The 288,358-nt window shown below is 44.1% G+C and overlaps 4 protein-coding genes, 1 long non-coding RNA gene and 1 pseudogene across 11 annotated transcripts; 3 read left to right on the top strand and 3 right to left on the bottom strand.

Moving 5' to 3' along the window:
* The first annotated feature begins 137,535 nt into the window (after nt 1–137,535).
* On the top strand, nt 137,536–144,326 carry LOC123449218. Of its 4 annotated transcripts, XR_006631974.1 has the most exons (7): nt 137,536–137,959; nt 138,961–139,073; nt 140,074–140,189; nt 140,286–140,365; nt 141,042–141,156; nt 141,227–141,408; nt 141,779–141,879. It is a non-coding gene; the product is annotated as an uncharacterized LOC123449218 (long non-coding RNA). The 4 variants fall into 4 exon arrangements; XR_006631973.1 differs by lacking the exons at nt 141,227–141,408; nt 141,779–141,879 and adding an exon at nt 144,014–144,326 and having other exon boundaries at nt 137,538–137,959; XR_006631971.1 differs by lacking the exon at nt 141,779–141,879 and having other exon boundaries at nt 137,538–137,959; nt 141,227–141,533.
* A 1,172-nt stretch (nt 144,327–145,498) lies between these two features.
* Nucleotides 145,499–149,003, top strand: LOC123449216 (protein GID8 homolog). The gene is made up of 5 exons (XM_045126355.1): nt 145,499–145,922; nt 146,027–146,133; nt 147,046–147,177; nt 147,329–147,485; nt 148,601–149,003. Exons 1-5 carry the CDS (start codon nt 145,703–145,705, stop codon nt 148,720–148,722), a joined length of 738 nt encoding a protein of 245 aa, XP_044982290.1. The 5' UTR covers nt 145,499–145,702; the 3' UTR covers nt 148,723–149,003.
* An 80-nt stretch (nt 149,004–149,083) lies between these two features.
* On the top strand, nt 149,084–151,585 carry LOC123449213 (pentatricopeptide repeat-containing protein At4g37170). The gene has a single exon (XM_045126351.1). The coding sequence runs from the start codon at nt 149,324–149,326 to the stop codon at nt 151,208–151,210; it is 1,887 nt and encodes a 628-aa protein (XP_044982286.1). The 5' UTR covers nt 149,084–149,323; the 3' UTR covers nt 151,211–151,585.
* Nucleotides 151,586–151,791: 206 nt separating this feature from the next.
* On the bottom strand, nt 151,792–155,175 carry LOC123449215 (protein NRT1/ PTR FAMILY 8.3-like). Of its 3 annotated transcripts, XM_045126354.1 has the most exons (6): nt 155,022–155,175; nt 154,622–154,721; nt 153,955–154,172; nt 153,173–153,719; nt 152,939–153,018; nt 151,792–152,736 (listed from the first exon to the last, which is right to left on the bottom strand). In XM_045126354.1, exons 1-6 carry the CDS (start codon nt 155,094–155,096, stop codon nt 151,933–151,935), a joined length of 1,824 nt encoding a protein of 607 aa, XP_044982289.1. In that variant the 5' UTR covers nt 155,097–155,175; the 3' UTR covers nt 151,792–151,932. The 3 variants fall into 3 exon arrangements, with proteins under 3 accessions (XP_044982289.1, XP_044982287.1, XP_044982288.1); XM_045126352.1 differs by lacking the exon at nt 152,939–153,018 and having other exon boundaries at nt 151,792–152,749; nt 153,163–153,719; nt 155,022–155,174; XM_045126353.1 differs by lacking the exons at nt 152,939–153,018; nt 155,022–155,175 and adding an exon at nt 154,773–154,988 and having other exon boundaries at nt 151,792–152,749; nt 153,163–153,719; nt 154,622–154,702.
* Nucleotides 155,176–156,304: 1,129 nt separating this feature from the next.
* On the bottom strand, nt 156,305–160,441 carry LOC123449212 (protein NRT1/ PTR FAMILY 8.3-like). Of its 2 annotated transcripts, none has more exons than XM_045126349.1 (5): nt 160,130–160,441; nt 159,531–159,633; nt 158,770–158,987; nt 157,946–158,502; nt 156,305–157,396 (listed from the first exon to the last, which is right to left on the bottom strand). In XM_045126349.1, exons 1-5 carry the CDS (start codon nt 160,178–160,180, stop codon nt 156,577–156,579), a joined length of 1,749 nt encoding a protein of 582 aa, XP_044982284.1. In that variant the 5' UTR covers nt 160,181–160,441; the 3' UTR covers nt 156,305–156,576. The 2 variants fall into 2 exon arrangements, with proteins under 2 accessions (XP_044982284.1, XP_044982285.1); XM_045126350.1 differs by having other exon boundaries at nt 159,531–159,630; nt 160,130–160,435.
* A 4,330-nt stretch (nt 160,442–164,771) lies between these two features.
* Nucleotides 164,772–251,306, bottom strand: LOC123450679 (annotated as a pseudogene).
* Nucleotides 251,307–288,358: the final 37,052 nt, after the last annotated feature.

The following is a 288,358-nucleotide window of genomic DNA, read 5'->3' as shown; positions in this document are numbered from 1 at the left end:
TGAAAATCCCATCTTTTTATCCTTGATGGCAACAATGCAATACCTGCCTCGCTACCCCTACTTTATCACTGGGTGAGGACACTACAAGATTGAACCCAAAACTAAGCACTTCTCCCATTGCAAGAATTACCAATCTAGTTGGCCAAACCAAACCAATAACTCGAAGAGACTTGCTAAGATATGAAATCATGCATATAAGAATTCAGAGAAGATTCAAATAATATTCATAGATAATCTAAACATAACCCACAATTCATCGGTTCTCGACAAACACACCGCAAAAGAGTATTACATCGGATAGATCTCCATGAAGATCATGAAGAACATGGTATTGAAGAACAAAGAGAGATAAGAAGACATCTAGCTATTTGGTAATTTATAGGATGAGGATTAGGGTTAGGAGACCTGCAGGGGGCCCATAAGCCAGGCTTGTCGCCTCCCGACAGGCTTGTCGCCTCCCGGCAGGTGTCCTGCCCCCTACTCCAAGTCTGGTAGGTTTCTTCTAGTCCAAGAAAAATCATTTCGAAGATTTTATTCCATTTGGACTCCATTTAATATTCCTTATCTGCAATACTCAAAAACATGGAATAATCAAAAATTATAGATACGTTGGGACGTATCAGGGTGCTACCCCTAGGTCCAACCGGAACACCCATGCCCCCGGACCAAGTGGCATGCCTACTAGGTGCCTTTCGTATCTTCCACTATCACCTCTGTGTATGGTGTGTGCCAAGAAAAGGGTTGACGACTTACTAAACTGCACCCTACGTGTGGCAGGGAAAAGTGGGAGTACGAAACAAGCATGGGGGTTACTAGAACACGACTCGATCTATGGTCAACTCAGGAAGTTTATGTGTTCCCTGCAAGATTAGCACAACATAGTTGATTCACAATCACTGATAGAGTCACTCCTATCATGCCCTATCATACCTCCACTGATCATCCTCGTCACGACGAGATACCTATCCAATGGTCGTGTCTACCCGAGACATACCATTTTTCGGAAGTCATCCGGCCAGCACACGCATGGGTGGCATGTAGATGTGACTATTGTCACATACACTTCATGTTTAACAGAAATGAATTTTTCACCATTTGCAATTATGCATGAAAGATCTCCATATCTAAATGTTTATTTCAAAACTATAGCCATGAAAATATTGCACCACCGTGAACAACAACTCAACTAAATCATATCAGTGTTCAAGACGCTTTCCTTGAGTCCGTGGAAAGGTTTGGGGCACTCCAAAAAAATTGAAAGTTTGATCTTCCCTCCATTTCCTATTTTTGAAAATATTCAAATCAACACACAATTCTAAATAGTACTGAAAAGTTCTTTGACTTTTTTAAATAGATCATAAAATGAACTAGATGAAATTTGAGGAATAACAGAAAAAATTAACTCATTCGGAGATGTGGTTTAAAAACTAGAGCTAGTCAAAGATGGGTCAAACTTCTGTTTTTAAATAAAAACTATAAAGAAAAACATTTTGGCAGGGCATATGCGTTTTGACGGAGAAAAGATACTCTGTGAAGTATGCTTCAAATTAAGATGAGCGGGCGCGGTATCTGGGTCAATAACAGTGGGCCCACCATGACCCACTAGTGAGGTTTAATCGGTCAACCCGCGCCTTCTACTTCCTTTGGCCGAACACGACGGAGCTCCGACGGCCCTGCCGACGCATGATGGCTCCTCATGGGTTCCTGGGCGTGGAAATGGAAGTAGAGGACCTGACTAATCCTTTCGGTGGTCTCCATGATCGAGTGGTGGATGGAGTCACCGGCGGCAAGACCTTCGGTAGACGTCTACATCGGGCGAAGGAGGAACTTCTCCTACGACGACTCCCGAGCTAGATTGGAAAGGGGAGTGGCTTCGTGGGGTCAAGGGGAAACTACTGGCGAAGAGAGTGGAGTTGGAGGATCTCTGGTTGCAGGGAATTTAACACAGAACAGCGGCGAACGGACTTGACTGGAGGCGAGGAAGGCGGCAAGCTCCGGTCAAATTGTTGTTAGGGGAAGCTTACTACAGATACACGGAGGGTTATGGAGCGCATTGCAGGATCGAGGTGCTCTATTTATAGCACAGGGAGGTCGGTTCAGCGACGAGTGTGGATAAGCACGGCGGCTCCCCCTACTGTTGCTGGAGGGGAGACGTGGTGATGCTAGTGTGGCCAGGGGCTAGCGGACGAGCTTGACGCTATTCTAGGGGGCGAGCTCGCGAGCGGAGGGGGCTTGGGTGGTGTCGACTAGGGCAAAGGTGGACACAGCCGGTGGCTAGCCGCCAAGGGCTATAGTCGTGGTGCTACATGGTGCAAGGAGGCGGTCAGGGCGACATGGCGTGGCTCGAAGGGGACGCCGTGCGTCTCTATGAGCGGGGCTCAGCACGAGTGCGTGTAATATGCGTGCTCTGCTTGCGCTCTAGGCACGCACACAAAGTGCTCGATGAATTGCCAGAGCATGCCAGGTCAGTCTAGTGGAGCTAAGCTTTGGCAGGATGGTTACCAATGGCATGAGGGGAACCTAGGACATGTTGGTTTGGTTAGATGGATAAGCTCCTAAGGCAATATTTAGGGCCACTGGTGCAGCGACATGCTATACAAAATGTTTTTAACCCCTTTGTGTGACGACATTTCAAACCTTCGTCTAGTGAGTGTGGGCGTTAGGGGGTCTTTCCCACATTACCCAAAGACAGTCGGGGATAGGTTGTGGGAATGCATACTTTATGGAACGACGGGGGACTACAAGCCGAGGGATGAAACTAACCTTGGCAGAAAATGCTGGCTACTCCCGTTGTTGTCCTATATAAGTAGTGGAAAGGCATGAAAAGTACAACAACCTTACCATCAAACACATATAGCCAAGGTAAACAACATCATCTCCAAATAATAAAGCATATATAAAATGGAAGGGAATATTAACTAAAACAGACTTAACATCCACCAAATATTGTAATTCAAACTAGTATTGTTGAAAATGAATAGAACGTAGCTCATGCTTAAACATCACACTGTATAAATGTGTAAAACTGAGATAAACAACATATGTAGTACATGCTTGAAAACTGGACAAATGCTCACTACAAATATGGGAGGAACCAAATATAGCCGTTCAAACTCGTATTGATGAAATCAAACTGCACAGTTCCGAATTGCACATAATGAATACCACATGTGAATAACTATAATAAATAAGGCATATATGATCAGTATAACGACCAAATATAGTAATTGAAAACTTGACAGAGCCTCACTTCAACCAACCTAACAAGCAAATATAGATAAACATGGCATATGCTTGAAAAATGGAAAAATGCTCACTTCAACCAGCCTAACAAGCAACTACAGGTAAAAAGGCATCTACTTGAAAACTAGACAAATGGTCACTGCAACCAACCTAACAACGAAATACAGATAAACAAGGCATCTACTCACTACAAAGAACCAAATATAGCCATTCATGAAACCGAAGTGGACAATTCATACTTAAACATCACATAGCCCTAATGAACACTACATTTTTGCATAACTGAAATAATTAAACACCACATAGTTAACACAAATCATGGCAGAATCTACTACAACAAAGGGTATGGTTTGGCTAGTTAGAAAAGGTAAGATTTGTTGATAGGATGTTGCCTCACTTGTCATGGACGGGGTCCTTCTAGTTGGAAGAGCACACACCTATGGTGTGCTCTCTGATGTCGCAGATGCGTTGTTTCACCTTGGAAGACCCTTTGTGGATGCTCTCCTTGTGGTCATGGTTGATGAGATCCGACTTGGCAATTGAGGATCCCAAGCCACCACCGCACAACGTGTACTTCAAAAATGACAAAATGGGCTCACAAGGATCGCGAATCCATGACTGCATGGCAGAGGAGATCAACGACATGGCCTTTGAAGAGATCAACGACAGTTGAACGAGAGGGTTGGGGATGGACCACTTAACCTGTGACATGGCCCGCGTTAAGCCGTCACTGTCAACGAGCTTGATTTCGTAGCCATCTTTTAGGAGATATAGTAATACACCAGCCCGCTGACGTGAAGCCTTCGGCATGGCAACATAATCAACATCCTCGCCGAGTTCCGCGGTGAGGTGTTGCTCTGGGAACGACAGGTCGGGACGAACGGTGGTCAGCTTGCCAACGTCAGCCGGAGTGGCCATGATAAACCTCTTTTTGGCCGAACACTCGTCGGGATCCCCGGGATACATGGTTGGGCTTAGGCTACGACTCTTTGGAGTAGGGGATGTGGATATGGCAGGGAGGGACACCGCATGCCTCATCTAAAAACTCACGGGGCGACGGTATGGGAATTGCTGGGTAACCTGAAGTTTATTATCTAAGCTAGGAGGCACGAGAAGACCAGCACAGGTTGGAGGCGCCGACGGTGGCGGTGCTGATGATCTAGGTTCGAGCGAGGGAGGACTGTGGGGGTGGGACGCGGGATCTTGTTTGAAGTTATATTAAGCTGCGACTACTGAAAATTTTAGTAATGGTGGGTGGAGATGGTGGTGGACGAGGGAGGGCGATGGTTCAAATGCCTCGGCTACTGGAATTTTACTCTAAGGTCAGCGGTGGAGAGGAGTGAGGGCGACAGTTGAAATATTGCGGCAACTAAAATTTGGGTAAAGGAATTGAAGCGGGGCGGGAGCAACCAATATCGCACACACTCGAAAAAGAATATGTGTGTTTGATAATAAGGAAAAGCGGCAGAACCACCGATTTTTGGATCGCTCAAGGCGGGTAGTATGTTTTGCGATTTCTAGCTAGATGGTCTATCGCACACGGTTTTTCGTGTGATAATAAAGAAACTGAGTGTAGTCTTTACATGGCCGGTGTATCGGCGCCTAGCCTATTTGAGAATTAACACTAGGAGCAGGAAACCGACGGGAGAAGAGGCGAGAAACTAATGGGAGGAGTGGTGGGTGATGACCCACAAGTATAGGGGGTCAATCATAGTCCTTTCGATAAGTAAGAGTGTCGAACCCAACAAGGAGAAGAAGAAAATGACAAGCAGTTTTCGACAAGGTAATTTATGCAAGCACTGAAATAGCGGCAACAAGTTGTTTGAGAGCAAGATAATTGTAAGAGGGGACAAGTAGGTATAGTGACAATAGGTGCACCAAGGTATTCCAATCCTTTTGTGGCAAAGGACTGGCCGAAATAGTTTATTATAATAGGCAAAACGTTCTTGAGGGCACACGGGAATTTCATCTAGTCACTTTTGTCATGTTCGGTTAATTCGCATTCGGTACTTTGATATTTTGATATGTGGGTGGACCGGTGCTTGGATGTTGTTCTTACTTGAACAAACCTCTCACTTATGATTAAACCTCCCGCAAGCATCCGCGAATATGAGAAAAGTATTAAGAATAAAGTCTAACCATAGCATTAAATATAGGCATCCAAATCAGCCCCTTATGGAGTAGTGCTTAAACTAGGGTTTAATTTTTTGTCACTTTGGCAACCCACCCTCTAATTACTACTCCACAATGCATTCCCTTAGGCCCAAATATGGTGAAGTGTTATGTAGTCGACATTCACATAACACCACTAAGAGAATCACAACATTCATATCATCAAAATATCGAACGAATATCAACTTCACATGACTACTTGCAACATGACTTCTCTCATGGCCTCAAGAACAAAAGTGACTACTCATAAGTGATAAACATGTTCATGATCAGAGAGGTATTAAATATCATATTGGATCTGAACATATGAGCTTCCACCAAATAAACCATAAAACATCAACTACAAGATGTAATCAATACTACTAGTCACACCCCAGGTACCAATCCGAGGTTCCGGTACAAGATTGAGTACAAGAGATGAACTAGGGTTTTGAGAGGAGATGGTACTGATGAATATGTTGATGAAGATTGGCCTCCCAAAGAAGAGAGGGTCGTTGGTGATGATGATGGCCTCGATTCCCCCAGGAGGGCAGTTCCTCCGGCGGAATCGCTATGCCGGACGGGAAAAGTGCTCCTGCCTAGGTTCCGCCTTGAGACTGCGGCACTTCATCCCGAAAGTCTTCCTCTGATTCTTTTCAGGGTAAAAGGGAATTTATACTAGAATATGATCGTCAGAGCTGGGCCAGGGGGCACTAGACATCAGACCGCACCATGGGAGGTTGGCGCTCCTTGGTGTCTAGTGGGCGCCTGGTAACCCTCTCCGGTACTTCTTTGCTCCAAAATTATTTATTTATTCCGAAATAAATATCCATAAAGTTTCAGCCAATTTGGAGATGTGCAGAATACATATCCGTGATGTAGCTTTTTTAGGTCCAGAATTCCATCTGTCGGCATTCTCCCACTTGATGTAAACCTTGCATATTATGAGAGAAAAGACATTAGAATTACTCCACTAAGTGGCAAAATGCATACAAACACAATAAATAACAGTAACTAAACATGATGCAAAATGGACGTATTAGTGGGAAACTGTAGCGCGTTTGGATATATAACACTAATAATGTGGAAAACTTAGTAAAGAAGGAAGCGTGACCTAGCACGATGCGTGCACAATGTTCTTACCCACGGGTGCCAGACAGTTGACGAGAACCGTTGTAAATATTCACGGTTCGTTTAGCCCTTTTTATACATTATAATTAAGTTTTCTAAGCATTAAATTAATGTGTGTAACTCAAATTTCAACTACAAATACATGCTCCAGTGCACCAAAATGGCTACAAAAATCATACATGTGTCCTTCGATGCTTGTTTAGGTCTCATGCAAAGAATGGGAATGAAATACAACTATCTCGGTGTCTCGCTCGGCCTCGAACATTGAGAATATCATTTTTTAAATCCAAATAAATCCAAAACTCATCCAAAAATCGTGAAACTTGGATGGTGTGACGACATGGCATATATCTATTGTGGAAAAAATATGTTCATTTTGGCGCAAGCTTTATTACAAGCCTCTTACAAACCGAAGCTTCTCTCTCAGGAAGCCTCATGGTTCCGATAGGGAAACGTGTCCACCTTGTGGGTGAAATGGTAATTGCTGCCTCTTCTTGCCTTGTATTTTTTCTAGAGGCAACATGGGACAATAGGAGATATGTGCTGGAATTTGAAATTGTTCAGGGTTTGTTTGGCCTTTTATACATTAATTGAGTTTTCTAGGTACTTAATGTGCATAATTCAAATTTGGACTACAAATATATGCTCGAGTGCATTAAAATGCCTAGGGAAATCGTGCACGTGTCCTTGGGTGCATGTTTAAGTCCCATGCAAGGAATGGGAATGGATTACAACCGTATCAGTGTCCTGGTTGGGTCTCAAACAGTGGGAATGTCGGTTTTCAAATCCCCATAAATCAAAAAATCACTAGAAAATTATGAAACTTGGTATGGTGTCACAACATGGAACATATATGTCGTGGTAAAAGAATTGTCCAATTATGGCTAATCTTTATTGCAAACGGGAGCTTATCGCAAGAACCATCGTGGTTCCGATAGGGAAACGTGCCTCCTTGTGGGCGAAACTATAATTGTTGCCTCTTCTCACCATGTATTTTTTCTACACGCAACATGGAACAACATGAGATTCGTGCTAAAATTTGAATTTATTCAAGGTTCATTTGGCCTTTTTATACATTAATTGAGTTTTCTAGGCATTTAACGTCCATAATTAAAATCGGAACTACAAATACATGCTCCACTACATTAATATGTCTAGAAAAATCGTACATGTGTCCTTGGGTGCATGTTGAAGTCCCATGCAAGGAATGTGAATGGATTACAACCGTATCGGTGTCCTTGTTCGGCCTTAAACACTCGGAATCTCGGTTTTTATGTCCCGGTAAATCCAAAACTCGCCAAAAAATCATGAAACTTGGTATGGTGTCATAACATGGCACATATATGTCGTGGTAAAAGAATTGCCCATTTTGGGCCAATCTTTATTACAAACCTCTTAAAACCGGAGCTTATGACAACCTGTATTCTTTTTCTACACACAACATGGAACAACATGAGGTTCGTGCTAAAATTTGAAATTATTCAGGGTTCGTTTGGCCTTTTTTATTCAAGGTTGAAGTACAAATACATGCTCTAGTGCATTGAAATGTCTAGAAAAATCGTACATGTGTCCTTAGGTGCATTTTTAAGTCCCATGCAAGGAATGGGAATGGATTACAACCGTATCAATGTCCTAGCTCACTCTCTAACACTAGGAATATGGGTTTTTATGTCCCGGTAAATCCAAAACTCACCAGAAAATCATGAAACTTGGTATGGTGTCACAACATGGCACATATATGTCGTGGTAAAAGAATTTTCCAATTTGGGAAAATCTTTATTACAAACCTCTTTCAACCCGAGTTTATCACAAGAACCCTCGTGGTTTGGATAGGGAAACGTGTCACCATTGTGGGAGAAACGATAATTGATGCCTCTTATCGCCTTGTATTTTTTTCTACACGCAACATGGCACAACATGAGATTCGTGCTGAAATTTGAAATTATTCAGGGTTCGTTTGACCTTTTTATACATTAATTTGGAATTTAATGTCCATAATTAAAATATGAAATACAAATACATCCTCGAGCGCATAAAAATGGCTAGAAAAATCATACATGTGTCCTTGGGTACATGTTTAAGTCCCATGCAAGGAATAGGAATGGGTTGCAACTGTATCAGTGTCCTGGCTCGGCCTCAAGCACAGGTAATGTCGGTTTTTATGTCCCCGTAAATCCAAAACTCACGAGAAAATCATGAAAGCTTGTATGGTGTCACAACATGGCACATATATTTCGTGGTAAAAGAATTGTCCAATCTGGGCCAATCTTTATTACAAACCGGAGCTTATCGCAAGAACCCTCGTGGTCCCGATAGGGAAACATGCATCCCTTGTAGGTGAAACAATAATTGTTGCGTTTTCTACCCTTGTATTTTTTCAAATTCAAATCTGAACTACGATTCCATCCCCGAGTCCACCAAAATGGCTAGACAAATAGTACATGTGCCCTTGGATGCATGTTTAGGTCTCACTGAAGGAATGATAATGAATTACATAGGTCTCATCGTCTTGAAACATTGAGAATCTTGGTTTATAAATCCTAGTAAATCGGGAAATCAACCAAAAATCATGAAACCTAGCATGGTTTCATGACATGGTACATATATGCCATGGTAAAAAAATCCTCCTATTTGAGACAAGGCGCACACATTAATACCCAACATAGTCCTTTGGAACAAATAACACACACGATTACTATCGCAAATGGTTTTATTATGTGAACCATGTATGTTCCTGTACCGATTTAAGTGCAGCCACACGTCCCTCTTTTTATTGGAGAGTACTACCTCTGTCCTGGTTCATTGGTTCTCTTAGTATTTTGTGCAAAAATTTAACAATGGTCGATGGCGTGCGTGAAGCTGTTTTATTTGACGGGACGAGCGTGAGCAGTCCGCGCACACGCTCGACGGGACGTGTGCGAGAAGCTCGAACCGATGTTTAACATGCGGTTAATTAAAGCACTTGGACGAAGGGTGTTTGCTTGTGATCCCAAGGCTCCGTTCAATGTTAAGCATTTGCTATGTTCGTTCCTCGCTGAGAATGTGATTTTAGCTTGTTTCCAACTCGCATTTTGGATAATTTAAAATGCCACATGCGGCAACGGATAATACGATGACAAAATAAAATGGCAACGTATAATACGAGGACAAATTTACCATGGCGCAGATAATATTTGTCTTACATATTCCCAATAATTTTAAATGCCATACTCGACAAGGCACGAAAGACACTGGGGCAAAAGAAGAAGGAAATCACACAAAATGATCTGGGTCGCTACTATCTATACTCCTAGATGGATCCCCGAGCGGCGAGTTCCTCCAGCTCCTTCTTCAAATCATCACGACTTTTCTTGACAGCAGCCATGGATTCCTCCACCTCCTGCCCACGCTTGATGCGGAGCTTCCTCAAGTCACCCATAAGTTCATCGATGACCGCTTTCAGCGTTATCCCTGAGGCACTGCTCTACTCATGCAGCTTCTTCCAGTCGGCGACCTCCTCCTCCTTCTTGGTGAGATCCTTAAGGAGATTTGCGTTGTCACCCATGAGTCGCACGGTGAGACCGGTCGCCTTCTCAGTCGAGGCATTGCTAATCTTGAGCAGCTTCACCAATCTATCGAGCAACTCCTCCTACCTAATTAGGCCAGCGAGACTAACGTCATCGATGGCCAAGGACTTCAGCACCGCCATTTCTTTGTGTTTGCTGATGCAGCGAGTGCACTTGTGAGAGCCCTCGCCTGTTCGTAAGAGCTCGTTTGAGGGATCCATGACGTTCTAGGACATCTTTATTGCATCCTCCACGCATCATCGAGACCTCTCTAGTGCTTTCCCGGCTTATGTCTTTGCTCCCTGGTTATATGTCGACCTGAAACTCCTCCTACCGGTCATGGTGGAATGACCTGACAGGAAAGACCTGTTTAGTGGGTGATAAGGAGAGGAAACGAAAAGAAATTTTCGAGTTGGTAGTTTTTTTAGCTCGGTGCCAAGTGTAAGCCCGATCAGTGTGAACAGATTTGTAATTACTTATTGCGTGGTAATCTGGAATGTGACGAGGAACAAGCTCAAAATTTATTGATGGTTCTCGGCTCGAAGCCCGAAACACACCTTCTTATGGCTATGTTCAACTTCTATATGCAATAATTATGCATGTGCTTGCTCGCCATTTAGGCGGCCGTGGCACACTCTGCTCAAGTCCCTCTGCGTGCTCTTCTCGCATCCCTCCGCGCGCTCTTCTCGCTGTTTAGGCACCAAGGCGTGCTCGTGTCGCGTCCTTTCATGCGCGCTCTGCTAGCGTTTGGGGCCGGCGCACGACCCATCTTGTTGAACCGTTTCTGTTGAGTTCCCTAATCAAAAATAATTCGTGTGAGTGAACCATATGATGCTCTTCCAATGGTTGGGGCCTACCCATGGTCACGTTCGGGGCTCCATATGCATGCGGTTGCGCCACGAGCATTGCCCCATGTCGGTTTCCATGATGTTCGGCCCCCATTTATACCCACATCCATTAACCACAGCCTCTTCATGCTTTTAATCGTGCCCCACAACACAATAAAAACACCCTCGACGATGCATACAGAGAGGATATCCAACGGTGCTGCAATGGAGTTCGACGTGCATCTTGTGGAAACCCACATGAGGAAGATGGACCTCACGGTGGTGTACACCAATGACCCGGTCATGGTGGAGGACTCTACTAGCTCAATGGAGTGGTTGCTTGCTGAGGATGACAAGTACATAGTGGTCGGCTTCGACCTCGCTTACACTTGCGGTCGTGTCGGGCATGATCAGAAGGTTGTTGTTGTTGTCCAGTTGTGCATGCACCATCATGTTCTCCTCTACCACTACTGCATGGCCACAGTGCCTTGCGAGTGTTTCATCAGGTTTGTCAACAGCCCTGACTACAGGTTCGTTATGGTGGACAACACTAATGATCGAAAGGTGCTCAAGACTTTGGGCTTGGACTGCCAGAAGCTAGTCGACATCTGCGTCCACTACAAAATCTGGGGCAGCAAGAAGGACATGGACCTGACCAAGGCCACCGTCGACCCCTACTATGAGGTCATCAAGGCTCAGTGCAAGAAGAACAAGCTTGTCTGGCACATGGCTTGGGTGAAGAGACTGGATGAACATCACTTCTAGACCGCGGCCAAGGAAGCATACACATGCTACGAGATGTTTAGGAGGATCGTTGACATGAGGAATTACCTCCTACCTGAATACGTCGAGGGATTGAGCCACAAGCAGAGAGGTGGCGGCAAGTGTGAAAGGAAGTAGATGATGTGTTGATCGTTTCCCGTACTCACCCTGTGCCAAAATATTTATACTTTTAGTAGACTACGTTTATTATGCATGTAATAGTGTATTCAGGTGTGCGCCAATGTTATCTATGTAGTCACTTATGTATTTGGATGCTTACTTAGATCATGCAACCGTGTTCTTATTTGGATGCTTAACTATTTTGCATTTTACAAAGTTTTTTCTACACACAGAATCGCACATGAATTAACGGTAGTAACTCTTTGTGTTATATTTTCTCATTCCAAATTTTTTGTGTTCTTTTGGCTAATCGTAGACAGTTCATCTATGTGAACAATATGCCGCATATCACACACGTCTTGTTAAACTAAACCATTTTTACTGTGTTTCCTAATCAAAAATAGTTTGTCCGAGTGAACCGTATGACGTATATCGCACACACCTTGATCTCGCTGACCATTCTGTTGTGTTTCCTAATCACAAACAGTTCATATGAGTGAAGCGTATACCATATATCGTACATACCTTCATCTGGCTGCCCGTTTCTGTTGGTCTGCCTCATCGGAAATAGTTCATTGGAGTGAACGGCATGCCACGCATCGCACACACAACTCTAATATGAATCATGTTTGATGTATCCGCCATCACAATTGTTTTGCATCTTTTTTGACAATTTTTATAGCATTACTTGCAATTAATGCATCACACACTGTTTCATTGAAGGGTCTTCGATTGTAGTGTCGCGTTTGGGCCATCCTGCAGTAGTGGGCATGCCAATTCCTTCCATGCACATAAGGTGCTTGACTAAATGCTCTGGGCATTTAGGGAGCTTCATTTGTGGCCAAAATTCAAGGATGGGGTCTCTTTAGATGATAAAGATGATTGTAAAGTTAGTCTGGGAAAAACAGAAACTACAAATTTCGTATGACTCCGCACTAGTGGCGGGAGCAATCGGAGTACTAATAAAATCATTATTATTAGTATTCGAGAAGTCACAAAGTTTGGTGTTTTCAGTCATGGTGACTTTAGCAAGCAAGCAAGCACACAAGTGAACAAAGAGCAAGTAGACCGATACTTTCTGCATCTACTACTATTACTCCACACATCGACCGCTATCCAGCATGCATCTAGTGTATTGAGTTCATGACGAACAGAGTAATGCCTTAAGCAAGATGACATGATGTAGAGGGATAATCTCAAACCAATGATGAAAACCCCATCTTTTACCCTTAATGGCAACAACACGATGCGTGCCTCGCTACGCCTTCTGTCACTGGGTGAGGTCATTGCACGGTATGAACCCAAAACCAAGCACTTCTCCCATTGCAAGAATCATAGATCTAGTTGGCCAAACAAAACCCACAACTCGAAGAGAATTACAAGGATATGAAATCATGCATAAGAGAGATCAGAAGAAACTCAAATAAGATTCATAGATAATCTGATCATAAATCCACAATTCATCGGATCTCGACAAACACACCGCAAAAGAAGATTACATCAGATAGATCTCCATGAAGATCATGGAGAAATTTGTATTGAAGATCCAAGAAAGAGAAGAAACCATCTAGCTACTAGCTATGGACCCGTAGGTCTATGGTGAACTACTCACGCATCATCGGAGAGGTCATGGTGTTGATTAAGAAGCCCTTCGTATCCGAATCCCCCCTCCGGCAGGGCACCAGAACGTGCCCCAGATGGGATCTTGCGGAGACAGAAGCTTGCGGCGGCGGAAAAGTACTTTCGATGATCCCTTGATTTTTTCTGGGATTTTAGGGAATTTATAGGCGCAAGTCCTAGGGCAGACGTGGCCCAATGAGCCCACAAGCTTGGGAGGCGCCCCCCTGGCCACGGCTAGGGGGCTTGTGGGGTCCGTGCAGGCCCCCTGCCGTGGTCCTTATGCTTCCCGATCTTTTTCTGTTTCGGAAAAAACTGAGTTAATAAGTTAGTCCCAAAAAATATATAAAAGGCATACAAAACATCCAAAGTTTGACAAGATAATAGCATGAAACCATCAAAAATTATAGATACGTTGGATACGTATCAAGCATCCCCAAGCTTAACTCCTGCTCGTCCTCGAGTAGGGAAGTGATAAAGACTGAATTTTTGATGTGGAATGCTACCTAGCATAGTTTTCATTTGAAACTTCTTTCACGTGACATGAATGTTCAGATCCGTAAGATTCAAAACAACAGTTTTCTATTGACATGAAAACAATAATACTTTAAGCAAACTAGCAAGGTAATCAAGAACTTTCAAAATAACAAGGCCAAGGAAAGTTATCCCTACAAAATCATATAGTCTGGCTATGCTCCATCATCCTCACACAACTAATGTAAATCATGCACAACCCCGGTATTGGCCAAGTAATTGTTTTCGCACTCTTACTTTCTCAAACTTTCCATAACTATCACACAATACATGAGCGTGAGCCATGGATATAGCACTATAGGTGGAATAGAGTGTGGTGGTGGTTGTGAGACAAAAAGGAGGAGATGGTCACATTGACTCGGCATATCAAAGGGCTATGGAGATGCCCATTAATAGATATCAATGTGAATGAGTAGGGATTGCCATACAAGGGATGCACTAGAGCAATAAGTATGTGAAAGCTCAAAAGGAGAACTGGTGGGTGTGCATCCAACTTGCTTGCTCACGAAGACCTAGGGCAATTTTGAGGAAGCCCATCATTGGAATATACAAGAAAAGTTATATAATGAAGATTCCCACTAGCATATGGTAGTGACAAAGCAATAAGCTCTCAATCATGAAGAACATGGTACTATTATGAAGCACAAGTGTGGAAAAAGATAGTAGCATTGTCCCTTCTCTCTTTTTCTCTCTTTTTATTTGGGCACTTAGGCCTCTTTTTTCTCTTTTTTTATTTGTATGGGCTCTTTGGCCTCTTTTTTTATTTCCTCACATGGGACAATGCTCTAATAATGATGATCATCACACTTTTATTTACGCACAGCTCAAAGCTTAGAACGATGATGACTCTATAGGAAATGCATCCGACAGTGTACCGGGATGTGCAACGATCTAACTTGGCGTATGACGTTGAAACATCTCACTAGCTATCTTACGATCATGCAATGGCAATATGAGAGTGATGACACAAGTCATGAGACGGAACGGTGGGAGTTGCATGGCAATATATCTCGGAATGGCTATGAAAATGCCATAGTAGGTAGGTATGACAGCTGTTTTGAGGAAGGCATATGGTGGGTTTGTGCACCGGCGAGAATTGCGCGGCACTAGATAGGCTAGCAATGGTGGAAGGTGAAAGTGCATCTATACCATGGAATCACATTAGTCATGAAGAACTCACATACTTGTTGCGGAAGTTTTTATTGGTAATCGAAACAATGTGCTAAACGCATACTCCTAGGGGAAGGGTTGGTAGGTGTTAACCATCGCGCGATCCCGACCTCAACGCAAAGGATGACAATCAATAGATCAATTATGCTCCGACTTCCTAACATAGCGGTTCACCATACGTGCATGCTACGGGAATCACTAACTTCAACACAAGTATTTCTAGATTCACAACACCCTACTAACATAACTCTTAATATTACCAAATCCACGTCTCAAAACTAATTGAGAGGAATGAAAACTTCTCTTTCTACTAAATGCACATGAAGATGGAGGTTTTTGTATCCTCTTTGGGTACCTATCACCTTTGGTACTACTTTCATAGCACAAGCCAACTACCAAGTTACGCACCGCCGTGCTCTAAAAGATCTAAGTGAAGCACATAGAGAAAAATTATCTAGCTCAAAAGATATAAGTGAAGCACTATGAGCATTCTAGCAAAATCATGATGAGTGCATGTCTCTCTCTAAAGGTGTGCAGCAAGGATGATTGTGACACAACAAAAACAAAAGGCTACTACAATACAAGACGCTCCAAGCAAAACACATATCATGTGGTGAATAAAAATATAGCTCCAAGTAATGTTACCGATGGATTGAAGACAAAAGAGGGGATGCCTTCCCGGAGCATCCCCAAGCTTAGGCTTTTTGGTGTCCTTGAATTTGTCTTGGGATGCCTTGGGCATCCCCAAGCTTGAGCTCTTTCCACTCCTTATCTCTTTGTCCATGAGAACATCACCCAAAACTTGAAAACTTCACAACACAAAACTTAGACAGAAACTCGTGATAACATTAGCACAAGAAAAGAAACTACCACCACTTTAGGTACTGTAGAAATCTTGATTTCTATTTATATTGGTGTTGGGCTACTGTATTCTCACTTTTTCATGGCTATTACCCCCCGATACTATCCATAGTTTCATCAAAACAAGCAACCAACTCAACAAAAACATAATCTGTCAAAAACAGACCAGTCCGTAGCAATCTGTATACTTCGTATACTTCTGGTACCTCAACAATTCTGAACAATTACAAATGCGTGGGAAAAAGGCATATAAACCAGAAGCAAAAAGAATCAACTCAAAATCTCTTTCTGAATAAAAATGAAAAATCATCTCGTGAGCGAAAAGTTTCTGTCTTTTTCTAGCAGGATCAAACCACCATCACCAAGACTAGTCATAAAGGTTTTGCTTGGCTCAAACACGAAACACAAAAAACACAATCACAACCGAATTATGATGGTGTGGACGCAACAAAATATAAAGAAAAATAAATAAATTCATTGGGTTGCCTCCCAACAAGCGCTATTGTTTAACGCCCTTAGCTAGGCAAAAAGCGATAGAATCACATATCGTCGTCTTTGGTGCTCAAACCATAAGTGGCCCCATCATGGATTCATAAGGCAATCTTATTTTCTTTCTAGGAAAGTGCTGCATGCCCTTCTTTAAAGGAAATTGAAATCTAATATTCCCTTCCTTCATATTGATGATAGCACCGATAGTCCTTAGGAAAGGTCTACCAAGAATAATAGGGCATGTAGGATTGCAATCAATGTCAAGCACAATGAAATCCACGGGTACATAGTTCCTATTTGCAATAATAAGAACATCATTAATCCTTCCCATGGGTTTCTTGACAGTAGAATCCGCAAGATGCAAATTAAGAGAACACTCTTCAATCTCATTAAAACCCAGAACATCACATAAAGACTTTGGAATCGCGGAAACACTAGCACCCAAATCACACAAAGCATTGCATTCATAGTTTTTGATTTTAATTTTGATAGTAGGTTCCTACTCATCATGAAGATTTCTAGGGATAGAGACTTCCAATTGAAGTTTCTCTTCAAGAGATTTTATCATAGCTTCGACGATATGATCGGTAAAGGCCTTGTTTTGGCTATAAGCGTGGGGAGAGTTTAGCATGGATTGCATCAAGGAAATGCATTCAATCAAGGAGCAACTATCATAATTGAATTCCTTGAAATCCAAAGTAGTAATTTCATTACTACTCAAAGTTTTAATATCCTCTACTCCACTTTCAATGCTTTTAGCATCAAGATAGGTGGACTCCGAATCATTGGGGCGCTTTTCAACCAAAGTGATTTTATATCCAGCCCCATCATCATTAGGTTTGACACAAGAAAACAAAGATTCAATGGGAGTCACACCAAGCACTTTAAGATCTTCGTGATTCTTATCACGAGAACACGCCTTTTTAAGCCATTCATGTCTAGGACGAATTTGGGCGGTTCTTTCTTTGCTCTCAATCATGGAAACACGCATAGCTTTCAAAGTTTCATCCATATTGATCTTGGGAGGAGCACATCTAACTTTCAAAGCATCAATATCACTAGACATTCTATCAACGCTCTTAGCCAAATTGTCAATTTTGAGTAGTTTTTCCTCTATGGACGCATTGAAAATCTTTTGCGAGTTGATAAACTCTTTGATATTACTCTCTAGATCAGAGGGTAATCTGTTGTAATTTCCATGAGTATTGTTGTAGGAGTTGCCAAAGTTATTAGAGGAGTTACTAGGAAAAGGCCTAGGAACATAGTTTCCTCTAAAAGCATTGTTGTTGCCAAAATTATTCCTACCAACAAAATTAACGTCCAAGCTAGCGTTGCTACTCTTAATCAAAGAAGACAATGGCATATCATTAGGATCTAAAGGAGCACTTCCACTAGCAACCAAATTCATTAACTCATCCATCTTACCACTCAACGAGTTAATTTCTTCTATAGTGTTAAGATGGGATGCGACATCTTCACTAGGAAGGCCGGAGAATTGCACTTTCATAACAAGATTCAGCAAAGCGGCATTGATTTCGTATGACTCCGCACTAGTGGCGGGAGCAATCGGAGTACTAATAAAATCATTATTATTAGTATTCGAAAAGTCACAAATTTTGGTGTTTTCAGTCATGGTGACTTTAGCAAGCAAGCAAGCACACAAGCGAACAAAGAGCAAGCGAGAGAAAAGGGTGAACGAAAAGGCAAACGAAAACGGCAAATCTTTTTGTAAATTTTTGTTTTTCAGAAGTGGGGGAGAGGAAAACGAGAGGCAAAAATAAATAAATGCAAGAGATGAGTTTGCGACACTTACTTGGATGAGTTCTTGACTTGATCCTCCCCGGCAACGGCGCCAGAAATTCTTCTGCTATGGCAACAGGACTCCTTCCCCGGCAACGGCGCCGGAAATCCTTCTGCTAAGTCGACAGAAACCTTCTGTCTTCTCTTGAGCTTGCGTTGGTTTTCCCTTGAAGGGGAAAGGGTGATGCAGCACAGGAGCAGTAAGTATTTCCCTCAGTTTGAGAACCAAGGTATCAATCCAGTAGGAGAATCTCGTCAAGTCCAGAGTACCTGCACAAACACAAAGAGCTTGCACCCAACGCTATAAAGGGGTTGTCAATCCCTTCAAGATTGATTGCAAAGTGAGATCTGAAGGCGGAAAGTGCAACGAAGTAAAAGTGTAAGGCTGAAAATATGGTGTGGAGTAGACCCGGGCGCCATAGTGTTCACTAGAGGCTTCTCTCAAAATAGCAAATATTACGGTGGGTGAACAAATTACTGTCGAGCAATTGATAGAACCGCGCAAAGTCATGACGATATCTAAGGCAATGATCATACATATAGGCATCACGTCCGAGACAAGTAGACCGATACTTTCTGCATCTACTACTATTACTCCACACATCGACCGCTATCCCGTATGCATCTAGTGTATTGTGTTCATGACGAACAGAGTAACGCCTTAAGCAAGATGACATGATGTAGAGGGATAATCTCAAACCAATGATGAAAACCCCATGTTTTTACCCTTGATGGCAACAACATGATGCGTGCCTCGCTACCCCTTTTGTCACTGGGTGAGGTCACCGCACGGTATGAACTCAAAACCAAGCACTTCTCCCATGGCAGGAATCATAGATCTAGTTGGCCAAACAAAACCCACAACTCGAAGGGAATTACAAGGATATGAAATCATGCATAAGAGAGATCAGAAGAAACTCAAATAAGATTCATAGATAATCTGATCATAAATCCACAATTCATCGGATCTTGACAAACACACCGCAAAAGAAGATTACATCGGATAGATCTCCATGAAGATCATGGATAAATTTGTATTGAAGATCCAAGAGAGAGAAAAAGCCATCTAGCTACTAGCTATGGACCCGTAGGTCTATGGTGAACTACTCACGCATCATCGGAGAGGTCATGGTGTTGATGAAGAAGCCCTTCGTATTCGAATCCCCCCTCCGGCAGGGCACCAGAACGTGCCCCAGACGGGATCTTGCGGAGACAGAAGCTTGCAGCGGCGGAAAAGTACTTTCGATGATCCCCTGATTTTTTCTGGGATTTTAGGGAATTTGTAGGCGAAAGTCCTAGGGCAGAGGTGGCCTAGGGAGCCCACAAGCCTGGGAGGCGCGGGCCCCCCTGGCCGCGGCTAGGGGGCTTGTGGGGTCCCTGCAGGCCCCTTGCCCTGATTCTGAGGCTTCCCGATCTTTTTTAGTTTCAGAAAAAATCTTTTTGGCAGTTTCGTTTCGTTTGGACTCCGTTCAAAGTCCTCCTCTGAAAGGGGTCAAAAACATGGTAAAAACAGGAACTGGCACTTGGCACTAAGTTAATAAGTTAGTCCCAAAAAATATATAAAAGGCATACAAAAATCCAAAGTTTGACAAGATAATAGCATGAAACCATCAAAAATTATAGATACGTTGGAGACGTATCATACTACAAGGAGGAAAAATCTCATGGTCAATAGAGCAAAATGAAATAGGGTTGCAGTTCAAACCACTAAAGTGGACCAGAATTGAAATGAGGATGGTTTGCTCAAAATTTTCAAAAGGACAAGATGGGTTTTTGCATAGAAGTGATCTATAGGCATCACATGACATCTCCAATTTTTTGTGGAAGTTTTAAATGTTTTTAAAATGGCACTAGTGCAATAGAGGCCCTTAAAAGAATGAAAATGCCATTTTAAAGAAATAAAGCTAGGCAAAAATATTTCTAACTGAATTCATTAAATGAAATGAGGCTCTCTTAAATCAAACATTCAAGTCCCACAATATTTTTCAAAAGTTTCTATTTGGAGGAAAAAATTATGATTTAGAGAAAACGAATGGTTCTCAAATCAACAAAGGATTTAGAAATTAAAACTAATATTGCTCGCAAAAATTTAATTAATAAAAACATGGTAAAAAAATTTGGGGTGTGACAAACTCTAATCTCCTTAAGAAAAATCTCGTCCTCGAGATTTGCTAAGGTGGTTGCAAAAATTCTACTCCTACTACACTGCGCTTATAACACGAAAAATAAATATTCTACTCACGCTTTCTGACGTGATTACAGTGAAAACATTGATAATTCGTGCAATAGTGTGGTGGTACTAGTGTTGCGAGTAAAACCTATGGTTGGGCAATCGAGAATTTCTACTTAGGGCTACGACAATTTTCAGAAAAAGAAAAAAAATTCTAATTCCAAATTAGTCTTGCGGTACCCAAGTGTACACTACTCTCTCTCGATAACATGTGGACCCACGGCCCACTTCCAGTCTCTTGTCCTACCTCCAACTCTCCTCTTCCTTCTCTCTCTCATGTGCTTTCCCGCGATTTCTCCACCTATGACGTCTAGCGCATAGGGAACCTAGGGCGGTACTGCGGTAGTGCGTGGCGTGCTTGCTGCCAGCACATTGTGCACTCACCTCGCGGGCTAGTGCCCTGTCGGCACTGCTTAGGGATTCGCCTTCAAACATCGGCAATCGAGCAACGAGCGACGCTGGTGGACTTCGCTCACCATAGACCGAAATCAAGCTATAAAACAACCGTGGAGTTCCTCTCTTCTTACCCACACCTAGCCTCAATTCTTCTTTTCTGTTTGTAGGAGATCGAGGTGAGGTACTAATGGAGGATGCACTTTCGCGGTACCTTACGATTCTCCTGGCCAGAGGAGTGGCGGCACTGATTGGGTTCGTGATGCTCCTATGCGTGATCATTCACAACGATGGCCGTGATGTTGCGGCTCAAGTGTTGGATCTCTGCAATGGCAGTGGAGACGATGACTATGCATTAGTGTTGTGTACGACTAGGTGCTAGCGTTGGGAGCAAATTCACCAAAATAGTCACCCACAATTTTTTCTTGAAAAACTGTGGTGTGCTAGCGAGGCGATTGATTTGGTGTTAATTTTGTGTGTGGTTCTGCACTTAGTGTATGTGGCAGAGTGGGTGTGGGTGTGAGCCAGATGATGCTATGGAATGGAATTTAGATTTAATGCTGGAAAAGTTTTGTCGAAGTGGTCTCTTAAGAAAATCTCACCCTAAGATTTGCTACAACGAAAAACAATCGATTTTTAAATCATAGCAACAAAACAACTAAAATCAACATAATATATCCATATAGTAAATTATAAATACAGAACAAATATCACATCATGCAATTAAATAGTAAGACAACAAATACCATCGTGGTGTCTACGATACAAGTGAAAAGGAACCTACACGTCATGAGGAAATATTCCCAGCAGTGGGATATATCTCTCATCCTCGAGGGAGAGCGGATGAAGGACACATAGAACGTGTCCTTCCTGATCTGGTCTTAGAGATCTGCCAGTTGCGATCCGAGGATTCATAATAACAAGGGTCTCGAGAAAATCCATCACTTGCTGGGTCAAACATTCTTGAGCGATGACATACTGAATAAGCTTGATTAGAACCGGATCTCTTTTGGCTCGAGTGCTAGGAAACAACGCTGCTTCTTCGGGTGCTGCACGACTTGGGAAGTAATAATATCCCCGTTCACTGGCTAGGGTACTACGAATCAAAGGCGGGTAATTGCTTCATAGGTAGCAACCACTATGGCCATTTCTTGGGTGGGCATAGATTTCCCGATGAAGGAGACTTCCGTAGGGTCTTGGTTTGGGTCTACTGGTGGGATGGGCACAACTTCCCAATATTTCAATGCGGTGAAAGTACTCCTCGATTTGAACAGCTCGTACTCAGGTGGGTGGGGAGATCCCATAGTACTGCGAGTGAAGTCCATATCTTAACAAAACTTCCTGAGGTTGCATCTGGGGTTCTCAGATGAATCCCTAGGTGCGACATGGGGAAAATGGATGTGAATGCGGTGCACAAGGTGAGGGATGATAGGGAGGGTTATTGGGTGACTCCTTATATAGGGTTGAGCTAGGGCACACACTTCAGGGTGGGTCGATCTCGGTTGCCGGTGCTGCTCTAATGTGGTCGCACCAAACCACAGATGTAATTCACAAAATGTGATATATTACTGTGGTTGTCAGCTCGGTTGGTTCTTGGTAGTTTTGCTCAAAATTTACTCTACAGTCAAAATATATACGCATAGCCACATGTGGTACTATTATAAATAATGGCGCATAAACAATCTCCCAATTTATTCATGACAATACGAGCTCTCAATATTACAGGTTGTAGGAATACTAAGGTTTGGTTACTACTCTAGTGGTTTAGTCTATTTCGTTGATGTCCAGTCGAGCGGGTCTCATGGATGTCGAGGCTTCTGGGTCTTCGACGTCATGGCCGTGTGGGGTAGAATGTGAAGCTACATTGTTGGAGTCGCGATGATGTCCATCATGGGGTGTCGTGGCTACCGTCTCGTTGGAGAAAATCACCAAGATGCGATGGAGCTCTTCCGAGGAGATGGGTGCAAGATTAGGGTCAGCAGGAGGGCTAATGAGAATTGGTGTCCCGAACAACACTACTAGGTTGGTGGCGTCGGGCGTAACTTCTCTTCTCCATGGGGTCACTACAAGGAATATGCTAATACACGACGCTATATTTTCGTCGCTACATCGTCACGGTTTTTAGTTTACGACGATCTCACGACGAAAAACCAAGCGTCGAAAACGGAGCGTCAGAAATGAACAACACCGACGTTTTGATCGAAATGAGGGATGATAGGGAGGGTTATTGGGTGACTCCTTATATAGGGTTGAGCTAGGGCACACACTTCAGGGTGGGTCGATCTCGGTTGCCGGTGCTGCTCTAATGTGGTCGCACCAAACCACAGATGTAATTCACAAAATGTGATATATTACTGTGGTTGTCAGCTCGGTTGGTTCTTGGTAGTTTTGCTCAAAATTTACTCTACAGTCAAAATATATACGCATAGCCACATGTGGTACTATTATAAATAATGGCGCATAAACAATCTCCCAATTTATTCATGACAATACGAGCTCTCAATATTACAGGTTGTAGGAATACTAAGGTTTGGTTACTACTCTAGTGGTTTAGTCTATTTCGTTGATGTCCAGTCGAGCGGGTCTCATGGATGTCGAGGCTTCTGGGTCTTCGACGTCATGGCCGTGTGGGGTAGAATGTGAAGCTACATTGTTGGAGTCGCGATGATGTCCATCATGGGGTGTCGTGGCTACCGTCTCGTTGGAGAAAATCACCAAGATGCGATGGAGCTCTTCCGAGGAGATGGGTGCAAGATTAGGGTCAGCAGGAGGGCTAATGAGAATTGGTGTCCCGAACAACACTACTAGGTTGGTGGCGTCGGGCGTAACTTCTCTTCTCCATGGGGTCACTACAAGGAATATGCTAATACACGACGCTATATTTTCGTCGCTACATCGTCACGGTTTTTAGTTTACGACGATCTCACGACGAAAAACCAAGCGTCGAAAACGGAGCGTCAGAAATGAACAACACCGACGTTTTGATCGAAATCGTCGTAACTTCTATGACGATTCCTGGATCGTCGTAACCTTTACGACGATCCTAAATCATCGTTGACAATATAACCCAGTCCTACGTGGCAAAGTTACGACGAAATCAAAACATCATAGTTGAAATCAGCCCAACCCATTTCAATTGATCACATGGGTTGGTTTTATTTTTTTGGGCTTTTTCTTATTGGACTTCTTTTGGGCCTTAGCCTATTTACAGCCACTTTAGTATGTTTTTTTCGAATTTTTTTATCATTATAATTTGGGCTCTGGCCTTTTAGTGCCCAAATACATTTGGTCCAGTTTCAGTTTTGGCCTTTTTCATTTTTGACTTCAGCAACTTTTTGTTCCTGAACTTGGTTTCATTTCTATTTGCTGGGCCTTTGCAACCCAATTATTTGTCTAATATTAAATCCAACACTATTTCATATTCAAATCAAGAATACTCCAACTCAAATTAAAATCATCCATCATATAACATCACATAATACATCTCCCAGGTTTACATAACACAATAAATCATCTCATAAATACATTTCCTTACATAGGAATATAGCAAGAATGGACAGAATTGCAAAATAAAACAACGACACATCTGCTAACAATGGAGTTCATTCCACTCTCCTATGAGACATAGGTTCAGAAATTTTTATGTTGTGTTGATTTGGATGTCCCGAGTAGGCATCATCGACATCTTATCATCACTTTCCTAGCAATAGAAAAAGAGACAAAACAAAAAACATTAGACCGGATAGGAGCTTCAGTAGCAGAGCAAACCAAATTGAATCAAACATAGACCGACATTTGCATATGGATATTTTTGTTTGACTCGTTTACTGCTCCTACCAATAATTCTATGAACTAAATTTTTGAATCTACTAGTACTTAACAGAGTTAACGTGAATACATTCAGTTACTTGAGTATACTGACATACATGGTCACTCTAAGATAAGTTGCACACAAAAATAATAATATTCAGGAAAACTTTGAAGGAAAACAAGTATGATGCACCAGTTGATCGTAGAATCCGTCAAAGTTCAGCAGACCAACTTGATACACAGTTGCGAGAAAGACATATACCAGGAATAAATACAAGTAGTAACAGAAAAACGCAATGCATGAGTCGACATTGTTGATAACTGAATGATCAACTCCCACCCACATAAATAGCATAGCAACATGCATGTATAGCGCATCATCTTGATCCACTCCCTGATGGCAGTTAGTAAAGCGCGACGAATCGACGAAATTCTAATACAAACTGCCATCTACTTGTATTCGTGTTTGAGAAGAAAAATCTAAAAATTACTGTGCCAGATAGTAACAATATGTAGTAATATTATTTATAATTAATCGGAGGATAGGCAATGTCAGATGTTGTTCCCTTTGTAGATCTATACAGGTACCAATCATGCATATATGGATCTGGGCACATGTCCAGGTGACCACATAATAATAACTATTAATATTATTTGGAACAATGAGTGACCACATTGGGGTTGGTTGTGCTACTAGTTAAAGCTTAAGATGCCGTTGTGTATTTTCCTTTTTCATCAGATTGTCCTTTCTATGGATACGCAAAAATAAATCAAACAGAGTCGCTCTTGAGAGTTCACCAGGACAGGAGACTAGAGCTAATTTAACAGTAAACTAGACCTTATAATTTACTTGTTACTAAAACTAGTAATATGGAAAGGAAAGGAAAGGCGTGTAAAAGGTGAAGATACCGGTGTTGATAGGGCCGACGGTGGCCTGCTTGTACGGGCTGTAGAGGCAGAGCTTGCTCTCGTTGGTGGTGGTGTCAGGCAGCGTCTTGGCCTTCTCGGCGTACTCCTCAAATTCTTCCTGAAGAACATTAACAGGGCATGCACAATAGCATAAGTACTAACCGACAGTGACAGCCGCTACTAACTCGGTTCGTCAGCCAGTTCGCCGGTGGTTCCGAGGCAGAAGACACAGTAAGAAATCCTAAAATAGTGTGAAAACTAAACTGTTTCGCAAAATAATACGTGTGGAGATCAAATTTCAGCTGTGAACTGCTGGTGTGTATCTGAGCCCTGAAGTTGAACAGATTCAGACATCAACAAGCCCAGAATTTGCACGTAAACTAAGTATCCTCAACATTAGTCATGGAATTAATCTCCAATTGGTACGACGACAGAGATAATTACATGAACAAGCACAGCAAGCGAAGCTAGTCAACTACCACCTAAAATGGGGACTGAAGAAACACACGGCGAATGTGCAGCACCACACCGCACAACATCGATACGACAAGCAAAACGAGAGGCTGCACATATATTCACGTAAGTTCCTCTTAACGAGAACATGAAAGAACACCGCACAATAAATGCTCTGCTTCGTACTGGATTGTTTATTACCTATACTACAAGTTTTGCGTAAAAATATGGTACACACATGAAAGTAGACCTGGTCGGTTAAATTCAACAGATGAAGTCTGCTCTGCTGAGGAAATGCAGTCTACACAGAAGTCACCTTCTTTCTTCTTTTCTAATTTGTCAATATGAATCTACTGCTCCCTTGTACAGGTGGTTGTTACATGAAAAGAGGGATGTCGCAAAATCCCAGGAAAGCTGAAGATGCGTAGTGTAGAGAAGAGACTGTCAAACTTCTTGTGGAACAGAAGAAGATTTGCAGCATTTGTACACTGCACAGTAGGAGGCCAACAATCCACAAGATCCAGTCTGAAGTTCTAAGCCTATTCAAGAAGAAGACTGCATCAAGGTCTGCTTATAGATTTAATTTCTAGTTGCACATATTAACAAGGAAACTGGTTATTTGCACAGCCAATCTGCTCTTTGGATATCAAAATTTCAGACCATTTACTCCCAAACTTGCTAGTCCACAAGCTGAACTAGACATCTTATAGTACAAAATGCCCCTCCAGCCTGCTACTAGTCAACCTCTGATAAAAAAGAAAAAGGAAAAAAAGAAGAAGAAGCCTTTTAACAGAGAAAGAGAATAGAAGGAAAAGAAGAGGAGGCTGAAGGAAAAGCACTACTCTCTACTAAGACATATCATATCACAGAAGCTCCTACTAATCATCAATTATCACCTGTGGCAGACACACTACCCTAATGGTTGAAAATATTGTTGTGAAAATGATCTCCTAAGTTGCCATGAAAAGTTTTTGCTTAGAATTTAGATGCGGTTTTGACTGCTTTCGCGTGTGACGGCTACTAAACTGGCTTATGATAAGTTTTTCGAGTGTAACAGCTAAGCAAAAGAAATGAGAAGGTTTACTTATCAAGGGACAATCTATCAAATTCAGGCCCCAACTTAGCACTGTTAGCACCATTGGATCAAAGAAGGTTTATAGTCAAGCTGTATCAAACAAGTTACTGAGGTGGAAGTAACTCACAGTAACTGAAGCATAAGTCTGACTTATGTTTGGTTCGGCTAGAGACTAGGTACATACTAAGCACTCGATTGACCAGCTGTCAAACAATTGCTCGAGTCTGCTTATGAAAAGGGACTCGAAGTTTGAGTCGATGCTATGTTGTCTCTTGCATTAATATGTCTGTTTGATTCTGTTTCAGTATATCTGTGATAACCAGCAGAATTTTAAGCTATAATTTTATAGAGCAGAGATATCTACAACAAAAAAACATACACAAAAGTTCTATAATCAGACATGTATCTTTGTAAGAAGCTAGACGTTCAGACCTGCTACTACTATACTCTCGGTTTGTGGAGTTGTAACACATGCGAAAGCTTTTAAGAAATCGAAAACCTCGTTTATTCTAAAAATCTTAAAGCACCCTGTAACTTTTCAAACTGTCTTGATAGGAAAAACAAGAAACACTATTAATGTTTAACTAAATATTTGCTGTTTTGGCAAACTTTAGAGAACATGGCACTCCCATGATAGTGACTATCCTGTGCAGTATAGACGAAAGGCCTAGATTACATTTGAACGGACCAAACTTGATAACTGTCCTTATTTTGTACATATGAATCTTTTGACTGGATGGTGTTTATGTGGCACATTACCTCCTGCAAGACACACAAGGCAGCAGGCAACCAGCTCCAGGGTATATGAAGAAAGGATCTGGGCGGAACCTTGGCCCTGGTGCTTCCTGCGTACTCCTGTTCAAAGAGAAGCTTGTCTCTCACGTCCAGCAACAGAGCCTGACAGAAAACCAACAAACAGCACGACGTGTTAAACACCGAGGTGCTGGCTGCATATGATTCCGAGCAAAACTGCATCCACGGAATTGCTGAATGAAATGAGCAAAAAACATGGCTACAGGTGGACACCTCCTCCGTGTACCCATCTTCGATCTCTGACTTCCTCAGCTCGATGGACAACTTGACGATCTTGTCCTTCTCGGCCTTCTTCGTGACGGAGACGCATCTTCTCGTCCTTCTCGGCCTTCTCAACCATAATAATAAAGAAACATTTAGTGGATTGCATATAGGCGGGATGAGAACTGGTCCATTGTGTTAGGTTCCAACTGTGAGGCTGTAACCCACAAAATTGAAAATTGTTTATCAAGTTCAGGATAGCTCAAGCAACACATATGCCACGTCGTTAGAAAACTGAAAATGTGCACATCAGTTTGTGTCAGAGAAGCTTACTACAAGTTCCCGCAGCAGCCTCTGAAGAGCATCCTCCAAGGTCTGGTTCTCCTATAGAACCAGCACGGTTTGCTTCTGCCAAATCAGATGAGAAACCGGCTTAAAACTACATGCCTATGCATTTATAATACACCACAGCTCATGGATTACCAAATACATACAGTAAAGCGGAACAGGACTGATATCATCTAAGAAAAGATCTAGTTGTGCGGTACATACATACCTGAGGCTTAATCGCCTCCTGAACTGCCTGGAGGGCGAAATCTTCGGGGGCTTCGTTCCTAGACAACGCGGTCCGGAACACTCCCTGCGACCGAGCAAATGATTCGAGTTTAGGGAAATTCCCGTCCGAATTGGCGGCCTATCATCCTCCCGGTCTGGAGCACATCGCGCCGAAGCGCCTAGGGTACGAGATGGGGGAGGGAGGGGGCTCACGATTATGCGGTCGCGGTCGGCGTGGCTGGAGACGATCGCGGGCGCGGAGGGAGAGGAAGTGGCCGTGCGGTCCTTGGCGAGGAGGATGCGGAGGCCGGAGTTGGGCGGCGGCGGCGGCGAGGGCTTCGCCATGGCGAGGGAGGCGACTCGCTGGTAGGGTTCAGGGACAGGTCGAGATCCCGTCGGTGCGGCGGGGGCCTCCTGCCTGCCGCATCCCTCGGCCGCCGTCGCCTCGGTCACCGGTGCGGCTGCCCCCGCCACCCTCGCGCGCACCGCGTCCCCGCGACCGGCGGAGGCATTGCCGCCGCGCCACGCCGAGGAGGAGGAGGAAGGGTCACTGCGGCGCACCGAGGAGGTGGAGGGGTACTGGGCGGCGACGGCGGAGGGGTGGAGCAGCGGAGGACGGGCGCGACGAGCGGAGGTGCAGAGGATGGGTGGGACGGTGGGTAGGAGGTGGCGGCTGCGATCTGGAAGGGAGGAGGAGGGGTGCTCGATCTGGATGGGCTAGGGTTCATTGTGCGGGGGAGAGAGAGGAGTTGGGTGGGTGAGAGGGTGAGGGGGTGTGGGCCGTTGGATCTGTACGACTTGGACGGGTTAGATCATTTTCAATACGGTGATCCGTGGACTCTATTCTGATTGATGAAGACATGTGTCATTTAAAATAATCTCTAAGGGCATGTACAATGATGTACAGTCAGCTGTCTATAAGGGATGACAGTTAGGATTTTAGATGACATGGAGGAGAGAGAAGGAGGAGGCCGTCGCTAAATCTGTAGACGGGCGATTCGCGTGGAATTCGCTGGCTATCGACGCCTCTTTCGCCATTGTATGGTTGGGCATCGGTAAATCTCTAACTGCCTTCTTCCTGAAGCCATGGAGTGCTAGTCTTCTTGTGCACATGAATCTCGGCGACCGGTGGCGCCGTATATATCCGTGTCCTCGTGAATCCACCGTGATGTTCTTATGTTCTTCCCATCAATCGTTGCTTCTGTTCTCTTGTTTAGACGATGTTCTCGCTTTGCACTCTACCTATCTAGCGTTTGAAATCAATCACTGAACGTATATCATTGCTTCCATCGATAGTAGCTACATGCACTGATTTCTAAATTTTATAGCCCTGCAGTTTGGTTGATCAATGATGAGTTTCAATTCCAGGAGAGAAAATAGATAGACTAAAGATTTTTTGTTGTTTTTTGTTGCATTTTTCTAAGAATTGGCAAAGGAAAATTGAAGAATCAGAAGGTTTAACAGCGAAGGGAGAATATAGTACAGGGTAAAGAAGAATAAGATTTACTATATTGTACAATGAACAAAAAGCAAACCTGATGAGAGATTACATGTAATTAGCGTTAATGAAAGTGATGTAAATAGTATTATGTATTCCATGCAACGGCGCCTTTGCTAGCAGACAGAGGAAAATACACCCCGTTGTAGGACGCGTCCGTAGTGCTCTCGTTATATGACGTGGATACATATTATAGATACATGCTGTCTAATCCAATGTACATGCCCTAAGTGCTAAAAACAATGTAGATTTATGAAGAAAGTACCAATAATATTTTGCAAAATCCCACCACTAAACTTTTCACTCAAGTTATACCACATTTTATGGATAATAACCAACTTCTATGCATTTTCATTGGACGAAAAATTGATTTTCCATTTTTCGAGGGCCCAAAATGAGTTGTTTTGTGAAGGACCTACCATATATTTGTTGCAAAATTAGCTAGTACTTCCTTCACAAAGCTGTCAGCTGAACACAAACTTTGGAAATTTGCTGAGAAAGATTTACTAGGCAAATGATTACGAAAGTTTTCATGAGGGAATGATTTGGATAGGAAAGAGTGACCAAAAATTTTGAGGGCGATCAAAAAAATAGAAATAGCACTTCCTTCACAAAGTGCTATTCTGAACAGAATAGGAAAATGAATATTGCTGAATTATCTGTAAACTGTGGAAGGAAGGGTTTTAACATATTTGAGAGATATATGATCCAAAGTATTTATGAGAATTTTTTGAGAATTTTTGGAATGATAGAATAGTAGGTTGCTTCACAAACTAGGATGAGGTGGGATATAATGGACCCACGAGTGACATGTCAACATAGTTAGAACATGTTACGACATTTTTACAATCGTCGTAAAAGTTATGACGATCTCATCTTATGCGGTTACGACGTTTTTGACTTACATCGTCGTAATTTATATGTAGATTTGATCCCCTCAAACGGTTTACGACGACCTCGGATGAAATCGTCATAGATTTATGATGAATTCATCAACGACATTTTAAAAAACATCACATATGAGCATATTTCTTGTAGTGGGTCAAGCGAGCTGCAATCAGGTCGATGGTGACCTGCTCGAACAGTGCCTCTTGCGCTCTTATGTAGCACACACGATGCAACAGGGCGGGCTCCACTGACGATCTAGGTCGGTCCTCCGTAAACTTTACGGCTAGGTGATACGTCCCAAACGTATCTACAATTTCTGCTTGTTCCATGATCTTTTGGGTGATACTGTTATATGTTTTAATACACTTTTATATCATTTTACACATATTTGGACTAACCTACTAACTCAGTGCACCCAATGCCACTTTCTATCTGCTGATGTCTATTTTGCACGGGCTTTTACCCAATTTTCCGAAGCCCGAAAAAATCCAGAATTTATATATATAAAAAAATCAGCGAAACAGAAGCTTCCGGATCACCGAAGGGGGCCCAGAGGGGGCCAGGGGCCTCCCAGGCGGCCTGCTGGCGCGGAAAGGCCCTAGGCCGCGCCAGGAGGTCGCCTGGGTGGGCCCCACCGCCTCCGGTGCCCTCCTTTGGCCTATATTTAGAGTCCCGAGAGGAACCCCTCACAGACTTTATCGAATCGCGAATTTCTCCATCGTTCTGCCGCCGCAACGCTTACGAGATCGGGAGCGTCAGGAGACCTCTTCTCGGCACCCTGCCGGAGGGAGGATTGACCTCCGGGAGCTTCTCCACCACCTTGGACGCTTCCGGGACGTGTCGCGAGTAGTTCCCTTTGGACCATGAGTCCATGACCAGTAGGTATGTCATGTCTTCTCTCCAATCTTGTGCTTCAATGGTTAGTCCTTCTGAGCTGCTGTAACATCCCAAAATTATAAATTTTGGAATGTTAAATAATTATTAGATTGATTGTTTGTTTGTTTGAGTGATTGAAACTTGGGTGAAATTTATAACTTTTTAAAACTTTTGAATGAGAGGGAATAAAATGACTTTTCCATTTTTCTTTTGAATTCAAATTCATCCATTTAAAATCAGTGAGAGAAGATAACATGACTTCTTCAACTATAAGGAATTTACATGAATGTGGCACTCGAATTTTCCTTTGGTTTTTTTATTTGAATTTTTATTTTATTTTTGGCACAAGATTTCAACCACAAAATATTTCCTGACAATATACTTGCCAAGCAAGAAAGAGAGGAGGTAACATGACACCCCAAAAAAATAAAAGTCAAAAGAAAAATAGTGCCAAAAATTTTAAAGGCAAAATTTGGATTTTATTGGATTAAAAAAAATTAAATTTTTATAAAGTTTTTATTTTTGTGAAAAATAAAATGTTCATGTTGTAGGAAATTTTATTCTGAAAATTTTGATATATAATATGCCTATATAAAATATTTTTATTGTTCTCAGTTTTTTTTGTTAAAAAAATAAATAAAGAAAAAACGAAAAAAAAACTGAACCATCCAGCGAGCATGCACGTCGTGTGCGCTACCGGCCGTTCCTAGTTGGCCCATGTGACATTTGGATCCCTTTTTCTCCTCTTTACGTATATGTTTAGTCCCATATTGCTTACCTATGGACCATTAGACCTCCATTCCACCTATAAATATATATCCATAAGAGCATCCAAAAATCATCTATTTCGGGTTAAATCAATCTTTTGGTTTAACTAGATTTATTAAATAAAAATATTTTTTCTTCTCTTCGGCGGGATTTCTAAAAGTCGTCTCCTCAGTGGAATTAATTCTTAATCTGCATTCTAAAGGTATTTCTCTTCGTATTTTTTTTATACTCCCATATTTTATTATTTCTAGACTAGTATTCCTACACTAGTATACGGTAGAGTAATTAGATATATTAATTAGTCTTCGTATTTCCACATTAGTACTAGAATTCTTTTAGACGTAGCACTTTTATTCCTTAAACCAGCTTGGCCCTAATTTTTCTACTCGTTAATCCGAATTAGATGAAACCAACGCCTAGAGTTTCGTCTTGATCCCACCTATCCTGTGAACCTATCATATCAACTTTTTAAAATTTTCAAATTTCGAAATTTGTTCATGTTCATATTCAAACTTCTTTTGATCATATCTTTTTATCTGTAGCTCCGTTTTAGATGAATTCAATTGCGTCGGATTCATATCAAAGTAATCTTTCCGTTTGTATCATTAGTTTTAACTTTTTAACTTATAATTTTGATCAAATCAGATTTATCTATTAGTGCACAAAAGTGTTCACATCGTTCTAAGCCGATTCAATGTTATATTGAAGTATTTGTATCTTTTGATCCGCTAGTTAAAATCTAGTAATTCTTTTTTCTACACGCTCATATTCATCTCCTATATCCAATAGAATCATTAGTTTCGACCTTTGAACCTTACAAATTTGAACAATTCAAATTTGTATTCGAACATTCATTTGATCTTATCTTGCAAATCGTACCACCTTTTCAATTGATTCCTTTTACCCCTAAACACTCATGTCATATATTTTTGTACGTAACCATCGTACTTCAGTTCAACTTCTCTTGACCTTTTGAGTGCAAGTTCAATTCATACTTCAATTCGCTATAACTTGCGTTGTAGTGCTCCATTTCAAGAAATTCTTTCTACAAACAAATTCGTATGTCTTATACTATTTGTCAAACAACATTCATGTTGTTCTCCAAATATTTTTGGATCATCTCCCATAGTGTATGCAAGTCGAGCTTATATAGCGATAGTTGATCATCGTTTGACACTTTTGAGTTGACCCCTTTCGCCGTTCCTTTTACAACACCTTAAGGCTCTATCTTTTTTATTAAACCTTAGTACGTTGTTATTTTGCACCAAGACATGCTTTGTTTTTATGTTCTCTTGGTTCTTCCTCTTTGGCATGAATGTTTATTGAATGCTATTTGTTTATGATAGATTGCTCGGAGTGTGGCGAGTAGAATTATGAGGATTATGAGAGCGACTATCTTCATCAAGTAATACCAGGCAAGTCATTTGATCATGTATCACCTATGTTTTATGCATCGTAGTTCTACCATCCTATGCCCAATTGCATGCTGATTAGGTACTTCGAAATTATGGTTACATATTGTAGTATCATGTGGTAGGCACCCAACAACCCCGTTAATTGGCCCGGGACGACAAATTTCATATTGCTATGCTTGAGTAGACGGGATTCTGGTTGAGAGTTTACCACGAGTGATGCGAGAATAATTTAATAACCAAGACCGGTTAAGTCAAGACTTTTCAAGACCTCGTGATGCAATGCAACTCTGGGTGAAGGACGGTTGATCGGCTCCCTGCAGAAACCAGTGGATGACCCGGGATGCTGGAGACGGCCATGACATCTTGCGGAAAGCTTCACCCAGGCTCAAAGAGACGGACGGATATTTTCAAGACCCAAGGCTTACCTTCACAGCCACAAGTCATTATGGGCTCTGGCTTGGTTGGACAACGCGGCGACTTTGGACAGGCGGTGCTAGCAGATGTAGAAGAACGGTAGGATTGGATGGGCACCGACAGGGATTCAGAGGGACCCGTTGAAAGACCATGTTTTGATCATCCGGTCTTCAAACACCCTGAAGTGCGAGGACATACTCGGAGGCGATCAAATCTTGTGGGGAACGGGTGCAAAACTCTGCAGAGTACTCAAACCTAATCGATTAGCCGTGTCCACGGACATGGACAACTTGAGTCAAAGAAACTGAAGTTATCTGAAATTCTCAACATGGGTACGAGAATTGGTTGGTGGAACCATCTCGTTAACAACCAACAATGTAATTACATTTTTGCTTTTAGCCCTCTCTTGTTGTAGTAGAAAATTTTCTTTACGCTAAAACTTACAATCCCACCTGCCATATATGCATATAGTATAGATGACATTTTACCCCCTCTCATATGTGACTTGCTCGCATATTCAATATGCTGACCTACACGGCTGCAACGTCTTATGTTGCAGATATTTTCTTCGACGAGTAAGATTACGATTCAGAGTTACGGTCTGCACTCAACTTGCCGTTGGTGTTTATTGGGACTCCACTCCCTTGACTGCTTCCGCTGAGATATTTAAGGTATATATCAGTTTTACGCTATTTACATGTGATTGCACTTTGATATATACATTGATGTACTGTGTGTGCCAGCATACTGATCCAGGGATGGCGCAGATACACAGAGGCTTGACTCGTTTTGAGTCGGGTCGCTATAGAAATGGTATCAGAGCACATGTTGACTGTAGGACGTGACCCTAGAAATTGGAAATCTCTTAGGAAAGGATCTCTCAAAAAACTTTATTTTCAAGAACACCTTTTACTTCTCATCTCTTCTGACTTCATCAAATGTTCTCCCTCACCTCCAATAGTAAGACAATACCCTTACCCCTTTGACCTCATGAAGAATCAACGGAGTTCTACTTCAAAGTAAAGAGGATTTCATCATGCATTTGAAGAATTGAAGCTGCGCCAATTGAAGACTCTCAAGACCCGAAGAATTCGACGACCCTGAAGCGTTCGAATATTTATATGACCATTAGAAGTCCAAACCCCTGTTATATACCCACGTTAGATACAATGATTTGTGAGCCGTCATTGGTGTGTGTTTTTCGACAGCCACAAATAAAACCTATTCTCAAAAATATTGTTTGTATTGTGTGTATCTCCCTCTTTCCCTCTCTCTCTCTTACTCATCTCATCCCAAAAACGTTGGACCCAATAGATGGCGTATGAAGCTGGACTTGTAATCTCTGGACCAATGACCCAGCTGGAAGTTGAAATATGGATTCAGAACATGGAGAACTACTTCGAGAGCAATTTGATTTCCAGGAAGTATGAAGTTGCACACGCTCTTCAGTACTTTACCCAAAGTGCTGCTATCTGGTGGAAAATGCATCATGCCATACAAGGATTTAGTGGAGCAGAAACTTGGGACGAATTCAAGAAGACTCTGTTAAGATCCCGTCTTATTCAAAAGTGCTATGATAATCCGAAGGAGAAGACTTGTGCATGCAAGATCTGTGGAGAAATAGGACACACCCAGGAAGAACACAAGGATGGATGCCCTCATTGTGAAGAAAATCTCCAAGCGGAGGAAAGCCCAAATAGTTAGGTGACTTGTTTCCTTTGTGAAGGAACCACCCACTACCCAGCTCAGTGTCACATTTACCCCAAGGTGCAACAAGTTGTCAAGCAGCAGAAAGATGCAATGAGGGAAACCCTCAAGAAGAAGATTCTAGAAGAACCTATGATGAACGAAAATATAGAAGACCCTGATGAACAAGGTATGTCCAGATTTTTCTCCAATGCATGCTACTCATGTCGAGAAGAAGGACATTATTCACATGATTGCACGAAGGGAAGCCAAGAGTATCTAGGAAACTTCCCGACGGAAAAAGTGGAGTTTGATCCACTTGAAATAGAAGAACTCGCCAAAATAAAGGAGTTCGGAAAGAAAAAAAAGGTACCCTCGGAAGAGCCAAATCTCTGCAGATATAGACCTGAGTCATGTCAGATGTTACAAGTGTATGGAATTTGGCCACCACAAATACATGTGCTCAGGAAGGAAGCCGGAAACCCAAGGAGCAAAAGCAAACACTAAGACGCCTCGAGACTTGTCAGAACTCATTTGCTTTCGTTGCAAGGAAGCAGGACATTTTCTAACGATTGTCCACAAAGGAAGAAAGCTAAAAAGGAGTAGTTAAGTTTTGACCGCGGCAATTAGTGTAATTTGAAGAACTCTTGTTTTTCATGAGATCATGGAGTGAATTTTTTTGTAACAGAAGTCCCTGAGATTGTAATAACATCATGAATAAATGGAATTTATTGTCTCATGATTGCCTATGTTGAACATGTATGCGTTGTTTCTCTTCGAACAAAGATCTCTGAACAATTATGAGGATATGAGAAAATATGGTCTATGCAGGCATGCGTATAATTCATTTTAAGTGTGGTAGTAATCGGTAAACCCACAGGACCCAAGGAGTAGAAATATACCATGCATACCAAGAAGCCAAACCCACTGAATACAGTCGAAGGAAATGTTGGATCATATCAAACTATGGGTATGACAAAAGTTGGATAGTGTACCTTGGAATTGGAATTTTGAGGAGGGATTTAATATGAGGAACAAACACTTTTATTGGTAAACAAACCAATGGCAAGGAAAAAATGAGTTCAAGGAATTCAATCGGTACCAAGGATGCATCTCAAGATTTTCATGAAGGTTTCCCCAAGCGCATGAGGTAATAAGCTATGATGGATTAGCAAACGTTTTTCTTAGGAGCATACGAAAAACCCGAGAGTTGTGAAGATATGTTAGATGTTTTGTTCAGCTTGCAGAACCGATGGATTACACGAACTTCATTCGTGGACAAGAGAAATTCTGCAACGCTTGTGAGGATGCCCAAGTGTTAGAATGTGAGATTCTCTAAACCTTATACAGAGAAATGATTTGGGTGCGGAATGGATTGATCACCATGACGACTTACTCTTATCATTTATCTTGCTATTCGGAATGGTAAATCTGAGAGACTCACCCATAGAGAGAGAAGACGTTCTTTGAAGCTTTTGTTTAAGCCTTAGAATGGTATGATGAAAGCCCCATGTACATGGCACTTGTTGTCACGCGTAAGAAATTTTATGGTGAGGATGAAGCCAAGACCCATTTCACTGCAGGATAACCACAAATGATAGACCACCATGAGAACCATCGATAAGTTATTTAGAATGATCACGAGACCTGTCAGTTAAGAAGACCCAGTGACGGAAGAAACTTATATCAACAGAAGAACCCTTGATTTTGATGGAAACATTATGAATACAATGGAAGAGCTTCACCAAAGTAGTTACCATGAAGAATGTGAGGAGTCAGATGCCAAGATCCCACATGATTGTTAATAATTTGAGGGACCGGTAACTCTCATTTTAAGTGTGGTAGCACCCCACTTTGCAGGAGATTGGATTTGTTAGAAGACCTCCAAAACCTAAACCTTTTCTTTCTAGCCTCTTCGAATCTCGAGGACGAGATTCATTTTAAGTGCGGTAGTTTGTAACATCCCCAAATTATAAATTTTGGAATGTTAATATAATTATTAGATTGATTATTTGTTTGTTTGAGTGATTGAAACTTGAGTGAAATTTATAAATTTTTAAAACTTTTCAATGAGAGGGAATAAAATGACTTTCCCATTTTTCTTTTGAATTCAAATTCATCCATTTAAAATCAGTGAGAGAAGATAACATGACTTCTTCAACTATAAGGAATTTAGATGAATGTGGCACTTGAATTTTCCTTTGGTTTTTTATTTTATTTTTGGCACAAGATTTCAACCACAAAATATTTCCTGACAATATAGTTGCCAAGCAAGAAAGAGAGGAGGTAACATGACACCCCAAAAAAAATAAAAGTCAGAAGAAAAATAGTGCCAAAAATTTTAAAGACAAAATTTGGATTTTATTGGATTAAAAAAAATTAAATTTTTATAAAGTTTTTATTTTGTGAAAAATAAAATGTTCATGTTGTAGGAAATTTTATTCTGAAAATTTTGATATATAATATGCCTATATAAAATATTTTTATTGTTCTCAGTTTTTTTTGTTAAAAAAATAAATAAAGAAAAAAACGAAAAAAAGCTGAACCATCCAGCGAGCATGCACGTCGTGTGCGCTGCCGGCCGTTCCTAGTTGGCCCATGTGACATTTGGATCCCTTTTTCTCCTCTTTACGTATATGTTTAGTCCCATATTGCTTACCTATGGACCATTAGACCTCCATTCCACCTATAAATATAGATCCATAAGAGCATCCAAAAATCATCTATTTCGGGTTAAATCAATCTTTTGGTTTAACTAGATTTATTAAATAAAAATATTTTTTCTTCTCTTCGGCGGGATTTCTAAAAGTCGTCTCCTCAGTGGAATTAATTCTTACTCTCCATTCTAAAGGTATTTCTCTTCGTATTTTTTTAATACTCCTATAGTTTATTATTTCTAGACTAGTATTCCTACACTAGTATACGATAGAGTAATTAGATATATTAATTAGTCTTCGTATTTCCACATTAGTACTAGAATTCTTTTAGACGTAGCACTTTTATTTCGTAAAACAGCTTGGCCCTTATTTTTCAAATAGTCATAACTTTTTACTCGTTAATCCGAATTAGATGAAACCAACGCCTAGAGTTTCGTCTTGATCCCACCTATCCTGTGAACTTATCATATCAACTTTTTAAAATTTTGAAATTTCGAAATTTGTTCATATTCATATTCAAACTTCTTTTGATCATATCTTTTTATCCGTAGCTCCGTTTTAGATGAATTCAATTGCGTCGGATTCATATCAAAGTAATCTTTCCGTTTGTATCATTAGTTTTAACTTTTCAACTTATAATTTTGATCAAATCAGATTTATCTATTAGTGCCCAAAAGTGTTCACATCGTTCTAAGCCGATTCAATGTTATATTGAAGTATTTGTATCTTTTGATCCGCTAGTTCAAATCTAGTAATTCTTTTTTCTACACGCTCATATTGCTCTCCTATATCCAATAGCATCATTAGTTTCGACCTTTGAACCTTACAAATTTGAGCGATTCAAATTTGTATTCGAACATTCATTTGATCTTATCTTGCAAATCGTACCACCTTTTCAATTGATTCCTTTTACCCCTAAACACTCATGTCATATATTTTTGTACGTAACCATCATACTTCAGTTCAACTTCTCTTGACCTTTTGAATGCAAATTCAATTCATACTTCAATTCGCTATAACTTGCGTTGTAGTGCTCCATTTCAAGATATTCTTTCTACAAATAAATTCGTATGTCCTATACTATTTGTCAAACAACATTCATGTTGTTCTCCCAATATTTTTGGATCATCTCTCATAGTGTATGCAAGTCGAGCTTATATAGCGATAGTTGATCATCCTTTGACTCTTTTGAGTTGACCCCTTTCATCGTTCCTTTTACAACACCTTAAGGCCCTATCTTTTTTATTAAACCTTAGTACGTTGTTATTTTGCACCAAGACATGCTTTGTTTTTATGTTCTCTTGGTTCTTCCTCTTTGGCATGAATGTTTATTGAATGCTATTTGTTTATGATAGATTGCTCGGAGCATGGCGAGTAGAATTATCAGGATTATGAGAGCGACTATCTTCATCAAGTAACACCAGGCAAGTCATTTGATCATGTATCACCTATGTTTTATGCATCGTAGTTCTACCATCCTATGCCCAATTGCATGCTGATTAGGTACTTGGAAATTATGGTTACATATTGTAGTATCAGGTGGTAGGCACCCAACAACCCCGTTACTTGGCCCGGGACGACAAATTTCATATTGCCATGCTTGAGTAGACGGGATTCTGGTTGAGAGTTTACCACGAGTGTTGCCAGAATAATTTAATAACCAAGACCGGTTAAGTCAAGAGTTTTCAAGACCTCGTGATGCAATGCAACTCTGGGTGAAGGACGGTTGATCGGCTCCCTGGAGAAACCAGTGAATGACCCGGGATGCTGGAGACGGCCATGACATCTTGCGGAAAGCTTCACCCAGGCTCAAAGAGACGGACGGATATTTTCAAGACCCAAGGCTTACCTGCACAGCCACAAGTCATTACGGGCTCTGGCTTGGTTGGACAACGCGGCGACTCTGGACAGGCGGTGCTAGCAGATGTAGAAGAACGGTAGGATTGGATGGGCACCGACAGGGATTCAGAGGGACCCGTTGAGAGACCATGTTTTGATCATCCGGTCTTCAAACACCCTGAAGTGCGAGGACATACTCGGAGGCGATCAAATCTTGTGGGGAACGTGTGCAAAACTCTGCAGAGTACTCAAACCTAATCGATTAGCCGTGTCCACGGTCATGGACAACTTGAGCCAAAGGAACTGAAGTTATCTGAAATTCTCAACACAAATAATAATATTGACGTTGGCATTATTGACAACATGGGTACGAGAATTGGTTGGTGGAACCATCTCGTTAACAACCAACAATATAGTAACATTTTTCTTTTAGCCCTCTCTTGTTGTAGGAGAAAATTTGCTTTACGCTAAAACTTATAGCCCCACCTGCCATATATGCATATAGTATAGATGACATTTTACCCCCTCTCATATGTGACTTGCCGGCATATTCAATATGCTGACCTACACGGCTGCAACGTCTTATGTTGCAGATATTTTCTTCGACGAGTAAGAGTACGATTCAGGGTTACGGTCCGCACTCAACTTGCCGTTGGTGTTTATTGGGACTCCACTCCCTTGACTGCTTCCGCTGAGATATTTAAGGTATATATCAGTTTTATGCTATTTACATGTGATTGCACTTTGATATATACATTGATGTACTGTGTGTGCCAGCATACTGATCCAGGGATGGCATAGATATACAAAGGCTTGACTCGTTTTGAGTCGGGTCGCTACAGCTGCCCTACATGATCAAGGCATCTATGTAATTCTCTTGCTATTGATATGCTCGGTTTGTTGGGATCCGATGGATTATGAGATTATGTTCAGATTGTTATGAGTTATATATTTGATTATCCTTTTATATTATGTTCCTTAGTGTTTCATGCATGTTCTTTGTTGCTTTTTATTTCTTTGGCCAAGTAGTAGATCGTAACTCCAAGAGGGAGCGTTATGCATGATTGTGGGTTCGGGCCCCTCGATGTCTAGCTTGAGTGACAGAAACATGAGACTAGGGGATGTGCTTGTTTCCACTAGGGAGAAAACAATGGTGCTTGTGACCATGGTTGCAAGGATTGTTTACCTTACGCATAGTTCGTTAATGCAGTTGTCCGTTGCTTTGAGTTTGCACTTTGGATGGGGCTCGCAACTTAATACCACGGAGATGTTCTGGATAGATATCTCAAGGTGGATGATTAGTAAGTAGATGCTGATGAATAAACAGTCTACTTGTCTTGGCGTACTGCCCATTACTATTGAACCTCTAACTATCAAGGAGCATAATTAGCATTGCGGTGCGATCATAATTCTGTCAATTGCCCAACTGTGATTTGTTTACCCTAGCATAGTTGTTTATCGTCTTTTAGGAGAGAGACATCACTAGTGAACGTCATGTGACTCCGGTCCATATCACCATCATTGCTTACACCTCCATCATAACGCTTTCATTTACTTTTTCGTTGCAATCACTATTACCTTCCCGCTTGTGTTTTGATCCTTTGCAAACTACAAGGCCGGAGAAATTGACAACCTCTGTGTACTCGTTGGGAGCAAAGTTATTTGCTGTGTGTGCAAGTCCACGTCTTCTGCTAGCGCCAGGGTGGAAGACACCTACTTGTCTCCATGTAAGGTAAATTTGCTGTTGACTACATCTCCACCTTCCACTTGGGGGGTAACCAAGAAGGGGTTAGAAGTATATACATCAACTCGTCATCAAGCGAATTTCTGGCGCCGTTGCCGGGGACTCCAGTCTTCAAGATAGGGGAGTTGCACACTACCTTTTACCTTTGTTTTTTAGTCTTGTTAGTTTGCTTTTTAGTTTTTGCTTTAGAGTCCTATACCAAAAACCACAAAAAAATTAGTTGCTTTGCTCTTGCTTGTTGCCTCTGATATGGGTTCCACTAAGAACACGAGGTTGTGTTACTTCAATAGTCACAACAACAATGACTTTACTTGCACTCCTATTTCTGCTCCCGCCACTAGAGACACGTCCTATGAGATTAAACCTTCTTTGCTGAACCTAGTTATGAAAGATCAATTCTCCGGTGCTGGAGATGCTGCTGATTTGCACTTGAACAATTTTGTTGAGCTCTCTGATATGCAGAAATATGAAAAAAGTAGATGGTGATATTGTTAAACTTAAGCTTTTTCCTTTCTCCTTGAGAGGAGGAGCTAAAAGTGTGGCTTCAATGTTTGGATAGGAGTAGCATAGTGTCGGCGATGCTAGGTCGACACCTATGGGGATCAACATGATACCCTTGAGATCGTAGGGTGGGGAAAGGCAACATCAAGAGCTGACCTAACGATCAACACCCGACAAGCCTTTTTACCCAGGTCCGGGCCGCTTACGCGTAAAACCCTACGTCCTGCTCGTCTGATCGTATTAAGCGTTCTTTTGTTGTTCATTACAGTGATGATAGCCGTCTTCTTGGCCAATCTCCAAAAAGTCTAACCCATTGTGAATGAGCTAAGGGCCTCCTTTTATAGGCAAAGGGGTCACCTACAGTGCTCGATGGTAGGTTCACGAGATGTTACAGTAAACCTAGAGCGGTGCTTATCCATCTACCGCTGTCAGGTGCATTAAATGCACGTCTTGTCCTTGTCAGCTAAGTGCTGGTGAAGACATGCGTCCAGGTGTTTCGACACCTGGACGCCCCGCTCGCGCATGCAGAATGCGCTAGAACTCGGAGGGTGGTGGCACTGTGGTAAGGGTGGTCGCCCTCTACTGCCTTGCCACGTCATACCGGCAAGGGTGCTTGCCGGGGCCTTAGGTCTTCGTCCCGGCAAGGAAGCTTCCGGGGGCTTCGGGTGTCTTACCGGCGAGGGAGGCTTGTGCTGCGGCAACAAAAGTCCTTCCTTGGCGCTAGGAATTCTTCTTGTTACTTCTCTAGTTTGCGTCGGTTTTTCCCTTAAAGAGGAAAGGGTGATGCAGCACTGGAGTAGTAAGTATTTCCTCAGTTTGAGAACCAAGGTATCGATCCAGAAGGAGGGCCTCGTCAAGTCCAGAGTACCAGCACAAACACAAACAAGCTTGCACCCAACGCTTCAAAGGGGTTGTCAATCCCTTCAAAATTGTTTGCAAAGTGAGATCTGAAGGCGGAAAGTGCAACGAAGTAAAAAGTGTAAGGCTGAAAATATGGTGTGGAGTAGACCCTGGGGGCCATAGTGTTCACTAGAGGCTTCTCTCATAATAGAAAATATCACTGTGGGTGAACAAATTACTGTCGAGCAATTGATAGAACCGCGCAAAGTCATGACGATATCTAAGGCAATGATCATACATATAGGCATCACGTCCGAGACAACTAGACCGATACTTTTTGCATCTACTACTATTACTCCACACATCGACCGCTATCTAGCATGCATATAGTGTATTGAGTTCATGACGAACAGAGTAACGCCTTAAGCAAGATGACATGATGTAGAGGGATAATCTCAAACCAATGATGAAAACCCCATCTTTTTACCCTTGATGGCAACAACATGATGCGTGCCTCGCTACCCGTTCTGTCACTGGGTGAGGTCACCGCACGGTATGAACCCAAAACCAAGCACTTCTCCCATTGCAAGAATCATAGATCTAGTTGGCCAAACAAAACCCACAACTCGAAGAGAATTACATGGATATGAAATCATGCATAAGAGAGATCAGAAGAAACTCAAATAAGATTCATAGATAATCTGATCATAAATCCACAATTCATCGGATCTCGACAAACGCACCGCAAAAGAAGATTACATCGGATAGATCTTCATGAAGATCATGGAGAACTTTGTATTGAAGATCCAAGAGAGAGAAGAAGCCATCTAGTTACTATCTATGGACCCGTAGGTCTATGGTGAACTACTCACGCATCATTGGAGAGGTCATGGTGTTGATGGAGAAGCCCTCCGTGTCCGAATCCCCCTCCGGCAGGGCACCAAAACATGCCCCAGACGGACCTTACAGAGACAGAAGCTTGCGGCGGCAGAAAAGTGATTTCGATGATCTCCTGATTTTTTTGGGATTGTTAGGGAATTTATAGGCGCAACCCCTAGGTCAGGGGCGCTCAGGGGGGCCACAAGCCTGGGTGGCGCGGCCTACCCCCCTGGCCGCGGGGTGGTGGCTTGTGGGGCCCCTGAGGCTCCCCTGCCTTGGCTCCCAAGCTTCCCGATCTTCTTCCGTTCCGGAAAAATCTTTTCGGGGATTTTCTTCCGTTTGGACTCCGTTTCAAAATCTCCTCTGAAAGGGGTCAAAAACATGGAAAAACAGGAACTGGCACTTGACACTGAGTTAATAAGTTAGTCCCAAAAAATATATAAAAGGCATGCAAAACATCCAAAGTTTGACAAGATAATAGCATGAAACCATCAAAAACTATAGATACGTTGGAGACGTATCAGCTTGCCGTGGCCTTGTGCTTGGTGCGTTCATCACGTCTATTAAAAAGACGCGCCTTGGGTGTCTTCCTGGCAAGGCAAGCTTGTTGGGGCCTTGGATATCTTGGGGTGCGTCTTGTCTGGACTCTGCTACGCCCTGCCATCAGGGGCTCTTTGTGCCCGTGCACAAGTCTAAGGCACTAGAGACCCCCAGTCTTTAGTGCACCGACAGGAGCCCCCGGGCCTGGGCCACACATGGGCGCGGCGCGTTGTTGGGCCAGGCCCAAAGAGGTGCACAAGCCTTCGTGGCTGGATCTTCTCGCGGTTGCCTTTCCCCATGTCGCGCATCGGATGCGCGAAGTGGGAGGTTGATACGTCTCCATCGTATCTACTTTTCCAAACTTTTTGCCCTTGTTTTGGTCTCTAATTTGCATGATTTGAATGGAACTAACCGGAACTGACGTTGTTTTCAGCAGAATTGCCATGGTGTTCTTTTTGCGCAGAAATAAAAGTTCTCGGAATGACCGGGAAATCTACGAGGATTTTTTGTGGAATATATAAAAAATACTGGCGCAAGAATCAACTGGAGGGACGGATCCCGGAGCTCACAAGCCCACTAGGCCCGCCCCCCCTGGCCGGGCGTGGCAGGCTTGTGAGCCCCTCGGGGCTCCGCCGCCCCCAATTCCAGCTCTATATATCCTCTTTCGACCGGAAAAAAAATCAAGGAGAACAGTTCATCGCGTTTTACGATACGGAGGTGCCGCCACCTCCTGCTCTTCCTCTGGAGGGCAGATCTGGAGTCCGTTCTGGGCTCCGGAGAGGGGAGATCGTCGCCATCGTCATCATCAACCTTCCTTCATCGCCAATTCCATGATGCTCTTCACCGTACGTGAGTAATCTCATCGTAGGCTTGCTAGACGGTGATGGGTTGGATGAGATCTATCATGTAATCGAGTTAGTTTTGACGGGGATTGATCCCTAGTATCCACTATGTTCTGAGATTGATGTTGCTACTACTTTGCCATGCTTAATGCTTGTCACTAGGTCCCGAGTGCAATGATTTCAGATCTGAACCTATTATGTTGTCGCCAATATATGTGTGTTTTAGATCCTATCTTGCAAGTTGTAGTCACCTACTATGTGTTATGACCCGGCAACCCTGGAGTGGCAATAGCCGGAACCACTCCCGGAGATGACCATAGTATGAGGAGTTCATGTATTCACCAAGTGTTAATGCGTTGGTCCGGTTCTTTATTGAAAGGGGAACCTTAATATCCCGTAGTTACCATTAGGACACCGCTGCCACGGGAGGGATGGACAATAGATGTCATGCAAGTTCTTTTCCCTAAGCACGTATGACTACATACGGAATACATGCCTACATTAGATTCACGAGCTGGAGCTAGTTACTTATCTCTCCGTGTTATAACTGTTGCATGATGAATAGCATCCGGCATAATCATCCATCACCGATCCAATGCCTACGAGTTTTTCCTACTGGTCCTTGCTACGTTACTTTGCCGCTACTGCTCTCACTGCTGCTACTGTTACTCTGTTGCTACTATTGTTACTTTGCTACTACTGCTGTCACTTTGCTGCTACTAGTTACTGTTGCTACTGCTGCTATCATACTACCTTGCTACTGATACTTTGCTGCAGACACTAAATCTTACAGGTGTGGTTGAATTGACAACTCAACTGCTAATACTTGAGAATATTCTTTGGCTTCCCCTTGAGTCGAATCAATAAATTTGGGTTGAATACTCTACCCTCGAAAACTGTTGCGATCCCCTATACTTGTGGGTTATCAAGACATTTTATGTTGCCGTTGCCGAGGAGGCACAACTATATTCTCCGAGTCACTTGGGATTTATGTCTGCTGCTCACTATGAGGAATCCGATAGATCCAAGAACTAAAGTCTTTCCCTCAATTACGAGGATAGGTAAGGAATTGCCATCTAGCTCTGCACTTGATTCACCTTCAGTTATGAGTAAGTTTGCGACACCACCTCCTGCTAGAAATCTTGATATGTCGCCTGTGCTTGATGATGCTACTTCTGCTGCCCAAGATGCTTATGATGATGTTATGCTTGATACTGCTTTGCATGATGATGCTATGCTTGATACTGCTTTGCCACTACGTGCATTCCTTGATGCACAAATTGCTAGAGTTGCTACTAGATGTGATGATACTTCTGAAACTGTTGATACTATTGAAGTAGAACCTGCTATTTTGCCTCCTAGAACTAGCTCTCCTAGACATGAATTGCCTGATATGCCTCAGTGTTATGTTATGAAGCGAGAGATAGCTGAGGACTTTCTTGCTTGTAAGGATAGCTATGATGTTGAGAAACTACTGCTCAAGTGGAAAGAAAAATCTCTGAACGCTAGGATGAAATATGACCCAAATTTTGCTACTTTGCCTATCTTTGTGACCGATAAGGATTACGAATTCTCTGCCGACCCTGAGTTAATCACTCTGGTCGAATCTGATCCTTTTCACGGTTATGAGTCTTAAACGGTTGTAGCCCATTTTACCAAACTGCATGATATAGCCACCCTATTCACGAGTGAAGAAAAGATCCGCCACGTACTATATCCTCAAGATGTTTCCTTTCTCGCTAAAGGATGATGCTAAGACTTGGTTCACTTCTCTTGCTCCTGGTTGTGTTCGTAGCCCCCAGGATATGGTCTACTACTTCTCTGAAAAATATTTCCCTGCCCATAAGAAGCAAGCTGCCTTGTAGGAAATATACAACTTTGCTCAAGCTGGAGAAGAGAGTCTCCCACAAGCTTGGGGGAGCCTCATCTAGCTACTGAATGCTTTGCCTGATCACCCTCTTGAGAAGAGTGAAATACTTGATATCTTCTATAATGGACTTACCGATGCTTCTAGAGACCACCTAGATAGTTGTGTCGGTTGTGTTTTTAGGGAACGAACTGTAGAACAAGCTAAGATCCTATTGAATAATATCTTGTGCAATGAGAATGCTTGGACTATTCCCGAACCACCTCCTAAGCCAACTCCGAAGAAAAGAGGTATTCTATTCCTCAGTCCTGAAGATATGCAAGAAGCTAAGAAATCTATGCGAGAGAAAGGCATTAAATGTGAAGATGTCAAAAATCTACCACCTATCGAAGAGATCCATGGTCTTGATAACCCGATACAGGTAGTAGAAGTAAATTCTCTGCGTAGGTTTGATGAGAGTGATATTCCTTTTGATAAACCTGCTAGCCTATGCCTGGATGAATTTGATAACTTTGTTGCCAAACAACAGAGTTTCAATGGTTATGTTAGCACACAATTGGAACACAATGCTCGTATGCTTAGTCATTTAAGTGCTTGTGTGGACAGAAACGTCAATGATGTTAAGCTTCTGAGTAAACATGCCTCTATGGTTACTACTCAAGTAGAACAAGTACTTAAAGCTCAGAATGACTTGCTCAATGAGTTGAATGACAATTCTGTCAGAGTTGTTACTAGAGGCGGTAGAATTGAACAAGATTCTCAAGGAGTTAGCACTGATGCACCTAGTCATCCAAGAAAGAAGAAAGATGATAGGAACCTGCACACTAGCAACCCAGATGCTGATACACCTGAGAATCCAAACGATGTCTCTGTATCTGATGCTGAGACACAATCTGGTGATGAACATGAGCCTAATGATAAAATCAATAGTGATATTCATGTTGATGCTCAACCTAGCAATGATAATGATGTGGAGATTGAACCTGTTGATCTTGATAACCCACAGCCTAAGGCAAGGAGATACGATAAGAATGACTTTACTGCTAGGAAGCATGGTAAAGAAAGGGAACCATGGGTTTAGAAACCCATGCCCTTTCCTCCCAAACCATCCAAGAAAAAGGATGACGAGGATTTTGAGCGATTTGTTGAAATGATTAGACCTGTCTTTCTGCAAATGTGTTTGACTGATATGCTCAAAATGTCTCTGTTTGCATGCAGATTCCAGCTTAGTCCAATGCACGAGCATGCTTATTATTGTTCACATGATTCGGTCGTGCAAGTGAAAGGCAATAATGACGATACATGATGAAGTGACTGAGTCTGGATAAGCTGGTATGGACTCGATCTATTTTGTTTTTGTAAATATGACTAGCTCATCGTTCCTGATTCAGCTTTGTTGTGACAGAAACATGTTTGCAATGACAACTTAGAGATCATAGTTGTTGATGCCATGCTTACTTAGCTAGGAGCTTATAATGGTTTGTCTTGGATGCCCACATGAATGTTGAGATGACTATGATGTAGTATGATATGATGGTATCCTCCTTTGAATGATTCAAGTGGCTTGACTTTGCACATGTTCATGCATGTAGTTGAAACAAAATCAACATAGCCTCTATGATATTCATGTTCATGGTGATTTATGTCCTAATCATGCTTGCACTCAATGTTAGTTAATCTCAATGCATTTTGATGACTGTTGTCGCTCTCTAGTTGGTCGCTTCCCAGTCTTTCACTAGCCTTCACTTGTACTAAGAGGGAATACTGCTTGTGCATCCACTTCTCTAAACCCAAAGATGTTCCATATGAGTCCACCATACCTACCTTTATGCGGTATCTACCTGCCGTTCCAAGTAAATTTGCATGTGCCACTCTCTAAAATCTTCAAGAAATAATCTGTTTTGCATGCCCGAACCGCTCATGTGGTGACAGGGGGCTATCAGTATCTTCCATGCTAGGTGTGTTATCCTCGATATGTGTTTATTCACTATCATTCACGAGAAAGGGGCCGGTAATTGGAATGCCCAGTTCCATGCTCAAATCGAAAAGATAACTGCAAACAAAACTCCCCCTGGATTGATGTTGATATGGACGGCTGATGTCCCACAAGCATATGGGATCGCGGCAGTTTTCGAGGGTAGAGTATTCAACCCAAATTTGTTGGTTCGCACGATGGGAAGCGAAATAATATTCTCAAGTATTAGCAGTTGAATGTGTCAGATTCAACCACACCTGAAAGATTATTGTCTGCAAGCAAAGTATCAGTAGCAAAATAGTATGATAGCAACGATGCCAGAAACGATCTGGTGACAAGGCAGACTATTCCTAACTGTTGTATCAACGGCGCGAGAAAAAGGAATATCACTCTCATCAAACTTACACAGAGAATTTACTTCTACTACCTGTATCGGGTTATCGAGACCACGGATCTCTTCGATAGGTGGTAAATTTTTGACATCTTGAGATTTAATGCCTTCCTCTCGCATAGATTTCTTGGCTTCTTGCATATCTTCAAGACTGAGGAATAGAATACCTCTTTTCTTCGGAGTTGGATTAGGAGGTGGTTCGGGAATAGTCCAAGCATTCTCATTGCACAAGATGTTATTCAATAGAATCTCAGCTTGTTCTACAGTTCGTTCCCTAAAAACACAACCGACACAACTATCTAGGTGGTCTTTGGAATCATCGGTAAGTCCATTATAGAAGATATCAAGTATTTCATTCTTCTCAAGAGGGTGATCAGGCAAAGCATTCAGTAGCTGGATGAGCCTCCCCCAAGCTTGTGGGAGACCCTCTTCTTCAGCTTGAGCAAAGTTGTATATTTCCTGCAAGGCAGCTTGCTTCTTATGGGTAGGGAAATATTTTTCAGAGAAGTAGTAGACCATATCCTGGGGGCTACGCACACAATCAGGAGCAAGAGAATTGAACCAGGTCTTAGCATCATCCTTTAACGAGAAAGGAAACAACTTCAGCATGTAGTAGTGGCGGCTATATCGTGCAGTTTGGTAAGATGGGCTACAACCGTCTCAGACTCATAACCGTGAAAAGGATCAGATTCGACCAGAGTGATTAACTCAGGGTCGACAGAGAATTCATAATCCTTATTGGTCACAAAGATAGGCGAAGTGGCAAACTTTGGGTCGTATTTCATCCTAGCGTTTAGAGATTTTTTTTCCACTTGCGCAGAAGTTTCTCAACATCATAGCTATCCTTACACGCAAGAAAGTCCTCAGCTATTTCTCCCTCCATAACATAGCGCGTATCAGGCATAGCAGGCATAGTATCAAGCATAGCATCATCAGGCATAGTATCAACCATAGCATCATCAGGCATAGTATCAAGCATAGCATCATCAGGCATAGTATCAAGCATAGCATCATCAGGCATAGTATCAAGCATAGCATCATGGGAAGCAGAAGTAGCATCATCAAGCACAGGCGACATATCAAGATTTCTAGCAGGAGGGGATGTCGCAAACTTACTCAAAACTGAAGGTGAATCAAGTGCAGAGCTAGATGGCAGTTCCTTACCTCTCCTCGTAGTGGAAGGTAGGATTTTAGTTCTTGGATCTTTCGGATTCCCCATAGTGATCAGCAGACGTCAATACCAAGTGACTCAGAGAATATAGATGTTCTTCCCCGGCAACGGCGCCAGAAAAGAGCCTTGATGTCCAACAAGCATATGGGATCGCAACAGTTTTCGAGGGTAGAGTATTCAACCCAAATTTGTTGGTTCGCACGACGGGAAGCAAAAGAATATTCTCAAGTATTAGCAGCTGAATGTGTTAGATTCAACCACACCTGAAATATTAGTGTCTGCAAGCAAAGTATCAGTAGCAAAGTAGTATGATAACAATGGTGCCAGAAACGATCTGGTGACAAGGCAGACTATTCCTAACTGTTGTATCAACGGCGCCAGAAAAAGCCTTGTTGACAGGATGTTAGTACCGCATACCTAGCCTCGGCAACGGCGCCAACAAAGTCTTGCAACAAGTAATAGAGGAGTAGCAAGGAACAGTAGTAGCAGCAACAACAAAGTAACAAGTAACAGCAGTAGTGACAGCAGCAGCAAAGTAACAGCAGTAGTGACAGCAGCAAAGTGGCCCAATCCCTCTTGTAGCAAGGGACAAGCCTAGGCAAAGTAACGTAGCGAGGACCATTAGTAAAAGACTCGTAGGCAGTGGATCGGTGATGGATGAGTATGACGGATGTGATTCATCATGTAATAGCTATAACACGGAGAGATATGTGGCCAGCTCCCGTTCATCAATCTAATGTAGGCATGTATTCCGTATGTAGTCATACGTGCTTAGGAAAAAGAACTTGCATGACATCTATTGTCCATCCCTCCCGTGGCAGCGGGGTCCTAATGGAAACTGCGGGATAGTAAGGTTCTCCTTTTAATAAAGAAGTGGACCAACGCATTAACACGCGGTGAATACATGAACTCCTCATACTATGGTCATCTCCGGGAATGGTTCCGGCTATTTTCACTGCGGGGTTGCCGGGTCATAACACATAGTAGGTGACTACAACTTGCAAGATAGGATCTAACACACACATAATAGGTTCAGATCTGAAATCATGGCACTCGGGCCCTAGTGACAAGCATTAAGCACAACCAAGTAGTAGCAACATCAATCTAGAACATAGTGGATACTAGGGATCAATCGCCGTCAAGAACTAACTCGATTACATGATAGATCTCATCCAACTCATCACCGTCCAGCAAGCCTACGATGAGATTACTCATGAACGATGAAGAGCATCATGGAATTGTCGATGGAGAAAGGTTGATGATGACGATGTCGACGATTTCCCCTCTCCGGAGCTCGGAACGGACTCCAGATCTGCCCTCCAGATGAAGAATAGGAGGTGGCGGCGCCTCCGTATCGTAAAATGTGATGAATCCTTCTCTCTGATTTTTTCCAGGCGAAACGGAAGATATAGAGCTGAGATTGGGGGCGGTGGTGCCACGGGGGCCCCACAAGCCTGCGTGGCGCGGCCTAGGGGGGTGGCCGCGCCCTGTGGGCTTGTGGCCCACTAGCACACCCCCTCCGGTGGATCTTTGCGCAAGTATTTTTCTTTTATTCGAGAAAAATCTTCGTAAATTTTCAAGACGTTCCGAGAACTTTCATTTCTGCACAAAAACAACACCATGGCAATTTTGCTGAAAACAGCGTCAGTCCGGGTTAGTTCCATTCAAATCATGCAAATTAGAGTCCAAAACAAGGGCAAAATAGTTCGGAAAAGTAGATACGACGAAGACGTATCAACGGCACCCGAGTATTCGGCTAGTCGTGGAGTGTGATTAATTGGTGGTGGGGGAGTCAAAACTTTACTTTTCTGTTTGGGAACCGCCTATAGCATGTGTAGCGTGGAAGATGGTGAGAACTCTTAGTCATTGCATTGACAATGAAAGCATGCCACCCAAAATTATTATCTCGGTTTTCAAAGCTTGAGCTCTCGCACCTCTGCAAATCAATGCTTCCCTCTGCAAAGGGCCTGTCTATTTATGTTCCTGTTGAGTAGTCCTCTTCTTATAAAAGCGCCAATTAGAGAGCTCCTCTGTCATTTTTATGGTTTGCTTTTAACTGTGTTGAGTATGACTGTGACTGGATCTTCTTTGCCATGAATTACAATGTTTAGTCAGACCTTGGTCTTTGAAGGTGCTCTGCATTTATGTTTTGCAGTCTCAGAAAGAGCTACCGAGATACCATTTGTTCACACTGCTTCATGATTGTTTTGATTGAAGTGTTGACGTTTGAAACTTATTATTATTTGCTTGCTAGTTGATTATGCCATTGATATGAGTTTACCGTGAAACCTAGATGTCATTTGCTTTTGTGGTTTGCTTATGATCTTGCTGAAATTCTGGATATGAGTTAGGCATAATTGCAACAACAAGATCAAACAGAGTTCGTAAAAGTTTTTCTTTTGTCTCTTTCAGTTTGTCAACTGAATTGCTTGAGGACAAGCAAGCCTTTAAGCTTGGGGGAGTTGATACGTCTCCGTCGTATCTACTTTTCCAAACTCTTTTGCCCTTGTTTTGGTCTCTAATTTGCATGATTTGAACGGAACTAACCCGGACTAACGCTGTTTTCAGCAGAATTGCCATGGTCTTGTTTTTGCGCAGAAATAAAAGTTCTAGAATGACCTAGAAATCTATGAGGATTTTTTGTGGAATATATAAAAAATACTAGCGCAATAATCAACTGGAGGAATGGAGCTAGGAGCTCACAAGCCCACCAGGCCCCCCCTGGCCGGGCCTGGCAGGCTTGTGAGCCCCTTGGGGCTCGCCGCCCCCAATTCCAGCTCTATATATCCTCTTTTGACCGGAAAAAAATCAAGGAGAAGAGTTCATCGCGTTTTACGATACGGAGGCGCCGCCACCTCCAGTTCTTCCTCTGGAGGGCAGATCTGGAGTCCGTTCTGGGCTCGGGAGAGGGGAGATAGTCGCCATCGTCATCATCAACCTTCCTTCATCACCAATTCCATGATGCTCTCCACCGTTCATGAGTAATCTCATCGTAGGCTTGCTGGATGATGATGGGTTGGATGAGATCTATCATGTAATCGAGTTAGTTTTGACGGGGATTGATCCCTAGTATCCACTATGTTTTGAGATTGATGTTGCTACTACTTTGCCATGCTTAATGCTTGTCACTAGGGCCCGAGTGCCATGATTTCAGATCTGAACCTATTATGTTGTCGCCATTGTATGTGTGTTTTAGATCCTATCTTGCAAGTTGTAGTCACCTACTATGTGTTATGACCCGGCAACCCCGGAGTGACAATAGCCGGAACCACTCCCGGAGATGACCATAGTATGAGGAGTTCATGTATTCACCAAGTGTTAATGCGTTGGTCCGGTTCTTTATTAAAAGGAGAACCTTAATATCCCGTAGTTTCCATTAGGACCCCGCTGCCACGGGAGGGATGGACAATAGATATCATGCAAGTTCTTTTCCCTAAGCATGTATGACTACATACGGAATACATGCCTACATTTGATTGACGAATTGGAGCTAGTTACTTATCTCTCCGTGTTATAACTGTTGCATGATGAATAGCAGCCGGCATAATCATCCATCACCGATCCAATGTCTACGAGTTTTTCCTGCTGGTCCTTGCTACGTTATTTTGCCGCTACTGCTGTCACTGCTGCTGCTGTTACTCTGTTGCTACTGCTGTTACTTTGCTGCTACTGTTGTCACTTTGCTGCTACTGGTTACTGTTGCTACTGCTGCTATCATACTACCTTGCTACTGATACTTTGCTGCAGACACTAAATATTTCAGGTGTGGTTGAATTGACAACTCAACTGCTAATACTTGAGAATATTCTTTGGCTTCCCCTAGAGTTGAATCAATAAATTTGGGTTGAATGCTCTACACTCGAAAACTGTTGCGATCCCCTATACTTGTGGGTTATCAGAGGTCGTGCGTGGAGTGGCCTCTCCGCCTCCTGAAACGCCTCTGCCACACACGTGGCATGTGTAGTCATTGATGGACAGGTGGCAGACGAGGCCTTGAAAGGTGCAGTAGTGGCTGGACCCGCCCGTGCATGTATTGGCGCATCCGGGCGGTTCTTTGTTCGCCCGTGAGCTTGAGCGATTGGTCGTAGAGGGTGGTGGCTTCTGGAGCAAGGGAGGCTACCCTTGCGCCCCGTCCTATAAATTGGTAGGGTTTGCGAGGGGTTTTGCTCACTCAACTCCCTTTGAATCCACCAACTCCTCGATCTTGGCCTTGTGAATCTTCTGTTGTCTGCTGCTGGCGCTTGCCCCTAACCATGGTAAGGGGACGGGGTCGGCCACCGTCGGCCGTGAGGGCTGCGAGGGGATCCCGTTCGAATCATGCCATGGCTTCTGAGGGTGCCGTGGCGGAAGGCGGCCCGAGTGCCCGTGGTGGAGGAAGGGCGAGGGGCCGAGGTCCCCGCGGAGGTCGAGGCCGGGGGAGGCGGAGCGCTACTCCAATGCCTCCGCCTTCCCCGGGGCTTGCTCCTACGGCGGCCCTCCATGTTGCTTTAGGTGGCCCCACATGTGCTTCTCGATTGCTGCGAAGGTCGCTCGAGCGGCATTGGGAGCTCCGCTTCGAGCGACAGTGACGAGGGGGACGGCGGCGGCGGTGGCGCTCTTAGCAGGTTGGGAGCCCGGGGGGTCAAGTCGGAGTACAATCCGCCGAGCTCCGACTGACCGCTGGCCTGGCTGCCGATGCCTGCTCACGCCTCTCCCCCTCCTGGCCAGGGCCTGCATCGACGCCTTTTTCTCTGGGGCGGCGCGAGCATTGGACCCGGCCCCTTCACCTCCTCGTGCTGCCCTGTCCCCCGGCGCAGTTCTCGACTACACAATGCTAGTCTAGGAGGGACCAGCCTGGGTTGCATCGGGGGATGGCCCGCCTTTTTATATTCTTGAACTTCACTCCTTCGCGCGGGTCGGTCCTCGTCAAAAGACAGGGTATTTAGGTTAGGACAACCACGCTTCGTAAGTGAAGCCAAATGTATCTATTCATATGAATGAAAAAGACTATTTTTCCCTTTTTCGATTCCGTTCTTTGTATGATTTGTCCTTGCATAATCTGGGAGCTTGCCGGCGACTACCGGCAAGGCTCCTTGTCGCGTTAGGTGCAACCATGGAAATCGCCAAGCGCAGCTTGAGACGAAATCAGGTGCTACGTAGCCGCTTGCTCTGTTGATCAGGTTCGCAACTGTTTGAAGGCGCTCTGTGGCCATTCAGGTCGTTTGAACGAGTTTGAAACAAAGACAAGGTACACCAAACTTTGCGAAGGTCCCAGTACGGGCAAACACCTCACGCAAAGATTGGAAACTTTCGAAGGGAAAAAGAAAAGGATCTATCTACTTCAGATCTGAATCTCAAACTCAAAAACTTATCTGTCCGCGTCGTGGTTGCGAGGCACTTGAATCTTTTGCCAGGGTGTCGGAGCCCTCGGCAAGCAGGAAATAACCGCTCCTGACGGTCTTTTCTCCGGCAAGGACTTTTTGCCGACGGTCCATGACCGTCGCTTGGAGAAAGAGCCAGCCAGCGTGTAACCCCTTTGCTTTTCTCTTGCTAGGCCATGCTTGCGGAGCCCCCGAGTGTGTCTTTGGGCGACGATGCAACGCTCTCAGGGGTTCAACACTCACACCGGAGTGCACACCGGGGCTTCGGGACCGTGTGGCGCATCCTCAACGACTATGCATCGCTCCGCGGAGGTGCGTCCGCTGGAGTATGCAACGGGGCCTCTGTGAAGCGCCCACGCACGCCCTCGACAGCTACGCGTTGGCCCCTGAGCGACGCATCGGCCTGACGATGCTGCTCTTGGAGCCTCCGCCTCCCTGCCCACCCCCCCCCCCCGCGTGCGCGTGTAGCGACGTGCTCGCGCGGGCCTTGGGAAGCCGTAGCAGAACAGGGCGCCCGCCGCGGTACCCCGTTTCCAGGGGAACGCGGCATGGCGCTCAAATTTCGATGGAGCCGATGTTGAGCTCGCTCTGATTCACGTATCTCTCCCCCGCCCCCTACCTGGCGTGCCGAAGATGTCGGCGATTCTAGGTCGACACCTATGGGGATCAACGTGATACCCTTGAGATCGTAGGGCGGGGAAAGACAACGTCAAGAGCAGACCTAAGGATCAACACCCGGTAAGCCTTTTTACCCAGGTTCGGGCCGCTTACGCGTAAAACCCTACGTCCTGCTCGTCTGACCGTATTAAGCGTTCTTTTGTTGTTCGTTACAGTGATGATAACCGTCTTCTTGGCCAATCTCCAAAAAGTCTAACCCATTGTGAATGAGTTAAGGGCCTCCTTTTATAGGCAAAGGGGTCACCTACAGTGCTCGACGGTAGGTTCACGAGATGTTACAGTGAACCTAGAGCAGTGCTTATCCATCTTGGGGGTGCGTCTTTTCTGGACTCTGGCACTCCCTGCCGTCAGGGGCTCTTTGCACCCGTGCACAAGTCTGGGGCACTAGAGATCCCCAGTCTTTAGTGCACCGACACATAGATTCTTGGGATAAGTGCAAAGATGCTTTTATTGGGAAATATTACCTGCCTGCTAAGATTATCCAGTTGAGGAGTAACATTATGAATGTTAGGAAATTGGATAATGAACATGTTTCTCAAGCTTGGGAACGTATGAAATCTCTTGTTAAGAATTGCCCTACACATGGTTTGACTACTTGGATGGTTATCCAAACTTTCTATGCAGGATTAAACTTTACCTCGCGGAATCTGTTAGACTCGGCCGCGGGAGGAACCTTTATATCAACTACACTTGGTGCTGCCACAAAGCTATTGGATGAGATGATGACAAATTATTCTCAATGGCACACTGAGAGAGCTCCAACAGGTAGGAAGGTAAACTCTATTGAGGAGAATTCCTCCCTTAATGATAAGGTTGACATGATCATGACTCTACTTACTAAGCAAGCTCCTATTGATCCTCATGATGTTCCTTTAAATTCTTTGGTTGCTCAAGAAAGAGAGCAAGTGGATGTTTATTTTATTTCTAGGAACAACTTCAATAACAATGCCTATAGGAGTAATTTTGGTAGCAATCCTAGACCGTTCCCATCCAACAACTATGGTAACAACCAATTATCCTAGCACCAAAAACTCCACTTCTGAATTAGAGAGCATGCTTAAAGATTTTATCACCTCTCAAAAAGCCTTCAACAAGAGTGTAGAAGAGAAATTAGAAAAATTAGATAGTCTCTCTTTGAAGGTGGACAACATAGCTCATGATGTAGAGATGCTTAAAATTAGAACTTCCCCACTTGAGGAAAGGAACACCACACCCATGAATGTTATCCAAGTCCAAATTAATGAGAACATAAGAATGCTAGACAAACTTAAAGAGAGATGGCCCAGAGAAAAGGAAGAGGAAGAGAGAATTAAGAGCCTTCCTACACACACTACCATTGCTACTATATAAGTTGTTGAGGACCTCAAAACTTTTAGCACCCATCACACTCCTAGTCCCAATGGACCTATTAATGGTGATGCTAATACCTCAACTAAGGACAAGAAGTTCCTATGAATTTAGAGACTAATAAAATAATGAGCTTAGATGACATTACTACCACTTTAATTAATGGTACTAACCTTGATTTTTACAATTGTAGTCTCTCTGAAGTTATCACTTTTTGCAAAGAATGGATAAAGACCCCCACACTAGTACAATCAATATTGCCTTCACCGAGCATATTATCAATGTTCTTATCAAAGCTAGGGAGGAGAAGCTCAAGCTAGAGACTTATATTCCTAGGAAGATAGAAGATGGTTGGGATCCTATGGTCAAAATAAAATTTAATAATATCTCTTGCTTTTCTTTGTGTGATGTTGGAGCTAGTGCCTCCTCTATGCCCAAAAGAATGTATGATATGCTTGATTGGAAACCTTATGATCCATGTTCTTTTAGTGTTCGTCTTTTTGTTTCTTCCATAAAGAAACCTTTAGGGAGAATTGGTGATGTGCTTATTATTGTCAATGATAATTATGTGCCCGTTGATTTTCTTATTATGGACATTGAATGTGATCCTTCATGTCCAATTATTTTGGGACATCCTTTTCTCCGCACCGTTGGTGATATCATTGACATGAAAGAGGGAATTATTAAATTCCAATTTCCTCTTAAAAGGGAATGGAACACTTCCCTAGAAAGAATATTCAGTTACCTTATGAGTCTATTGCTCGGGCAATTTATTCTTTTGGAGTTGATAACACTTGATCTTCTAACATTATGCCTAGCTCAAAGGCATAAAAGTAAGCGCTTATTGGGAGGCAACCTAATATGTTTTTACTTTATGTTTTAGTGGTCTTGATGTGTGTTACTACTGTAGCAACATCACTGTATCTTTATTTTTAAGCTTTGTGCCAAGTTATAGCCTCCGATTGCAAAAAAGTTCAAAAATTGTGACATGCTGGCCAGAAACAGATTATGTATGCTTGACGAAAAAATTCTCAAAAAATCACCAGAGAATATTTTTGATCTAAATGTTTTTGGCAGCATGATCTATATAATTTCCTTTCTGGCATCTATTCTGAGTTTTTGGATTTGAGTTGCAGAAGTGCCCCAAATAAATTATTTACTATCTGTTGTTCTGTTTTTCACAGATTCTGCCATGTTTTGTGTTTCCATTGTTTTGCGAATCCTAAGCTTGTTTTTTATTTGCAAAAATCTTTTGGCATTCATGAGAAGCAGTATATTTTCATGAAAATCTTTATTTCCAGCAGGTATTGAATTATTTTATTAAGGGTACTAACCACTCTAATCAGCTTATGATGAGTTTCGTATGAAGGGAGTTTTCAAGTATGCGATGGGAGAGATGATGAAAGAAGATAAAGGAGTGTCAAACGCTCAAGCTTGGGGATGCCCCCATGGATCCCAAGAAATATTCAAGGATACTCAAGCGTCTAAGCTTGGGGATGCCCCCGTGCATCCCCTTCTCTATCAACAATCATCAGTTCCTCCATCTCCATGCTATATTTTTATCACTTCATATGTTATGTGCTATGCTCGGAGCGTCCCGCTATTTGCTTTTTAGTTTGTTTTAGTTTTGCTTGTTGTTCATAACAAGTCGGAACCTAGCCTAACTTGTTTGGGAGAGACACGTGCTCCATTCCACTTTAGAACACAATATAGGTTTTCATGCTTATTATTTTTGTGTGTTCTTCATCTTTTCGTAGCTACTGTCATGCTTAGCTATTAGTTTTCATGCTTATCTTTTTAAGAGCTATTATTTAGGTTGACTTTGGAACTCTCTTGAGTTATCATGCTTATCTTGTTTAGAGAGTTGGCTCGTTGCACTGAGTTGTGTGTCTTGCATGAGTGGGTAACTGAGGTTGCTATTTAATTATAGTAGTAACTTGCAATGGTTTTGAGGTATTGATTTGAGAAATGTTTGGACTATTGGTGCCAAGATCTTGAGCCTATTAGTGATAGGTGTCGTATTTTTGGAAATCCGTGTGTTTTTGAAAAACTAAAATTTAGTCGAGAACTCTAGCTACTAAATTGATCGCTAACCTCTAGAGGGGTTGGAATATATAGAGTACCCTCACGTTACCATGAGTCGAGGATGCGCAAGGATAACCAAACCCCCAAACACTCCTCCTTAGGATACTTGTCTCTTTGTGAATTTACTAACTAGATAGAGAGTTACCGATAATAAGTTTATGAGTTCTTTGGACTAATGTGAGTATTCGATTGTTGCCACTTCCGCCATCCATATTTTGCTAGCCTCTTCGGTACTGTGCATTGCCCTTTCTCACATTCAGAGTTGGTGCAAACTCTGCCGGTGCATCCAAACCCATGACACGATACGCTATGTCATACATAAGCCTCATTATATCTTTCCTCAAAACAACCACCATACCAACCTATTAAGGCATTTCCATAGCCTTTCCGAGATACATTGCCATCCAACATCCACCATCTCATGACTTGATCTTAATTCCATACATGCTTTTTCTTGATCATAGAGCCGCGTGCTAGTTGGGCCTTGCCCTTATTACCGCTACATGACGTTCTAGTATCATTGCATATCCTGCTACACTAGCAGAGGCATACATTTGCATACATCATGATAGTTTTCACTTGTCTTTATGTTGAGTACTTCTTATAAAGTGTGATGGTTTTTCTTTCTATTCATATAAAACATAGTGTGTTGCCCTTAAGAGAGGATAAGATCCCAAAGTGGACAAAACAAAAGATCCCAAAGAGGACAAATGGGAGATAAAAATAAAGAACCAAAGAGGCCACACAAAAATAAAAAAGAGAAAAAGAAATAAAAAGAGAGAAGTGATACGTCTCCATCGTATCTACTTTTCCAAACTCTTTTGCCCTTGTTTTGGACTCTAATTTGCATGATTTGAATGGAACTAACCCGGACTAACGTTGTTTTCAGCAGAATTGCCATGGTGTTGTTTTTGCGCACAAATAAAAGTTCTTGGAATGACCTGGAAATTTACGAGGATTTTTTGTGGAATATATAAAAAATATGGCGCAAGAATCAACTGGAGGGGTGGAGCGAGGAGCCCACAAGCCCACCAGGCGCGGGCCCCCCTGGCCGCGCCTAGCAGGCTTGTGGGGCCCTCAGAGCTCCACCGCCTCCAACTCCAGCTCCATTCCGGAAAAAAAAAATCAAGGAGGAGAGTTCATCGCGTTTTACGATACGGAGGCACCGCCACCACTTGTTCTTCCTCTGAAGGGCAGATCTGGAGTCCGTTCTGGGCTCTGGAGAGGGGAGATCGTCGCCATTGTCATCACCAACCTTCCTTCATCACCAATTCCATGATGCTCTTCACCGTTCGTGAGTAATCTCATCGTAGGCTTGCTGGACGGTGATGGGTTGGATGAGATCTATCATGTAATCGAGTTAGTTTTGATGGGGATTGATCCCTAGTATCCACTATGTTCTGAGATTGATGTTGCTACTACTTTGCCATGCTTAATGCTTGTCACTAGGGCCCGAGTGCCATGATTTCAGATCTGAACCTATTATGTTCTCGTCAATATATGTTTGTTCTTGATCCTATCTTGCAAGTTGTAGTCACCTACTATGTGCTATGACCCAGCAACCCCGGAGTGACAATAGCCGGAACCACTCCCGGAGATGACCATAGTATGAGGAGTTCATGTATTCACTAAGTGCTAATGCTTTGTTCCAGTTCTCTATTAAAAGGAGAACCTTAATATCCCGTAGTTTCCATTAGGACCCCGCTGCCACGGGAGGGATGAACAATAGATGCCATGCAAGTTCTTTTCCCAAAGCACGTATGACTACATACGGAATACATGCCTACATTACATTGACGAACTGGAGCTAGTTACATATCTCTCTCTATTATAACTATTGCATGATGAATAGAATCCGGCATAATTATCCATCATCGATCCAATGCCTACGAGTTTTTCCTACTGGTCCTTGCTACGTTACTTTGTCGCTAGTGCTGTCACTGCTGCTACTGTTACTCTGTCGCTACTGCTGTCACTATTGCTACTGTTACTCTGCTGCTACTGTTGTCACTGCTACTGTTACTGTTGCTATCACACTACTCTGCTACTGATACTTTGTTGCAGATACTAAGTCTTTCAGGTGTGGTTGAATTGACAACTCAACTGCTAATAATCGAGAATATTCTATGGCTTCCCCTTGTGTCGAATCAACAAATTTGGGTTGAACACTCTACCCTCGAAAACTGTTGCGATCCCCTATACTTGTGGGTTATCAAGACTATTTTCTGGCGCCGTTGCCGGGGAGGCATAGCTCTATTCTCTGAGTCACTTGGGATTTACGTCTGCTGATCACTATGAGGAATCTGAGAGATCCAAAAACTAAAGTCTTGCCCTCAACTACGAGGACAGGTAAGGAACTGCCATCTAGCTCTGCACTTGATTCACCTTCAGTTATGAGTAAGTTTGCGACACCACCTCCTGCTAGAAATTTTGATATGTCGCATGTGCTTGATGATGCTACTTCTGATGTACATGATGCTTGTGATGATGCTATACTTGATACTGCTTCGCCACTAGGTGCATTCCTTGATGCACAAATTGCTAGAGTTGCTACTAGATGTGATGATACTTCTGAAACTGCTGAGATTATTGAAGTAGAACCTGCTATTTCACCTGTTAGAACTAGCTCTCCTAGAGATGAATTGCCTGATATGCCTGAGGGTTATGTTATGGAGGGAGAGATAGCTGGGGACTTTCTTGCTTGTAAGGATAGCTATGATGTTGAGAATTTACTTCGCAAGTGGAAAGAAAAATCTCTGAACGCTAGGATGAACTACGACCCGAAGTTTGCTGCTTCGCCTATCTTTGTGACCGATAAGTATTATGAATTCTGTGTCGATCCTGAGTTAATCACTCTGGTCGAATCTGATCCTTTTCATGGTTATGAGTCTGAAACGGTTGTAGCACATCTTACCAAACTACATGATATAGCCACCCTATTCACGAGTGAGGAAAAGATCCGCCACTACTATATCCTTATGTTGTTTCCTTTCTCGCTAAAGGATGATGCTAAGACTTGGTTCACTTCTCTTGCTCCTGGTTGTGTGCGTAGTCCCCAGGATATGATCTACTACCTCCCTGAAAAATATTTCCCTGCCCATAATAAGCAAGGTGCCTTGCAGGAAATATACAACTTTGCGCAAGTTGAAGAAGAGAGTCTCCCACAAGCTTGGGGGAGGCTTGTCTAGCTACTGAATGCTTTTCCTGATCACCCTCTTGAGAAGAATGAAATACTTGATATCTTCTATAATGGACTAACCGATGCTTCTAAGTACCACCTTGATAGTTGTGCCGGTTGTGTTTTTCGGGAACGAACTATGGAACAAGTTGAGATCCTATTGAATAATATCTTGTGCAATGAGAATGCGGACTATTCCCGAACCACCTCCGAAGCCAACTCCGAAGAAAAGAGGTATTCTATTCCTCAGTCCTGAAGATATACAAGAAGCTAAGAAATCTATGAAAGAGAAAGGCATTAAATTTGAAGATGTCAAAAATCTACCACATATCGAAGAGATCCATGGTCTTGATAACCCGATACAGGTAGTAGAGGTAAACTCTCTTCGTGGATTCAATGAGAGTGATATTCCTTTTGATAAACCTGCTAGCTTATGCTTGGATGAATTTGACAACTTTGTTGCCAAACAACAAAGTTTCAATGATTATGTTAGCAGACAATTGGAACAGAATGCTCGTATGCTTAGTCATTTAAGTGCTTGTGTGGATAGAAATGTCAATGATCTTAAGCTTTTGAGTAAACATGCCTCTATGGTTACTACTCAAGTAGAACAATTACTTAAGGCTCGGAATGACTTGCTCAATGGGTTGAATGAAAATTCTGTTAGAGTCATCACTAGAGGCGGTAGAATGACCCAGGAACCTTTGTATCCTAAGGGTCATCCTAAGAGAATTGAACAAGATTCTCAAGGAGTTAGCACTGATGCACCTAGTCATCCTAGGAAGAGGAAGAAAGATGATAGGAACTTGCACGCTAGCAACCCTGTTGCTGTTACACCTGAGAGTCCAAACGATGTCTCTGTTTCTGATGCCGAAACACAATTTGGTGATGAACATGAGCCTAATGACAACATCAATAGTGGTGTTCATAATGATGCTCAACCTAGCAATGATAAGGATGTGGAGATTGAACCAGTTGATCTTGATAACCCACAGCCTAAGAATAGGAGATACGATAAGAATGACTTTGCTGCTAAGAAGCATGGTAAAGAAAGGGAACCATGGGTTCAGAAGCCCATGCCCTTTCCTCCCAAACCATCCAAGAAAAAGGATGATGAGGATTTTGCGCGATTTGTTGACATGATTAGACCTGTCTTTCTGCAAATGTGTTTGACAGATATGCTCAAAATGTCTCTGTATGCTAAGTACATGAAGGATATTGTTACTAATAAGAGGAGGATACCTCATGACACACAAGTGACAATAAATTTCAGCACAGTATATAAATGTTTCCTTACCAATTTCCACTTAGGAAAGGCGCTTCACTCCCCGGCAACGGCGCCAGAAAAGAATCTTGATGACCCACAAGTATAGGGGATCAATCGTAGTCCTTTCGATAAGTAAGAGTGTCGAACCCAACAAGGAGCAGAAGGCTCTGATAAACGGTTTTCAGCAAGGTAATAACTGCAAGCAGTGAAAGTAGCGGTAACAAGTGATGGTGTAGCGAGGTGAAACGTAACAAGTGAAAAATAACAAGTAACAAGTAGTAGCAACAATGCAGAAAGTCGACCAATCCCTTTTGTAGCAAGGGACAAGCCTGAACAAAGTCTTATAGGAGGAAAAACGCTCCCGAGGACACACGGGAATTTCTGTCATGCTAGTTTCATCATGTTCATATGATTCGCGTTCGTTACTTTGATAGTTTGATATGTGGGTGGACCGGCGCTTGGGTACTGCCCTTACTTGGACAAGCATCCCACTTATGATTAACCTCTCTCGCAAGCATCCTCAACTACAAAAGAAGAATTAAGACAAAGTCTAACCATAGCATTAAACTAGTGGATCGAAATCAGGCCCTTACGAAGCAACGCATAGACTGGGGTTTAAGCTTCTGTCACTCCAGCAACCCATCATCTACTTACTACTCCCCAATGCCTTCCTCTAGGCCCAAATATGGTGAAGTGTTATGTAGTCGACGTTCACATAACACCACTAAAGGAAAAGACAACATACAACATATCAAAATACCGAACGAATATCAAATTCACATGACTGTTATCAGCATGACTTATCCCATGTCCTCAGGAACAAAAGTAACTACTCACAAAGCATAATCATAATCATGATCAGAGGTGTAATGAATATTATCAAGGATCTGAACATAAACTCTTCCACCAAGTAATCCAACTAGCATCAACTACAAAGAGTAATCAACACTACTAGCAACCTTACAAGTACCAATCGGAGTCGCGAGACGAAGATTGGTTACAAGAGATGAACTAGGGATTGAAGAGGAGATGGTGCTGATGAAGATGTTGATGAAGATGCCTCCCCTCCGACGAGAGGAGTGTTGGTGATGATGATGGCGACGATTTCCCCCTCCGGGAGGGAAGTTTCCACGGCAGGATCGTCCTGCTGGAGCTCTAGATTGGATCTGCTCAAGTTCCGCTTGGTGGCGGCAGCGAAACCACGAAAAAGCTCCCGTCTGATTTTTTTCTGGACCAAGACCCTTCATATAGCAAAAGAGGGGGGCTAGTGGGCCGTCAGGGAGCCCACAAGCCCCCACTCCGCCACCAGGGGGTGGTGGCCGTGGCAGGGCTTGTGGCGCCTTGGCAGCCCCCCTCCGGTAGTTCTTTCGCCCAGTATTGTTTATATAATCCCAAAAAAATTCACGTAAATTTTCAGGGCATTTGGAGATGTGCAGAATTGTGGACTAAGATTTGCTCCTTTTCCAGTCCAGAATTCCAGCTGCCTGAATTCTCCCTCTTCAAATAAACCTTGCAAAATAAGAGAGAAAAGGCATAAATATGGTACCACAAGTAATATAACAGCCCATAAAGCAATAAATATCAACATGAAAGCAGGATGCAAAATGGACATATCAACTCCCCCAAGCTTAGACCTCGCTTGTCCTCAAGCGAAAACCAAGTTCCATAAACATGTCCACATGTTTAGGGACGAAGGTGTCAATAAAACATAATACGGACATGAGGGCATCATGATCACACATAGAACAGCAATACATCATGAAGATTCTTATGGGAAAGTAACAATTCCTTCGCAAAGCAAAGCATGAAGCAAAAAAACCTTACCGAGAAGTAACCAACAATAATCCATAGTCATTGAAGCAATTGCAATTTATCACAACATCAGAAAAAGACAAATAAGAGCTTGTAAGGCAAATCCACATACTCAATCATCTCTTTTGTTTTCCACAATTGCTACAACTCACGTGGTACTCATGGTGTCAAAGTTTCAGCAGGACACAGAGGAAGATAGGGGCTTATAGTGTTTGCCTCCCAACGGTTTACCTCAAGGGTAAAGTCAACAACAATAAAGCATAAGTACTCAACTCCAAGTTGATATATGAATATAGATCTTTCTCAAACAAGTGACGGTAGCCAAGACAAAGGCAAAAATAGGGAATTGGTGAAGATCACCATGACTCTTACAAGGACAAAAAGTAAAGGTACAAGATAGGCCCTTCGCAGAGGGAAGCAGAGGTTGTCATGCGCTTTTGAGGTTTGAATGCGTGTCCCCTTAGTGCGGAGGAACGTCACTTTATATTGCCTCCTATGATAAAGAACTTTATTATGCAGTCTGTCGCTTCTATGTCTTCCTCATCACAGGTTCGTACAAAGCTTATTTTCCACACACTAATAGATCATACATATTAGAGAGCATTTTTATTTCTTGCACCGATGACAACTTAGTTGAAGGATCTTATTCAATCCATAGGTAGGTATGGTGGACTCTCATGGCAAAACTGGGTTAGAGGTATATGGATGCACAAGTAGTATCTCTACTTGGTGCGGGAGTTTTGGCTAATATGAGGTGGAAGCAATCGTCACATGCTATAACATTGTTTGGAACCAAGCAAACACAATTCATTATGTTGTCTTCCTTGTCCAACATCTACTCCTAAGCATGTAATAGTTTGGTGAGTGTTCACAATTGTAAAAAGTGTCTAAGATGATATATTTATATGTGAACCTCTCTTTCCTTATTACTTCTTATTAATTGCAACAATGATTGAGGTCTATGTTGATTTATTCTCAACAAGTTTCAATCATCATACGTGTCATAAGTGAAGTTATCACTTTCCATAAGATCGTCTTATGATCTTTCATGCTATCGTTATTTTTTCATACTTTTGATCATGGCACAAAGCAAAGCCCTTGACTAAGACACTCTTTATTATATAGCTCGCGAGCTCGAATACATCGAGGGAGAGACAAAAGCAAAAGACTCAAAGCTAAATACTAAAGACTTATTCCTCTAAGAGAAGAAATAAAAACTGAAAAGGAAAGAACTAAAACAAAGATAAAAGCAAAAGATATAAAGGTGATATGATACCAGGGCAACTCCCCCAAGCTTGGCAGAAGCCAAGGGGATTGCCCATACCAGTGCTTAGTTGTCTTCCTTTGGTGGTGAAGGTGGTGGAGTTGTCGCCTTTGATTCCAAGAGAGCTATCAATCTTTGATTTATACCTTTGAGATATGTGACATGGTTTTCCAGCAAAACAACTTCACGAGAAAGGGAAATATTGCGAGCACGAGTTGTTTATCAAAACCTCAAGAGTTCAATCAAGGATGGAGATAGCACGTGGAGGAAGGGTTGGAGAAAATCTACTCCTTCAACGTCTTCAATGTTGAACATAGGTTGAACTTCCTCCCTAGCATGGGTTTTCTCCGTAGCTTGGTCCCTGGCTCCCGTGACTTCTACTCTTTTCAGATCAGCATCTACTTCCTCATGAACTTGGTGAAGATCATTCTCCCCAACAGATTCCTTAGACATCTTTGCCCTAAATCTGCGGCAGAAAACAAGCTCGAAATGAAAACAGAGGAAAACTACGCGATACGGAGATCAAAACCTTCGGGCGAGTATATATTGATTTTTTTTCTAGACCAGAAGGAGTCCTCCGCAAGAAAACGGAGTCCGGGAGGCACTCGAGGTGCCCACAAGCTTGCCCTCCGCCACCAGGGGGTAGGGGCGGTGGCAGGGCTTGTGGCCGCCTCGTTCGCTCTTCGGACTGCTTTTTATTTTTCTAATTTTCCAAAAATTCCAAAACGGAGAAATTTCCTATTGGAAAAGCATCGGAGTCCAATTTCTTACCGAAACAGATACATCTTCGTTTTCAAGGTCTAAAACAGGCTGATAAACATCCCTTATGTACTCCTCTGGAGTTATGACATTGATGATATTGGTCTCAACATTTATGGGAGTACCACAGATGAATGCTTGATTCTTTGCCCATTTACCACTCTAGGAAAATTTCCTTCCGTGTTATTGATTTTGATGGCACCGGAACGATATACTTCCTCGATAATATAGGGACCTTCCCATTTAGAGAGAAGCTTGCCTGCAAAGAAACTCAAACGAGAATTGTATAGCAAGACATAATCACCTACATTGAACTCTCGTTTCTGTATTCGTTTGTCGTGCCATCTCTTAACCTTTTCCTTGAATAACCTGGCATTCTCATATGCCTGGGCTCTCCATTCATCTAACGAGTTGATATCAAACAACCGCTTCTCACCGGCAAGTTTAAAATCAAAGTTGAGCTCTTTGATTGCCCAATAAGCTTTGTGTTCTAGCTCAAGAGGTAAATGACAGGCCTTACCGTAAACCATTTTATACGGTGACATGCCCATGGGATTCTTATAAGAAGTCCTATAAGCCCATAGTGCATCGTCAAGTTTGCTAGACCAATTCTTTCGAGATCTATTGACGGTCTTTTGTAGGATCAACTTGATCTCCCTATTACTCAACTCCACTTAACCACTAGACTCAGGATGATAAGGAGATGCAACTCTATGGTTGACATCATACTTAGCTAGCATCTTGCGGAAAATACCATGAATGAAGTGTGAACCGCCATCAGTCATCAAATATCTAGGGACTCCAAATCTTGGGAATATGACTTCTTTAAGCATTTTAATAGAGGTGTGGTGATCAGCATTTTTAGTGGGGATAGCTTCTACCCACTTAGTAACGTAATCCACAGCAACTAAGATGTGAGTGTACCCATTGGAACTCGGGAAGGGTCCCATATAATCAAAGCCCCAGACATCAAATGGTTCAATGACAAGTGAATAGTTCATAGGCATCTCTTGACGCTTACTGATGTTCCCTATTCTTTGGCATTCGTCACAAGACAAGACAAACTTACGGGCATCCTTGAAGAGAGTGGGCCAATAGAAACCTAATTGCAATACCTTATGAGCAGTTCTATCTCCAGTGTGGTGTCCTCCGTAGGCTTTGGAATGACACTTCTGCAAGATCTGTCCCTGTTCATGTTCAGGCACACAACGTATAATAACACCATCTACTCCTTCCTTATAAAGGTGAGGATCATCCCAAAAGTAGTGTCTCAAATCAAAGAAGAATTTCTTATTTTGCTGATAGATGAAACTGGGTGGTATGTATTTGGCTACGATATAGTTTGCATAATCAGCATACCACGGTGCACTATGTGAAGTGCGGATGACACTTAGTTGCTCATCAGGAAAGCTGTCATCAATTGGTAGTGGATCATCAAGGACATTCTCTAGCCTAGACAAGTTATCTGCTACGGGGTTATCAGCACCCTTTCGGTCAACGACGTGCAAATCAAATTCCTGTAGCAGGAGAACCCATCTGATCAACCTAGGCTTAGCGTCCTTCTTCTCCATGAGGTACTTAATAGCAGCATGATCAGAGTGAATAGTGACTTTGGAGTCAACTATGTAAGATTAGAACTTTTCACATGCAAACACGACTGCTAAAAATTCCTTCTCCGTAGTGGCATAGTTTCTTTGGGCACTCTCTAGAGTTTTACTAGCATAGTGAATGACATTCAACTTCTTGTCAACTCTTTGTCCTAGAACAGCACCAACAGCATAATCACTAGCATCACACATGATTTCAAAGGGCAAGTTCCAGTCAGGTGGTTGAACAATAGGTGCGGTTATCAAAGCCTTCTTAAGTATTTCAAAGGCTTCCTCACAATCCTCATCAAAAACAAAAGGAACATCCTTCTGCAAGAGGTTGGTAAGAGGCCTAGAAATCTTAGAGAAGTCTTTAATGAACCTTCTATAGAAACCAGCATGACCTAGGAAACTTCGTACCTCTGATATCTATGGGGCAAGGAATTTTCTCAATTGCATCAACCTTAGCCTTATCAACTTCAATGCCTCTTTCAGAAATTTTGTGTCCTAAGACGATACCTTCATTAACCATAAAGTGGCACTTCTCCCAATTCAAGACGAGGTTGGTTTCTTCGCATCTCTGTAAGACTCGATCAAGGTTGCTGAGGCAATAATCAAAGGAAGACCCGTAAACGGAGAAGACATCCATGAAAACCTCGATAATATTTTCACAAAAGTCAGAGAATATAGCCATCATACATCTTTGGAAGGTGGCAGGTGCATTGCATAAGCCAAAAGGCATACGTCTATAGGCAAAGGTACCGAAAGGGCAGGTGAAAGTGGTTTTCTCTTGATCATTGTGCAACAGGTATTTGCGAGAAACCTGAATAACCGTCTATAAAGTAGAAGTGTGTGTGTTTTGATAGCCTTTCTAGCATTTGGTCGATAAACGGCAAAGGATAATGATCTTTCCTGGTTGCCTTGTTCAGTTTCCGGAAGTCTATCACCACCCTATAGCCGGTAATAATCCTTTGTGGGATTAGTTCATCCTTATCATTAGGAACGACGGTGATACCTCCCTTCTTAGGTACGCAATGTACTGGACTTACCCAATCACTATGAGCAACAGGATAAATGATTCCTGCTTCCAAAAGCTTTAATATTTCTTTTCGGCCTCTTTCATCTTAGGATTTAATCTCCTTTGATGACCATCAACTAGTTTAAAGTCAGGATCGGTTTTAATCTTGTGCTGACATAGAGTAGGACTAATACCCTTAAGATCATCAAGAGTATATCCAATAGTAGCACAGTTCTTCCTTAGAGTCCTTAGTAACTTATTCTCTTCGTGCTCTGAGAGGAGATCACTAATAATGACAGGATATATCTCCTTCTCATCAAGATAGGCATACTTAAGAGTATCACGCAACTGTTTAAGCTCGAACACAGGATCACCCTTTGGTGGGGGAGGATCCCCAAGCAGTTCAACAGGCAGATTATTCTTGAGAATAGGATATTGTTCTAAGACAATTTTATCTATGTCATCTCTCTCCTCCATATGCATATCATTTTCATGCTCAAGAAGATATTTCTCTAAAGGATCCGTCGGAGGTACGGCAATAGAACCAAGAGCAATAATTTCATCTCTACGAGACGACTCTCTTTCATGGGGTTGTCTTCCAAACTTGGAGAAGTTAAATTCATGAGACACACCCTCGAAACTAACTGTGACAGTCTGCTTAATGCAAACAATGTGAGCATTGACAGTGTTGAGAAAGGGTCTACCAAATATGATGGGACAAAAGCTATCTTGTGTAGTACCAAGGACGAGGAAATCAGTAGGATACTTCGTCTTACCACACAGGATTTCTACGTCTCTCACAATTCCCACAGGGCAGATAGTGTCTCTATTAGCTAGCGTAATAGTGACATCAATGGGTTCTAACTCAGCAGGTGCAATCTCATCTTTGATTTCATCATATAGAGAACGGGGTATTGCACTAACACTAGCTCCCATATCACATAAACCATGGTAACAGTGATCTCCTATCTTGACAGAAACAACGTGCAGGCCAACTACAGGTCCGTGTTTGTCTCTCGCGTGAGGTTTAGCAATTCTAGCAGAGTCCTCACAGAATTTGATAACATGCCCGTCTATGTCTTCGGCTAAGAGATCTTTGATAATAGCAACACTAGGTTCAACTCTAATCTCCTCAGGGGGTGCAAGTGGTCTAATGTAACCCCTACGTATCACAGTTGGAGCTTTAGAATAATCCTTTATCCTAACAGGGTATGGTGGTTTCTCAGTGTAAGCACAAGGAACAATAGGATCACTAAAAGCAATGACTTTCTCCTCAACTAGATTGGTTTTGGCTATGTTGCTTTCTACAGGAGGATGATATTTAAACCACTTCTCTTTGGGAAGATCAACATGAGCAGCAAAAGATTCACATAGAGAAGCTACTATCTCAGAGTCAAGTCCATACTTAGCGCTAAAATTTCTAGAAGTGTTTGTCTCAACAAAAGATTTAACGCAATCAAACTGGAAATTCATACCTGACTCCTTACCTTCCTCCAGCTCCTAATCTTCAGAGTTGCATTTGATTCTCTCCAATAAATTCCACTTGTGATCAATATCCTTCTTCATAAAAGAACCGGTACAAGAAGTGTCAAGCATGGTACGATCTTCATGAGAAAGTCGAGCATAAAAGTTTTGAGTGATGATTTCTCTCGAGAGCTCATGATTGGGGCATGAATATAGCATTGATTTAAGCCTCCCCCAAGCTTGAGCTATGCTTTCCCTGTCACGAGGCCAAAAGTTATAAATAAAGTTCCGATCACGATGTACTAAATGCATAGGATAGAACTTTTGATGAAATTCCAACTTCAACCGATTGTAGCCCCATGATTCAGTATCATCACATAGCCTATACCATGTCAACGCCTTATCCTTCAAAGATAAAGGAAAGACTTTATTCTTTACCTCATCCTCGGGCAAACCTGCAAGCTTAAATAAACCACAAACTTCATCTACATAGATCAGATGCAAGTCTGGATGTGAAGATCCATCTCATGTGAAAGGATTAGCCAACAGTTTCTCAAGCATACCCGAAGGAATTTCATAAAAGATATTTTCAGTAGGAAACTCAGGTTGAGGAACAACTCCTCGTGCTTCCGTTCGTGGTGAAGATACCCCGAACAAACTCCTCAAAGGAACAGTTTCCCTAGTGACAAGTGACAATAAATTTCAACACAGTATATAAATGTTTCCTTAGCAATTTCCACTTACCGAAGGCACTTCACTCCCCGGCAATGGCGCCAGAAAGAGTCTTGATGACCCACAAGTATAGGGGATCAATCGTAGTCCTTTCGATAAGTAAGAGTGTCGAACCCAACAAGGAGCAGAAGGCTCTGATAAACGGTTTTCAGCAAGGTAATAACTGCAAGCAGTGAAAGTAGCGGTAACAAGTGATGGTGTAGCGAGGTGAAACGTAACAAGTGAAAAATAACAAGTAACAAGTAGTAGCTACAATGCAGAAAGTCGACCAATCCCTTTTGTAGCAAGGGACAAGCCTGAACAAAGTCTTATAGGAGGAAAAACGCTCCCGAGGACACACGGGAATTTCTGTCATGCTAGTTTCATCATGTTCATATGATTCGCGTTCGTTACTTTGATAGTTTGATATGTGGGTGGACCGGCGCATGGGTACTGCCCTTACTTGGAAAAGCATCCCACTTATGATTAACCTCTGTCGCAAGCATCCGCAACTAGAAAAGAAGAATTAAGACAAAGTCTAACCATAGCATTAAACTAGTGGATCCAAATCAGCCCCTTACGAAGCAACGCATAGACTGGGGTTTAAGCTTCTGTCACTCCAGCAACCCATCATCTACTTACTAATCCCCAATGCCTTCCTCTAGGACCAAATATGGTGAAGTGTTATGTAGTCGACATTCACATAACACCACTAAAGGAAAAGACAACATACATCATATCAAAATACCGAACGAATATCAAATTCACATGACTATTATCAGCATGACTTATCTCATGTCCTCAGGAACAAAAGTAACTACTCACAAAGCATAATCATAATCACGATCAGAGGTGTAAAGAATAGCATCAAGGATCTGAACATAAACTCTTCCACCAAGTAATCCAACTAGCATCAACTACAAAAAGTAATCAACACTACTAGCAACCTTACAAGTACCAATCGGAGTCGCGAGACGAAGATTGGTTACAAGAGATGAACTAGGGATTGAATAGGAGATGGTGATGATGAAGATGTTGATGAAGATGCCTCCCCTCCGACGAGAGGAGTGTTGCTGATGACGATGGCAACGATTTCCCCCTCCGGGAGGGAAGTTTCCCCGACAAGATCGTCCTGCCGGAGCTCTAGATTGGATCTGCTCAAGTTCCGCCTCGCGGCGGCGGCGAAACCACGAAAAAGCTCCCGTCTGATTTTTTTCTGGACCAAGACCCTTCATATAGAAAAAGAGGGGGGCTAGTGGGCCGTCAGGGAGCCCACAAGCCCCCACTTCGCCACCGGGGGGGTGGTGGCGGTGGCAGGGCTTGTGGCGCCCTGGCAGCCCCCCTCCGGTAGTTCTTTCGCCCAGTATTTTTTATATAATCCCAAAAAAATCCACGTAAATTTTCAGGGCATTTGGAGATGTGTAGAATAGTGGACTAAGATTTGCTCCTTTTCAAGTCCATAATTCCAACTGCCTGAATTCTCCCTCTTCAAATAAACCTTGCAAAATAAGAGAGAAAAGGCATAAATATGGTACCACAAGTAATATAACTGCCCATAAAGCAATAAATATCAACATGAAAGCATGATGCAAAATGGACGTATCACTCGCTAATTATACCTCAAAGGGTGGAACTCCTAAGAAACTAGGTGATCCCGGAGTGCCCACTATACCTTGCTCCATTAAAGGAAACTACGTTAGAACTGCTTTATGCGACCTTGGAGCCGGTGTTATTATTATGCTTTTCTCTCTTTATCGTAGGCTTGAACTGGATAAGTTGACACCGACTAAAATCTCTCTGCAAATGGCCGACAAATCAACTGCTTTCCCTATCGGCATTTGCAAGGATGTACCTGTGGTGGTTGCGAACGTTACTATCTTAACAGACTTTGTTATTCTGGATATTCTCGAGGGTGATGCCATGGCGGTCATCCTTGGAAGACCCTTTTTAAACACTGCAGGGGCTGCTATTGATTGCAACAAAGGCAATGTCACTTTCCATGTCAACGGTAATGAGCATACGGTGCACTTTCCAAAGAAACAATATCAAGTACATTGCATCAATGCTATTGAAAAAACTTCATCGATTCTTATTGGGAGCTTCGAATGCCCTATACCTACTGTAGAGATGAAGCATGATTTGCTTGTTGGGGATATGCACATCCCCATTGAGGTAACCTAGTGACTATTCGAAAATTCTCCATTCTTTTTTATGCGATTCGAAAAAGTTTGTCAATGAGACTTGATCAACCTCATTGACGGATTTCTTTCGATGACCATGGGATGGATGAATCGAGGAGTCACAACCCTCTGTTCCAAGCTTTCACCTTCGGTTGCTTAGAAGAAAAATGATAGATTTAGCTTTAGTTTTTCGTGTTTTCTGCTTTTTGCGTCCCGTAGAAAAGTGTCCCGAAAATAAAAGTTCTCCGAATGCCGTGAAAATCAAGTATGATTTTTTCTGGAATTTTTGAAAAATTCTGAGACGGAGAGCTAGTCAGGGGGATGCACCAGTGGGCCACAAGCCCTGGAGGCGCGGGCACCCCCCGTGGTCGTGCCTACCAGGCTTGTGGGGCCCATGTGTCCCCCTCCACTTATTCCAGCTCCCATCTCCTTCTCCTACCTCCAAAAAAAATCGTAGCTCAAACCCGTGTTCTTGCTCTTCTTGCTGCGATTTTCGATCTCCTTGTGCAAAGCCACATTCACCAAACTGTTTTGGGGAAATTGCTCCTTAGTATGTGACTCCTCCATTGGTTCAATTAGTTTTTGCTCTAGTGCCTTATACTTCATGTATTTTTGCTGCCTTGGTGACCCTGTTCTTGAGCTTTGCATGCTAATTTTAGCTGGTCCCAAGTAGTTTCGATGCGTGATATGGCCTCTAGGCACTTGTCGGAGTAGTTGCTATGAGTTTCGTTGAGCCTTGTTCACTTTTCCTTAGAGTCACTAAAAATTTCAGAAATTTTCAGAGATAGAAAAAGGAAAAGATGAGGAGGTTCTTAAGAGGCTCTTCAAGTCGTGACCCCAATGATGATGAAAATGAGAAGAAGAAACCCAAGTATCCGGTCCCCCGAGTTCCAGAAGTTCGAGCATGCGAGTGGCCAAGCGATGTGTTCCTATGCGCCGCCGAACTTTATGAGGACTTTTACTACTTGGTGGAGAACGCATGCCTTACCGCCTTCGTTGAAGATATGTGTCCGCAATACCTCCTCCTCACTAATATTTTCATGCAAAGCTTTAATTTCATCCAAGGACGAGTCCTCCTATGGTTGAGTTCAAATTATATGATATCCCCCAGCGCATGTCACTCCAGGATTTTTGCAATGTTTGCAAATTACCTTATGTTGGGGATATTCATGAACCTCGTCCACGGGACTTGGAGGCTTTCATAGATACTATTGTTGTAGGAGAGGAGAGAGGAGTGTCTTGCGCTAGAGCTGCTAGCATACATTTTCCCGTGCTTCGGTACTTCTCATTATTCGTGGGAAAATGTTTGATTGGCCGTGCGAAAGCTGGGGCCCTTAGCTCCCCAGATTTTGCGGTTTTGCGCTAAGCCCTTTATAATGATAAAACTTACAGCTTGGGCTCTATAGTAGCTCAACGGTTGAACACGAACCGTTCTAAAGGCGTTGTTTATGGAGGTATCTATGCTACCCGTCTTGCTAGACATTTTGAGATACCCATTAGACTGGACGGGGAAGAAGAGATTCTTCTTCCTGAGAGATATCTAGATTATGATAGCATGGTTCGCCATGACTTTCTTGATAAAGATATAAATAAGACGATGATTTATAACCTGGTATTTAGTCAGGGTACTCGTGAGACTATTACTTTCCCTGCTCCTTCTTTGTTCAATCTTCATCTAGGCACGTACATTATTATGCCCTCAGACATCTACGCATATTGGGGCATAGCACCACCACAGGCGCCCGTGCCCGAGCTACCAGTCGAGTACCAGACGCCAGTTTATTAGTGGGAGCCAGAGGAGCTCACATAGCAGTGGCACCGTCAGTACACTCCGGAGTACCCCGGAGACGGTTATTTCCCTCCTTGGGAGTAGACCAACTTAGGCCAAAAGCCTAAGCTTGGGGGAGTACGTGTTTCTCATCGACTTTATATTCATGCTCACACTTTCACTTTGATAGTCGGTGTTCACACTTTCCCATTGTATCATCCATGCTAGTTTATTTATTTTTCTCGCTTTCTTATCGTGTGTTTGTCTAGTTTGAGAAAACCCAAAAAGATTTCTCGTTCTTATTTTGCTTGTTGGGATCTTTCCCGTGTAAATAGTTTTCTTTTTCTTTGGGTCAAGGTAGAAGACCATGGTTACAATGTTTAGTGGCTCTCGCATGCATATATGTTTATCTGTCAAAGAGCCATATTACTTTGTCTTATCCTTTGTGTTTGCTTGTAGATTCCAGCTTAGTCCAATGCACGAGCACTCTTATTATTGTTCACATCATTCGGCCGTGCAAGTGAAAGGAAATAATGAAGATATATGATGAAGTGACTGAGCCTGGAAAAGCTGGTATGAACTCGATCTATTTTGTTTTTGTAAATATGACTAGCTCATCGTTCCTGATTCAGCTTTGTTGTGAGAGAAACATGTTTGCAATGACAACTTAGAGATCATAGTTTCCGATGCCATGCTTAATTAGCTAGGAGCTTATAATGGTTTGTCTTGGATGCCAACATGAATTGTGAGATGATTATGATGTAGTGTGATAGGATGGTATCCTCCTTTGAATGATTCAAGTGGCTTGACTTGGCGCATGTTTACGCATGTAGATGAAACAAAATCAGCATAGCCTCTATGATATTCATGTTCATGGTGATTTATGTCCTACTCATGCTTGCACTCAATGTTGGTTAATCTCAATGCATATTGATGACTGTTGTCGCTCTCTAGTTGGTCGCTTCCCAGTCTTTTGCTAGCCTTCACTTGTACTAAGCGCGAATACTGCTTGTGCATCCACTTCCATAAATCCAAAGTTGTTCCATATGAGTCCACCATACCTACCTATATGCGTTATCTACCTACCGTTCCAAGTAAATTTGCATGTGCCACTCTCTAAACCTTCAAGAAATAATCTGTTTTGCATGCCCGAACGGCTCATGTGGTGACAAGGGGCGATTAGTATTTTCCATGCTAGGCGTGTTATCCTCGATATGTGTTTATTCGCTATCACTCACGAGAAAGGGCCCGGTAATTGGAATGCCCGGTTTCATGCTCAAATCGAAAAGATAATTGCAAACAAAACTCCCCCGGATTGTTGTTGGTATGGACGGCACCCGAGTATTCGGCTAGTCGTGGAGTGTGATTGATCGGTGGTGGGGGAGTCAAAACTGTACTTTTCTGTTTGGGAACCGCCTATAGTATGTGTAGCATGCAAGATGGTGAAAACTCTTGGTCATTGCATTGACAATGAAAGCATGCCACCCAAAATTATTTATCCATGTCTTCAAAGCTTGAGCTCTGGCACCTCTGCAAATCAATGCTTCCCTCTGCGAAGGGCCTATCTATTTATGTTTCTGTTGAGTCATCCTCTTCTTATAAAAGCACCAATTAGAGAGCACCTCTGTCATTTTTATGCTTTGCTTTTAACTGATATTGAGTATGACTGTGACTGGATCTTCTTTGCCATGAATTACAATGTCCAGTCAGCCCTTGGTCTTTGAAGGTGCTCTGCATTTATGTTTTGCGGTCTCAGAAAGAGCTAGCGAGATACCATCTTTTCATATTGCTTCATGATTCTTTAGATTGAAGTGTTGACATTTGAAACTTATTACTATTGCTTGCTAGTTGATTATGCCATTGATATGAGTTCCTCTGGAGACCTAAATGTCATTGCTTATGTGGTTAGCTTATGATCTTGCTGAAAATCTGAATATGAGTTAGACATAGTTGCAACAACAAGATCAAACAGAGTTCGTAAAAGTTTTTCTTTTGTCTCTTTCAGTTTGTCAACTGAATTGCTTGAGGACAAGCAAGGCTTTAAGCTTGGGGGAGTTGATAAGTCTCCGTCGTATCTACTTTTCCAAACTCTTTTGCCCTTGTTTTGGACTCTAATTTGCATGATTTGAATGGAACTAACCCGGACTAACGTTGTTTTCAGCAGAATTGACATGGTGTTGTTTTTGCGTAGAAATAAAAGTTCTCGGAATGACCTGGAAATTTACGAGGATTTTTTGTGGAATATATAAAAAATACTGGCGCAAGAATCAACCGGAGGGGTGGAGCGAGGAGCCCACAAGCCCACCAGGCGCGGGGCCCCCTGGCCGCGCCTAGCAGGCTTGTGGGGCCCTCACAGCTCCACCTCCTCCAACTCCAGCTCTATTTAGTCCCTTTTGTCCGGAAAAAATCAAGGAGGAGAGTTCATCACGTTTTACGATACGGATGCGCCGCCACCACCTGTTCTTCCTTTGGAGGGCAGATCTGGAGTCCGTTCTGGGCCCCGGAGAGAGGAGATCATCGCCATCGTCATCACCAACCTTCCTTCATCGCCAATTCCATTATGCTCTTCACCGTTCGTTAGTAATCTCATCGTAGGCTTGCTGCACGGTGATGGATTGGATGAGATCTATCATGTAATCGAGTTAGTTTTGATGGGGATTGATCCCTAGTATCCACTATGTTCTGAGATTGAAGTTGCTACTACTTTGCCATGCTTAATGCTTGTCACTAGGGCCCGAGTGCCATGATTTCAGATGTGAACCTATTATGTTCTCGTCAATATATGTGTGTTCTTGATCATATCTTGCAAGTTGTAGTCACCTACTCTGTGTTATGACCCGGCAACCTCGGAGTGACAATAGCCGGAACCACTCCCGGAGATGACCATAGTATGAGGAGTTCATGTATTCACTAAGTGCTAATGCTTTGTTCCGGTTCTCTATTAAAAGGAGAACCTTAATATCTCGTAGTTTCCATTAGGACCCCGCTGCCATGGGAGGGATGGACAATAGATGTCATGCAAGTTCTTTTCCCTAATCACGTATGACTACATACGGAATACATGCCTACATTACATTGACGAATGGAGCTTGTTAGATATCTCTCTGTGTTATAACTGTTGCATGATGAATATCATCTGGCATAATTATCCATAATCGATCGAATGCCTACGAGTTTTTCCTACTAGTCCTTGCTATGTTACTTTGTCGCTACTGCTGTCAGTGTTTCTATTGTTACTCTATCGCTACTGCTGTCACTACTGCTACCGTTACTCTGCTGCTACTGTTGTCACTGCTACTGTTATTGTTGCTATCACACTACTCTGCTACTAATACTTTGCTGCAGATACTAAGTCTTTCAGGTGTGGTTGAATTGACAACTCAACTGCTAATACTCAAGAATATTCTTTGGCTTCCCCTTGTGTCGAATCAACAAATTTGGGTTGAATACTCTACCCTCGAAAACTGTTGTGATCCCCATACTTGTGGGTTATCAAGAAGGGGGCAACACTACTATTCCTTTTGAAAGATCCACACTCGTACTCCATTACTATATTGGTACTACACAGAGATTATCGTTCATGCATAACTATGTGGGGATCCTTACACTATAGAACTTGGTTTGCATATTCCAATGATGAGCCTCCGCAAATTAGCTCTAGGTCTTCATGAGCAAACAAGTTGGATGCACCCCCACTAGTTCCATTGGAGAGCTTACCTTAGCTCATATGTGCATTCGTTACATGGCAATCCCTACTCCTCACATCATATAGATCATTTGGCTTTCTCTCGCCTATAGTTGTCCTCATTGATGTGAGCCCTTCACACCTTTTTGTCTTCCTTCCCCATCATTATTCTATTTGCCATCCTAAGTGCCAACATATCTTGCTTACGCCCATCCATTGCATGAGTGCCCAAAGTCGAAAGGGAGAGGATCATTTTGACTTGTGCCTGACTAGTGTTCTGGGGATGAGTCAAAATAAGATTCCGAAGGAGACTAAGTGTGAGGTTTAGTAGATTGAGTTCTCAATTAAAAATATATTTTATAATCTCAACCCATGTCCCACTTCTTGCAAGCAAACACCATTTGGAGACATTCGAGTCACGAACAGCGAGAGCTCTTGCACCTTTATGTTCTTACTTTGCTAAATTCAATACTAGATATAGACTCTTGCTTGTTATTGTCTTTACTTGAATTGCATATCTCACTTGCTTTACTTTCAAGTTCTTATATGTGTGTTAGCATGTCACCACATAAATTATTTTGTTATCATTTATCTACTCGAGGACGAGCATAAATTAAGCTTGGGGATGTTGATACGTCCCAAACGTATCTATAATTTCTGATTGTCCCATGATCTTTTGGGTGACATTGTTATATGTTTTGCTACACTTTTATATCATTTTACACATATTTGGACTAACCTACTAACTCAGTGCACCTAGTGCCAGCTTCTGTCTGCTGATGTCTATTTTGCAGGGGCTTTTACCCAATTTTCCGAAGCCCGAAAAAATCCAGAAAAAATATATAAAAAATCAGCGAAATAGAAGTTTCCGGATCATCGAAGGGGGCAGAGGGGAGCCAGGATTCGATGGATTATGAGATTATGTTCAGATTGTTATGAGTTATATATTTGATTATCCTTTTATATTATGTTCCTTAGTGATTCATGCATGTTATCCATTGCTTTTTATTGCTTTGGCCAAGTAGTAGATCGTAACTCCAAGAGGGAGCGTTATGCATGATTGTGGGTTCGGGCCCCTCAATGTCTAGCTTGGGTGACAGAAACATGAGACTAAGGGATGTGCTTGTTGCCACCAGGGAGAAAACAATGGTGCTTGTGACCACGGTTGCAAGGATTGTTTACCTTACGCATAGTTCGTTAATGCAGTTGTCCATTGCTTTGAGTTTCCTCTTTGGGTGGGGCTCGCAACTTAATACCGGAGAGATGTTCTGTATATATATTTCAAGGTGGATGATTAGTAAGTAGATGATGATGAATAAACGGTCTACTTGTCTTGGCGTACTGCCCATTACTATTAAACCTCTAACTATCAAGGAGCATAATTAGCATTGCAGTGTGATGACCCACAAGTATAGGGGATCAATCGTAGTCCTTTCGATAAGTAAGAGTGTCGAACCCAACGAGGAGCAGAAGGCTCTGATAAACGGATTTCAGCAAGGTAATAACTGCAAGCACTGAAAATAGCAGTAACAAGTGATTGTGTAGCGAGGTGAAACGTAGCAAGCAAAGAGTAACAAGTAACAAGTCGTAGCAACGGTGCAGCAAGTGGCCCAATCCCTTTTGTAGCAAGGGACAAGCCTGAACAAAGTCTTATAGGAGGAAAAACGCTCCCGAGGACACACGGGAATTTGTGTCATGCTAGTTTCATCATGTTCATATGATTCGCGTTTGTTACTTTGATAGTTTGATATGTGGGTGGACCGGCGCTTGGGTGCTGCCCTTACTTGGACAAGCATCCCACTTATGATTAACCTCTCTCGCAAGCATCCGCAACTACAAAAGAAGAATTAAGACAAAGTCTAACCATAGCATTAAACTAGTGGATCCAAATCAGCCCCTCAAGAAGCAACGCATAGACTGGGGTTTAAGCTTTTGTCACTCCAGCAACCCATCATGTAACATCCCAATTTTCCTAATTGGGAATGTTTTACAATGTAGCTAAGCATCTATGCATATTGTTTGAAATAAATTTAGCACGTGAATTTCTTTCGTCTTTTGTTTTGCATTTCTATTTTTCCTCGCGCGAGAAATGCCCGGAGAAATACTCTCTTGCACGCAAGAGAGAGAGCGGAGGAAAATGACCCTCCAAAGTGCGGGCAAATTTCTGAAATATTTGAGCCAAGAAAACCCAAAGTTCTTTTGCAAAAATAATTGCAAAAAGAAATAAAGCAAATTTGGGAATTTCTGAAAAAACATTTTTTTAAGTTTTTATTTTTGCTTTGGAAAAATGTTATTCGGGTAGAGGATATTTTTCTGATTTTTTTGGTATATAATACCCTATATTAATATTTTGATTTATTTCCCTTTTATTAGCCTTTGTTTTCTGTTTCGGAAAAAGTTAGAGATTAGGAAGTATTTTTTTTTTAGAAGCAGCCGCCCGAGCGTTTTTTTAGACATGGGCCGAATCCCCCTTCCCCAGGGATCAGATCCCTTATATGTCGGCCAACCGACCCCCTCTCCCCGCCCCTTCTCTCTCTGGCCGAAGGGCCCCACCTGCCCGAGCCTAGCACCACGTCGGCCTTCTTCCTCCTCCTACCAAAAAAAAAGCTACTGCCCGAGCCGAGCCCTCCCAGGAATCGGGATCCTCCCCGATTTTCCTTCTCCCTTCCTTAGCTCTCCCTCCCCATGGCCTATAAATACTGCCCTCCACGCCGCAGCCCCGTTCCCAACCCTACTTCGCCGAGCCGCCGCCCCTAGCCGCCGCACCACCGCTCGCCGGCAGCCGAGCTACTGCCCACCTTCGGCCCACCCTCCAGGAGCAGCCCCAGCGCCCTCTCCACCCCCGCCGCCGCCTCCCCTCGGAGGAGGAGCACCACCGCCGCCGCCCCGACACTCCACCGCCCCCCGGAGCTCCCTCAACCTCGCCGGCAACCACCCCTCGCCGGAGCTACCCTAGCCAGCCACGGTAGCCTCCTCATCCTCTGCTATTTCTTTTGTTTTCTTGTGTAACCGTTGGATCTTAGCTATAGGGTGTAGATTAGATCATATATAACCCTTCGGTTTAGTTCAGAAAACCCACGGTTTTATTTTCACTTATGTTTTAGCCAATAGCTTTTGTTAGAGCTAGGCCGTTTGCTCAAAACGCTGCAACAAACGCCCTCCGCAGCCAATAGTAGCCTACCACGTGTACCCTCTTTTAGTACTAGCTAGCTTTTCATTTTTCTGTCTAAATTCAAAAATAGAAAGTTTCTGTTTTGTTTTGGCCACAACTTCTTATCCCGAAGTCCAATGACATTGATTCTTTTTCCAGTAGCTCACGAATTTCCTGTAGTTTTTAAAAACATATAATTTGTCTATGTTTGAATTTTCAAAATATAAGTTAGAGAAGATTTAGTTTAAACCTTGTTTTGCTTATTCCAGGAGTTTAAAAAATGATTTTGAGTTGATTCTTTTTGCTACTGCTTCCTAGTAATTAAATCTTACTATGGTCGAAGTTTCAAAAGTTTTAAAGTATTGTTACTGGTGTTTTCAACAGAAACAAGTTTCTGCCATACCGGCGCGTGTTGAATTCTTTTACTTAGGCTTTTGCAAATCATTACTTGTGATGTTATTTTACTTGTGGCATGATTGAAGTGCTTATGGTGTGCTTTGTGTTTGTATCGGTAGATCATCCGGAGTGCGAAGCGTGTTACTTAGAAGCGCTCGAGCAAGACAACTATCATCAAGGCAAGTCATCTTGATCATGTTATTTTACCTATGTTTTCGATGCATGCTAGATCACCTTTCTTTGCCCAATTGCATGCTGCCTAGGTACTTGGAAACTTTACTATAAGTTGTAGTATCATGTGGTAGGAACACAACAACCCCGATACTTGGCCCCGGGACGACAATTTCTTAATGCTATGCTTGAGTAGACGGGTTATCGGTTGAGTGAATATCACGAGTGATGCGAGGTTGATATAATAATCAAGACCGGCAAAGACAAGATTTTCAAGACCACGGACGCAATGCAACTCTGGGTGAAGGACGGTTGATCGGCTCCCTGGAGAACCCAGTGGATGCCCGGGATGCTGGAGAGGCCATGTCATCCTGCGGAAAGCTTCACCCAGGCTCGAAGAGACGGACGGAGACTTCAAGACTCAAGGCTTACCTGCACAGCCACAAGTCATTATGGGCTCTGGCTTGGTTGGACAACGCGGCGACTCTGGACAGGCGGTGCTAGCAGATGTAGACGAACGGTAGGAATGGATGGGCACCGACAGGGATTCAGAGGGACCCGTTGAAAGACCATGTTTTGATCATCCGGTCTTCAAACACCGTGAAGTGCGAGGACAAACCCGGAGGCGATCAAATCTTGTGGGGAACGTGTGCAAAACTCTGCATAGTGCCCAACCTAATCGATTAGCCGTGTCCACGGTCATGGACAACTTGAGCCGAAGGCCTTGAATTTCCCCTGAACTCTCGACACAACTTAATAATGATGTGGGTATTAACAACTATTCGGGTACGAGAATTGGTTGGCGGAACCATCTCGTTAACAACAAACATTGTAGTAACATTTTGCTTTCAACCCCTCTTGTTGTAGGATAAAACTGGCTTTATGCAAAACTTAGCCCCACCGGCCAAATATGCATGTAGAGATAGTTGATTATTATTTTACTCCTCTCTTTGATGACTTGCCGGCATATTCAATATGTTGACCTACATGGCTGCAACGTATCATGTTGCAGAGTACTTTTCCGACCAGGAGTGAGGTTACGTTCTACGCTCAGCGACATGCCCTTGGAGTCGGATGGACTCGTCTACCCGATGCTTCCGCTAGTCTTCGTTAGATAATCTCATGAGTTGGCCTTCAGCCACTTTATTGTAATCCTTTATTGTAATAAAGTACTCTTCATGAGATTCAATTAATAAAGCTGTGTGATTGAACTCTTGAATATATACATTATGTACTGTGTGTGTACCAGCATGATCTTGGGATGGTACGGAAACACCAGAGGCTTGACTCGTCTTGAGTCGGGTCGCTACAGAAATGGTATTCAGAGCACATGCTGACATTAGGACGTAACCTCTAGGAACGGAAAAGCCTTAGGAAGAAAACTATTTTCTCTTATGTCTATAAATCTTCTATTTCCTCTTCTGATCATTTCTGACTTCTCTCCGATTTTCCAATGTTTAGATGGCCACCTTCATCCCTGTTAAGTTCACGGAGTTTTGCCAGCCCGACACCACTATGCCATTCGGAAAGGAGCTGGTGCAGATCACCAAGGATTTGAGGATTGCTCTGCCGACTATCACAGGGAAGCCAACTTCGTCTTACCCGGAGGATTCACGCTACAGGATCGAGGTGCATATTCCCGGAAGGACATTCCAGCCACGCAGTGAGCCGATGGATTTCAAGTTCATCGCACCCAACTGGATTCTCGGAAGGGACATGGCTATCCATTGTGCACTCGGACGTATCAAGGAAGAATACAAAGGCTGCCCTATTTCTCAAGACCTATTCACCGTATCATGGAGAAACGAAGACGGAGAAATCATCTCAAGCAAGACCAAGGACGCTCTCTTGTCTTATGCCCAGACCTTGGAGAAGTACAGCGGGACTCAGGAGCATCACGTGATCAAGGACGCCAGGAAGATCAAGCAACTGTCACTCCGCGAGCTTGAACTCGAAGAAGCAGCCCGGGAAGCCCACTATGAACATGAACTGGAGGCGAAGGACATTCTGGAGCGGATCGAGAAGCTGAAGACTCGAGTTGCATACCTGGAGGAGGAACTGGACATGGGCGCGAACCTTCATCCCGAAGGAGACGTAGCCCCCTTGATCAGCAACGACGAGGACTATGAAGAAAGCTCCACCGAAGGACCCGTCACCATGCTTTTCTGAGGAGGACACTTAGACTAGACCACCAAATTTACTTTATCGTTATACGTTTAGGCCGATGTTTAGAATTATCGAATTTTGTATCCCCGTGTGAACCTTTGTGATGATTGAATAAAATGTGTGGTGTGATACTTGTGTGTTGCATTCATATGGGTAGTGTAATTCCTCCTAGACCATGGTTCTATGCTAATCCCACCCCTCCACAAACATCAGATGCCTCCGAGATGTTCCCCTGAGTCCAACTTTCCGCCGGAACTCACCCAGTTGATCCAGCAACAGAACACCCTGATGCAACTGATCATCCAGAACCAGAACAATAACAACAACCGTCACCCACCCCAGGTTGACAATCTCACCCGTTTCTTGAGGTTGAACCCTCCAACTTTCTCTAGCAGCATTGAACCCATTGTGGTAGATGATTGGCTCCGCAAGATGGAGCGTGAACTTATCACTGCTGGTTCTACTGAAGCTGAGAAGGTGCGCTTTGCCGCGCATCAACTTGAAGGCCCTGCAGCTGCTTGGTGGGAGAACTACACCACCTCTTATCCCATTGCTGGAGTCACTTGGGAGCAATTCAAGCAAGCCTTCCACACCGCGCATGTCTCAGCTGGTGCAATGAGTCTGAAGAAACGTGAGTTTCGCAACTTACGCCAGGGGAATCGCTCTGTGGCCCAGTACGTTGATGAATTCAGCATGCTCGCCTGTTATGCACCTGGAGATGTGGCCGATGATGCGGCCAAGCAGGAAAAGTTCTTGGAGGGACTCAATGATGAGCTGAGCATTCAGTTGACTGTAGCCACCTTCAACAACTACTAGGAGCTGGTTGATAAGGCCCTCATCTTGGAGGGGAAACACCAGCAGATGGAGAACCGCAAGCGCAAGTATGGGGTTGGAAAGTTCAACTCCGGCACTCAGCAGAAGCCTCGCTACACCCCCTATTCAGGGAATACCGGGACTGGATCCGGTAAGTATGGAGGACACGTTCAGCATAACCACCCAGTGCACAACCATGGAGGCCAAAACCATGGAGGAAATGGGAACCACCGCAACAACAGCAACTTCAAGAATGGCGGTACTGGCACTCAGCAGCATTCAGCTCCAGCTCAGAAGGATCTGACTCACATCACTTGCTTCAAGTGTCAGAAGACGGGACACTATGCCACTGATTGTCCCCAGAACAAGCAGGGAAATGGAAACGGCAACGGCAACTCTGCAGCAAAGAAGCCAAATCCTTTTCCTCGAGCTCAGGTGAACCACATTGATGTTGAAGAGGTCTATGATCACCCGATACTGTCGTTGGTAAGTTTTTGCTAAATTCACGTCCAGTATTGGTACTTTTTGATTCTGGTGCAACGCATTCATTCCTATCAAGGGTAGTTGTGGAAAAGTATAGTTTGCCAACTAGAACCCTCAGCCAGCCTATTAAGGTCAGTTCCCCAGGAGGCATGATGACAGCCGGGATAGGATGCCATGCTTTGAGTCTCAACATCGGGAACCATAATTTTCCCACCGACCTCATCGTATTAGAGTCCCAGGGATTGGATGTAATCCTAGGCATGGATTGGTTGGCCAAGTATGAAGGGAATATCGATTGTGCCCTTAAGTCTATTTTGCTCACCACCCCCGAGCAGAAACGGATTAAGTACGTGTCTCAGCGCCCGACACGGAGTAAGCGAGTAAACTCTCTCACTGGAGTAGTCCAGGAGGAAGTACCGATTGTACAGGAGTACCCAGATGTATTTCCGGAGGAATTGCCGGGCATGCCACCCGATAGAGAGATTGAGTTCCTGATTGAGCTATTACCCGGAACAGCCCTGATATCCAAGAGACCCTATCGAATGCCCGCAAATGACTTGATAGAAATCAAGAAGCAAATTAAGGAGTTATTGGACAAAGGGTATATTCGCCCAAGTTCTTCACCTTGGGGAGCCCCAGTGCTCTTGGTTGAAAAGAAGGACAAGTCCTTGAGGATGGTTGTCGATTATCGTGCATTGAACGATGTGACCATCAAGAACAAGTACCCCTTGCCGATGATCAATGATCTGTTCGATCAGTTAGTTGGAGCTCGCGTATTCTCAAAGATCGATCTTCGATCCGGGTATCATCAGTTGAAGATTCGTGACCAGGATATACCCACGACAGCCTTCACCACTCGGTACGGCTTGTATGAGTACACGGTCATGTCATTTGGACTGACTAATGCTCCGGCATATTTTATGAATCTGATGAACAAGGTATTTATGGAATACTTGGACAAGTTTGTCGTGGTGTTCATCGATGACATACTGATATTCTCCAAGAACGAAGAGGAACACAAGGAACATCTGCGTCTAGTTCTGGAGAAGCTTCGAGAGCATAAGCTATATGCAAAGTTTAGCAAATGTGAGTTTTGGTTGAAGGAAGTCAGATTCCTCGGACACGTCATCTCAGGAGAAGGAATAGCAGTGGACCCTGCCAAGGTCGCAGCAGTCACCGAATGGGTAGCACCCACTTCAGTCAAGGAGATCCGCAGTTTCCTCGAACTTGCCGGATATTACCGGAGGTTCATTGAGAATTTCTCAAAGATTTCCAAGCCCATGACAGAGTTGTTGAAGAAGGAATCCAAGTATATTTGGACTGAGGAATGTGAAACCAGTTTTCAAGAGCTGAAGAAACGTCTTGTTACAGCCCCAGTGCTGATATTGCCGAACATTCGGAAGGATTTCCAGGTTTACTGTGACGCTTCTCGTCAAGGACTCGGAGGAGTGCTCATGCAAGAAGGCAAAGTTGTAGCCTATGCATCCAGACAGCTCAGACCTCATGAGTTGAATTATGCCACACATGACTTGGAACTAGCAGCCGTAGTGCACGCTCTCAAGACCTGGAGACATTTCCTAATCGAAAATAGTTGTGATGTTTACACTGATCACAAGAGCCTGAAATACATCTTCACACAGAAGGAGTTGAACCTCAGACAGAGGCGATGGCTACAGTTGATCAAGGACTATGACATGAGATTGCATTATCACCCAGGCAAGGCAAATGTTGTAGCCGATGCGTTGAGCCGCAAGAGTTATGTGAACACGCTCACAGCTGGAGGATTACCACAGGAGTTAGTCGATGACCTCCGAGAGCTCAAATTGGAAATAATTCCAAGAGGACTTGTTGCCACACTAGAAATTCAGTCCACCTTGACAGAAAAGATCTGCAAAGCATAGAAATCAGACAAGGAGATAGCTGAGATTAAGCAGAAAATGGAAGACGGGAAGGCTAAAGGTTTTCGTGAGGATGAACACGGAACTTTATGGTTTGAGGATCGCATCTATGTGCCCAATGATCCCGAACTCAGGAAGTTGATACTTCAGGAGGCCCATGATTCCCCGTACTCGATACACCCCGGCAACACCAAGATGTATCTGGATCTGAAAGAAAGTCTCTGGTGGACAGGATTGAAGAAAGACATTGCCGAGTTCGTAGCGATATGCGATGTTTGTCAGCGAGTAAAAGCCGAGCATCAGAAGCCAGCAGGTTTACTCCAACCTCTGCCGATACCCGAGTGGAAATGGGAAAAGCTTGGTATGGACTTCATCACAGGATTACCTCGGACCCGTTCTGGCTATGATTCTATTTGGGTTGTGGTCGATCGTTTGACCAAGGTAGCTCACTTCATTCCGGTGAAGACTACTTACATGAGTGCCAAGCTGGCCAGGATATATATGACGAGGATCGTATGTCTGCACGGAGTACCGAAGAGCATTGTGTCCGATAGAGGGACTCAGTTCACATCAAAATTTTGGCACCAACTGCATGAAACCTGGGAACGAGAAGAGGATCTTCGTCGAGACCACCCGCACCTGTTTTCTAGCCAACCCGAATCTCGAGGGCGAGATTCATCTTAAGGTGGGTAGGTCTGTACCATCCCAATTTTCCTAATTGGGAATGTTTTACAATGTAGCTAAGCATCTATGCAAATTGTTTGAAATAAATATAGCACGTGAATTTCTTTCGTCTTTTGTTTTGCATTTCTATTTTTCCTCGCGCGAGAAATGCCCGGAGAAATACTCTCTTGCACGCAAGAGAGAGAGCGAAGGAAAATGACCCTCCAAAGTGCGGGCAAATTTCTGAAATATTTGAGCCAAGAAAACCCAAAGTTCTTTTACAAAAATAATTGCAAAAAGAAATAAAGCAAATTTGGGAATTTCTGAAAAAACATTTTTTAAAGTTTTTATTTTTGCTTTGGAAAAATGTTATTCGGGTAGAGGATATTTTTCTGATTTTTTTGGTATATAATACCCTATATTAATATTTTGATTTATTTCCCTTTAATTAGCCTTTGTTTTCTGTTTCGGAAAAAGTTAGAGATTAGGAAGTATTTTTTTTTAGAAGTAGCCGCCCGAGCGTTTTTTTAGACATGGGCCGAATCCCCCTTCCCGAGGGATCAGATCCCTTATATGTCGGCCAACCGACCCCCTCTCCCCGCCCCTTCTCTCTCTGGCCGAAGGGCCCCACCTGCCCGAGCCTAGCACCACGTCGGCCTTCTTCCTCCTCCTGCCAAAAAAAAGCTACTGCCCGAGCCGGGCCCTCCCAGGAATCGGGATCCTCCCCGATTTTCCTTCTCCCTTCCTTAGCTCTCCCTCCCCATGGCCTATAAATATTGCCCTCCACGCTGCAGCCCCGTTCCCAACCCTACTTCGCTGAGCCGCCGCCCCTAGCCGCCGCACCACCGCTCGCCGGCAGCCGAGCTACTGCCCACCTTCGGCCCACCCTCCAGGAGCAGCCCCAGCGCCCGCTCCACCCCCGCCGCCGCCTCCCCTCAGAGGAGGAGCACCACCGCCGCCGCCCCGACACTCCACCGCCCCCCGGAGCTCCCTCAACCTCGCCGGCAACCACCCCTCGCCGGAGCTACCCCAGCCAGCCACAGTAGCCTCCTCATCCTCTGCTATTTCTTTTGTTTTCTTGTGTAACCGTTGGATCTTAGCTATAGGGTGTAGATTAGATCATATATAACCCTTCGGTTTAGTTCAGAAAACCCACGGTTTTATTTTCACTTATGTTTTAGCCAGTAGCTTTTGTTAGAGCTAGGCCGTTTGCTCAAAACTCTGCAACAAACGCCCTCCGCAGCCAATAGTAGCCTGCCACGTGTACCCTCTTTTAGTACTAGCTAGCTTTTCATTTTTCTGTCCAAATTCAAAAACAGAAAGTTTCTGTTTTGTTTTGGCCACAACTTTTTATCTCGAAGTCCAATGACATTGATTCTTTTTCCAATAGCTCACAAATTTCCTATAGTATTTAAAAACATATAATTTGTCTATGTTTGAATTTTTCAAATATAAGTTAGAGAATATTTAGTTTATGGTGTGCTTTGTGTTTGTATCAGTAGATCATCCGGAGTGCGAAGCGTGTTACTTAGAAGCGCTCGAGCAAGACAACTATTATCAAGGCAAGTCATCTTGATCATGTTATTTTACCTATGTTTTTGATGCATGGTAGATCACCTTTCTTTGCCCAATTGCATGCTGCCTAGGTACTTGGAAACTTTAGTATAAGTTGTAGTATCATGTGGTAGGAACACAACAACACCGATACTTGGCCCCGGGACGACAATTTCTTAATGCTATGCTTGAGTAGACGGGTTATCGGTTGAGTGAATATCACGAGTGATGCGAGGTTGATATAATAATCAAGACCGGCTAAGACAAGATTTTCAAGACCTCGGACGCAATGCAACTCTGGGTGAAGGACGGTTGATCGGCTCCCTGGAGAACCCAGTGGATGCCCGGGATGCTGGAGAGGCCATGTCATCCTGCGGAAAGCTTCACCCAGGCTCGAAGAGACGGACGGAGACTTCAAGACTCAAGGCTTACCTGCACAACCACAGGTCATTATGGGCTCTGGCTTGGTTGGACAACGCGGCGACTCTGGACAGGCGGTGCTAGCAGATGTAGACGAACGGTAGGAATGGATGGGCACCGATAGGGATTCAGAGGGACCCGTTGAAAGACCATGTTTTGATCATCCGGTCTTCAAACACCCTGAAGTGCGAGGACAAACCCGGAGGCGATCAAATCTTGTGGGGAACGTGTGCAAAACTCTGCAGAGTGCCCAACCTAATCGATTAGCCGTGTCCACGATCATGGACAACTTGAGCCGAAGGCATTGAATTTCCCCTGAACTCTCGACACAACTTAATATTGATGTGGGTATTAACAACTATTCGGGTACGATAATTGGTTGGCGGAACCATCTCGTTAACAACAAACATTGTAGTAACATTTTGCTTTCAACCCCTCTTGTTGTAGGATAAAACTGGCTTTATGCAAAACTTAGCCCCACCGGCTAAATATGCATGTAGAGATAGTTGATTATTATTTTACTCCTCTCTTTGATGACTTGCCGGCATATTCAATATGCTGACCTACACGGCTGCAACGTATCATGTTGCAGAGTACTTTTCCGACCAGGAGTGAGGCTACGTTCTACGCTCAGCGACATGCCCTTGGAGTCGGATCGACTCGTCTACCTGATGCTTCCGCTAGTCTTCGTTAGATAATCTCATGAGTTGGCCTTCAGCCACTTTATTGTGATCTTTTATTGTAATAAAGTACTCTTTATGAGATTCGATTAATAAAGTTGTGTGATTGAACTCTTGAATATATACATTATGTACTATGTGTGTACCAGCATGATCTTGGGATGGTACGGAAACACCAGAGGCTTGACTCGTCTTGAGTCGGGTCGCTACACATCATCTACTTACTACTCCCCAATGCCTTCCTCTAGGCCCAAAGATGGTGAAGTGTTATGTAGTCGACGTTCACATAACACCACTAGAGGAAAAGACAACATACAAGATATCAAAATACCGAACGAATATCAAATTCACATGACTTATTCCATGTCCTCAGGAACAAAAGTAACTACTCACAAAACATAATCATAATCATGATCAGAGGTGTAATGAATAGCATCAAGGATCTGAACATAAACTCTTCCACCAAGTAATCCAACTAGCATCAACTACAAAGAGTAATCAGCACTACTAGTATCCTTACAAGTACCATTGGAGTTGCGAGACGAAGATTGGTTACAAGAGATGAACTAGGGATTGGAGAGGAGATGGTGCTGATGAAGATGTTGATGAAGATGCCTTCCCTCCGACGAGAGGAGTGTTGGTGATGACGATGGCAACGATTTCCCCCTCTGGGAGGGAAGTTTCCCTGGCAGGATCGTCCTGCCGGAGCTCTAGATTGGATCTGCTCAAGTTCCGCCTCGTGGCGGCGGCGAAACCACGAAAAAGCTCCCTTCTCATTTTTTGCTGGACCAAGACCCTTCATATAGCAAAAGAGGGGGACTAGTGGGCCGTTAGAGAGCCCACAAGCCCCCACTCCGCCACCGGGGGGTGGCGGTGTCACGGCTTGTGGCGCCCTGGCAGCCCCCTCCGGTAGTTCTTTCGCCTAGTATTTTTTATATAATACCAAAAAAATTCACGTAACCTTTCAGGGCATTTGGAGATGTGCAGAATAGTGGAATAGGATTTGCTCCTTTTCCAGTCCAGAATTCCAGCTGCCTGAATTCTCCCTCTTCAAATAAACATTGCAAAATAAGAGCGAAAAGGCATAAATATGTTACCACCAGTAATATAATAGCCCAAAAAGCAATAAATATCAACATGAAAGCATGATGCAAAATGGACGTATCAACTCCCCCAAGCTTAGACCTCGCTTGTCCTCAAGCGAAAACCAAGTTCCACAGACATGTCCACATGTTTGGGGACGAAGGTGTCGATAAAACATAATACGGACATGAGGGCATCATGATCACACATAGGACAGCAATACATCATAAAGATTCTTATGGAAAAGTAACAATTCCTTCACAAAGCAAAGCATGAAGCAAAAACCTTACCGATAAGTAACCAACAATAAACCATAGTCATTGAAGCAATTGCAATTTATCACAACATCAGAAAGAGTCAAATAAGAGCTTGTAAGGCAAATCCACATACTCAATCATCTATCTTGTTTTCCACAATTGTTAAAACTCACGTGGTAATCATGGTGTCAAAGTTTCAGCTGGACATAGAGGAAGATCGGGGCTTATAGTTTTGCCTCCCAACTATTTACCTCAAGGGTAAAGTCAACAATAATAAAGCATAAGTACTCAACTCCAAGTTGATATATCAATATAGATCTTTCCCAAGCATGTGACGGTAGCCAAGACAAAGGCAAAAACAGGGAATTGGTGAAGATCACCATGACTCTTATAAGGGCAAAAAGTAAAGGTACAAGAAAGGCCCTTCGCAGAGGGAAGCAGAGGTTTTCAAGCACTTTTGAGGTTTGAATGTGTGTCCTCTTAGTGCGGAGGAACGTCACTTTATATTGCCTCCTCTGATAAATAACTTTATTATGCAGTCTATCGCTTTTATGTCTTCCTCATCACAGGTTCGTACAAAGCTTATTTTCCCCACACTAATAGATCATACATATTAGAGAGCAATTTTTATTGCTTGCACCGATGACAACTTACTTGAAGGATCTTATTCAATCCATAGGTAGGTATTGTGGACTCTCATGGCAAAACTGGGTTGGAGGTTTATGGATGCACAAGTAGTATCTCTACTTGGTGTGGGAGTTTTGGCTAATATGAGGTGGAAGAAATCGTCACATGCTAAGGGGTCTCTAATCATATAACATTGTTTGGAACCAAGCAAACACAATTTATTATGTTGTCTTCCTTGTCCAACATCTACTCCTAGGCATGTAATAGTTTGGTGAGTGCTCAAAATTGTAAAAAGTGTCTAAGATGATATATTTATATGTGAACCTCTCTTTCCTTATTACTTCTTATTAATTGCAACAATAACTGAGGTCTATGTTGTTCTACTCTCAACAAGTTTCAATCATTATACGTGTTATAAGTGAAGTTATCACTTTCCATAAGATTGTCTCATGATCTTTCATGTTATCGTTATTTTCATACTCTTGATCATGGCACAAAGCAAAGCCCTTGACTAAGATATTCTTTATTATATAGCTCGTAAGCTCGAATACATCGGGGGAGAGACAAAAGCAAAAGACTCAAACTAAAAACTAAAGACTTATTCCTGTAAGAGAAGAAATAAAAACTGAAAAGGAAAGAACTAAAACAAAGGTAAAAGCAAAAGATATAAAGGTGATATGACACCAGGGCAACTCCCCCAAGCTTGGCAGAAGCCAAGGGGATTTCCCATACCAATACTTAGTTGTCTTCCTTCGTGGTGATGGTGGTGGAGTTGTCGCCTTTGATTCCAAGAGAGCTATCAATCTTTGATTTATACCTTTGAGATCTGTGACATGGTTTTCCAGCAAAACAACTTCACGAGAAAGGGAAATATTGCGAGCATGAGTTGTTTCGCAAAACCTCAAGAGTTCAATCAAGGATGGAGACAGTGCGTGGAGGAAGGGTTGGAGAAAATCTACTCCTTTAACGTCTTCAATGTTGAACATAGGTTGAACTTCCTCCCTAGCTTGGGTTTTCTCCTTAGCTTGGTCCCTGGCTTCCGTGACTTCTACTCTTTTCAGATCAGCATCTACTTCCTCATGAACTTGGTGAAGATCATTCTCCCCAACAGATTCCTGAGACATCTTTGCTCTAAATCTGCGGCAGAAAACAAGCTCGAAACAAAAACACAGGAAAACTACGCGATACGGAGATCAAAACCTTCGGGCGAGTATATATTATTTTTTTGGGCCATAAGGAGTCCTCCGCAAGAAAACGGAGTCCGGGAGGCACACGAGGTGCCCACAAGCTTGCCCTCCGCCACCAGGGGGTAGGGGGCGGTGGCAGGGCTTGTGGCTGCCTCGTTCGCTCTCCGGACTGCTTTTTATTTTTGTAATTTTCCAAAAATTCCAAAACGGAAGAAATTTCCTATTGGAAAAGCATCGGAGTCCAATTTCTTACCGAAACAGATACCTCTTTGTTTTCAGGGTCTGAAACAGGTTGATAAACATCCGTTATGTACTCCTCTGGAGTTATGACATTGATGATATTGGTCTCAACATTTATGGGAGTACCAAAGATGTAATGCTTGATTCTTTTCCCATTTACCACTCTAGGAAAATTTCCTTCCATGTTATTGATTTTGATGGCACCGGAACGATATACTTCCTCGATAACATAGGGACTTTCCCATTTTTAGAGAAGCTTGCCTGCAAAGAATCTCAAATGAGAATTTTATAGCAGGACATAATCACCTACATTGAACTCTCATTTCTGTATTCGTTTGTCGTGCCATCTCTTAACCTTTTCCTTGAACAACCTGGCATTCTCATATGCCTGGGCTCTCCATTCATCTAACGAGCTGATATCAAACAACCGCTTCTCACCGGAAAGTTTGAAATCAAAGTTGAGCTCTTTGATTGCCCAATAAGCTTTGTGTTCCAGCTCAAGAGGTAAATGACAGGCCTTACCGTAAACCATTTTATACGGTGACATGCCCATGGGATTCTTATAAGCAGTCCTATAAGACCATAGTGCATCGTCAAGTTTGCTAGACCAGTTCTTTCGAGATCTATTGACGGTCTTTTGTAGGATCAATTTGATCTCCTTATTACTCATCTCCCCTTGACCACTAGACTGAGGATGATAAGGAGTTGCAACTCTATGGTTGACATCATACTTAGCTAGCATCTTGCAGAAAACACCATGAATGAAGTGTGAACCACCATTAGTCATCAAGTATCTAGGGACTCCAAATCTTGGGAAAATGACTTCCTTAAGCATCTTAATAGAGGTGTGGTGATCAGCATTTTTAGTGGGGATCGCTTCTACCCACTTAGTAACGTAATCCACAGCAACTAAGATGTGAGTGTAACCATTGGAACTCGGGAAGGGTCCCATATAATCAAAGCCCCAAACATCAAATGGTTCAATGACAAGTGAATAGTTCATAGGCATCTCTTGATGCTTACTGATGTTCCCTATTCTTTGACATTCGTCACAAGACAAGACAAACTTACGGGCATCCTTGAAGAGAGTGGGCCAATAGAAACTTGATTGCAGTACCTTATGGGCAGTTCTATCTCCAGCATGGTGTCCTCCGTAGGCTTCGAAATGATACTTCTGCAAGATTTGTCCCTGTTCATGTTCAGGCACACAACGTCTAATAACACCATCTACTCCTTCCTTATAAAGGTGAGGATCATCCCAAAAGTAGTGTCTCAAATCAAAGAAGAATTTCTTCTTTTGCTGATAGGTGAAACTGGGTGGTATGTATTTGGCTACGATATAATTTGCATAATCGGCATACCACGGTGCACTATGTGAAGTGCGGATGACATTTAATTGCTCATCAGGAAAGCTGTCATCAATAGGTAGTGGGTCATCAAGGACATTCTCTAACCTAGACAAGTTATCTGCTACAGGGTTATCAGCACCCTTTCGGTCAACGACGTGCAAATCAATGGTTGACAATTCCTATGGACTAATGGTTACCTTAAGTTATATTTATAGGATTTGTCCATAGGCACTTCTTGAAGTCCATCTGTTGGGTTCAGGGAGTTTATATGATGACCAAGATGGTATTCAAGGTATTATCCAAAGAATGGTCATAGAGACACTAGGTTGATCAAGATCTCAGACAAAGAGTAAATCAAGATGATCAACACACAAAGCGTATAAGATGTACCGAGAGGGATCAAGTGATCCCATGGTATGGTAAGCATTGTCCATTACGTGTTTGTGTACTAACCCATGGTCTTTGTGAGAGTCCAATGTGGGGGTTAGGTGTGCTTCCATGGGCTTGTGTCAAAAGGAAGATCTCATACAACCCATGAAGGATGACGTCAAGTGGTGATCGTCATCAAGATTGTGGTGTGCAAGTTCAAGTGGATCAGCACGAATATATCAGTGGATCAGCAAGAATATATCATTGAAACTATTGTTAATGATCATGTGTTGATAAGGACAAGCTCGTGTGCTAACAAGGACAAGATCAAGATAAGCATTCCTGAGCACTACATGCTTGATTCTTGTGGATGTTCACATGGTGGACAAATGAACATGAATACATAAGCTAGGCTTTCCACATTGTGTATGGGAGAGCTACTTGAAGACTTCATCATGTCTTGCTTTCAACTTGAGCCAAGAAGGAACAACAACATCAAGCTCAAGTGAAAGGGCTAACTCAAAGGTATCAGTTCCTTTGATGTTAGTGGTGCGGAGTGATGATCAGCGAATAAAAGTATACACTCAAGTATGGATCATCAGTACACTTTTATGATTCTTGAGTCTTTAGGGATCCCGCACTATTGAGAGGGGATCACAGGTTTTGTGATGAACTTGCTCAAAACTACATCTCTACTTTTCTGCTCATACCACATCTCCACTGCACTGTTGCTATCTGAAAACAGAACCAATGCCTCGGACATCCGGCTTCCTCCGGACGTCCGAGGGACAGACGCCCGACCACTTCGGAAATCCGGAACCTTATACCAGAGAAATCCAGAGTAAAATAACTCGGACTTCCGGCTCTCTCCAGACGTCCGAGGGCCGGACGTCCATCTCTCTCCCGACGTCCGACGACCGGACGTCCGGCTCTCTCCGGACGTTCGACACCCTTCGGAAAACCGGGACCTTGCACGAGAGAAATTTGAGTCAAATAACTCGGACTTCCGGCCTCCTCCTGTCGTTCGAGGGCCGGACGTCTGACCTTCCTCCGGACGTTCGGTCCCTGTTCGACTACACAGTGGTTCCTGATATATTTACATCCCTCGGACGACCAACCCCTGTCGGACGTCCGACCCCTTGTGGGAGTCTGGACATCCGAGAACTGACGGATGTCCGGCCACTGTCAGACTTAAGTGACCCTAACGGTCACTTTCCCTTCTCCACTATAAATACCCCCCTCCCACTTCCTGAGATGGTGCCCAACACAACCATATCCTCATAAGAACACATTTCTACCTCACACATATTTTGCTCACACCAAATCTTAGATCCCAAGAGCATTTGTGAGCCCCTTTGAGAGTTGTTCCAATCAAAAGATAGATAGTCTCCCTCTCCTCCTATCAACCCAAGCTATTTGAGATTTGAGCAAGTTTTGAGCATTCCCCGTGATCTTGTTACTCTTGGAGGTTGGAGACTCCTAGGCGGTAGGAGTTCTTCGGAGAGGAATCAATCCGTGGGATTTCCCCCGGAAAAGTTTGTGAGGGTTTGGAAGCCACCTCAAAGGCTTACCACTAGTGGTTGAGAAACGCCTTCGTGGTGTTATCTCAAAGGGAGAATAAGGTGAGCCTTCGTGGCGTTGGTGTGCCTTCGTGGTAACATCCACCTCTCTAACGGTGACTAGCTTCCCTCCAAGGAAGTGAACATCAGGATACATCTTTGTCTCAGTGACCTTGGTTATCCTTAACCCTAACTCCTTACTTGTGGTTTACTTGTGTTACTTGAGCATACATACATTGCGTATTGTTTGTGCTCATTATATTGTGTTGGCTATTTCTTTGTACAAGATTAATCGTTCAAGCATACCCTCTATATCCACACGTTCACACTTGCAGCTTTTGATATATCGTGTGCTATAGTGTGATCTAGTGTCTTGTGTCGTTCACCTACTTGTCGTGTGATATAGCTCAAGTAAGTTTGTGTAACTTACTTGTGCTTGTTAGTAACCGTGTTGTGTCCATCTTGGTAGATCGTGTTGTTGGTGCACGTTGCGGTGCCTATTGCATTTAGGATTTGTGCTTGAAAAGTATCCTCTTAGTTTATTTCCGCATTAGGTTTAAGCCAAATCCGAAGAAGTTTTTAAATAGCCTATTCACCCCCCCTCTAGGCATCATCGAGGTCTTTTCAATTGGTATCAGAGCTAGGTCTCTCTTTAATTAGGTTTCACGACCTAGAGAGTATCGATGTCGACTATTGGATTAGTGCACAATGGCATCTTTGACTTTGATGGCACAAATTATACCCTATGGAGAATTCGTATGCTTCATCACTTTCGGGCCATGGGCCCAAATACTTTACGAATTGTTCTTGTAGGGATTGCCGACAAAAAGGATGATGCATCTTCATCTACTAATGAGATGTATCTTGATTGTGAGGCTTTTCTTGCCATTCATCGAACCATAAGTCCTGAAGTGTTTAAGTCTATCTCGACTTGCAAGTCAGCTCATGAAGTTTGGACTAAACTTGAAGATATATATGGTGGGTCCAATCTTGATGAAGACGGTATTATGATGAAGGAGTTGGTGCATGAGCTCTTCACTCTTTTCGATCTTAAAGAGTCCACCACTACTTCCCTATCCGATTGCTTGCACACCTCAGCATCTTCAATCTCACAAGGTAATGACATGGTGAGTGAAGAAATATATGTTGATGAAAATGTCATAGCCTCTATGGACACGAGCATATCTAGCACCATACATAGTGTAAATTATTGTGCTGATAGGTCATGCATTTCACCTAAAGATCCCTCGACAAATGTTTGTGGTGATATGCCTGCCTCCTCGTGTCCTCTTGATCAAAATATCTTGTTTCTCCCTAGTTGCTCTATGACTAATCATTTAGGGGCAATCAAGAAATATGAAGTACCTTTGACTAATGAAGAATCTGATTCACCAAAAGAATCATCATCAACTCCTCCAGTTCACATGTGCCTCATGGCAAGAGGTAATAATGAGGTATCATCTTCCCTGTGCAATAACGATGATATTTGCGATGAGGATGATGATGATGATTTGACCGAAAATATCTATGTGATCAGTAAAATTCCTCATAAAGCTAAAAATAACGCTCTTCAAAGATTCCAAGATGTTCTTGCTTACTTTGAAAATTGTAATGATTCACTTAATCATGAACAAGCTAAAAGTGAACAACTTGAACATGAACTTGAGAAGAGTCATCAAGCATGTAGAGACTTAAGATCTTCAAAAGGAGAGATTGAAGTTGCTCATGATAAACTTAAAAAGTATTTTGAGGTCCTTCTCCTTGAATGCAATAATGTCAAGGGAGAGCTCATCAAAACCTCTAAGATCTATGAGGGGCTTCAATCTACTCATGAGAAGTCTCTATTTGCTACTTACTCCTCTCATATTGTTGATGATACTTGTACATCTAACTCTACCTCATTTTAAGTATCAACATTGAAGGAGAATATTGAGCTACGTGCTCAACTTGATTTACTAACTAGCAATTATGGGAAGTTGGAAGAAAACCATGTAATGCTCACAAGCTCTCATGCCGATCTTCTATCATCCTATAATGTGCAAAAGTTAGCTCATGAGGCTATCATCACCAAGGTAACATCAAGTGAGCCTCATGTGGACAATGGCACTACTTCTAGTCAAAGTACTATATTTCCATGTGCTAGTCCTCGTAATTCGTCTACTCATAATGTTGCTACCTCGTGTGATGAATTACTTTCCTTGCCTTGTTGCTCTAACATTGAAGCTTACACTTCCTCTAGTACTTGCATTGATACTAACCATGCAGAGGAAATCGAAGAGCTCAAGGCCCAAGTCACTTCTTTGAAGAAAGACTTGGAACAGTGTCATGAAGGGATGTCCACACTCAAAAACGTCCTGTGTGAGCAAACATCTCCGAATGACAAAAATGATGTTGGAGTAAACTCAAACAAGAACAAGAGGGGCCTAGAACAAGTCAAGAATTCAGCCAAAATCATTTGCTTCAAGTGCAAAGTTAAAGGGCACCATGTTAGATCTTGCCCTCTGAAGACGAAGTCTCAAAGTCACAAGCAATAAGGGAAGCAGCCACAAACTCAATCACATATTCAGCTACAAGTTGAAGGAAGGCCTCTTCCCAATAAGACCCAAGCCAACACTCCCCGAGGTGAGAAATCAACTTGGAAGAAAGCAAATGGTAGATGTTGCTACTTATGTCGTGAGAAGGGTCACGTCGCTTCGTCTTGCACAAGAGGTAACTTATCCAACCCAATCACTGTTGATGATATCTATTCCCTTGGGAAGGATAAGGTTGGCAATGTGTTTGCCAAGTTTGTTGGTACTCAAAATGGTGTCAAGAAAAGAACCATTTGGGTTGCCAAGCCTATTGTGATTAACCTCTTAGGACCCAACGTAGTTGGGGACCAACAAGCTCAAACTTGATCAATAGGTGACTATGGAGGACATTAGATACTTGGATACATAATGAAGAATTAAGGGGTCTTCATCATTCATATTATCTCAAGCCAAGTCATTTGGATTATCGAGTTTCTATCTTATATCCAATGTGCCTCCTTACGGTAACTTGTACTTAAATTGTTTACATTGTTAGGTGCTTGCCCCTTTGCATGTTGTGGTTTTGTACCTTGCATGCGTTTGTATATGTTGTTCTTCCAACTTGCTTATCTTGAGTAATCGAGTATGTGTATGTTGGTTTGCATATCATGTACATGTGAGTCTTGTATTGAGCCTTTTTGCATCTTGTTTGTATTTTTGTTGGCTCTTGTGAGAGATTAATGGATTATCCCATTGTGGGGGAGTGATGTTCTTTGCACACCTCACAATCCTATAAATGTGTATACATGGGGAATAACACTTGGTTTTGATATTTCAAGATTATCTAGTTTCTATGTGGTATGTCTTACTCATGAGAAATTCAAATTCTATATGGTCCATTAATTATCTCTTGTTGGTTTTAATTTGCCACTTGTTAATATTGTTGGTTTATCACATTATGGGGGAGTAATATGCTATGTGCATATTACAAACCTACAAAATGTGTACATTTGAGGTGTTGCCACTTAGTGTTGATATTGTAAATTATCTTGTTCCTAGGTGGCATGTTAGCTCTACAAATGTCATTTGCTTGCGTTTTGTGGGTAAAGATGATCTTGGATATATTTGTGATCTACCAATGAGTATCACTTCCAAAATACTTCTTGTCCTTGACAATTGGTATTCCCATCATGTGATAGGAATTGCTAATCGTCTTTACATTGGATTTTATGTTTCGTTTGTCTTCCTTGCCTTTTATGGATCTATTTTAACATGTCTAGTGTTTTTATAGATATAGAGAAAGTGATGATCCCAACTTGTGCATTTTTGTATTTAAATGCAAATTCTATATAATGCACGTCCCTTGGGGGAGCTATCCTATTTTCTATGGAACACTCTCTTTACTCATCCATCATAAAATCTTTTGATCCCCATCAAGTGTGTGTTGATGGGAGGCAAGTCTTGCTCTTTACGATGCTTTGTGCCATCATGAAAATTTGTCGAGGGCTTGGTTTGTTGGAACCTAGCTCTCTTTTGGAAATTAGATACCTCGTGTTTGTTTTCCTTCAATTGGTTTCTTGTTTCCTTTTATTTGGCATGTGTCAATGGATATCTCATTCCTTGAGGTATCTTTTAATTGATATCCTTCAAGTGATAGTTCTTTTTGTTTAGGATCTTATTATCACTTGATACCTTGTCTTTTGGTGACTTATAAACTTTGTGTTGAGTTGATTCTTGAGAGTCTTGAGCATGCATATATACTATATACAACTTCTTTTGCTTGCTTTCATTCTTTGACCCAATATATAGGGGAAACTCCACCTTGTCATAAATTGGCTAAAGTGTGCATGAAATTCATATTCATATCTATATGCACATATGTATGTGGAGTTTGTCCTATGTATTGTTGGTTTTCTAACTCTTTGGTCCCAATGAGTTTGGGCACCATTTTGTTTGTTGTGCTGTTCCAGGAACAACTGGAGATGCATTGGATGCTCGGCTCACCTATAAGGAAGGTGTTGAGACCATGTGATTATTGGAGCCAAGTTAGGATGATCAAAGAACAACTATCTACTACATCAATCCAATGTTGTCTCGGTAACAAGTATCCACTTCATGCATTCTTTTCTTGCAAAGGCCCGAACCTGTCTTTTCTTTTCCAGGTTGCATCATGGCATGAATCTCTTGATTCGTTCTTGTAGTACTTGTTTGTTTTCTCAAAGCATCCGAACAATGATGTCTTACTACTAGTTGGGATGTCTTTGATGTTCGTATGTTGGAAGTTCGAATTGTACAATAAGAAAATATTAGGCCATGTGCTGCTTCCAAGCAAAGTATCTCATTGATATATTTATGACTTCCTTTTGGATATCTAGTTTGTTCCTTCTTGTAACCATTTCGTGTGTACATCCTTCTTTGTGGATATATATATCATCATGATTGTCTTCTACTTAGAATCTTTTACACATGAGAGAAGTTACATCTCTAATTGATATCCTCTTTTCTTTCACGTCCACCGTTGCATTTCCTTTTTAAGTTTTTGGTGGCTTCGTGAAAGGATTTGTTTTGAGTGCGTATCTTATTTTCCTACATCTTGATGCACTCTTTGGCCGTGAAGATTATTTTTCCTCATGCTTGTCTTGATGAGGGTTTTTCCATTTCAATTAGAATCCCTCCTCTTGACAAGGTTCTTACTTCCTATCCTCACAATGGGTTGTCACAAGCGTTGGTTCTTATTTTGTTTATTAGTAAGCTTGTGAACCCATTTTCTAGTATGTGTGTGTGGGAATGATATGTCTTTCACTTTGTATCTCATTTCATCAAGACTATGTTGATGAGTAATGCTCATCCTTATCTTAGTCTTCTCAAGTGCTTTGCCATGACTCACACACATTACTTTGGTTGAGCCTATTCTTAAGTTGCTTCTTTTACATGTTGCTCAACCATTTGTTTTGTGCAATTGATATGCTTATTGTCCCATCTATCTTCTTGCACTCGTTGTGTGTTTTATTAATTTTGGGGGAGCAACGATCATATTTTGTGCACCTGTATCAAATACAAAAATCTCGCATTAGTGCACAAATCATGGGGAGCTTCTCTAGTTTTTGATAAAACACTCTGTTGCCTTTATCATAATATCTTTTATTCATGTGGTTCGAAGGACCATATGATTGTTTGTTCCATATGGAATCTTTTGATTGCTTGCCTCTATTTTTTTATGTCTTTGTGGCATACGATCCTTTTATTTGCAATCTCGTGGTACTTTCAATTGGTTTTCCTCCAACTACTTATCATTGTATTTGTGTATTTCTCTCCACTCATTTGCTGAGAAATACACACTTTTTGGAGGACCACCTACTATATTGGCTTTCTAAACTTTTCGTCCATTTTGGCAATCGATGCCAATGGGGAAGAAGTTTAGAGAGTTTACTTTGGATATGTTTAGAGGGTTTTGCTTTTATTATGTAAGAATTTACATCTTGCATGCATGCATTATTGCTTTGTATGTGTGCGCTTGGTTATGCTTATTTCCTTATATAAACTCTCTTGAAGTGGTTGTCATCAATTACCAAAATGGGGGAGATTGTTAGAGCATATATCCCCATATGTGGTTTCGATAATTGATGACAATTCCTATGGACTAATGGTTGCCTTAAGTTATATTTATTGGATTTGTCCATAGGCACTTCTTGAAGTCCATCTGTTGGGTTCAGGGAGTTTATATGATGACCAAGATGGTATTCAAGGTATTATCCAAAGAATGGTCATAGAGACACTAGGTTGATCAAGATCTCAGACAAAGAGTAAATCAAGATGATCAACACACAAAGCGTATAAGATGTACCGAGAGGGATCAAGTGATCCCATGGTATGGTAAGCATTGTCCATTACGTGTTTGTGTACTAACCCATGGTCTTTGTGAGAGTCCTATGTGGGGGTTAGGTGTGCTTCCATGGGCTTGCGTCAAAAGGAAGATCTCATACAACCCATGAAGGATGACGTCAAGTGGTGATCGTCATCAAGATTGTGGTGTGCAAGTTCAAGTGGATCAGCACGAATATATCATTGAAACTATTGTTAATGATCATGTGTTGATAAGGACAAGCTCGTGTGCTAACAAGGACAAGATCAAGATAAGCATTCCTGAGCACTACATGCTTGATTCTTGTGGATGTTCACATGGTGGACAAATGAAGATGAATACATAAGCTAGGCTTTCCACATTATGTACGGGAGAGCTACTTGAAGACTTCATCATGTCTTGCTTTCAACTTGAGCCAAGAAGGAACAACAACATCAAGCTCAAGTGAAAGGGCTAACTCAAAGGTATCAGTTCCTTTGACGTTAGTGGTGCGGAGTGATGATCACCGAATAAAAGTATACACTCAAGTATGGATCATCAGTACCCTTTTATGATTCTTGAGTCTTTAGGGATCCCGCACTGTTAAGAGGGGATCACAGGTTTTGTGATGAACTTGCTCAAAACTACATCTCTACTTTTCTGCTCATACCACATCTCCACTGCTCTGCTGTTATCTGAAAATAGAACCAATGCCTTGGACATCCCGCTTCCTCCGGACGTCCAAGGGACGGACGCCCGACCACTTCGGAAATCCGGAACCTTATACCAGAGAAATCCAGAGTCAAATAAGTCGGACTTCCGGCTCTCTCCGGACGTCCGAGGGCCGGACGTCCGGCTCTCTCCGGACGTCCGACACCCTTCGGAAAGCCGAAACCTTGCACCAGAGAAATTTGAGTCAAATAACTCAGACTTTTGGCCTCCTCCTGTCACCTACTTGTCGTGTGATATAGCTCAAGTAAGTTTGTGTAACTTACTTGTGCTTGTTAGTAACTGTGTTGTGTCCATATTGGTAGATCGTGTTGTTGGTGCACGTTGTGGTGCCTATTGCATTTAGGATTTGTGCTTGAAAAGTATCCTCTTAGTTTATTTCCGCATTAGGTTTAAGCCAAATCTGAAGAAGTTTTTAAATAGCCTATTCACCCCCCCCCCCTCTAGGCGTCATCGTGGTCCTTTCACTTTCTAGCATTTGGTCGATAAACGGCAAAGGGTAATGATCTTTCTTGGTTGCCTTGTTCAGTTTCCGGAAGTCTATCACCATCCTATAGCCGATAATAATCCTTTATGGGATTAGTTCATCCTTATCATTAGGAACGACGGTGATACCTCCCTTCTTAGGTACGCAATGTACTGGACTTACCCAATCACTATGAGCAACAGGATAAATGATTCCTGCTTCCAGAAGCTTTAATATTTCTTTTATCACGACCTCTTTCATCTTAGGATTCAATATCCTTTTATGATCAGCAACTGGTTTAAAGTCAGGATCGGTTTTAATCTTGTATTGGCATAGAGTAGGACTAATACCCTTAAGATCATCAAGAGTTATCCAATAGCAGCACGGTGCTTCCTCAGAGTTCTTAGTAACTTCTTATCTTCGTGCTCTGAGAGGAGAGCACTAATAATGACAGGATATATCTCCTTCTCATCAAGATAGGCATACTTAAGAGTATCAGGCAACTGTTTAAGCTCGAAAACAGGATCACCCTTTGGTGGGGGAGGATCCCCAAGCAGTTCAACAGGCAGATTGTTCTTGAGAATAGGATATTGTTCTAAGACAATTTTATCTATCTCTTCTCTCTTCTCCATATGCATATCATTTTCATGCTCAAGCAGATATTGCTCTAAAGGATCTGTAGGAGGTACGGCAATAGAGGCAAGAGCAACGATTTCATCCCTACCAGACGACTCTCTTTCATGGGGTTGTCTTCCAAACTTAGAGAAGTTAAATTCATGAGACACACCCTCGAAACTAGCTGTGACAGTTTGCTTAATGCAATCAATGTGAGCATTGACAGTGTTGAGAAAGGGTCTACCAAATATGATGGGACAAAAGCTATCTTGTGCAGTACCAAGGACGAGGAAATCAGTAGGATACTTCGTCTTACCACATAGGACTTCTACGTCTCTCACAATTCCCATAGGGCAGATAGTGTCTCTATTAGCTAGCGTAATAGTGACATCAATGGGTTCTAACTCAGCAGGTGCAATCTCATCTTTGATTTCATCATATAGAGAACGGGGTATTGCACTAACACTAGCTCCCATATTACATAAACCATGGTAATAGTGATCCCCTATCTTGACAGAAACAACGGGGAGGCCAACTGCAGGTCCGTATTTGTCTTTCGCGTGAGGTTTAGCAATTCTAGCGGAGTCCTCACAGAATTTGATAACATGTCCGTCTATGTCTTCGGCTAAGAGATCTTTGATAATAGCAACACTAGGTTCGACTCTAATCTCCTCAGGGGGTGCAAGTGGTCTAATGTAACCCCTACGTATCACAGTTGGAGCTTTAGAATAATCCTTTATCCTAGCAGGGTATGGTGGTTTCTCAGTGTAAGCACATGGAACAACAGGATCACTAAAAGCAATGATTTTCTCCTCAACTAGATTGGTTTTGGCTATGTTGCTTTCTACAGGAGGATGATATTTAAACCACTTCTCTTTGGGAAGATCAACATGAGCAGCAAAAGATTCACATAGAGAAGCTACTATCTCAGATTCAAGTCCATACTAAGCGCTAAAATCTCTAGAAGTGTTTGTCTCAACAAAAGATTTAACGCAATCAAACTGGAAATTCATACCTGACTCCTTACCTTCCTCCAGCTCCCAATCTTCAGAGTTGTGTTTGATTCTCTCCAATAAATTCCACTTGTGATCAATATCCTTCTTTATAAAAGAACCAGTATAGGAAGTGTCAAGCATGGTACGATCTTCATGAGAAAGCCGAGCATAAAAGTTTTGAGTGGTGATTTCTCTCGAGAGCTCATGATTGGGGCATGAATATAGCATTTATTTAAGCCTCCCCCAAGCTTGAGCTATGCTTTCCCTGTCACGAGGCCAAAAGTTATAAATAAAGTTCCTATCACGATGTACAAAAAGCATAGGATAGAACTTTTGATGAAATTCCAATTTCAACCGATTGTAGCCCCATGATCCAGTACCATCACATAGCCTATACCATGTCAACTAGGCCTGGGCATAAAAACCGATGAATCGAAAACCGAACCGACACCGAAATGCAAGAAACCGAAATTTCGGTTTTTAATGCTAAAAGAGAAAAATTCGGTTTTTAACTCTGCTAACCGAACTTATTTTCATCGGTTCGGTTTTAAGGTGTATAACCGAAAAGAAAACCGAATATACGTCCGGACGTGTGAATCTGCAGGAGAACGAGTTTCTCCCACGCGTGAACGTGCATGCAAAAAGTTTCTCTCATGTGCGAACGTGCAGTGCACGACAACAACAAAATGAATCATGGGCCAAGCTGACAAACCTGCAGGCAAGGCCACTGTAGCATGCTCGTACCTAAACTAGCGTGTGAACGTGAAGCTACTCTAACCTGGTTGGCGTGTAGTACCTAAAGGCTATAGCAACAAGAGGCGCTCTGGTTTGTTTATTTAGTCCCACCTCGGGCACACACGTAGGAAGGATGGGGTGCTATCCTATATAAGAACATATAAGTGGATCGAAGCCACCCACGCAGCTAACATTCAGCAACTTCGGTTTAAACCGAATACCAAACCGAAAAATCTGGTTAACCGAATTTTTGGTTATGTGTTTTATATTATTATTTTCGGTTTCCATCTTTGCAAACCAAATTTACAAAAATACCGAATGGTAAAAACTGAATATTCGGTTTATACCGAATGCCCAGGCCTAATGTCAACGCCTTATCCTTCAAAGATAAAGGAAAGACTTTCTTCTTTACCTCATCCTCGGGCAAACCTGCAAGCTTAAATAAACCACAAACTTCATCTACATAGATTAGATGTAAGTCTAGATGTGAAGATCCATCTCCTGTAAAAGGATTAGCCAGTAGTTTCTCAAGCATACCCGAAGGAATTTCATAAAAGATATTTTCAGTAGGTACCTCAGGTTGAGGAACAACTCCTCATGCTTGCATTCGTGGTGAAGATACCCCGAACAAACTCCTCAAAGGAACAGTTTCCATAGTGACAAGTGACAATAAATTTCAGCACAGTATATAAATGTTTCCTTACCAATTTCCACTTACCAAAGGCGCTTCACTCCCCGGCAACGGCGCCAGAAAAGAGTCTTGAAGACCCACAGGTATAGGGGATCAATCGTAGTCCTTTTGATAAGAAATAGTGTCGAACCCAACGAGGAGCAGAAGGCTCTGATAAACGGATTTCAGCAAGGTAATAACTTCAAGCACTGAAAATAGCAGTAACAAGTGATTGTGTAGCGAGGTGAAACGTAGCAAGCAAAGAGTAACAAGTAACAAGTAGTAGCAACGGTGCAGCAAGTGGCCCAATCCCTTTTGTAGCAAGGGACCAGCTTCAACAAAGTCTTATACGAGGAAAAATGCTCCCGAGGACACACGGGAATTTCTGTCATGCTAGTTTCATCATGTTCATATGATTCGCGTTCGTTACTTTGATAGTTTGATATGTGGGCGGACCGGCGCTTGGGTGTTGCCCTTACTTGGACAAGCATCCCACTTATGATTAACCTCTCTCGCAAGCATCCTCAACTACAAAAGAAGAATTAAGACAAAGTCTAACCATAGCATTAAACTAGTGGATCGAAATCAGGCCCTTACGAAGCAACGCATAGACTGGGGTTTAAGCTTCTGTCACTCCAGCAACCCATCATCTACTTACTACTCCCCAATGCCTTCCTCTAGGCCCAAATATGGTGAAGTGTTATGTAGTCGACGTTCACATAACACCACTAAAGGAAAAGACAACATACAACATATCAAAATACCGAACGAATATCAAATTCACATGACTGTTATCAGCATGACTTATCCCATGTCCTCAGGAACAAAAGTAACTACTCACAAAGCATAATCATAATCATGATCAGAGGTGTAATGAATATTATCAAGGATCTGAACATAAACTCTTCCACCAAGTAATCCAACTAGCATCAACTACAAAGAGTAATCAACACTACTAGCAACCTTACAAGTACCAATCGGAGTCGCGAGACGAAGATTGGTTACAAGAGATGAACTAGGGATTGAAGAGGAGATGGTGCTGATGAAGATGTTGATGAAGATGCCTCCCCTCCGACGAGAGGAGTGTTGGTGATGATGATGGCGACGATTTCCCCCTCCGGGAGGGAAGTTTCCACGGCAGGATCGTCCTGCCGGAGCTCTAGATTGGATCTGCTCAAGTTCCGCCTCGTGGCGGCGGCGAAACCACGAAAAAGCTCCCTTCTCATTTTTTCTGGACCAAGACCCTTCATATAGCAAAAGAGGGGGGCTAGTGGGCCGTCACGGAGCCCACAAGCCCCCACTCCGCCACCAGGGGGTGGCGGTGTCAGGGCTTGTGGCGCCCTAGCAGCCCCCCTCCGGTAGTTCTTTCGCCCAGTATTTTTTATATAATCCCAAAAAATCCTCATAATTTTTCAGGGCATTTGGAGATGTGTAGAATAGTGGACTAGGATTTGCTCCTTTTCCAGTCCAGAATTCCAGCTGCCTGAATTCTCCCTCTTCAAATAAACCTTGCAAAATAAGAGAGAAAAGGCATAAATATGTTACCACAAGTAATATAAAGCCCAAAAAGCAATAAATATCTCCATGAAAGCATGATGCAAAATGGACGTATCACGGTGCGATCATAATTATGTCAATTGCCCAACCGTTATTTGTTTACCCTAGCATAGTTGTTTATCGTCTTTTTGGAGAGAGACATCACTAGTGAACGTCATGTGACTCCGGTCCATATCACCATCTTTGCTTACACCTCCATCATTTACTGCTTTCATTTACTTTTCCGTTGCAATCACTATTACCTTCCTGCTTGTGTTTTGATCCTTTGCAAACTGCAAGGCTGAAGAGATTGACAACCTCTCTGTACTCGTTGGGAGCAAAGTTATTTGTTGTGTGTGCAGGTCCATGTCTTCTGCTAGCGCCAGGGTGGAAGACACCTACTTGTTGAGCCTAGGAGTCATCCTGGTTCGATAAACCTTACAGTCTCCGTGTAAGGGAAATTTGTTGCTGACTACATCTCCACCTTCCACTTGGGGTAATCAACCGTGGGGCGAGAAGTATATACATCAACTCGTCATCACTAGGGTAGTAGTAAAACGATCGACAGTTAACCCTCCACGAGAGGCGTCGGAGTTGAACTATAGCCTCTTGAGATGCTAGCTGGATGGCTTGTGGCTCGTAGGAAGTTGTCCTTCCGGTGAACCAGTAGGGGCGTTCTCGCGAGATAGCCCTACCCTAGATGTGCACTGTGGCCCAGAAGTGATGGATGGCATCACTGCTCCTGGTACACAACATATTTTGTGGGCTCTTTTAGGGCAAAGGCACGATGGGTGAGGTTGGTGAAAACATCTACAAAATCTCCAAGCTCAGATGCGGTGGTCTCATTGTATACAATGGGGTCCAACATCTTGGTGGTTTGGTATTTGGAAGGTGGTGGTGGTGTACTGGGCTGGGGCAATCATTTTTCTTTATAAAAGGGAAACATGTCTTCCCTCGCACGCTTGTGGATGGGACAACTCAGTGTCAGCCACGGGCACGTGACCGCTGGGCTTGGTTGATAGGTTGGGCACCGACTAACGAAAGGTGTCGGGTGGTCACTATGTAGGCTATCGGATAGGACAGGCTTGGCTATGGATAAAATAAGGTTTGGGGTGTGGAAACCTAGGTTTATTGACCCGACTAAGATAGGACTAGCCAATGGTCAGCCTGGCTGCGATACCAAGGTTGTCAGGGCCGGTTTTCCGGGATATGAATTTCCCACCAAATGATCCCTGTGCTCACCGGCCCCAGGATTATTGTTAACTGGTGGACACATCCTTGATACAAAATATACAAGAAATTGCCTAATTTGGAGTACAAGACCATGATGGTCTATGGAGTACAACAAAGGTTTCTAGTGGCTGATGGCGGAAGCGGTTCGTGGATCCCCCGCGTCTATGGGACTCCATTTCCCACATGAACAGCTGACTTGGATAACTTCTATCTCGCGTGGCTGCTATCTTTGATGCCAAGGTTCCAGGGTTGTCGTCATAATGCTCCTTTCAAATACACAATCTGGCCAAGACAATAGCCAGGGACAAGCCAGTGAGTACGTTTGAATGTACTCGCAAACATCATGAAAACAGACATAATACAACAGGTTATTTCTATGCACTGAAATTATTTAAGGATATTCAAATAGTCATAAGATAAATTCATAAATGCAAGTATGTAGGAAATTTACTCATACTGAAATTAAATAAGAAATCAAGTAATGAGAATAAAAATAGAATGGAACATCAGGTGGTAGTCCTCCCAAAATTCCAAGAAAATAAAGACAGTCTGGTCAGGTGTCTAAAGCGATGCCTCAAAAGGATAAAAATATAAAACATGCCTGAGTCGGGTGTCTGAGCGACACCACATAAAGGGCTCATAGGAAAATAATAAGAGTTTCCACAGATGGGCGTCTCAAGTGACACCATGAAAAGGGCTTAGAAGAAAAACAATAATGATAATTGCCATAGTGGGATGTATGGAGCGACATCACGTACATGTCTCATAAAGAAAATAATAACATGCATGCCACAGTCGGGCGTCTGAGGGATGCCACATGAAGGGCTTACAAGAAAATAATAGCAATGAGTATCCAAGAGGTAGAACCTTCCCAGGGACACTCAAAAATTCATATAGAACAAGAAGTTAGTCCACAACAAAATTTATAACAATACTAATTATCCATCACGATTCATGACTATTATCATGGTTAAATTAATTCCTGCAAAGACCGACACTCAGAATGACACTTGACCTATACTAGACTGTAGTCCTTAATCACGAATATGGCTATTCGAATAGATGTATTACTCTGCAGAGGGTGTACTCTTTACCCACGAGTAACGGATTTCTTTAGTCAACCAGAGATGTCAACTAATTCTGATTATGGTCTTTGAGTTGAAAACACACCTCACTCGCACACACTAGTTTAACTTCCCGATGCTTGGAATCATCCACGGCACTCATTAAGTAAAACTCTAAGTGGGGAGGCCACAATCTTGATTACCATGGGATCAACATATTTACAATGCACGCGCACAAGGGCGCTACCCCCTCGGTCCAACCCAAACACCCATGCCCCCAGACCAAGTGGCATGCCTACGAGATGCCTACGGTATCTTCCATTATGGCCGCTCTGTATGGTGTGTGCCAAGAAAGGGGTTAATGACTTACTGAACCGCACCCTACCTATGGCAGGGTCAAGTGGCGGTACGAAAGAAGCATGAGGGTTGCTAGAACAAGACTCAATCTATGGCCGACTCAGGAGGTTTATGTGTTCTCTGCATGATTAGCACAACATAGTTGATTTACAATTACTGACAGACTCACTCCTATCATGCCCTAGCATGCCTCCACTAATCATCCCCGTCACAACAGGATACCTCTCCCATGGTCATTTCTACCCGAGACATAACATTTCTCCGGGTTTCATCCGACTAGCATCGAAATGGGTGCCATGTAGAGGTGACTACTGTCACATACACTTAATGTTTAACACAAATGAAATTTTCACCATATGCAATTATGAATGAAAGATCTCCATATGATTTTTTTTATTTCAACACTATAGCCATGAAAATCATGCACCACCACAGACAACCACTCAACTAAATCATATTAGTGTTCAGGATGCTTGCCTTGAGTATGCCGAAAGGTTGGGGCACTCCAAGAAATTTGAAAGTTTGATCTTCCCTCCATTTCCTATTTTTGAAAATAATCAAATCAACACACAATTCTATAATAGTACTAAAAAGTTTTTTGGATTTTTTAAATCCTAAAAAAATAGATGAAATTTGAGGAATAACAAAAAAGAATCAACTCATTTGGAGCTGTGGTTTACAAAATAGAGCTAGTCAAACATGGGTCAAACTTCTATTTTTAAATAAAAAACTATGAAGGAAACGGTTTGGCGGGCCATACATGTTTTGGCACAGAAAACATACTCTATGTAGTATGCTTCCACTTAAGACGAGCGGGCGCGACATCTCGGTCACTAACAGTGGGCCCAGTGGTCAGGTTTGACCGGTGAGCCCGCGCCTTCTACTTCCTTTGGCCGAATGCGACGGAGCTCCGACGGCATTGCCGATGCATGACGAATCCTCACGGGTTCCTAGGTGTGGAAATGGAGGCACAGGACCTGGGCAATCCTTTGTGTGCTATCCATGATCGGAGTGGTGGATGGAGTGACCGACGGCAAGACCTCCGGCACATGTGTGCATAGGGCGAAGGAGGAACTTCTCCTACGACGGCTCCTGAGATAGATTGTAAAGGGGAGTGGCTTCGTAGGGTCGAGGGGAAAATACTGGTGAAGGGAGTGGGGTTGGAGGAGATCTAGTTTTGGGGAATTTAATAGTGAGCGGCGGCGGTCGTACTTGACCGGAGGCGAGGAAGGCGGTGAGCTCCGATCAAATTGCTGCTAAGGGAAGCTTACTACAGATACATGAAGGGTTCGGGAGCACATTGGAGGCTGATGGTGCTCTATTTATAGTGCAGGGAGGTCGGATCAGTGACGGCCATGGAAAAGCACGGCGGCTCATGATACGTCTCCAACGTATCTACAATTTTTGATGGTTCCATGCCATTATCTTGTCAAACTTTGGATGTTTTGTATGCCTTTTTTATCTTTTTTGGGACTAACTTATTAACTCAGTGCCAAGTGCCTGTTCCTGTTTTTTCCGTGTTTTTGACCCTTTTCAGAGGAGGATTTTAAACAGTGTCCAAACGGAATAAAACTTCCGAAAAGATTTTTTCCGGAACAGAAGATACGCAAGGGACGTGAGAACCAAGGCAGAGTCCACCACGAGACTCCACAAGCCCCCTAGGCGCGGCCACGGGGGCCCGCGCCTAGCAGGCTTGTGGGCCCCGTGTGGCTCGTCTGCCCTACCTCTGCCACCTATAAATTCCTGAAAAATCCAAAACTGCGCGAGAGATCCACGAAAATACTTTTCCGCCGCCGCAAGCTTCTGTCTCCGCAAGATCCCATCTGGTGCATGTTCTGGTGCCCTACCGGAGGGGGATTCAGATAAGGAGGGCTTCTTCATCAACACCATGACCTCTCCGATGATGCGTGAGTAGTTCACCATAGACCTTTGGGTCCATAGCTAGTAGCTAGATGGCTTCTTCTCTCTCTTGGATCTTCAATACAAAGTTCTCCATGATCTTCATGGAGATCTATCTGATGTAATCTTATTTTGCGGTGTTTGTCGAGATCCGATGAATTGTGGATTTATGATCAGATTATCTATGAATCTTATTTGAGTTTCTTCTGATCTCTTATATGCATGATTTCATATCCTTGTAATTCTCTTCGAGTTCTGGGTTTTGTTTGTCCAACTTGATCTATGATTCTTGCAATAGGAGAAGTGCTTGGTTTTGGGTTCATACCGTGCGGTGACCTCACCGAGTGACAGAAGGGGTAGCGAGGCACGCATCGTGTTGTTGCCATCAAGGGTAAAAAGATGGGGTTTTCATCATTGGTTTGAGTTTATCCCTCTACATCATGTCAATTTTCTTAAGGCGTTACTCTATTCGTCATGAACTCGATACACTAGATGCATGCTGGATAGCGGTTGATGTGTGGAGTAATAGTAGTAGATGCAGAAAGTATCGGTCTACTTGTCTCGGACGTGATGCCTATATGTATGATCATTGCCTTAGATATCGTCATGATTTTGCGCGGTTCTATCAATTGCTCGATAGTAATTTGTTCACCCACCGTAATATTTGCTATTTTGAGAGAAGCCTCTAGTGAACACTATGGCCCGGGGGTCTACTTCACATCACATTTTCAGCCTTAAACTTTTACTTCGTTGCACTTTCCGGCTTCAGATCTCAGTTTGCAATCAATCTTGAAGGGATTGACAACCCCTTTATAGTGTTGGGTGCAAGCTCATTTGTGTTTGTGCAGGTTCTCTGGAACTTGGCTCGATTCTCCTACTGGATTGATACCTTGGTTCTCAAACTGAGGAAATACTTACTGCTCATGTGCTGCATCACCCTTTCCTCTTCAAGGGAAAAACCAACGCAAGCTCAAGAGGGAGCAGCTCACCACTATTGTTGCCGGAGGGGCGACGTGGCAAGGCCAGCTTGGCCATGGGCTAGCAGACGAGCTCGGTGTTGTTCAATGGGGTGAGCTAGCGAGCGGAGGAGGCTTGGGCGGCTTCGACTAGGGCAAAGGCGGAGGTGGCCAACAGCTAGCCTCCAAGGGCTACAGCAGTAGCGCTGCTGGGCGCAAGGGGCGGTCAAGGTGATGCTAGTGGCTCGGAGGGGACACAACACGACTCTAAGAGCGGGGAAAAGCCAGGGGAACGTGGTTGGTGGGGTGCAACAACTTCATATTGGTGCGTGCAATATGCACGCTCTACTCGCGCTCTAGGCACGCACACAAAGTGCTCAACGAATTTCCAGAGCATATCAGGTCAGTCTAATGGAGCTAAGCTTTAGCAGGATGGTTACCAATGGCATGAGGGGAACCTAGGGCATGCTAGTTTGGTAAGATGGACAAGGTCCTAAGGCAAGAGTAAGGGCATGTCAATTCCTTCCATGCACATAAGGTGCTTGACAGAATGTTGTAGGCATCTAGGGAGCTTTGCTGGTGGGTAGAATGTCCAGGATGGGGTCTCATTAGATGATAAGATGATGGTAAAGTTAGTTTGGGAAAAAATAGAAACTAGTTAGTGCAAGTTTTACCAAACTTCATTTCTGGATAGTAACTCAATGGGTTAATTACATGGGCTCAAAATATTACAATGGGGCTAAACTCCTAGACTTAAGGGTTTGGTAGGGTGTACTACAAGGAGGAAAAATCTCATGGTCATTAGAGCAAAAGAAAATAGGGTTGCATTTCAAACCACTAAGCTAGACTAGAATTGAAATGAGGATGGTTTGCTCAAAAGTTTCAAAAGGCCAAGATGGGTTTTTGCATAAAAAGTGATCTACACGCATCACATGACATCTTCATTTTTGTGGAATTTTAAAATGGTTGTAGTGCAATAGAGGCCCTTAAAAGAATGAAAATGCCATTTTAAAGAAATAAAGCTTGGCAAAAATATTTCTTACTTAATTCATAAAATGAAATGAGGTGCTCCAACAAACATTGTAAGTTATGTAGTGCTTATGATACAACTTGCTTGGGTGCATCAATATCCTCAAGTGGGTAGCTCTCCATCAAGATTGCCTACTTCGGGTAGTGCTTGTCCCACAACATACGAACTACTGCAACAATGCACCTTGCTACTTCATCCAACCTCTTACTTTTCTTAGTTGTCCTTAACGAGTCAAATACCTCAGACCTTTTATCCCTCAAGTTGATGTTGAATACCCAATAGTGATGTGCACCGTTCACATTCCCTGGATCTAGGTTTTCAAGGAAAGGAATCATGACTTGTAAAAAATGAAAATCCTGAATTGAGTTACAACGAAAAACTAATATGTTTTTGCACAAACAAAAACATCAAAAATGATTTTCATTCAGGCAAAACCTATGTGTTCTTTTGGAGCAACTTTTGCTTGAGTTGCTGTAAGAAAATGAAAAGGATAACTAGAACCAAGGTAGTTATTTTGGGAAACAAGAAACACACACAACAAACTTGCTTTTCACCTGTGAAACAGTCTCGCACTAGGACCCTAGAGATTCTAGTCAATTATGTGTTGCATTTCAGGAAACTTGTATATTAAAAAGCATCATACAAAAACTGCTTGATCATATCCCAACTTGCAACAAAGATGTTTTTAGGCAACATAGAGTGAGATTATAAGCAACTACCATATTAAAACAAAGCAAGTGGCATAAAACTGCTCGGTCATATGTTTGGTGCCTATTATAGTTTCAAGGCAAACACTAGGGGGTATATGGTTGCAAAACAACATATCTCGAAAAAAAATAAAAACTAACATAACAAAGATGGATCATTTGTATGTGTGGAAGTTCATGATTTTTAGGCAACACAAATTGAAAACATGGGCAACTTAGATGCTAAAAAACAACAACACACAACACATGGAACATACATTGTCTTGCTCATCCAACCATTTTGATGGTTTGAACCTGTCATTCAGCTCCTTTACATTCAGATCAATTTTTTCAAGCCAAGTGTGTGAAGAGAAACGGGCGGTACAAGAAATATATGAATGCCAATCGAAAGAAAAAATATACAAAAGAAGAAGTAATTGAACAAGAATTGTGGGATTTATTTTCATACCGAAAATCTAAGAGGCATAATTACTTTCTCGGACCCACTCGCCTGTTGAACATGATTACCTCGATCCCTAACTCAAATACATGAGTTTTCAGCCACCCGTTCTTCTTCATTAATTGGGAAAGCTCGTTCATTGTGCAGTAATAGCCATGATAGTTTACGGTCTATGGCCTATAGAACAAGAAAGGTTCTTATTGAGCAACTGCAAAAAATAAGAAGAACATTTGATGGGAAGCAAAAAGGGGTTGTTATTGGAAAACACACACACGTTTTATCCCCCCCTTCGACGTCCTTGTCGTCCCTCCTCCTCCTCGAAGAAACAGAACCATTGCATACGGTGAAGTCCTTTTCCGCTTCTACATTCACATACGGTGACCTTTGTGATGGCAAAGCTTTGAGTATTCTCCTCTCGCGCTTCAGAGGAACGGGCTCACCCGAGCTGCTCGCAGCACCTTTGCTCGATTCCCCCTCACCCGGTTTTTTGCGTCAACAGTTGGTCTACTGAATCTGGAAGGTGACAAGTGCCCCGCGCTCTTTGCTGCTACATCAATTTTCACTGCCCCCTCGATGACTTCATCAAAATCAAGGTTGCTCCAGCGGGCGATGCATTTGCCACCCGCTCATCCTCTACTGCGTTCTCCTCCTTGCTTTTATTTTCCTCTATTTCATCTATGTTGAGGTCAAAAGTTAGAGTTGAGCAGTAATCATCCCAAACATCATTTCCAGACTTTGATCTTTGCAGCGACGGTGGTGATTCACCTGAATCAGATGCTCCTTTGTTAAATGATAGATTGATAACATAGGATGCCCATATTACTAGTATGGTCCCCTGATACGTCTCCAACGTATCTATAATTTTTGATGGTTTCATGCTATTATCTTGTCAAACTTTGGATGTTTTGCATGCCTTTTATATATTTTTTGGGACTAACTTATTAATGCAGTGCCAAGTGCCAGTTCCTGTTTTTTCCATGTTTTTGACCCCTTTCAGAGGAGATTTTGAATTGGAGTCCAAACGGAATAAAATCCCCGAAAAGATTTTTTCCGTAACGGAAGAAGATCAGGAGACTTGAGAGCCAAGGCAGGGGGGCCCAGGGGGCCCACAAGCCCTCACCCCGCGGCCAGGGGGAGGCCGCGGCCCACAGGCTTGTGGGCCCCCTGGACCTCCTTTGCCCTAGGGTTTGCGCCTATATATCTCTGAAAATTCCACAAAAAATCAGGAGATCATCGAAAGTACTTTTCCGCCGCCGCCAACTTCTGTCTCCGCAAGATCCCATCTAGGGCACGTTCTGGTGCCCTGCCGGAGGGGGGATTCGGATATGGAGGGCTTCTTCATCAACACCATGACCTCTCCGATAATGCGTGAGTAGTTCACCATAGACCTACGGGTCCATAGCTAGTAACTAGATGGCTTCTTCTCTCTCTCTTGGATCTTCAATACAAAGTTCTCCATGATCTTCATGGATATCTATCCGATGTAATCTTTTTCTGCGGTGTGTTTGTCGAGATCCGATGAATTGTGGATTTATGATCAGATTATCTATGAATCTTATTTGATTTTCTTCTGATATCTCTTATGCATGATTTCATATCCTTGTAATTCTCTTCGAGTTGTGGGTTTTGTTTGGCCAACTAGATCAATGATTCTTGCAATGGGAGAAGTGCTTGGTTTTGGGATCATACCGTGCGGTGACCTCACCCAGTGACAGAAGGGGTAGCGAGGCACGCATCGTGTTGTTTCCATCAAGGTTAAAAAGATGGGGTTTTCATCATTGGTTTGAGATTATCCCTCTACATCATGTCATCTTGCTTAAGGCGTTACTCTGTTCGTCATGAACTCAATACACTAGATGCATGCTGGATAGCGGTCGATGTGTGGAGTAATAGTAGTAGATGCAGAAAGTATCGGTCTACTTGTCTCGGACGTGATGCCTATATGTATGATCATTGCCTTAGATATCGTCATGACTTTGCGCGGTTCTATCAATTGCTCGACAGTAATTTGTTTACCCACCATGATATTTGCTATTTTGAGAGAAGCCTCTAGTGAACACTATGGCCCCCGGGTCTACTCCACACCATATTTTCAGCCTTACACTTTTTACTTCGTTGCACCTTTTCGCCTTCAGATCTCACTTTGCAAACAATCTTGAAGGGATTGACAACCCCTTTAAAGTGTTGGGTGCAAGCTCTTTTGTGTTTGCGCAGGTACTCTGGACTTGACGAGACTCTCCTACTGGATTGATACCTTGGTTCTCAAACTGAGGGAAATACTTACTGTTCCTGTGCTGCATCACCCTTTCCTCTTCAAGGGAAAAACCAACGCAGGCTCAAGAGACGATAGAAGGATCTCTGGCACCACCACGGGGAAGGTCTTTTGTTGCCATAGCAGAAGGATTTCTCGCGCCGTTGACGGGGAGGATCAAGTCAAGAACTCATCCAAGTAGGTGTCGCAAACTCATCTCTTGCATTTACTTTGTTTGTCAGTTGCCTCTCGTTTTCCTCTCCCCCACTTCACAATTTGCCTTTTTCGTTCGCCCTTTTCTCTCGCTTGCTTTCTGTTCGCTTGTGTGCCATGTGCCTTCAATATGCTTGCCTCTTCGCTTGCTGAAAATCTAGTGATATGGATCCTCATCCACTTGCTAATCTCTTTAAGAGATCCAATTATGTTGATCCAATTGCTAGTGAGTTGAGTGCACTTGACTATCTTTATGGAGTTTTGCTTGAGATGCGTGAATCTGAAAATTGTGAGGAAGAAATTTATGAAGTGATTCACGAGGGCTCCTTGGATGAAAAGCATGATTGCAATGGTTTCACTATAAATTCTATTAGTGACAATCATGCTAAAAATATGCAAAACCCTAAGCTTGGGGCTGCTAGTTTTGCTATGTCCACTACTTGTTGCAATGATCATGAGTGGGGCGATGATTTTTCTTATGATCTTGAAAATTTGTTTAAGCCTCATGATGAATATGATATTTGCAATATTATTGAAAGTGGGTTCGGAGAAGTCATGACTTTAGTTGATAATAATCCCACTATTTTTGAAGAGCGTCAACTTTGCATGCATGTGGATCATGAAAAGACTATCCTTTGTGATAGCTATATTGTTGAATTTGATTATGATCCCACATGTAATCGCTATGACAGAGAAAAATATTGTGGTAGGAACTTTCATGTTACCAAATTACCTCTCGTTATGTTGAGATTGATATTGTCTCTTTCTTCTTCCTTGCATTTGGTAACTATTGGTTGTCTTGCCAATTTGTTTTCCTATAAAATGCCTATGCATAGGAAGTATGTTAGACTTAGATGTAATTTTCACATTCTTTATGATGCTCTCGTTGTGCTTCAATTTTTTTCTTTTGTGTGAGCATCATTGAATTATCAATGCCTAGCTAAGGGCGTTAAACAATAGCGCTTGTTGGGAGGCAACCCAATGAATTTATCTTTTTTCTTTCTGTTTTGTAGCGTCCACACCATCATAATTCTGTTCTGATTGTGTTTTTGTGTTTCTTTTTGTGTTCGAGCCAAGCAAAACCTTTATGACTAGTCCTGGTGATGGTTGTTTGATCCTGCTGAAAAAAGACAGAAACTTTTTGCTCACGAGATGATTTTTCATTTTCATTCAAAAAGAGATTTTGAGTTGATTCCTTTTGCTGCTGGTTGATATGCCTTTTTCCCAGGTAGTCGTACAGTTTCAGATTTTTTTGAGGTACCAGAAGTATACGAAGTATACAGATTGCTACAGACTGGTCTGTTTTTGACAGATTCTGTTTTTGTTGAGTTGGTTACTTGTTTTGATGAAACTATGGTTAGTATCGGGGGGTACTAGCCATGGAAAAGTGAGAATACAGTATCCCAACACAAATATAGATGGAATTCAAGTTTTCTACAGTACCAAAAGAAGTGGTAGTTTGTTTTCTTGTGCAAATGTTATCACGAGTTTCTGTTTAAGTTTTGTGTTCTGAAGTTTTCAAGTTTTGCGTGATGTTCTCATGGACGATGAGATAAGGAGTGGAAAGAGCTCAAGCTTGGAAATGTCCAAGATATCCCATGCCAAATTCAAGGACACCAAAAAGCCTAAGCTTGGGGATGCCCCGGGAAGGCATCCCCTCTTTCGTCTTCAATCCATCGGTAACATTACTTGGAGCTATATTTTTATTCACCACATGATATGCGTTTTGCTTGGAGTGTCTTGTATCGTAGGAGACTTTTCTTTTAGTTGTGTCACAATCATCCTTGCTGCACACCTTTTTGAGAGAGAGAGAGACATGCACTCATCATGATTTTGCTAGAATGCTCATAGTGCTTCACTTATATCTTTTAGAGCACGGCGGTGCGTGACTTGGTAGTTGGCTTATGCTATTAAAGTAGTCCCAAAGGTGATAGGTACCCAAAGAGGATACAAAAACCTCCATCTTCATGTGCATTGAGTAGAAACAGAAGTCTTGATTCCTATCATTTAGTTTTGAGACGTGGATTTGGTAATATTAAGAGCTATGTTAGTAGGGTGTTGTGAATCTAGAAATACTTGTGTTGAAGTTAGTGATTCCCATAGAATGCACGTATGGTGAACCGCTATGTTAGGAAGTCGGAGCATAATTGATCTATTAATTGTCATCCTCTGTGTTGAGGTCGGGATCGCGCGATGGTTAACACCTACCGACCCTTCCCCTAGGAGTATGCGTTTAGCACTTTGTTTCGATTACTAATGAAAACTTTCGCAACAAGTATGTGAGTTCTTCATGACTAATGTGAGCCCATGGTATAGATGCACTTTCACCTTCCACCATTGCTAGCCTCTCTAGTGCCGTGCAACTTTCGCCGATGCACCAACCCACCATATGCCTTCCTCAAAACAGCCACCATACCTACCTACTATGGCATTTTCATAGCCATTCCGAGATATATTGCCATGCAACTCCCACCGTTCCGTCTCATGACTTGTGCCGTCACTCTCATATTGCCATCGCATGATCGTAAGATAGCTAGCGAGATGTTTTCAACATCATATGCTATGCTAGATCGTTGCACATCCCGGTACACTGCCGGAGGCATTTCCTATAGAGTCATCATCATTTTGAGCTTTGAAGCCATGAGTAAATGAAAGTGTGATGATCATCATTTTTAGAGCATTGTACCATGTGAGGAAAAACAGAGGCCAAAGAGCCCAAAAATTAAAAAAAAGGGAGAAAAAAGAGAGGCCTAAGAGCCCAAATAAATAAAAGGAGAGAAAAAGAGAGAAGGGACAATGCTACTATCTTTTTCCACACTTGTGCTTCATAATAGCACCATGTTCTTCATGATTGAGAGCTTCTTGCTTCGTCACCACCATATGCTAGTGGGAATCTTCATTATATAACTTGTCTTGTATATTCCAATGATGGGCGTCCTCAAAATTGCCCTAGGACTTCGTGAGCAAGCAAGTTGGATGCACATCCACTAGTTTTTCTTTTGAGCTTTCACATACTTATAGCTCTAGTGCATCCCTTGTATGGCAATCCCTACTCATTCACATTGATATCTATTAATGGGCATCTCCATGGCCCTTTGATACGCCGAGTCAATGTGACCATCTCCTCCTTTTTGCCTCACAACCACCACCACACTCTATTCCACCTATAGTGCTATATCCATGGCTCACGCTCATGTATTGCGTGATAGTTATAAAAAGTTTGAGAAAGTAAGAGTGCGAAAACAATTACTTGGCCAATACCGGGGTTGTGCATGATTTACATTAGTTGTGTGAGGATGATGGAGCATAGCCAGACTATATGATTTTGTAGGGATAACTTTCCTTGGCCTTGTTATTTTGAAAGTCCATGATTACCTTGCTAGTTTGCTTGAAGTATTATTGTTTTCATGTCAATAGCAAACTATTGTTTTGAATCTTACGGATCTGAACATTCATGTCACGTGAAACAAGTTGCAAAGGACAACTATGCTAGGTAGCATTCCACATCAAAAAATCATTCTTTATCACTTCCCTACTCGAGGACGAGCAGGAGTTAAGCTTGGGGATGCTTGATACGTCTCCAACGTATCTATAATTTTTGATGGTTTCATGCTATTATCTTGTCAAACTTTGGATGTTTTGCATGCCTTTTATATATTTTTTGGGACTAACTTATTAACTCAGTGCCAAGTGCCAGTTCCTGTTTTTTTCCATGTTTTTTACCCCTTTCAGAGGAGATTTTGAAACGGAGTCCAAACGGAATAAAATCCCCGAAAAGATTTTTTCCGTAATGGAATAAGATCAGGAGACTAGAGAGCCAAGGCAGGGGGCCCAGGGGCCCCACAAGCCCTCACCCTGCGGACAGGGGGGAGGCCACGGCCCACAGGCTTGTGGGCCCCTGGACCTCCTTTGCCCTAGGGTTTGCGCCTATATATCCCCGAAAATTCCACAAAAAATCAAGAGATCATCAAAAGTACTTTTCCGCCGCCGCAAGCTTCTGTCTCCGCAAGATCTCATCTGGGGCACGTTCTGGTGACCTGCTGGAGGGGGGATTCGGATACGGAGGGCTTCTTAATCAACACCATGACCTCTCTGATGATGCGTGAGTAGTTCACCATAGACCTACGGTTCCATAGCTAGTAACTAGACGGCTTCTTCTCTCTCTTGGATCTTCAAACAAAGTTCTCCATGATCTTCATGTAGATCTATCCGATGTAATCTTCTTTTCCGGTGTGTTTGTCGAGATCCGATGAATTGTGGATTTATCATCAGATTATCTATGAAGCTTATTTGATTTTCTCCTGATCTCTCTTATGCATGATTTCATATCCTTGTAATTCTCTTCGAGTTGTGGGTTTTGTTTGGCCAACTAGATCTATGATTCTTGCAATGGGAGAAGTGCTTGGTTTTGGGTTCATACCGTGCGGTGACCTCTCCCAGTGACAGAAGGGGTAGCGAGGCACGCATCGTGTTGTTTCCATCAAGGGTAAAAAGATGGGATTTTCATCATTGGTTTGATATTATCCCTCTACATCATGTCATCTTGCTTAAGGCGTTACTCTGTTCGTCATGAACTCAATACACTAGATGCATGTTGGATAGCGGTCGATGTGTGGAGTAATAGTAGTAGATGCAGAAAGTATCGGTTTACTTGTCTCAGACGTGATGCCTATATGTATGATCATTGCCTTAGATATCGTCATGACTTTGCGCGGTTCTATCAATTGCTCGACAGTAATTTGTTTACCCACCGTGATATTTGCTATTTTGAGAGAAGCCTCTAGTGAACATTATGGCCCCGGGGTCTACTCCACACCATATTTTCAGCCGTACACTTTTTACTTCGTTGCACCTTTTCGCCTTCAGATCTCACTTTGCAAACAATCTTGAATGGATTGACAACCCCTTTAAAGCGTTGAGTGCAAGCTCTTTTGTGTTTGCGCAGGTACTCTGGACTTGACGAGATTCTCCTACTGGATTGATACCTTGGTTCTCAAATTGAGGGAAATACTTACTGCTCCTGTGCTGCATCACCCTTTCCTCTTCAAGGGAAAAACCAACGCAAGCTCAAAAGACGACAAAAGGATCTCTGGCACCACTGCCGGGGAAGGTCTTTTGTTGCCGTAGCATCCCCGCAGAATTACTTCTCACGAGTGATGGTGTCGAACCTGGCTGATGCACTTTTCTAGCAACTCATTGATGCCCCGAATGTAGTCGAATGAGATTTCTTTGCCTTTTCTAGAGCATGCTTGTTTTGTGGAAACGACTGGAGGCTTGTCGCTCGATTGTGGTGCAGTTGCCTCTCCAGTTTCCTGGATCAGTTTAGGAGTGGCTTCCTTGAGCAAAGTAGCACCTCCTAACTCTCTGGACTCCTCGCAAATGCTCGCTTCTCCTATTGAACCTTTGCCTAGATCCTTCTCCTGTCTAGTGACAACTCCAATCTCAACCGCTGACTCCGTACATTGCTTCGGAGGAGCTGCTCCCTGCATAGTCACTGTAGTTGCTTGAAATTTTTGCTCAGCTGCTCTCTTTTGCTTATTTCATGATTTTTTCTTGTAAACCTTTGCTTGTGGAGGTGTTGTGACTTTCTGACTTGGCACTTCATTTGTCGACCTCGGGACCGTCGGAGCTTGCCGCTGTCATAGTTGCAGCACTTTGACCCGCTGCAACCTGTCCTGCTTCCGGGGACACAGGGGTACACTTAACTGTCCTATGTGTTATTTTCTTAACCTTCTTACTAACACCCCCTTCAGCTCCTCGTGAAGACTATGATCCCTTCTCTTTTGGTTGTTTAAAGCCACCTCCCAGCATCTCAAGGACCATCTCCATACCACAATTTTTTTCTCAATAGGCAGCACGGGCATCGATAAAAGAGGGATATCTCGGGGCTCAGGCATGACATCCTTCTTTTGGTGCCGCGACTCTCCGATCTTCATCACATCTGCGAGTGTAATAGAAGGCCTAGTGTCTACCTCATATGCCTCTTTCCGCATGTCCTTCATAGCAAAACTGCTTTGAAAGAAACTTTCGCCACTTTCTCGTGTACTCTCAGTAGACCTTCTTTGCTCTGGCTGTTGTTGTTCCTTGGCGTTACGCTTGATTCTCTTCAAGATCGTAGTCAGCGACACCTCATCATCATTGCTGCCCTGCGCACCCTTGGATATTGTGCACCTCACTCGACAGCCATTGCCGTTGGTATTCTCGGTGCTAGCATGGCCTCCCGTGCCACCATCATCCTCAACCTCATTACCCTTCTTCCCACCCACACCTTCTTCCTCCTCTTCCTCACCCACCTCTTCATCTGCACCATCATCCTCCTGTTGCTTCTCCTCTTCCTCCTTTTCATGCTCTTCATTTTTTATCCTTCTCTTCATCCTCTGCTTCCTCCTCTTGCTTTTCCCCTTCAGTATCTTTTTCATTGCCCTCTTCATCATTTTTATCATTCTTATCATTGTCTTCCTCCTCCTCTTCCTCCCCGTCACCACCAGAAATAGACTGCATGGACTTGTCAACATCCATGCGATCTAAAACATCGTCGTCAGCTTCCGTTGCTGGTGGTGGGCTGCTGTATATAGGATCATCATCATCCTCATCTTTGTCGTCATCTTTGTAACCATCTTCTTCATCGTCATCGTTGTTGCCATCCACGTCCTCGTCCAAAGTGTCCTCTTCAGATATGTCCTCCTCTTTCCATTCCTCCTCTTCTTCATTTGTAGATTCAAAGTCTCCCTCATTTGTTTCCTCCTCCTCGTCGGACACCAAAACTCTCTCCTCGTGACTGGTGGTAATACCCCTTCCTTTCTTCTGCCTTGCAACCTTCCGTTGTTTGGCACTTGCCGCTACTCTTTTCTTCCTTTCCTTGCTCACCCATTGAGGTGTGTCTCCAACCGTTGATGCACTTGTCGCTGCCACTTGAACCTCCTCCTCATCCACCTTGCCCACACCTTGAATGGACTTCCCATTTGGTTTGATATTTGAGAGCACATGTCGTGCACTAACAGTGACAACTTTGTTTTCTTCTGGAAAACAAAATAGAAACAACAAAATGCAAAGGAATCAAAAAAATGAATGAAACTATATAACACAAGTATGAAAAAGAGAGAGGGAAATGTGGTTTCATATAATGAAAAACGAAACAGAAAAATACATTGATGTTGTAGTTTTGAGGGAGCCTCGCGGTCACGAATTTCTTGATGTGATACATGCTCCCAAAAAGACTATCTTCTGCGCACCTCGAGAACTCACCTTTTAGTAGTTTTTAAAGAATGCACATGAAAACAGTCAGCGAAAATGTCACAAAAAAAATGTTACTAAAAATTAGTAGTTGAGCAACTGCCTCCCTAACTTAGGGCAACATAAGCCCTATTGATGAGAAACTGCGGTTATGATCATCAACAAAAAATGATCCATTTTTCCATCCGTAACTGCTAAAAAAGCTCTTTCATTTGAAGAACATGCAAACTACAAAACAAAACAATGCTGGTCAAATTACAACAACTACAAACCCCCAATGTTGGGCAACGCCGAATTATGATCATTGGCATGTGTAAGGTTGAAAAAAATAAATATGTTGGTAAAATTAGCATGATTACCATGCCAATTTCCACTAAAACATTCATTTAGTAGCTGAGCAACCGACTCCCTAAATTAGAGAAACAATAGCCCTAAAAGATGGGCAACTACAATTTTAATCATGCAAAAAAGAAAATATCCTACTAGTCAAATTAGGGCAACTACAAAACATGATAATAGGCAACTACAACCCTAATTATGAGCAACTGTATGCTTCAAAAAACAAAAGAATGTACAATAAAAAGAAAGAAAAACTTACTCGCAGCTTCTCATAAACCCCCTTCCTAATCTTGTCCTTCTTAATGACTACTTTGATGAGACCCTCATTGCATACTTTAACCCTCGGAAGAGCAGTTGACGTACTCGCATCCACAAATTTCTGGTTGATTGATCTATAGTCCACATCGAACGAGTCGAGGTAAAGGAGTTGTTTCAGACACCAAGAGAAAAAAGCACATACATATGTCACTTCTATGAAAAAAGGGATGGAATGAAAAAGCAATGAACCGGAAAAGAAGGGGGATCTAGATCATTTTACCACTAGGTGGAAACATATATTATTCGTCTTGTCTCCCAGCCCCATGAAAGCAATCCTAAGTTGGTCGACTACGAATTGGCAGACATCTGAATTCACGATGTCACGTGGATTCAATGCAACTGTGTAGGCACGCGGGGACACCTTAAAGCTAGTTGTCAGCGCAAGGAAACAACTGAAAGCAACGACAAGCCATGCACTCAAAAACTTGTCGTCATCAACAGCTCCCATCTTCCTTATCATATCACACCACATGGTTACTAATGGCGCAGGCCATATGGAAAGGTTGTACATCTCATTGAACAACCTAACTATGTCGGGTTCCATTTCGTACATAACCTTCTTTTACCCCCTTGGCAATCCCCATATCCTTTCGACACTGGCTGCGTCGACTGCGATCTTCCCCCTCTTGGGAATGACAAGTTGAAACAACTCCGGGTCATAACACTTCATGACAAACTTCATGAGATCTCCTTTCGTTGTTCTTGTTCCAATTTGGAGCACACCGCCAAAACTTATCTCACCAATGGCATCATTTTGTATCGGGGCGAGAGAACTATTTAGCATGAATAGTCTTGAAGGTGACGCCATGTTCCTTGGTGTTGGCACACTACTACCAACCTGCAAAAAATACAGAAGAATTCAAACTAAAAGTAAGGACATGCTACTGTGTCTGATAAACTGAGCAACTACAACTACATTACAAAGCAACTGCTACGGCTGTGTTAGGCAACTTCTACTACTGTGCTAGGCAACTACTACGCTTCTTGTCCCAAATAAGGTGAAGACACAAACAAAAACTAACATGATGATTTTTCAACCTATGATCATATTATCATACCCCACACATGTGATTCTTGTCAACCCTAGCGATTTCAAGTTTTCCGAAAAAATACCTCGTGTCTGCCTTTCTTCGCACATTTCGCATGCCCCCCTTCTTCATCACAAGGGTCAGAATCGGTGTCTCGTTTCCCCACTCGTCCACCCCAAACAGGATTCTGATTTTCCCTCCCATGCTTGCGTCCAACAATGTGTCGTTTGGGCCTCCTCCTCTTCTCCATCAATTCTTTTTATAATCCTTTTGCTCTTTCGTGTCATTCTATAAAACAAAAATACACAAAAAGACATAAGAAAAAATGTCATGTTGGTGGAAGCAACTAGGCAGAAAAAGCAACTACTGCCCTATTTCCTTGCAACCGCCGCCACGAAGAACTGCTTTACCCCCTTCCCGTCTGCAACTAGATGAAAAATAAAACTAAGCAACTACACTTATATTTCTATACAATTGCATATGGAGATTCAAGCAACTCCACATTGCAACTGTCAACACAGAGAACTACCATTACCCCCTTCACATCTGTAATTGGACGAAAAAAACTAAGCAAATGCATTCAACAATTCTGAACAACTGCCAGTGTATATTCAAGCAACTCCGTGGAAAAACAAAAAACGAACACCTCCATCACCAGAAACCTCACTGGCCGACGCACTAGATCTCGGTGGCTTCGTGATGCTAGCCTCCCGCATCGCGGCCTGCACGTCCTTCTTGATCACGAGCTCCTCGAAGCGGTCGTGCACTAGATCTTGGCGGGATTCGTGATGCCAGCCTCCCGCATCATGGGCATCACCTCCTCCACGAGCCCGAACTCCTCGAAGCTCTCCACCTTCAGATTCACCTGTTGTTGCTACTGCGAGCCCCTCTCCCTACCCCTGGCCCTCCCCTTCAGCGGCCTCGGGGCATGTGGTGCCCGCGGACGCGTCGCATAGCCTCCGTGCTCCCACACACTTAACCTCGTTGTCCCAATCACCCGTCACACCACCTAAACCCTAACCTCACTGTCCCAATCGAGATCTAGAGCAGATGTGCGCGAAGAGATGTCGGGATTTACCTTTGTGTGTATCTCCGGCCAAACCACCACGGGAGCCCCGCACCCGTTGTCGTTGTGGTAGATGGTGATGGAGGAGGGGGGTGCAGAGAGGGGAGGGGAGTTTGAAATCGGGAGGAGGGGCGATATGATGGGAGGTTCGAACAAGCCGAGCGGGCGATGCGGCAGTTTCGCTTGAAATTAAGGACCTCGGGCCCACCACTACACTACGCCCTATCGCCACCTGTGTCGGGACGACCATCACGCAGTTTGTCGTGATCGGGCTAGATCCACACGATCGAACGGCTGCGACGCGTGCGCTCATAGAGGTAAAATAGTGCAGCTGTACTTTTAAGTATTTGGGCTCATTAAAAAGTCACTGCTAAAACATGATTTAGAACCATATATGTTGCGTTACACAAAAACAAGGTTTGCTTCCCGTGTGAGTGGAGCCCACCAGATTCGTTCTTATGCTCGAGCAAAATGTGCCTACACCTCGTTTGCATGTTGATATTAGGCCTTGGAATTAGACATTGGTATTGGTCTGCCCCAAATATCATTGTTTAGATGGTTGTGGCATTCGGAATTGAAAACTGCCACGAATATTGACTCCGCCGTGGCAAAATGCGCGCAAGGTCTTCTCCAATTCGGAGCCCCGGTGCTCGATATTGCCTTGCGAAGCCTCTCCCCGCCAAACATACCCCTTCGTTCCCGCGGTGCAGAAAGGAAATGCACGAGCGACGGAGCGACTGGGGAGGTCGACCCGCGGTGCAGGTGAGATCCCCTCCCCTCCCCCTCCCCTCGTCCTCCCCATGTATCCCCGGTGAGGCCGGGTCGCCCCCATCCCGCTCCCTCCCCGCGCCATTCCTCTACCCCTCTCTCACCAGCAAATCCGGTCGGCGACCGAGGTGGTTCCTCCCCGTGGCGGGGCGGCAGCGGCGATTGGCCAGCACAACAAGAGCCTCCCTCGCGTCCCCTCCCTACCAGGACTTGAGGCCGATGTCAACCTCCAAGCCTGTTCTCCTCTCACCCGCATCTAGCACGGCGGCTGTCGATTCAACTGATCCCCTTTTTTCTTTTACTTTTGCAGGTCACTTGTTGGTGTTTGTATGGATCTTTCTCAGGAGCCCAATCCAAGGTATGTGATGTGCATATGTGTATATGTGAAATGGATCTAAATCTGGCTAGATATTTGTGTTGGCATTAGGAATTGTAGTTGTTTTAGATCAGACATGCTGTTGCAATCAACATATATATGTTTGTGGTGCATATTTTTCTATCTTATAGCAGGTCTTCATAGTTGCAACTTGTGTGCATTTTTGTTGTTTGATGTTTGCTTGATTAAATTGTTATCAACGTATTTGATGGCTGATAACTAAATTATTGTGTAGTTCCATTATGTCAGACAAACTAGACTTGGTTTCGTACATAACTGAAGAGAACAAGAGAAGAAAGAAAAACAGATTGTTTTGACAAAACTTTACTTTGATTCGGTTCTTCTTGGGATGGCATACCTTAGTACATTGAGAGCACCTCGCGGACTGGGGAGTTTTAGTGACGATGAGCACAAACACACAATTATGAAGTATTTGTTGAAAGATATGTATGATGGGTCAGAAGTTGCATGCTATGATCAGCTTCGTTTAACAAAAGGAAACTTTCATGATTTGTGCATCATGTTGCGTGAGAAGTGTGGTCTACTTGATAGTGTGTATGTGGCTATCGAAGAAAAGGTTGCCATGTTCTTGCTAGTAGTGAGGCATGGTCTGAAAATGAGATTGCTTCGAGGCACATACAAGCGATCTTTGGGAACTATTAGCACTCATTTTTCTGAAGTGTTGAATGCCATTCTATCGCTGCATGGGGACTTCATTAAGTTGCCTGATGCTAATGTTCAAGCTCCCAATGATTACAAATGGAAGTGGTTCTCTTTTGTTCTAGTTGGATGACATGGTCTCTTGTGTGCATAGCTTATTGATGGTGACTTTTGGATATTTTGTATATTATCATCATCATGTGAAAGCAATTAATATATGTTCTCATTTGTTTGCCAATTTGTATTCAATTATTTACTTGTAGCACAATAGTTGAAGAAACAAAAAAGAAGTCTAGTAGGAATTACTTGACATGGACAAATGAGATGGATAAAACATTGTTGGATGTTCTTGTTGGTCATCACAAATAGAGGTGATCATGCCCAAAATGGATGGAAGCCACATGTCTATAATGCTGCTATAAAAGCGATACGTGATAAGTGTGGACTCGACATCACAAAGGAGAAAATATGTTCAAAGATGAAGACTTTTGATAAGCATTATGAAGTAATTAGCAAGATTCTTTCTCAAAGTGGATTTGGTTGGGATTGTGTCAATAATAAGCTACTCATGGATAGTGATGATGTGTGGGACAAATATGTGAAGGTAAAAAAAGAATGTTCATTTTTTATTATACTATGTTATATGCCAGGACCTAATTTACTATGTATGTGTGAGCAGGCTAATGACAAAGCAGCTTGTTACAAGAACAAGGAAGTGAAGAATTGGGGCAATATGCACGATATACTCGAAAGATCATGCAACCGGTGAAGGTGCAATGACTGGTGCTGAAAGTGAAGTGCCACCGATTGCACCAGATGTAGTAGCCACCGAAGCCTCACCAGAATTGCCCCCCAAAAGGATGCGAACAGGTGAAGCTATCTTGTGCATGCTTGGAGACATGAAAGGTACTTTCCAAGATGCAATGAAGTCACTTGAGCCACTAGAAGTGCCCAAGGTTACTCCTCCGCTTGAAATCCTTGCCGCACTTGAAATGATACCATATTTGGCTCGTCCAGACATGCTACGAGCATATGGTAAACTCATCTTAGTGAACGCTTATTCCAAGCGCTTATGCAGTTGCCCATTGACTTTAGAAAGGAATGGTTGTTGATGTTGAACGAGAATAATGGTGTTTGATTGCTTCAGTGTTTGGAGTTGCTTTTTAGCATTTGGCCTACATTGTTGTCTTTGTTTGCTTCATGTAATAGCTATGAACTTATGGTACTAATTATTAGTATGTTATTGTAATGATGGAAAACAAATGTACGAGGCATGATTTACTATGTTATGTGCTGCTGTTTTCGTATAATTGTTGTTGTTTTAAGTGCTATTATCTGTGTAAAAGTGTTGCTCCATACTTGATATTCATGTATAATTTTTGTGTGCGTAAAATGCTGCTATTGTACTCTTTATATATAATTCTTCAGAAAAAATGCTTGCATATAATTTAATTGTGAGCATAACATCAAAGTACAATGTTCATTCTATGATAAATGAGCAATTCCAAATTTCAATGTAGAGAATGACCATTCAGGCAAGCTTCTCATGCGAATTCCAAGTGTTAATTCTTTGCACATCCAAACAATAGAATTCGAATTCAATGTCAATATCAAAGTCTGGGAGATTTGATTTTTGGTCTAATTCAATTCCATTATCCTGAATATCAACATCCAAACAAGGTACTAGAGAAATTGTCCGTCGGATCAGACGCGATCCAACGGTGCGGCAGGCCGCGAAAGAGTAAGGGAAATCAGCCGGTTGATCTAGATGCTTTTCCTTATCTTCTATATCTAAATAGTTAGCCCCCACTAAGCTATTTCTCTCAACATGCAAGCATGACACCTCATCAAGCAACATGCGTTAGAAAAGATCCACTTCAACATTCAATCAGTTATAGGAAAAGATTCACGATTCACCTCAACATGCAAACATGCATGATATACTTAATTATATTTTACAAAAATACAATAATCAAACACAACAAACCATATGTATTTTAGTTTTAGATTTCATATTATTTCTCCAAACTTTCTTATTTCCATAAAATCAATATCTTTGAAATATATTTCCAAATATTCCCGCAACAACGTGCGGGGCATCGTCTAGTCTCTACTATTAAAGGGGATCTGTCGTCGTCGTGATGGTTCGACCAGGCTCGATCCCCCGTCGCTACAGCTAGCCCTTTCATCGATTTTTATTCATCCCTCCATAAACTAGGCGACCCTTTCATCGATTTTTTTCAAGCCCTCCGTAAACAGGGGATCAACCGGCACGCTGGGAACAGAAACCCCACTCCTTACGCTGGAACCGCTCCCACGCTCACGCAGCCGCTGCTCGCGGCTCGCCACGCCTCGCGCAGCCGCCGGTGCCACTGCTCGCCCCGCCCCCACCGATGCCACCGCTCGCCCCCGTCACCGCCGGTGGCGCCGCTTGCCCACGCCTCCGCCGGTGGCGCTGCTCGCGGCTCGCCCCGCCTCGCGCAGCCGCCGGTGCCACTGCTCGCCCCGCCCCCACCGATGCCGCCGCTTGCCCCCGTCACCGCCGGTGGTGCCGCTTGCCCACGCCCCCGCCGGTGGCGCTGCTCGCGGCTCGCCCCGCCTCGCACAGCCGCCGGTGCCACTGCTCGCTCCGCCCCCACCGATGCCGCCGCTCGCCCCCGCCGGTGGCGCCGCTTTCCCACGCCCCCGCCGGTGGCGCTGCTCGCGGCTCGCCCCGCCTCGCGCAGCCGCCGGTGCCACTGCTCGCCCTGCCCCCACCGATGCCACCGCTCGCCCCCGTCACCGCCGGTGGCGCCGCTTGCCCATGCCCCCGCCGCTGGTGCCGCTCGCCCACGCCCCCGCCGGTGTCGCCGCTAGATACTGAACCGGCAGTCCTTGGTGAGTGAGAAAAACGGTTCGAGATATATTTTTTTGGGTTGCAGGATCGAGCGACGGCTCTATTGATCCGATCGGGAGAAGGCGGCGGCGACATGGCTCCGGGAGGCGGGGAACGGCGTGGAAACAACGGATGACGAGGCGAGGCAGATCAGATCAGGATTGAGCGTGGTGGTGCGTAGTGGAGGCCGCCGGCGGCGGTGCTCCACGGCCATGGCGGCTCGGCCTCGTGGGAATAAGAAACGAGGGAGAGAGAGGAGGTGAGATGGAGAGAAGAGAAGCAGAGGAGGGCGACACGGATTCCTTCTTCTGGTCCAGCGGCGTCTCCGGTCGGCTGATCCAGGTATGTGCCCCGATTCCTCTCCTCCCTGTAAAAACAGATCGAGCAGCGGCTCTCCCGATCCGATCGGTAGCAGGACGGCGGCAGCATGGCTCCGAGAGGCGAGGAACGGCGTGGAAACAGCGGACGATGAGGCGACGCGGATCAGGGTTGAGTGCGGCGGTGCATGGCAATCTCTATCTTTCCTTCCAAGGGCATGCAGGAATACATGCTTGCCTCGATCTCCATCCTCCCATCTAAGGGAGTGCATCCTGCAAGCGCATGATTTAACTCCCCCAACGACACCAAATTTGAGAAGGGAATTATGTCTGATATGTGTACGGCTACCCAGCAATTTCCCCATGTGAAGCATCATCAGCAATTTCCCCATGTGACGCATCATTAGCTATTTCCCCATGTGAAGCATCATCAGCTGAAACAGGCGATTGTTCGGTCTTTGACGAGAAAGCTCCAACATGTCAACAGACATTAGTTGACTTCTGCTTCCTCTGCAACTTTGTTGCTGGGGACACTGCATGGCTCATCTTCTTCTTCTTCCTCATCTACTTCCATAAATAGTCCAAGTTTTTCCAACATGCTGCCAGAACCGGGAAGAAAATTGGGCATACCATCCTGGGAATGATTAGGACTGTCTCATCAACAGAACTCATAATATATTTTGTGGTGACTGTACCAGGCATTTCTAGGTCCTTTGGATGGACGTTGTCATTAATTTCTACAATTCTCTCCATCTGCATCAGGTTTAGACAAACTTTTAGCAATAAGACAAGCACCCATGAGTGTTGGGGTGCATGTTCAGTAGATATAACAGCTTTTCTGGTGACTTTATCATCTAATGTTCAGATGCAATTTTTGGAACAGTGAATAGACGCCTGATAGGTTTGTCATCTGTTCTGAGTGTTCATAATATGTAAAGCGATTCAATTTTACTATGATTTTGCTTGAGAAGTTGAATTTGCAAAGTCTTAAGAACATTGACTTGACTATATACTCCAACACTGCAGGTCAACTATTGATTGATTTCCAATGTGCTCCTGGCCTCCCAATTCTTTGTGTCATGCAACGGCTCTCCGCGGAACTGGAGTACTGTATGTTGCAAACTTAAAGTCCAAAGGAAGTTCGTACCATCCTCCCAAAACGGCCAAAGAACCCGCATGCTTGCTGCTATTTTTGTCTTTACTGAAGTAGGATTATATGTCATCTTGCTAAGGATTAAGAAGACAATCATAAGCATTTATAAGCATGTCCTACCTCCAACTTTTCCACCACAAGCCACTTTCTAAACATCCATCTCACTGTCCCCATATACTAGCCATTATGTGTCATATTCTTATTTGTGATGTCTAAAATATATCTTTTCTGTTGTTGGTTCTAATCTACTAGGTCTATTTTGAGGTTCTCCATTCAATGCTAAGCCAATGAAGTTTGTTTGTGAATTTTAGTTCAGAGTAATAAGGATCGTGTCCTATGGAAAAACTTTCTGGTTTCAGGCTTCTGTTTAGGTGTTATGAAAACATTTAGATTCTTGTCTGATGCATCCCCCCCATAGAATACACATATAGGTCTATCCAAACGGCACATGCCAAGTTTCGAAATTGTGTTTAACATGAGAATAGTTCTTTGAGTCTCGTTACTTTTACGCCTACCAATCTTGCCTACAATACTACTTGCGGGATGGAGGAGTACGAATGATTTCACTAATTTGGATCTAAATAGGAATCATGGGTCATTGATTGCCGAGCTTTTTTGCCATTGTCATTGTTTGTCATATTAAAATGGGTTTAGCTGGATACAAAGGAATAGCCCCTGAGTTTGCATCGAATTAAGCTGCCTGGTTCCCAATTTGTCTTTGTTTTGTTCGTCCATGATCATTTTTAAGATTTGGGTCATGCACGTCTTAGCCGCAGTTTGATGACCATCATGCACTTCCCCGGCTAATCCATGTACCACTTGATTTATCTGTACTATTAAAGGGGTACCGAACGTCGTGATGGGTCGACCTCCTCCCGTTCTGACGCATTGTAATCCTTAAAAGCATTTATCTGTTATTGCCACTATTAAAGAGAAAAAAACATTTATCGTAATCCTTAATCTGACGAATTGTACTGCTTTTGCAGATTCATCCTGTTACAAGGGCATAACCCACTGGGTAAACAAGAGAATCAAGAAGGAAGAACTTTTGTGCTCGTATCGAACGTCGTGATGGGTTGACCTCCTCCAGTTCTGATGAATTGTAATACTTAAAAACATTTATCTGTTCTTGCCACTATTAAAGAGCAAAAAACATTTATCGTAATCCTTAATCTGACGAATTGTACTCCTTATGCAGATTGATCTTGTTACAAGGGTATAACCCACTGGGTAAAGAAGAGAATCAAGAAGGAAGAACTTTTGTGCTCTCTCTGTGAGGTAATCTATTTTAATGCGAGCGCTGATTTTATTACTTCTCCAATAGAGGTATGGTTTGAGAAGCACTATCTTATCTTCACCGTGGGACCAATTCTGATACATGCCGATAGTAGAGAAATATGTGATCATGAGAGAATTCTCATACATCACACCATCTATCTAGCTAGCAATTGTCTGAAGGTAATACAGTAACCTGAAGATGTGTTCTCGCTTTTTGCTTCAATCATATTTTGTGTCTTCTTCCAATAGTAGCCATCTATAGATACGAGTGTCATTTAAACGTGATACGTGAAGTCAAAGCCGATGTTTTATTTTGTTACCATTAGTCTGAATTTTTTATCACATATCTCGTCAACCTAGCTAATAGATCATACATTAAGGGATGCCTCTTCAACAATATGTTATTCAAAATGCCATCTTTCTCTGAAAAGTTTTACTGGCATCAAAATATTTCATTTGTGATCTGCGATCCTTCTCCTAATCGGACCAAATTATGTCAACATGTTGTAGAATTTTCCTTTCCCTGCCTTGATTGTTCATAAAACATTTGTATGTTCCTAATTGGTATATTATGATGGCGGTAGTTCATCCTTCCAGTTTTAGAAAAAAAATCCTCTCGATTTACAAGTTTATGTGATAAACACAATGTTAACTTTATTTACACGTGCTTTTGGAGGTGGACTGTAGCGTTGAGAGTGTGAGCCTACGAGGATAGTGGAGCGCAACCTGTTATAGCTAAAAGGTGAAGCCTGGGAGGTGGTGTTCCTGCTCATCGTCGCCAAATGTCAATGGTATGCCGATGTATTTCGTCATTATCGCGTAACCCTCACCTCATTTACTATATATCTTCATTATATATAGGTGTTGCTAATATTTGTCAAGTAATATCCACGATGCCAAGAAATCCTTGAAGTTTGATTAGTGAACCAAATAAAGTGAACCCATAAAAGATAAGCAGGAGGAAGTAGGATGTGCACACGGTGATAGGAAGGGAATATCTAAGAAGTTATGATGATAGAGATTTCGGGTGGAGATGGATGCAGGTGAGAGGTATGGAAACGAGATAAAGATGTGTGTGGCAGGAAATAACACACCTTGATTTGAACTGGTGTGTGTGCATGCATTGTGAAATAAAATACCATTTAATTATAAATTTTGTTTTTTTGAATCAGTTAGAGAGTTAGTTCTCTTGAACTAAATGGCGGGTAAATGTGTGTGCTCACCTCAAAGCCCACACCTTTTTCCACTCCATGATTCTTCATCGTGTCTCTCAGCTTCTCTATCTCATCCCATTTTTCAGCACTACCATATGAATTCGACATTAATATATAGTACCCATCATTTCCCGGGTCAGAAGCAAAAGCCTTCTTTGCAACTCTTAACCCCATCTCGAAATTGTCATGCATTTTGCAGGGACTAAGAGAAGTTCCCCATACTGTAAATATATGCAAAGTGCACACGGATCTAAATGTAGCAGACCCGCTGACTAAACCTCTTCCATGGGCAAAGCATGATCAACACCAGAACTGTATGGGTGTTAGATTTATTACAATGTAATTCGCATGATGATGTGAGGGTTAGATTATTGACTCTAGTGCAAGTGGGAGACTGTTGGAATTATGCCCTAGAGGCAATAATAAATATAGTTATTATTATAATTCCTGTATCAAGATAATCGTTTATTATCCATGCTATAATTGTATTGAATGGAGACTTATATACATGTGTGGATACATAGACAAAACGCTGTCCCTAGCAAGCCTCTAGTTGGCTAGCCAGTTGATCAAAGATAGTCAGTGTCTTCTGATTATGAACAAGGTGTTGTTGCTTGATAAGTGGATCACATCATTAGGAGAATCACGTGATGGACTAGACCCAAACTAATAGACGTAGCATGTTGATCGTGTCATTTTGTTGCTACTGTTTTCTGCGTGTCAAGTATTTGTTCCTATGACCATGAGATCATATAACTCACTGGCACCGGAGGAATACTTTGTGTGTATCAAACGTCGCAACGTAACTGGGTGACTATAAAGATGCTCTACAGGTATCTCCGAAGGTGTTCGTTGAGTTAGTATGGATCGAGACTGGGATTTGTCACTCCGTGTGACGGAGAGGTATCTCGGGGCCCACTCGGTAATACAACATTACACACAAGCCTTGCAAGCAATGTGACTTAGTGTAAGTTGCGGGATCTTGTATTATGGAACGAGTAAAGAGACTTGCCGGTAAACGAGATTGAAATAGGTATGCGGATACTGACGATCGAATCTCGGGCAAGTAACATACCGAAGGACAAAGGGAATGACATACGGGATTATATGAATCCTTGGTACTGAGGTTCAAACGATAAGATCTTCGTAGAATATGTTTGATCCAATATGGGCATCCAGGTCCCGCTATTGGATATTGACCGAGGAGTCTCTCGGGTCATGTCTACATAGTTCTCGAACCCGCAGGGTCTGCACACTTAAGGTTCGACGTTGGTTTATGCGTATTTGAGTTATATGGTTGGTTACCGAATGTTGTTCAGAGTCCCGGATGAGATCACGGACGTCACGAGGGTTTCCGGAATGGTCCGGAAACGAAGATTGATATATAGGATGACCTCATTTGATTATCGGAAGGTTTTCGGAGTTACCGGGAATGTACCGGGAATGACGAATGGGTTCCGGGTGTTCATCGGGGGGGGCAACCCACCCCGGTGAAGCCCATAGGTCATGGGGGTGGCGCACCAGCCCTTAGTGGGCTGGTGGGACAGCCCAAGAAGGCCCTATGCGCCATAGGAAGAAAATCAAAGAGAAAAAAAAGAGGAGGTGGGAAAAGGGGGAAGGACTCCTCCTTCCAAACCTAGTTGGACTCGGTTTGGAAGGGGAGGGTTGCCCCCCTTGGCTCGGCCGAACCCCTTGGGGTCCTTGGACCCCAAGGCAAGGCTCCCCCTCTTCCCCCTATATATACGGAGGTTTTAGGGCTGATTTGACACAACTTTGCCACGGCAGCCCGACCACATATCTCCACGGTTTTACCTCTAGATCGCGTTTCTACGGAGCTCGGGCGGAGCCCTGCCGAGACAAGATCATCACCAACCTCCGGAGCACCGTCACGCTGCCGGAGAACTCTTCTACCTCTCCGTCTCTCTTGCTGGATCAAGAAGGCCGAGATCATCGTCGAGATGTACGTGTGCTGAACGCGGAGGTGCCGTCCGTTCGGCACTAGATCGTGGGACTGATCGCGGGGCGGATCGAGGAACGTGAGGACGTTCCACTACATGAACCGCGTTCACTAACGCTTCTGTTGTACGGTCTACAAGGGTACGTAGATCACACATCCACTCTCGTAGATGGACATCACCATGATAGGTCTTCGTGCGCGTAGGAAAATTTTTGTTTCCCATGCGACGTTCCCCAACAGTACAACCATCAAATTCCATGATTCTGCATCTCGTTGATGCAAAACTCCAAAAACTTTGCCTGCATCATCCACCAATTCAAGTTTACCGTACATTGAAATCAAAGCATTGGCAACCCAAAAACTGTCACCAAAATTTCTCTTAATTATAGCTGCATGAAATGCCTCCCCTCTACGCACATTTCCACTGTTCCCTAACCCTGAAAGTACACAGCTAACAAGAACTTCATCTGGCTGCAGACCAGACTCCTCCATCTCCTGGAACAACTCCACGGCCTCCCTATCAAGTCCTCTCCTACAATAGGCTCCAATCAAGCTATATTGTTAGGTTACACCTGGTGGCACTCAATAATATAAGCATACATTTGAAGAGTTTATAAATTTTGTACAGAGGAGCGGAGATGATCTATTTGATATTCCAACATTTACCAAGTAGGTTCCATTTGTAAATGTTTACCAATTAGTAGGTCATTTTTTTGTACTGTGTTTGGAGTCATAATAGAGTGATAAGGTAAAAGATTCATTTTATACAATTATTATGTATGATTATTTTTGTACTATTTCATAGCTTTCGTATTACTTTTCAGATTTTAGGCTTTGCTAAAATGACAGGAATGGAAGCTAGGTTATGGGATAAATCACCGGTGCTTGGCAATAGATAAGATGATTCCCAGCAAGTGATCGACAACCTGCTTTGACCGATCATTTTTTTTATTGTCATCATGCAACTAAAAGGCTGAAATTGCAGTGGCATGCATACTGTCGCTTTGTTAGTAGTGCAAAAGGCAAGAAACAAATGCATCCAGAGAATGTTTGACAATGATTGGTGCTCCTTGGTTTTTCTCTTGTTGATTGGTGCTCTTTTCAAGTTCACTCCAAATTGTTGATTAATTTTTGGGATGTTAGTTAATGTGTAGCTCCTGTCATTGTTCTCTTTATGTTTGATGGAGAATGTGGTTGTCCTTTGGCTCACAACATTTAACTTCAGATTCAAAAGACAAATTATGTATATTTGAGTTTTGGCTAAGTTTCAGACAAGAGTAGTATGATGGTAATTTTAGTTTCTTTACATTGGGCTAGATTTAGAATATGTGAGATAACTTTCATATCTGTTGGTGGAGAGATCACTTTAGAAGTTGTTAGGTGATTCCCTTGTTCATAGTACCGTGTATTATGTCTGTGTTATATGTTGGATTAATATGGCAAGGTTCTCAGTTCTAAAATGTGATATTTTCATGATGCGAGTATGCTGAAGACTAGCACACATTTGCCTACATGAGTTGCTGGTTTGCTGAAATTTTATCCTCAAAAAATATGAGCCATTTATAGAACTGGTCTTGAATGCCTAAATTAACTAGAATGGACATTACGATTATGTCTATGCACACATGATATAATTTGTACTTCTATTTACAAAACATGACATTGTATAGTGCAATTTTGGCAAAGAAAATCTTAATTAACTGAGTAACATATGAAATTTGGGTGAGATGCCTAATTGAAAAATCATCATAATAGTGCTCTGCCCGACATAAAATTATAAAATACAATTTGTTGTCGAGCAAAATCACAATGGTGCTCCACTCAACATAAAAGTGAAAATATAATTTGTTACGCGTTAATTTTTTTTAAATGCATCAGTAATTATTGTTTTCCCGTGGCAACACACGAGCATTTAACTAGTTTTATAAGTGTGAGGAATCTGTTAGGTTGCTTATAAGAAAACAGAAGTAGTCTCTCCCGAGCTCCTCTGGTTCCACCGGCCCCGACCTCGACCACACTCTTCTGCTTCTCCAAGTCTTCCAATCCACCCGCCTCTCCGCCGCGAAACCCTAGCCCCTCAGCCATACCCCGTCGAGACCGCTGGCGGATGGCGAAGGCCTGATCGGCGCAGACAGCACCCCGTTCCCGCCCTCAGCCCCGCATCTGATGTTCCTCTCCCGCATCGTCCTGCGCGACCTGGACTCCATCGACTCCCCCGCCTCCATGGCGACCTCGAAGAAGGTGGTGACGCGCGACGAGTGGGAGCGCAAGCTCCGCGACGTCAAGATCCGCAAGGAGGACATGAACCGCCTAGTCATGAATTTCCTCGTCACCGAGGGCTTCGTCGACGCCGCCGACAAGTTCCGCGTCGAGTCCGGCACCCAACGTACTCCTCGCCTTGCCCTTGCCACACGAGTGGAGAATCATCATCTCTTGTGATGCTCGAGGTATATGGACACTCAATTGCCGGTTCTGCGGTTTTGTTTGCAGCGGACATCGACCTGGCCACCATCACGGATCGGATGGAGGTGAAAAAAGCGGTTCAGTCAGGGAATGTTCAGGAGGCAATCGAGAAGATCAACGATCTTAACCCCACGGTTCGGTTCTGTTTCTTTTTCTCGTCTCGGAATTGAAGTACAGATTTGGAGATTGGACTAATAGGGAAGTTAGGATGCTCTTGCAATTTTGATATTTTGCTGTATGAGGAACTTATGATAGATGGCAATGCGAACAATCCGGCAAAGCATTTTGAATTGACTAAAATTTCAACTAGAAACTTTTTGCTCTTCAGGTTAGTTGTCTTTGTTTAGATTTTTGGATACAACTGTATAAATTGTACAGATAGGAGAAGGGAGCTAGCAACTGAATGGAATGCACAATTTGCTTGTATAACCCTAAAACTGTATGCCAGTTTCATAGTTGGAACTTAGAACCTGGTTACTTGAACAGAACAATTGCAATCAGACTAGCAAGTGTATATGACATGGCATTGATTGCCTGTAAAATTTGGGTTCACCATTATGTTGTTAACCCAGTGTTGGTGAGTCATAAGTACCCCGTAGCACAGTGGATTTAAAACCCAATACTGAACGTGTTATGAGGTTTTTCTTCGAACCATGTTAGTTTATTCATTAGAAGTTTGCCCTTTTTCTACATGCAACTCAGAAATTAAATCTTTCGTTGGTAGCCAGAAAACCACTCTTGCTCTGTTTTTGTGTCCAACAGAGTACTCCCTCCATCTCAAAATAAGTGTCTCAACTTTAGTATAACTTTATACTAAAGTTAGTAAAAAGTTGACACTCTCATTTTGGGACGGAGGCAATATGTTGCTATTTTGTGTATGAATCTCAGGGAAGTCCTGTGTGGTAATATAAAGCCGGTGTAGGTTTTTTCTTGTGCATTTTTCAAAATAGGGTGTCGCTGCAACCATGTGTATATTTTGAAGCTATTACCCTATATATAAAGCCTTTATTAGATTTTGACTTCTGACACTGAATTTTGATGTGCAGATTCTGGATACAAATCCCGAATTATACTTCCATCTACAGCAGCAAAAGCTAATAGAGTTGATTCGTGTGGGGAAAATAAATGAAGCTTTGGAGTTTGCTCAAGAAGAACTTGCACCAAGAGGCGAAGAAAATGTGAGTTATAGACTTCTGTGTCTCTGTCACTTCTGTTAGGACTCAAGAGTCAAACCAATGTATAGTAATCATAACACACTATATATCTTGGCAATACCACTGATTTTAAGACCATGCTGTGGTGTTACTTTTCGTTTGTCAATTGTTGCAGCAAGCCTTTCTTGAGGAAATAGAGAAAACTGTAGCACTTTTGGTTTTTGAAGATGTAAAAAACTGCCCATATGGTGAACTATTGGACGTTTCTCAACGCTTAAAGACGGCAAGTGAAGTTAATGCTGCCATTCTTACAAGCCAAAGTCACGAGAAAGGTCAGTAGCATGAGGATGTGAATGCTGTGATGCCTATCATTTATTTGTTTATCTGTTTCGTGATTTAGTGTGACTGAGTCGTATCTGCATCCATGTAACGTACTCCCTTCTTTCCGGTTTATTAGGCTCATCTTACAAATCACATCAATCAGGGAGGACCTAGCTAAATGCTAGATGCATGACCCTTGCACTCCTTCATGCATTGTTTGATTCTACATTGAGAACCAAAATCTTACAGAATTAAATGTAGGGTAGGGATAGTTATATTTGCCTATTCCCAGCAATGAGCCTTACAAATAGGAAGTTTCTGTTTTTTGGGATGGGCCTAACAAACCGATATCGAGCATCTTATTTTAAATATGCTACTCCCTCCGTCTCGGTGCATTAGGCATATTAGAAGGTGCACTGCAACCTAGCACGTACAGATTGGGTAGGAGAAGAAATTAAATTGTAGAGGAAGCCAATCACACTATTCCTTTCTCAACTAAAAACATGCTATTAATTAGAAGACCTCTTCAAACCCAAAAACATGCTGCATAAATTGCATGCATTGGTCCTTCAATTAATAGATGGGGTCTAATTAATATGCATGCAACTAGTACTACAGTAATGTGCCTTAGCGTTTTGGGATTATTTGATTTTCATAAGATGACTAATGCACCGAGACGGAGGGAGTAGTACCTTTTCTGTAAAAGAATATGAAACTAACAAGTGTATTCCTATCCTATCTAGAACAATGAATGGAAATATGATGCATTTATTCTCATTTTTATACCTCAAAGCGAAGGTAATACTACTGAATTTGTAAGATGCATTTATTGCTGGATCTTTCAGAATGTTATGTAACTACATGTAAATATAAGCAGACACGGCCATGCTCAATAGTCAATACTGGTGACGCTTAAGCTGATCATGCGTGACTGGTGATATAAATAGGAAATACTGATTAGCATGAGTCAAATTATGGCATAGTGATGCTGCTTGAAAATCATTTTGATAATGTGGGGAATTTCAAGGTTAACGGAATGAAAGTTTTGACTTTTTTTTTCTCTGGGCTCTTTCAAACTTGCTTTCATCAAAGGGTCCTTGATCCTTATGTTTGTCGCATATAACAGATCCAAAGCTCCCCAGCCTGTTGAAGATGCTGATCTGGACTCAAAACCAGCTGAACGAGAAGGCAGCATATCCCCGGATCAATAACTTGTCCACCGCCGCACTGGAAGATCCAGCAATATGAGCTGCTGCCCAAAGTGTTCAGTGTTGACTATGGAGCTTAGGCACCACCAGCAGCCATGTCTGCCTGTACACTCTCTGTCGTAGGTCGGTCCGTTACTTGTTGGTTCCATCAGTGTTCTAGCGTAATGAAAAAGAAAGACCGTCAGATAGATAATCCTGCTCTCTCCTGTTGTATATGCTGTTCTCATCACTTTTTTTTTTTTGAAGACAGAGATAAATGTTGCATTTGATTGTTGTTTACAAGCTATGTGCTGTTGAGCCATTGGCTCTTACGTGTTCCAACGCTGCGTTCATGTGTTCAGCTTGTCTACTGTACAGAAGAATGCCAATGTACAGTAGACAAAATCATACTACGTACTTATACTAGTCAAAACTGCGTACCAAAAACTGCGGAAAATCAGACGTCTTGCATTTTCAAACCGAGGGAGTATCTTATTTGAAACAAGTTCAGCCTCCTCGACGATTCCGGCTGCGATCCTCACTGCCGTCGTCTATGGAGGGCTAGGCACAACTGCAGTTGAGCCTCCTCGCTGCCGCAACACAACCATGCATGCCGGTGCCATTGCCATTGCCATTGCCATTGCCATTGCCACCGGTCATCCATGAAGACCAAGCCCCCGACCTTCTCGGTCACCACGGCGTCGCAGCTCCACGACGCCATCGACCGCCTCCTCCCGCTGCTCCGCGCCGACGCCGCCCACGCCCCGGCCGCGCGCGCGCTCGCCGCGGCCGCCGCCTCGCTCCCGCCCTCCACGCTGCTCTCCAACCGCCTCCTCCACCTCCTCTCCTCCCACCCGGCCTCCCTCCCCGACGCCCTCGCCCTCCTCCCCTCCATCCCGTGCCCCGACCGCTGCTCCTACAACACCCTCATCGCCGCGCTATCCCGCTCCCCGCGCCACCTCCCCTCCGCGCGCGCTCTGTTCGACCGAATGCCCCACAGGGACCACTTCTCCTGGTCCGCCATCGTCTCCGCCTACTCCCGCCACGGCCGGCCCCTCGACGCGCTCGCGCTCTACCGCCGGATGCAGGAGGAGCCCGGGAACGCCGGCGCCGACAACCAGTTCACCGCGTCCAGCGCGCTCGCCGCGGCCACCGCCGCCCGGTGCGCCCGCGCGGGCAGGGAGCTGCACTGCCACGTGTCGAGGAGGGGGATCGGCGCGGGCGATGCCGTCATGTGGAGCGCGCTCGTGGACATGTACGCCAAGTGCGGCCGGTTGGACGACGCCAGGAGGGTGTTCGACGGGATGCCGGTCCGGGACGTCGTCTCTTGGACGGCGATGGTGGAGAGGTACTTCGACGCCGGGCGCGGCGGGGAGGGATTCAGGCTGTTCCTCCAGATGCTGAGAGCTGGAGGTGTTCGTCCGAATGAGTTCACCTACGCGGGGGTTCTGCGTGCTTGCGCAGGGCTCGCTGTCGAGAGCCTCGGGAGGCAAGTGCATGGTCGAATGTCAAAGAGCAGCATCGGAGACTCGTGCTTTGCAGACAGCGCGCTCCTGCACATGTACTCCAAGTGCGGGGACATGGCCAGTGTGGTGCGTGTATTCGAGGGGATGCCAAAGGCGGACCTGGTGTCGTGGACGGCAATGATCTCTGGCTATGCGCAGAATGGTCAGCCTGAGGAGGCGTTGCGCTACTTCGACATGTTCTTGAGGTCAGGAACCAGGCCTGATCATGTCACGTTCGTTGGCGTTCTCTCTGCTTGTGCTCATGCTGGTCTGGTCGACAAAGGTCTGGAGCTCTTCCATTTGATAGAGGATAAGTATGGCATTGTGCACACCGCTGATCATTATGCTTGTGTGATCGATCTCCTCAGCCGATCGGGCCAGTTTGAACGGGCAGAGGAGATGATCAACAAGATGGCTGTCAAGCCTAACAAGTTCCTATGGGCATCCTTGCTTGGTGGCTGCAGGATTCACAAGAATGTCCGCTTAGCTAGGCGGGCAGCGGAAGCATTGTTCGAAATAGAACCTGAAAATCCTGCGACCTATGTTACTCTAGCTAATATTTATGCATCGGTTGGTCTGTTTGATGAAGTTGAGGGTGTACGAAAGATCATGGAGACAAAGGGCATAACGAAAATGCCGGCCTCAAGTTGGATTGAAGTTGGAAGAAGGGTGCATGTATTTCTGGTCGGTGATAAGTTGCATCCTCAAACTGAAGAAATATATGCACTTCTGAAGAAGCTGTATGCGAAAATGAGGGAAGAAGGTTATGTAGCGGACACCGGATTTGTTCTCCATGATGTCGAAGATGAGCAAAAGGAGCATGACATTAGCTACCACAGCGAACGACTTGCTGTTGCATTTGGGATCATTGCTACTCCAGAGGGTTCCCCTATCAAGATTTTCAAGAATCTGCGGATCTGTGGGGACTGTCACACTGCTATTAAGCTCATATCGCGGATTGCTCAGAGAGAGATCATTGTTAGGGACTCGAATATATTTCATCACTTCAAGAACGGGGTTTGTTCTTGCAGAGACTATTGGTGATCTATGCTGCATATGGTGATAGGTTTGACTTCTGATATTATCCATTTTTTCATGGCTAAAGTCGATGTGCAGCATCTATTGATTTAGCAGCTGGTGTCACATGAGGTTATTGCAATGCCAGGATCCAAGAGATTGTCCTTATCAAGCTGCAACTAGGGAAATGGCCTCCAAATTTTGCAGCTGCGGTACCTTGGACAATGTTTCTGATCTGTTGGAAGGTTAAAGTGTGTACATGTTTGCTTTCTTGTATTAACATATCTTGTAAAGGTGAGCATTTTGTACAACTGCTGGTTTGCAAAAAATGATCAACCAACAAAAATCCTGTCTTTGTTTGGCAAATCAGAAGGAAATTATACTTCATAACGTTGGATTTAATTGCAGAATTGTGGATGCTCAATTTCCCATCTGCAATGGTTCCCTCTTACATAAGCATGGTACCCATAATTATCAGTACATCAGTGTTTTACTGATTGCTTGGAAGGAATAACATGATGCTTTGAAACAGGTACAAGTACTCATTCCATACAAAACCGAACCACCGAAGCGTAAAAAAAAACATCATAAATAAATCACTAGAAGAATTGCAAGAGAAACCCAATTGTAACTCTTTTCTTGAAAACTTGCCGAGGAGGGTAGCTGTCAGTTTAGTCTATACAATGCATGGCCTCGATGAATATGGAATCTGAAAGTACAGAAAGCTTTTTTTACAGTAACTATAACCATCACACATTCTTATATTTGTATCTCATTGCGCAACCAATGTAAACCAGCAAATTTACAAAGCTGATCCCTGCCAGCAACCAAAAAAACCGGTCGAGATGGCCTTCATTCAAGTTATCTGGGATCCATCCTGCATCTCCTCCTTGAGTTGTAAGGTATGACACCAAGGTCAATATGATTGAGCTTAAATAGCTTCCCACCGTGACCGTAACAAGTGCCAATGCAGCACATAAGCTCCTCATGGCATCTGGGGCCTGACCATAGAAGAACTCGACTTGACCTATAGCGGTGAAAACCTCGGCAGCACCAGCAAAGCAATACTGTGGTATTTGCCAAAGAATGCTCATCGGAACAGCAACATTCTCATGAACAAGACCCTCAGTCCTGGCAATCTCTAAGCGCTTCAACTCAACAAGAGCTGCAGATACCATTGTCATAATGGATAGGACTAATCCAATGCCCATTCGCTGTAGCTCAGAGAAACCCTTTTCCCTTCCAGTGAACTTTCTAGCTATGGGTATGAGTATACGGTCATAAATTGGAATCCAGATCATGACACTGATTACGTCGAAAGTTAATAGGGATGCAGGAGGAATATCGAAAGATCCAACCCGTTTGTCAAGAACCATTCCCTGCTCCACGAATACGGAGTTCTGAGCAAATACCCCGCTGAATATGATTGTAGTCGCCCAAACTGGGAACATTCTTACTAGGATCTTCAGTTCTTCCACTTGGGTGACAGTGCATAGCCTCCATGGGTTTGCAGAAAAGTCACTCTTGGCATCAGTAGATGAGATGATAGCAGCCTTGTCAAGGAATCTGTACAAAAGTGAAATGGATGATATTTTTTAACAGTCATACATCAAAGTAGTTTTGCGCTAACGCGAAAGCTACCTACAAAAGTAATACACCGGGAGAAAGACGAGTATCACATTGAAAAAGCAATAGTCCATCTTTATCCTTACACCAGTTGCACTCATTATACACATATTGTTATGTACCCAGTACCCACCATGAACTAGTGCCATACATTTTGGCATGGATGCCCCCTATCCATATTCCTTTTGTTGCATTTAGGTATTCATTTTCCGTTAACCTCAAATTGGAAACTTACTAAAAGGTTGTGTCATTTCAGTGTCTATATTGGTACTGTAAGTAACCTGTGTTGTTTCAAAAATAAATCAACATATGACACCAAAATTAAAGTAAAGGTGCAGAATAAGGATTATTACTCAAGTTCACTTGTGTGCTCCAGCTTTCGGCTTCCCTCTATTGCTGACTTTCGACCATCAACTTCATACAGAAGAGAAGCGTCGAGTGGCAACTCGATATGCCACTTACGGAATGCTGCGACAACAACCTGGCACACTCTTGTAATTGGACTCCCACCGGGTTTCTGAAATCTATACATATTTGAGGCTGAAAAGAAGCTTGCGATAGCCAGTGCCATAAATACAGTAGGAATGGCAAATCCTATTCCCCAACCTGAGTTATCTTGTATCCAAACAATAACAGTGCCTGATAAGAGTGCACCGACATTTATGCAGAAATAGAACCAATTGAAGAAGGAACCCTGCTTTACTCTCTCTGTCGGATCACTGACATCAAATTGGTCAGCTCCAAAGGATGACACACAAGGTTTAATGCCTCCGGTTCCTAGGGCAATCATATAGAGGCCCAGGAAAAATGTGCCATTCTGAAGTAGGCTTGGTTCTGGGCAAACAGATCCTGAACATGAAGGTGGTTGAAGTGCTGGAAGTGATGCTGAAAGCGTTAAACCAGCCAGACCCTTCAGTGAAAAGGGCGACGCATGATTAAAATGGATAATTAAAAATATTGAGATGCACAAATCGATGATTCTTTAAAACCAAACTGAATGTAACAAGACCCACATCTTCATTATATTTGTTGAAAAGTAAAAAAAAGTTTTGTATTCAAATATTCAGTACTCAGAATTGCCAGGTAGAGAGCACTATGGAACAAAGGAGGAATAGAAAGTTTGGGTTGCCTTATCTTATACTTACAATGAAATAAATCGACGAGAAAACAACAATAGTCCAGTACTTTCCCCAATAAGAATCTGCTAGGATGGCTCCAACGAGGGAAGTCAGATAGCATGTCCCTTGCCAAGTGATAACATTTCTTGCAGCTTCAAGATTTCCTTGATGAAGCTTTATCTTCAGATAAGTAACTAGGTTTGTTGCAATTCCGTAGTAGGCCAGACGCTCACAACTCTCAGTTCCTGTCACCAAACTAACATAGTTGGAACTTGCGAAACCTCATCGCTGAACATAAGAAATATGCACAAGAGTCTCCGAAATGTTTTGTACCATTTGACCGGTAGTATTTAGGCTAGTGAAGATTGTTTCGCACCATATACCTCTACATAAAGGTTCCTATTATTGTGGTTTAAATTTCATACTACTATTACTAACAAGCAGCACCGAATAGGTTAGATGTTCAGTCATTCATAAAAATGCATCGAGGGATGTGCTTACTACGGAAAATAGCTCAGCGATATAAAAAAAACCTGTTATAAGAAAATAAGGAAGTCATGACCAAAATTTTGTAAAACCGGCACAGTGAAGCAATCTGATACTCAATTTGATTCTTCTTGAAAACTTTTGGAAAAGCAACTAGCCGAATTGGACCAAGCTGTCCAAACCGTGTATGAACACCCCTATAAGTTACCTAGGATGAAGCAGCATGCTCGCCAATTGCCGGTGGTGCGCCTTGTCGCGGGACGGCCTTTGATGTCAACTGAACCATCGCCTGTGTAAAGACTTGCATCCTGTTAATTAAGAAAACAACAGAATTCAGACCGAACCACCCAAGGACATACCGGGAAAATCGGTAACCAGGCCGCGTCCCATAATTTTCCCAACATGTTCAGTCATAGCAGTGTTTACTGCTGGGCATTTGAAAACAGTGCCGCGCGTCAGTCAGGCAAGCTTTCAGCATCACTGAAGCTAGACCTCAGGCCATGGCTCCCGTGTAACGAAAATTCACTGAAGGATGAGCTGTGGTCTGCCTGTGGCTCTGTGTAACGAAAATTCAGAGAAGAAGAGGGAAGAAATAGCAAAAATTATACCAGGGAAGGAAGAAGGAGCGGCTCCTGATCCCCGTCCCCTTGGACCAGCAGTCTCCTCTCTTCTGCCGCGTCCATGGGGATGGAGGTCTCCGTCGCGGAGATCGAATCGGCAGGAAAAAAAATCAGGAAACTGGGTAGAGGGAGGGAGGGAGGGAGGGAGGGCAGTATTGTATTTGGGCTGGGTTTGACCGCCGACTCCTGCCTGACTCCTCGAGTGCTTAGAGGTTAGAGCTACTACCTTTTCTTTTCCTTTTTCTGAGCGAGCTTAGAGCTACTACTAATACTACTAGTTTTTTAATTTTCAGAAATTTTATTTTCTTAGTTTTTTAGACAATTTTGTTTTTTTAGTGAAGACTAGCTGTTTTTTATGGAGCAAATAGTTTTTTTAAAGCAATTTTGGAGCAAATAGTGAAGACTAGCTGTTTGGTTGGTGCCTGGCCTGGACCTGAAGCCTGGTACGTTGGTGTTCGTTTTGTTAAGGCGGCTGACCCATGTAGCCATGTACTAGGTCATATGCACCGCATGAACCAAACCAGCAGCTCACCCGAAAAGATTGCCTTTGCATAAAAAAACAAATATGAAAAAACCCCAGAGAGATTGTCCTTCTCGTGCTGTTATTAGGGAAATGCCCTCCAAATTTGTACAATGTATCTGCTCTTTTAAAAGATTAAATTATGTGGATGTCTCATTTTTTCATTACCATATCCGCTAAAGGACATGCATTTTTGGCTCTGGGGAGCACATGCTTCCTAATGAACAGTAAAATCAAAATAAATAGTAAATAAATTTTAAAAATTCTTTTTTTTTTGCAGATGTCCATATCAGTGTGGAAAGTGTGCCTGCCAATTTTCATGCCATATGGGATAGCGGTGCTTCGTTGGTGAAAAAAACAAAATTAAGTGTAACATTTGACGTTCGACTTGTTCATTTTACACAAGCCAAATACTTAAGTTTTTCATCTGTAAATTTGCATGTGCCATTTGAGTGTGACAACGAACACATCTTTTTCTTATATTTTTAAAATTTGTAAAATACATTTTTAACATGCATGAGCATATGCTCCCTTCTTTTTTTCATTACCATATCCGCTAAATAGGGACATTTTCTAAGCAGCTGCAAGAAATGGTAAAACAACAGCAATAGAGAATTTATGCTGTATATCTTTGATTTTTGGTTCTGGAGCTTCTCAATTTCTCATTTGCAGTGTTAGCTCTTACATGCACGTGCAACGCGTGATTTCGAGTACAACATGTATTTTCGGACCGCTTTAAGGAATAACAGGATGGTTTTGAACAGGAAAATATTGGATATGCATGTACAGAATTATCTTTGTACAACTCTGGTGTTGCAAATTTCATACAAAACACAATCACCGAAGCAATTTGTCTAAAATACATCACCAGAAGTCTTTTTCTTGAGGACCTGTTGAGAGGGCCAGCTCATGTGATGTCTTAGTCTATAAAATGCACAGCTTTCATGGATATTGGAATCTGAGATTACAAGGACTGATTCCACAGCAGGTATGACCATCACACATTTTTGTGGAGATAAACCATCACACATTCTTATATTTGTATTTCATTGCACAACTGATGTAAACCAGCAAATTCACAAAGCTGACCCCTGCAATCAACCAAAAGAACCGGTCAAGATGGCCTTCGTTCAGGTTATCCGGGATCCATCCAGGATCTCCACCTCGAGTTGTAACGTAAGACACCAAGGTCAATATGAATGAGCTTAAATAGCTCCCTGCTGAGACCGTGACGAGTGCAAATGCAGCACATAAACTTCTCATGGCATCTGGGGCCTGATCATAGAAGAACTCAAGCTGACCTATATTAGTGAAAACCTCGGCAGCGCCAACAAAGAAATACTGCGGTATTTGCCAAAGAATGCTCATCGGAACCGCAGCCTTCTCATGGATAAGACCTTCGGACCTGGCAATCTCCAAGCGCTTCACCTCGACAAAAGCTGCAGACACCATTGCAAAAATGGAAAGCACTAGTCCAATGCCAATCCGTTGTAGCTCTGAGAAACCCTTTTCCCTTCCAGTGAACTTCCTAGCTATAGGTATGAGAACACGGTCATAAAGTGGAACCCAGATCATGACACTGATTACGTCAAAGCTCGAGAGGGACGCAGGAGGAACATTGAAAGACCCAACCCGCTTGTCGAGAACCATTCCCTGCTCTAAGAACATGGAAGAGTTCTGAGCGTACACCGCATTGAATATGATAGTAGTAGCCCAGACCGGGAACATTCTTACTAGGATCTTTAGTTCTTCCACCTGGGTGACCGTGCAAAGCCTCCATGGGTTTGTAAGGAGGTCACTCTTGGCATCAGTAGATGAGATGATGGCAGCCTTGTCAAGGAATCTGTACAAGATAGGTTGATGAAATGTTGCAACAGTTATTATACAGCAGAGATAAGAGTTACAATACAGTGGATAAAAAGAAGTGACAGTCCAACCCTACCCTGAAATCATAGTTATATTACATTTACATTTTTATACTTGTGAGTCAAAGGATGATGGCAGCCTTGTCAAGGAATCTATATGCACATTTTCAGAATGGCTCATGAATACGTATTGCAATATATTAAATCTGCACACATCAGGTCGATCATTATTGATACCAGTAGTAATAATTTTGCTTCTATCATATTATGTACCCAGTACTCACGCGGAACTACTGTGATGCTTATAGCATGATTGCTTGGCTCTGCTCATACTACTTTTGTTGCATATATTTCGTTTCCACAAACATCAAGTTGAAACCTTACTGAAGGACCTTTCCAAAAATAAGCCTTACTGAAGGTTGTCTACAATTCAGTGTGTTCATTAACATCGCAAGTACCTTTTGTTGTTGTATTTAATACATTGACATAAAAGTAAGGGAATGATGCAGTATAAGGAAGATAATTACTCAAGTTCACTTGTGTGCTCTAGCTTTCTGCTTCCATCTATTGCTGAATTTTGATTATCAACTTCATATAAAAGAGCAGTGTCATGTGGCAGTTCAACATGCCACTTACGGAACGCTGCGACAACGACCTGGCACACTCTTGTAAGTGGACTCCCACCAGGTTTCTGAAATCTATACATATCTGAAGCTGAAAAGAAGCTTGCAATAGCCAATGCCATAAATACAGTAGGAATGGCAAATCCTATTCCCCAACCCGAGTTATCTTGTATCCAAACAATAACAGTGCCTGATATGAATGCACCGATATTTATGCAGAAATAGAACCAGTTGAAGAAGGAACCCTGCTTTACTCTCTCTGTCGGATCACTGTCATCAAATTGATCAGCCCCAAAGGATGACACACATGGTTTAATACCTCCGGTCCCTAGGGCAATCATATAGAGACCTAGGAAAAATGTGCCATTTTGAAGTAAGCTTGCTTCTGGACAAACGGTTCCTAAACATGAAGGTGGCTGAAGTGCTGGAAGCGATGCTGAAAGAGTTAAAACAGACAGGCCCTTCAGGGAAAAATGGAACACATGATTAATATGGGTGATTTGAAGATATTGAGATACACGGATTGACGGTTCACTAAAATGAAACTGTATATAACAAGACCGACATGTTCATTATACTTACTGAAAAGTAAAACTATTTTGGCTTCAAATGTTAAAATGCTCAGAAATTACCAAGTTGAATGTGCAACATTGCTTTCTATGCCAGGATGGAGCCTTATGGAACAAAGGAGGTAGACAAAATTTTGGTTAACTTCATCTTGTACTTACGATGAAATAAATTGATGAGAAAACAGCAATAGTCCAGTACTTTCCCCAATAAGAATCTGCTAGGATGGCTCCAATGAGGGGAGACAGATAGCATGTCCCTTGCCAAGTGGTAACATTTCTTGCAGCTTCAAGATTGCCTTGATGAAGCCTTATTTTCAGATAAGTGACTAGGTTTTTTGCAATTCCATAGTAGGCCAGACGCTCACAACACTCATTTCCTGTCACCAGACTAGCATCATTGGAATTTGCCAAACCTCATTGCTGTATATACAAAATATGCACAAGGGTCCCCAAATGCTTTGTACCATATGGCCAATAGTCTTTCAGACGAGCTAAATCTGCCTCGTACGATATACCTCTAAATAAAGAATCTTATAATTTATATAATTCAAATTTCAAGAAAACAGCACAGTATTATACTAACTTACAGGCAGCACCGGATAGTTCAAATGTTTAATCGTCCATAAAAAACATGTATAAGGGATGTGCTTACTAAGGAAAATAGCCTACTAGTACAATAATGATTTGTTACGAGAAAGTAAGGAGTTTTTTCAGTGAACACTTAGCCAAATTTTTGTGGGAGACGCCATCCAACACGGATTTTTGCAAACCAAGTAAAAGGCCAACATAATGAAGAAATTCCACTCAATTGGACTTTTTTAAAGAACTTTGTAAAAATGCAAGCATGGACTATGGTGAGTGCTAACCGGTTTGGACCAAACTGTCCAAACCGTGTATGAACACCCCTATATATATATTACCTAGGATGAAGACGCATGCTCGCCAATTGCCTGTGTCGCGCCTTGTTGCGGGACGGCCTTTGATGTCAACGGACCCATCACCTGTGTAAAGACTTGCATCCTGCTAATTAAGAAATAGCAGCACTCAGGCTCAGTCTTAACCACCCAAGGACATACTGAAAAAGGGGTACCAAGCTGCATCCCTTGATTTACCTAACATGGACAAATACAAGGGATCATATAGCAATTTCGTACTACAGAATTCCTGTGAGAAACATGAACTCCAACTAAGGAGTAAAACATTACTACTACGCATACGAAAAAGTGTTGTGCGTCAGTAAAAAATTTCAGCATCACTGAAACAGAGCTGAGAAGATAGCATTAAATCCCCGTCTTGCTGTCTCCAGTTTCAGTTTGGACCCACCCAAGAGAAGGAAGGATTTATCAGCTCACTCTTGTCTCTCAAGAAAGAAAAAAAAGAAGAGGACGAGCAGATACATACATAGAAGAAAAGTTAAATTCTACAGGCTACAAGCCTACAACTACCTAGGATGAACTGTATACAGTCTGTGCAACGGAGTTTCAGAAAAGAAGAAGAAGAAAAAACCCAGTAGATTTACCTGATCCCCATCCTCTTGGACCAGTAACCTCGTCTCTTGTGCTGCGTCCATGGAGATGGAGGGGGTCCGTCGCGGAGACCGAATCAGCTAATGAAGAGGTGTTAAGCTGGGTTGACTGGAGGAAGTGAGTGCTTAATGTGGTCTTTCGCTGTCAGATCCTTGTGTTTATTTATCACCGTAATGGGCGTAGAAGTCGAGAATATCTCTGTCACTGTCAGCAAGTACAGCTACAGCACGCCATCCCCTTCCGCTGCTCCATCTCTCTCCGAGCCATGGCTGCGTCGCCCCAGACCGCCTAGCTCAGCCACACCGCCATCGGCCGCCGCCGCAGAGCCCCAAACGTGCGCCCGCCCCGTAGGGAGCCGGAGCAGTGTGGTCCAAGTTTTTTTTTTAACCCGGAGCCCCTTTCCATCAGACTCACAATGAAGAGTAACATATGTTACTAGTCTAAGGAGAAGGTAAAACTAATGGTGCCTGGTGATGGTTCAAGTTCATCTCAAGCCGATGATTATCTGTAGGATAAAGAAGAATAACTCACATAATTAAAACCGAGGCAAAATTAAAAACATATACAAGGGATGATCGCAATCCAGATGCAAAAAACACTCTTGCACGTATTGTAAGAGAGACGGGCATGAAATCTCTGAATGTTTCAAGTTGGATAACAAAGAAAAGAGTAACGACACATACAAATTAAAAGGTAACAAAGAAGGTTAAAATTTTGTTAATGTTGTTCGTGATGATAGTTTCGATGATGCTATTATTGTTATTGTTGGATGTGCTGAGACCAATGACGAGCGAGTACTTGACACTACATGTAATTTTTATATGTACCCGCATAGAGATTGGTTTTACTACTTTTGGTTCAACTACTGATGGTGGTTTCGTTTTGGGTTTTGATAACTCATCATGCAAGATTGAAGGCATAGGTTCCATTTGAATCAAGTTGTTTGATGGTACAATCAGAAATTTGGCATATGTTCGATATATTCTAAAGATGAAGAGAAATATATTTTTGTGAGTGCCCTTAATGCAAAGAAAATGTTCTCTTATTGTGATGAAAGGTGATTGAAGTTCGACCAATGGTTCTTATTACCTACGAGGTTCTTCCATTTCGGGTAATGGTACTCCAGCCATTTCAAAGAATTACAATTGTGGTGCTGCTAACCTTTGGCATGTGCGTCTTGGACACATTAGTGAACTTGGTTTGGAAGAGTTAAATAAGAGAAGTCTCCTGGATGAATATGAAACTGGAAAACTAGAATTTTGTGAGCATTGTATTTTAGGCAAGCATAAGAAGGTGAAGTTTAACATTTTGGTTCACACAACTGAAGGTATTGTTGATTATGTGCATTCTGATTTATGGGGACCGTCTCACAGAAAGTCACAAGGTGGTGCTAGTACATGTTGACTATTATTAATGATTGCTCGAGAATTGTACGACCTTATTTCTTAAACATTAAATATCAAGCATGCTTAGCATTGAAGGAGTGAAATATTATGATCGAAAGACAAACTGAAAATAAGGTTAAAATACTTAACACTGATAATAATATGAAATTTGATTCTAAGTTATTTGAGAACTATTGCAAGTCTGAAGGCATTGTCATACATCACACCATTCCTTATACCCCTCAACAAAACGGTGTTGCTGAGCGTGAATAAGACCATTATTTCCAAAGCCCATTGCATGTTATCGAATGTGAATTGCACATGCGTTTTTTGGCTGAGGCCACTTCCATTGATTGTTATCTCATTAATGGGTCACCATCTTTTGCTCTCAATAAGAAAACTAGAACTGAGGTCATGTCTAGTTCTCTTGTTGATTATTCACACGTGATATTGTTAGTTGCACTGCATATGTTCATGTTGATAATGGAAAGTTGGAGCCTAGGGCCATCAAGTGCATATGTCTTGGTTACAAAGCTAGTGTGAAAGGTTTTAAATTATGGAATGAAACATGAAAGGTTATTTTAGCAGAAATGTTATTAGTAATGAATCTGCTGTGTTTCATGATGTTCCGTCTACTAATTTCCTGTTGAGAGTGAGCAACAACCTACTGTTCGGGTGGACCATGTTATTGATTCAGGTGATACATCCGATAAGGAAAATGTTGATGCACACGATCAACATATTGTTGATGATGAACATGACACTCAAATCATCCTATTGTTCAACCAGTTGGAATCTCGCATGTGACGGAGTTAGGCGGGGTACTAATGCACCTCAAAGGTTAATTGAAGAGTGCAATATTTTATCTTTTGTTGTATGTGTTGAAGAAGAAAATGATGGTAATGCTGAGCCTTCTTCATATTCCGAGGCTATTATTTCTGATGATAGTAATAAGTGGACGACCACTATGCATGATGAGATGGAATCACTTGAAAAGAAAGGCACTTGGTATTTCATAAAATTACATAGAGAGAAGAAACATATTCATTGTGGTTCTTCTAATGACGAGGCAAGATATAAAGCAAGGTTAGCTGTAAAGGTTATTACAAAATTCCATGTATTGACTATAATGAAATCTTTTCTCCTATTGTGAAGCACAACTCTATTCGCACTTTACTCGGTATTTTGTTGCCATGAATGATTTTGGGCTAGAATAATTAGATGTTAAACTACATTCTTACATGGAGAAGTGGAAGAGGATATTTATATGGAACAACCTCAAGGTTTTGTTATTCCCGGAAAATAAAAACTTGTATGTAAGTTAAATAAATCACTTTATGGATTAAAGAAATCTCCTAAACAATGGTACCATATATTTGATACCTTTATGCTACCTCAAGGTTTCAGAATGTCTAATTATGATAGTTGTGTTTATTTTAAAATTGTCAATGGTTCAGCTATTTATTTGCTCCTTTATGTTGACGATATGTTAATTGCTGCAAAGAGTATGACCGAGACTTATGAACTAAAGAAGCAATTGAGTAATGAATTTGAGATGAGGGATTTGGGTGCAACAAATAAAATACTTGGCATGGAAATATCAAAAGATAGACCACTTGGGAAAGTATATGTAAGTGAGAAGAGATATGTTGATAAAGTTATTTATCGTTTTAATATGCATAATGCCAAGCCGACGAGTTCTCCATTAGCCACACAATTCAAATTCTCATCTCCACTATGTTCTAAGTGAGATGTCGATATTGAGTACATGTCAAGAGCTTCCTATTCGAGTGCAGTTAGTTCACTCATGTATGCCATGGTTTGTTCCCATCCTAATTTATCATATGTATTGAGTGTTGATAGTAGATACATGGCTAATCCTGGAAAAGAGCATTGGAGAGCAGTTTAGTGGATTTTCAGATACGTATGAGGTACTTCTAATGCTTATTTACAGTTCGGGAAATCTAAAGATGGACTTGTTGGTTTTGTTAATTTTGACTTTGCTGGTGATTTGGATAAGTGAAGATCACTCAGAGGTTATGTTTTCACCATTGGTGGTTGTGCTGTGAGTTGGAGAGAAACTTTACAATCTATTATGGCTTGTTCCACTAGTGATGCCGAATATGTGGATATTTCCAAGGCATGCAAATAAGCTATCTGATTGAGAGGTTTATACACTGAGATTTTTGGAGATTCATCTTGCCCTACTGTATTTTGTGACAACCAAAGTGCTATATGTCTTTCAAAGAATCTAATGTATCATGAGAGAACCAAGCACATTGATGTGAGATTTCACTATATTCGAGATGTTATTGCTGAAGGTGATTTGAAGGTATGAAAGATAAGTATGCATAATAATCCCGCTAATATGATGACAAAGCCAGTTCCTACCAATAAGTTTGAGTTTTGCTTAGACGTAGTTGGTATTTCTCACTGGTCCTATAGACTTCGACGCACAAGGTGTTTATGTTGATTTGGATGGAGTTATTTACTTTCTTCGACTACTAGAGGGAATTTGGCTCAAGGCGGAGATTGTTAAATTGTGATACAAATTCTATCTTGTTGGACTAGAGATGGTACAAACTATGTGGGGCTTTGTGTTGGTACTAACATGCATGAGTAAAACTCGTTTACTTGCCCTACAAGGGCTCTTATTTGTTACCCGCTCATATACACCCCATGTAGTCTTGTGCTTGTAATACTATTCCATCATAGTGAATTGCGCATTCATGCGTCCATGGTTTTTCCTCATAGGGGTTAAATCTGTGTCTCTCGTGTTTCGCTTATTCTAAAACTTACTGGAGCTAACTGGTAAATAGTTGTGAACCTACCAAGGTTAGAGATATTCATTCAAGACCATTTTAAAGCCGAGACCACTTTAAAACTCAAATCATGCACAACTGTTTTCATTAAAGTATGGTAAACATGTATTTTTCTAAAATAAGTACCCACATTCGTGAACAACATTCAGTCAAAAAATTGCGTTGGGTATTATCTCAACCTGGCTGAGTTCAATTGGTTGCCAATTCTCTTTGGTCATGTTGCTCTATCACATGTTATATTTGCTATGCAAACAAATGTTTTAGAAATATCTGAGGACCTTCAAGTTTTTATTGAAATACTACATCTCATAAAAAACTCATATTTTGATTATATTTGCATGTATAAAATTGATATTAGTCCAATAAAACAATCTTCGATAAAAAATAGCACCAACACTCTAGGAAGAGAAACTAAAATGAATAAACAGTCAGGAATATACCTCAATTATAACAACATGATCTAGTATGCATGGCCTTCATGCACTGCAGTCCATAGGTGAATCAACCTTCTCTAGAATCAGTTGTTAATCCCAAGTGATAAAATAGAGGCCATCATTCAAATTACCTGAGAGCATTCATTTGGATGAGGCCTAATTAACATCAAAGGTTAAAGTCTATATGGACGGAGCCTATTAAACTTCAAAGATAAATTTAAGGAGAAAGCAAACATTGGCAACATCCATCAATAGGTAGAGATGTAAGTATGCAACATAACTGGATATCAATCTAACATGGAAAATGACATTGACAAATGCTTCAATAGAGATTTTAACTCCTCTCAAGTTATTGACATAGAAATATGAACTATAAATAGTTGTCTTTGAGTCCTAGTATAACGTACATGTAACGCCCAAGATGCGACCTTATCCTTGATTTGGCACGAGGGCTTCGTCAGGGATAGAAGCGCATCTCGTCGTTTCACAAGAATGGATATCGTTACAAGTACATGTACTGAAAGGATGAGATATATGGAATTGGCTTACACTCGCCACAAGCTACATCAGAGTCACATCAGTACAATACATAATCATCATGAAGAAGAGCAGGGTCCGACTACGGGCAAAAACAAACGAGAAAAGAAGAACGACGTCCATCCTTGCTATCCCAGGCTGCCGGCCTGGAACACATCTTAGATCGATGATGAAGAAGAAGAAGCAACTCGAAATGAACAATCAACGCGCTCGCGTCAAGTAACCTTTACCTGTACCTGCAACTGGTGTTGTAGTAATCTGTGAGCCACGCGGACTCAACAATCTCGTTTCCACAGGTATCAAGACTAGCAAAGCTTAATAGGTGAGGTATGGTTAAGTGGTGGGGATGCAACAAGCGACTAAGCATTATATGAGGTGGCTAACTTACGAGTACAAGAATAAAGAAGGGGATGATCTACGCATAACGGACGTAAACTACTAATGATCAAATGAATGATCCTGAACACCTACTTACGTCAAACATAACCCCACCGTGTCCTCGATCGGAGAAGGAACTCACGAACGAGACAGTCACGGTTACGCACTCAGTTGGCAAGTTTTAACTAAATTAACTTCAAGTTATCTAGAACCAGTGTTAAACAAAGTCTCCACGTTGCCACATAACCGCGGGCACGGCTTTCCGAAAAGATTTAACCCTGCGGGGGTGCTCCAACTAGTCCATCACAAATTACCACAAGCCACATAGAAATCCTCGATCACGAAGCTCGCGATCTCGTTGGACTCCTTAGTGGAAAACCTCAACTCTGAGATTACCCAAAGTATCACCGGAATCCCGATGCACAAGATATCTCGTCAAAGGTAAAACTAATCCAGCTAGGCCGCCCGACGTGTCGACGATCCCGATAGGAGCAGCGTATCTCGTTCTCAGGACACGACAGATGAGCTAGACGTCGGGATCGCTAAACCCTGGGTGACCAGGGGCGCGCCGGACATCGCTCAGGTGGGACCAACACTCATGAAGAGCACTGGCCCGGGGGTTGATTAAATTACTCCGCGGGTGCCGGCGGGTCCCTATGCATCATTATTAGGTTATTAGGCAAATGTAGTACCAAAGTTGGGCTTTGCCAGACCAGCTTTAATCTAAAACGAATTATCAAGGGGGTCCCCATAACAACCCCGATCGTGTTAGGAGCACTCAATTATGGAACATAACACCGGTAGCCGAAACTAAGGGGGCAAAGGTGGAACAAAACACCAGACTAGAAAGACCAAGCCTTCCACCTTTTACCAAGTATATAGGTGCATTAAATTAAATAGCATTAAATAGGGTGATATAACAAGGAACCCATGTTATCACATGGAAGCAACTGCACCTGCAACTAGCAACGCTAACACATGGTTAAACAAGCAGTAACATAGCCAATCAGTGGTTTGCTAGGTTGTGAATAGGTTGAAGGTTTTCATGGTAATGTTGAGAGGCTGATATTTAACAGGTGGTAGGCAACGAGGCATAGCGACATAAATGATAATACTAGCATGGCAATGATAGTAATGTGTTGGAATTATGCCCTAGAGGCAATAATAAATATAGTTATTATTATAATTCCTGTATCAAGATAATCGTTTATTATCCATTCTATAATTGTATTGAATGAAGACTCATTTACATTTGTGGATACATAGACAAAACACCGTCCCTAGCAAGCCTCTAGTTGGCTAGCCAGTTGATCAAAGATAGTCAGTGTCTTCTGATTATGAACAAGGTGTTGTTGCTTGATAACTGGATCACGTCATTAGGAGAATCACGTGATGGACTAGACCCAAACTAATAGACGTAGCATGTTGATCGTGTCATTTTGTTGCTACTGTTTTCTGCGTGTCAAGTATTTATTCCTATGACCATGAGATCATATAACTCACTGACACCGGAGGAATGCTTTGTGTGTATCAAACGTCGCAACGTAACTGGGTGACTATAAAGATGCTCTACAGGTATCTCCGAAGGTGTTAGTTGAGTTAGTATGGATCAAGACTGGGATTTGTCACTCCGTGTGAATGGAGAGGTATCTCGGGGCCCACTCAGTAATACAACATCACACACAAGCCTTGCAAGCAATGTAACTTAGTGTAAGTTGCGGGATCTTGTATTACGGAACGAGTAAAGAGACTTGCCGGTAAACAAGATTGAAATAGGTATACGGATACTGACGATCGAATCTCGGGCAAGTAACATACCGAAGGACAAAGGGAATGACATACGGGATTATATGAATCCTTGGCACTGAGGTTCAAACGATAAGATCTTCGTAGAATATGTAGGATCCAATATGTGCATCCAGGTCCCGCTATTGGATATTGACCGAGGAGTCTCTCGGGTCATGTCTACATAGTTCTCGAACCCGCAGGGTCTGCACACTTAAGGTTCGACGTTGTTTTATGCGTATTTGAGTTATATGGTTGGTTACCGAATGTTGTTCGGAGTCCCGGATGAGATCACGGACGTCACGAGGGTTTCCGGAATAGTCCGGAAACGAAGATTGATATATAGGATGACCTCATTTGATTACCGGAAGGTTTTCGGAGTTACCGGGAATGTACCGGGAATGACGAATGGGTTCCGGGAGTTCACCGGGGGGGGGGGGGGGGCAACCCACCCCGGGGAAGCCCATAGGCCTTGAGGGTGGCACACCAGCCCTTAGTGGGCTGGTGGGACAGCCCAAAAGGGCTCTATGCGCCAAGAAGAAAAAATCAAGAGAAAAGTAAAAAAAGGAGGAGGTGGGAAGGAAGGGGGACTCCCTCCCACCAAACCAAGTCCAACTCGGTTTGGGGGGGGGGAGTCCTCCCCCCTTGGACTCGGCCGACCCCCTTGGGGCTCCTTGAGCCCCAAGGCAAGGTCCCCTCCCTCCCACCTATATATACGGAGGTTTCAGGGCTGATTTGAGACGACTTTCCCACGGCAGCCCGACCACATACCTCCACGGTTTTTCCTCTAGATCGCGTTTCTGCGGAGCTCGGGCGGAGCCCTGCTGAGACAAGGTCATCACCAACCTCCGGAGCGCCGTCACGCTGCCGGAGAACTCTTCTACCTCTCCGTCTCTCTTGCTGGATCAAGAAGGCCGAGATCATCGTCGAGCTGTACGTGTGCTGAACGCGGAGGTGCCATCCGTTCGGTACTAGATCGTGGGACTGATCGCGGGATTGTTCGCGGGGCGGATCGAGGGACGTGAGGACGTTCCACTACATCAACCGCGTTCACTAACGCTTCTGCTGTACGATCTACAAGGGTACGTAGATCACTCATCCCCTCTCGTAGATGGACATCACCATGATAGGTCTTCGTGCGCGTAGGAAAATATTTGTTTCCCATGCGACGTTCCCCAACATAATGGTATCTGGGGAAATGGTCATCTTGCCTGAGTTCCCACTTGGAAGAAGAATGACTCCGTGAAGCTGACGAACCGACGTAGTCGAACGGGGCCTCACTTTCCGACACGCTTGCGGAACTCTATCGAGACGAAGCAAACCGGAAACAAGAATCAATACACGATATTCACCAAACGATGAACAACACATATGATGCATGAACAACTGAATATATGCAAGACATGGCATGTCAATTCACAACAATCAAACACTACACATTAAGTGAAGTTCGATATGCAACGAGTTGCATATCGATGAAACTCAACATACGGGTTATTTAGTTCTATCTCGATTAGGTACACGACAATATTAAATGTGGTTAAACATGGCAAGAGGTGAAGCATAATTAATCTACCTATCTAGGCCTTTTAAATGAGGTCGGAAATGTTGGGGAACATCGCATGGGAAACAAAAATTTTCCTACGCGCACGAAGACCTATCATGGTGATGTCCATCTACGAGAGGGGATGAGTGATCTACGTACCCTTGTAGATCGTACAGCAGAAGCGTTAGAGAACGCGGTTGATGTAGTGGAACGTCCTCACGTCCCTCGATACGCCCCGCGAACAATCCCGCGATCAGTCCCACGATCTAGTACCGAACGGACGGCACCTCCGCGTTCAGCACACGTACAACTCGACGATGATCTCGGCCTTCTTGATCCAGCAAGAGAGACGGAGAGGTAGAAGAGTTCTCCGGCAGCGTGACGGCGCTCCGGAGGTTGGTGATGACATTGTCTCAGCAGGGCTCCGCCCGAGCTCCGCAGAAACGCGATCTAGAGGAAAAACCGTGGAGGTATGTGGTCGGGCTGCCGTGGAAAAATCGTCTCAAATCAGCCCTAAAACCTCCATATATATAGGTGGGAGGGAGGGGGCCCTGCCTTGGGGCTCAAGGAGCCCCAAGGGGGTCGACCGAGTCCAAGGGGGAGGACTCTCCCCCCCAAACCGAGTAGGACTAGGTTTGGTGGGAGGGAGTCCCCCTTCCTTCCCACCTCCTCCTTTTTTTTTCTTTCTCTCTTGATTTTCTTCTCCTTGGCGCATAGGGCACTTGTGGGCTGTCCCACCAGCCCACTAAGGGCTGGTGTGTCTCCCCAAAGGCCTATGGGCTTCCCCGGGGTGGGTTGCCCCCCCCGGTGAACTCCCGGAACCCATTCGTCATTCCCGGTACATTCCCGATAACTTCGAAAACCTTCCGGTAATCAAATGAGGTCATCCTATATATCAATCTTCGTTTCCGGACCATTCCGGAAACCCTCGTGACGTCCGTGATCTCATCCGGGACTCCGAACAACGTTCGGTAACCAACCATATAACTCAAATACGCATAAAACAACGTCGAACCTTAAGTGTGCAGACCCTGCGGGTTCGAGAACTATGTAGACATGACCCGAGAGACTCCTCGGTCAATATCCAATAGCGGGACCTGGATGCCCATATTGGATCCTACATATTCTACGAAGATCTTATCGTTTGAACCTCAGTGCCAAGAATTCGTATAATCCCGTATGTCATTCCCTTTGTCCTTCGGTATGTTACTTGCCCGAGATTCGATCGTCAGTATCCGCATACCTATTTCAATCTCGTTTACGGGCAAGTCTCTTTACTCGTTCCGTAATACAAGATCCCACAACTTACACTAAGTTACATTGCTTGCAAGGCTTGTGTGTGATGTTGTATTACCGAGTGGGCCCCGAGATACCTCTCCGTCACACGGAGTGACAAATCCCAGTCTTGATCCATACTAACTCAACTAACACCTTCGGAGATACCTGTAGAGCATCTTTATAGTCACCCAGTTATGTTGCGACGTTTGATACACACAAAGCATTCCTCCGGTGTCAGTGAGTTATATGATCTTATGGTCATAGGAATAAATACTTGACACGCAGAAAACAGTAGCAACAAAATGACACGATCAACATGCTACGTCTATTAGTTTGGGTCTAGTCCATCACGTGATTCTCCCAATGACGTGATCCAGTTATCAAGCAACAACACCTTGTTCATAATCAGAAGACACTGACTATCATCGATCAACTGGCTAGCCAACTAGAGGCATGCTAGGGACGGTGTTTTGTCTATGTATCCACACATGTAAATGAGTCTTCATTCAATACAATTATATCATGGATAATAAACTATTATCTTGATACAGGAATTATAATAATAACTATATTTATTATTGCCTCTAGGGCATAATTCCAACAGTCTCCCACTTGCACTAGAGTCAATAATCTAGCCCTCACATCACCATGTGAATTACATTGTAATAAATCTAACACCCATACAGTTCTTGTGTCGATCATGTTTTGGCCGTGGAAGAGGTTTAGTCAGCGGGTCTGCTACATTCAGATCCATGTGCACTTTGCATATATTTACGTCCTCTTCCTCGACGTAGTCGCGGATGAGGTTGAAGCGTCGTTTGATGTGTCTGGTCTTCTTGTGAAACCGTGGTTCCTTTGCTAAGGCAATGGCACCAGTGTTGTCACAGAACAAGGTTATTGGATTCAGTGCGCTTGGCACCACTCCAAGATCCGTCATGAACTGCTTCATCCAGACACCCTCCTTGGCCGCCTCCGAGGCAGCCATGTACTCCGCTTCACATGTAGAATCTGCTATGACGCTTTGCTTGGAACTGCACCAGCTTACTGCACCCCCATTAAGAATAAATACGTATCCGGTTTGCGACTTAGAGTCGTCCGGATCTGTGTCAAAGCTTGCATCGACGTAACCTTTTACGGCGAGCTCTTCGTCACCTCCATACACGAGAAACATCTCCTTAGTCCTTTTCAGGTACTTCAGGATATTCTTGACCGCTGTCCAGTGATCCACTCCTGGATTACTCTGGAACCTGCCTGCCATACTTATGGCCAGGCTAACATCCGGTCTAGTGCACAACATCGCATACATGATAGAACCTATGGCTGAAGCATAGGGGACGGAGCGCATATGCTCTCTATCTTCATCAGTTGCTGGGCACTGAGTCTTACTCAATCTTGTACCTTGTAAAACTGGCAAGAACCCTTTCTTGGACTGTTCCATTTTGAACCTTTTCAAAACTTTATCAAGGTATGTGCTTTGTGAAAGTCCTATCACGCGTTTTGATCTATCCCTATAGATCTTAATGCCTAGAATGTAAGCAGCTTCTCCTAGGTCCTTCATAGAGAAACTTTTATTCAAGTAACCTTTTATGCTCTCCAAAAGCTCTACGTTGTTTCCAATCAGTAATATGTCATCCACATATAATATTAGAAACGCCATAGAGCTCCCACTCACTTTCTTGTAAATACAAGATTCTCCAACCACTTGTATAAACCCAAATGCTTTGATCACCTCATCAAAGCGTTTGTTCCAACTCCGAGATGCTTGCACCAGTCCATAAATGGATCGCTGGAGCTTGCACACCTTGTTAGCATTCTTAGGATCGACAAAACCTTCGGGTTGCATCATATACAACTCTTCCTTAAGGAAACCGTTAAGGAACGCCGTTTTGACATCCATCTGCCAGATCTCATAATCGAAAAATGCAGCTATTGCTAACATGATTCTGACGGACTTAAGCATCGCTACGGGTGAGAAAGTCTCATCGTAGTCAACTCCTGGAACTTGTGAAAAACCCTTTGCCACAAGTCGAGCTTTATAGACGGTCACATTGCCGTCAGCGTCCGTCTTCTTCTTAAAGATCCATTTGTTCTGAATAGCCTTGCGGCCCTCAGGTAGTATCTCCAAAGTCCACACTTTGTTCTCATACATGGATCCTATCTCGGACTTCATGGCTTCTAGCCATTTGTTGGAATCTGGGCCCACCATTGCTTCTTCATAATTTGCAGGTTCATTGTTGTCTAACAACATGATTGATAAGACGGGATTACCGTGCCACTCTGGAGCAGTGCGTGATCTCGTCGACCTGCGTGGTTCAACAGAAACTTGAACTGGAGTTTCATGATCATCATCGTTAACTTCCTCCTCAACCGGCGTCGCAACGACAGAGGTTTCCCCTTGCCCTGCGCCACCATCCAGAGGGATTAGAGGTTCGACAACGTCATCAAGTTCTATCTTCCTCCCACTCAATTCTCTCGAGAGAAACTCCTTCTCGAGAAAAGCTCCGTTTTTAGCAACAAACACTTTGCCCTCGGATTTGAGATAGAAGGTGTACCCAACTGTTTCTTTTGGGTAACCTATGAAGACGCACTTTTCCGCTTTGGGTTCCAGCTTTTCAGGCTGAAGCTTTTTGACATAAGCATCACATCCCCAAACTTTAAGAAACGACAACTTTGGCCTTTTGCCATACCACAGTTCGTATGGTGTCGTCTCAACGGATTTTGATGGTGCCCTATTTAAAGTGAATGGAGCTGTTTCTAATGCATAACCCCAAAATGATAATGGCAAATCAGTAAGAGACATCATAGATCGCACCATCTCTAACAAAGTACGATTACGACGTTCGGACACACCATTACGCTGTGGTTTTCCAGGCGGGGTTAACTGTGAAACAATTCCACATTTTCTTAAGTGATCACCAAACTCGAAACTCAGATATTCAACCCCACGATCAGACCGTAGGAACTTGATCTTCTTGTTACGATGATTTTCCACTTCACTCTGAAATTGCTTGAACTTTTCAAATGTTTCAGACTTGTGCTTCATCAAGTAGACATAACCATACCTACTCAAATCGTCAGTGAAGGTGAGAAAATAACGATATCCACCGCGTGCCTCCACGCTCATTGGACCACACACATCGGTATGTATGATTTCCAATAAGTCACTTGCACGCTCCATTGTTCCGGAGAACGGAGTCTTAGTCATCTTGCCCATGAGGCATGGTTCGCACGTGTCAAGTGAATCAAAGTCAAGTGACTCCAAAAGTCCATCAGCATGGAGTTTCTTCATGCGTTTTACACCAATATGACCCAAGCGGCAGTGCCACAAAAATATGGCGCTATCATTGTTTACTCTAACTCTTTTGGTCCCAATGTTATGTATATGCGTATCGCTATCAAGATTCAATATAAACAATCCTCTCACATTCGGTGCATGACCATAAAAGATGTTACTCACAGAAATAGAACAACCATTATTCTCTGACTTAAAAGAGTAACCGTCTCGCAATAAACAAGATCCAGATATAATGTTCATGCTCAACGCAGGCACTAAATAACAATGATTTAAGTTCATCACTAATCCCGACGGTAGCTGAAGTGACACTGTGCCGACGGCGATTGCATCAACCTTGGAACCATGTCCTACGCGCATCGTCACTTCATCTTTCGCCAGCCTTCGTCTATTTCGCAGTTCCTATTTCGAGTTGCAAATATGAGCAACAGAACCGGTATCGAATACCCAGGCACTACAACGAGAGCCGGTTAAGTACACATCAATAACATGTATATCAAATATACCTGATTTTTCTTTGCCCGCCTTCTTATCTGCCAGATACTTGGGGCAATTGCGCTTCCAGTGACCCATACCCTTGCAATAGTAGCACTCCGTTTCAGGCTTAGGTCCAGCCTTGGGTTTCTTCGGCGGATTGGCAACAGGCTTGCCGCTCTTCTTCGAATTGCCCTTCTTGCCTTTGCCGTTTCTCTTGAAACTAGTGGTCTTATTCACCTTCAACACTTGATGCTCTTTACGGAGTTCAGACTCTGCGACTTTCAGCATCGCAAACAACTCGCTGGGAGACTTGTTCATCCCTTGCATGTTGTAGTTCAACACAAAGCCTTTATAGCTTGGCGGCAGTGATTGGAGGATTCTGTCAGTGATAGCTTCTTGCGGGAGTTCAATCCCCAGCTCAGCTAGACGGTTTGAGTACCCAGACATTTTGAGCACATGTTCACTCACACATGAGTTTTCCTCCATCTTGCAAGCATAGAATTTATCGGAGGTCTCATACCTCTCGATCCGGGCGTTCTTCTGAAAGATAAACTCCAACTCCTGGAACATCTCAAATGCTCCATGACGCTCAAAGCGACGTTGAAGTCCTGGTTCTAAGCCATACAAGACTGCACATTGAACTATTGAGTAGTCCTCCTTACGTGCTAACCAAGCGTTCTTAACATCCTGATCAGCCGTAGCGGGTGGTTCATCTCCTAGCGCAGCATTAAGGACATAATCCTTCTTCCCAGCTTGTAAGATTAGCTTAAGATTACGAGCCCAGTCTACAAAGTTGCTTCCATCATCTTTCAACCTAGCTTTCTCTAGGAACGTATTAAAATTCAGGATGACTGTTGCGTGAGCCATGATCTACAACACAAATATATTCAAAGTGGACTTAGACTATGTTCAAGATAATTAGAGTTCAACTTAATCAAATTATATGCTAAACTCCCACTCAAAAAGTACATCTCTCTAGTCATTTGAGTGGTTCATGATCCACTTACACTATCCCAAGTCCGATCATCACGTGAGTTGAGTATAGTTTCAGTGGTAAGCATCCCTATGCTAATCATATCAACTATATGATTCATGATCGACCTTTCGGTCTCATGTGTTCCAAGGCCATGTCTGCACATGCTAGGCTCGTCAAGCTTAACCCGAGTGTTCCGCGTGCGCAACTGTTTTGCACCCGTTGTATGTGAACGTTGAGTCTATCACACCCGATCATCATGTGGTGTCTCGAAACTACGAACTGTAGCAACGGTGCACAGTCGGGGAGAACACAATTTCGTCTTGAAATTTTAGTGAGAGATCACCTCATAATGCTACCGTCGTTTAAGCAAAATAAGGTGCATAAAAGGATTAACATCACATGCAATTCATAAGTGACATGATATGGCCATCATCACGTGCTTCTTGATCTCCATCACCAAAGCACCGACACGATCTTCTTGTCACCGGCGCCACACCATGATCATCCATGAACGTGTTGCCATCGGGGTTGTCGTGCTACTCATGCTATTACTACCAAAGCTACATCCTAGCAAAATAGTAAACGCATCTGCAAGCACAAACGTTAGTATAAAGACAACCCTATGGCTCCTGCCGGTTGCCGTACCATCGACGTGCAAGTCGATATTTCTATTAAAACATGATCATCTCATACATCCAATATATCACATCACATCGTTGGCCATATCACATCACAAGCATACCCTGCAAAAACAAGTTAGACGTCCTCTAATTTTGTTGTTGCATGTTTTACGTGGTGACCAAGGGCATCTAGTAGGATCGCATCTTACTTACGCAAACACCACAACGGAGATATATGAGTTGCTATTTAACCTCATCCAAGGACCTCCTCGGTCAAATCCGATTCAACTTAAGTTGGAGAAACCGTCACTTGCGAGTCATCTTTGAGCAAAGGGGGTTACTCGTAACGATGAAACCAGTCTCTCGTAAGCGTACGAGTAATGTCGGTCCAAGCCGCTTCAATCCAACAATACCGCGGAATCAAGAAAAGACTAAGGAGGGCAGCAAAACGCACATCACCGCCCACAAAAACTTTTGTGTTCTACTCGAGAAGACATCTACGCATGAACCTAGCTCATGATGCCACTGTTGGGAAACGTCGCATGGGAAACAAAAATTTTCCTACGCGCACGAAGACCTATCATGGTGATGTCCATCTACGAGAGGGGATGAGTGATCTACGTACCCTTGTAGATCGTACAGCAGAAGCGTTAGAGAACGCGGTTGATGTAGTGGAACGTCCTCACGTCCCTCGATCCGCCCCGCGAACAATCCCGCGATCTAGTACCGAACGGACGGCACCTCCGCGTTCAGCACACGTACAGCTCGACGATGATCTCGGCCTTCTTGATCCAGCAAGAGAGACGGAGAGGTAGAAGAGTTCTCCGGCAGCGTGACGGCGCTCCGGAGGTTGGTGATGACCTTGTCTCAGCAGGGCTCCGCCCGAGCTGCGCAGAAACGCGATCTAGAGGAAAAACCGTGGAGGTATGTGGTCGGGCTGCCGTGGAAAAATCGTCTCAAATCAGCCCTAAAACCTCCGTATATATAGGTGCGAGGGAGGGGGCCTTGCCTTGGGGCTCAAGGAGCCCCAAGGGGGTCGGCCGAGTCCAAGGGGGAGGACTCTCCCCCCCAAACCGAGTTGGACTAGGTTTGGTGGGAGGGAGTCCCCCTTCCTTCCCACCTCCTCCTTTTTTTTTCTTTCTCTCTTGATTTTCTTCTCCTTGGCGCATAGGGCACTTGTGGGCTGTCCCACCAGCCCACTAAGGGCTGGTGTGTCTCCCCAAAGGCCTATGGGCTTCCCCGGGGTGGGTTGCCCCCCCGGTGAACTCCCGGAACCCATTCGTCATTCCCGGTACATTCCCGGTAACTTCGAAAACCTTCCGGTAATCAAATGAGGTCATCCTATATATCAATCTTCGTTTCCGGACCATTCCGGAAACCCTCGTGACGTCCGTGGTCTCATACGGGACTCCGAACAACATTCGGTAACCAACCATATAACTCAAATACGCATGAAATAACGTCGAACCTTAAGTGTGCAGACCCTGCGGGTTCGAGAACTATGTAGACATGACCCGAGAGACTCCTCGGTCAATATCCAATAGCGGGACCTGGATGCCCATATTGGATCCTACATATTCTACGAAGATCTTATCGTTTGAACCTCAGTGCCAAGGATTCGTATAATCCCGTATGTCATTCCCTTTGTCCTTCGGTATGTTACTTGCCCGAGATTCGATCGTCAGTATCCGCATACCTATTTCAATCTCGTTTACCGGCAAGTCTCTTTACTCGTTCCGTAATACAAGATCCCGCAACTTACACTAAGTTACATTGCTTGCAAGGCTTGTGTGTGATGTTGTATTACCGAGTGGGCCCCGAGATACCTCTCCGTCACACGGAGTGACAAATCCCAGTCTTGATCCATACTAACTCAACTAACACCTTCGGAGATACCTGTAGAGCATCTTTATAGTCACCCAGTTACGTTGCGACGTTTGATACACACAAAGCATTCCTCCGGTGTCAGTGAGTTATATGATCTTATGGTCATAGGAATAAATACTTGACACGCAGAAAACAGTAGCAACAAAATGACACGATCAACATGCTACGTCTATTAGTTTGGGTCTAGTCCATCACGTGATTCTCCCAATGACGTGATCCAGTTATCAAGCAACAACACCTTGTTCATAATCAGAAGACACTGACTATCATCGATCAACTGGCTAGCCAATTAGAGGCATGCTAGGGACGGTGTTTTGTCTATGTATCCACACATGTAAATGAGTCTTCATTCAGTACAATTATAGCATGGATAATAAACTATTATCTTGATACAGGAATTATAATAATAACTATATTTATTATTGCCTCTAGGGCATAATTCCAACAGGAAATGACATATAGCACCTCCGAAACGACCTCACATGTTAATTTACAATTATGTCCAGATCAGAGCTAACACGTTTAAATGTTTGTTAAATAGAAAAAATAAATAGGTTCACGTTATTCTACGCGTCGTTACAAGCAATTTATACGTAAAGAACATCTCCAACGGAGCTACGGTTCAAAAGATACGAACACTGCAAGATATGATGGCATGAATGCAATATGTGTGCAAATGGCATCCACAACATTTCAAAACACACAACCAGCAAGATAATATGAAACTACACGAGATTCTAAGCAAGTTTCATATAGGAGACGATCAAAACGGAGCAACGGCTCAACAACTACGAGCTAAACAAGAAATCACTACAATGTGTCCAAAACAGCCACATAGCATTTTCTACACCCCACAACTACGAGCTACACAAATCCAATATGCTCAACCAAGGCATCAGACGATAAAGGGAAAGAAGCACTACATCATACAACTAATAACACCTAGCATGGAAGCATGGATCACTACAAAAAGAAGACACAAAATAGCATCTCACACACAGTTTCAGACTTAGAGAAAATAACAGTTTACGAAACTGCAGTTTTTGATCTGAAGGCATATTGATAGCAGCAAAACCATAAGCTACAGAACTCAAAAATGGCATGAAAATTGATAGCCTGCTAGAGAATCCTAAAGTCTACAACTAACTCCATTGCATCAACCTCAAAAGAGCTATAGATCGCCACATAAACTCAAGACAAGACAACAACAAAATGTAACAGATTCCAGACTTAGAAATATTTCAACATCTCTAAAACAACACTATTTCCTAGCAAGTAAAGAACAAATAAACCATACATAAACATGGATTTCTATTGCAACCAAAATTACCAGGGGCTAGTCTACACATCCAAGGGCAAATCTCTAGTTGACAACTCCTTCATATCACGCACGGATTAAATCCCACAAAATAAACAAAAGGGCAACATGCAAAATATCACGTGAACTAACTTGCTCAAAAGTTAAAACTAAATGCGCAGTTAAATCCTATGGACTTTTCTACCCCGAAAACTTATATAACATGTGGGTTGCAAAATAAAAACAACGCCACACGTATATGCGGGCATATGTCCTAAACACGGTATAGCAAACTAGCTACGGAATCCTACATGCAAAAATACCAACGGCTACTCTAAAATACATGGCAAAAGGGTTCCTAAAACATGAACATTTTATCTACGAAGTTCGGGCAATCCGGACTCGCACGGAAAATAAATACGGAACAATTCCTATTGGGACAGCATGCAAAACTAGGCATTTGGCGGTTCAAACTACTTCAAACATTTATGCAAGTTGCAAATTCGTAATCTACGCGAAATTCTACACGAGATCCATATACAATTCGCTTCGATCCGACATAGGGTTTAAAAACTACACGCGTTTTAATATCTAGCAGTTTTTTGGAATTAAAATAATTCCGAAAATCCTAATTAATCTAACTGGGCCAAATCTAATCACTATTAGGCTACACAAGGGGCCACAGGATAGTAAACGCCACCCAGGGCAGGAGATTGGGCTACGGGGGCCTCACCTTGGGCCGACCTGGAGGGAGGAGCCCGAGGCCTGGTCGGCGCGCTCCTGGGCCAGGGAGCCAGCGGGGGGGGGGGGGGGGGGGGGGGCGGAGGGGACCTGGGCCGGCTCAGGATCTCGTTGGGCCAGGCGAGGCAAAGCGGCCCAGCTCTGGCGGAGCGGCCAACGCGGGCGGAACTGGCGGCGAGACCTCCTCGTGCAGAACCGAGCAGAAGCCATGGCGGCGGCACATGGGACTCCGGCCGAGCGAGGCAAAGGGGCGGCAACGCCATGCAGAAGTGATGGGGGTGGACGGATCCGGCCGCCACGGCCCCATTCCCGGCGATGGCAGCTCGAGATGGAGCCGGGACGACAGATCGGCTGGCGGCAGCTCCTGGCGGCGGGCATGGGCAGCTGTTGGACGCGGCTTCGGCCGGCGCGGCGGGAACAAGGGGATGGCGAGGCGGCGAGGCAAGCGCAGGTTAGGCCGGCGGCGACCGAAGGTCTTGGCTGCCATGCGAGGCGCGGGAGGTGCGCGGCTCGGGGCAGGGGCGAGCAGGTGGCGGCGCGAGGGAGCTTCGGGCCTGGGCGGGCCTCAGATGGGCTCGGCGGGCCCGCGGCGGCTGGGGAGAGAGAGAGGCTGCGGGAGCAGAGAGAGCGGCTAGGGTTGCGCGGACCCCGAGTCAGACTAGGGTTTGCTGTCTAAAATGCCTCGGAGGTCTATTTATAGACAATGGGGGGGGGGCTAGGTTTAGCAGAATTCCGCCCCGGTTTCAACCGCGCGGTCGGAATCGAACAATTCCGAAAGCGGGACGGGCTAAGTGGCCGTGTAGAGTAGGTTAGCTGGAGATGAGAGGAAAAACGGTGCGGCGCGACAATGCAATTTAAAATACTGAAAAACGTCCGACGATTGACCGGATACGGTGCCACTACGGTCGACCGTTCGGGTACGAGACGGACTCCGATTGCGACGAAATTTGACAGGCGGTCTACCTATAACTAACAAAGACCGCACGCCAAGTTTCAACTCAATCAGAGAATATTTTACGCACACTTTTAAAAACAGGTTTTGACGATGCCGCGGGCGTGTGCATGTGTGGTCGGGCTCAGAACGGACAACGACGAGAACCGACAACTACTAACGGATGCAAGTTTGAAAACTGGCGGCAACGGGATGCCGATGCAATGCTGATGATGCGACAAATAAAAATAGACACACGACAAAAACGGAATAAAGGGGGGAATCTTCTGGGGCGTCGGTCTCGGGCTGTCACAACTCTCCTACACTAGAAGAGGATCTCGACCCGAGATCCAAGAATGAATGAGGAAGAGGATGAGAAAGAAGAGGTAAAACTTAGTCGCTTCTTTGACAAACGAGTGAAACCAACGATCCTTGAAGGTTGCAAAGAGCCGAGGAATGACATGAGAAACAAGAAAGAATTTACGGAAAATTTCGGCAGCACTTCGGTAGGAAAAGGGGAACAAAAATTCGATAAGATGGAATAATTAGACAAGATTCCTAACAAACAACTAAATAGAACACGGGAACACCACAATCTTGATAGAACAACATGATTGACCCAAAAGAGTGACATCACAATGCCTCCGGAACAAGAGACTAAAACTAGATCATTGGGATCAAAGAATGAACAAGAGAATGACAACTACTAACACAAGAATCTTGAAGAACACTTGAGACAAAGAATTGATATCATGATCCCTCCTGAGGAAGAATTGAAATCACTATGAACAAGAATAAGAATTATGTTATGCTTATCCTTCATCAAGTTTAATTGATGACAAGCAACGGATTTAGGGTACCACTTATTCTTCTTGAAAATATGATTGAGGAGAGATATATGAGCACAAACTAGAAGAAATCTTGAATGAAACACCGGTGAGAATTGAAATGAATGAGGCAACCATGAATGAATGGAGATACATGAGAATGAAGAGATCATGAGCCACCTTAGAGAAAACTAGAACAAGGCACCGGATAAACGAGAGACGAACGAAGAGGCAACGATGGAGAAGAATTTGAGAATGAAAGCTGCAAGCTGAGAACGAACAAAATCTTCTGGATGATGGCCTTCGGAGGCTCGAGAATGAAAACAACTCAGAAAAGTACCGGATAGCAAGAAAGGGATTACTCATGATTGGAACAATTAAGATGATGGCACCAAGTTGAAATGATGAATCTTCTAGAGAGTAGACCAAGATTTGAGAGAAACACTCCTTCTGTCTTCAAAGCTGAAATGATGAGGAGAACACCACCAAGAATAACTGAGACACTCTGGAATAATGAAGAATGAAAGGTTGAGCCAAATATGAGAATTAATTCGAATAGATCTTGAAGAAGTAATATGACTGATGGAAATCATTCTTATGTCACATTGAAAAAGAATTAGAGAGCACCGGAAGATTACAAGAGCCAGATAAAATCCTGGGAAAAAACCTGTGGGTTATGGGCCCACTCAAAAGAAACCACCATTGAAACAACTGATTAGAAGGAGAGATATTACACCGTAAAAAGAAAACTAGATGAGGTTAGCACCTCGAAATAATTGAAAGAATTGAAAACAAGAAACTACTGAGATAACTTCAACGCTCCGGATAGAAAAGAGAGGAATGAATAACAAGAAGATTGATAATAATTTCGAACACATGAAAGAATTGAAAGATGAATAGGATATGATGACACGGATAGCTTGAACTGAATTCACTGGAAAAGATAACAAGACTGAATAAAGATGAAAAACGTCCGACGATTGACCGGATATGGTGCCGCTACGGTCGACCGTTCAGGTACCAGACTGACTCCGATTGCGACGAAATTTGACAGGCGGTCTACCTATAACTAATGAAGACCGCACACCAAGTTTCAACTCAATCAGAGAATATTTTACGCACACTTTTAAAAAGAGGTTTTGACGATGCTGTTGGCGCGTGCGTGTGTGGTCGGGCTCAGAACGGACAACGACGAGAACCGGCAACTACTAACGGATGTAAGTTTGAAAACTGGCGGCAACGGGATGCCGATGCAATGCTGATGATGCGCATGATGCGAAGATGATGCGACAAATAAAAATTGACACACGACGAAAACGGAATAAAGGGGAAAATCTTCTGGGGCGTCGGTCTCGGGCTGTCACAGTACATCATTACTTTTCTCCTCTTTGAGGGAAGACAACATAATCAACTAGGTTCTTAGAAATCCATAGTCATAGACATCTTTAAGTACTATGATGTCAGTGGGATGGAGACAAGGATTTTTTCAATATTGCAACTTTTCCAACAAAAACAACTGTTTTATTTTCCCCATTTTATTTAGGAAAATACAACTGACCATTATCCTTCAACAATTTTAAGATTTTACTATTCTTTCCAATTCTGATGTGCAATTGACCATATTTTAAATATCATGTTTCATCTGAACAACCAATAAAAACACGGCCTTCCTGAACATGAATCTTACATCTAGGTCTTATGCTAGTCACCCTATTATCCTGATGGGCCTTAAGAATCATCAGCATGTAATGCTCTAAACTTGGTTCAATCTTGTAGTAATTTTTTTGATGTTGTCTTCATTTTAGTGCTACAAAAATTCTCTATAATAGGGAGAGTAGCTTCTCTCTTTGTGATCATTTCATATAATTCACGCATATCATCCTTTTGGATCAACTCAAATATCCATGTCTTATCCCCCCAAAGTAGAAAGGAGATAGATAACTTCACTATTCGTAAACCATGGTTGGATTTGCTCCAACTTGTAATTTTAAACATTATGCTCTTCGATTCACATTTCTTCATACTAGGTCGGAGAGAAAGACGATGAAAGGAATTATGGTCAACAACAACAACTCCTTTATAGCCACCATACCTTATTTGAAAAGCTCAAGGAGGGTTATTATGGTCTAATCCAATTTGGTAAGCAATATATTTGGCAAATATTTCACACATCTTTGTGAAACCCTCAAAAAATATATATTTAGTGCCATCAATAGTGACTTCAATATATGGAATGTAGGATTCATCTCTTTATATGGAAGAGCTGAACAACCAGCCCATTCTAGCCGCACACGTAGATATTGAACAAATTTCTTTGAAGTGGCTCATCCACCTTCTTATATCCTCACCCTTTAGGGAATCATTAGAAGCAAACATCAAAACAGAACTTCCACGAAGTTGACTTGTTGGTAAGGCCAATAATTCATACTTCTTTGGATCAATGGATAAGGTGTGATAACGATGACCAATTTTCAATGATTGGGAAAATAACCCTTGTCCAATACTTTTATGATGCTTAACCACATAATTTGAAACTTTTTCCTCGGGTCCCTGATACGTCCATTTTGCATCATGTTTTCATGTTGATATTTATCGCTTCTTCGGCTGTTATTTCACTTCACGGTATAATTCTTATGCCTTTTCTCTCTTATTTTGCAAGGTTTACATGAAGAGGGAGAATGCCGGCAACTGGAATTCTGGCCTAAAAGTGGAGCAAAGTTGAGATACCTATTCTGCGCAACTCCAAACGCCGTAAAAATCAACGAGGAATTTTTTCCCGATTTATCAAAAATACTGGGCCGAAGAAGTGCCAGAGGGGCGACAGGGGGTGGCCACAAGCCTGCACGGCGCGGCCACTCCCCCAGGCCGCGCCATGTGGGCTTGTGGGCACCCTGCAGGCCCACTTGCCCCCCTCTTTTGCTATATGGAGGGTTTCGTCTAGGAAAAAAAATCAGGGAGGAGCTTTTTCGTGGTTTCGCCGCCGCCACGAGGCGGAACTTGAGCAGAACCAATCTAGAGCTCCGGCAGGACGATCCTGCCGGGGAAACTTCCCTCCCGGAGGGCGAAATCATCGCCATCGTCATCACCAACACTCCTCTCATCGGAGGGGACTCGTCACCATCAACATCTTCATCAGCACCATCTCATCTCCAAACCCTAGTTCATCACTTGTAACCAATTTCCGTCTCGTGACTCCGATTGGTACTTGTAAGGTTGCTAGTAGTGTTAATTACTCTTTGTAGTTGATGCTAGTTGGATTATTTGGTGGAAGAGTTTATGTTCAGATCCCTGATGCTACTCATTACCTCTCTGATCATGAGTATGATTATGCTTTGTGAGTAGTTACTTTTGTTCCTGAGGACATGGGATAAGTCATGCTAATAATGGTCATGTGAATTTGGTATTCGTTCGGTATTGTGATGTGTTGTATGTTGTTTTTCCTCTAGTGGTGTTATGTGAACGTCGACTACATAAAACTTCACCATTATTTGGGCCTAGAGGAAGGCATTGGGAAGTAGTAAGTAGATGATGGGTTGCTAGAGTGACAGAAGCTTAAACCCTAGTTTATGCGTTAGTTCGTAAGGGGCTGATTTGGATCCAGTAGTTTAATGCTATGGTTAGACTTTGTCTTAATTCTTCTTTCGTAGTTGCGGATGCTTGAGAGAGGGGTTAATCATAACTGGGATGATTGTCCAAGTAAGGGAAGTACCCAAGTGCCGGTCCACCCACATATCAAACTATCAAAGTAACGAACGTGAATCATATGAACATGATGAAACTAGCATGACAGAAATTCCCGTGTGTCCTCGGGAGCGTTTTTCCTCCTATAAGACTTTGTCCAGGCTTGTCCCTTGCTACAAAAGGGATTGGGCCACTTTTCTGCACCGTTGCTACTTTTGTTATTTGTTGCTTGCTATGAATCATCTCACCACACAATCACTTGTTACCGACAATTTCAGTGCCTGCAGATTTTACCTTGCTGAAAACCACTTGTGAGATCCTTCTGCTCCTCGTTGGGTTCGACACTCTTACTTATCGAAAGGACTACGATTCATCCCCTATACTTGTGGGTCATCAAGACTCTTTTCTGGCGCCGTTGCCGGGGAGTGAAGCGCCTTTGGTAAGTGGAACTTGGTAAGGAAACATTCATATAGTGTGCTGAAATTTATTGTCACTTGTCACTATGGATACTAACCCTTTGAGGGGCTTGTTCGGGGTATCTTCACCTCGAAGAGAAGCACGAATGGTTGCTCCTCAAGTTGCTGCACCTACTGAAAATATTTGCTTTGAATTTCCTTTGGGTATGCTTGAGAAACTGCTGGCTAATCCTTTTACAGGAGATGGAACATCACATCTAGACTTGCATCTGATCTATTTAGATGAAGTTTGTGGTTTATTTAATCTTGCAGGTGTGCCCGAGGATGAGGTCAAGAAGAAGGTCTTTCCTTTATCTTTGAAGGATAAGGTGTTGACATGGTATAGGCTATGTGATGATACTGGATCATGGGACTACAATCGGTTGAAATTGGAATTTCATCAAAAGTTTTATCCTATGCATTTAGTACATCATGATCGGAATTATATTTACAATTTTTGGCCTCGTGACAGAGAAAGCATCGCTCAAGCTTGGGGGAGGCTTAAATCAATGCTATATTCATGCCCCAATCATGAGCTCTCGAGAGAAATTATCATTCAGAACTTCTATGCTCGGCTTTCTCATGATGATCGCACCATGCTTGACACTTCTTGTATCGGTTCTTTTATGAAGAGAGATATTGACTTCAAATGGAATTTATTGGAGAGAATTAAACGCAACTCTGAAGATTGGGAGCTTGAAGAAGGTAATGAGTCAGGTATGAATTTCACGTTTGATTGCGTTAAATCCTTTGTTGAGACAAATACCTTTAGTGATTTTAGCGCTAAGTATGGATTTGACTCTGAGATAGTAGCTTCACTGTGTGAATCTTTTGCTGCTCATATTGATCTCCCCAAAGAGAAGTGGTTTAAATATCCTCCTCCTTTAGAAGTCAATGTAGTTAAACCCACTCCAGTTGAAGAGAAAGTCATTGCGTGATCCTATTGTTCCCAGTGCTTACATTGAGAAACCACCTTCCCCTGTTAGGATAAATGATCATTCTAAAGCTTCAACTATGATACGTAGAGGCTATATTAGAACACCTACACCCCCTGAGCAAATTAGAGTTGAACCTAGCATTGCTATTATCAAAGATCTTCTGTCTGAAGAAGTTGAGGGACATAATATTCACTTTTGTGAAGATGCTGCTAGAATTGCTAAACCTCACTCTAGAGACAAACATAGGCATGTTGTTGGCATGCCTGTGGTTTCTGTTAAGATAGGAGATCATTGTTATCATGGCTTATGTGACGTGGGTGCTAGTGTTAGTGCAATACCTCAATCCTTATACGATGAAATCAAAGATGAGATTGCACCTGTTGAGATAGAGCCTATTGATGTCACTATTCAGCTTGCCAATAGAGATACTATCTGCCCTGTGGGAATTGCTAGGGATGTTGAAGTCTTGTGTGGTAAAACAAAGTATCCCGCTGATTTCCTCGTTCTTGCTACCGCTCAAGATAGCTTTTGTCCCATCATATTTGGCAGACCTTTTCTCAATACTGTCAATGCTCATATTGATTGTGAGAAGCAAACTGTCACTATTGGCTTTGAAGGTGTGTCACATGAGTTCAGTTTCTCTAAGTTTGGTAGACAACCTCATGAAAAGGAGTTGCCTAGTAGGGATGAAACTATTGCCTTAGCCTCTATTGCCGTGCCTCCTACTGATCCCTTAGAGCAATACTTGCTTGAGCATGAAAATGATATGCATATGGATGAAAGGGATGAGATAGATAGAATTGTCTTAGAACAATATCCTATCCTTAAGAATAACTTGCCTGTTGAACTGCTTGGGGATCCACACCCACCAAAGGGTGATCCTGTGTTCGAGCTTAAACAGTTGCCTGATACTCTTAAGTATGCCTATCCTGATGAAAAGGAGATACATCCTGTTATTATTAGTGCTAGCCTCTCAGAGCATGAAGAAAAGAAGTTGCTAAAAACTCTGAGGAAGCACCATGCTGTTATCGGATATACTCTTGATGATCTTAAGGGCATTAGTCCTACCCTATGCCAGCACAAGATTAAAACTGATCCTGACTTCAAACCAGTTGCTGATCATCAAAGGAGATTAAATCCTAAGATGAAAGAAGTAGTAAGAAAATAAATACTAAAGCTCCTGGAAGCGGGTATTATTTATCCTGTTGCTCATAGTGATTGGGTGAGTCCGGTGCATTGCGTCCCTAAGAAGGGAGGCATTACCGTTGTCCCTAATGATAAGGATGAATTGATCCCACAGTGGATTATTACTGGCTACAGGATGGTGATCAATTTTAGGAAATTGAATAAAGCCACTAGGAAAGTGGTTTACCCTCTGCCTTTTATAGACCAAATGCTAGAAAGGTTGTCCAAACACACACACTTCTGCTTTGTAGACGGTTATTCTGGTTTCTCCCAAATACCAGTTGCACAATCTGATCAGGTGAAGACCACTTTCACCTGCCCTTTTGGTACCTTTGCTTATAGACATATGCCTTTTGGCTTATGTAATGCACCTGCCACCTTTCAAAGATGTATGATGGCTATATTCTGTGACTTTTGTGAAAAGATTGTTGAGGTTTTCATGGATGACTTCTCCGTTTACGGGTCTTCTTTTGACGATTGCATCAGCAACCTTGATCGAGTCTTGCAGAGATGTGAAGATACCAATCTTGTCTTTGAATTGGGAGAAGTGCCACTTTATGGTTAATGAAGGCATCGTCTTAGGACATAAATTTTTTGAAAGAGGTATCGAAGTCGATAAGGCTATGGTTGATGCAATCAAGAAAATGCCATACCCCACAGATATCAAAGGGATAAGAAGTTTCCTTGGTCATGCTGGTTTCTATAGAAGGTTCATTAAAGACTTCTCTAAGATTTCTAGGCCTCTTATGAATCTCTTGCAAAAGGATATTCCTTTTGTCTTTGACGAGGATTGTGAGGAAGCCTTCGAAATATTTAAGAGGGCTTTGATAACTGCACCTATTGTTCAACCACCTGATTGGAACTTGCCTTTTGAGATCATGTGTGACGCTAGTGATTATGCTATTGGTGCTGTTCTAGGGCAAAGAGTTGACAAGAAGTTGAATGTTATTCACTACGCCAGTAAAACTCTAGAAAGCGCCCAGAGAAACTATGCCACTACGGAGAAGGAAATTTTGGCAGTCGTGTTTGCATGTGAAAAGTTCAGGTCTTACATAGTTGATTCCAAAGTTACTATTCACACTGATCATGCTGCTATTAAGTACCTCATGGAGAAGAAGGACGCTAAGCCTAGACTTATCAGATGGGTTCTCTTGCTACAAGAATTTGATTTGCACGTTGTCGACAGAAATGGTGCTGATAACCCAGTAGCAGATAACTTGTCTAGGTTGGAGAACGTTCTTGATGACCCACAACCTATTGATGATAGCTTTCCCGATTAGCAACTGAATGTCATCAATGCTTCACGTAGTGCACCGTGGTATGCTGATTATGCGAACTATATCATTGCCAAATACATACCACCTAGTTTCACGTACCAGCAAAAGAAGAAATTCTTCTTTGACTTGAGACATTACTTTTGGGATGATCCTCACCTTTATAAGGAAGGAGTAGATGGTGTTATTAGACGTTGTGTACCTGAACATGAATAGGGACAGATCCTACAGAAGTGTCACTCCGAGGCCTACGGAGGACACCATGCGGGAGATAGAACTGCACACAAGGTATTGCAATCAGGTTTCTATTGGCCCACTCTCTTCAAGGATGCCCGTAAGTTTGTCTTGTCTTGTGACGAATGTCAAAGAATAGGTAATATTAGCAAACGTCGGGAAATGCCTATGGACTATTCACTTGTCATTGAACCATTTGACGTTTGGGGCTTTGATTATATGGGACCTTTTCCAAAATCCAATGGGTATACTCACATCTTAGTTGCTGTTGATTACGTCACTAAGTGGGTAGAAGCTATCCCCACTAGTAGTGCTGGTCAAAACACCTCTATCAAGATGCTGAAAGAAGTTATCTTCCCTAGATTTGGAGTCCCTAGATATCTAATGACCGATGGTGGTTAACACTTCATTCATGGTGCTTTCCGTAAAACGCTCGCTAAGTACGATGTCAACCATAGAATTGCGTCTCCCTATCACCCTCAGTCCAGTGGTCAAGTAGAGCTAAGTAATAGAGAGATTAAACTGATTGTGCTAAAGACTGTCAACAGGTCTAGAAAGAATTGGTCTAAGAAGCTCGATGATGCACTGTGGGCTTATAGAACTACCTATAAGAATCCCATGGGCATGTCTCCGCACAAAATGGTGTATGGGAAAGCATGTCACTTACCTCTTGAGCTAGAGCATAAAGCTTATTGGGCAATCAAAGAGCTCAACTTTGATTTCAAACTTGCCGGTGAGAAGAGGTTATTTGATATTAGCTCGCTTGATGAGTGGAGAACTCAGGCATATGAGAATGCCAAGCTGTTCAAAGAGAAGGTTAAGAGGTGGCCTGATAAGAGGATACAAAAGCGTGAGTTCAATGTAGGTGATTATGTCTTGCTATATAACTCTCGTTTAAGATTCTTTGCAGGCAAGCTTCTCTCTAAATGGGAAGGTCCCTATGTTGTTGAGGAATTATATCATTCCGGTGCTATCAAGATCAACAACACGAAAGGTAATTGTCCGAGAGTGGTAAATGGGCACAGAATCAAGCATTATATCTCACGTACTCCCATAAATGTTGAAAGCAATATCATCAATACCATAACTCCGGAAGAACACCTAAGGGACATTTATCAGCCTGTTTCAGACTCCGAAAACGAAGAGGTATGTGATTCGGTAAGAAAAGAGAGTCCAAAACTTTCCCAATAGGAATTTTTCTCTGTTTTGGAATTTTTGAAAAAAATACAAAAATTGGAAGTAGTCCGGAAAGTGCGCGAGGAGGCGACAAGCCTGCACGGCGCGGGCCCACCCCCTGGCCGCGCCGTGAGGGCTTGTGGCCACCTCGTGCGCCTCCCGGACTCCGTTTTCGTGCAGGGTACTCCTTCTGGTCTGGAATACGTGAGTTTTCCTCTGTTTTATTATATATACTTCCGTTTGGTCTGACCCCTACATCACGTAGATTTCCTCTGTTTTTCGTTTCGTGCCTGTTTTCTGCCGCAGATCTAGATCAAGATGTCGTCCCAGGAATCTGTGGGGGAGAACAACCTCCGTCAAATCTATGGAGAAGTTCATGCTGATCTGAAAAGATGGAGGTTATGGAGGCTAAGGAGAGGCTACCTAAGGAGAGGCATGGGACGAAGTGCAATCTGTGCTCAACAAGGAAGAAGTTGAAGAAGTGGATTTCCTCCAACCTTACCTCCACCTACTGTCTCCATCTTTGATTGAACTCTTGAGGTTTTGTGAAACAACTCATGCTCGCAATACTTGTCTCACTCATAAGTTGTTTTGCTGGAAAAACATACCACAGATCTCCAAAGTATAAATCGAAGACTGATGGCCCTCTTGGAATCAAAGGTTGCAACTCCACCACCATCACCACCAAAGGAAGACAACTGAGCATTGGTATGGGCAATCCCCTTGGCTTGTGCCAAGCTTGGGGGAGTTGCCCCGGTATCGTATCACCATCACATCTTTTGCCTTTACCTTTGTTTTAGTTTTCCTTTTCAGTTTTCTTTTTCTCTAGTAGTTTAAAAGTCTTAGTGTTTTAGTCTTGAGTTTTGCTTTGTGTCACCCCCGATGTATTCTTTCTCGTGAGCCATATAATAAAGAGTGTCTTAGTTGAAGGGCTTTGCCTCTTGCCATGATCAAAAGAGTGAGAATAGAACAAAAGCATGAAAGATCATGTAATGATCTTATGGGAAGTAATGGCTTCACATATAAAAAGAATGAGGATTGAAACTTGTTGAGGGTAGGCAAACGTAGACCTTGGTCATTGTTGCAATTAATAGGAAGTGATAAAGAAGGAGAGGTTCACATATAAATATATCATCTATGACACCATCTATGATTGTGAACACTCACTAAACCATTGCATGCCTAGAAGTAGATGTTGGACAAGGAAGAAAACATAATGAATTGTGTTTGCTTGGCTCCGAACAATGTTATATGATTAGAGATCCCTTAGCATGTGACGATTGCTTCCACCTCATATTAGCCAAAACTCCTGCACCAAGTAGAGATACTACTTGTGCATCCATAAACCTTCAAACCAGTTTTCCCATGAGAGTCCACCATACCTACCTATGGATTGAATAAGATCCCTCAAGTAAGTTGTCATCGGTGCATGCAATAAAAATTGCTCTCTAATATGTATGATCTATTAGTGTGTGGAAAATAAGCTTTATATGAACCTGTGATGAGGAATACATAAAAGCGACACACTGCATAATAAACTTATTTATCACAGGAGGCAATATAAAGTGCGTTCCTCCGCACTAAGAGGACACGCATCTAAACCTCAAAAGCGCATGACAACCTCTGCTTCCCTCTGCGAAGGACCTATCTTGTACCTTTACTTTTTGCCCTTAAAAGAGTCATGGTGATCTTCACCAATTCCTTATTTCGCCTTTGTCTTGGCTACCGTCATATGCTTGGGAAAGATCTATATTCATATGTCAACTTGGAGGGAAGTATTCATGATTTATTATTGTTGACATTACCCTTGAGGTAAGAAGTTGGGAGGCAAAACTGTAAGCCCCTATCTTTCTCTGTGTCCAGCTGAAACTTTGATCTCATGAGAACCACGTGAGTTGTAGCAATAGTAGAGAACGAAAGAATGATTAAGTATGTGGATTTGCTTTACAAGCTCTTATTTGACTCTTTCTGATGTTGTGATAAATTGCAATTGCTTAAATGACTAAAGGCTATCGGTTGTTACTTCTCGGTAAGGTTTTTGATCCATGCTTTACTTTGTGAAGGAATTATCACTTTAGCATGAGAGATTATATGTTGGTATTGCTGTTCTGATCTTGATCATGATGCATGCATGTTCATATCTTGTTTTGTCGACACCTCTCTCCCTAAACATGTCGACATATTTATTGAGCTAGGCTTTCGCTTGAGGACAAGCGAGGTCTAAGCTTGGGGGAGTTGATACGTCCATTTTGCATCATGTTTTCATGTTGATATTTATCTCTTCTTTGGCTGTTAGTTCACTTCACGGTACAATTCTTATGCCTTTTCTCTCTTATTTTGCAAGGTTTACATGAAGAGGGAGAATGCCGGCAACTGGAATTCTGGCCTGAAAGTGGAGCAAAGTTGAGATACCTATTCTGCGCAACTCCAAACACCGTAAAAATCAACGAGGATTTTTTCCCGATTTATCAAAAATACTGGGCCGAAGAAGTGCCAGAGGGGCGCCAGGGGGTGGCCACAAGCCTGCACGGCGCGGCCACCCCCCAGGCCGTGCCATGGGTGCTTGTGGGCACCCTGCACGCCCACTTGCCCCCTCTTTTTCTATATGGAGGGTTTCGTCCAGAAAAAAATCAGGGAGGAGATTTTTCGTGGTTTCGCCGCCGCCACGAGGCAGAACTTGAGCAGAACCAATCTAGAGCTCCGGCAGGACGAGCTTGCCGGGGAAACTTCCCTCCCGGAGGGGGAAATCGTCGCCATCGTCATCACCAACATTCCTCTCATCGTGTCACACCCTGTTTTCCACCCCAAGTTTTCTGTATTGCAAAAATCAGAGCTTGTTAAAACTTTTCCAAATAATGGTGTGAGTGCAATGTCAACCCTTGTTTGAGTGTATGCTTGCTTGTTTGATGACTCAACCCATGAAAAACTTATTATTTTGCTCTCATCAAAAACCCTTTTTCCTTTACATCAAGATCACCTTCATCATGTTGGGATACACTACTAGCTCATGAAGCCAAGTGGCACTTTCAACTAAAGTTGGTGATCTGATCCTAATATCATTTTCATTCATTAAAAACACTATTTAGTGATTTAAAATATTATTTTTCTATTTTATATCTATGTCTATTTCTGAGGCCACTAATGATATTTCCACAAGGAAAATTACTTTCCCGCCTTAGGAAATTATGAGTAAATTCGTGGAAGCTCAGAAGGACATATATTTTCCATACATAAGATTTTCAACCCTATTTTATATTAATATTATTTGAGTAAAACCCTGAAAACCATTTCTGTCTGTTTTAGCTTTTTGAGATGTTTCCAAAGGAAAGTATCTCAGTAAATTCCCATAAAATTACAGGAGCCCTCCCAGACCATATTAGGTGCTCACCTAAAATCTCACCTTGATCCAAGGTGGGTAAGTGCACTTAGAGAGCCCAAAACCCTCTCTGTCCAGAGTAGAGTTGGAACAACTCTACATTGCAAAGTTTCTCCAATGGAGCTGAAACTTTGCAGAGGTGTTTAACACCCCAAATGAGGACTCCACACCAAAAATGGGATTTGTGAGACTCTGTTTGACCACACTTCCTTTGTAAGGGACATTACTGGTCACTTTGAGACATTTCCAAGTTTGCAAAGACAAACTTGTTCAATGGAGCTCATATTTGGTGGAACCCCATGTTTTTACCCCAAGACCAAACCTGTTAAGTTTCATTGACAGTGGTGGAGTGGAAGCACCCCAAGTCACTGTCGAACACCTACTGACAGGAAGGTAAAAACCTTCCTAGCCACTGTTTTACCCAATGTCAAGGCACCAAACTTGGTGGGTTAGAGCACCAGAACACCCTGAGCACCCAGTCAACCAGCCCCTCCCCAATTCCAAGCACAAGTGACAAGAACTCCAATTTGAGCTGCAGGACAGTACTGGCAACACTAGTGTTCCTTGCTCCCTTGACCAGCTCAAGCTCCCACTAAACCACAACGGCTAGGCACACTCCCAGCAACACTCAGGACATGGAGGACACGTCTCAAGTGCCCCAGAGCGAGCCAGCATGCCGTGGCATGCCAAAACTGCGCTCTGGGCACGCTGCAGAGAGCCACCCGCAAGGGGCCGACACTCCGGCCGGTCCCAACCTCCCCAGTTGTGTCCAAGCACTCCCCCGATAGCCCCTCAGTGCAAAGCTATCCCAGGGACCCTCTCCCCCTCGCGCAAGAGCTCAGGCGACGCGTGCCCGTGCGTGCCCGATGCGGCCGAGCATGCACGGTCGCTGCAGCTCGTCCCCACTCACTTTCCCTCTGTGGCCGTTGCATCAGGAGGCCCTAAACCACGTCCCGAACCCGTGGTTTCGCGGCCAGCGCCTCACTGTGCTTGCACGCGTGCCACGGTGAGTCACCGGCATGCCCGAGTCGGGTCACCGTCGTTGCCTATAAATAGGCCCCCCGGCACTCCAGCACCCTCCAAGTAGCTTCAGCACAACTAGTAGATACTCCCTAGCCGCCCAATCGAGCTCGTAGAGCCCCGGTGCTCGAGATCGACCGAGGCCCCTCCGCCTCGGAGCTCCGGTCGATCTCCGGTTACACGTCGGCTCCTGCGCTGCCCGACCTCTCATTTCACTCCCCTCGACACCAGGAACGTTTCCCCTAACTCTCCCGAGCAAATCCATACCTTTAGCCCCTAGTTCAACTCGAACCCAAAACCCTTCCGCCACGAGCACCTCGTCGCCGGCGACCCAGACCACCTCCGGTGACGTCCCTACGACGAGAAGGTAGGCGGAGGCACGAGGAACCCGTTCCCGTTCCTAGCTAGGCCTGAGGACAACGGCAGCCTCGCCGGCGTCCATCTCCACCTCTCTGGCCAGAGGTAGGAGAAGGACCCGACAGGTGGAGCCCACCTGTCGGTGTCCTGGGGCAGCCAGCGCGCGCAGCCGCTGACGTTGACCCCAGGGGCCCGCAGGTCAGGTTTGAACCTGGCCCGCGCGCGCCTGGTGGCCAGGCCTGCTGGCTGGGCCGGCTGGATCTGTTTCCCTGGCCTTTTTCTTTTGTTTTAATCCAGCAAACTAAATGATTTTTATAAAAAGATTTAGCCAGTAGAAAAATATAATTCTTCCACCAGTATTTTTCTAAAAATGAGTAGTATTTGATTCTGTAATAGTTGACATTTATCATTAACAGAAACTATTTTGGTATAATAAAATGATATTAAAAAGCACTTGTTTGCTTCTGTTTACTTTTAAATAAATATGCTTAGCTAATAAAACAGTAGGGAACATTTTTCAAAATAATAACCTGAATTTATCCAAGCCTTGCAACATTTTTAAAAGCACTTTGTGAACTGTTTTAGTAAAAGCTAGTATTTATTTATTCCTTTCTCGACGGTAGAGTTACCGAGTGACGGAGGATCCGGAGCGGAAGACCTCGAAGACCCCGGATACCTAGCTGACCAAGGCAAGCAGCCCTTTGACCATGACTTGAGCACAAACATTGTTGCATGCTAGTATAGTTGGTATTTTCCCGTTGCATGTGATCACGATGCCGGTTCATCATTGTGGTGATGGCACTGGAGGCTTCTTCAAAGCCCTTGCATGTTGATGATGTTATTCATGTGGCTCCTCGGAGCACAAACATGATGAGCTTGATCTTACCATCTACGAGGATCATGCTACTGTCATGTTGGCTAGTAGAGTAGAATCACTGCATTGAGCTTGACCCCGTGAGGGTCATGATATTATCATGTTGACAAGTAATGTTAAGGCATATCATCTCAAGCATAATGATGAGTTAAATAAAGAGTTTATGGAAACCCCGTCGGGTGCCACTAATGCCCGAGGGTGATGATGAGTTGGTGATCACTTTTGGTGAAGTGATGCACCGGTGATTTTGGTGTGAGTATGGTTTCGGAAATGGATTAGATTTATGGTGTGTCGACCGTCCCAACCTTACCCAGTACGACCATGATACCCCTTTATGGGACGGGGCTTTGTTAATTACTCTGGTCGGTGCTAGCAAAGAGCCACATTACTAGTGGCGGGAGTGATTGGTGTCACTCTTGTGATGGGGTCGTGCCAGGTAGGACGACTATGCCATTATTATGAGTTCCAGGCACACCGTTGGTCCCTGCATGGTTGATACAGTCCAGAGTCGGTGCTCGTAAGACGTACAACATGTGGGCTGGGTACCAATCGAGTAGATCTCTTTGTCTAGTATCGTCAGGGGAAAGATGATGATCGGGTACTTACCTCGGGTATATGTGATATACCGCGAGTCGTGGATGACACGGAAGTTTCCCGTTTCTCGTGGGTCCAGCGTACTACCTCTACAGAGTGTAAACTATTCGAATAGCCGTGTCCACGGTCAAGGACAGTTGGGTGGTGCTGCTTAAACTACGTCCTGAGTTTCCGCATAAACCAAGTGTGTGTGTGTGGTGTTAAAAAGGTGTTGTTATAATCATGATAATCACAATAAAATGATCAAGTTCGGTGACTTGACATATAGGGTAAACCCGGATGGTTTAGCCCTCATTAATATCTTGAGGATATGACAAGTTCGGTGACTTGGCATTTAGGGTGAACCCGGTGTGTTCAACCCTTTATGGATATGTCAATATCTGTAACCTGATATTCACAAGCAATTCTTTAACCTGATGCATATACATGATCATACCACCTCATCGCATTCCACCCAAGATAACTGTCACTGTTATTCATTACCATTTATGTCACAGGCTGTTTGCGAGTACATTCAAAGTACTCATTGGCTTGCCACTGGTTATGTTATTGAACAGACATGGAAGTACCGGAGTTTGGCGATGAGTACGCCGTCGGAGACGGACCTGCGATCTAGGACGCTTCCGAGTCAGAATGCCTGTCGGTGTAGGCTTGATGGCATGGGCACCGCTTAGCCCTTACGAGTTTCCGCTACTCGATGTATCCCTTTATTTGGCTTTAGGCCTTGTTCTTGAACCCGACCTTCTGGTCATTTGATGTAATAATTTGGTACTTGGATGTAAGACTCTATTATTCAGTATCTGTGTTCAGTGAACATTGATCCTTGGGGTCACTGGGCACGACGAACTCGACTTGCTAGTCGGGGTCCCCACACATCGGAGGGGACTCGTCACCATCAACATCTTTATCAGCACTATATCATCTCCAAACCCTAGTTCATCACTTGTAACCAATCTCCGTCTCGCGACTCCGATTGGTACTTGTAAGGTTGCTAGTAGTGTTAATTACTCTTTGTAATTGATGCTAGTTGGATTATTTGGTGGAAGAGTTTATGTTCAGATCCTTGATGCTACTCATTACCTCTCTGATCATGAGTATGATTATGCTTTGTGAGTAGTTACTTTTGTTCCCGAGGACATGGGATAAGTCATGCTAATAATAGTCATGTGAATTTGGTATTCGTTCGGTATTTTGATGTGTTGTATGTTGTTTTTCCTCTAGTGGTGTTATGTGAACGTCGATTACATAACACTTCACCATTATTTGGGACTAGAGGAAGGCATTGGGAAGTCATAAGTAGATGATGGGTTGCTAGAGTGACAGAAGCTTAAACCCTAGTTTATGCGTTACTTCGTAAGGGGCTGATTTGGATCCACTACTTTAATGCTATGGTTAGACTTTGTCTTAATTCTTCTTTCGTAGTTGCGGATGCTTGCGATAGGGGTTAATCATAAGTGGGATGCTTGTACAACTAAGGGCAGTACCCAAGCGCCGGTCCACCCACATATCAAACTATCAAAGTAACGAACGTGAATCATATGAACATGATGAAACTAGCATGACCGAAATTCCCGTGTGTCCTCGGGAGCGTTTTTCCTCCTATAAGACTCTGTCCAGGCTTGTCCCTTGTTACAAAAGGGATTGGGCCACTTTGCTGCACCATTTCTACTTTTGTTACTTGTTGCTTGCTACGAATCATCTCACCACACAATCACTTGTTACCGACAATTTCAGTGCCTGCCGATCTTACCTTGTTGAAAACCTCTTGTCAGATCCTTCTGCTCCTCGTTGGGTTTGACACTCTTACTTACTCAAAGGACTACGATTCATCCCCTATACTAGTGGGTCATCAGTCCCTAGCAATATATTTTGGATGGAGTAATGTGAATTATGTAGCACATCATTAATTTTCCTTCACCTTTAGTCTTACTGGTTAACAGAGCATTGTGGTTCCTCTTCCCTCCTATGAGCCTCCTTCTGGTGACGGAACAAATTGGAGCCCTCGCCATCGTCATGAGGTTGGATCTTCTTCTTCCCTAGCGCCTGCAACGTGCTGGAACAACACCTCAACAAACACCATGAATGGCATCTCCATCACTTCCCCTGCAATGAGGCACTAGTCGTGGAGATGGACTTGCAGGCGCTCCTCTATGCCGACGATTATGATCCGTACCCTAACGATATTCTCCAAGTTCTAGTACAATTATTGCAACAATGGATGCAGGATTAGGGAGATGAAACCGTGGCTCAAGGTTTGATTCAATGGTCATCCCAACCTGAATCGCAATGGCGATTTGGGAAGATTTTGAGGACTACGTTCTCCTCGTGCACTAGCTTGGGAACAAGCTAGTTTCTAGGGAAGGGGGCATGTTAACATGGTACACCTTCCATGACTACGACACAGGAAGACCCGAGAAGCGTGACAGAAACCCCAACAACAAATATCCTAAGGATAGTCACATATATGTGGGTGTGTAATGTAATAGCTAGCGAATTAGATATGACTACAATCGATGCTATAACTCTCACTTTCTTTGTGGGGACCCCGACTTATGGGTCGAGATCGCCAAATGAACATGCTCAGTGATCCCAGAGATCAATGCTCACCGAACACACAGATGCTGAATATTAAGAGTCTTACATCCAAGTTCCGAGTTATTACAACATATGACCAAATGGTCAAGTTCATAAGGTAGGGCCTATAAGGCCAAAGCACACTGATACAACTAGTAACGGAAGTCTTAGGGCTAAGCGGGTGCCCATGCCATCAGCCTACACCAACATGCATTCTGACTGGGAAGCGTCTAGTTCGCAGGGCCGTCTCCGAAGACGTACTCTTCTCCAAACTCCGGTCCTTCCATGTTTTGTCAATAATATAACCAGTGGCAGGCCAATGAGTACTTTGAATGTATTCGCGAACAACCCATGATATGAACAATGCAATTGGTAGATTAACAAGCACTATGCAGTTTTGGTGGATAGCAGCTTACTGTAAATAAACATGTTCATGGATATGCAACATAAGCTAGATGTTGTTTAGAAGATCAGGTTACAAATATCAATATATCTGTCAAGGGTTGAACACTCCAGGTTCACCCGACATGCCAATTCACCAAACTTGGTAATATCAACTCTTTCATATTAACACCATTTACCACACACACACTCGGTTTATGCGGAAACGACTGGACGTAGTTTAAGTAGCAACACCCAACTGTCCTTCACCATGGACACGGCTATTCGAATAGTTTGACACTCTGCAAAGGTTGTACGCTGTACCCACAAGATCCGGGAAACTTCGTGTCATCCACGACTCGCGGTATATAACATACCCGAGGTAAGTACCCGATCAATGCCTTTCCCCTGACGATACTAGACAAAGAGGTCCACTCGATTGGTACCCAACCCACATGCTGTACGTCTTACAAGCACCGACTCTGGACAGTAGAAAACATGCGGGGACCAACGGTGTGCCCGAAACACGTAAAAACGGCACAGTCATCCTACCTAGCACGACCCCGTTATGAGAGTGAACACACATCACTCCCACCACTAGTAATGTGGATCTTTGCTAGCACCGACCAGAGTGATCAACAAAGCCCCGTCCCATAAAAAGGTAACGTGGTCGCACATGTAAGGTTGGGACGGTCGACACATCATAAATCGAATCCCATTTTCGAAATCATACACACACAAAATACCCGGTGCACCACTTCGCCAAAAGTGGCCACCTAACTCAACATCACCCTCGGGCATTAGTGGCACCCGACGGGGTTTTAGTAAACCTTTGATTTATACCATCATCATGCTCATGCTTATACTATGCTTAGCTCTACTTGTCAACATGGTATTAGCGTGACCTCATAGGTCGTAGGATCATGCTCAGAATGCAAGTGCTCCGGAGGAGCCATCGGTAATATCACTTCAATGATTTACCGATACTTATGATCACATGCAACGGAAATATTTTTTCTACTTAGCATGCAATATAACATATGCTCAAACATGGTCAAAGGGTCGCTTGCCTTGATCAGCTAAGTATCTGGGGTCTTCAAGTCCAACTCCTCCGTCAAGCGTGGTTTCTATTGTCGTATTAAATAAAAAACATTAGTAGCTCACTCAAAAACAGATCACAAAGTCACTTTAAAATTGTTGTTTAATTCTGATAAATCCGTATTGTTATTTTAAAAATATTTCTATCTGGTTTTAGTGAAAGGACTATTTCTAAAATCAATTTAACACAAGGAAAACTATTCCAAATAGCATTTTTAATTATTATAAAACAGAAAAGTTGTCCTAAAAATTTGTCTAACAGTTATATTAAATACTCCTCATTTTTAGAAGAATAATGGTGGAAGAATCATTAATTTTCACTGGTTAAATATTTTTATAAAAATCTTTTAAAACCGAGTTTTAAAAAATAAACGAAAAAGAGGCAACAACCCTGGCCTGGCTCGGCCTGGGGCTCGGCCGGCCCAGATGGCCAGCCAGCCAGCGTGCCCACGCGCGCCCGCCGTTAGGTTTGAACCTAACGCGCGGGCCCCTGCGGTCAACAACTGTGGGGCACAAGGGAGAGGTGGATGGGCCACCGACACATGGGGCACACCTGTCAGGGTCGTCTCCCACCTCGGGACAGAGAGGAGGAGGAGCACGCTGGCGTGGCTATTGCTACTGTAACAAAAGACCTTCCAACGGCGCCAGAAATAGGTGTGTTGATGGCACCAGGAATCCTTCTGCTACGGCTATGCCTTAAGGGACTTCCTAGGCAAATATGCAAAGGATTTCCCCGTGGCCTTGGAGCCTTGCGTTGGTGTTCCCTCGAAGCGGAAAGGGTGATGTAGCACAACGGTGGTAAGTATTTCCCTGAATTTGAGAACCAAGGTATCGATCCAGTGAAGGAGTATCACAAGAGCCTGCACAAACACAAAAAGCTTGCTCCCAACGCTATGAAGGGGTTGCCAATCCCTTATAGATTGTTTTCCAAGTGAGAACTAAAAGCAACAAAGTAACAAGCAAAGTAAAAACGAAAGTGGAAACGATAGATGTGAATATACCCGGGGGCCATAGTGTTTACTAGTGGCTTCTCTCATGAAAGCAAGTAGACGGTGGGTGAACAAATTACTGTCGAGCAATTGATAGAACCGCGCAAAGTCGTGACGATATTTATGGCAATGGTTATATCTATAGGCATCACGTCCAAAACAAGTAGATCGATACTTTCTGCATCTACTACTATTACTCCACACGTCGACCGCTATCCAGCATGCATCTAGTGTATTAAGTCCAAAAGAACAGAGTAACGCCTTAAGCAAGATGACATGATGTAGATGGACAATCTCATATCTACGACAGAGCCCACCTTGTTACCCTTGATGGCAACTACACAATGTGTGCCTTGCTGCCCCTACTGTCACTGGGAAAGGTCACCACACGGTAAGAACCCAAAACCAAGCACTTCTCCCATTGCAAGAATCATAGATCTAGTTGGCCAACAAAAACCCAAGACTCGGAGAGACTTACAAGGATATCAAATCATGCATATAAGAAATTAGCAAAGACTCAAATATATATCATGGATAATCTGATCACAAATCCACAATTCATCGGATCTCGACAAACACACCGCCAAAGAAGATTACATCGGATAGATCTCCATGAAGATCATGGAGAACTTTGTATTGAAGATCCAAGAGAGAGAAGAAGCCATCTAGCTACTAACTACGGACCCGTAGGTCTGAAGTGAACTACTCACGAGTCATTGGAGGGGCGATGATGATGATGAAGAAGCCCTCCAACTCCAAAGTCCCCTCCGGTAGGGCACCGGGAAGGGTCTCGAGATGAGATCTCGCAGAAATGGAAGCTTGCGGCGGCGGAAAAGTATTTTCGAGGATCCCTTGATTTTTTTTTCTGATTTTTAGGGAATATATAGGCGCAAGATCTAGGTCAGGGGGGCGCCAGGGAGGCCACAAGCCTGCCCACCGCCGCCCCCTGGTGGTGGAGTGGGGGCTTGTGGGCTCCCTGTAGCCCTCCTGGCTTGGCCCACAGGCCCACCGCCGCCCATTCCGAGAACTTTTATTTCCGCACAAAAACAACACACCAATAGTTGTGGTGAAAACAACGTCAGTCCGGGTTAGTTCTAATAAAATCATACCAAAATCATGTAGAATTATTGTAAACATGGCATAAATACTTCATAAATTATAGATTCCTTGGAAATGTATCATAGCGCTGGAATAAATAAAGCGCTACTGCTAAGTTAGCGCTACTGCTGTTTTCAATATTTAATTCCCGTCATATTTATGCCCCATCTACGTATTTGTGCATGCTCTAAACAGTAGTTTCATCATATCATAATGAACATGCATTATTATCATCATATCACACACATAAAGTAGACTCGTCATTTATACCATGATTATCATTATCCAACACAAATATCATTATCCAACACAAATATCATCAAATCTCGAAAACAGCGATACACACAAGTCATGGCACACCCACAAGTTTCATCATCCCTATCTAAACCATCATGTAGAAGAGAAGAGCGCTCAACATGAGCAAGAGTGCGACTATGTGGTACTTGTTGAGGCACCGGTTTCGCTCTGTCTCTTGCCGTAGAATCCACCTCAAGTAACTCTTTTCCGCTTCGGCTCTGCTGTCGAACCCTCTATGGCCTAGCACCCGGGTACGTGTCCACCTGGGCCTACGCGTCTCGCCAGTGGTCGTACACTCCTGGAACCCTCCCAATGAATACGGCGTAGTAGTCCTTCGCCATCTCCGATCTATGTACCTGCATCGTAAGTTGATTAACAACGATATATAATATGCAACATAATGTACTTGAGAAACACAAAGAGGCATAGTTAGCAGAATACAAGCAGTAAATATAAATAACCAACTTCCTCATACACAAACTAATTAACTAGAACGATGTATACGCTAGTTCATAGAAAGCCGATAGTATTGATTATAGACACACATTGTCATCGTCAATCACTCCTCCATGTCAGTGCCTCAATCTTCATAGTTAGGGATGAATGACCTGAGCTTGTTGAAAGGCTTTAGGTCCAGACGTTGTGCAGGTAGCAGTTCTTGGGCATTCTCCCGCCTCATTGGCCCATGGAAGAACATCCCTCCTTGTTCGACAACCTGCTTCATGATCGCTTGGGCAAGTTCACACTGTATGTGATAAAACTTAGCTCAGATTCGTGGATCCGGTGTCGTTCCTATGCTTGTGGCCTAGTTGACAATCTCGGCAGCACCAAAATTATCTGACATGCGAAGGCGTTGTCTATCCCTTCTGTACTCGATCATGTGATGCATGAGGTAGAATCCATCAGCCTTACTACTGTTCGGTTGCTAGATGCACTAGAAGTCGGTCTTATGGCTGAAAGGCGACGCTTGATTCCTGTACTTTTCACCTAGATATATCCACGAGTAAGATTGAAGGTCAAAATGACACTATCGAGAAAACTCATTATGTGAGTGTATTCCTTATTCTTGATGTTCTTCAATGAGTCCAAGTACAGAGCATGGGAGTATTGTGGGTACAAACAAATGAGGACGGCACCCCCACACCCCCCGCTGCACAAAATGGGTACACCTCAAATTAGCCTCAGTGCTTGCAAAGGAATGATCAAAACTTATGAAAGGATATCCGCGAATGACTTACGTCAGATGATAAGGCAGGAGAATCATTTCTTTGTCCTTATTAGTGATCATGAAATCGCGGGTGTACTTGCTCGCATAGTCACAGTGCTCTTTGCAGACTACCAAGAATCTCTCATGCATATAATACAGGTCCGCGACCCAGATATATTCTATGTTCTCGCACCTGATGATGTAGTTGAGATACATCGCATACACGTGGATGAACTGAAAATCCAGCTAGGTCATGTGGAACATGTCGTAGATATAGTCAAATTGTAGGATGAACTTATCTGCGGGCCATCTATCGATGTATGACATCGCACCCGAAACCTGACCGGGTAAAGCGGGTATCCTGGTTTTTCCGTGCTGAGAAGTCTTCTCTCTCTATGGCCAACACATCATCATGAAGTCTCCTTATATCATTGTTCTATATGTTATCTAGTGCTTTTTGAGGTAGGATCGGGTTGCCGGCAACATGGAAACGATCTGCACCTACGACAGGTATCATGTCTACCTCCCGGGGCTTTAGAGGTGGCTGGATGCTTGAAGCAACTCTAGCGCCTTTAGATCCTTTCTTCTCCGGTCTCCTCCTTTGGTTCTTGGCGGGTGGAGGTAGTGAGCCTGCCATACCTTTCCTAACCACCACCCTGTTGGAATTATGCCCTAGAGGCAATAATAAATGTATAGTTATTATTATAATTCCTGTATCAAGATAATAGTTTATTATCCATGCTATAATTGTATTGAATGAAGACTCATTTACATGTGTGGATACATAGACAAAACACCGTCCCTAGCATGCCTCTAGTTGGCTAGCCAGTTGATCGATGATAGTCAGTGTCTTCTGATTATGAACAAGGTGTTGTTGCTTGATAACTGGATCACGTCATTGGGAGAATCACGTGATGGACTAGACCCAAACTAATAGACGTAGCATATTGATCGTGTCATTTTGTTGCTACTGTTTTCTGCGTGTCAAGTATTTATTCCTATGACCATGAGATCATATAACTCACTGACACCAGAGGAATGCTTTGTGTGTATCAAACGTCGCAACGTAACTGGGTGACTATAAAGATGCTCTACAGGTATCTCCGAAGGTGTTAGTTGAGTTAGTATGGATCAAGACTGGGATTTGTCACTCCGTGTGACGGAGAGGTATCTCGGGGCCCACTCGGTAATACAACATCACACACAAGCCTTGCAAGCAATGTAACTTAGTGTAAGTTGCGGGATCTTGTATTACGGAACGAGTAAAGAGACTTGCCGGTAAACGAGATTGAAATGGGTATACGGATACTGACGATCGAATCTCGGGCAAGTAACATACCGAAGGACAAAGGGAATGACATACGGGACTATATGAATCCTTGGCACTGAGGTTCAAATGATAAGATCTTCGTAGAATATGTAGGATCCAATATGGGCATCCAGGTCCCGCTGTTGGATATTGACCGAGGAGTCTCTCGGGTCATGTCTACATAGTTCTCGAACCTTCAGGGTCTGCACACTTAAGGTTCGACGTTGTTTTATGCGTATTTGAGTTATATGGTTGGTTACCGAATGTTGTTCGGAGTCCCGGATGAGATCACGGACGTCACGAGGGTTTCCGGAATGGTCCGGAAACGAAGATTGATATATAGGATGACCTCATTTGATTACTGGAAGGTTTTCGGAGTTACCGGGAATGTACTGGGAATGACGAATGGGTTCCGGGAGTTCACCCGGGGGGGGGGGCAACTCACCCCGGGGAAGCCCATAGGCTTTGGGGAGACACACCAGCCCTTAGTGGGCTGGTGGGACAGCCCCAAGGGGGCCTATGCGCCAAGAAAAAGAAATCAAAGGAAAAGAAAAAAAAAGGAGGGAGGAAGTGGGAAGGGAGGGGGACTCCTCCCACCAAACCAAGTCCAACTCGGTTTGGGGGGGGGAGTCCTCCCACCCTTGGCTCGGCCGACCCCTTGAGGGTCCCTTGGACCCCAAGGCAAGGTCCCCCTCCCTCCTCCTATATATATGGAGCTATTAGGGCTGATTTGAGACGACTTTCTCACAGCTGCCCGACCACATACCTCCATAGTTTTTCCTCTAGATCACGTTTCTGCGGAGCTCGGGCGGAGCCCTGCTGAGACAAGATCATCACCAACCTCCGGAGCGCCGTCACGCTGCCGGAGAACTCTTCTACCTCTCCGTCTCTCTTGCTGGATCAAGAAGGCCGAGATCATCGTCGAGCTGTACGTGTGCTGAACGCTGAGGTGCCGTCCGTTCGGTACTAGATCGTGGGACTGATCGCGGGATTGTTCACGGGGCGGATCGAGGGACGTGAGGACGTTCCACTACATCAACCGCGTTCTATAGCGCTTCTGCTGTACGATCTACAAGGGTACGTAGATCACTCATCCCCTCTCGTAGATGGACATCACCATGATAGGTCTTCGTGCGCGTAGGAAATTTTTTGTTTCCCATGCGACGTTCCCCAACAGTGGCATCATGAGCTAGGTTCATGCGTAGATGTCTTCTCGAGTAGAACACAAAAGTTTTTGTGGGCGGTGATGTGCGTTTTGCTGCCCTCCTTAGTCTTTTCTTGATTCCGCGGTATTGTTGGATTGAAGCGGCTTGGATCGACATTACTCGTACGCTTACGAGAGACTGGTTTCATCGTTACGAGTAACCCCCTTTGCTCAAAGATGACTTGAAGTGACGGTTTCTCCAACTTTAGTTGAATCGGATTTGACCGAGGAGGTCCTTGGATGAGGTTAAATAGCAACTCATATATCTCCGTTGTGGTGTTTGCGTAAGTATGATGCGATCCTACTAGATACCCTTGGTCACCACGTAAAACATGCAACAACAAAATTAGAGGACGTCTAACTTGTTTTTGCAGGGTATGATTGTGATGTGATATGGCCAACGATGTGATGTGATATATTGGATGTATGAGATGATCATGTTGTAATAGAAATATCGACTTGCACGTCGATGGTACGGCAACCGGCAGGAGCCATAGGGTTGTCTTTATACTAACATATGTGCTTGCAGATGCGTTTACTATTTTGCTAGGATGTAGCTTTAGTAGTAATTGCATAAGTAGCACGACAACCCCGATGGCAACACGTTGATGGATGATCATGGTGTGGCGCCGGTGACAAGAAGATCGTGCCGGTGCTTTGGTGATGGAGATCAAGAAGCACGTGATGATGGCCATATCATGTCACTTATGAATTGCATGTGATGTTAATCCTTTTATGCACCTTATTTTGCTTAGAACGACGGTAGCATTATGAGGTGATCTCTCACTAAAATTTCAAGACGAAATTGTGTTCTCCCCGACTGTGCACCGTTGCTACAGTTCGTCGTTTCGAGACACCACGTGATGATCGGGTGTGATAGACTCAACGTTCACATACAACGGGTGCAAAACAGTTGCGCACGCGGAACACTCGGGTTAAGCTTGACGAGCCTAGCATGTGCATACATGGCCTCAGAACACGTGAGACCGAAAGGTCGATCATGAATCATATAGTTGATATGATTAGCATAGGGATGCTTACCACTGAAACTATACTCAACTCACGTGATGATCGGACTTGGGATAGTGTAAGTGGATCATGAACCACTCAAATAACTAGAGAGATGTACTTTTTGAGTGGGAGTTTAGCATATAATTTGATTAAGTTAAACTCTAATTATCTTGAACATAGTCTAAGTCCACTTTGAATATATTTGTGTTGTAGATCATGGCTCACGCGAGTGTCATCCTGAATTTTAATACGTTCCTAGAGAAAGCTAAGTTGAAAGATGATGGAAGCAACTTTGTAGACTGGGCTCGTAATCTTAAGCTAATCTTACAAGCTGGGAAGAAGGATTATGTCCTTAATGCTGCGCTAGGAGATGAACCACCCGCTACGGCTGATCAGGATGTTAAGAACGCTTGGTTAGCGCGTAAGGAGGACTACTCAATAGTTCAATGTGCAGTCTTGTATGGCTTAGAACCGGGACTTCAACGTCTCTTTGAGCGTCATGGATCATTTGAGATGTTCCAGGAGTATAAGTTTATCTTTCAGAAGAACGCCCGGATCGAGAGGTATGAGACCTCCGATAAATTCTATGCTTGCAAGATGGAGGAAAACTCGTCTGTCAGTGAACATGTGCTCAAAATGTCTGGGTACTCAAACCGTCTGGCTGAGCTGGGGATTGAACTCCCGCAAGAGGCTATCACTGACAGAATCCTTCAATCACTGCCGCCAAGCTATAAAGGCTTTGTGTTGAACTACAACATGCAAGGGATGAACAAGTCTCCCGGCGAGTTGTTTGCGATGCTGAAAGTCGCAGAGTCTGAACTCCGTAAAGAGCATCACGTGTTGATGGTGAGCAAGACCACTAGTTTCAAGAGAAACGGCAAAGGCAAGAAGGGAAATTCGAAGAAGAGCGGCAAGCCTGTTGCCAATCCGTTGAAGAAACCCAAGGCTGGACCTAAGTCTGAAACAGAGTGCTTCTATTGCAAGGGTATGGGTCACTGGAAGCGCAATTGCCCCAAGTATCTGGCAGATAAGAAGGCGGGCAAAGAAAAATCAGGTATATTTGATATACATGTTATTGATGTGTACTTAACCGGCTCTCGTAGTAGTGCCTGGGTATTCGATACCGGTTCTATTGCTCACATTTGCAACTCGAAACAGGAACTGCGGAATAGACGAAGGCTGGCGAAAGACGAAGTGACGATGCGCGTAGGAAATGGTTCCAAGGTTGATGCAATCGCCGTCGGCACAGTGTCACTTCAGCTACCATCGGGATTAGTGATGAACTTAAATCATTGTTATTTAGTGCCTGCGTTGAGCATGAACATTATATCTGGATCTTGTTTATTGCGAGACGGTTACTCTTTTAAGTCTGAGAATAATGGTTGTTCTATTTCTATGAGTAACATCTTTTATGGTCATGCACCGAATGTGAGAGGATTGTTCATATTGAATCTTGATAGCGATACGCATATACATAACATTGAGACCAAAAGAGTTAGAGTAAACAATGATAGCGCCATATTTTTGTGGCACTGCCGCTTGGGTCATATTGGTGTAAAGCGCATGAAGAAACTCCATGCCGATGGACTTTTGAGTCACTTGACTTTGATTCACTTGACACGTGCGAACCATGCCTCATGGGCAAGATGACTAAGACTCCGTTCTCCGGAACAATGGAGCGTGCAAGGGACTTGTTGGAAATCATACATACCGATGTGTGTGGTCCAATGAGCGTGGAGGCACGCGGCGAATATCGTTATTTTCTCACCTTCACTGACGATTTAAGTAGATATGGTTATGTCTACTTGATGAAGCACAAGTCTGAAACATTTGAAAAGTTCAAGCAATTTCAGAGTGAAGTGGAAAATCATCGTAACAAGAAGATCAAGTTCCTACGGTCTGATCGTGGGGGTGAATATCTGAGTTTCGAGTTTGGTGCTCACTTAAGACAATGTGGAATTGTTTCGCAGTTAACACCGCCTGGAACACCACAGCGTAATGGTGTGTCCGAACGTCGTAATCGTACTTTGTTAGAGATGGTGCGATCTATGATGTCTCTTACTGATTTGCCGTTATCATTTTGGGGTTGTGCATTAGAAACAGCTGCATTCACTTTAAATAGGGCACCATCAAAATCCGTTGAGACGACACCATACGAACTGTGGTATGGCAAGAGGCCAAAATTGTCGTTTCTTAAGGTTTGGGGATGTGATGCTTATGTCAAAAAGCTTCAGCCTGAAATGCTGGAACCCAAAGCGGAAGAGTGCGTCTTCATAGGTTACCCAAAAGAGACAGTTGGGTACACCTTCTATCTCAAATCCGAGGGCAAAGTGTTTGTTGCTAAAAACGGAGCTTTTCTCGAGAAGGAATTTCTCTCGAGAGAATTGAGTGGGAGGAAGATAGAACTTGACGAGGTTGTCGAACCTCTCATCCCTCTGGATGGTGGCGCAGGGCAAGGGGAAACCTCTGTCATTGCAACGCCGGTTGAGGAGGAAGTTAATGATGATGATCATGAAACTCCAGTTCAAGTTTCTGTTGAACCACGCAGGTCGACGAGATCACGCGCTGCTCCAGAGTGGTACGGTAATCCCGTCTTATCAATCATGTTGTTAGACAACAATGAACCTGCGAATTATGAAGAAGCAATGGTGGGCCCAGATTCCAACAAATGGCTGGAAGCCATGAAATCTGAGATAGGATCCATGTATGAGAACAAAGTGTGGACTTTGGAGATACTACCTGAAGGCCGCAAGGCTATTCAGAACAAATGGATCTTTAAGAAGAAGATGGACGCTGACGGTAATGTGACCGTTTATAAAGCTCGACTTGTGGCAAAGGGTTTTTCACAAGTTCCAGGAATTGACTACGATGAGACTTTCTCTCCCGTGGCAATGCTTAAGTCCGTCAGAATCATGTTAGCAATAGCTGCATTTTTCGATTATGAAATCTGGCAGATGGATGTCAAAACGGCGTTCCTTAACGGTTTCCTTAAGGAAGAGTTGTATATGATGCAACCCGAAGGTTTTGTCGATCCTAAAAATGCTGACAAGGTGTGCAAGCTCCAGCGATCCATTTATGGACTGGTGCAAGCATCTCGGAGTTGGAACAAACGCTTTGATGAGGTGATCAAAGCATTTGGGTTTATACAAGTGGTTGGAGAATCTTGTATTTACAAGAAAGTGAGTGGGAGCTCTGTGGCGTTTCTAATATTGTATGTGGATGACATATTACTGATTGGAAACAACGTAGAGCTTTTGGAGAGCATAAAAGGTTACTTGAATAAAAGTTTCTCTATGAAGGACCTAGGAGAAGCTGCTTACATTCTAGGCATTAAGATCTATAGGGATAGATCAAAACGCCTGATAGGACTTTCACAAAGCACATACCTTGATAAAGTTTTGAAGAGGTTCAAAATGGAACAGTCCAAGAAAGGGTTCTTGCCAGTGTTACAAGGTACGAGATTGAGTAAGACTCAATGCCCAGCAACTGATGAAGATAGAGAGCATATGCGCTCCGTCCCCTAAGCTTCAGCCATAGGTTCTATCATAAGTATGGCAGGAAGGTTCCAGAGTAATCCAGGAGTGGATCACTGGACAGCGGTCAAGAATATCCTGAAGTACCTGAAAAGGACTAAGGAGATGTTTCTCGTGTATGGAGGTGACGAAGAGCTCGCCGTAAAAGGTTACGTCGATGCAAGCTTTGACACAGATCCGGACGACTCTATGTCGCAAACCGGATACGTATTTATTCTTAATGGGGGTGCAGTAAGCTGGTGCAGTTCCAAGCAAAGCGTCGTAGCAGATTCTACATGTGAAGCTGAGTACATGGCTGCCTCGGAGGCGGCTAAGGAGGGTGTCTGGATGAAGCAGTTCATGACGGATCTTGGAGTGGTGCCAAGTGCACTGGATCCAATAACCTTGTTCTATGACAACACTGGTGCCATTGCCCTGACAAAGGAACCAAGGTTTCACAAGAAGACCAGACACATCAAACGACGCTTCAACCTCATCCGCGACTACGTCGAGGAGGAGGACGTAAATATATGCAAGGTGCACACGGATCTGAATGTAGCAGACCCGCTGACTAAACCTCTTCCACGGCCAAAACATGATCGACACCAGAACTGTATGGGTGTTAGATTTATTACAATGTAAATTCACATGGTGATGTGAAGGCTAGATTATTGACTCTAGTGCAAGTGGGAGACTGTTGGAATTATGCCCTAGAGGCAATAATAAATGTATAGTTATTATTATAATTCCTGTATCAAGATAATAGTTTATTATCCATGCTATAATTGTATTGAATGAAGACTCATTTACATGTGTCGATACATAGACAAAACACCGTCCCTAGCATGCCTCTAGTTGGCTAGCCAGTTGATCGATGATAGTCAGTGTCTTCTGATTATGAACAAGGTGTTGTTGCTTGATAACTGGATCACGTCATTGGGAGAATCACGTGATGGACTAGACCCAAACTAATAGACGTAGCATATTGATCGTGTCATTTTGTTGCTACTGTTTTCTGCGTGTCAAGTATTTATTCCTATGACCATGAGATCATATAACTCACTGACACCGGAGGAATGCTTTGTGTGTATCAAACGTCGCAACGTAACTGGGTGACTATAAAGATGCTCTACAGGTATCTCCGAAGGTGTTAGTTGAGTTAGTATGGATCAAGACTAGGATTTGTCACTCCGTGTGACGGAGAGGTATCTCGGGGCCCACTCGGTAATACAACATCACACACAAGCCTTGCAAGCAATGTAACTTAGTGTAAGTTGCGGGTCTTGTATTACGGAACGAGTAAAGAGACTTGCCGGTAAACGAGATTGAAATGGGTATACGGATACTGACGATCGAATCTCGGGCAAGTAACATACCGAAGGACAAAGGGAATGACATACGGGATTATACGAATCCTTGGCACTGAGGTTCAAACGATAAGTTCTTTGTAGAATATGTAGGATCCAATATGGGCATCCAGGTCCCGCTGTTGGATATTGACCGAGGAGTCTCTCGGGTCATGTCTACATAGTTCTCGAACCCGCAGGGTCTGCACACTTAAGGTTCGACGTTGTTTTATGCGTATTTGAGTTATATGGTTGGTTACGAATGTTGTTCGGAGTCCCGGATGAGATCACGGACGTCACGAGGGTTTCCGGAATGGTCCGGAAACGAAGATTGATATATAGGATGACCTCATTTGATTACCGGAAGGTTTTCGGAGTTATCGGGAATGTACCGGGAATGACGAATGGGTTCCGGGAGTTCACCGGGGGGGGGGGGGCAACTCACCCCGGGGAAGCCCATAGGCTTTGGGGAGACACACCAGCCCTTAGTGGGCTGGTGGGACAGCCCCAAGGGGGCCTATGCGCCAAGAAAAAGAAATCAAAGGAAAAGAAAAAAAAGGAGGGAGGAAGTGGGAAGGGAGGGGGACTCCTCCCACCAAACCAAGTCCAACTCGGTTTGGGGGGGGGGGAGTCCTCCCCCCCTTGGCTCAGCCGACCCCTTGAGGGTCCCTTGGACCCCAAGGCAAGGTCCCCCTCCCTCCTCCTATATATATGGAGCAATTAGGGCTGATTTGAGACGACTTTCTCACAGCTGCTCGACCACATACCTCCATAGTTTTTCCTCTAGATCGCGTTTTTGCGGAGCTCGGGCGGAGCCCTGCTGAGACAAGATCATCACCAACCTCCGGAGCGCCGTCATGCTGCCGGAGAACTCTTCTACCTCTCCGTCCCTCTTGCTGGATCAAGAAGGCCGATATCATCGTCGAGCTGTACGTGTGCTGAACGCGGAGGTGCCGTCCGTTCGGTACTAGATCGTGGGACTGATCGCGGGATTGTTCGCGGGGCGGATCGAGGGACGTGAGGACGTTCCACTACATCAACCGCGTTCTATAACGCTTCTGCTGTACGATCTACAAGGGTACGTAGATCACTCATCCCCTCTCGTAGATGGACATCACCATGATAGGTCTTCGTGCGCGTAGGAAAATTTTTGTTTCCCATGCGACGTTCCCCAACACACCCGAGCGTCGTCGGGCTAATTACCTGCGCACGGCCACCGTGTTGTTCTTGGTGGGTAGAGGCGGCATCTGAAGGCGTTTCCTGCGGGGATCGCATGAAGGGACACTTTTTGCAATCACCCATAGGACGTTGTGGCTCCGGCAATTCAAGCATCATCAATTCATCGCCATGCTCATAGCCTGAGTCATACTCCCGAGCATCATCATAGCCGGTATTGATATACTGGTTAGGGTCATCAGCATCCTCCTCCATGTCTCATCAGCATTTTCTTCTTCGATGGGGGCGACGTCAGCTCGTACTAATGGAGGCTCTACCTCACTGCGTGGACCGCTATCAACCGCCACAACACGTGCAGGTAATTGGGTAGTTGGGGTGATGTTCATACCTTGTTGAAAAGTTGTCATTGGTGTGCTACCGGGCGCCTCGACACGAAGGTGAATCTTTGGCAAAGGCAAGATCCAGCTCTTGCATGCGCCAATCTGTTTAGGGGTCTCGTCGTCATCGATTGTTGTTGGAAGAGGCAAGTCCTTGAAGCCCACTTTCACACTGGCCACTCAAACTTTGAAGACACCATGGGGCATCTGTCGGTTGTGGACCATGCGGTCTTTCGGCTTCATGATCATTGCTTTTCTCACGTCCACCTTCTCCCCATTGACATCGTAGAGTAGGGTGCTTGCGGTTTCGTCGGCCTGCGAAGACATGACTACAACGTCATATATCCTCAGGCGACCGAAACAGAAGACTATATAGACATGCTCGTGAAGAGTGTATGACGCGTAATTACCGTGATGGCGTCGAGCTCAGCCAAAGACGAAGCCCCACCAAGCACGCTTGAGACGAAGGACGGGCTGCTATGAACTGGAGCGAGACCAGGTACGCACTACTGGAAAACAGTTTTTTGCCATGTGCCTAGTCTTTGCCGTCTGCTAGCTGATGGCAAAGAGTGTCTTTGCCGTCAGCTTCAACAAAGCAGATGGCAAAGCACTCGCTGATGGCATAGAGTGTTTTTTCCATCAGTCACATCTTTGTCGTCAGCTAGCAGACGGCAAAGAGTCGCACAACAGACGACAAAGATGTAGATGGGCCCACCTGACCGCGGGGAGGTTAGGTCAAACTAGAGTCCCTTCTTTGCCGTCTGCTAGCAGACGACAAAGAGTCCGGAGGCAGACGGCAAAGCGCTAACTCCGTTAACGGCTCCTTCCCGCCCACCCCTCCCCTCTCTCTCTCTGTAATGGCTCACCCTGCGCGCACCTCTCTCTCTCCCAATCCCCAACGCCCACCGGGCGCCGCCACCACCGCCGCGTCGCCACCACCGCCGCGTCGCCGCCCCTGTCGCGCCGCCGCCCCTGTCGCCCCCGCCGCCCCTGTCGCCCCCCGCCGCCACCGTCGCGCCACCACCATCGTCCCGCCGCTGCCCCACCTCGCCCCCGCTGCCGCTGCCCCACCACCATCGCCCCCACCCCTGGCACCCCCGGCGCTGCCCCGCCACCCCCAACACCCCGGCCCCTCCACAGCCGCCCCTCCCGGTGAGCCCCCACACCCCACCCCGACCCCCCCGCACCCGCATTATTTTTAGTAGTTTTAGTAGTTTTAGTAGTTGTTATTGTTAGTAGTTTTAGTGGTAGATTTAGTTAGGTTAGTAGTTTTAGTTAGGTTAGTTAGTTAGCTTGGTTAGTTAGGTGGAGGAGGAGAAGAGGAGAAGAGGAGGAGGAGGAGGAGGACGAGAAGAGGAGAAGAAGAAGAGGAGTAGGAGGAGGAGTAGGAGGAGAAGAAAAAGAAGAAGAAGAAGAAGAAGAAGAAGAAGAAGAAGAAGAAGAAGAAGAGAAGAAAAAAATAAGAAGGAGAAGAAGAAGAAGAAGAAGAAGAAGAAGAGAAGAAAAAAATAAGAAGGAGAAGAAGTAAAGAAGAAGAGAAGAAGAGAATAAGAAAAAAATAAGAAGGGGAAGAAGAGAAAAAAGAAGAAGAAGTTGATTTTTTATTGTTTGGTATTTAGTGGTAGCTAGATTCTTTTTTAGTTACTTAGTGGTAGATTCTGTTTTTTTTGCTGTTTAGTGCTATCTAGGTTTAGCAATAGGTTTAGTTAGCTTGGTTAGTTAGGTTAGTTAGTTAGTTAGCTTAATAGAAAGAATATGAAGAAGAAGAAGAGGAGTAGGAGGAGAAGAGGAGAAGAGGAGGAGGAGAAGAAGAAGAAGAAGAAGAAGAGGAGGAGCAGGAGAAGACAAAAATAAGAAGGAGAAGAAGAAAAGAAGAAGAAAACAAGAAGAGAAGAAGAAGAGAAGAAGAGAAGAAGAGAAGAAGAATACCTTCTCCTCCTCCTTCTTCTCCTCCTTCTTCTCCTCCTCCTCCTTCTCCTTCTTCTTGATTTCTTCTTCTTCTTCTCCTCCTCCTCTTTCTTCTCCTCTATCTTATTCTCCTTACCTTATTTTCCCCAACAATGAGATAATTAGCCCATTTAGCTACAAAATGGCATAAAAACCATGGTTAGCTCATGAATATTATATTCTTAACTTGTTTTCCTCTAAAATGACATAATTAGAATATTTGTGTTGATCGGGTGGATTTACATGTGATAGTTGTCTCGTCGCTGTGAGGTCTGCTGTGCGAAGAACTCCCCGTGCGTTGTACGAGCTCCGCCCCTGCATTCGTGGGTCAGTACAAATTTCATCTCCTCCCCGCCCCTTCATTTACCGTGGCTCGGTTTCCGGATGAAACTTTATAGATTTAGGTAATTAAATTAATTTATCAGTATGCGTGACCAGTATGCGTCTCCCGTTCGAAAGGGCGACATCTATAAATATGCATGTCTTTGCATATTTATAACCACCATCCTTTCGAATTGTCCAACATTATCCATGGACAGCCCGAGTATGTGTAGATTGGGTTCGTTTTCCCGTATGCTGTGCTTTGGATCCGATGCGGAATTTCGTCAGTGCCTCCCTGTTGTTCTCCGGATGCACATCCTCTTTGTTTATTGCGGAGACATGTATTAGGAGAACAACGGGGAGGTGCTGCCGAAATTTTGCGTTGGATCCGGAGCAGAGCATGGGAAAACGAACCCAATCTACACATACTCGGGTGGGATTAGGACCTATCTTTACCTATTAGCGTGTAGGTTGCCTGGACGTAATAAAAATGGCGAACCTGATTAACCGATGAATATAAATGCTAAATTATATATAAATATATTTCTTCTGTCTTTAGTAGCTAGGCAAGATGAGTGATCGTGCGTGGATGTATACCGGTCACCCTAGTCAGAAAGAGATGACGAAAGAATGGTTTGAAAAAACAAAGGAATTTGTGAAAGCCGCATTCGCAAATGGCCAGGAAAGAAACTATTGCCGCTGTCCTGGATGCGGCAACTATAAAAACACGACAGAGGCTGTAATGATTAAACACCTGCAGAGGAGGGGTTATAAGCCTAATTATACTGTGTGGACATTTCATGGTGAGTCTATACAACACACAAGAGCTGAGGTGGTCCGTCGTCGCACGGACGAGCATGGTACCGGGATCGAAGACATGGTGCAGGACTTTGATGATGCTCGGGATTCGGAAGATGAGATGGAGGAATCTGCATAGGCCTTTTATGAAATGTTAGAGTCTTCAAAACGTCCTATCCATGAGCACACTGAGCTCTGTAAGCTGGATGCAATTGCACAAGTAATGGCTCTGAAGGCTCAGTTCAACTTGGGAAGAGAATGCTACGACGCGATGATGAACTATTTGGACGCTTCCTACCCAAAGGCCATGTCATGCCTGCAAACCTGTACCAGTCGGAAAAAATACTTCGTGTACTTAAGATGCCCTATGAGAAGATAGATGCATGTGAGAAAGGATGTGTCTTATTTAGGAAGGAGTATGCACACTTGGACTATTGTCCCAATTGCGAGTCTTGCAGGTATCTTGTGGTAGACAACAGTATGGGTGAGAAGAGGCAGACCAAAATCGCAGTTAGTGTTCTTCGGTATATGCCAATCGTACCAAGACTTCAACGTCTTTTCATGGTCGAAGAGACAACCAGACAGATGACATGGCACAAATTGGGCAAAAGAACCGAACTAGATGCGGATGGGAATAAGATGGTGGTACACACATCGGATGGGGAAGCGTGGAAACATTTCGATGGATTGCATCAGGATAAAGCGGCAGATCCAAGGAATCCTCGAGTCTGCGCCGCCACGGATGGTTTTAATCCCTTCGGCATGACGGCAACCCAATACAGTTGTTGGCCTGTATTTTTCATTCCACTCAATCTCCCCCCGGGCAGATTATGCAAAGAAAGAACATATTTCTGACGTTGATAATTCCAGAGCCCAATTATCTGGGGAAGAATATGAATGTGTACCTGCAACCGCTTAAGGATGAATTGGAAGAAGCTTGGGATAATGGGGTCAAGACATATGATGTCGCTAGAAAAGAAAACTTCAAAATGCATGTGTGGTACATGTACTCTATGCATGACTCGCCAGCGTATGCGCTATTCTCTGGATGGTGTGTGCATGGAAGGTTCCCGTGCCCCCAATGCAAGGCAACTCTTCAGTTTCATTGGTTGCAGGAGGGTCGGAAGTATTCTTGCTTTGACTTGCATATACAGTTCGTGGATCCTGATCATCAGTTCAGAAAAGACAAGAAGAACTTTACCAAAGGTAAAGTTGTCAAAAACTTGGCACCACCCGCATTGACAGGCCAACAGATCCTGGATCAGTTAAACGCCCTCGAGCCTGATCCAGAGCGTCCAGGGTATTTCAAGGGGTATAATTCAAAACACGCCTGGACTCACAAGCCATGCTTCTAGGATCTGCCTTACTTCCAAGACCTCCTTCTTCCACACAATATTGACATGATGCACACTGAAAAGAATATCGGAGAGGCTATTTTTGGTACATTGTTCGACATAGATGGGTAGACAAAGGATAATACTAAGGCTAGAGTCAATCAAGAGACACTATGTCATAGACCGTTACAAAACAAGCGAGAAGGCAAAGGAAAGCAGAAGTGGTCGAAGCCAAAGGCCTGGTTCAATCTTGGAAGGCCATCTATAAGGGAAATTATCTTGTGGGTCAAAATGCACTTGATGTTCCCCGATGGGTATGCAGCGAATCTAAAGAGAGGAGCGAGTCTTGAAAAATTAAAAATCTTTGGGCTCAAGAGTCATGATTGGCACATATGGCTAGAGCGGGTAATGCCAGTGATGTTACGTGGCTTTATTCTTGAGAATGAATGGCTAGTACTGGCGGAGCTGAGCTATTTCTTCCGTGTTCTTTGTGCGAAAGAATTGTCGCCTCGCATGGTAGAAGACATGGAGGAGTTTGCACCAGAGTTGTTGTGCAAGTTAGAGAAGATCTTTCCACCGGGCTTCTTTAATCCAATGCAGCATTTGATTTTACATCTACCGACTGAGGCAAGATTGGGTGGGCCCGTGCAAGATCGTTGGTGCTATGCAACTAAGAGGATGCAGAAGACCCTTCGAGCTAAATGTAAAAATAAGCGTAGAATTGAAGCATCGATGGCTAAGGCAGTCATTACCGAGGAGGTGGCAAACTTTGTGGCAGCACAGTACGAAGCCAAAAATCATCATTTGCATAATCCGAAGCCTCGGCACAATGATGCAGACCCTAAAAAAGGTGGGTCCAACCTCAGCCTATTCAAAGGGAAGCTCACACCAGCCGGTGCTTCGAAACCAATAACGTTGGATGTCGAAGAATGGCGGAACATTTCGTTGTATATCTTCAACAACCTAACAGAAGTGCGGCCGTACATCGAGTGAGTTCTCGGCACATTTTCTCGTAACATCTAATTCATTTGAACTGCTCTTATTCTCGGATATTTCAAACAGCCGTTACGTCGCCAAATTCTCGGATGGAGCGGTGATCGAAAATGATTCCGTCGAAGAGTATGAGCTTCTGTCAAAGACAGGAGGCGGCTATCCCGGTTTCATCTCTTGGTTCAAACAAACGGTAATTATCAATAATGGACCATTTCATTTCTTGGTCTAACTTGCAACTAATGCAACAATCGTTTCGTATTAAACTTGTAGGCTAATTCAGAGTCTATGGACGCCGAATTGAGACAAGTCGCTAATGGTTTTGACTATAAGGTCCGTTTATTTGAGAAATACAACATCAACAGGTATCTCTTTCGTACCTTTGGCAAAGAGCTATCTATGCCCGCCCGGAAATCTACAAATTGTGGTGTCTCTGCTATCAGCGAAGGTGTTATCGAGTATTATGGAAGAGTTGAAGCAATTTATGAACTTCAATTCTATGGTGAAAACCCACCGAACGTCTTCAAATGTTATTGGTTCCAACCGAAGGAGACTAGAAGGACTCATGAACATATAGGACTAGTCGAAATCAATCCAAACACCCATTTAGATGTTCCCGATGTCTATATTACGGCTCAACAGGCGACCCAAGTTTTCTATCTACCGTGGGCATGCCAAACGGATAAGAATCTGGAAGGTTGGTATGTTGTTTATGAAGTGCCGCCACATGTCAGACCACCTCTCCCAAATGAACAGGATTATGAACCTCACATTAACCCAGACACATATGATGGAGAATTCTTCCAAGAAACACGTCTTTCCAAGAAACGTTTCAAGAACCGTCATGCTTCACCGAAGAACATGGAAGTAGACAGCGACAATGAATCTGACTCCACCCCTGAGCCGGAACCAGAAGACCTGGAACTCGTAGAGGTTACTGATGCGGATGACCTATCAATGCTTCAGCAATTAAAGAAAGGCCTTTCACAACTTCACGTCGTTGAACCCGACGAGCACATATTATTATTCATGTCATTATTCAATTTTTTATGTTGTACTAATTTCTTTTAATCTTTATCATGGCAGGTCACCAGGTGTTGAAAGATGGTGGGCGCTGGTCTAGAGTGCTCGACGGGTTCTTCCTAGCCGCCCCGCACGAGGGGTGGTACTTCCCTTCCACCCCTATGTCTCCGTAGAGGCTTGGCAGACAGTCTGTCGACACCACCCGTGGGTTCTTCTTCATCGGCGGCATTGCCCACTGGGAGAGGTGTTGGTCGGGTAGGGAAGAAGGGGAAGGGTACAGGGAGAGGTGGTGGCCGCGGAAGATCCAGGAGGACTATTGAGCCGTCCTCGCCACCACCACCAGCTCATTCACCCGAGCATAGGACTACTATGGTCGACCCGTTTGCAGAGGAGGCTACAGGGACTCCGGTCCAGGAGCCTGGTGTTGACGGGCATTCGTCCCATGAGACTCCGGTCCAAGATCAGCCTCGGGTCGAGGTGCATTCGGCCCACGAGACTACGGTTTCGGAGGCTTCACCCGACGTGGAGAGGCCCGGATGGGAGACCTGGCCGGATCGGACCGAGTTGCCCGATTGGACCGAGGGTCCGGGTGGCTTAGGGGGCGGGGATGGCGGGGATGAGCTTACGAATAGTGAGGGCGATGTGCAGGTGGACGGGGCCACCGTGTACAAGCATGGTAGTACACGTCTCCCGGTCGTGCCGGCTACCCGCGAGCAGAGGCTGGTGATTAAACCTGAAGGAGATAGGTAAGTACATTTACTCTTTTTTTAGCTTTTGCCTTCAAGTTTGTTCAAATATCTAATGCGTTGACCTTATCATACTGCAGGGGATGGGTACACCCTCTTGGAGTCCGCAGGCCAAACTCCATCGTTGGTGTGCTTTGCTGGACAAATTTCCCGGGGTTTGTCACGTTGCCTGGTGAGGGTCAGGTTCCTACACTAGGATTTTCCTGGGAGCACTACCAGGCTGCACAGGCCCCGCCGGAGGAGATTATAGATGGTGTCTTGTGCCACACGAGGGCCGATATGGTGATCAAGAGCTTTTGGATAAATTATCCTTTTACACAATCTAAAATTAACAATATAGCTAATTATTGTACTAATCGGTGTTTTCATGTTTGATTGCAGACCTTCTATAGGTGTGAGGATGGATATGAGGAGGAGGCGTCCAGGGTTCTCGAGGCCGAGTGTAGGCGGTTACTACAGAACTTACGCCATGAGGCTCGACCGCAGGCTATTCGAGACTACTACGCCACGCGTGGTATTAAGAAGCAGAAGAAGGATTGCCGCGGAAAGTTTCTGAAGAAGGAGCAATACATGAAGGTAATTACCTATTCTTAAGTCCTTCTACGTAGTTTTCTTGATTACATTCATAGGCATAGCGCTCAAAATTATTTCTAATAACTTACAAGTGCCCCCGAGATGGTGTGCGGATAGGATGGATTGTTGGGAGGCGTTGGTTGATGAGTGGTGCACAGGCAGCTCGCGAGCCGTCCACGAGAATGCGAAGGATCGGCGTAGCCAAATGGTTGGTGTGCCACACCATCAAGGCAGCGCTAACTTACTTCAGTTCGGACGAAACTGGGTATGTGATTTGCTTCATGATTCATGCAATTCATTCTTCATGCTAATATTTTGTTCCTCTCTTTTAGGCGCATCATAATAAGACGGAGATGCCACACTTGTACGACCTTTATGGCATGGCCCATACTTCCTCGTACAAGAAGGCAAAGGCATTCTCTGAGTCTGACCTGGATGATCCCATTAACTTCACCAACATATCATCCCACCACAAGCTCGTGGCATACAGGTACGCAAGGAAGGCTACAAAAGGGGATGACTTTAACCCTAGCCAGGAACCTTTGGATCCAGAGCTGGTGATGATATCTGGTGGCGGGAGGCCCCATGGCTCGATAGCCATTGGAGATGGGATAATATGTTGTCCACTCACTCTCCCGGAGATCAAGGCGCGCCAGTCGAGCAGCTGTCCTGAGATAACGCGTCATCCACGGCAAGTCGATCTTGCCATCGAGGTTAGTTGTACGGACTAAGAACACCTTCATCCATTTCATTATGTGTGTCACCATAGATCATTACTGTGGTAACGAGGAATGGTGTTTCAGGCTGCTCTTCAGAAAGAGAGATTGGCAAACCAGGCTGCTCTTGAGAAAGAGAGATTGGCAAGCTAGGCTGCTCTTCAGGCTGCTCTTGAGAAAGAGAGAATGGCAAGTCAGGCTGCTCTTGATGAGAGGTACCAGACCACGACACGATTGATTGAGGAGGAGAGGTCCCGGAATGAGGCGGGTCAATGGGCCCTGTACGAGCTTTTTGTGGTAAGTTTTTTTTCACATTAGCCAAATCATGTGTGTAATGTCTGTTTCATTACTAACTAATACGACCCACTCTTCAGGGTTTGTGCGAGAAGAGCGGTCAAGTCCCTCCGCCGATGCCCGTCTTCTCTTCGATTGGCAGGGTGAGTTTCATTATAAACTAGTATTAATAATTGAGTGTCATCATGCTAACTCAGACATTGCAAAATATCTATTCTGGAAAATAACTCCCGAGCGGCATCGCACGACCCTTCTCCAGGTGTTTCTCCTCCTTGATGACCACTACGGTAAGTTTCTCTTCTCCTCTTTCATATTCTCCTTGCCTTAATTTCCCCAACAATGACATAATTAGCCCATTTAGCTCCAAAAAGACATAGTTAGCTAATTTAGCCCCAAGAAGAGGAGAAGAGGAGAAGAAATAGGAAAAATGAAAAGAAAGAAGAAGAAGAAGAAGAGAAGAAGGAGAAGGAGGAGGAGGAGGAGGTGGAGGAGAAGGAGGAGAAGGCCAAGGACCTTCTAGTCCTTCTCCTCCTCCTCCTCCTTCTCCTCCTTCTTCTTTATTTCTTCTTCTTCTCCTCCTCCTCCTCTTTCTTCTCCTCTTTAATATTCTCCTTGCCTTAATTTCCGCAGCAATGACATAATTAGCCCATTTAGCTCCAAAATGCCACAATAAGCTCAAAATGGCATAAGAACCTTGGTTAGCTCATTAATATTATATACTTAGCTTGTTTTCCTCTAAAATGACATAATTAGCCCATTTAGCTCCAAAAAGACATAGTTAGCTAATTTAGCTCCAAGAAGAGAAGAGGAGGAGAAGAAATAGGAAAAATTAAAAGAAAGAAGAAGAAGAAGAAGAGAAGAAGGAGAAGGAGGAGGAGGAGGAGGAGGAGGAGAAGGAGGAGAGGGCCAATGACCTTCTAGTCCTTCTCCTCCTCCTCCTTCTCCTCCTTCTTCTTTATTTCTTATTCTTATCCTCCTCCTCCTCTTTCTTCTCCTCTTTCATATTCTCCTTGCCTTAATTTCCCCAACAATGACATAATTAGCCCATTTAGCTCCAAAATGCCATAATAAGCTCAAAATGGCATAAGAACCTTGGTTAGCTCATTAATATTATGTACTTAGCTTGTTTTCCTCTAAAATGGGATAATTAGCCCATTTAGCTCCAAAAAGACATAGTTAGCTAATTTAGCTCCAAGAAGAGGAGAAGAGGAGAAGAAATAGGAAAAATGAAAAGAAAGAAGAAGAAGAAGAGAAGTAGGAGAAGGAGGAGGAGGAGAAGGAGGAGAAGGCCAAGGACCTTCTAGTCCTTCTCCTCCTCCTCCTCCTCCTTCTCCTCCTTCTTCTTTATTTATCCTTCTTCTCCTCCTCCTTCTCTTTCTTCTCCTCTTTCATATTCTCCTTGCCTTAATTTCCCCAACAATGACATAATTAGCCCATTTAGCTCAAAAATGCCATAATAAGCTCAAAATGGCATAAGAACCTTGGTTAGCTCATTAATATTATATACTTAGCTTGTTTTCCTCTATAATGACATAATTAGCCCATTTAGCTCCAAAAAGACATAGTTAGATAATTTAGCTCCAAGAATAGGAGAAGAGGAGAAATTAAAAGAAGGAAGAAGAAGAAGAAGAACAGAAGAAGAAGAGAAGGAGAAGGAGAAGGAGAAGAAGAAGAAGGAGGAGGAGAAGAAGAGAAGAAGAAGGAGAAGGAGGAGAAGAAGGAGAAGGAGCCCTCCTTCTTATCCTTCTTCTTCTCTCCTCCTTCTTCTCGTCCTTCTCCTTCTTCTTCTCTTCTTCTTTTTTCTTCTTCTCCTCCTCCTTCTCCTTCTCCTTCCCCTCCTCCTCCTCCTCATCCTTCTTGTTTTTCTTCTCCTTGTTCTCTTCTTGCTTCTTCTCTTTCTTCTTGAATTTAGCATATTTGTCATATATATGTTGTTGCTCTTATTCTTCTAACTTTCTTATTCCCATTTTGCAGATTGTATGTACTACATGCATGGAAGCTGGCATTGGAGTGCTTTAGTCTCCGTTTTTATTTGAGTTGATGAACAATGTGGAACTATATGTATATGTATATATGGATGAACAACATATGTGCAACTATATGTATGTATATATGGATGAAACTTTGTATGTGTTGGTTCTTTTGATATATGGGATGTACGTTGATGAACAAATGGCATTGATGAGCTTTATATGTATATCATATATGTGTTGTGACCTATTTATCATATATGTGCTATGAATTATATGTATATGTACTGTGAAATAGAATAAATAAACAAAAATGTGACAATATAGGCTCTTTGCCGTCTGCCAGCTGATGGCAAAGGTGCCACGTGGCGCTCAGCTGTGCAACCTAGGCAGTAGTAGCTGACCATATAGTATCGTTGCCATCTGCTTCTAGGGGGGGCAGACGACAAAGAAGAGGGCACAAAGGAGGGGGGAGGAGGTGGAGGCTGACGACAAAGAAGAGGGGGAGGCAGACGACACAGAGGAGGGGGGAGGAGGAGGGGGAGGCAGACGACAAAGAAGAGGGGGAGGCAGACGGCACAGAAGAGGGGAGGCAGACATCAAAGCCTCCGTTGGCCCCTAATAGAGGCAACGCCTGTTGGCTGCCGTCTCGACTACTTTGCCGACTGCTCTTATGAAAAGCTGACGGGAAAGCTCTTTGCCGTCCGCTTCGGTGAGACACACGGCAAAGAAGCTGCAATGCCGTCGTAGGCTGACGCAGAAATTTTGCCGACCGTGAGATTCTTTGCCGTCTGTGATATTGTCTTTGCCGTCCGTGGTATACTCTTTGCCGTCTGTAATGGCAGACGGCAAAGAAGCTAATTCCTGTAGTGACGGGAGCATCCGGGGTCGCGTGAGCAGGTGTTGGTGGTCCGATGTTCGCCGAATTGCTCCCGAAAAAGCTGAGAAGGGGAAAGTACTTTGTCCCTTTTTCTCGATTCCTCCTCACAAACTCAAAAATTGCCAGAACCAATTGCGCGACCTTATCGTTGATTACCTTGGCTAACTCTTCTTTGGTCTCGCCTTTGCTCTTATTGACCGCTTGCGCGACCTTCTCATTGATGGTATGTTGAGAAAGTTGTCGTCTCTGCTTCCCCCCGGCTTCCCGTGGTAGCACTTCATCCACAAGGTGCCATCTCTGACGCCGTGCACACGTCCATAAGATGGAGGTTTGTCCACCGAGACATTTTTAAGTATGTTCAAGGCCCGGTTTAATGAGTTGTCCCACTTGGGCCTCGCCAACGAGTGAGATGACTCGTCGCTTTCGGGTGCCTTTTGGTGCTGCTCTTTCTGCAAAAGGAATGTGGATGGTTTATAAATGTGACAAAACTTGTTGTCGAATTGATTGGAAGATAATTAATATAAGGTGGTAATATAAAAAATACCAGTAGTCTCATGAACTCCCTCGTGTTCGGGTCTGTGTAAAAGACCTTATTGACAGGGTCCCACTTGTGTCGGGCCCTGATCCAGTCATGCATGCGGGTCGGTTGTAACGACTAAGATGCGGTCCTTTCCTATTTAGGGGGCGATGCCCCAAAATGGAAAGAAGCGCATTGATACGTCTCCATCATATCTACTTTTCCAAAATCTTTTGCCCTTGTTTTGGACTCTAATTTGCATGATTTGAATGGAACTAACTTGGACTGACGCTGTTTTCAGCAGAATTGCCTTGGTGTTGTTTTTGTGCAGAAATCAAAGTTCTCCAAACGTCTTGAAAATTTACGGGGAACATTTTTGGAAAATATGAAAAATACCTGCACAAAGATCCACCTGAGGGGGTGGGCCAGTGGGCCACAAGCCCTGCCACCGCCACCCCCTAGTGGCGGTGGGCAAGCTTGTGGGGCCCACACGGCTCTGCCGCCCCCAACCTCAGCTCTATAAGTTCACTTTCGTCCCAGAAAAAATAAAAAAGAGAAGATTTCATCGCGTTTGCGATACGGAGGCGCCGCCACAACCTGTTCTTCATCTGGTGGGCAGATCTGGAGTCCGTTTTAGGCTCTGGAGAGGGGAAATCGTCGCCATCGTCATCATCAACCTTCTTCCCTCTCGAATTCCATGAAGATCTTCGTCGTTCGTGAGTAATCTATTCATAGGCTCGCTGGGCGGTGATGAGTAGGATGAGATCTATCATGTAATCGAGTTAGTTTTGATGGGGATTGATCCCTAGTATCCACTATGTTCCGAGATTGATGTTGCTACTACTTTGCCATGCTTAATGCTTGTCACTAGGGCCCGAGTGCCATGATTTCAGATCTGAAATTATTATGTTGTCACCAATATATGTGTGTTTTAGATCTGATCTTGCAAGTTGTAGTTACCTACTATGTGTGATGATCCGGCAACCCCGGAGTAACAATAACCGGAACCACTCCCGGTGATGACCATAGTTTGAGGAGTTCATGTGCTCACCAAGTGCTAATGTGTCGGGCCGGTTCTTTATTAAAAGGAGAACCATAATATCATGTAGTTTCCTTTTGGACCCCGCTGCCATGGTAGGGATGGACAATAGATGTCATGCAAGTTCTTTTTCCTAAGCACGTATGACGACACACGGAATGCATGCCTACATCACATTGACGAACGGGAGCTAGCCACATATCTCTCCGTGTTATAACTGTTGCATGATGAATATCATCCAAACAAATCACCGACCCATTGCCTACGAGTTTGTCCTACTACTGCTGTTACTTGTCTTGCTCTGCTGCTGTTACTTGTGTTGCTCTGCTGCTACTATTGCTACTACTGTCGCTTGCTACTATTGCTACTTGCTACTGCTGTCACTACTGCTGTTCCTTGCCACTGCTATTACTCGTTACACTCTACCTGCTACAATCTTGATCGCTGGTCGTTGACGGGAACAGACAATTTTCGTCAACGAGGCAACTTGGCGCCATTGATACAATCGTTAGAAATAGTCTGCCGTGTCAACAGATCGTTTCTGACACCGTTGTTATCATACTACTTTGCTGTTAATACTTCGCTTGCAGATACTAATCTTTCAGGTGTGGTTGAATCTGACAAATTCAGCTGCTAATACTTGAGAGTATCCTCTCACCTCCTGTCTGGCTAACCAACAAGTTTGGGTCGAATACTCTACCCTCGAAAACTGCTGCAAACCCACGCGCTGGTGGCCCATCAACAACATTCTTCTAGTTTCGTTGCCGGGGAGTGCTAGTAGCATTCTTCTGGTGCCGTTGCAGGGGAAGGTTTGTTGTCACAGAATTAGCATTCGTCTAGCTATTGCCAGAGAGTGCCAGTCAGCATTTTTCTGGCGCCGTTGCCGGGGAGGTATTGCTATATTCTCTGAGTCACTTGGGATTTATATCTGCTGATCACTATGAAGAATCTGAAGGATCCAAAAACCAAAGTCTTGCCCTCAACTACGAGGGGAGGTAAGGAATTACCATCTAGCTCTGCACTTGATTCACCTTCAGTTATGAGTAAGTTTGCGACATCACCTCCTACTAGAAATCTTGATATGTCGCCTGTGCTTGATGATGCTTATGATGCTACTGCTAGAGATGCTATGCTTGATACTATGCTTGATACTGCTTTGCCTGATGATGCTAGAGATGCTATGCCTGATACTGCTTTGCCTGATGATACTATGCTTGATACTATGCCTGATGATACTATGCCTGATACTGCTAGAGATGCTATGCTTGATACTTCTTTGCGTGATGATGCTATGCTTGATACTGCTAGAGATACTACTTTGCCTAATCTTCCACTAGGGGTATTCCTTGATGCTCATATTGCTAGAGTTACTGCCAATGCTCGTGATGCTTCTGAAATTGCCGATACTATTGAGATAGAACCTGCTTTTGCTCCTATTAGATCTAGCTCTCCTAGATATGAATTGCCTGATATACCTGAGGGTTACATTATGGAGGGAGAGATAGATAAGGATTTTCTTGCGTGTAAGGATGCCTATGACGCTGAGAAATTACTTCTCAAGTGGAAGGAAAAATCTCTGAAAGCTAGGATGAAATACGATCCGAAGTTTGCCACTTCACCTATCTTTATCACCGATAAGGATTATGAATTCTCTATCGATCCTGATATAATCTCTCTAGTCGAATCTGATCCTTTCCACGGTTATGAGTCTGAGACGGTCATAGCCCATCTTGCCAAACTACACGATATAGCCACCCTTTTCACTAATGAGGAGAAGATCCGCCACTACTATATCCTTAAGCTGTTTCCTTTCTCTCTAAAGGAGGACGCTAAAGCCTGGTTCATCTCTCTTGCTCCTGGATGTGTGAGTAGTCCCCAGGATATGGTCTATTACTTCTGTGAGAAATATTTCCCTGCCCATAAGAAGCAAGCTGCCTTGCAGGAAATATACAACTTTGCTCAACTCCAAGAAGAGAGTCTTCCACAAGCTTGGGGGAGGCTCGTCCAGCTACATAATGCTTTGCCTGATCACCCTCTTAAGAAGAACGAGATACTTGATATCCTCTATAACGGACTTACCGATGCCTCTAGAGACCACCTAGATAGTTGTGCCGGTTGTGTTTTTAGGGAACGAACTGTAGAACAAGCTGAGACCCTACTGAATAACATCTTGATCAATGATAATGCTTGGACTATTCCCGAACCACCTCCTAAGCCAACTCCTAAGAAAAGAGGTATTCTGTTCCTCAGTCCCGAAGATATGCAAGAAGACAAGAACTCTATGCAAGAGAAAGGCATTAGATCTGAAGATGTCAAAAATCTACCACCTATCAAAGAGATCCATGGTCTCGATAACCCGATACAAGTAGTAGAAGTGAATTCTCTGCGTAGGTTTGATGAGAGTGATATTCCTTTTGACAAACCTGCTAGCCTATGCTTTGATGAATTTGACAACTTTGTTGCCAAACAACAGAGTTTTAATGATTATGTTAGCAGACATCTGGAACAAAGTACCTGTATGCTTAGCCATTTAAGTGCTTGTGTAGACAGAAATGTCAATGATCTGAAGCTTCTGAGTAAACATGCCTCTATGATTACTACTCAGGTAGAACAAGTACTTAAATCTCAGAATGACTTGCTCAATGAATTAAATGACAACTCTGTCAGAGTCATTACTAGAGAGGCAAAATAACTCAGGAACCTTTTTATCCTGAAGGTCATCCTAAGAGAATTTATCAAGATTCTCAAGGAATGAATGCTAATACACCCAGTCATCCTAAGGAGAAGAAGAAGGATGATAGAAACCTACATGCCAGTTCACCAAATACTGTCACACCTGAAGAACCTAATGATATTTCTTTGTCTCATGCAGAAACACAATCTGGTGATGAACATGAACCTGGTGATAATATGGACAGTGATGTTCATAATAATGCTCAACCTAGCAATGATGAGGATGTGGAGATTGAACCTTCGGTTAATCCTGATAACCCACAACCTAAGAGATACGATAAGAATGACTTCACTGCTAGGAAGCATGGTAAAGAAAGGGAGCCATGGGTTCAGAGATCTATGCCCTTTCCTCCTAAGCCATCCAAGAAAAAGGATGATGAGGATTTTTAGCGCTTCGTTGAGATGATAAGACCCATCTTTCTGCAGATGCGGTTAACTGATATGCTCAAGATGTCTCTGTATGCCAAGTACATCAAAGATATCGTGACTAATAAATGGTAGATACCAGATCTTGAGATCTCCACCATGATTGCTAACTACACTTTCAAAGGTGGAACTCCTAAGAAACTTGGTGATCCCGGAGTGCCCACTATACCTTGTTCCATTAAAGGAAACTACGTAAGAACTGCCTTATGTGACCTTGGAGCCGATGTTAGTGTTATGCCGCTCTCGCTTTATCGTAGACTTGAATTGGATAAGTTGACACCCACTGAAATTTCTCTGCAAATGGCCGACAAATCAACTGCTTTCCCTATTGGCATTTGCGAGGATGTGCCTGTTGTGGTTGCTAACACCACTATCTTAACAGACTTTGTTATCTTGGATATTCCCGAGGACGATGCCATGGCTGTCATCCTCGGAAGACCCTTTTTAAACACTGCAGGGGCTGTTATAGATTGCAACAAAGGCAATGTCACTTTCCATGTCAACGGTAATGAGCACATAGTGCACTTTCCAAAGAAATGATATCAAGTACATTGCATTAATGCTATTGAAAAGTCTTCATCGATTCTTATTGGGAGCTTTGAATGCCCTATTCCTCGTGTCAAGATGAAGTATGATTGCTTGTTGGGGAGATACTTATCCCCATTGAGGTGACTTAGTGGCTATTCGAAAATTCTCCGTTCTCTCTTGAGATTCGAGAAGGTTTTGTCATGAGGACTTGATCAATCCTATTGACGGATTTCTTCCGATGACCATGAAATGGATGAATCAAGGAGTCACATAGCTCTGTTTTGAGTTTTAATTTTCTTTTGCTTAGAAGAAAAATGATGGAATTAGTTTAATTTTTCCTGTTTTCTCTTTTAGCGTCCCGGAGAAAAATACCTCTAAAATAAAAGTTCTCGGATGGTCCTGAAAATTTAGTATGATTTTTTCTGGAATTTTTGAAAATTACTGGGACTGAGAGCTGGCCTGGGCGCCAGACCAGTGGGCCACAAGCCCTGCCACCGCCACCCCCCTCGTGGCGGAGAGCAAGCTTGTGGGGCCCACAGGGACCCCCTCCACTCATTCCAGCTCCTAGCCTCTTCTTCCACCTCTAGAAAAAATTGTTTCGCAGCTCAAACCCGTGTTCTTGCTCATTCGGCTGTGATTTTCGATCTCCTTGCTCAAAGCACCATTATCCGAACCGTTTTGGGGAAATTACTCCTTGGTAAGTGACTGCTCCATTGGTCCAATTAGTTTTTGCTCGTGCTTTATCTTTCGCGTATTCTTGCTACCTTGGTGACCCTGTTCTTGAGCTAGAAAGGTTGATTTTAGCTCGTTCCAAGTAGTTTTAGCGCGTGATACGGTCTCTAGGCACTAGTAGGAGTAATTTCTACAAGGTGTGGTTGGCCTTCATTCACTTTTCTCTTGAACTTCAAAAATTTCAACAAACGGAAATTATGTTCACGAGGAAGTTCCATGGTGGTTCCTCAAGTAAGAAGGGTCCCCGTCTTTCTTTTCGGGAGCCCGAACCTTTTCAACTAAGAGACGCACCAGTACAACCATGTGAATGGCCTTCTGATGAGTTCATGATCGAAGCAGGTTTCAAGGATGAGTTTGATACTCTTGTCTGCAATGCCGGGTTAGAAGAATTCCTCTCAGATAAATGTGAACAGTATGCTATGCTCACTGCCTCTTTCAGGCGTAGATTTAAATTTTTAGTTGGCCGTGACTCATCCATACTGTTTGATCTATACGATAAATCCTATGTCATGGATTTGGAGGATTTTAATAGGATTTGCAAGATACCCGATGGGGGTAGTATTAATGATCCTTCTAAGTCTTCGGTCAGAGACTTTGTCTCCAGTATAACTGTTGGAGAAACCAGAGATATCCCGCAAGCCACCATAGGAAGCATCCATTTCCATGCCTTGCACTACTTTGCCCTCTTCATAGGTAGGTGCATTAACGGCAAGGGTGCACATTGTCACCTATGCGCCTCTGACCTTAGTATCCTTAAGAGCGCAGTTACAGGTGACAGGAGCTTCAATATGGGAGCTATAATAGCAAGGAGGCTGAATAAAAATGCCAGTGAGGGGGATTTCTTTGTTGGAGTTTATGCTACACGCTTAGCAAACTTGTTTGGAATATCCATCCGTTCAGAAGACCCTCCTCTCCGTACAGCCTACCTTGATCGTGTCGCTCTAACACGCTACCAGTTCCTTGAGAGAGATCATGGATCCCTCCTATACCGCTTGATATTTAACCGGCAGCGTGTTTTCCATATTACCCTTCCTGCTCCTGCTTTCTTTGACTTTCAGGTAAAACGAAGATACTACATAACCATAGCAGAGGCAGAGGAGTACGAGAGGGAGGCGACGGCTGCTCGACTTCGCGATGCAGCTATTCAGGCAGTGGCTGCAGCATTCCCGTATAACACCCATTATGATTTTGGGTTTCGCCAGGACCATCCATGGGAGTAGACCAAGCTAGGCCAAAAGCCTAAGCTTGGGGGAGTACGTGTTCTCACCGACTTTACATTCATGCTTATGCTTTCACTTTGTTAGCCAGTGTTCACACTTTGCCACTGTATTATCCATGCTAATTTATTTTTGTTTTCTTATTTTCTTGTTTTGTGTCCTTTTGAGAAAACCCAAAAAGATTTTTATTTCTTCTTTTGCTTGTTGGGAGCTTTCTCGTGTAAATAATTTTCTTTTTCTTTGGGTCGAGGTAGAAGATATTGGTTACAATGTTTAGTGGCTCTTGCATGCTTACCTGTTTAGCTTTCAAAGAGCCATATTACTTTGTCTTCTCCTTTGTGTCTGCCTGCAGATTCAACTTAGTCCAATGCACGAGCACTCTTATTATTGTTCACAACGTTCGATCGTGCAAATGAAAGGAAATAATGATGATATATGATGAAGTGACTCAGACTGAAAAGCTGGTATGAACTCTATCTCTTTTGTTTTTGTAAATATGACTAGCTTGTCGACCCAGATTCAGCTTTTTTGTGAGAGAACCATGTTTGCAATGACAACTTAGAGATCATAGTTTCTGATGCCATGCTTATTTAGCTAGGAGCTTATAATGGTTTTTCTTAAATGCCAACATAGATTTTGAGATGACTATGATGTAGTATGATAGGATGGTATTCTCCTTTGAATGTTTCAAGTGGCTTGACTTGGCGCATGTTCATGCATGTAGTTGAAACAAAATCAACATAGCATCTATGATGTTCGTGTTCATGGTGATTTATATCCTGTTCATGCTTGCATTCAATGTTAGTCAAACTCATTGCATCTTGATGACTGCTGTCGCTCTCTAGTTGGTCGCTTCCCAGTCTTTTGCTAGCCTTCACTTGTACTAAGCGGAATACTTCTTGTGCATCCACTTCCATAAACCCAATTTTTTTTCCATGAGAGTCCACTATACCTACCTATTTGCGGTATCTACCTGCCGTTCCAAGTAAATTTGCATGTGCCACTCTCTAAACCTTCAAGAAATAATCTGTTTTGCATGCCCGAACCGCTCATGTGGTGACAGAGGGCTATTGGTATCTACCATGCTAGGAGTGTTATCCTCGACATGTGTTTATTCACTGTCATTCATGAGAAAGGGGCCAGTAATTGGAATGCGCAGTTCCACTCCTAAATCGAAAACATAAGTGTAAAACAAGACTCCCCCCAGATTGATGTTAGTATGGACGGTACCCGAGGATTCTGCTAGCCGTGGAGTGTGATTGATTGGTGGTGGGGGAGTTAAAACTTTACTTTTCTGTTTGGGAACCGCCTATAGCATGAGTAGCATGGAAGATATTGAGAACTCTTGGTCACTGCGTTGACAATGAAAGCATGCCACCCAAAATTATTATCTCTGTTTTCAAAGCTTGAGCTCTGGCACCTCTGCAAATCAATGCTTCCCTTTGCGAAGGGCCTGTCTATTTATTTTCCTGTTGAGTCATCCTCCTCTTCTATAAGCACCAATTAGAGAGCACCTCTGTCATTTTTATGCTTTGCTTTTGATTGATATTGAGTATGACTATGACTGGATCTTTGTTGCTATGAATTACAATGTTTAGTCAGCCCTTGATCTTTGAAAGTGCTCTCCTTTTATGTTTTGCGGTCTCATAAAGAGCTAGCGAGATACCACCTATTCATATTGATTCATGCTTGTTTTGATTGAAATGTTGGTATTTGAAACTCATTATTATTTGCTCGTTAGCTGATTATGCCATTGATATTAGTTTACCGTGAGACCTTTGTGTCACTTGCTTATGTGGTTAACTTGTGATCTTGCTGAAATTCTGGTTATGAGTTAGACATAGTTGCAACAACAAGATCAAACAGAGTTTGTCAAAGTTTTTCTTTCTCTCTCAGTTTTTCAACTGAGTTGCTTGAGGACAAGCAATGTTTTAAGCTCGGGGGAGTTGATACGTCTCCATTGTATCTACTTTTCCAAACTCTTTTGCCCTTGTTTTGGACTCTAATTTGCATGATTTGAATGGAACTAACCTGGACTGGCGCTGTTTTCAGCAGAATTGCCTTGGTGTTGTTTTTGTGCAGAAATCAAAGTTCTTCAAACGTCCTGAAAATTTACGGGGAACATTTTTGGAAAATATGAAAAATACCTACGCAAAGATCCACCTGAGGGGGTGGGCCAGTGGGCCACAAGCCCTGCCACCGCCACCCCCTGGTGGCGGTGGGCAATCTTGTGGGGCCCACACGGCTCTGCCGCCCCCAACCTCAGCTCTGTAAGTTCACTTTCGTCCCAGAAAAAATAAAAAAGAGAAGATTTCGTCGCGTTTGCGATACGGAGGCGCCGCCACAACCTGTTCTTCATCTAGAGGGCAGATCTGGAGTCCGTTTTGGGCTCCGGAGAGGGGAAATCGTCACCATCGTCATCATCAACCTTCTTCCCTCTCCAATTCCATGAAGTTCTTCGTCGTTCGTGAGTAATCTATTTGTAGGCTCGCTGGGCGGTGATGAGTAGGATGAGATCTATCATGTAATCGAGTTAGTTTTGATGGGGATTGATCCCTAGTATCCACTATGTTCTGAGATTGATGTTGCTACTACTTTGCCATGCTTAATGCTTGTCACTAGGGACCGAGTGCCATGATTTCAGATCTGAAATTATTATGTTGTCACCAATATATGTGTGTTTTAGATCCGATCTTGCAAGTTGTAGTTACCTACTATGTGTTATGATCCGGCAACCCCGGAGTGACAATAACTGGAACCACTCCCGGTGATGACCATAGTTTGAGGAGTTCATGTGTTCACCTAGTGCTAATGCGTTGGTCCGGTTCTTTATTAAAAGGAGAACCTTAATATCCCATAGTTTCCTTTTGGACCCCGCAGCCACGGGAGGGATGGACAATAGATGTCATGCAAGTTCTTTTCCCTAAGCACGTATGACGACACACGGAATGCATGCCTACATCACATTGACGAACGGGAGCTAGCCACATATCTCTCCGTGTTATAATTGTTGCATGATGAATATCATCCAAAAAAATCACCGACCCATTGCCTACGAGTTTGTTCTACTGGTGCTGTTACTTGTCTTGCTCTGCTGCTGTTAGTTGTCTTGCTCTGCTGCTACTGTTGCTACTACTATCGCTTGCTACTATTGCTACTTGCTACTGCTGTCACTACTGCTGTTCCTTGCCACTGCTATTTCTCGTTACACTGCTGCTACCTCCTACAATCTTGATCGCTGGTCGTTGACGGGAACAGACAATTTCCGTCAACGAGGCAACTTGGCGCCATTGATACAATCGTTAGAAATAGTCTGCCGTGTAAACAGATCGTTTCTGACACCGTTGTTATCATACTACTTTGCTGTTACTACTTTGCTTGCAGATACTAATCTTTCAGGTGTGGTTGAATCTGACAAATTCAGCTGCTAATACTTGAGAGTATCCTCTCACCTCCTGTCTGGCTAACCAACAAGTTTGGGTCGAATACTCTACCCTCGAAAACGACTGCGAACCCACGCGCTGGTGGGCCATCAACAACATTCTTCTAGTTTCATTGCCGGGGAGTGCTAGCAGCATTCTTCTGGTGCCTTTGCAGGGGAAGGTTTGTTGTCACAGAATCAACATTCGTCTAGCTATTGGCAGAGAGTGCCAGTCACGCATCTACGCGTTTCACAAGCAAGATAAACATAGCACATGCATAATTTAAGAATGACAAATAGGGAATCATTTGCCATCTCACGTAGATAATATCAGAGTTACATCCACACATTCATTCAGACAAGGTAGTTCCGCTACGGACTACATAACATAATAAAAGGCTATGCTATCCCGCATGCTTGCCCACGATCATGACCACACCTCTATCTTCTGGATAGTTCACGTACAGGCGGTCGCTCTCCTCATCGCACTGCCACGCTAGTTGTGCCATCTGGATGACCTGCGTTGGGTGTACCTGTACCTGTTGGGGTGTTGGAGTAATCTGTGAGCCATGGGGACTCAGCAATCTATGACCTTGGTACCGAAACTAGTCAAGTTATTAGGTGAGGAAGGTTCAATGTTTAGGTTGCAGCATCCTAAGCATTTATGGTGGCTAACTTACATAGAACAGAGTTATAAATGTGGTGGCCTATGCGAGCGGTCGAAGACTAGGTGACCACTAAGTGATCCTGAACACCTACTTACGTCAAACATAACCCCACCGTGTTCCCGATCGAAGAGAGGTCTTCGAAGGGGATAATCACGGTTACGCACTCGGTTGGCAGTTTTATTAGATTAAGTTCAAGTTATCAATAACCGGTGTTAACAAATAATCCATGTTGCCACATAACCGCGGGCACGGCTTTCTGAAAGATTAAACCCTGCAGGGGTTCTCCAACTAGTCCATCACAAACAGTCACGGGCCGCAAAGTAATCCTCTATCACGAATCCCGTGATCTCGTCGGATTCCTTAGAGGAAAACCTCAACTCTGGGGAGAACCAAAGCTTCACCAGGATTCCTATACGCAAGATATATCGCAAAGGTAAGACAAGACTAGCAGGACCTCCCGTCGTGTCGACGACCCCGATAAGAGCCGCGTATCTCAATCTCAGGACACGACGGATGAGCTACGCGCACGATGGCCTGATAGAAATCACTCAAGTTGCCCTGAGTTGGCCCTGCACAGTGCCCTAGTTTGGACCAACACTCATGAGGAGCACTGGCCTGGGTTGTTAATTAGTTCCTCGGGGTAGCTATTCCCTATGCAAATTATTATTGGGTGATTAGCAAGTTAAAACCAATGTTGGGTCCTGCCGGACAAGTCTTAACACTACACGATTTATCAAGGGGGTCCCCATAACAACCCCGAACGTGTTAGGAGCGATCAGTTATGGAATCAAGCACCGGCAGCCGGAAACTAAGGCGGCAATAACAGAACAATTCACCCGGCGAAAGGCTAGGCCTTCCTTCATTTACCAAGTATATAAGTGCATTAATTAAATAGGAGTTTAAAACATAATGATATCAATTCTCATGTTATCACATGAGACAGCTGGCACCTGCAACTAGCAAAGCTATCATTAGAAGCTGAGCACGCCTACTTAGCCAAATAACATTAGCTAGGAGGGGAAGGTGTTTGGGTTTCATGACAATATCAGGAGGCAATTATATCAAGTGGTAGGCAGCGAGCATAATCGAAGGAAACGTGAATCTATGCATAACAAAGCTAGACACGGTATCAAGGTCACGGTCATCTTGCGTGTGATGTCTTCAGCTTGGAACTGCTCTTGTTCGTCCTACACGTACTCTCCCGAATCCACGTACTCGTTCTCCGATCCTGGTGCTACCCAAGATAAAAATGACAGCCAATGAACACCAACACAACATGATGCAACAAACACATGATGCATGAGATGAGAATGAAGCATGCATCTCTAATCTAGTCACTTGCATATGCATGAGAAGAGAATATAAACTTTTGGAAAGAACTTCACTCTAAGCTATCTTGACATACATGAAGATGACATGAACAGGTGCATCACGAGAAAACGATGCAAAAACATATAAGGAACGTTGAGAACGGAGCTACGAATCAACCAGAAACTACGAAACAAGATATGGAGTTCTACGGATTAAATCCACCACAAGCACACTCCAATGGCACACTTATGGTATTCCCAGGTTGCCACGTGATCAAACAAACAAGTATAGGTGGGGTGGTGCAAAGAAACTCACCACACCACCAAATGTGCCAAATAAGATATGTGGAAAAAGCTATTCAAAAGCTCTACAAGCAGGAGCAAGAAGATAACCCAAAGGAGTTACACACAGAAAGATCTACAGGTGCTAACTTGGACAAAAATAACAGATTTCAGGGACTTAGTGAAAATCTCAGATTCTCACCAGCTGTTTATGCTCTGAAGCATTTTGACAGCCTCCAAAACAATAGCTACAGGAAGTGAAAGTGCATGAAATTTGACAGAGAGCTAGACAAACACAAAATCTCCAACTCTCTAGTTGATTGCAAGGGCTGATTCCCAACATATGAGCTTTTGCAACCACAACAACAAGGGGAGAAAATAACAGCAATTTCTCAGACTTAGTGAAAATCATAGATTTTCACCAAGCTGACAATTTCAGCCACATGCCTACTTTGACAAGGCACAACTTGCACATACAAACTCCTAAGCATAAAACAAAACCACCATGCTGTAGAGGGGTTCACCCACTACTGCCACATCAAGGTTTCATCCCCATGGGCTCATCACACCACATGGCACCAAGCTCTAAACATAACATCAAGACAGAAAAATGACATTTCTACAAAGTGTTCCAAAGTGAAATCTGATTCCACCAATGGATTCCTGGGAAGATTCTATCCGAAAAACATATAATACCTAGGTACTTGCATAGAACCTGTAGGAACAAAGTTGAAAGGAAAATCTACATGAATCATATAGATTCAAATAGTGCTATATCACATGTGGTACTCACTAGTTCATCACCTACACATGCACTTACTCACACCCACAACTCCAATGGTGACATGAGGGTTGTACCTCATGTATGTGTGCCATAGCACATCACCATACACACTCACACATGCTTGCATCACAAGGCCCTTGCACACACACCTACACATGCTTATGAGATCACACTCACAAGTCCACCCAGACAAACACATACACACACACATGGGTGTGCTTGCAACCACAACAACTCTCTACTCCTACACATGCACTAGTGCACATATGCACAAGCACACATACACACACTATGGATACATACACCTACATAAGCACACACCACATACATAACTTGCATACCACCCACACATGCACACAAGCATAATGAAGATGAAAGTCTACTGATTTAGATCTTAGGCAACATCATATTGCTGCCCAAGTAACACAACAAGAAACAATCTATAAAACAACAAAAGGAAAAAATAAAACAAAAAAAGGGGGGAGGCTTAGCAATCGAACCCAAGACCTCCTATACACTGCACAAGCCCAGTACCACTGCGCTATCACCTCTGGCTCGACAGAACACAGGAAGGAAAAAAGGAATGTTTCCCCCTGTCGAGCTACTGTGCCACAGAATGATAAAACAAAAGGGCGCCACTGGGTTTCGAACCCACGACGGGCTGGCAGCAAAACCACCCTGCACCACTCTGCTATGCTGCGGTTCCTGGCCTAACAGGGGAATCCTACCAGGTAAGCTACTCTACTCCGCACTACCACACCCGAATTAATCTTCGGAACAAAAAGGAGGGGGCGCTGGGGCTCGAACCCGAGAGCTGTCCATCACAACGCGCACAACAAACCACTACACCACTCCTATGGAGTCTACCAGAGAGGGAAGCTTGCCCCTTTTCGGAAGTTCCCACGCCCTACTGCACACACACGCGCACGCACTACCGGCATAGAGTGCCCTCCGGTGTGCCGCTCTGATCTACGCGAGGAAGCCGCAAGGTCATGCAACAGAAGAAGAGGGGAAGGTGTTTGCTCATCCTAGGGTCCCTCGACGAAGCAGATCTCGCGGAAGAAGAGGAAGAAGAACGGTAGCTGCAGGCTTCGGGTCCGCCGGGAGCTCGTCGGAGACGAGGTCGTGGCCGTCGGTGTAGTCGTGCTGCGGCCTCACTGATACGTCTCAAACGTATCTATAATTTTTGATGGTTTCATGTTGTTATCTTGTCAACTTTGGATCTTTTATATACGTTTTATATCTTTTTGGGACTAACTTATTAATTCAGTGCCAAGTGCCAGTTACTGTTTTTTCTGTGTTTTTGACTCTTTTCAGATCTGATTTTGGAACGGAGTCCAAACGGAATAAAATTCCCGAAATGAATTTTTCCAGAACAGAAGAAGATCGGGGGACTTGAGGGCCAAGGCAGGAGGCCCACAGGGAGCCCACAAGCCCTGTAGCCGCGGCCAGGGGGGCCGTGGCTACAAGGCTTGTGGCCCCCTTGGAGCTCCCCTGCCCTAGCTCTTTGGCCTATATATTCCCTAAAATCCCAGAAAAAATCAGGGCGTCCACAAAAAACCACTTTTCCGCCGCTGCAAGCTTCCGTTTCCGCGAGATCTCATCTGGAGATCCTTCCCGGTGCCCTGCCGGAGGGGACTTTGGAGCTGGAGGGCTTCTACATCAACATCATTGCCTCTCCAATGACTTGTGAGTAGTCTACTTCAGACCTACCGGTCCGTAGTTAGTAGCTAGATGGCTTCTTCTCTCTCTTGGATCTTCAATACAAAGTTCTCCATGATCTTCATGGAGATCTATCCAATATAATCCTCTTTGGCGGTGTGTTTGTCGAGATCCGATGAATTGTGGATTTGTGATCAGATTATCTATGAATTATATTTGAGTCTTTGTTGATTTCTTATATGCATGATTTGATATCCTTGTAATTCTCTACGAGTCTTGGGTTTTGTTTGGCCAACTAGATCTATGATTCTTGCAATGGGAGAAGTGCTTGGTTTTGGGTTCATACCGTGCGGTGACCTTTCCCAGTGATAGAAGGGGCAGCAAGGCACGCATTGTGTTGTTGCCATCAATGGTAACAAGGTGGGCTTTCATCATAGATTTGAGATTGTCCATCTACATCATGTCATCTTGCTTAAGGCATTACTCTGTTCTTATGAACTCAATACACTAGATGCATGCTGAATAGCGGTCGACGTGTGGAGTAACAGTAGTAGATGCAGAAAGTATCGGTCTACCTGTTTTGGACGGGATGCCTATATGTATAATCATTGCCATAGATAACGTCATGACGTTGCGCGGTTCTATCAATTGCTTGACAGTAATTCGTTCACCCACCGTCTACTGGCTTTCATGAGAGAAGCCACTAGTGAACACTACGGCCCTCGGGTCTACTCACAATTATCATCTCCGCTTTTACTTTTACTTTGCTTTGTTTACTTTTTGCTTTCAGTTCTCACTTTGCAAACAATCTATAAGGGATTGACAACCCGTTCATAGCGTTGGGTGCAAGCTCTTTATGTTTGTGCAGGTACTTGTGACTTGACGTGATCCTCCTACTGGATTGATACCTTGGTTCTCAAACTAAGGGAAATACTTACCGCTGCTGTGCTACATCACCCTTTCCTCTTCAAGGGAACACCAACGCAAGGCTCCAAGGCCGCGGGGGAATCCTTTGCATATTTGCCAAGGAAATCCCTATAGGCGTAGCCAGCAGCAGAAGGATTTCTCGCGCCGTTGCCGGGGAGAGATCAAGTCAAGATCTATCCAAGTAAGTGTCACAAACTCATCTCTTGCATTTACCTTTTTTGCCAGTTGCCTCTCTTATTCCTCTCCCCCACTTCACATTTGCCTTTTTCATTTGCCGCTCTTCTTTGCCGTTTTCATTTGCCTTTTTGTCGTTCTCTGTTGCCCGTTTCACTCGCTTACTTCCTGCTCGTTTGTGTGTGGGATAGTCCATCAATGGCTAGACCCACCACTCCAAACGATACCCGTGAGAACGAAGTTCTCAGTTTCAAGCAGAATGCAGAATGAGGAAGAAAATTTAAAGGACGGTTGGTACAGGATTTGCAATGCTCAAAGTATATCTACTCGTAAGCAAACCACTACCGTTCTTCTTCGTAGTTTTTATGTTGGAATCTCTCCTTGGAATAGGTATATTCTTGATACCATAGTAGGCGGGAATTTTTTGGGGATCCATACTGTTGACTCCTATGGAGCTATCACGAATTTGGTAGGCTCACCCACGCTCATGGTTAATGGAACTACCTTGACCTTGGAACACGTGATGCAAAGGCTTGACGCCATTGAAAACAAAATTGCCACAATTGAACTTACTGAGGATTTGGATAGAAAGATCCACAATCAAATTACTCAGTACGCTTCCAAAGTGGGAATGGTTCTGAAAAATTTAAGGGAGAAGGAACCTAAAGTTAATGATTTCTCTAGAATTGGAAAACTAGAAGATGTCATAACCAACTTGGGTTCTGCTTTTGCCGCTGTGCAAAATACTCCAAATCTCACTGTCAAAAAGACCGTCAAGTCTGTTTTTGTTCCTGAAGCTAGTGGTGAGTCATCCAATAAAGATGAAGATCTTAAGATGATAAATGATCACACTACTTATGGTTTGAGCACCAAAGATGACTATACGTGATTCCATCACCTTATGCCTAGCTAGGGGCGTTAAACAATAGCGCTTGTTGGGAGGCAACCCGACGAATCTATCCTTTTTATTTCTGTTTTGTGTTTTCCACACTTTCATAATTCTGTTCTGATTGTGTTTTTTGTGTTTCTTTTGCGTTTGTGCCAAGTAAAACCGTTATGATTAGTCTTGGGGATGATCGTTTGATCATGCTGGAAAAGACAGAAACTTTCTGCTCACGAAAAGAATTTTCGTTTTTTTTTCTGTGAGAGATTTTGAGTTGATTCATTTTGCTGCTGATGGCTACGCAAATTCTTCAGACTGTCGTAATTGTTCAGAATTTTTGAAGTACCAGAAGTATACGAAGTATACAGATTGCTACAGACTGGTCTGCTGTTAACAGATTCTGTTTTTGTTGAGTTGGTTGCTTATTTTGATGAAACTATGGATAGTATCGGGGGGTATTAGCCAAGGAAGATTGAAAATACAGTAACCCAACATCAACATAAGTAGAATTTAAGTTTGCTATAGTACCTAAGGAAGTGGTGATTTGCTTTCTTATACTAATGATATCACGAGTTTCTGTTTAAGTTTCGTGTTGTGAAGTTTTCAAGTTTTGGGTGAAGTTCTTATGGACAAAGAGATAAAGAATGTCAAGAGCTCAAGCTTGGGGATGCCCAAGGCACCCCAAGTTGATTCAAGGATGCTGAAAAAGCCTAAGCTTGGGGATGCCCCGGGAAGGCATCCCCTCTTTCGTCTTCAATCCATCGGTAACGTTACTTGGGGCTATATTTTTATTCACCACATGTTATGTGTTTTGCTTGGAGCGTCTTGTATCGTAGGAGTCTTTTATTTTTGTTGTGTCACAATATTCCTTGCTGCACACCTAGAGAGTGAGACATGCACTCACCGTGATTTTGTCGAGCTTCACTTATATCCTTTGGTTAGGCAATTCAGCTCACATGTGTTTCACTTATATCTTTTGAGCTAGTTGATTTTGCTCTATGTGCTTCACTTCTATCTTTTGGAGCACGGCAGTGCGTGGCGTGGTAGTTGATCTATGCTATGAAAGGAGTCTCAAAAGGGGTAGTTATCCAAAGGGATATGAAAACTTCCACCTTCATGTGCATTGAGTAGTTAGAGAAGTTAGATTCATCTCAATTAGTTTTGAGTTGCGGTTGTGGTAATATTGAAGTTATACTAGTAAGGTGTTGTGGATCTAGAAATACTTGTGTTGAAGTTAGCGATTCCCGTAGCATGCACGTATGGTGAACCGCTATGTGATGAAGTCTGAGCATGATTAGTTTATCGATTGTCATCGTTTGTGTAGCGGTCGGGATCGCGCAATGGTTTATACCTACCAATCCTTCCCCTAGGAGTATGCGTTGAATGCTTTGTTTCGATTACTACTAAAACTTTTGCCACAAGTATGTGAGTTCTTCATGACTAATGTTGAGTCCATGGTTTAGATGCACTTTCACCTTCCACCATCACTATCTTCTTTAGTGCCGTGCAACTTTCGCCGGTGCATAAAACCACCATTAGCCTCCCTCAAAACAGCCACCATACCTACCTACTATGGCTTTTTCAAAGCCATTCCGAGATATATTGCCATGCAACTATCACCATGACATGTGCCACAGCTTCTACATTGCCATTACATGATCATAAGATAGCTAGCATGATATTTCCATTGATGTCTATGCCATGCTAGATCGTTGTCACGGTACACTACCGAAGGCATTTCATATAGAGTCATCATTGCTCTAAGTTTTGAGTTGTAAGTGTGATGATCATCATTGATGGAGCATTGTCCCATGTGAGGAAATAAAAGAGGCCAGAGAAGCCCATTTACAAAAAGAGGCCAAAGATGCCCACCAAAATAAAAAATAAAAAAATAAAAAAGAGAGGCCAAAGAGCCCACCAAAAAAAATGAGAGAAAAAGAGAGAAGGGTCAATGCTACTATCTCCTTTCCACACTTGTGCTTCATATTAAGCACCATGATCTTCATGATTGAGAGTCTCTCGTTCTGTCACCCCCATATAGCTAGTGGGAAATTTTCATTATATAACTTGGCTTGTATATTCCAATGATGGGCTTCCTCAAAATTGCCTTAGGTCTTCGTGAGCAAGCAAGTTGGATGCACACCCACTAGTTTTCTTTAAGAGCTTTCACATACTCCTAGCTCTAGTACATCATTTGTATGGCAATCCCTACTCATTCACATTGATATCTATTGATGAACATCTCCATAGCTCATTGATATGCCTAGTCAATGTGACCATCTTCTCCTTGTTTGCCTTGCAACCTCCACCACACTCCATTCCACTTATAGTGCTAAAACCATGGATCATGCTCATGTATTGCATGAGAGTTGAAAAAGTTTGAGAAAGTAAAGGTGTGAAAACAATTACTTGGCCAATACCGAGGTTGTGCATGATTTAAATTCGTTGTGGAAGGATGATAGAGCATAGCCAGACTATATTATTTTGTAGGGATAACTTTCTTTTGGCCTTGTTACTTTGAAAGTTCATGATTACCTTGCTAGTTTTCTTGAAGTATTATTGTCTCCACGTCAATAGCAAACTATTGTTTTGAATCTAACGGATCTGAACATTCATGTCACATAAGAGGAGTTACAAAGGACATCTATGCTAGGTAGCATGAAAGCATCAAAAAATCATTCTTTATCACTTCCCTACTCGAGGACGAGCATGAGTTAAGCTTGGGGATGCTTGATATGTCTCAAACGTATCTATAATTTTTGATGGTTTCATGCTGTTATCTTGGCAACTTTGGATGCTTTATATACCTTTATATCTTTTTTGGGACTAACTTATTAATTCAGTGCAAAGTGCCAGTTCCTGTTTTTTTTACTCTTTGCAGATCTGATTTTGGAACGGAGTCCAAACGGAATAAAATACCCAAAATGAATTTTTCCAGAACAGAAGAAGATCGGGGGACTTGAGGGCCAAGGCAGGAGGCCCACAGGGAGCCCACAAGCCCTGTAGCCGCGGCCAGGGGGGCCCGCGGCTACCAGGCATGTGGCCCCCTTGGAGCTCCCCTGCCCTAGCTCTTTGGCCTATATATTCCCTAAAATCCCAAAAAAATCAGGGCGTCCACAAAAACCACTTTTCCGCCGCCACAAGCTTCCATTTCCGCGAGATGTCATCTGGAGACCCTTCCCGGTGCCCTGCCGGAGGGGACTTTGGAGCTGGAGGGCTTCTGCATCAACATCATTGCCTCTCCAATGACTCGTGAGTAGTCTTCTTCATACCAACGGGTCCGTAGTTAGTAGCTAGATGGCTTCTTCTCTCTCTTGGATCTTCAATACAAAGTTCTCCATGATCTTCATGGAGATCTATCCGATGTAATCCTCTTTGGCGGTGTGTTTGTTCAGATCCGGTGAATTGTGGATTTGTGATCAAATTATCTATGAATTATATTTGAGTCTTTGCTAATTTCTTATATGAATGATTTGATATCTTTGTAAGTATCTCCAAGTCTTGGGTTTTGTTTTACCAACTAGATCTATGATTCTTGCAATGGGGGAAGTGCTATGTTTTGGGTTCATACCGTGCGGTGACCTTTCCTAGTGACAGAAGGGGCAGCAAGGCACGCATCGTGTTGTTGCCATCAAGGGTAACTGTCGTGGTAACGATTCCGACAATAGAAAGAGGGTAGGATAACGGAGCATGATCTATCAAGATACACATGGATGACACTGTGGTTTTAGCGAGTTCAGGCCTCTCACAGTGGAGATAACAACCCTACGTCTTGTGCTCTGAAGAGGCTTTGTTTTATCTGTCATGGACATGAGTTACATGGTGTAGAGAGAGCCAGAGCTCGAGGGCAAGAATGAGCCCGAAGCCCGAGAAGAAGAAGCCGTACTTAGCTATGTGGAGGGGGGTGGCTTATATAGAGTGCGCCACCTCCTCACCTCTTATGTTACAAGATGGGGCATTGATGCCATAGTGTCAGCCCACTACAGATGTCTTGCCGACTGTTGGTATTTGTATGACCGAGTGAGTCATACGGCCGAGTGGTTGACTGTCATCCGAGTGGATGGAATGTACTTGTCACGATCCAGTAGGAATTTCCCGTGTAGTCCTTAAACTAATAATGAGGTGCCCTTGGGTAGGGCGTATTGGTCAGATCTATGACCCTACCCTAGGGCTATATCCCTGTCATTAGCCCCCGAATGGATCAGGGTCCGAGTGGTGAAGGTGTCAACATAAATCTTGTAGCAGCAGACCGAAGTTGAACGTGCTTGAGGGCCTTGCAAAATTATACGTTGATTGAAGTCTTCATCATTCGCCCTGATCGATTCCGCTGAGTAGTACGTCCGAGTGAACTTAAGAATTGAAGTAGATCCGAGTGACCAACATGATCTTGAGACCCTAACTGATTGTTGGTAGTCGGTTGGAGTCTGTTGAATCTGTTGAACTTGAATATTGTTGGTGGACCTGACCAAGCAGAATGTTTCTTTTTTGTATTTCTCTTCCTGTGGGGGCACGCTCAGTGCACCCACTAGGTGTAGTCCCCGAGCCTCTGTCGGACTAGATGAGTCTGGCAGAGGGTTTAAGACTTCCAGTGCTTGTCATGCTGAATGTTTGTTGAATCTGTATTATATGATTTTTGGATCAAAGTCAAGTCTCCGAGTGTATTTTTTAACTTAGGCGATACGGGGTCGCAGCTAAGTTCCCGAGTGTGGAGCGTGTCTGTACTCGGAGTAGTTTTAACTTAGGCGATACAGAATCGCAGCTAAGCCCCCGAGTGTGGAGCATGTCCGTACTCGGAGTTGTTTAAACTTAGGCGATACGGAGTCGCAGCTAAGTTCTCGAGTGTGGGGCATGTCCGTACTCGGAGTTGTTTTAACTTAGGCGATACGGAGTCGCAGCTAAGCCCCCGAGTGTGAAGCATGTCCGCACTCGGAGTAGTTTTTAACTTAGGCGATACGGTGTCGCAGCTAAGCCCTCCGAGTGCGGAGCATGTCCGCACTCAGAGTTGTTTTTAACTTAGGCGACACAGAGTCGCAACTAATCCCTTCGAGTGCGGAGCATGTCCGCACTCAGAGTTGTTTTTAACTTAGGCGATACGGAGTCGCAGCTAAGCCCCCGAGTGTGAAGCATGTCCGCACTCGGAGTAGTTTTTAACTTAGGCGATACGGAGTCGCAGCTAAGCCCCCCGAGTGCGGAGCATGTCCGTACTCAGAGTTGTTTTTAACTTAGGCAATACGGAGTTGCAGCTAAGCCCTCGAGTGTGAAGCATGTCCGCACTCGGAGTAGTTTTTAACTTAGGCGATACAGAGTCGCAGCTAAGCCCCCCGAGTGCGGAGCATGTCCGCACTCAGAGTTGTTTTTAACTTAGGCGATACGGAGTCGCAGCTAAGTCCCCGAGTGTGGAGCATGTCCGCACTCGGAGTAGTTTTAACTTAGGCGATACAGAATCGCAGCTAAGCCCCCAAGTGTGGAGCATGTCCGTACTCGGAGTTGTTTTAACTTAGGCGATACGGAGTCGCAGCTAAGTTCCCGAGTGTGGAGCGTGTCCGTACTCGGAGTTGTATTAACTTAGGCGATACGGAGTCGCAACTAAGTTCCCGAGTGTGGAGCGTGTCCGTAATCGGAGTAATTTTCACTTAGGCGATACGGAGTCGCAGCTAAGCCCCCGAATGTGGAGCGGGTCCGTACCCGTAGTAGTTTTAACTTAGGCGATACGGAGTCGCAGCTAAGCTGAGCGGTGGCGCGCGGGGCAGCCGAATGATGAAGACATGCCACACGGAGTGGCAATGCGCATGGCATCCGAGTGAGGTAGACGATTCTGGCTGAGTGGCAACGCGCGGGGCGGCCAAGTGATGTATGTCGAGGAGGCGTCCGACCCATTGACGACACGCGGGGCGGCCGTGTCCACTACGTCATTGCGGGGGCTTCCGAACACGTGAAAACGCATGAATGATCGTTGCGGCGACTGAGCCTAAGTAGCGACGAGGATGGCGCACGGATGCGTCGAGGAACCTGTGTATGAAAAATAGCACAAGCCAGCATAAAAAATTATTAAAGTAATATGATCTTTTCTGAAATAGTTCGTGTAAATTGCACCCAGACACCCAGTGGGTGTGCCACGTGATTGCTGGTTCGGAACAAGCAAGAGCCTAAAAGAGTGAAGGATCCGGCTGAACTCGTTTGAGTACTGGACCCAAACGAAGCGGAAGTGAAGTGTTCCCACATAAAAATAAACAACCGAGTGCAGAGGTATACTCAGTGGCGTGGCCTCCGAGTGAACGTCATGTGCGACTTCCTCGACACTCGGTAATGTTGAAATGATTATTTAATAGAATGCAGTCTGTGAAAAAATGACTTAGCTGCCTGACGACGCGCGGGGCGGTCGAGCGAAGTAGACACGTCCGGCTGAGTGGCGACGTGTTGGGCGGTCAAGCGACGAGGACGCGTCTAGGTGAGTGGCGATACGTGGGGCGGCCGAGTGACGACGCGCAGAGCAACCAGGTGACGACGGAGCCTCCGGCCGAGTGACGACACGCGAAGCTGCCGAGTGACGAAGGAGTCTCCAACCGAGTGAGGATGGTTTGTCTTGCTGACTGGCGATGCGCGAAGCTACCGAGTGCTGACGGCGGATCCGAGTGAGGGACGGCGCGCAGGGTGGCCGAGCGCTGATGACGCGTCCGACTGAGTGACAGCATGTAGGGCGCCGAGTGATGATGACGCGTGTTCGACCGAGCGCCGGCGCGCAGAGCGGTCGAGTGATGATGGTGCGTCCAGTAGAGTGACGGCACGCGGAGCGGCCGAGTGGGGATGGAGCGTCCGACTGAGTGGTGATGCGCGGAGCTGCCGAGTGATGACAACGCGACCAGTAGAGTGATGGCGCGCGGAGTGGCCGTGTGACAATGCAGCATCTGGCTGAGCGACGACGCGCAGAGCGGCCTAGTGATGACAATGCTTTCGACTGAGCGATGACATGCGAGGCGACCGAGTGATGATGACGCGTGTGACTCGAATGGACAGTCCGTTCGAATAAACGTTGTTCGGGGACGATGACGAACGAATGACCCTGCCAGTTAGTAGCAAGTATAGCTACGAATATATTTTTTGTTGGATCAAAATGTGCCAGAATAGATGCTATTTTACAAGGATTAACATGATGAGATTCCATGATGATGAGCTATTATGCATGCATGCATGCATAATTAATTGACCACAGGAAATGCTCACTTGATAGGACACTTGATGACGGGCGGTTAAGCTTGCATGCATGCACAATTAATTGGGCGCACGTAATGCTCACCTTATGAGATGCTTAATGGGGTAATTACCTCAACGAAATGGTGATGGGCATGATAGTGTGGCTCACCGAAGGAGTTGTCCACGTCCTGGTCAGCCGATTAATGAGGCCATTATCTTATGGAAACAGTCAGCCCATCTACGAAGGATTACGAGGGCCACATCCTTCCGTTTCCATGTTTCCTGCATGCAGCTAATTAATCAAAGAACGGGTCCACTTAAGGCATGCACTTACGAGACATTAGATGGCCATCTGTTGCAGCCTTGACCAGAGAGACCTCGCGAGCGACCAGCGCTGGCGTGGGAGAGGGCGGTGGAGGCGGCGCTGCACACTGCCGGCGAGGGGAGCTCGTCGCCAGCGAGGAGCGTGACCCTCGACGGCGCCGTCAAGTGCATGGAGAGGCGCTTGCCGGCGGCGGAGATACTGGAGCGCCACCAGAGCCTGGAGCACCTCTCGATCGCCGGCGTCGGGGCCGCGTCGCTCGCGGGGTTCCCCCGCCTGCGGAACCTCACGCGCCTGACGCTCTCAGACAACCGCATCACCGGCGGCCTCGAGCACCTCGTCGAGGCGGGTCTCGCCTCGCTGCGCGACCTCCACCTCAGCAACAATCGCTTCCAAAATGTGGACGACCTTGCGCCGCTCGCCCGCCTCCGCCTCGTCTCGCTCGACCTCTCGACAAGATGGATGTCGACGAGAACGAGCGCCCGGAGTCGGACGACGACGACGACGATGCGGACGGCGAAGGCGATGCCGAGGAGCAAGATGATGATGAGGACGACGATGACGAGGATCCTGGAAGGGGCGAGGTGTCTATGCTTGGTGCAGAGCTCGGACCCTGCTCCATGTCGAGCCTGCGCCTGCACCAGGGAGGTCGCTGTCGAGTGGCCGAGAACACGAGACCGGAGTCGACGACACGACGAATGGTGTCGAAGGCCGTGAGTGACGACGATGAGGTAGACGTTGCCGGTGGCCGTGCATGGAGATGCGATCGGCTTCCTGATCTCACGCCGCTCTTGCTGAAGTTCCATGATTCTTCTTGCATGTGCTTGAATGGATGTTTGTTTCCCTGATGCTTCGTTTGTCTTGGAGATGAACAGTACAAAACAAAGGTGTTAAATCATGAAGATGAAACTGAGTAGAGGGCACCAGCGGGAATCGATCTGCCGCCGGTAGCTGAATAAATAACCATATGCATCGTGGCTCGATAGACGCCACGCCTCACGGTGGGCGCCAACTATCGTGGGTATAAGCCTGACAGTAGATGTGTAGGGTACGAATGAGATGGGCAGAGTCCCAGCTACGCCGAGGATGTATGAGTTCGGGCCCCTCTGCGGTGGAGGTAATAACCCTACGTCTCAGTGCTCTCGGAGCTTGTTGTCGAGTGGAATATGGAATACAATGATTTGCTAACCCCTCTAGCAGTGGGGGAGGGCGGCTTATATAGAGTGCGTTGCCCTCCACAACGGTTCCGGTACAGGGGTGGAGTAGTGGGGATTGAATGCGTACGTTACATGTAACGTATGCTCTAAATGCCAATAAATGCATCCGGAAATGTACGGCCGTTTCCCTACAGAGAGGTTACGATGTACCGAGTGTAGCCAGTCGGTTAGCTTGGTATCCTCCGAATGCTAGTCTCCGACTGGATGGTTGAGGTCCTGTTACCGACTGGATGATGGAGACTCCTTAGTGAGTCGGGACTGACTAAGGGCCTTGTCCTTTGTGAGGGGTAGTCCTTGGGTAGGACCTACATGGCAGGCCTATGACCCTACCCTAGGACTATGACCCCATCATTAGTCCCCGAATGGATTGGGGTTGAAACGATGAAGCGGTGCTTGAAGTTTGGATCCGACTGGAACAGATTTGGCTTGGGCGTTACCTGCCTCGATCCATTTTATCTTTTCTGACCAACGATCCGAGTGGAAGTACTCGCGAAACAGACTATCGGAAGCCGAGTGCTTCTGCAGCATCTTTTGACGCGACCAGTCAACTGACAGCGGCGGATTTTCCGGGATCTTCAAATTTCGGTTTCCGCACGTGCAGCGGGGATGACGCCGGCGTGCTCGAGTAGCGCCTGACGCCTCGATTCTCGCGCCTTCAACTCCTCCACTGATATCGCCGCGGTCGGTCGGGCGGATAAGGTTTCGGGGCCACCCGCCAGTGACCCAGTCGGAACCCTATTTAAATCTCGGCGACGAGGCTTCTTCGTTACGCTCGCCGAATCTTTCGCTCTCGCCTGCTCTGTCTTCCTCGCCGCTTCCAGCGCTCCTACACTCCTTCCTTCTCCTTCCTCCCGAGGGTTCGCCGTCGCCTCCATGACCAAGGGTCGGACTAGCAAGATGGAGGCGAGGAAGAAGAAGGGCAAGGCGGCGGCGCCTGCTCAGCGGCGGCAACGGCCGCTGCCAGCGGGGTGGATTCAGGGCGACTTCCTCCCCTCCACGGTGACGGAGGGGGATCTGCTGCAGCTGGTGGAGCACGGAATGATCGTGCATAAGTCCTGGAGGCTGCCGGCGGAGGACGAGGTCGAGCCAGCGCCTCGGGAGGGGGAGCGCGTCCTGCTACTCAGGCACGTCCACCGAGGTTTTTCTTTGCCCCCGCATCCTTTCTTCAAGGGCATCATGAATCACTTCGGGGCCCCACTTCACCATTTTCCTCCGAATGCCATCGCCCATCTTTCTGCCTTTATAGTTTTGTGCGAGTGTTTCATCGGCTGCCCTCCCCATTGGGGTTTGTTCAAACACATCTTTTCCGCCAGATCCCAAACCATCAAACGACTTAGCCAGTCGGATGATAAGACGCATCTCCTCCAGCTCTGCGGGGGCTTAGGTTTTCAGAAAAAGAGTCGGAGTAGTTATCCTGCTCTTCAGTTAAGTGAGTCGGTCAGGAACTGGCAGTCGACGTGGTTCTACTGCCAGGATATCGCTTGTCCGAATGCGTCGACTGGGTTGCCTCCTTTTAGTTTAGATCGGCCCGCTCCGCCGAAGCAACTTGCACTCTCGAAGGCGGAGAAGATCGACATTCAGCCCTTGGTTGAGGCACTCGTGGATGTCGTCAGGAGGGGGGGGGTCACCGGCATAGACTTGCTGGAGGTCTTCCTTGGTCGGCGGATCCAGCCTCTGCAGGCTCACGACCATGCCATGTGGCATTACACGGGGCCCGAAGACTCCACTCGGACCAACGTGGTGGGCGTGACTGAGGAGAGGGTGACCTCGTGGGTGCTCCAAATCACGGGCCCCTGCGAGAATCCCAAAGGATCTCGGCGAGTGAAGCCTTACAGCGCGGATCATCCTCCACCGAATCAGGTGAGTGACACTTGTCGAGTGCACTGAACTGTCTTAATTCTTGTCGTTTGTCTATATCTCTGTGTGATGTCTGATGTTGCCGACTGAATTTTATGCAGGAGTGGACCAACTGGTTTTCTCCCGTCTCGAACGGGAACCCGGCCGAGGAGGAGGAAGGCAGCCAGGAGGGCAGCGTGGAGAGCGCTGAATATGTCTCCGACAGCGGGGAGTTGGAGGAAGAGACCAGCGAGGAAGAGGAGGAAGACGAAGAGCAGGACTCTCCGCCTCCGCAAACAGAGCATCGGACCAAGCGCCGACACGAGCCTGCCGTTCCCTCGGCCCCTCCAGCATCTTTGAGTGCTCCGCCTACTGCCCCGATGGTCCCGAGTGCTCGGAGCACCAAAAGGGCCAGGGATGCTGCCGCTGAGCCTGCGGGTCAGTCTTCCAAGGCAGCCAAACCGAGTGGGTCCAAACCTCGGAAGGCTCTGCCGTGGATGAGGGTTGCTGTCCCCGTCACCTCCACGTAAGTTTATCGATCCTCTAATTTCTTCTGATATCCGAGTGAATTCTTGTTCATTGGTCGAATGGATTTTACTCGACAGAGTCGCTACTTCTGTCACCTCTCCGGCGCGCCAAGAAGATGACCCCATGGACACGGACAACGTCGTCTCGTCCCAGCCAGGTGCGTTGTAGTGACTCCGAGTCTTTTATTCTATCATAGGTTCTGCCTCTTTCTTTTTCTGAGACCTCATGTCATTCGGCCTGTCAGGGGCGATTTGCCTGGACGAGGGGGACCAGAGGAGAGCCGACCCAGCTGTGGAGCCTGTTCTTGAGGCTGATCCTCCTGCTGCCGCTCTCGCCGTCGACGTGCTGTCGACTGAGGCGCCGCCACAGACTAAACCAGTGCTGGTGGTTGAGGTGCCGACTGGAGTGGACCTCGGGGTGCCTCAGGAGCTTCCGACGATGCCAGGCTCGTCGAATGCCGAGTTCAACATCCGGCGTCTCCCGGAGGAGCAGGTGGGAGCGGCCAAGGGAGCCACGGTGCAGGCGAAGCTGATGGCTGGGGAGGCCAGGAGGGCCTACGACTCCGTCGCGTCCTTGTACCAGCGGAGCCTGGAGCTGCGGGATGATATCCGAGTAAGTGGGCTAGTAAGTATTTACTTTTCTCTTGTAACCCAGTGGGTGTTTTTGGATAGCATCTGTTGTTCGCAATGGGTTCACTCTGAGTGAACCCAGTGGGTGTAGTCCCCGAGACTTCTGTCGAGTGCTTGCACCGGCAGTTGTCTTTATACATATTGTCTTTGCTTTGGTCAGGTCTGTAAATAACATGACCGAGTGCGCGTAGTTGTGGCACTCGGAGTGCCCTTACTGTAAGAGTCCCCGAGAGTAATTTGTACTCAGGTCGGGTATTATTGGCCTCGAAGGCGTAGGTGATAACATGCATCTCAATAGGGCAGGCCTGCTTGAGCTGCATGCCAATGGGGTCACTCTCAGTGAACCCACTGGGTGTACTCCCCGAGACCGCTGTCGACTGCTTGCGTCGGCAGGGGTCTGAAGAACTTAGACTTTTAACTGTTGAACTTTCTGATTGTCCCTTGGTGCTTGGTGGCAGAAAACTTGTGAAATGGGGACGGCCTATGAGGCTCTCAGAGCGGAGAGGAACCAGATCGCTGGTGAGCTTGATGCAGCTATGCTCGCAATGGCCGGCATGAAGGATGCTCTGGAGGGACGAGAGAAGTCCTTGGAGGAGGCGCGTGAAGCGAACAAGGTGTTGACTGAGGAAGTGGAAAAAATGAAGAAATAGAGGACTGCTCTCACGAATTAGATGGTCGTCCTGAATAAACGATGCACAGCTCACGAGAAGTATGTCAGCGACTGGGCTGGGCAGATGATGACGCGTCTGGCTGGTAAGTCTTATGTTTTGCCGAGTGCTTGTACTGTGTGCGTGACACTCGGTGTTTATTGTATGCTTGCCCTTTTGTTGCAGATTTTTGCGTTGATGCTGAAGCTGAAGCAGCGGACTTGGAGCGGTCCATTCGCGACAACGTGCCACTCGGTGAGGACGCCAATCGGGATCTGCTCTGGGCGCATATCCGCGTAGGCAAAGTGGGTCCTTTCATCGGTCGACTGAGAGAAGTCGTCGGCCGAATCGACAAGGAGCTTTGGCCAGAAGATGAGTCACGGCAGGAGATGGAGAACCTGATAACCCGACTGGAGGAGATTCCCAACCGAGTGCAGTCGTGGAAGAAATCTGGAGCTCGTTGCGGTGCAGATGTTGCTCTGTCCTTGGTCCGAGTCCATTGCAAGGAGGTGCGTGAGGAGAAGCTGAAGACATTGAAGGTCGCCAACACGAAGAAACTTCGATTCGAAGACTTCATGGAGACGTTCCTTGAGAGTGCTACCCGCATCGCCGACGGAATCGACTTGGACACCTTCGTGGAGCCCTCCAGTCCTGGCGCCGACCCAGCTGACGCATGAGAAAACTTTATCCTTGGTATGCCGAGTGTTTATCTGTAAGGTACTTTGGCCACTGCTGCTGGCCGTCACATTCTTAGACCGGTGCGGGTAAGCTTGATCCGCACCGAGTGAACTATCTTTGCTAGAGCTTTGAATCGAATTTTTTGCTCTTCTGTTGCAATGTTGATTCGAGTTTTTGTTTGGCGTTTCTTGGTGAAGCCAAAGGCAAACATTCGGAACATGTCAGTTGTTTTGACATCTGCGTGAGCCTCATTGAGGGTCCGTGCAATTCCCTAAGTCCCAGAGTGTGACGTTAAGAGTACACTCGGAGAAGGTTAATACTTAGGCGATTCTTGATCGCAGCTAAGCTTCCGAGTGTGACGTGACGTGCACGCTCGGAGAAGGTTAATACTTAGGCGATTCTGGACCGCAGCTAAGCTTCCCGAGTGTGACGTGTAGGGCACACTCGGAGAAGGTTAATACTTAGGCGATTCTGGATCGCGACTAAGCTCCCCGAGTGTGACGTGTAGGGAACACTCGGAGAAGGTTAATACTTAGGCGATTCTGGATCGCGGCTAAGCTCCCCGAGTGTGACGTGTAGCGCACACTCGGAGAAGGTTAATACTTAGGCGATTCTGGATCGCGGCTAAGCTCCCCGAGTGTGACGTGTAGGGCACACTCGGAGAAGGTTAATACTTAGGCGATTCTGGATCGCGGCTAAGCTCCCCGACTGTGACGTGTAGCGCACACTCGGAGAAGGTTAATACTTAGGCGATTCTGGATTGCAGCTAAGCCCCCGAGTGGGACGTGTAGCGCACACTCAGAGAAGGTTAATACTTAGGCGATTTTGGATCACAGCTAAGCTTCCCAAGTGTGACGTGTAGGCCACACTCGGAGAAGGTTAATACTTAGGTGATTCTGGATCGCGGCTAAGCCCCCGAGTGTGACGTGTAGCGCACACTCGGAGAAGGTTAATACTTAGGCGATTCTGGATCGTAGCTAAGCTTTTTTTTTAGACTGGAGTCTGCGACCGCGGAAGAACTTTGAACCTGCAAAAAATTCAATCTGCTTTATATTATTTCACCAATACTTGTTCTTTACATTTCTTCAGTCGACGGTCACGTGTAGAAGCGCTTCAGGAGATCTCCGTTCCATGCACGCGGCTCGTCTGTCTCCCTCTCGATGTTGTAGAGTCTGTATGCTCCGTTGTTCACCACCTTGGAGATGAGGAAGGGTCCTTCCCAGGCCGGGGCCAACTTGTGAGGTCTTTGCTGATCCACTCGGAGCACCAGGTCGCCTGCTTGGAACGTGCGACTTCTGACGTGGCGTGCATGAAAACGCCGCAAATTTTGTTGATAAATGGTCGAGCGAGTTAGTGCCATCTCGCGCTCCTCCTCCAGGAGATCCACTCCGTCTTGCCTTGCTTGTTCCGCTTCGGCTTCGGAGAAGAGTTCGACTCGTGGCGCATTGTGAAGCAAGTCACTCGGAAGGACCGCTTCTGCTCCATAAACGAGGAAGAACGGTGATCGCCCTGTAGATCTGTTCGGGGTTGTGCGAAGTCCCCAAAGCACTAAAGGTAGCTCGGTAACCCAAGCGCGAGCGGCATATCCTATCTCTCGCAGGAGTCAGGGCTTTAAACCTTGCAAAATAAGTCCGTTTGCCCGCTCTGCTTGTCCATTGGAGTGAGGATGCGCTACGGAAGCAAAATCCACTCGGATACCTTGGATTGTACAGAAACCTTTGAATCTGTCCGAGTCAAAGTTTGTCCCGTTGTCTGTGATTATGCTGTGAGGTACACCGAACCTGAATATGATGTCCCTGACAAACTTGACGACTGTTGAGGCGTCGAGTTTCTTGATGGGCTTCACTTCGATCCATTTCGTGAACTTGTCGACTGCCACCAGCAGATGTGTGTATCCACCTTGGCCTGTCTTGAATGGGCCGACTGTATCTAATCCCCACACTGCAAACGGCCACACAAGAGGGATCGTCTTCAACGCAGACGTCGGCTTGTGGGACTTGTTGGAGTAGAACTGGCAGCCCTCACATTGGTCAACCATATCTTTAGCCATCTCGTTAGCCTGCAGCCAGAAGAAACCAGCCCTGAATGCCTTGGCGACGATTGCTCTCGGAGAAGCATGATGACCGCAGGTCCCTGAGTGAATATCCTCCAGAATCAGCTGCCCCTCCTCTGGGGAGATGCATCGTTGAAGAACGCCTGAGATACTTTCTTTGTACAATTGGCCATCAATGACAGTGAATGACTTCGACCTGCGGACTATCTGCCTGGCCTGGACTTCGTCTTCTGGTAGTTCCTGCCTCAGAATATATGCAACGATCGGCACAGTCCAATCGGGGATGACGGCAAGAATCTCCATGACCAGATCAACCACAGCAGGAACATCGACTTCAGTCGGATCTGTATAACTCTTTGGTTGTACCAGCTCCTCTGTGAAAGGATCTTCTTTGACTGAGGGGAGGTGGAGGTGCTCGTGGCAGACGTCACTCGGGACTGGTCTCCGAGTGGATCCGAGTTTTGCTAACTCATCAGCTGCTTGGTTCTTCAGTCTTGGAACATGGTGAAGTTCTAGACCTTCAAACTTCTTCTCAAGCTTCCTCACTGCATTGCAGTATGTAGTCATGGTGGGGTTTCTGACGTCCCACTCTTTCATCACTTGATTGACCACCAAATCCGAATCGCCGTAGACCATCAGGCGACGGACGCCAAGTGAGATGGCCATACGCAACCCGTAGAGGAGAGCTTCATACTCTGCCTCGTTGTTGGAGGAATCGAAGTGTATCTGTAGCACGTACTTGAGCTTGTCGCCCTTTGGTGATATGATCACAACGCCAGCGCCGGAGCCATTAAACATCTTGGACCCATCGAAGAACATTGTCCAATGGGCCGAGCAGATGTGGGTCGGTTGCTGTTATTCTACCCATTCTGCTATGAAGTCAGCCAGAGCTTGAGACTTAATAGCTTTCTTGGCCTCGAACTTGATATCCCAGTACAGCATCTCCATCGCCCACTTCGCCACTCAGCCTGACGCATCTCGATTGTGGAGAATTTCCGACAATGGAGCATCAGAAACGACAGACACCGAGTGGTCTTGGAAATAATGGGCCATCTTCTTCGCAGTCATGTAAATCCTGTAGATAAGTTTTTGATAGTGGGGATACCTCTGCTTGGAAGGTGTCAGGACTTCGGAGATGTAGTACACTGGCCGCTGAACTTTGTATGCTTTGCCTTCTTCTTCTCGTTCGACTGTAAGAACAGTACTGACGACTTGATTTGTAGCCGCGATATATAGAAGAAGGGGCTCTTTACTGAGCGGAGCAGTAAGAACCGGCTGGGTGGAAAGTAGGACTTTGAGGTCGTCGAATGCGACTTGGGCTTCATCTGTCCACTCGAAAGTATCTGATCTCTTCATGAGTCGGTACAGAGGAAGTGCTTTTTCGCCGAGTCGACTGATGAACCTGCTCAAAGCCGCTAGGCAACCTGTGAGCCGTTGAACATCGTGTATTCTGACCGGCCTCTCCATTCGGACGATGGTCCCGATCTTGTCGGGGTTGACATCGATCCCTCGTTCGGAAACGAAGAAACCGAGTAACTTTCCACTGGGAACGCCGAATGAACATTTGGCGGGGTTGAGTTTGATATCGTACCTACGAAGGTTGCCGAATGTTTCTGCCAAGTCAGTCAGCAGGTCGGAACCTTTGCGTGACTTGACTCCGATATCATCCATATACGCCTCCACATTCTGACCGATCTGATCGAGGAGACATTTTTGGATCATGCGCATAAAGGTAGCTCCTGCATTCTTCAGACCGAATGGCATAGTGATGTAGCAGAAGCACCCGAATGGGGTGATGAAGGTTGTTTTTAACTCATCGGGACAATACAGACGGATCTGATGATAACCCGAGTAGGCATCGAGAAATGACAGACGCTCGCAACCCGCAGTTGAATCGACAATTTGATCTATGCGGGGGAGCGGAACATGGTCTTTCGGGCAGACCTTATTGAGATGCTTGAAGTCGATGCACATTCGGAGTGACTTGTCCTTCTTGGGCACCATGACAACATTTGCGAGCCACTCGGAGTGGTGAACCTCGCGAATGAAGTTGGCTGCCAACAGCTTGGCCACCTCTTCCCCGATTGCCTTCCTCTTGTGCGCGGCGGACCGGCGCAGGCGCTCTCGGACAGGCCGAGCCGTGGAATCCATGTGTAGTCGGTGCTCAGCCAACTCCCTGGGTACACCTGGCATGTCGGAGGGTTTCCATGCAAAGATGTCCCAGTTCTCACGGAGGAATTGGGTGAGCTCGGCTTCCTATTTAGGATCGAGGGTGGTGGAGATGTTCGTCGGGGCAGAAGTGGCGTCCGTCGGGTGGATGCTGACCTTCTTCGTCTCTCTCGCCGACTGAAATGCAGACTATGAAGCTGGCTTCTTCGAGCGCATCAGGTCGGCGGGGTCGACTGTTTTCTTGTACTCGTCCAGCTCGAGGACGGCCATCTGCTGGTCGGTGATTCTTGATCCCTGCTGCAGACACTCTTCAGCCCGCTGCCGATTGCCTGTGATGGTGATCATACCCTTCGGGCCTGGCATCTTCAGCTTCAGGTATACGTAACATGGACGGGCCATGAAGTGCGCATACGCTGGGCGACCTAGAATTGCGTGATAAGTGCTCTGGAAGTCAACCACTTCGAACGTTAGCTTTTCCTTGCGGAAGTTCTTGTCGGAGCCGAAAACGACGTCCAACGCGATCTGGCCGAGTGATTTGGCCTTCCGTCCAGGGACGACTCCGTGGAACTGCATGCTGCTCTCGCTGAGTTTGGACATCGGGATGCCCATCCACTTGAGGGTGTCGGCGTACATGATGTTCAATCCGCTGCCGCCATCCATGAGGACTTTGCGCAGTCGGACTCCTTCTACCACCGGGTCGACGACCAGGCCTGTCTCCCCGGGGTGGGTACATGTGCCGGATGATCCGACTGGTCGAAGGTGATCGCAGTCTGAGACCATTTGAGGAACTTGGGGTTGGTAGGGGTGGCCATGTTCACCTCTCTGTTCACCAGCTTCAGTCGGCTCTTGCTCTCGACGTTAGCAAAGATCATCAGGGTTGCATGGACTTGGGGGAACGGATCCTCCTTATCCTCCTCATCCTGTTCATGGTCCTTCTCACTCGGTTGCCCTTCGCTGAACCCCTGGATCAGGAGGCGACACTGTCGAGTGGTATGCTTCGCATATATGGGGTTGCCTTCTTCATTCATCTTCGTATGAACCGTACATGCCTGGTCCAGGATGGGGTCATTGAACTGCTTCTTCTTGGGGGTGAACTGAGCCTTCCCTTTGCCCTTGAACTTGGCATTGGTTACGGCTGCAGCTTCTGCTTGCGGAGCGGTCGGAGCTTTCTGCTTCTGCTTCCGAGTGTTGCCCCCATCGCCATCAGCGACTGTTTTGTGCTTGCCGCTTCGGATGCGGTCCTCTTCTTCACCATTTGCATAGCGTGTTGCTATCTCCATCATCTTGCTCATGGAGATGTCGCCTGTTCGGCCAAACTTCAGGTACAGATCCCTGTACCGCACGCCTGGCTTGAAGGCGCAGACTGCTTGATGCTCTGTGACGTTCTCCACCGTGTGATACAGAGTTGTCCAGCGCTGGATGAAGTCACGCAGGGGCTCATTCTGCTTCTGGACGCAGTGCTGGAGCTCCACAATGCCAGCAGGGCGCTTGCACGTCCCTTCGAAGGTCCTGATGAACACTCGGCCAGATCTGCCCAACTGTAGATGCTTGAGGGGGCCAACTGGTTCAGCCACGCTCGCGCCGAGCCGTCGAGCATCAGAGGGAGGTGCTTCATGGCGACATGGTCGTCCCCTCCTCCGATCTGGACTGCCACTCGGTAGTCATCCAGCCACGTTTCTGGCTTGGACTCTCCTGTGAACTTGCTAATTCCCGTCGCCAATCGGAAGTTGGGAGGGATGTCAGCCGAACGGATGGCTCGACTGAAACACTCGGGACCAAAAACGATGGCCCTGCTTCCACTCGGACGGTCGATATCGCGATCATCGCGGTGGGCCCGACCCCTGTCGACCCTTCGCTGGGCGATATGCCCTCTTGCGTCGGGCCTTGGGTCGTAAGTGTCACCGACTGAACGCCGATCATCATGATGTCGGGGCCCGTAGGGCCCACCCCGCGGAGGGGTGCGTGAATGGCTGCGATCTTCATGAATCATGGAACGGCTGCCTCCGTGTGCCGCTGATGGGAACCTGGGCTGTGAACCGACCGATGCGTATTCGCGTGGACGGAACTATTATAGATCCGGTTGTGTGACTGGGAGACCGCCGAATTCTGTTGCTGCGCCGTGTGCAACAGGGCTCGGATCTGCTCGATCCCCCTTCCTGCCTCTGAATCAGTCGGCTGGAGGGAATCGGCTATCTTGGCAGCTGCAGCTAAATTGAGGAGGGATGTGCGGAACAGCTCCACGTTGCTCCGCCGAGTGTGCCGACTAGCAGAATGGCGAGGTGGACGACGCGCACCGGATGCTTCACCGACCTCGCGCTCGCTTCGGCCAGCTTGACGGGGATCTTCATGGGAGTTGGCCATGTGTACTTCTGCTGCGGGCCCGCGACCCGCATACTCGGAAGGAAACTCAGTCGGAACCGAGTCCGAGTGCTGGGACGGCGGGGCAACCACAATGGACTCAAGAACCTCCACTTGTGAAGATGCGTTCTGGGGCGCCTGGGCGTGTTGCACCCAACGCTGGAGCCGCGGACGGCGGGACCGCTTGACGCGGCGCGTGACGACGGTGTAGGTCGACACCGGAGCCGACTGCTGGAGAAGAAGAATGCCGCGGGCGCCGGCACGGAAGTGTCTAGCCCCGTGACGGGGAAGCGCCTCGACGTCGAGGGGCGCATCCCAAAGCCACGCCGACTCGTCGACGATGAAGGAGAGAGCGCCGAAGAAGATCTGGTGACCCATGCTCGAATCTCCACCGGACGACATGACGAAAGGAAGTAGTCGCAAACTCGCCGGAAGTCGCTTAGACGCCTGCCCCACGGTGGGCACCAAATGTCGTGGTAACGATTCCAACAATAGAAAGAGGGTAGGATAACGGAGCATGATCTATCAAGATACACATGGATGACACGGTGGTTTTAGCGAGTTCAGGCCTCTCAAAGTGGAGATAACAACCCTACGTCTCGTGCTCCGGAGAGGCTTTGTTTTTTCTATCATGGACATGAGTTACATGGTGTAGAGAGAGCCAGAGCTCGAGGGCAAGAATGAGCCCGAAGCCCGGGAAGAAGAAGCCGTACTTAGCTATGTGGAGGGGGGTGGCTTATATAGAGTGCGCCACCTCCTCACCTCTTATGTTACAAGATGGGGCATTGATGCCATAGTGTCAGCCCACTATAGATGTCTTGCCAACTGTTGGTATTTGTATGACCGAGTGAGTCATACGGCCGAGTGGTTGACTGTCATCCGAGTGGATGGAATGTACTTGTCACGATCCAGTAGGAATTTCCCTTTTAGTCCTTAAACTAATAATGAGGTGCCCTTGGGTAGGACGTATTGGTCAGATCTATGACCCTACCCTAGGACTATATCCCCGTCAGTAACAAGATGGGCTTTCATCATAGATTTGAGATTTTCCATCTACATCATGTCATCTTGCTTAAGGCGTTACTCTGTTCTTATGAACTTAATACACCAGATGCATGCTGGATAGCGGGTGACGTGTGGAGTAATAGTAGTAGATGCAGAAAGTATCTGTCGTGGGTATAAGCCTGACAGTAGATGTGTAGGGTATGAATGAGATGGGCAGAGTCCCAGCTACAGCGAGGATGTATGAGTTCGGGCCCCTCTGCGGTGGAGGTAATAGCCCTACGTCTCAGTGCTCTCGGAGCTTCTTGTCGAGTGGAATATGGAATACAATGATTTGCTAACCCCTCTACCAGTGGGGGAGGGCGGCTTATATAGAGTGTGCTGCCCTCCACAACGGTTCTGGTACAGGGGTGGAGTAGTGGGGATTGAATGCGTACGTTACAGGTAACGTATGCTCTAAATGCCAATAAATGCACCCGGAAACGTACGACTGTTTCCCTACAGAGAGGTTACGATGTACCGAGTGTAGCCAGTTGGTTAACTTGGTATCCTCCGAATGCTAGTCTCCGACTGGATGGTTGAGGACCTGTTACCGACTGGATGATGGAGACTCCTTAGTCAGTCGGGACTGACTAAGGGCCATGTCCTTTGTGAGGGGTAGTCCTTGGGTAGGACCTACATGGTAGGCCTATGACCCTACCCTAGGACTATGACCCCATCAGTATCGGTCTAGTTCTTTTCGACGTGATGCCTATAGATATAATCATTGCCTTAGATAACATCATGACTTTGCGCGGTTCTATCAATTGCTCGACAGTAATTCGTTCAAGCACCGTCTACTTGCCTTCATGAGAGAAGCCACTAGTGAACACTACGGCCCCCGGGTCTATTCACAACTATCGTCTCCACTTTCACTTTTACTTTGCTTTGTTTACTTTTTGCTTTCAGCTGTCACTTTGCAAACAATCTCTAAGGGATTGACAACCCCTTCATAGCGTTGGGTGAAAGCTCTTTGTGCTTGTGCAGGTACTTGTGACTTGACGCGATCCTCCTACTGGATCGATACCTTGGTTCTCAAACTGAGGGAAATACTTACCGCCGCTATGCTACATCACCCTTTCCTCTTCAAGGGAACACCAACGCAAGGCTCCAAGGCCGCGGGGAAATCCTTTGCATATTTGCTAAGGAAGTCCCTTTAGGTGTAGCCCGTAGCAGAAGGATTCCTGGCGCCGTTGCTGGGGAAGGTCTGTTGACGCAGTAGCACCCCTTCAGCTGGAATATTGCAAACTTGACGAAATCCTCTGGACGGACATTGCTACACTCAAAGTGCTTGTTCATGTCGCGAATCCAATCCTCAGCGTCAAACGATTGGTCACACGGCGTGAAGGTCTTCGGCTGATTTGACAGGAACTAACTCAGATTAGCAAACTGATTGCCACCATGGTTGAAGTTGCCTTGTTGCTGATTAGTCCTCTCTTGCAACAACTGGATCAACATCTGAATGTTTGCATTTGTAGCAGCCATCACCGCTTGCCAAGCCTGTCCAGGAGGAGGCGGCGGCGGAGGAGGTGGTGTAGGGGGTGGTGGCGGCATCTCAGCACCCTCACGACCTGGATTGTGACAAGTTGGTGGAGCCATCCTGAAGACGGACAACACATTAGCCCACAAATTAATATTTAAGGAAAAGCTGAATCAAAAAGGCAGGAATATCTGAACAGGAATATAGCAATTGCACTCGAACAAAATAGTAAGAATGCTTCCTCAAAGTGACTGTCGAGAAAATTCTGATTAAGACCACTTGCAAACAAGTGTGAGCTAGAACTTCTTGGAACAAACGTATGATCGAGATTTCATCCGATATCTTCGTGGATAAGATCGCACGGGCTCGAATTTATAGTAGCCATCCTGTGCAAGGTAGTGCACACGACTTACGAAGCATCCCCGAGTCGTAGCAAGCTACAAGGACTCTTTAAGACACAACGAGAACCGTTGTAAGACGACCGTGAACAAACGTACCCACTGAATGTCGAATCCCAACCTCACATCATGAATCTGTAGGAAGATTGTCCTATAAGTCACTACTTGATATCCCACCTATGAATTCCCAAAATATCTGGTCATGCAATCTGGTAGACGGATATAAGGAGTAATATTCACACAACTCCTATACTAACCCGTCCAATGTATCACATCCGTCAACACATAACCAGAATCTCAGACCTTCATCAAACACAGACCCTCGTGATCACAACGATACAAAGTATGGCAGTACTCCCGAACAATCTGGACCAGTACTAGGGACATCGGGGTTATCTGGCCACTACTAGTATTAAAGCAATTACGAACATCCTTCGTTCTGAGATACTCAGAAATCTGAATGATGGCGATGTGCACAAGAATCCCCTGGAGCTCAACTCCTTGGAAGAAATCAAGGTAGACGGGAGGCACCAAGACAGAACTCCGTCACATCGATATCATATAGATTTCAAAATACCCGCGTGATCCGAAATTTTTTTTGAGCGAGAAGAGGAGTAGAATTAAGATTTCCTAAGACGAGAACCTCACCAGAGCATGGAAGAGGAGAAAAAAGAAACCTACTGTCCGTTATAACTAAGACTCAAAACATTTTACTAGACTCGACTCGGCCAAGTACGATCACACAAAGGCTCCTATGGTCGTAAGGCTCTGATTACCAACTTGTAACGACTAAGATGCGGTCCTTTCCTATTTAGGAGGCGATGCCCCAAAATGGAAAGAAGCGCATCTACGCGTTTCGCAAGCAAGATAATCATAGCACATACATAATTTAAGAATGACAAATAGGGAATCGTTTGCCATCTCACATAGATAATATCAGAGTTACATCCACACATTCATTCAGACAAGGTAGTTCCGCTACGGACTACATAACATAAGAAAAGGCTATGCTATCCCGCATGCTTTCCCACGATCACGACCACCCCTCAATCTTGTGGATAGTTCACGTACAGGTGGTCGCTCTCCTCATCGTACTGCCATGCCAGCTGCGTGCCATCTGGATTACCTGCGTCGGGCGTACCTATACCAATTGGGGTGTTGGAGTAATCTATGAGCCACGGGGACTCAACAATCCATGACCTTGGTACCGAAACTAGTCAAGTTATTAGGTGAGGAAGGTTCAGTGTTTAGTTTGCAGCATCCTAAGCATTTATGGTGGCTAACTTACATAGAACAAAGTTATAAATGGAGCGGTCGAAGACTAGGTGACCACTAAGTGATCCTGAACACCTACTTACGTCAAACATAACCCCACCGTGTTCCCGATCGAAGAGAGGTCTTCGAAGGGGACAATCACGGTTACACACTCGGTTGGCAGTTTTATTAGATTAAGTTCAAGTTATCTATAACCGGATGTTAACAAATAATCCATGTTGCCACATAACCGCGGGCACGGTTTTCCGAAAGATTAAACCCTGTAGGGGTGCTCCAACTAGTCCATCACAAACGGTCATGGGACGCAAAGTAATCCTCTATCACGAATCCCGTGATCTCGTCGGATTCCTTAGAGGAAAACCTCAACTCTGGGGAGAACCAAAGCTTCACCGGGATTCCTATAGGCAAGATATATCGCTAAGGTAAGACGAGCCTAGCAGGACCTCCCGTCGTGTCGACGACCCCGATAAGAGCTGCGTATCTCAGTCTCAGGACACGACGGATGAGCTACGCACACGATGGCCTGATAGAAATCACTCAAGTTGCCCTGAGTTGGCCCCACACAGTGCCCTAGTTTGGACCAACACTCACGAGGAGCACTGGCCCGGGTTGTTAATTAATTCCTCGGGGTAGCTATTCCCTATGCAAATTATTATTAGGTGATTAGCAAATTAAAACCAATGTTGGGTCCTGCCGGACAAGTCTTAACACTACACGATTTATCAAGGGGGTCCCCATAACAACCCCGAACGTGTTAGGCGTGATCAGTTATGGAATCAAGCACCGGTAGCCGGAAACTAAGGCAACAATAACGGAACAATTCACCCGGCGAAAGGCTAGGCCTTCCGTCATTTACCAAGTATATAGGTGCCTGAATTAAATAGCAGTTTAAAACAGAATGATATCAATTCTCATGTTATCACATGAGACAGCTGGGACCTGCAACTAGCAAAGCTATCATTAGAAGCTGAGCACGCCTACTTAGCCAAACAACATTAGCTAGGAGGGGAAGGTGTTTGGGTTTCATGACAATATCAGGACGCAATTATATCTAGTGGTAGGCAACGAGCATAATCGAAGGAAACGTGAATCTACGCATAACAAAGCTAGACACGGTATCAAGGTCATGGTCATCTTGCCTGTGATGTCTTCAGCTTGGAACTGCTCTTGTTCGTCCTGCACGTACTCTCCCGAATCCACGTACTCGTTCTCCGATCCCGGTGCTACCCAAGATAAAAATGACAGCCAATGAACACCAACACAACATGATGCAACAAACACATGATGCATGAGATGAGAATGAAGCATGCATCTCTAATCTAGTCACTTGCATATGCATGAGAAGAGAAGATAAACTTCTGGACAGAACTTCACTCTAAGCTATCTTGACATGCATGAAGATGACATGAACAGGTGCATCACGAGAAAATGATGCAAAAACATATAAAGAACGTTGAGAACGGAGCTACGGATCAACCGGAAACTACGAAACAAGATATGGAGCTCTACGGATTAAATCCACCACAAGCACACTCCAATGGCACACTTCTGGTATTCTCAGGTTTCCACATGATCAAACAAACAAGTATAGGTGTGGTGGTGCAAATAAACTCACCACACCACCAACTATGCCCTCACAAGCTTCAAAACAACAAAACTATGCAATCTGTCCTAAACATCATCATAGCAGTTTGTGAGCAACATGCAAAGTACCTACAGCCACCCAAATGTGCCAGACAAGATATGTGGCAAAAGCTATTCAAAAATTCTACAAGCATGAACAAGAAGATAACCCAAAGGAGTTACACACAGAAAGATCTACATGTGCTAACTTGGACAAAAATAACAGATTTCAGGGACTTAGTGAAAATCTGAGATTCTCACCAGCTCTTTATGCTCTGAAGCATTTTGACAACCTCCAAAACAATAGCTACAGGAAGTGAAAGTGCATGAAATTTGATGGAGAGCTAGACAAACATAAAAGCTCCAACTCTCTAGTTGATATCAAGGGCTGATTCCCAACATATGAGATTTTGCAACCACAACATCAAGGGAAGAAAATAACAATAGTTTCTCACACTTGGTGAAAATCACTGATTTTCACCAAGCTGACATTTTCAGCCACATGCCTACTTTGACAAGGCACAACTTGCACATACAAACTCCTAAGCATAAAACAAAACCACCATGTTGTAGAGGGGTTCACCCACTACTGCCACATCAAGGTTTCATCCCCATGGGCTCATCACACCACATGGCATCAAGACAGAAAAATGACATTTCCAGAAAGAGTTCCAATGAGAAATCTGATTCCACCAATGGATTCCCGGGAAGATTCTACCGCAAAAACATATATAATACCTAGGTACTTGCATACAACATGTAGGCACAAAGTTGAAAGGAAAATCTACATGAATCATGTAGATTCAAATAGTGCCATATCACATGTGGTAGTCACTAGTTCATCACCTACACATGCACTTACTCACACCCACAACTCCAATGGTGACATGAGGGTTGGACCTCATATATGTGTGCCATAGCACATCACCATACACACTCACACATGCTTGCATCACAAGGCCCTTGCACACACACCTACACATGCTTATGAGATCACACTCACAAGTCCACTCACACCAACACATACACACACACATGGGTGTGCTTGCAACCACAACAACACTCTACTCCTACACATGCACTAGTGCACATATGCACAAGCACACATACACACACCATGGATACATACACCTACATAAGCACACACCACATACATAACCTGCATACCACCCACACATGCACACAAGCATAATGAAGATGAACATCTACTGATTTAGATCTTAGGCAACATCATATTGCTGCCCAAGTAACAAAACAAGCAAACAATCTATAAAACAGCAAAAGGAAAAAATAAAACAAAAAGGGGGAGGCTTAGCAATCGAACCCAAGACCTCCTATACACTGCACAAGCCCAGTACCACTGCGCTATCACCTCTGGCTCGACAGAACAGAGGAAGGAAAAAAGGAATGTTTCCCCCTGTCGAGCTACTATGCCATAGAACAATAAAACGAAAGGGCGCCACTGGGTTTCGAACCCACGACGGCCTGGCACCAAAACCGCCCTGCACCACTCTACTACGCTGCGGTTCTTGGCCTAACAGGGGAATCCTACCAGGTAAGCTACTCTACTCCGCACTACCACACCCGAATTAATCGTCGGAACAAAAAGGAGGGGCGCTGGGGCTCGAACCCGAGACCTGTCCATCACAACGCGCACAACAAACCACTACGCCACTTCTATGGAGTCTACCAGAGAGGGAAGCTTGCCCCTTTTGGGTAGTTCCCACACCCTACTGCACACACACGCGCACGCACTGCCGGCACAGAGTGCCCTTCGGCAAGCCGCTCCGATCTACACGAGGACGACGCAAGGTCATGCGGAAGAAGAAGAGGGGAAGGTGTTTGCTCACCCTAGGGTCCCTGGACGAAGCAGATCTCGCGGAAGAAGAGGAAGAAGAACGGTAGCTGTAGGCTTTGGGTCCGCCGGGAGCTCGTCGGAGACAAGGTCGTGGCCGCCGGTGTAGTCGTGCTCCGGCCTCACCAACGACAGGAATGGAACGCGGGGAGACCCCCCGAGTTCCCGGACATCCTCGCCGGCGCCGGAGACGAGGGACGCGCGGTGGAGACAGCGGCGCTCTTCTGCTGCTCCTCTGCTACCTCTCGATCTACCCTACAGAGCTTACCTTGGGAAGGGAGAGAGATGGAGGAGCAGATGGCGGCGGCGACGAGGGAAATAGGGAAACCCTATCGTCCACGCACGCCGATGCAATATATAGGCCGCGGATGGGACGCATGGCGTCACCTCTCTCTCGCTCTCTTTGAAGCGCTGCCGGAAAGCAGTGCGGGGAAGAGACGGCGTTAGGAGGAAGGAGAAAGGAGCGCACGGGCTGTCGCTCGGGGAAGAAAGGAGGAGGCCCAAGAGGGAGGAGGGAGGAAGCCCACCTACCACTTGGCCACACAGAACAATCCGAAAAGGGGTATTCCTTTTTTATTTAAAACCACATCACAAAAGAAAATGCCTAGAGTCAAACTTGCACAATAAAAACATAATAAAAATACTCAGGGCATTAGGGAATTATGCCCTAATAAAATAAAAAGGGAAACTGAATTTTGAAACAAATAAAATACAAATGGAAAACAGGGTTTACCCTACTGTTTTAAACAAAAGAAAAATAAACCAAACCCCTCTACTCCAAGGGAGCTACCCAATCTGCCACAATTATTAAACACAAATTAACCAACATTTTTAAAACATGTTTTAACCAAGTAGATTCTACAAGTTTACAAACTGAGGGAGATAGGGTATTTTTGAAACCTAGCTTTGAAAGAAGAATTAAAGTTGATATCAAGCTTGCACATCACATCTCATACATCACACACCACACATAGGATCAACACCACAACCACAAACATGGTATGTATGCTATGGATGCATGAATGCAAAAAGGGAAAAGACAAGACAAGATCACATGAAATAACACATGGAATATAGCTCTCATAGCAATGACATCATGGACCCACACATGGCAAGGTTCCAAATATGGCAAGTTACACTTGGGGCACTACATCGGTGAACTCCGCTAAGGGGTCTAGTATTCTGTGACTTTCAGGTTCGGCATCCTCCTTGGCCCATACGTGCCTCTTCCCCTCGTAACCACGGCTTCCGAGGAATTGGGTAGGCGTGTTCCTGGCTTGTAGCTCCTTCATTTTCTCTGACTTTTTCTGCCCTTCTTCCATAGTGCAAGTTTCCTTGAATTTTCCGAAGTCCTCTTCCATTAGTGATGGATTGTCAGCATGAATCTTGGACCACGGTTCATTCTTCAGGATCGATTTTTCAGCCTTACTTTCCAGGCGGACAAGGCATTGGTGAACATCACCATTGCCTTGTTGTTTATCTTTATCATGGGTTCGTCAACCCACAGAAGTTTTTTTCTGTCTTTTCGGGGAACAAGAACCTATTGTGCAACTTGATTAGGAGCGTGTGGTATCTTCTTTAAATTTTCGTCGTTGATTTTGGCGGTTACCATGAGGATGCATCCTAGTTGATTGCCATAGCACTTTCGTGCTTACTCCGGCGCCGTTGGCTCTAATTTCATGGGGTGCATCGCCGTGACCACAATTTGTCCGTTGCCGAGCTCGTTTGGTTTTCTTGTCCTCTTTAGCTTCGGTCCATCACCTTCTATGTCAACATCATCACCGGTCTTGGTGCCGGTGCCACCGTCGCTTTCGATGGTAGTGTCGGTGTCGGGGTTGGTCTCATTGCCACCCTGCATCCACATCTCCCGTTGATCCAGGTAATCGAAATAATGATTTGCTTCCTCAAAATGGTCTTCTTCGTGGCAACTAGAACGCCCGGCTTCGTCTTGGATAGACATATTAATTTCCTACGAGTATAATAGTTTAATTATAGGAAGAATAACATGAATAATAAAAGGGGGACTATATTTGGTCATAATGTTGATTCATTCCCCTTTCCGGCTATTCCCGGGCACTCGATATGTCCTAGTTTCTAGCACAAGTCATGCCGAAATTCACGGGAATTTTCGGCATGACCTTTGCTTAAAAGTGGACATATGGAGCGTCTGAAATTTGCCGGAACGGGAAGGAATCAACATTCTGGCAAAACATAGGCCACTCGGACATTCCGGCAAAACTAAAGATATTTATAATTCGCTTGACTATGGCACAAACGACCAACATTACTGAATGAAGTACTTAATTAACACAAAACAACATGTGATGAATTAACACAAACTTAGCAAGAAAAATTAATACCAATAGCAATCAAATGATAACGAAATAGATTTAGCCTAGTACACTAGCTAACCTATTTCTTCTTCTCCTCCTCTTCTTCTTCCTTTTCTCTTCTTCTTCTTCTTCTTCTTCTTCTTCTTCTTCTTCTTGTCCTCCTCCTCCTCCTCTTTTTCTTCTACTTCTCCTTTTCTTCTACTTTTCCTTTTCTTCTATTTTTCCTCTTCTTCTCCTCTCCTCCTCTTCACATTCTCCTTCTTCTTCTTCTTTTCTTCTCCTCCTCTTCTTATTTTCCTTTTTCCTATTCTTATTTTCTTCCTTTTCTTCATCTTTCTTCTTCTAACCCTAACCTAATTCTAAATATTACTAACCCTAATAATCTAGCACTAACCTAATAACAATAGCAATTAAATGACAAAAAAACAGAATTCTAAATATTTTTCATCTTCTCTTCTTTCTCTTCTTCTCCTCCTCTTCTTCTTCCTTTTCTTCTCCTCTTCTTCTTCTCCTCCTTTTATTCTTCTACTTCTCCTCCTCTTCTTATCCTCTCCTCCTCTTCTTATCCTCATCTCCTTCTTCTTCTTTTCTTCTCCTCCTCTTCTTATTTTCCTTTTTCCTATTCTTATTTTCTTCTTTTTGTTCATCTTTCTTTTTCTTCTAACTCTAACGTAATTCTAAATATTACTAACCCTAATAGCCTAGCACTAACCTAATAACAATAGAAATTAAATAAAAAAAACAGAATTCAAAATATTTCTTCTTCTTCTCCTCTTTTTCTTGTTCTCTCCCCTTCTTTTTTCTTTTCTTCTCCTCTTCCTCTTCTTCTTCTCTTCCTCTTCTTCTTCTCCTCCTCTTCTTCTTCCTTTTATTCTCGTCTTCTTCTTCTCCTCCTCTTCTTCAACTTCTTCTCTTCTTCTTCTCCTCTTTTTCTTCTTCTCCTCCTCTTCTTCTACTTCTCCTCTTCTTCTTCTCCTCTTTTTCTTCTTCTCCTCCTCCTCTTCTTCCTTTTCTTCTCCTCTTCTTCTTCTTCGAGCGATGTGGTAGGGAGGAGGGGGCGGGGCGCTTACTGGAGCGGGGAGGGCTTGGAGGGGGCGGTGGTGCCTAGAGGTCAATGAGGGAGGGTCGAGGGCGCGCGCAAGGACTGGCGGGGAGGGCTCCAATGGGCGGCGGGGGCACAGCAGGAGCGCACGTGGGAGAGGGGGAGGGAAAGAGTGGAGGGACACAGGGAGTTAGGGGATTTCGGAGTCGGGTTAGAAACAACGCTACTGCTAACTTAGCAGTAGTGCTGGAACCAATCCAATGCTACTGATAACTTTATTTTCTTTTTATTATTTTCTTTTTATTATATTGTTTTCCTTTTTTATTTATTTTTATTTTTATTTTGTATTTCTTTCTTGCTTTTGAGAACGTCTCCCTCCCACACTGCACGAATATTACGAGAACCATGTGTTGTTTCGTACACAAAATACATAAATATATATAAATGATTGTTTCTAAGCTGCATCGAAGATGTTTCACATTGAGCTTCCTTCTTTTCTTGTTTGTTGTCTTAATTCTTCTTTTTCGGCACCATGTAGTACAATCTTTCTTAGGTAATGTAGTGTTCATTATTCTTTTCACGTATGCTTCATCATCATCATCATCATCTTCCCTCATCAAGTTGCCATATTGGTCGTAGTCTTCCTCATTGGCGACTCCATCCATTCCGACGATGTTCATTTTGCCTCTCCTCACGACAACACGACTCGGATTGGTCGGGTCGGTTATGAAGAAGCATTGTGTCACGTGCTTAGTGTGTATCCATGGCTCAGTTTAGGCGATGATGTTAACGTTCACGGTAGCGCTCTTCGCGTCGGGTATAGACATGGTAGTGAAATACTTGTTTTCTCTGACGACGGCCTTAGCCCACTTGACATGGAACATCGACGCATTGTGTCTTCCAGAATAGTTAAGCTCCTATATCTCTTCGACCCTTCCGCTGAATCTTTCAGTTGTGCCGTTGGAGTCGGTCATGCATTCAATCGTCACCCCTGAGTTCTGGTAATCACTGTCCATGTCTTTGGCATCCGTGTAGAACGTGTACCCGTTGATATCGTATGCCTCATAGGACACGATTTTGGCACGGGCCCATGTGCTAAGACGTGTATGAGAAACCCGTCCGCACTGCCCTCTTCCAGGGGATTAGCACGAACCTGCTCTTTGAACCAACACAGGAAAGTGGCGTTGTGCTCTACAGTAACTTTGTCGTCCGTCTTGCGCATCCCTGACGACGGTACTTCTTTGCGATGATTTGTTTCCACAATTTCACATCATCATCTACCACATCTAGGTGTTGTAGCACTACTAAGTTAGCCATGTAAAAGTCATCCCGTCCATCCGAGTAGTCCACATGCAATTCCCTCCGGCCGTTGTTGTGACCTTCTCCTCCAACCCTCCCATGATGCTTGTTGATGGGCAAACCAACAACAGGGTCTTATTTGCCTATATAATTCTCGCAAAAGGAGATGCACTCTTGGGTCAGATACCCCTAGGCGATGCTCCCCTCGGGACGGTACATGTTACGAACGAATCCTTTGATGACCCCATTCATCCTCTCGAACGACATCATGTTGTGAAGGAATGTCGGCCCGAGATCAATGATGTTGTCCACGATGTCTACGCACAGATGCACCATGACATCATAGAACGTGGGCGAGAAGTACATCTCAAGCTCACATAGTATGACAACGATCTCTTCCTGTAGCCTTCGGAGCTGCTTCACACTGATGGACTTTCGAGAGATAACATTGAAGAAGTTGCAGAGACCATTAAGCGTCTCATGGACGTGCTTGTCCATTATCCGTCTAATGTCAACCGGGAGTATTCTGCGTCATCATCGCATGACAATCATGAGACTTCATCCCGCTAAACCTTTTCTTCTTGGTGTCTAGAAATCCGCTTATGTTCCCACAGTAACCGAAACTGACTTTGATTCCGTAAGGCACTTGATGAATTGATCGATCTCCTTGGGACTTAAGGTGAAGCGAGAAGGGGGTCAACAATTCTCCTCCTTCTTGTTGACTTTCCTTACACTTGGCCCACAGCTGTCTCCGTCTCCATCTCCTTCGTCGACTTTTTACGGGCATGTGGAGATCCCCCTAATATCCAAATCTTCCAAGTCTTTCCTTGCCTTTGGCCCATCCATGGTCTTCTCCGGCATGTTCAAAAGTGTGCCAAGCAAGCTCTTGAGGAAATTCTTCGTGATATGGATTTGATCAACGCAATGAAGCGTGTCGTGATTGGGCCAGTACTCCAAGTCCCGAAAAAACCCCTCGTTTTCCATACCTTCAGCAGCGGCTCTTGCTACTTCTCAAACAACAGCGCCAGAAATTGACACGTTGACGGAGACTGTGCTTGCGTTGGTTTTTTCCTTTGAAGAGGAAAGGGTGATGCAGCACAGGAGGAGTAAGTATTTCCCTCAGTTTGAGAACCAAGGTATCGATCCAGAAGGAGGGTCTCGTCAAGTCTAGAGTACCTGCGCAAACACAAACAAGCTTGCACCCAACGCTTCAAAGGGGTTGTCAATCCCTTCAAGATTGTTTGCAAAGTGAGATCTGAAGGCGGAAAGTGCAAGGAAGTAAAAAGTGTAAGGCTGAAAATATGGTGTGGAGTAGACCCTAGGGGCCATAGTGTTCACTAGAGGCTTCTCTTAAAATAGCAAGTATTACGGTGGGTGAACAAATTACTGTCGAGCAATTGATAGAACCGCGCAAAGTCATGACGATATCTAAGGCAATGATCATACATATAGGCATCACGACCGAGACAAGTAGACCGATACTTTCTGCATCTACGACTATTACTCCACACATCGACCGCTATCCAGCATGCATCTAGTGTATTGAGTTCATGACGAACAGAGTAACGCCTTAAGCAAGATGACATGATGTAGAGCGATAATCTCAAACCAATGATGAAAACCCCATCTTTCTACCCTTGATGGCAACAACACGATGCGTGCCTCGCTACCCCTTCTGTCTCTGGGTGAGGTCACCGCACGGTATGAACCCAAAACCAAGCACTTCTCCCGTTGCAAGAATCATAGATCTAGTTGGCCAGACAAAACCCACAACTCGAAGAGAATTACAAGAATATGAAATCATGCATAAGAGAGATAAGAAGAAACTCAAATAAGATTCATAGATAATCTGATCATAAATCCACAATTCATCGGATCTCGACAAACACACCGCAAAAGAAGATTACATCGGATAGATCTCCATGAAGATCATGGAGAACTTTGTATTGAAGATCCAAGAGAGAGAAGAAGCCATCTAGTTAGTAACTATGGACCCGTAGGTCTATGGTGAACTACTCATGCATCATCGGAGAGGTCATGGTGTTGATGAAGAAGCCCTCCGTATCCGAATCTCCCCTCCGGCAGGGCACCAGAACGTGCCTCAGATGGGATCTTGCGGAGACAGAAGCTTGCGGCGGCGGAAAAGTAATTTCGATGATCTCCTGATTTTTTGGGATTTTTAAGGAATTTATAGGCGCAACCCCTAGGGAGAGGGCGCCCAGGGGCCCACAAGCCTGTGGGCCACGGCCTCCCCCTGGCCGCGGAGTGGGGGCTTGTGGGGCCCCTGAGGCTCCCCTGCCTTGGCTCTCAAGCTTCCCGATCTTCTTCCGTTTCGGAAAAAAATCTTTTCACGGATTTTCTTCCGTTTGGACTCCGTTTCAAAATCTCCTCTGAAAGGGGTCAAAAACATGGAAAAAAACAGGAACTGGCTCTAGGCACTGAGTTAATAAGTTAGTCCCAAAAAATATATAAAAGGCATGCATAGCATCCAAAGTTTGACAAGATAATAGCATGAAACCACAAAAATTATAGATACGTTGGAGACGTATCAAGCATCCCCAAGCTTAACTCCAGCTCATCCTTGAGTAGGGAAGTGATAACGAATGAATTTTTGATGTGGAATGCTACCTAGCATAGTTTTCCTTTGCAATTTCTTTCACGTGACATGAATGTTCAGATCCGTAAGATTCGAAACAATAATTTGCTCTTTGGCATCATTTTTTTTATTTCCTCACATGGGACAATGCTCTAATAATGATGATCATCACACTTTTATTTACTTACAGCTCAAAGCTTAGAACTATAATGACTCTATAGGAAATTTCTCCGGCAGTGTACCGGGATATGCAACGATCTAGCATGGCGTATGACGTTGAAACATCTCGCTAGCTATCTTACGATCATGCAATGGCAATATGAGAGTGACGGCACAAGTCATGAGACGGAACGGTGGGAGTTGCATGGCAATATATCACGGAATGGCTATGAAAATGCCATAGTAGGTAGGTATGGTGGATGTTTTGAGGAAGGCATGTGGTGGGTTTGTGCACCGGCGAGAATTGCGCGGCACTTAGAGAGGCTAGCAATGGTGAGAGGTGAAAGTGCATCTATACCATGGAATCACATTAGTCATGAAGAACTCACATACTTGTTGCGAAAGTTTTTATTAGTAATCGAAACAAAGTGCTAAACGCATACTCCGAGGGGAAGGGTTGGTAGCTGTTAACCATCGCGCGATCCCGACCTCAACACAAAGGATGACAATCAATAGATCAATTATGCTCCGGCTTCCTAACATAGCGGTTCACTGTTAGTGCAACAAAAGACCTTCCAACGGCGCCAGAAACAAGCGTGCTGATGGGAGACTATTCTTGTCTTGATACTCCTCAGCAACGGCACCAGGAATCCTTCTCCTACGGCTACGCCTTTAGGGACTTCCTTGGCAAATATGCAAAGGATTCCCTCGTGCCCTTGGAGCCTTGCGTTGGTGTTCCCTCGAAGCGGAAAGGGTGATGTAGCACAGCGGCGGTAAGTATTTCCCTCAGTTTTGAGAACCAAGGTATCGATCCAGTGAAGGAATATCACAAGTACCTACACAAACACAAAGAGCTTGCACCCAACGCTATGAAGGGGTTGTCAACCCCTTATAGATTGTTTGCCAAGTGAGAACTGAAAGCAACAAAGTAACAAAGCAAAGTAAAAGTGAACGTGGAAATGATAGGTGTGAATAGACCCGGGGGCCGTAGTGTTCACTAGTGGCTTCTCTCATGAAAGCAAGTAGATGGTGGGTGAACGAATTACTGTCCAGCAATTGATAGAACTGCGCAAAGTCGTGACGTTATCTATGCCAATGATTATATCGATAAGCATCATGTCCAAAACAAGTAGACCGATACTTTCTGCATCTACTACTATTACTCCACACGTCGACCGCTATCCAGCATGTATCTAGTGTATTAAGTCCAAAAGAATAGAGTAACTCCTTAAGCAATATGACATGATGTAGATGGACAATCTCATATCTACGATAAAAGCCCATCTTGTTACCCTTGATGGCAACAACACAGTGCGTGCCTTGCCGCCCCTTCTGTCACTGGGAAAGGTCACCACACGGTATGAACCAAAAACCAAGCACTTCTCCCATTGCAAGAATCATAAATCTAGTTGGCCAAACAAAACCCAAGACTCGGAGAGACTTACAAGGATATCAAATCATGCATATAATAAATCAGCAAAGACTCAAATATGTATCATAGATAATGTGATCACAAATCCACAATTCATCGGATCTCGACAAACACACCGCCAAAGAGGATTACATCGGATAGATCTCCATGAAGATCATGGAGAACTTTGTATTGAAGATCCAAGAGAGAGAAGAAGCATTCTAGCTACTAACTGCGGACCCGTAGGTCTGGAGTGAACTACTCACGAGTCATTGGAGGGGCGATGGTGTTGATGAAGAAGCCCTCCAACTCCAAAGTCCCCTCCGACAGGGCACCGGGAAGGGTCTCCAAATGAGATCTCGCGGAAACGGAAGCTTGCGGCGGCGGAAAAGTGTTTTCGTGGATGCCCTGATTTTTTCTCGATTCTTAGGGAATTTATAGGCCAAAGACCTAGGGCAGGGAAGCGCCAGGGGGGCCACAAGCTTGGTTGCCGCGGCCTCCCCCCTGGCCGCGGCAACAGGGCTTGTGGGCTCACTGTGGGCCCACTTGCTTGGCCCTCAAGCCTCCCGATCTTCTTCCGTTCTGGAAAAAAATATTTCGGGGATTTTATTCCATTTGGACTCCGTTCCAAAATAAGATCTGAAAAGAGTCAAAAACACAGAAAAAACAGGAACTGGCACTTGGCACTGAGTTAATAAGTTAGTCCCAAAAAAGATATAAAAGGTAAACAAAACATCCAAAGTTGACAAGGTAACAGAGTGAAACCATCAAAAATTATAGATACGTTTGAGACGTATCAAGCATCCCCAAGCTTAACTCCTGCTCGTCCTCGAATAGGGGAGTGATAGAGAATGGATTTTTTATGTGGAATTCTACCTAGCATAGATGTCCTTTGTAACTCCTCTTATGTAACGTGAATGTCCAGATCCATTAGATTCAATACAATAGTTTGCTATTGACGTGGAATCAACAATACTTCAAGCAAACTAGCAAGGTAATCATGAACTTTCAAAATAACAAGGCCAAAAGTAAGTTATCCCTTCAAAATCATATAGTCTGGCTATGCTCTATCATCATTGCACAATGAATTTAAATGATGCACAACCCCGGTATTGACCAAGTAATTGTTTTCACAACTTTACTTTCTCAAACCTTTTCAACTCTCACGCAATACATGAGCGTGAGCCATGGTTTTAGCACTATAAGTGGTGTGGAGTGTGGTGGAGGTTGCAAGACAAACAAGGAGAAGATGATCACATTGACTAGGCATATCAATGAGCTATGGAGATGCTCATCAATAGATATCAACGTGAATGAGTAGGGATTGCCATACAAATGATGCACTAGAGCTAAGAGTATGTGAAAGCTCTTAAGGAAAACTAGTGGGTGTGCATCCAACTTGCTTGCTCACGAAGACCTAAGGCAATTTTGAGGAAGCCTATCATTGGAATATACAAGCCAATTTATATAATGAAAATTTCCCACTAGCTATATGGTGGTGACAAAACGAGAGACTCTCAATCATGAAGATCATGGTGCTTAATATGCACAAGTGTGGAAAGATAGTAGCATTGTCCCTTCTCTCTTTTTCTCTCTTTTTTTTGGATGGGCTCTTTGGCCTCTTTTTTTTGGTGGGCATCTTTGGCCTCTTTTATTTCCTCACATGGTACAATACTCCATCAATGATGATCATCACACTTACAACTTCAAAACATAGAGCAATAATGACTCTATATGGAATGCATTCGGTAGTGTACCGTGACAATGATCTAGCATGGCATAGACATTAATGGAAGCATCATGCTAGCTATCTTACGATCATGCAACGGCGATGTAGACGTGGTGGCACATGTCATGGTAGTAGTTGCATGGCAATATACCTTGGAATGACTTTGAAAAAGCCATAGTAGGTAGGTATGGTGGCTGTTTTGAGGGAGGCTAATGGTGGGTTTTGTGCACCGGCGAAAGTTGCACGGCACTAAAGAAGATAGTGATGGTAGAAGGTGAAAGTGCATCTAAACCATGGAATCAACATTAGTCATGAAGAACTCATATACTTGTTGCAAAAGTTTTAGTAGTAATCGAAACAAAGCATTCAACTCATACTCCTAGGGGAAGGGTTGGTAGGTATAAACCATCGCGCGATCCCGACCGCCACTCAAAGGATGACAATCAATAGACTAATCATGCTCAGACTTCATCACATAGCGGTTCACCATACGTGCATGCTACGGGAATCACCAACTTCAACAAATGTATTTCTAGATCCACAACACCTTACTAATATAACTTCAATATTACCATAACCACAACTCAAAACTAGTTGAGATGAATCAAACTTCTCTAACTATTCAATGTGCATGAAGGTGGAAGTTTTCGTATCCCTTTGGATAACTACCCCTTTTGAGACTACTTTCATAGCATAGATCAACTACCAAGCCACGCACCGCCGTGCTCTAAAAGATATAAGTGAAGCACAAAGAGCAAAAAGCAACTAGCTCAAAGGATATAAGTGAAGCACATGTGAGCTGAATTGTCTACCAAAGGATATAAGTGAAGCTCAACAAAATCAAGGTGAGTGCATGTCTCTCTCTCTAGGTGTGCAACAAGGATGATTGTGACACAACAAAAATAAAAGACTCCTACGATACAAGACGCTCCAAGCAAAACACATAACATGTGGTGAATAAAAATATAGCCCCAAGTAACGTTACCGATGGATTGAAGACGAAAGAGGGGATGCTTTCCTGGGGCATCCCCAAGATTAGGCTTTTACGACATCATTGAATCATCTTGGGGTGCCTTGGGCATCCCCAAGCTTGAGCTATTGCCACTCTTTATCTTTTTGTCCATAAGAACTTCACCCAAAACTTGAAAACTTCACAACACGAAACTTAAACAAAAACTCGTGATAACATTAGTATAAGAAAGCAAAGCACCACTTCCTTAGGTACTGTAGCAAACTTAAATTCTACTTATGTTGATGTTGGGTTACTGTATTTTCAATCTTCCATGGCTAATACCCCCCGATACTATCCATAGTTTCATCAAAATAAGCAACCAACACAACAAAAACAGAATCTGTTAACAGCAAACCAGTCTATAGAAATCTGTATACTTCGTATACTTCTGGTACTTCACAAATTCTGAAAACTTACGACAGTCTGAAGAATTTGCGTATAAATCAGAAGCAAAAAGAATCAACTCAAAAACTCTTACAGAAGAATTTGCGTAGAAAAGTTTCTGTCTTTTCCAGCAAGACCAAACGATCATCCCCAAGACCAATCATAACGATTTTGCTTGGCACAAACGCAAAAATAAACACAAAAAACACAATCACAACAGAATTATGAAAGTGTGGACGCAAGAAAACATAAATAAAAAGATAAATTTATTGGGTTGACTCCCAACACGCGCTATTGTTTAACGCCCTTAGCTAGGCATAAAAGCGATAGAATCACGTATCGTCGTCTTTGGTGGTCAAACGATAAGTAGTGTGATCACATATCATCTTAAGGGTTTCATATTTCTTGCTAGAAGATTCACCACTACTTTTAGGAACAAAACAGACTTGGTGATTTTATTGTGGGAAAAATTTGGAGTATTCTTCACAGCGACAAAAGTGGAACCCAAGTTGGTTGTAACATCCTCTAGTTTGCCAATCCTAGCGGAATCATGACCTAGGTTTTCGTTAACTGTGGGTTCCTTCTCCTTTAATTTTTTCAAAACCATTCCCACCTTGGATCCGTACTGAGTGATTTGATTGTGGATGTTTTTATCCAAATTCTCAATGATTTCAATTGTAGCAACTTTATTTTCAATGATGTCCAGCCTACGCATCACATGTTCGAGAGTTAAGGTAGTTCCATTAACCATGAGTGGGGGTGAGCCTACCAAATTTATCATAGCTCCGTAAGAATCAACGGTATGGCTATCCAAGAAATTTCCACCTACGATGGTGTCAAGAATATACCTATTCCAAGGAGAAACACCCACATAAAAACTGCGAAGCAGGACAGTAGTGGATTGCTTATGAGTAGATCTACTCTGAGCATTGCAAATCCTATACCAGGCGTCCTTTAAGTTTTCTTCCTCAATTTTCTTGAAATTTAGGACTTCGCTCTCGGGAGTATCGTTTGAAGTGGTGGATCTAGCCATCAGGATAGACTATCCCACACAGACGAGCAGAAAGCAAGCAAGAGAAAAGGGCGAACGAAAAGGCAAACGAAAAAGGCAAATTGGTAAAGTGGGGGAGAGGAAAACGAGAGGCAACTAGAAAACAAAGTAAATGCAAGAGATGAGTTTGCGACACCTACTTGGATGATTCCTTGACTTGATCTTCCTCCCCGGCAACGGCGCCAGAAATCCTTCTGCTACTTCTCAAACAACAGCGCCAGAAATTGACACGTTGATGGAGACTGGGCTTGCGTTGGTTTTTTCCCCTTGAAGAGGAAAGGGTGATGCAGCATAGGAGCAGTAAATATTTCCCTCAGTTTGAGAACCAAGGTATCGATCCAGAAGCAGGGTCTCGTCAAGTCGAGAGTACCTGCGCAAACACAAACAAGCTTGCACCCAACGCTTCAAAGGGGTTGTCAATCCCTTCAAGATTGTTTGTAAAGTGAGATCTGAAGGCCGAAAGTGCAACGAAGTAAAAAGTGTAAGGCTAAAAATATGGTGTGGAGTAGACCCTAGGGGCCATAGTGTTCACTAGAGCCTTCTCTCAAAATAGCAAGTATTACGGTGGGTGAACAAATTACTGTCGAGCAATTGATAGAACCGCGCAAAGTCATGACGATATCTAAGGCAATGATCATACATATAGGCATCACATCCGAGACAAGTAGACGGATACTTTCTGCATCTACTACTATTACTCCACACATCGACTGCTATCCAGCATGCATCTAGTGTATTGAGTTCATGACGAACAGAGTAACGCCTTAAGCAAGATGACAAGATGTAGAGCGATAATCTCAAACCAATGATGAAAACCCCATCTTTTTACCCTTGATGGCAACAACACGATGCGTGCCTCGCTACCCCTTCTGTCACCGGGTGAGGTCACCGCACGGTATGAACCCAAAACCAAGCACTTATCCCATTGCAAGAATCATAGATCTAGTTGGCCAGACAAAACACACAACTCGAACAGAATTACAAAGATAGGAAATCATGCATAAGAGAGATCAGAAGAAACTCAAATAAGATTCATAGATAATCTGATCATAAATCCACAATTCATCGGATCTTGACAAACACACCGCAAAAGAAGATTACATCGGATAGATCTCCATGAAGATCATGGAGAACTTTGTATTGAAGATCCAAGAGAGAGAAGAAGCCATCTATTTACTAACTATGGACCCGTAGGTCTATGGTGAACTACTCACACAACATCGGAGAGGTCATGGTGTTGATCAAGAAGCCCCCCGTATCCGAATCTCCCCTCCGGCAGGGCACCAGAACGTGCCCAGATGGGATCTTGTGGAGACAGAAGCTTGCGGCGGCGGAAAAGTAATTTCAATGATCTCCTGATTTTTTTGGGATTTTTAGGGAATTTATAGGCGCAACCCCTAGGGCAGGGTGCACCCAGGGGGCCCACAAGCCTGTGGGCCATGGCCTCCCCCCTGGCTGTGGGGTGGGGGCTTGTGGGGCCCTGAGGCTCCCCTGCCTTGGCTCTCAAGCTTCCCGATCTTCTTCCATTCCGGAAAAAATCTTTTCGGGGATTTTCTTCCGTTTGGACTCCGTTTCAAAATCTTCTCTGAAAGGGGTCAAAAACATGGAAAAACAGGAACTTGCACTTGGCACTGAGTTAATAAGTTAGTCCCAAAAATATATAAAAGGCATGCATAACATACAAAGTTTGACAAGATAATAGCATGAAACCATCAAAAATTATAGATACGTTGGAGACATATCAAGCATCCCCAAGCTTAACTCCTGCTCGCCCTCGAGTAGGGAAGTGATAAAGAATGAATATTTTATGTGGAATGCTACCTAGCATAGTTGTCCTTTGCAACTTCTTTCACGTGACATGAATGTTCAGATCTGTAAGATTTGAAACAATAGCTTGCTATTGACATGAAAACAATAATACATCAAGCAAACTAGCAAGGTAATCATGAACTTTCAAAATAACAAGGCCAATGAAAGTTATCCCTACAAAATCATGTAGTCTGGCTATGCTCCATCATCCACACACAACTAATGTAAATCATGCACAACCCCGGTATTGGCCAAGTAATTGTTTTCGCACTCTTACTTTCTCAAACTTTTTATAACTATCACTCAATACATGAGCGCGAGCCATGGATATAGCACTATAGGTGGAATAGAGTGTGGTGGTGGTTGTGAGACAAAAAGGAGGAGATGGTCACATTGACTTGGCGTATCAAAAGGCTATGGAGATGCCCATTAATAGATATCAATGTGAATGAGTAGGGATTGTCATACAAGAGATGCACTAGAGCTATAAGTATGTGAAAGCTCAAAAGTAGAACTAGTGGGTGTGCATCCAACTTGCTTGCTCACGAAGACCTAGGGCCATTTTGAGGAAGCCCGTCATTGGAATATACAAGCCAAGTTATATAATGAAGATTCCCACTAGCATATGTTAGTGACAAAGCAAGATGCTCTCAATCATGAAGAACATGGTGCTATCATGAAGCACAAGTGTGGAAAAAGATAGTAGCATTGTCCCTTCTCTCTTTTACTCTCTTTTCTCTTTTTTTATTTGGGCTCTTAGGCCTCACTTTTTTCTTTTCTCCTTATTTTTATTTTTGGGCTCTTTGGCCTCTTTTTTACCCCTCACATGGGACAATGCTCGAATAATGATGATCATCACACTTTTATTTACTCATAGCTCAAAGCTTAGAACGATGATGACTCTATAGGAAATGCCTCCGGTAGTGTACCGGGATGTGCAACGATCTAGCATGGCGTATGACGTTGAAACATCTCGCTAGCTATCTTACGATCATGCAATGGCAATATGAGAGTGACGGCACAAGTCATGAGAAGGAACGGTGGGAGTTGCATGGAAATATATCTTGGAATGTCTATGAAAATGCCATAGTAGGTAGGTATGGTGGATGTTTTTAGGAAGGCATATGGTGGGTTTGTGCACCGGTGAGAATTGCGCGGCACTTAGAGAGGCTAGCAATGGTGAGAGGTGAAAGTACATCTATACCATGGACTCACATTAGTCATGAAGAACTCACATACTTGTTGCGAAAGTTTTTATTAGTAATCGAAACAAAGTGCTAAACGCATACTCCGAGGGGAAGGGTTGGTAGGTGTTAACCATCGCACGATCCCGACCTCAACACAAAGGATGACAATCAGTAGATCAATTATGCTCTGACTTCCTAACGTAGTAGTTCACCATACGTGCATGCTACGGGAATCACTAACTTCAACACAAGTATTTCTAGATTCACAACACCCTACTAACATAACTCTTAATATTACCAAATCCACGTCTCAAAACTAATTGAGAGGAATCAAAACTGCTCTTTCTATTCAATGCACATGAAGATGGAGGTTTTTTTTGCATCCTCTTTGGGTATCTATCACCTTTGGGACTACTTTCATAGAATAAGCCAACTACCAAATCACGCACCGCCGTGCTCTAAAGATATAAGTGAAGCATAAGAGCAAAACTATCTAGCTCAAAAGATATAAGTGAAGCACAAGAGCAAAAGTATCTAGCTCAAAAGATATAAGTGAAGCACTATGAGCATTCTAGCAAAATCACGATGAGTGCATGTCTCTCTCTCTCAAAAAGGTGTGAAGCAAGGATGATTGTGACACAACAAAAAGAAGAGACTCCTAATATACACGACGCTCCAAGCAAAACACATATCATGTGGTGAATAAAAATATAGCTTCAAGTAATGTTACCGATGGATTGAAGACAAAAGAGGGGATGCCTTCCCGGGGCATCCCCAAGCTTAGGCTTTTTGGTTTCCTTGAATTTTGCTTGGGATGCCTTGGGCATCCCCAAGCTTGAGCTCTTTCCACTCCTTATCTCATCGTCCATGAGAACATCACCCAAAACTTGAAAACTTCACAACACAACTTAAACAGAAACTCGTGATAACATTAGCACAAGAAAACAAACTACCACTTCTTTTGGTACTGTAGCAAACTTGAATTATATATTTATTGATGTTGGGCTACTGTATTCTCACTTTTCCATGGCTAGTACCCCCCGATACTAACCATAGTTTCATCAAAACAGGCAACCAACTCAACAAAAACAGAATCTGTCAAAAACAGACCAGTCTGTAGCAATCTGTACACTTCGTATACTTCTGGTACCTCAAAAAATGTGAACATTTACGACGGCATGGGAAAAAAGCATATCTACCAGCATAAAAAAGAATGAACTCAAAAGATCTTTCTGAATAAAAATGACAAATCACCTCGTGAGCGAAAAGTTTCTGTCTTTTTCCAGCAGGATCAAACAACCATTACCGATACTAGTTATAAAGGTTTTGCTTGGCTCAAACACAAAAGGAAACACAAAAAAACACAATCACAATAGAATTATGAAAGTGTGGACGCAACAAAACAGAAAGAAAAAGATAAGTTCATTGGGTTGCCTCCCAACAAGCGCTATTGTTTAACGCCCTTAGCTAGGGATGAAAGCGATACTACTCAACATTTAATGCTTTTAGCATCAAGATAGATGGACTGTGAATCATTGGGGCACTTTTCAACCAAAGTGGATTCATATCCAGCCCCATAATCATTAGGTTTGACACAAGAAAACAAAGATTCATTGGGAGTCACACCAAGCACTTTAAGATCTTCGTGATTCTCATCACGAAAACACGCCTTTTTAAGCCATTCATGTCTAGCACGAATTTGGGCGGTTCTTTCTTGGCTTTCAATTATGGAAACACGCATATCTTTCAAAGTTTCATCCATATTGATTTTGGAGGAGCACATCTAACTTTCAAAGCATCAACATCAGTAGACATTCTATGAACGCTTTTAGCCAAATCATCAATTTTGAGTAGCTTTTCCTCTATGGACGCATTGAAAATCTTTTGAGAGTTGATGAACTCTTCGATATTACTCTCTAGATCAGAGGGTAGTTTATTGTAATTTCCATGAGTATTGTTGTAGGAGTTGCCAAAGTTATTAGAGGAGTTACTAGGAAAAGGCCTAGGAACATAGTTTCCTCTAAAAGCATTGTTGTTGCCAAAGTTATTCCTACCAACA

Source organism: Hordeum vulgare, chromosome 4H, assembly GCF_904849725.1.
Source record: "Hordeum vulgare subsp. vulgare chromosome 4H, MorexV3_pseudomolecules_assembly, whole genome shotgun sequence".
In the NCBI taxonomy this organism is placed as follows: Eukaryota; Viridiplantae; Streptophyta; class Magnoliopsida; order Poales; family Poaceae; genus Hordeum; species Hordeum vulgare.
Note: the sequence above shows the minus strand (reverse complement) of the source record. Positions and strands in the feature narration are given on the sequence as shown.

Excerpts from the sequence above, each read along its gene's own strand:
- LOC123449216 (XM_045126355.1), top strand. The coding sequence starts at position 145,703 with ATGTTCCTCTCCCGCATCGTCCTGCGCGACCTGGACTCCATCGACTCC. Across the intron at positions 145,923-146,026 it reads CGTCGAGTCCGGCACCCAAC|CGGACATCGACCTGGCCACC; the intron begins GTACTCCTCGCC and ends TTTTGTTTGCAG. Across the intron at positions 147,486-148,600 it reads AAGCCAAAGTCACGAGAAAG|ATCCAAAGCTCCCCAGCCTG; the intron begins GTCAGTAGCATG and ends CGCATATAACAG.
- LOC123449213 (XM_045126351.1), top strand. The coding sequence starts at position 149,324 with ATGAAGACCAAGCCCCCGACCTTCTCGGTCACCACGGCGTCGCAGCTC.
- LOC123449215 (XM_045126354.1), bottom strand. The coding sequence starts at position 155,096 with ATGGACGCGGCAGAAGAGAGGAGACTGCTGGTCCAAGGGGACGGGGAT. Across the intron at positions 153,720-153,954 it reads TCTCGTCGATTTATTTCATT|GGTCTGGCTGGTTTAACGCT; the intron begins GTAAGTATAAGA and ends TTTTCACTGAAG. Across the intron at positions 153,019-153,172 it reads CCGAAAGCTGGAGCACACAA|AAAATGAATACCTAAATGCA; the intron begins GTGAACTTGAGT and ends TGAGGTTAACGG.
- LOC123449212 (XM_045126349.1), bottom strand. The coding sequence starts at position 160,180 with ATGGACGCAGCACAAGAGACGAGGTTACTGGTCCAAGAGGATGGGGAT. Across the intron at positions 158,503-158,769 it reads TCTCATCAATTTATTTCATC|GGCCTGTCTGTTTTAACTCT; the intron begins GTAAGTACAAGA and ends TTTTCCCTGAAG. Across the intron at positions 157,397-157,945 it reads GAGCACACAAGTGAACTTGA|ATTCCTTGACAAGGCTGCCA; the intron begins GTAATTATCTTC and ends TATCTTGTACAG.